Source organism: Erithacus rubecula, assembly GCF_903797595.1.
Source record: "Erithacus rubecula genome assembly, chromosome: 4".
NCBI lineage: Eukaryota > Metazoa > Chordata > Aves > Passeriformes > Muscicapidae > Erithacus > Erithacus rubecula.
Window position 1 is genome coordinate 40,867,260 of NC_136686.1, and position 288,358 is coordinate 41,155,617.

At 37.5% G+C, this 288,358-nt stretch overlaps 5 protein-coding genes across 11 annotated transcripts; 3 read left to right on the plus strand and 2 right to left on the minus strand.

Annotated features, from left to right (window-relative positions):
• Nucleotides 1–21,598: 21,598 nt before the first annotated feature.
• TMEM117 (transmembrane protein 117) lies at nucleotides 21,599–197,511 on the minus strand. Of its 4 annotated transcripts, none has more exons than XM_079304154.1 (8): nucleotides 197,338–197,511; nucleotides 194,426–194,730; nucleotides 171,387–171,519; nucleotides 125,084–125,183; nucleotides 86,979–87,076; nucleotides 56,525–56,684; nucleotides 30,149–30,278; nucleotides 21,599–22,573 (listed from the first exon to the last, which is right to left on the minus strand). In XM_079304154.1, the coding sequence occupies exons 2-8, from the start codon at nucleotides 194,700–194,702 to the stop codon at nucleotides 21,936–21,938; spliced, it is 1,536 nt and encodes a 511-aa protein (XP_079160280.1). In that variant the 5' UTR covers nucleotides 194,703–194,730; nucleotides 197,338–197,511; the 3' UTR covers nucleotides 21,599–21,935. The 4 variants fall into 4 exon arrangements, with proteins under 4 accessions (XP_079160280.1, XP_079160279.1, XP_079160281.1 ...); XM_079304153.1 differs by lacking the exon at nucleotides 197,338–197,511 and adding an exon at nucleotides 196,655–196,987; XM_079304155.1 differs by lacking the exon at nucleotides 197,338–197,511 and adding an exon at nucleotides 196,434–196,451.
• On the plus strand, nucleotides 173,269–178,975 carry LOC306801391 (P2Y purinoceptor 1-like; the record flags this gene model as incomplete). Its single annotated transcript, XM_079304462.1, has 2 exons — nucleotides 173,269–173,338; nucleotides 177,960–178,975. 2 exons carry the CDS (start codon nucleotides 173,269–173,271, stop codon nucleotides 178,973–178,975), a joined length of 1,086 nt encoding a protein of 361 aa, XP_079160588.1.
• Nucleotides 197,512–211,090: 13,579 nt separating the features above from the next.
• Nucleotides 211,091–227,310, plus strand: TWF1 (twinfilin actin binding protein 1). Its single transcript, XM_079304913.1, is given in 10 exon segments — nucleotides 211,091–211,277; nucleotides 214,431–214,508; nucleotides 216,786–216,964; nucleotides 218,114–218,209; nucleotides 219,415–219,519; nucleotides 224,080–224,205; nucleotides 224,404–224,554; nucleotides 224,964–225,085; nucleotides 226,593–226,599; nucleotides 226,602–227,310. Coding segments are annotated over 10 exon segments (1,050 nt in total). The 5' UTR covers nucleotides 211,091–211,252; the 3' UTR covers nucleotides 226,763–227,310.
• Nucleotides 227,311–233,038: 5,728 nt separating this feature from the next.
• On the minus strand, nucleotides 233,039–245,891 carry IRAK4 (interleukin 1 receptor associated kinase 4). 4 transcript variants are annotated; one of them, XM_079304910.1, is made up of 12 exons: nucleotides 245,783–245,891; nucleotides 244,853–245,022; nucleotides 243,788–243,933; nucleotides 243,275–243,472; nucleotides 242,376–242,536; nucleotides 241,633–241,697; nucleotides 241,272–241,386; nucleotides 239,160–239,302; nucleotides 236,019–236,202; nucleotides 235,165–235,227; nucleotides 233,694–233,852; nucleotides 233,039–233,576 (listed from the first exon to the last, which is right to left on the minus strand). In XM_079304910.1, exons 2-12 carry the CDS (start codon nucleotides 245,011–245,013, stop codon nucleotides 233,544–233,546), a joined length of 1,428 nt encoding a protein of 475 aa, XP_079161036.1. In that variant the 5' UTR covers nucleotides 245,014–245,022; nucleotides 245,783–245,891; the 3' UTR covers nucleotides 233,039–233,543. The 4 variants fall into 4 exon arrangements, with proteins under 4 accessions (XP_079161036.1, XP_079161037.1, XP_079161035.1 ...); XM_079304911.1 differs by lacking the exon at nucleotides 245,783–245,891 and adding an exon at nucleotides 245,251–245,390 and having other exon boundaries at nucleotides 239,160–239,269; XM_079304909.1 differs by lacking the exon at nucleotides 245,783–245,891 and adding an exon at nucleotides 245,251–245,390.
• PUS7L (pseudouridine synthase 7 like) lies at nucleotides 245,687–256,784 on the plus strand. The gene is made up of 9 exons (XM_079304908.1): nucleotides 245,687–246,605; nucleotides 247,267–247,426; nucleotides 248,380–248,575; nucleotides 250,271–250,369; nucleotides 251,824–251,905; nucleotides 253,205–253,482; nucleotides 255,112–255,165; nucleotides 255,720–256,529; nucleotides 256,594–256,784. The coding sequence occupies exons 1-8, from the start codon at nucleotides 245,762–245,764 to the stop codon at nucleotides 256,041–256,043; spliced, it is 2,037 nt and encodes a 678-aa protein (XP_079161034.1). The 5' UTR covers nucleotides 245,687–245,761; the 3' UTR covers nucleotides 256,044–256,529; nucleotides 256,594–256,784.
• Nucleotides 256,785–288,358: the final 31,574 nt, after the last annotated feature.

The following is a 288,358-nucleotide window of genomic DNA, read 5'->3' on the forward strand; positions in this document are numbered from 1 at the left end:
CAGAAGGCTAGTTTGCACCCTCATAACCACAGGTCTAGTTTCTTGTATCCTCTTATATCAAAATTTAAAATGCTTCATCAATTCCCAAAAACGCTGTAGATATTCAGACATTTATATGGCCCATTTAAGTGATCTTTTTGTTTCTTATTTAGCAAGTTTTTGTCATTTGTGTAGCTTTTGAGTGATTTTTGTATGCTTCATATATTTGATTTGCTTCTTGTGGGTAATATCCTTCTGCACATAAAGCTTCTCAGCTGTTGAATTTGAATTTTTTTAGCTATTAGAATTTAAGGTTCATATGCAAAATATTCCTGAAATATATACAGCGGGTCAGCACAAGAAAATTCTATAGAGAGATTAGTTTATACACATAATAGTGAAGGCAAAACTGTGTTTGATCTAGTCTCTGAAATAGCTTTTGAGTTTTACTGTGTTCTTCAGCGGTGTTCCAGCAGGTTTGCAATCATCTATTTTATAAGTAGAAACCTAGATTTTGAACAATCAATCAGTACAAGGTAAACTGCAGCCATTGCCTACCTGGTGTGAATCAAAACTTCAGACATGTGGATATTTGTCAGAAAATAGAGAAGCAGAGATTTCACTGTCACCAAAATGCTCTTCATGTTCAAAAATAAATATATGGAATGGTCTCAAGTGAATTAGGTAATAAATTTTTTGCCGGATTTTGAAAGCAAAATCAGGGAAAAACATAGAGGTGAATTTATAGCGTATTTACTGAGTACTGTACTGGTCTACACCAGAAAATCCTGAGATAGCACTGACTGAATAGTGCAGATATTGGTCAGTGGTTAAAAAACTTCCTCAGGGTGAAAAAGTGTCTTTGACTGAAAAGCTCCTGTTGCTGAGCTTTAGACATGTTGCACAACTGATTAAAGGCACCTGAAGATGGTCAGATGATGGTGGAGGAGCAGTTTAGGGCTGCTGCCCTCCTCTTCTTTGCTCAGGTACAGCTGACTCCTCTGCTGGCCTCCCTGGTCTGGGGCAGGCACTGGGCAGCTCCTGCCCCATGGCTCAAGGTCCTCAGGAGGTGGTCACTGCTTCTGCTTGTGTAGCCACATCTTTTGTGCTGGTTTGGGTCAAAAGCACCTGGTTCTGACAGGAACCTCCTGCCTTGGAGACCTGGCAGCAGCAGGAGAGTTGTCACTGATGCTGGCAACAGATAGCTTGCTGTCTTGAGGGGCAGTGCCCTTCAGCCAAGGTGACACCAACAGACATCAGGGAGTTGATCCAAGACCCAGAGAAGTGGAGATCTTCCCTCATATTAGGACCTATTAGACGATGCAAAAAATTACAGATACATAGAACAAAAATAAAAACAAACTTGCAGACATGTGCCTGAAACACCACGGCTGTGAAAAGTGTGGGTCCAGTTGGTCCAGTTATGTGCCTTGGTGTCCCTAATTACAGATGCAACCTGTTGGTTTATCTTCAATGGCTTAGCAAGATTACTTTCACAGTGGTTCCCTGATAAATGTCTGCTGGCTCATTAACACAACTGACATTTTCTAACTCTGCTTAGTTTTTCAGCCTCAGTTAAATCACATCCTTTTTAGTTCATAGTCTACGTATACTTTCCTTCCTTTATAGCCAGAATTATAGCTTCAAACCAAAAAACCAAAAAAAACACCAAACCCCAAAGCCTGAAACAGCAGAAAGCTCATTTACATTTATTCTGGGGCAAAACTTCTTTTGAACTCTGAATATAATTTCTTCTTCTTAATCACTTGTACCTTTATCTCTGCAGTACAGTAGTAGTTCCTCAAATCTATATTGCTTTCCTACTAGGCTATACTATAATTATACATAGGTACCTCATTAAAGTAGCAAACATTTTTTCAATATATTTAAAGAAAATTTATATATAAGCTCTCTAGATAATGTGTATTGTTAGAACTGACAATGTTTCTGATAGGGGATGATGACATAATATGTCAAACGAAAGCCTGTCTTTAAAAATCTCCATTTATCATTTCCTGAATTTTTAAGGTATATACCAGAAAATGTTTAGCCTGAAGAAAGAAATAGAAATAGAGAAGCTTTTTCTTAAATGTTTGCTTCAGCACTGTAAATTTTCAGAGAGCAGTGTCTGAAATGGCAGTAATGAATTAGGTGTATGTTTGATTTCAAGGGCTCCTTGGGAAGATCTAGAATTACTCACCTAAGCAGAAGCTGTACACTGCTGAGATGTGTTGCATTTGCATTGTCTCAGTGCTCTCCTGGGATGGAGGAGACTGGAGTGTAAAACCCTTCTCTGTTTCCTTCTTTCACTTGCCCAGGAAGCAGGTGCCCAGCCATTACCTCCTGCATGTTTCTGGTTCCATTCCCACCTTTTCCTTTTCCCTATGCTTCCTTTTGGTCTGATTAAAAAGAAGCCATCTCTCCTTCCAGCCAAGGGCCATAGCCTAGAGCTGAGCTGTGCTGTCTTTACTCAGTCTCCTTTTTGCCCAGGACACTTGCATTCCTGGATGTCCAGTTACTGCAAGGCATGTGGTGGACAAGAGGAAGGACCTCCCATCAATGTGCCCCCCACAAGTTCTGCATCTGGGACTTTCAAATGTCATTTAGTGAGTGCCTCTCAGGGGACAGCAAGCTGAATACCACAGACCAAGGAGCCAGTGTCAAGTTTTTTCAGTACACACAAATTTGGAACAAATCAAGTAGTTGATCATGCAATTGCCACTTTCATTCATGGATTTCTCAATATTTTTTTAAAATACTGTCTTTTGGTAAATGATTTTTAATTTTAAAAAAACCTACATGGGATATAGTCTTAGTGTCATTTATAACTTACTGAGTAGCTGTTACTCACTGGACCAGTCAGTCTTTTGTTAACATCCATGAAACTTCAAAAATATCTTATTAGTCACTGGAGAGCTCTCATTTTATTCTCAACCTACATTAGAGACAAATGCAGAATTACTGGGAAAGCACTAATAAAAAATCGACACTGAAGACTACAAGGACTGTTGCAAAGTGCCTTTCCTAGTATGCATCAAGAGCTAAAAATATAAAAAATTCTATACAATTCATGCTTAATATAGTGTGGTTTGATTTTTCAAAAAGAACAATGTATTTTACATAAGGCCTGAAATTGTCTCCATAAATAATAAACCATTTGAAAGCACTGGATCAGTGCAGATGAGCAGAATCAGTGGCATCATGGTGTTTTCTGATAGAGTCCCTCCTATGTTTACATGGTGACAAGTAGGTAAGGAGCCTGGTCCTCCCTTTCTGATCACAAGTTATTTACATTGACATGAAAGATTTAAAGCCAGTGAATGAATTGCAGAGGACATGAACTCACAGGCAGCTCAAGTGACCAATAAAGGAGCCAATTCTGCATCAGGATTAAAACAAAGGAACTCACTTCCTTCACTTCTGTGTGAAGGACTTCTTGCCCTTCTTTGAGGACCATTAGTGGGACAGAAAAACAAAATATTAACTGCTCTGGGGCATTTTTTCTCCTCCTTTTTGCTTTCCCTGCTCTTGTTTATCTGCTGAGGTTCCTGGCACTGTATGCATAATGTTTGCACTCATTTGTCTTGTATTGCTTTCAGGTTCTCTGACCACTAAAACCAAACCAAACATAACCAAACAAACCACTGGGGAATATCTGGGGAAACCAACAGAGCTGTTAAAAGAGACTGTATATTGCATAAATGAGAGGCCATTTAGAAGAACAATCTCATGTCTTCATAAGCAAAAGTGGCTCATTTTCCATGTAGTGGCATGCTTTTGTGCCTTCCTCTTGCCTCCCAATTATATGCTTGTCAAGGTCACAACCACTTTAATCTCCCTACTGTACAAATCAGCCAATAAAAACTTCCACTTCTTAGTGTATTTCAATTATTTATGATGCCTAGGTTGAACAAACACACTTCTAGGCCTGAATCTGGAAGCTAAAAGGGGAAAAAAATGGAATAACAACTCATTTGAACTGGGCAACACTAGACTGGAAAATAGAGAGAAGTTCTCTTAGCATGCCTTTGTTGGACAGCAAGTTATGGGGAACATAAAGCATCTGGCTTTCTTTACATTGTTTGAAGCATTCATTTGAAACTACACTGTCCTGATATAATTCTTAATATTCTATTTGGAAGTACAGCTGAGACACATGCAAACACATGCAGATCTCCCAAGCAAATTGGGTGGGTTTAATTTGCCAGACTAAATGTGCCAGACAGCTCAGCATCTAACTCCTGCTGAAGCCTTGATGGGAGCCAAAACAAGCATCTTATCAGGTATGTCTGACCTGATGCATAGATTCAGAAGATGCCTGTGAGAATTTCCCAAAAGCAAGGTTTGGAGTAAACCATATCTTAGAGTGCTGAATCTGGTTGCCCCAGAGTGGGGAAGTCCCTACATGCCTTCATGGACCTCAAACCAAATTTTAGCCTTCAGAAGACCTCCATGGGAAGGGTTTGAAGGGGTGGTGGACTTTTTGGCCTTGGTACAGGGGATGTGCATGCTGTGCTCAGGGGGTACCCACAGCCCCTGGTTAGCCGACATATGCCACAGGGGGGGTACACAGCCCTGAACACAAATGAAGGGCACAAAGAAGGGAGCTTCACCCACTCCATGTTTTCAGCTTAGTGCTGGTCAGGGTTGGACTCCATCTCTCACATGTTTTCTTCACATTAGATACATGAGCAAACTAAGAAGTTTGTTCCCTGAGCTTTTATTGTGAGGTGTTTTTTTTAGCAAATTGCTGGACTTGTTTTTTTCATGTTTTATCTCCTCCCATATGATTGCAGGGTCAGGATCACTCTGTATTTTGGGTTAGTTTTTTGGGGGGAAATATTGAGGAACTGGCTTGCTCCAAAACAGCTCTCAGAAAGCCACTTGTCAGGAGGAGCATCAGTTCCCCAGAGTGCTCTGAGCAGAACAGCTCCCTGCCTGCTGCCCCTGGGGATCTGTGCCTTTCACTGGGGCTGTCCTGCTGGGGCTTTGTCCTTCTCACTGGCAACACTTTGGGAAACTGAAAAAGGCCTATTTATCCCCTTGCTCATTTAAATGCAGACAGGCTAATGCCCTGGCTATTTAAAGTAATGGCAGTCAGCAGAACAGATGCCTAGGATGTGAGTCCTGGACTATCCTTAAAAGATCTGGTCTATGATTTAAAGATGTTTTTCCTATGGGAAACTGCAGCCCTCCAGAGCTTCTTGGCTTATTAAGAAAGTTTTGAGCTCCTATCTCTCTAGCGGAGATAAAATAATGCAAACTTCCTACTGCTGCCAGGAGCACACTGTTCTCATTCCCACACTTGTTTCTGGATCTTCAGACTACTCTGTTTTGATTCTTGTAGCTAAGTGACTTTGAGTAGAAAGAATGAAGTATCTTATGCTCTTGTATATTGAGATCTTAATTTCTTGTAAGTACTTACAGGTACTCTTGTCTTTACCCTGTGATTTCATAATATAATGTAATGTCATGCAATATGTAATAAATTATATTTTTCATTCTGATTTCCTCCTGTACGCTGTTTTCTAGGGAAGAGATCATTCTGGGTGCTTAGATTAATAATTTCAAGGATACAGAATGGATTTGGCTGCACACATTTCCCTGAAATGAGCAGCAACTGTGTTTCTAATCTATTGGAATGATTCTGAAAAATTGTGTGCTGACATCCATATTTTTAACAAAGGAATTATTTCCTTTCAGGAACAAATCCACTGTAGCATGGGATGCTGCAGCATGTAAGCCAATTCCTAACTACATCAATTTTTACCAGAAGCAAGTCTAGAAGTGTGTGCTCTACATTTCTTTGGTTAATAATGTGAATCAAGATTTGTTTGGTAAATAAAAAGATATGTGTTGCAAAAGTTTTCCAACATCTCATTTGGAGTGTAATAAACTGTGTGTTGTTTGCTAGGCTTGTGGCTCCTCTTAGTTTGTGATCGTATGGTATCAGAAAAATCGATATCTCATTTCTCACACCAGCCAGATGGATAGGCCAGGCAAGGGCTTCAGCCAAGCCTTTGTGCCACTCTGACAGGAGAAAAAACATGTTTTCCCTATTTCAAGCTCTCCTGTTTACAAGGAGCTATTGACAGCTTTTCAGTACTTTCTCTCAGTGAGATCTATCACAGAAGAACTTTAAAGTCTTGCTGGCTCTGCTGTATTTCTTGTACCTCCTCACTTACCAAGTACAGCTATAAATCCTCAAAGTGGTTCCTTTTGCATGTGCTCACTGAATGTTGAGATTAGCCACGTAATAAAAGAAGTGTTCTGAATTTATGGTCAACCTGACTTATGCTGACCCTTCCAAAAAAAGGTGTCAGGAGAATTTGGATTACAAAAACCTGGCAAGTACACTGCCATGCCTGCTGATGAAATTAGTATCCCTGCTTGGCTGCATGGCATTGCTCTTTGTATTTGTTGCAGAACAAGTTGGTGGAGAACCAATTGGCAGTAGAAAAGGTTTGTTTTTCTGCTTTGTGGATACACATTAAAGAGTAATTTTTAATACTATGACCTGGGAGAATACTGATATTAATATAAAGAGTATTTTCAAAATTAGAAGAGAGATGTAAAAGGTTATATTTTGAAATGCATTGACTAAATTTTAAACAATATTAGTGAAAGCATTGATTTTTTACTTTTATGCAAAAAATATCACAATCACATCCAAATAAGAGTATTAAAAGATAAACAGATCTTGTGGTTGCCAAGTGAATTATGTAATGTATGGGAATATCAAATAAGAATTATCCATTTCACTCTGGTTGGCAGTCCTACTCACAGTGCTTATTACACATTATTTTTTCCACAGAGACACTGCTTTTTAAAATAAAAACCCTGAAATTATTTTGTCTCTGTATTAACAGTGGCTGAGAGTATGAAAAGTTCTCCACAACAGTTTCTTCACAGTTATGTCACTGCAGAGGAGATGGTTGTAAAGTTGGCTTCAAGAAAGCCAGTGCTGGCATTTAGTGGATCTAAAGCACTGTCAGTATAGTAATACTAATGGTAATTCCCATGTAATACAAGAAATTTAAAATTTAAATGCAGGTACTCCATTTTCCACATGTCACCCTCAGGAGAGCTATAGAGGCAGCTCAGCTCACAAAGGGAATTTGTGTGCAAATTCAGACCCTTCACAGACTGTGGAAAGCAGCAGAATGCAAACCAGACCTGTGCAATACTTTTATATTAATCCTCTTAAGATGCCCACCAGTCCGGGTCCGGTGATGAAACTAAAACCTCAGTCTGGGTCTTCCCTCTGCTTTGCCACACGCAGTTCCCTCAGACTGGAGATGTCTGGGGCAGCCAGCTCATGTGCAGAGCTAGGGTGCAAAAACAGCCCCCCTGGTCTGAGCCTGGGCACTCCATGGCCTTGCCAACACAGCCCTGCATTCTGTGCTTTACTGCAGTGCAGCTCTGTGAGATCAGGGGCATTACCCTCCATTTCCCATTGAGGTTTTGGGTCCAAAATTTTAAACTGAGACCAGGAAGTTCAAACCCAAAGCAGTGTTCCTGTGACTCAGAGACTGAAACCAGGAGCAAACAATGCCACAGATTTCTCTGATGGCTGCACTAAACTATGAAACATGGGACTGCATAAAGATTCTCAAATGACTGAGAGAAAGTTATGGGATCCAGGTTTGAGGAAGTAAATATAGTGAGGTATGGATCCATTTTCTTTCCAATTACAACTACTGAAGTGCAGCTGATTCAGCAGAAAGGCTCTGTTTTGTGTGATATTAGTTGAAAGCTCAAAATCAATGACACCATACATCAACAAAGGCAAAGAGAGAATATAATGTTCCCTACTGTACTTTTTGAAGCTTACTTCTGTTAAGCATAACAGTTCTTCCAGAAATGAAATTTAAAAATCATTTTGTTATAGACATCACAAAGTGAAAAGAAACAACATTTGCACAATTCATTTTTAGCTGGTCTAACTTCAAGGTAGAAATCAGAGTTAAGAAAGGAAAATAAACCATGACATAAAAGCAATGCTTCCTCCTTTTCTGGATGATTGCATGCTCAGATTGCACTTCACATTCTCAGGGGATGTACAGAATGAGATGAAATATTGGCTTGGTGTAATGGTAGCATGGAGATCATAGCTATAAGCTATTTTTGTAAATCATAAATCAGTGTCTGAGCACCAAACCATGGGAGTCTAGCATTCAATTCATATATTATCACTAATTATGACTTTTTTTTACTTGGCAATGCATCATCACTCATGCAAGTAGCTATAAGCTATTTTTTCACCCATAACCACACAACTTGTGCATGATACATTGACTCCTGAAAACTGTCAAGCATAAATAAGAAAAAGGATATTTTTGTTATTGGTAATTCTGTATGCAGTTGAGAAACTGTTTCTTCTCACTACAGCCCAGGGCATTGAGCAGCTCTTTTCCCAAAGAGTTTATCTTTCAACAAGGCAAGGCAAGCAGAGATACTGAGAACGAGACACAACAGCCAAGAATTGAGACTGTGAGTGACAGTTTGCAGTCAGCATGTTAATTTGATTCTTTATTTTCTTGAAAGAAGCAACACCTGAAAACACTGTAAGTGAGGATGGGGTACAGAGGCTGTGAAAGAGAATCTTGACAGCCTTTTAACAATTGACTAATTAGCGTGGAGGAGGAAACACTTAAACTTCACTGTACTGCTTTGACTTGTTTCCTAAACTGTTGGCTATCTTGATCAGTTAATTTTCAGCAATTCTTAGCATGTGCCCTCATCCTCAACCTGCAGCTGAGAACATTGCCTCTGCAACTGGGCTCTGCAGAGCATGTGCCAGTGCTTTCTCTCTGAACTCATGACTCATCAGCTGCTCAGAGATGTCACCTGGCATCAGCCACAGACATGATCCTCACTGCAGCCCTCACTGCAGCTGTCTTTATCCCTGCTCCCCTGGCTGAAGATGTCTTTTTGATCCCCTATGCTGCATCCTTTTTCTTCCTTTCCCACATCTATCTGGACCCAAGCATGGCACACTTATTCTGTGCAGGTCCATTTCAAATCACTCTTACAGTGATTTGAGGTGGAGGTTTTTTTCAGGAATATGTCTTTCCCATTAACATTATGATCAGCATTACTGCAGCAGCTCCAGCTGGAATTACTCTGGTAAGACAGAGAGGATTTCAGGAGACAAAATGGGCTGAGCTTTGTCTTAGTCCCTTGCCTTTAGCTATGCTCACCTACATTACAATAAAATTTGCAACCATACTGCAGTGGTGAGACCAATACTGCCAGCAGCAGCCTGCCCAGATGATGTGAACCAGCTGTGTGCAGCCAGCATGGTGACATCCATGGGCATTGTGGGGAGGATTTTTGAGTGTGTTCTCACTGGTAGAGAGACACAGAGGGGAGCAGCAGCTCCCCTCCAACCTTAGGACCCCAGCAGCACCAGCTTCCACTCTTCCCTTACACTGGCAGTGAGTGTAAATAACCTGCTGCTGTCTGATTGAGGAGCATTTGGCTGGCTCCAGCACAGACAGCCAACTGGTTCTGAATCTCATGAGCAGCCTGGTGGACTAAGCCATGAAGTGGGAACTATAGGGAAGAGGTTTCTGAGGATGGTAATCCTGAGCTGGACTATGACAAGAGTATGGTTTGCACCAGCCAGGCTGTCTATATCCCCAAAGTCAAGAATTTCCACATAGAGGGTGAAACACTGGAACTAGGCACTGGCTAACTGAACAGTATTTGCACTGGACTAGGAGAGGTGAGGTCAAAATTTTTCCAGTGCAGAGTTAAGTCTTCCTATGCCAGTATCCATGTGCTCTGTTTTTGTCCCATTCTCCTTTTCACATACATCACATGGCAAAACAGGGCTTTGCAATGATTAGTGGTGGTGTACAGAAAGCAGAGAGTGTGAGGAGTTCCCCATGAGCAGTACCTGTGAAGTGAACATTTGTTGTACAGAAATCTTTAACAACCTTTCTAGTAGCAAGCAGGAAACTTGCAGTTACAAGCAAATCACTGAAACATTCTTTGGTCATTTAAAATGCTTGTCTTTGGTGTTCTTGACCAATGTCTCAGTAAGTATCCATCAGGTATATGAGCTTTGTTTTATTTGCAGCTATAGTAAAGATATTAGAGTCACATCTGTACTGAGAGACAAGAAAAATGTGAGACAAACTTTGAAAACACCTGTAAAAGTGTGATAATTTCACTGAATTGGAGAATCACAAAGTGGTTTAGGTTGGTTGTAGGTCTTCTGGCCCAAATCCCCTACTCAAGCAGAGCTATGTAAAGCCTGTTGTCCAGGACTATATTCAGATGGCTTTTAAATTTCTCAAAGGAAAGAGACTCTAGAACCTTCCTGAGCAACATGTCACACATTGTTTCCTGATACTCTGAGGGAGCCTCCTGTGTTCAATTTGTTCTTATTTTCTCATCTTTCCATTGAAAAGACCCTAATTCTATCATCTTTGTACCTTCCCTTCAGATACTGTACAACCCAACATGCACACACATAAATGCAGAGCTAGCTATGAAAATGTACAAATCTAATAAAAAGAGTGAAGTCTGTGGGACATAACAACCAGAGGGGTGTAAGGACAGTGGGTTATCCCAGGAGATGCTTAAAGACAATAGAGGCCTCCTAGAAAGTGTACTCTGCTTTCTCAACTTCTTTTTTTCAGGGTGTGAGAGACTGAAATGCAATGGTTAATGGCTCAAACAATTGGCCACTTGCAAAAGCAGGGGTGCTTTGCTGTCAATGTGCCAGGTAATGGTCCAGGTGCAGAGGGGATGAGCCCCAGAGGATGACGATGACAAATCAAATTTTTTTTCACAAAAAACTGGGCTTTGAGCCAGATAAGGGAAGAGGACAATAAGAAGCAGATCCTACCAAATAGAATAGTGCTTTTTATCATGTCCTCCCTTACACAACTGGTTCAGGTATGAAAAGTTCCCTTTGGGAAAGTACTGGGACATTTACACATAGGTCTGAAGGTGCTAATTCCTTTTGAGTGGGCTTAACTGGCTAACAACACTGAGATGAGAGACAGCTGTCATGTCCTGGGAGGTGCCATAAACCATCAAAGACCCCTGAAGCACCCACAGACTCATTTCTTGGGGCCTTCCATCAGAGGCTGGTCATGATCCACAGTGTTACACCAGACACTAACATTTCCCTGGCAGGGGAGCTGGGCATTCCCAGCTATATCTGAACATGTATTAACCCACTGAACTCTGTGTTTCACAGGCTTTCCCTTTCCCCAGTCTCTACTGGATCAACACTGCAACCAGTGCTTTAACCAAGGGACATCGAAATTTCAACATTCATTCACTGGATCTATGAGAGGTAATATCTTTCTACTTTTGTCCTTTTCCTTTCTTCCTTTCTTCCTTTCTTCCTTTCTTCCTTTCTTCCTTTCTTCCTTTCTTCCTTTCTTCCTTCCTTTCCTTCCTTTCCTTTCTTTCTTTCCTTTCCTTTCTTTCTTTCTTCTCCTAACTTCTCAAAATATTATAATACTAAAAAAACTCCAGTCAATTCCTTGTTGTATCTGAATAAGGTTATAGTTGGTTAAGTTTGCCAAGTCAAAACTTGTGAAATATCTTACATAGTCTGGATGTTGTTGTAAACTTTGTCAGATATCTTATTCTACCTTAATAGTTTAAAGTTTGCAAGTAAAAGTTTGTTATTGAGCCTCCTGAGAATTTTGTTGTTTTTCCCACACTTTACTCAAAGTGTATCAAACTACCTTTCTCTGAACCTGTTGAACAGACTGGAGAATAACACAGGGTCTGTTGGGAATCCTGAAATTTAGTCCACAGGTCACAGGTGGTTGCTACCCCAGACTAGTTCAGTACTGAAGTTAGACTGTGCCAATATGTGGAAATTGTGCTTTTGGGCTAAAAACTCTAGGGGACAGACTCCATTTCTTCTCTGACTTGAAAGCTCTACCCAATGCAAAGGTCATTCACCTCTTACACATGCATTACAGTCTTAGCCGTGACATACTGCAGCATGTTGATGCTTCCTGTAGGCTACCAGATGCCACAGTTCTGACAGAAAAGAGGGAGAAAGGCTGAGAGCTGAAAAAAAAAATCATTATAATAACAGGTACATGCAAAACACCTCAGTTTCTCAATCTTTTCAGCTAAAGTTCAAATCTGTGTTTTGCCACCTACATGTATATTCATGGTCTCAAAAGGGTTGAGCACCCACATCTATCGAGATTTGCCAATGCAGTACACTTTTGTAACAGATTTTTACTACTGTAACTCAGTCCTTTTCCTCCATTTCCAGCATTGATTACATCTTAGTTGCCAGTAGAAGTGCTCTGAAAAGTCCCAGAAAGCCATTTTAAAACATTAAAGAAGTTGTGGATCTGACCCTTCTTACCCCGAGTACTCTGTGCACTTGGCTGCTGTTTGAACAGATTGCTGCTTTAGACACTCAGCTGCTGATATGCTCTTGGTAGCCTGTTACTGTCTGGTGTTTGATCCTCCCACACGCCCTGCTTGTGTCACATCTGATGCCTCTCTAAGAAGGGTATATGCTTGGATCCAGGTGCCTGCTGACACATTACTTTTTAATCCTGGAAAGGATCTTGTGACACTGCACAAGAAATTCAGTTTGGTCTGTCTGTGAGATAAAGACTGCTCAAGCAACTGACTCCTGCAAGTCATGGAAGATGACTGGTAACATCTCTAGGCTAATTGGATCCAGAAAAGGAAAAAAAGAGTTTCAGTACTACCAGAGATAACCATCCTCATTGCAGGAGAAACCTCCCAGCTAGAGCAAACCACAAGTGGGAGCTCACAACACTATGGGCAGGTTGAAACTCTTCAAGTACTACTGAGCAACATCAGTGACACCCCAGGAAATCCCTCACGTCCTTCATAGAAAGGTTGCCCCTCAAGTCACTCCTAAAAACATCCTCTTTGTATTTTCCCCATGGCTGCAGCCATAATTTCCCCTGCTGGGATATGTAAGGTGCAATAGTTTTTGAATTAGAAAATGCACTCAATTATATGGAATTTACTTATTTTTTCCAGTGTGTCTGAAGTTCCCAGTGCTGCTGCAAACCAAGCGTGTGGTATCCCTGGGTTCTCTCAGGAGCTGACTCCTGGGAGACCCCTCCAACACACACAGCTGCTCAGAAACTTTCTATGATGCAATCAGTTCTCTTGAAAGGTTTCAGGGGGTTTTTAAGGAAATGCTTCTCTGTAATGGGGCTACATCCTTCAGCCAAAGGGAATAATGGAACACAAGTGCACCCTTGTATCTAGGGTGAATTCAGGGACATTGCTTAAGGCCTCTTGAGTTCAATGGTCTGTGTAGGAAGTTCATCATTGATTAGACAGCAGGGACAATTCAAAGAAATGATGCAAAACAAGTCAGAGAAAGTGTGATCAAAGTTGGACAGAATGTTAGCAGAATCTGCAAATCCTTTTGCACCACAGGACCTATGCAAGCTCAGCACACAAAGCTGACTTCTCAGGCCACGCCTGCAGCAAGGACTGAAAAATCTATTAATTTTCTGTAAATCCCTGGACTGTGCAAGGGGTGAAACCAGACCACTTACACCAGTCCCAGCTGTGGATCATTCTGGGAGGGGAACATGGATTTCTTTCAAAATTGAATTGTGAATCTGCTCATAGTTCAAAGTCATTCCTTCTACAAAAACAAGAATATTCCTGAAATAACTTTGTGCTGTATGATGTAAGCACTTCAGGTTTCTACAAACTGTCAGAATAGAGAATAGAGACTTCAATATATTATAGTTATCTAAGAGGCTGAGGCATTTTAGTTTTCCCCTTTTTAGGTTGTTTTAGAATTTTTTTTTTCTTCAGAGTTAGAACTCTGAAAATGTTGCTATGCTATTTGGTAGACCTCCCAAGCTGTGAGGAAAGATTATCCAGGCTTTTCTCTCAAAAAAAAAAAAAAAAATCCAATTTATATTATTAAAACTCGAGGTGTCTTTGAATTAATCTCCAAAAAGATTCAGTCAGCAGGACAGAATTCTAGCAATCTCACATCCCCCAATACTATTCAAAGTAAAGTTTTGGCTCAAGCAACTAGGAGGAAGAAAATCTTAAGTTTGGATGATAAAGCTGCCAGCAGATACATGTGTTTAAAAGTGCTTGTCCCACCACCTGCCTTTCACCATTCCCTCCATCTGCACAGATTGACCTTGATTGGCAGAACTCTCCAGCCTTGCTGTGCAGGCAGAGATGTAGCACAGTACTTGTCACTTTCTGCTGTTCTCGTGTGATCTCACTGGGTGAATGGTTTTCCTCATCTTGTCCCTAATCTGATACTGGCAGATTTTTTAATCTGATACTGACAGACTTCCCCATCTCAGAGGAGACTGTGAATCAGGACTCTAGGTGCAGAATCCCATTGCAAATAGATTTTTGTTTTACAGGTCTCTCTGTTTCACCATTCAAGAAAAAATTCATGCATTCACAGTGTACATGACAGGAACACAATAGCAGAATACTTTTTGTTGCTCGTCTTTTGAACCCCCAGCATTGCTCCTCAGTGACACTTGATAGAGTTGAAGGAAAACACAATCCAGTATAAATTTTGAAGTTTCCATCACAAAAACACTGTCAGTCTTTGCTATTACTATGAAAAGGAATTTAACTAGTTCCTTTTTGCAAAATATCATTTGCAAAGGAACAATAGGTTGTCACCATTCAAGGGGATAAAAGAGATGCTTTGTAACTCCTTTGCATGTTATTTGCTTTTACTTGAAGCACTGTTGAAGTCTGTTTTCCAGATCACAGTATCTGAAACCAGACTGGTTTCTTCTGAAGGAAACTCCAAAAGGCAATTGAGGAAGAAGTGAGGTATCTCCATTTCCAGTGTGGTTACCCTGAGGCAGCTTCATGGCATGAGACAATGGGGATCTGGTGCTAACAAAACTGCCTTCTGATTTCAAAAACCTAATTTCTCCAGCTGAAATGTATGCAAGGGTGAAATATGCCTAATCCTGGGATATTTCATGCCATGTCCATGTATATGTGAATCTCATACAGCAAAGAAAACATTGGACAGCAACAAACTAGAAAGACGAAACTCCTAATAAAATAGGCAAGCAGGCATACCTGACATGTATGAAATGGAGTGAATTATTTCATGCCTTAGCCTTTAATTTTTCTCTACTTTTGCATTTCTTTTGCATTGCAAATTTTCAAGCAGTTCCTTTCCAATCTCTTTGGTTGTCTGAAAGATTTATATGTGACAATGGTGTCATTACAAGTGCAATACAATGAGTGGGTAGTTTTAGTAAAATACAGTGACCACAGAAGATGGAGCAGAGTTCTCTAGGAAAGGTCTTGTACATTTCCTGGTTAACTTCTCTAAAAAGTTGGTGGACATTTCTGTGATGAAAAGCTGGAGCCTTTAAAACACCAGAAGGGACATGTGGGCTATCTGCATTTATTCCTCCATGTGCACTAAAGTACATCCAAATGAAGCAGACACCTTTGAAGTCTAGTTAGAGCAGTAACACACTGTGTGTTTGTGACACTCCTCAGAGCAACAAGACTACTTTGCTCAGGAGCAGTGACCTCAAATAGCCATATAGCTCACCTAGATCTGAGCTTCTATCTGTGAATGGTCCTATATGACTTTTGGTACAGACTGGGTGTTAACTAAGGAGCTGTCACTGTGCTCTCTTAGGTGGTAGAGGTATGGCCTGGGCTTGAAAGCTGAAAAAAGCCCACTCCATTTTTTAAGTGCAACAATGCAGATTTCCATGGAAGTTTCATTAAATACTACATCCTAAACCCATCTGTAACTGACAGGTTCAACAAATAATTATATTGGCCCTTGTAGGCAGACTTGCTGTTAAAATGGAGCAGGAGGTTACTGCCAACTTCTATTGCATCTGCTTTAACTGCTTTTATATAAATAAAACTTTTTAGACCTTAGAATAAATTTTTTTTTTTTTTTTTTTTTTTTTTTGGTGAATGAATGAATGATATCTGAAATCTCTCCAGGATCCAGAACCTCATAGGAAAGAATTTGATTTTGCTGTCTCCTTTGGGATTATTTTTGAGGAGTAGCTTTGCTATGCATCAGCAGATCAAAATTGATGGAAAGGGTGAAAAGGGAGTAAGTAGGTTGCACAGATGAAGCAAAAATGGCTAGATTATCTATTCATAATTTAACTTTAACCTTGCAAAGAATTTGGAAGACATACTGGTTTTTTATAGCTAAAGCAAAAATAGAAATTTCTCCAGTAACCATGGAAACATGGAAACAATGATTACTGCAAATTATCTCTACTTGTGCTATTATTGGACGACACTAAAGTTAAACCACACATGCATCCTCAGCAATGCTGCCACAGCTGACAGAGAATGAACCTCAAAAAGTCCTCAAATGTCTAGAGCAGCTGGAACCACTGCAGTTTTGGATTATTCTAATTCTAGCTGTTGTAGGTTCAAGCTATATCTGCCTTCAGCAAGTGATTCTGTGAAAAATTAAATACTGAAACTCTGAGTATGTGTTTTCTTGACCAAAAGACCTAGTAGCCACCAGCACATCAAATGCCTTTATGTGCCCTCAAAGGAAAGGTCAGCAAGGCATGCAGTGTCTCAGAGCAGTGACCATTGATGTTTATCTCTATTGAAAGGGAGGGAGAGAGGTGCAGATGGTACCAAATCAATAACACCAGTCATGGGCCTTTGGAGGATCACTTGCTGTTTAGGTCACTAACAATAAAAGTTTATTGGAAATGAAAACAGAAGAATGAATTAAAATGAACTTTGGGGGGGGGGGGGGGGGGGGGGAAAGGTAGAGAAAAATGAACAGAAGAAGGAATTGGATACAAAGAGAAGTGTTCCAGATGCCACAAACAGCATGAGAGCTGGGTCTATAACCTGCCTGCAGGAATCAGATAAGCTTCTCTTCTGCACACCCCAGTTGCTACACATTAAAGGAAAAGCATGAGATTAGAAGCATCTCTGTGACTGTCCTGCTGATATAAGATATATTTCTGAAAGGATTTGATTTTGCTACTTCACTCCTCTTTGCAAAGCAGCTGGATTCATGCTTTTCCTTTCTCCAAGAAGTTTGCTGTGGAGAGTACCAGTCTCATGGAGCATCTCCCTTACAATTTCTTTCCCACTTCCTTTTCAGAAAACTATTCCATTCCCCCAAACAGTGAAAAGCTGCTGACATCCCCTATGCAGAGGAAGTGTTAGGAGGGAATTATGATGGTGTTAAAACTTAGTTACCCAGAAGAGCTGCTCACCCAAAAGTCATCTGGAAGCTGGGAACCGTTTGTGAACATTTGAAAACAGGGACTTGCTGCTTTTCTTTGAATATCTGAAGGGGATGGCAAAGATTTCTAGTGATTTCCTGTCTGTCCATTTCTCCCTCTGTGTTTCTATAAACAGGACTTCTACTTATATTGATTCGCTTCTGAAATAGTCACACAAGTGACATTCTGTACCTCAAGGCCATAAAACTGACAGACCAGACTCCCCTCCTTCTGCCTGCCCTTGGTTGTCCTTTTTGGTTGTACTAATATACAACTCCAAGCCCTTCTTGCCCTTGGAGTTGTACATTAGGCATTGCAATAACATGTCACAGCACACTCAGGTGACCCAGACTCTCCATGGGGCAGTTTTGAGTGCACAGGGAAAGAACAGCTCCTTTGTCTTTGCCATTTAGAATGGATGGACAGGACAGGGAGTGTGTGGCAGAAAAGCTGGTCTGTCTCATGCTGCAGGACCACTCTGCTGCTAAAGGTACTGTAACTGTTTGTTAATAAATACAATTTGAATCTTGGCATGTCACCATCCGTAATCCCAAGCACAGGACCACTCAAACATCTGATAAAAGTGTTTTCTCTCCTTCCTGTGCCTGGAAGCATGAAGTGAATCTCCTTCATATTGTATGCACAGTGTGACCTAATTTTTATGGTTCTTGCAATCTGCACAAAGTTTGTTGGTTACTCTTAAATGCACCCTAAAAAGTTGAAACACTCTGCTTGCAGAATGCAACTACTTCAGATTTATAGTCTAAAATAAAAAGTCCTCTCCCACTGAGTTCCTTTTAGAAGGTTTTTAAAATTAGGGCCAGCGTACTAAAAATTTGTTACATCTTTTACTAGAGAGTCATAACCTGCTCACTGGTGGAAAAATGAGCTTGACAGTCTAATAAGGAACTGAGTTGCTGCCTTCCCAGTCTTTGTGAGGTGTCTGCTCATTGTTTACAGGTGGTTGTCATGATGGATGCTGTTCAATGCAGGAAAAGCAATAATTTAACACATACTGTAATACAGTGCAGTAGCCCAAAGTATGATACTAGCTGGAAAGGAAAGAAATATTTTAAAACAGAAAAAAATAGTTTCTGCATAAATTAGACACAGAAATAACTTGGGGATGTAGACAGTGCAATTAAATGCTCTTTCTTTGGTCTTCTATTTTCTCTGCAAAGTAAGTAGAGGCAGAGGAGATGAAACAACCTGAAATAAGTAACTGATGGAGCAATGTAGCATGAAAAGGGCAGTAGTAAATTGCCTTGATAAACTCAGCAGTTTTCCCAACAAAATCAACTAATCCCTGGACTCCTAATATACAACATATCTGCATTTTATATATGTGGTTTTTGAAGATATCTATACACTTCCATAAGCATGACTATCATATTTAAGACACTTTCTACAAAATTTCTTACCTTCTATTTGCTTCATGTCATTTCCATCTCAGTAAAGGTAATTGTTGAGAATGCTAAGGCAATTTATGGGCACCTGTGGACCCATAAACCTTATGTGCTTATCCTAGAGATGTATCTTCTATATATGTACTGTATTAGGTGGTGTCTATCATCCACCACTGTACAATGTACCTATGGTAAAAAAAAAAAAGAGGTATTGTAGCAAATCTGATCTTTGACAAAGCAGACACTGGCCAGCCCTGTAGTGATGGCAGCTGCTAGATGGCTCTTTACAGAGGGAAGGATGGAGATATGTAGTTTGGGAAAAAACTGACACTTCCTCAAGTTTGTCTCTCCCTATGGAATTTTCAACATCCTCAGGAAAAGAAATAGAAGCCTAAAAAATTTGCCCAATAGTTAGGCTTTCAGGAGAATGTCAAATTTTCATATTAAGGTCCCAGTTATGGGCACTAGACTAGTTCAGACTGTTTTGAGCTAGCAAAGTGTTTCAGAATGTTAAAACTGAACAATTGACAATAATGAATATGCTTGGAGGAGGAGTATTTCCATTTTGGGAAGAAGACTGAGAATGACTCTGCATTAGCAGCTCAGCTCAGGAGTGAAGTTGTGATTGTGCTTGCTTACACTCCTCTAACTTTGATTATGTGGTTTCTGCATGTACCCCAGCCACTATAATTCGTTCACTCCCTTAGGACCAAACAAGAGTTAACTGATGCAAACCCCTGCAATACATGAACTGTGGGCACTGGGTCCTCAGCACCAACTCCACAAACCTGTTCCTGCAGGGTTGCACTACTCAGTAATGCAGAGTTAAATGACTGAGTTAGGTACTGAATCATCTTTAGGGTGTTCAGCTCCCAGTTCTCTGCCTGTTTCAGAAGGTGCTTGGGGCAAGCCACCAAACTCAGGCTTCTTAACACTGGAAGTGGAGAATGAAAATACACCTCTCTTCTCCCATCCATGTCTGTGATTACAAATGAGACTCCTACATGACTGAGAAGTCCTTTCTCTATTAATTAACTAGATGAGTTGACCATGGTGAGTGGTTACACTGAATATTTAAACTTCTTATGAATTCATGATATAAGCAGTATCTATGCTTGACCATTAATTTAAATACTCATGCAAAATCTAGTATTACTTGATGCTTTTCTATCTTTCATGAAGGCTTATAATGACCTTAAAAGCATTAAATCAATATGAGGTCAAGGAATTATTTTAGCTGTGAAATCAGTTGCTTAATAACAGTTTCCTCAGAGTCAAGTAATCATGCAGGTTGTAGGACTCAAGTAATTATTTCATTATCTGCATACATATAAATATATTTAACTATGACTCTGCACAAATAGAGAAATGAGTTAGCAAGAAATTTTCAGTACTTGGGTTTTCAGTGTTCAAAACATACAGAGAAGAATGTATTTGCAAAATTATACAGCTATTTCTGTATCTACCTAAGAAATCAAATGCTGTTTGAATGTCAAACATCAGTATATCACCTCTTATATAGTACAAGCAGGATCTCACACTGTTTTATCATTACTTATTAATGGCTTGTCTTTGATTATATCATAAGTCAATTAAATAAGTTTATAGGTTGCAGTAGGCAAAAGCAAATAGATTTGGGTTTAGCCATAATTTTAAATAGATGAAAAATTAGTATGATTATAAAATGAATTTTTCCTGATAAAATATTCAATACTTAATAAACAAAATATTAGATTTTTGTATCACTGTGATGCTGTCTATCTTTTTTAATGTCAGAAATATGTATCAATTGAAATAGGGCAATGCATGGGTAAAATGTTTTGAAAAATTTCAAAACTGACAGAGTGTGTTCCTGCCTCCTAATCAACAATTGTTGAATGATGTTTATTAAAACTGGCTCTCAAGTGACAGTTATAAATGCATAGTTATATTATGCATGCTAAATTCAGCATTCTGAAAACTTAAAAGCAAATAGATCAAAACCAACATAGATAAAAAAGTCACAAAGACAAAATATAGCAACACCAGAAAGTGACAGGGAAATATTTCAATCTTAAAAATTACTTATTATTTGGTAACTTACAACAACAATTTTATAGAGCTAAATTAGAGGCAAATCAGAGTCTCTCTGATGTTTTAGATGTGCAATTTCTATAGTGCATATAGTTTGTTCATACAGCAGAGAAATTCACATTACGAAGTCCCCTTCCAAAAAGCAAAAACCCCATTTTCCCTCTATATCTGATTCCAAGTTATGAATACTCATGGATAACAAATGAAGGAAAGAAAAAGGTGTAATGAAATTCAACTCTAAATTATTTTAATTAAAAACCTTAAACATTTCTTCAGTATTTGGAGAAATTAGACTATAAGCAGTATGATCCTATTTATGCTTCACATGTACCCAGACCATATCTGCACTGAATTGCAAAAATACTGGACTTAATGGGCTTTCTGTCCTTTACTGTAATTACTCCATTGGCTCTTTGATGTTGCATGGGGTTGGTGTGATGATGGAAAGAGTTGCTTCAACCATGTGTTTTCACCTCTGTTTCTAAAAGGTGAAGGGCAAAATTTCAAATCAAGGAGCAATTTATCTTTAATTAAGGAAAACATAATTAGGCATTATCACATAATTGCTATTACTGATTGAGAAACTCATATTTTCACAACTAGTGACCCATGCTGTATTATGTCTCTGCTGTTTCCTGTATAATAAATCTGTATTTGTGTTTGGCAGCTAGCCAGAAAAATGAAAAGGTAATCAACATGCTTCTCTGCAGTCTGGTCATCAAAATCTCTGACTACACAGATGAATAAATAACAAAGTCAAGTTGTGATGTCCTAACAGAAAACCTTCTTTAGGAATAACTATATTTATCTCCTCTGTCAAGACATCAAATGATACTTGAAACAACCATATACAAAAAGCTTTGCAAAACAGATCAGAAGAACTGTGCTATACACCTGGCATTGAGTTAAAAAACAGTTTAATGTCTCAAGGCACCACCACGGTAGAATTTTTTACCTGCAAGTAATCATCTAATACACTATTATACAGTTAAGGTAATGTATTAATAAATAGCTTGTGCAATTTTGGGAAGCAATCTATAAAGGAATGTTAGATATACAATAGGCACGTACTATAATACAAATAAAAAACAAAATTCCTAGAAAAAGCATGCTGAGCACCTCTTGGTATAGGTTAAGTTTCTTATTCTAAACACTATGTAAATGTTAACTTACAAAAGGTAAAACTAAAATCTTAAAGTAACTGCTTATTTAAACTGATTTTCCTGGGTATTTTCCTCTATGTCACAGGATTATCCTTAGGGACAGAGGACTCTGGTACTTGCTGTAAAGGGCTGTCTTGTTCGTTCAGTTGTGCGTTCAAGTTTTCAGAAGTTAGGAGGGAAGAATTAAAAACTATTTCACTTAAGTCTGATTTTATGGATACCAGATGTGGCTCTTGAAAATTCAATGGTTCTTCTAACACCTGTGTATTTTCTCGTGTCATTCCCATATCTGATGGTGACTTTCGTTTCATTCTTGTGTACGATTTGTCTAAATTCTCCATGCCTTGGTCAGTTTTCTGAAATCGCCCAAAGAACCAGATGAAGAAACCAAACAAAGCAAAAGCCAGCAAACTTGGAATAAAAGCCAGGCATTTGACATCCAGGCTAGAGCCTGTGAACCTGCTGTGCAAGAACATGTCCCCCTCGGCATAGGTCCGGTTCGTCAGTGGGTTGGTGTTATTGGATCTCCACTCCCAAGACAACTTAGTCCTGTTAAGGTCTTTCAAGCTCTCAGAGTCCTTCACTGTGTAGATCTTCTGTCCAGGACCGATATATTGACCATATTCATGAGGTTTGTAAAATATTTGGTTCTTCCACATATTCAGATCCAAGATTAAAACAAGGAAGATAATTCCATAGTTAAACCATTTGCCTGTTTGGAAAAAGAAAGTTCTGTCATCTGACATATCCATTTTAGAAGCAGTACAAATGCCATTATACATTAAAAATACTCAGAGAAAAAGAATGTTTTTTCATTGATCTGTAGAGCAAAGTTGCAAATAATTTTTCACCACAGTCAGTTTTAGGCTGAATATCCCTTAGTATTTCACAATTAGGTCTGGACACAAAACAATTTTGTAACACAAGCACTGAAGAATATCTATTCAATTGATATTACAGTTTGTAAGTGACCAGCTAGTTAGATCACTAGGTGATGTTTTATAGATCAATAAGCCCAAAAAAGCATTAATTCCAGGGCTTTAAAAATATTCATATGGGCATTTTCCATGAAAAGGTCATTATTTGACAGAACCATTTATATTCCAGAAATTGCTGAAGTGACTGAGGTTTTTGAGGTTGGTAATTATGTGAATTTTAAGAGTATATACTTATGTTGTTTGATATACCAATCATGGAGTGCAGATATATTCAGGCATGGGCAATCAGATAAACTGTGATTTATAGAATCACAGTGAGATTCTTGAGAAATAGCAAGGGCTGATTGTAGACTTCAGAGTCTAGCCATCTTAGCTTTTTATATAATCTGTGTCTATGAATGCACATAACAAATTATACTATTCTCACACTCAAAGCATATCTTACATTCTAGCTAGACATAGTTAAGTTGCCACAACCCAAGAACCTGGCAAATCTACATGTCAGGACTAAGTGAAAATACACACATGTATGAAGAATGTTCCAGCTGGTGATGAATTATCTTGGTCTTTGCTGGAATCATATTCAAACATGCTTCAAGTGAAAAAGAAAATGGATCTATCAAATTACTTAGGCTAGTGACTTGCACAGAATTAATGGATTCCAGTTCCTGAAAGTATGTGTGTTCAACCTGTATAATCAGAATTCTTCAGGAGGGTAAGAAGACTAACTTCTTGTATTTGAGAGTTATGTTTAATAGTTCTCTTCGGCTTAGATGAAATAGATTGAAAACAAACAAGAATATTTATTCTCTCATGTTATTGTCACTGTCCAGAAAAAAACTTAAATGAAAAGACCTTACAGACAATCCTGTAATTCCTGAATAACTCTTCTATCAAAGTCAAGTTGGATGGGGCTTTGAGAAAATTACTGTAGAGGTAAGTATCCCTGCTCACATCAGAAGAGCTGGAACAAAATGATCCTCAGGGTTCTTTCCAACTGAAAACATCCTGTGATTTCTCACTGGGATTTTGTTAATTTTATAATTGACATGTTAAAGAAAACTATTTTTTCAGACTATTATGACTACATTCAATAACATTTCTTACTTAAATCAACATCAAGAGACTGAAAGTGATGCTAAAGTATGAGATAATATAACAATACAATGTAGCATGATATTTCCTGTGGATGTTTGCCATGTATTTAATGTTTCTATTTTTCCCATCACACTGTCTTTCAGCAGAAAACACAGGATTCACTGATCAATAGCTGCTGTTAAGCAGAATATAATAGCTGACTTCTTGTTCTTTTCCTCAGCTGGGCACTTAGATGACTCTACCTTACCACCATTTCTTAGGACACAATGGTAATATCATTGTTTTTTATATTCTCACTGTCTGAATATGATTCCACCTTTTTTTTTCCAGAAAACTAGTATTATCCTAGTGGCCTGTAAGTCTAACTTCAGTTTTAGATAAATTGAATATATTATATGATTATATATTACATATCATTATGTATCAATAATGAAATTACGAGCAAAGCTTGAGATTAATTTCTGCTACAGGAAGCCAGGGAATCTTTGCTGAAAGAAAACCTTCTCGGCTCCATTAGAACTCTTTTTAAAAATGATTGTCTATTGCAACTTAATTTTAGCATAGTCATTTTTATAGCAAACTTTAAGTCATATAGCAAGGTTATATAGTAAACAAGCTAGGCAAATTAAAAGTCAATCATAACCTTTGATCTTGCACATGAGCAAGTTCAAGTTTTAAGTTTTCAAATGATCATAATAAATATATTATGAAGGTATAGATATTAATTTTATTTTAAAATGTTTCAAGTTTCATTTCTGATGAAAAGTGACAAGGGAAAATGGACCATCACAATATGAAGTCATTTAACTTGTCTCTTGCCCAGTTTCTGTAGGATTAGTATCACTTTTGCTGTAGGGTCGCCTCTACAATGAAATTTGTGTGGCCAAGAATACTGGCATGTACCTGACCTCACATAGCCCTTTATGGATGGAAAGTGGTTTATTCAAAGACAAAATTTGAAATGGAAGGATGTAAGAGGATCAGCTCTCAAGACTGAAAGGCTAGTCAATCATTCCAGCAAACTGAAAATAATTGTACCCAGTCTTCAATTAAGTTAACAATAAAGAAAGTCGTGGAAAAATAGGTTGTGTCATTCAGTCATGCACTATCTAAAAAGAGACCTGGTTAATAACTTTATAACTTAATACCTTTCACAGCACTGACATTTTACATGCTACATGTAGTATTTGGAGAGTTAGGAATCTGATCTGGTGTATTTGGAAATGTAGTAGAATACTGCAATTTGATGCAACAAAGATCCTCCAAAAGAAAAATTAGACCGAAGAGTGTTAGTGTCCTTGTCAGGCTGTGAAATATAAGCATTGTAGACTATAGCCACTATTTGTGGATGAAAATTCATACCTGTTTTCTGAGAAAGCAGGTCTGTTGAAAAGGATTGTATCCTCCTGGCTAGAACACTCATCAGAAGGGAAACCTTGACTCTACAATAACCTCCACTTGTGGCAGCTTGGACCTGTGTCACAGGACCATGCTCTGGACACCAGCCTGTACAGAACTACCCTCCCTGCTGAAGCTCAACAACTGTGCACTGCACATGAATGCCAGGGTTCTTCTCATTTTGAAAGAACTATGGATTTTCATTTTTCCCTTTTCCAGAAATTCACACATTTTCACTGTCAAGATTTTTGTGCAGTCCCACACACAATATTTGGAATATATCCTGATATTCCAAACCAGCTGCTGATTCTGGAGTAGTTTTATTTTTGTATGCCCACTCTGGAACAGACCATTCATTTCCCAGCAAAAGAAAGCCAGTCCTCAGCAACTATACTGAGGTCAAGAGGTAACATGAAAATTTCACTTAATAAGGCTAGACACAAGCAGCCTCATGCTGTGCAACCACAGCCAGAGGCTAGTGTAGGAAATGTTGATTTAGACTTATATCTCAAAAAAAAATTTGTGTCTAAAACTGCTCAGACACTGCTGTAAAACATTTGAAATGTTCTTCCCATCTTCTGTCACATTAGTGTTATTAGCTAGACACATGCACACAGACAGACCACTCTCAGTTGATCTAAGATGTTAAACCTCTGAGGTTTTTTCACATCTGTGTGCACAGACAGCTTTGTTTTTACCTCTAACCTTTCTGGTTTTGCCCTTGGACTCCCTCAGGCTATTCTGTGCAAGCTTGGGCTGAGTCTAGACATGGTGCTGGTTTAACTTCACAAGCCAGCCATGCTGGGAACTCCCCAGCCATGAAGGTGATGATTTCTCCTTTGGGTGGAAAGGCACTTGGGTCAGATCTGCCCTCAGAAATATGTTATAAACAGCCAGAGAAAACTCCCATTTCTTTTGATACCAAAGCCATTACAATTATCAGTTTGAAAATTATCTGCACACTTGACAGTAGATGCTCTTGGATATCCTGTGCTGCCATGAAAGCGTATGAGGTAGGTCCCCAGTGCCTTTTAACCACAAAAGAATCTGAAGTAACAAAATTTACGTTTAAGTTTTACAAATTACCCTGGGTATTATAGAAACTAGGATACACTATGGATTTTCATAAACATCAGCTTAAAAAGGAAAACACACACTTTGCAATGAACCATCTGTCAAGGGAAATCCAGACGAGCTAAGCAGATGCAGGAATTCAAATTATTTTTTATTAAAATAAACTGGTTATCAAAACAGAATGAAAATATTTAATACTCAGTAGATGCTTGCAAGGAGTTCCTAGTTGCAAAGAAATGAGAGTAAAATGAGGTACTCAGTTACCAGTAAAAATAAGATAAGCTTTCCATAGTAAATTTAAAATTTTACTGAAGCATATCAGCTAGAGTCAGGACATGTTAATTCAATATTACTGCCAACATTGAGAAATCACAAGTTAAGCCTAAGAAAGCATAAAGTTGCTAGTTCAAAGTAGTTAAAATAATATACCTAGTAGTGTTGTATTTATCTGCCTTTTAGACACTGAATTATGTAGAAGCAAACTTTAAATTTTTTTTCTTGGCAGTCATGATCTTTATTTTATGAAAGCTGGAATTGTCATTTAGTCACTCTATTCAGGAGACAAGTCTTTAAGAAAAAATAATAAAGAAAGGAAAAGAGAAGAAAAAGAAAAAAGAAAAAGAAAGGAAAGAAGAAAAAAGGAAAAGGAAAAGGAAAAGGAAAAGGAAAAGGAAAAGGAAAAGGAAAAGGAAAAGGAAAAGGAAAAGGAAAAAAAGAAAAAAAAGAAAAAGAAAAAGAAAAAGAAAAAGAAAAAGAAAAAGAAAAAGAAAAAGAAAAAGAAAAAGAAAAAGAAAAAGAAATAGAAAAAGAAAAAGAAAAAAAGAAAGCAACTGTCTTAACACTTGTGATGAAATCAGGAGAACTGGCAACACAGAGCATGTAACAGAAATTCTTCATCTGTGCAGAACTTGCTCAAATCCATTAAGGATAAACCAACAGAATGGTGGCTTAAAATCCTTGAGTCCTTGGAATGTCACTTTCCTTAGAGCTGTTCCTTCCTGAGAACATTGCTTATTTGGAAAAACAATATTGAATAGGGCTGCTTTTATTTATATCAATCAACAGTGACTAAAAAAAGTCTGTGGAAGAACTAATAAAGGATAAAATTGGCCAGGAAAAGGATGGCAAATGTTACTTCAGCCATGCTTTCTTTCCTCTTGCTACTATGGAGAAAATGGTTTCTAGTTTCTAAAAATTAGAGCACAGGTCATAGATTTTCAGACTGAATTTGTCTATATAGCTAGTACTAAAATAAATGTTTTTCAGGCTTCAGTGTTAATTTCCATCTTGCTCTGTGTTTAAATTCTCTGTAAAATTTAAGTTCTGTGGTTAAATTCAACATTCTGGATTCAGTGTATTAGACAGGGCTTAACTAGAGCTGCTTCCCTGTCATTACCATTGTCCTACCCCCATGTCACCTGCTGCAGTTGCATCCACGTGCATCATTTTTGCTTGGATTACATTAATCTTGACTTTATATATCATCTATATCTATATCTATATCTATATCTATATCTATATCTATATCTATATCTATATCTAATCTATCTAAATCCAGTTTTTTTCTTTTATTAGACCTTGATTTGAGTAGAATATTGAAGTATCTACACAACCAGTCACTAGAGCTTGAAAACTATCCAACATGATGCCCTAACCTAGGACAAGAACTGATGGCAAGAACAGATGGTTCAAGCACAACTTACCCAAAGGGAGGTTCTTGTGCCATGTGTTAGGGCTGTTTATTAGATCTCCTAAAGGGTGGTGCAGCACTGAGATAAAACAGGCACTCAGTAGACAGGATACGTGATGTGCAGTCAAATGGATTGATTTGTCTAGTGAATCTAATAAATGGATCTTGTTAATGCTGAGCAGGGAAAAATTTTCCTCAGCCTTCATTCATTATCTCATCCTCATTAAAAGAATGCCTTCTCACTAGAAAATCAGAAAGGACTCCAGTCCTCTCTGCAGAAGACTATGATGCATAAATATTGGTTTTATTTTGTTGGCCTGTTTTCAAACAGCAGCACTGCTGGCGGTTGCATTTCTGATCACTAATTTATGTTTTTCACTCTGGTTTATTCTTTGATTATCCCTGATTATCATCAATGTCCCTGTCTCTTCTACAATGCAAAACTGTTCCTCGCTTTTCATTTCCTCTTCTATTACCCATTAATTATATGCCAAGTTTCTGTATCTGGTTACACAGCCCAACCTACCATGCCTCAGTCATTTTTCCTGTTTCTCTGTGCATCCATTTCATTGCTTTTCCTTTTACAATGAAATAAGTATTACATCTGGGAACCTTGTGGGACTGAGCCCCTCCAAATTCATTCCCTAGTCTTGAGAAAAAGGAAAAAAAAAATATTTTTTGCTATCCCTGCCTGAATTCCATTCCTGTAATTCACGTAAAATATTTGATGCTTAAACTGTATTTTTTTCCTCTGTTCCTTTCTCTTTTTGTTCATTTGGGAGAGAAAAATGTGTTCATCACATACACATCATATCTCCTTTCATCCTACACCTTCTAGTCACTAGCCATCATTTACTTTATCCTGTTCCATGAACCACTAATGGCTCCAATGGTCTCCCTCAGATATGTACCAGCTCTTCTTTCTCCTTGCTGGCTGGCTGTTCTCTGTCAGCATTCCAGCAGGGACCTACCTTCAATTTTGAAAAACTTTCTATCCCTTCATCTTTAATACCTGCTGGCCCATTTGCCTTCCCTCATTCAATAGCCAACTTAGGTAACTTCTGCACTATTTTTATCTTCTTTTCTGTTTTTTAATCTCATTTCTGTGTTCTCTGCTGAAAACACTTTTTCTGAGGCCCCATTCAGTCTGCCTCAACTCAGTGCTGGTGTCATTCTTTCCTTGACACATTTTCTTCCCTAGGCTTTAGCTGTCTGCTGAGTTTGTGACTCACCTGCTAACTCCTGGCCTTATGTTTGTATCATCTCTGAATGCTCCTTTTGTCCCTGGTCTGCAGGAGTTTATTTTGCTTGTCCTTGGTTGCCCTCATCTATCTTATTTCTGTGTGACATCATGCGCTGTGACTTTTTATATTAGCAGTTAAAGACCCCTGCCAATTCCCACCTGCATTCTTCTGTTATCCATTATTATCCATCTCTTCTCAATGCAGAGAGAGGAGATATACTCGTTTTGTATAGCTTGAAGGTAAAATGAAAATATTTATCCCTATTTAACCTTCTTCTCTTTTTCATTCCCTACTGTTATTAAAATACTGACTCACAGTATGCAAGGATCAGGTACTTTCTATCTATATGTATCATCCATTTGAATCACTGCAATTCTATTTTATTTGAGGTTATTTAACTGTCTGCTTCTTGTTAGATGACTGATGGAAGTAGAGTTATGAGTGGCCTTTGCCAGATGAGAATGACCGAAGTTATGAAAAGATATTAGCATAAATCATAGCAAAGGCAGCTGAAAGCATAAGAGATTTGAAGATGAAATAAGCTGCTAATTTCCCTGAGAGAGTAATTTTAGATAAAAGATGTCTGAAGTTATATTATGTATTACTTATTGTCACAAGAAGTTGCTGAAACCCGTGAAAAACAGCAGGCCTCTCTGATTTGCAAGATATTTCATCTCATTTCCTTAAGGTGGTTATATATGGGGAATATGGATATGAACAGATAATGAGATAGAAAAAAGTCTGGGACACACACAAAAATACATATTTAGGGTCATAATATTACACATTTATTACACAGAAGCAGTTCACTGTGTGACTGTGTCACAATTTGTAAGACTACCTACCTGTGATATGTATGTGATACTCCTCTTTCAGTATCTTTTGGAAATAAGGTACTTTGAATTGCATGTGTGCAGAGGGCAAGCCTGGAAGATTCACTTCAACATCACCCATAAAATGTGGAAACTCCCAGTCCTGTTGAAAAAGAAAAATAGGAGCCTAAAAGTAAGCTTTCATGGTACATTTTTGCCTTTAAAATGGCTTAAATTAACAAAACAGAAATATTCTAGATTTAAGCCTCCATTATTGGATGTTCTTACTTTAAATTTGACTAACCCACTTGAAATAGAATAACTTATTACAATAGAATTTTTACCTCAGCTCCATGTAATTATCTGTATAAAAGCTCACTTCAGAATGGCAGTATTGAACCCACCTTACCAGCTGACAGTACAAAACAGAATAAGGATAACAACTTATTTAATACCTGGCTATTCTAAGAATACCTATATAAAAATCTTGCTATGCTACTTCCTCTTGATAACTTGGTAAATAGTATACAGGTATGAAATTGGCAAAGAAGGCCTGAGCCTTTCAAACACTACATATATCTGTATTCTATTTGTTCAGCTTACAGAGTGTTTTCTGTATTTTGCCTTCATACATTTAAATACACAATCCCTGCATGTGCAGGTCCTTCAGCATAGTCTGCCTGAATCAACCCAAGCACAGTTTTCTCCACTACCATATTTCAGCTGACAAGGGGATGCTGGAAAAGTGGAAGCTCTTACCTAGCATTATGCATATTTTGGTAGTGTGTGATACCCCAGCAGAGGAAGAGCTGCATTTAAAGGAATTTTTCGCTTGGTTATCTGTACCCACCATCAGTCACTTGAAGTATGATTGCATGGCTCGTTAGAGCCCAAACTGAAAGCAATAGTGCTAGAATCAGGATGATTACTGCCAGTGTCATTACTCTGTGCACTGCAGATTGTTGATGATCTCCTGTTTCAAACACACTGCCCCTGTTCCCATGCACACTCCTGGATTTGTATCCAACAAGCTAGTGCAACAAGCACCTGAATTGCTAAAAATAAAATAAAGGAATCCAAAATGTGAAGAACTCTGTGAGTGAGCTGTGATTCCTTCACATTAAAACCATTCCAGCACAGCCATTTCCCCATGAGAACCAATTCTATTATTTAATTTTCAGTTTATAAAGTGTCCTTACAGAATAATAAAAAAATTTTTAAATATTCATCACAAATAATCATCTACTAAATCGGGAGGAGCTGTTGACTCCCTCAAAGGCAGAGTGGCCCTGCAGAGAGACTTTGGCACATCAGAGAGCTGGGCAATCACCAACTGTATGAAGTTTAACAAAGACAAGTACCATATTCTGTCCCTGCAGGAGGACAACCCTGGATACACAGACTGGGGAGTGCAACACTGGAAAGAAGTACTGGAGAAAGGGACCTGGGGGTCATGGTTCATAGGAAGTTGAATTTGAGTCAGCAGTGTCCTGGTAGCCAGAAGGGTCATCTGTGTCCTGGGGGACATCAGGGACAGCATCACCAGCCAGGCAAAGGAGGGGATTGTCCTGCTCTGCACTGGGGCAGCCTCACCTTCAGTGCTAGGGACAGTTTTGGAGGCCACAGTACAAGACAGATGTAAAGCTATTAGGAAGGGTACAAAGGAGGGCAACACAGATGGTGAAGGGCCTTGAGGGAAAACCATTTGAGGAGTGTCTGAGGTTACTTGGTCTGTGCAGCCTGGAGGAGACTGAGGGGAGAGCTCACTGCAGTCTGCAACATCCTTGTGAGGGGAAGAGAAGGGGCAGGCTCTGATCTCTGCTCTGTGGTGACCAGTGGCTGGACCTGAGGGAATGGCCTGGAGCTGAGTCAGGGGAGGTTTAGGTTGGATATCAGGAAAAGATTTCTCACCCAGAGAGTGGCTGGGCACTGGAACAGGATCACCAAAGAATTGGTCACAGCACCAGCCTGAGAGAGTTCAAGAAGTGTTTGGACAATGATGTCAGGCACTTGGGGCTGTCCAGAACAGAGTCAGAAGTTGTTCTTCTGGGAACTTTAAACTGAGGATATTCCATGATTATATGAGCTCTGAAAGATTAATCACTATATATAATTTAACTTCCAAGACTTGCTAAGCTCTTCAACATTTTCTACAATAGAAGGGAAATGGAAGAGTTTTATGAGTTGGGAATAGCACAGCCTGATGACCAACAGCTGATTTGTGCTAACTATTTGTGATAACTGACTTAAGTGGATTAACAGGAGGGCAAGCAAGGAAAAAATATGACACCCTTTGCCTGGTTTTTACTGTTCACAGAAATGCAAACAGTGCCAATTTACAGATGTTGGAGATAAGAGAAATAAGGATGCTCTCCTTTTGCCTTATCACTAATGCAGCACATGCTCTCCTGGTAATACATGCCCAACTGCACAGTGCCTTACTCTGCATCTGTAGACATCCCCCTGCAAAGGGTAGGGATTCAAAAAATGCCCAGAGACAAAAAATTTATGCATGCACACTTTCAGTTCACAGTTTCTAATATACATCTCTGGACTGGTGCCTCTTGTAAACCCATATATAGCCTCACACAGGAATAAATAGGAAGAAATACATTACATATTCCTGAAAATAAATGAATGAAGAATTGTGAACTCTGCATTAGTTATAAGCAAACATGGGTCTATAAATCTGGCCTCCTGTTTCTGCCTTGCCCCAAGGCTCCTAGAGTGCCTTTTGCTGATTTACAGATAAAATTCCATCATGCAGAATTTTGTACTGGTCTGTGTCCCTGCATCCAAGTCTTTTATTAAAAAGAATTTTTTCTGATCTAGATGAGTATTACCTGATAATAACATTTTCTACATATATGCCCCATACTATATGAAGCACACCTGAATTGTATCATGACCCTTATTACACTGAGGCACTGCAATATGGTGTGGGCATAACTAGAGGGATGGGAACAGGCTGGTGCTGCAGACCTCACAGCTATTAAAAACTCACTGGTGTTCAGCTAAAGAAATGCTGGCCTGGGCTGGGCAAAACTAGTTTTAGGGGTAACAAGGAGAACCAAGAAGTGTCTCACACAAGACACTACCTGTAAAACCTATCTGTAACATGGAGCTTCAGATCAAGGAGGAAACAGCAAGGTCTAAATGTGTTACCAAAGTAAAAACAGTCCCAAGCAGCTTCCAGCATAAGAATAGAGAAACCATTATGATGAAGATCATAGCCTTCCCAGCAAAGGACTCCAGATACCAATGACATGTCATAATGCCCCCACTGAGCCCCATCAGACTGAAACTGCAGGACAAGACCTGCAGGAACAGAGGGAGGGTGGACAAAACACCAGGAAAAGCAATAGAAACTAAGAAATGTGTGTGTAGGAATTTAGGCAATATTATTATTATTATTATTATTACTAATACTAATACTGAAACTTCTTTCTCCACAGAAGTATTCTTTTCTGTAATGATTAGATCTCAGCTAATAAGGATTTATGGATTACACTGTTTAAATTCAATACTAATAATTAAATCCTGGCTTTATATATAAAGGTCCTTTCTCACCCATAAATTCAAACATTCAAAATGCTATTTAACACCTTTATCAGAATATTTATAAAGTCTTTTCTTTAAGAACAGTCCCATGAAATTACAGAAATAAAATAATTTTTAAAAGCCACCAACAAAAAAATGTATTTAAAGCAATTTTAAGACAAGAAAACTAAATAATGACTTAAACCTACTGACTTCCATGGAAGTCATTACAGATGCAGCAGTTAGGAAAATAGAGATTTAAGTTTGGGATTAAATAGCCTTTGGAGCTTCATTTGACTCACAGTTTTGGTAAGTGTGAATGTCAACTGTCCACAGAGAGACATTATCACCTGCAGAAACATATCTGTAATGTTATTACTGTGTCAAAGAATAGTAGATTATTATACATTTTCAGGCTAATGCCAATATCAGGCTGCCAAATCCAAACCAAACAAAGTGGCCATTTTACTATTTAGATTCTAAGAAAAGGTTGTCCAAAATATTTTGAATAGTTTTTTGGTATTTTTTCTTACTGACAGCAAAAAGACAACTTAATTTCAGCAATATCTAGAAAACTATTCTCCTAAGAAAAGCAAGACACCTTTTAGATATATTCCACTTCACTTGTTAGCAGCTACACGAATAGAGCAATGTTCAAGCCCATAAATCCAAACATTTCCCAATCTGGGACTTAGCTCAGGCCTGCAGCATATTTCCCTACACAGTGTTTTTTCTCTGTGGCCTCTGATACCAGTCTGTATTCACCACTGGGACATGAGTGTCATGCGTTACATTCTTAAAATCTTCAGCTCAAAATTATGCAAAGTTCCCTTGATCAGCTTTAGTCCTTCTTGCTGAGGTGCCTGATTCTGCCATTTCTGGGATCTCATTAGGAACTGGGCCCAAAATACCATATTTAGAATGCACTGCAGAATTTTAAAAATAAAGCTGTACAAATATACTGTTAGTTCATATATGTACCTTTCATACTGCATGGACAGATTGTTACTCCTTTAAATCCACCAGCACCAAATTTGTCATATTCATTTACTTCAGGGGTTCCCAGCCTGTGGGGATGGGACTGCAGCATACATCTGCTCATTGTGGGGAGATGTAGCCAACTCAGAGCCAGCAGCCTTAAATCATCTGCAGAGGTCTCTGACCTCAGCAGAAAGTTTTGTGGCATGTGCAAATCAAATAAGGTTATTGCCTCATTTCACTCCAGTCATTGAGGAAAGGGCAGCCAGAGGATGAATTTAAGATCACTGAGGGCCTCATCCTAGTGGTGCTATGGGCAGAGAGCATCTCTGATTTCTGTCAGCTTCCTCATTAAATGCAGAAGCACAGAAAAACCTGAGATGATCATGGTATTTTGATTCTCTTCCCTTTGGTTCTAGCTACCCAGAGCAAACAGATGCACATACTCTCTGCTGCAATACCAGGTGTTAGTTTAAGACCCTACAGTGCAGCTGGCAGAACCAGTTTCATACCTCTTTAAGTGAAGACATTTTTAGCAATGGTAACTGAGCATCAAAGCCATACTTCCTGATACGACCTGGCCACCTTCTGCCATTGCCTGAGGAAAATAGAAGGCATTTCCTGGGCAGCCCTGTCCTGACCTCAAGGCAGGACACACAGCTGCCCAGGAGCATATTGGCAATGCCCAGGGTCATGGTTTGGTGCAGGATTGGTCCTTGGTGGTTTTTGTTGCAGGTTCTGGGCCACGTCTCCAGAGCCCAGAGGATGAGGAGCAGCTGCTGGCAGGATCAAGTCAGGATCTGGGAATCTGAGGATCTGTCTGGGAAGGGAATGCTAGCCCTCAGCTATCCACATCCCATGCATCATGCACACATAACCCCACATGCCTCAGCCAAAAGTCTCTTTCCACACAGGGAAAAATGCCACAGAAAAGGTGGGACTATGATTAGAAAACACTAATAGTGAACAAATGTGCCGCGGTTTTATCTCTCTTCCTGTTTGAATGTAGCTCCTGGTATGTTCAGTAAATATGAAACAACACTTAGAAAAATATAAACACTGTTCAGATATAATAGGGAATTAGGAATAATGCACACTGGATATTTCTGCTTTAAGTAGTGATGACATATGCTATATTTAATGCTATGAACACACTCATACTTTAAATGTCTCAAAACAATAAATAAAACCAAGGTAGGAACTGAGAAAATGCATATATGAATGTGTATATATGTTTGAGAAACTGCCTACAGCATTTTAAATTTATTTATTAAAAACTTTTTAAGGTGAAGATTGTCTTCAGCTATCTTTGCATCTTAGAACATGATGGACACAGACATCATGAGGAAATTTCAGGAGATGCAATGTTTTTGTACGTTTGCAAGAGTTTGAAGCAAGCAATGAACAGCCAGAATTCAGAGACAAAGCCCCAGTTTCTCTGAGGTTGCATCTAGTTTTATTGCAGTGCTGCAACTTGCAGTAATGTCTACAGCTGAGATCTCTGTGAGCTGCTAAAAATGCAAATATATTTGTAATATTTCATTCAAATATAGGTAAGAAAGGAAGTCAGCAGCCATGACTAGAACTCACTTTCATGCTTGTGAGATCAAACTTACTTCTCACCTTCTGACCTGTTCTTTGAAAAAGAGAGAAAGAAAGTTTGATAGGTAGTGTTTGTTTTAGCCCTTTTGTTTTGTTAAACAAAAAATTACATCTACTCTTAATGTTACCTCCTGCATACCTGAATGGCTTCAGTGGGGCTGCTTAGTTCCCACAGTGAAAGATGGCATGTTATTCTTCAGACCTCCTCCTTAGTGTTGGCACTGTCAGTGCTAATCTCTTCACAGTTTTCAAGTTCAGACACTTTTATTTCATCTTGTCATCTGTTTTTGTTTCACCTGTCTGGATTGTTACTGACAATAATGATAACAAAACCCCTTCAGGAACTGTTGCATGAAGTCCATTATTGAAGACACTGCTTCACCTTTTATCACTCAGTGTTGATTTAAATAATTTAAAATATGGGAAAACCACTGCAGTGGTGGAATAGCTGCTCTGGTTGAGATCCAAGCTGCAGAGACAGAAGTCTGAAGACAACTCCCAGGACCACGTAAGCATATACCATAAATGTATATAAAGGCTCTCCCTGCACTATATGGCAATGCAAGGCATGAACATACACACAACCATGCTGTTGTTCTCCATCATTTTTGTGCTCTTCCCTCCTCAGCCTTTGCTTAGCTTCTTCAAGCTCCTGGCCTTTCTCTAGAAGAAACACTGAAAATCTTTGGTTTTTTTCCCTTTCATTTGAGAGAATGATAATGAGACAGCAATAACTCCATCTATGAGAGAGCAGTAATGTATGCTTGGCCTTGAACGACCTCTTCCATTAAAAAATCATTACAGAATACTTTGGTCTCTTATCTGTTCCTGCTTACTTAAAGGCAACAATTACCAGGTCACATGGGATCCAAACAAGCCCTTTGCATTCTGCACTCTATACTCTTTGCACTTTGAATCTACACATTAATGGAATTTAGCATAGACAAAGCTGTGTATTCACATGTCCTCAAAACAGTACCATTTGTTACTGAACTGTCTGAACTGGTATTCAGCCTTTCCACAGGAAGCTCAAAGTAATCTTACTATTTCAGTCCACCTAAAATAAGGAATGCTTGCATTTCACTGAAAGTTGCATATCTATGCCTGATTCATGACAGATGGCACCTCCTTCTCTTCCTCCTGTGACTATGGCTTGGGTATCATCATCTATTCACTCCTCAGAACCTTGTAGTGCTCTGATACTGCAGACCTGTTTTGCATAACATGTCACAGATATGAAGATTCCTACCAAACCCCACAGCTGAAATGTTTATTAAAGCTCTTATCATCTGCTGTTGAGTTACATTGGCACCTTTCCTACTGATCTTCATGTGTGCTGTTCTACACTGAAACAGAAATGCTGCTGCAAAGACCTAACCTGTTTTTTGATCATGACATTCTTCTCTTTCCTACAGTAAAGTACAGGCTGCTTCCTTTCATTCAAATTATTTTATATCTTTCAATATCCTATGTAGAGACTGTCCACATGACAGCTGCTCCTTCAATCAGTCTATATAATTCAGGCTATAATTTTTTTCTCTATTTAGAGATTTTTTTTCTCCTGTGCAGTTCTCTACCAGATGAAGAGCTTTATCCTGTCTCATTCTTCTTTGTACGTCTCTTTTGCATGACAAAACATTAGGATGTCATGAATCAGGTATCCTGGCTTACCTGTCATCCTGACCAATAAAGTTGCTATTGCTTGTAGCCATCTGTCTAAGCGGTTATAACTTGGGTATTTTCTTTAGCACTGAAATTCTCTAGGACTGGAGCTGTATTCTGGCTGTCTTTAAGCATTATCTAGCACAGCCCTGCTCTGGTCCTTAGTGATAATTGCCAGTCTCTTGATAGGACAAATACTGCTAGTAGTGTGAAGAGTGAATGGCTATCCATTAATTTTCTTACATTAGGAACAAATTGTGATTGAAAGCAAGCCATTGCACAAGAAAGGACAGACACTAGAAGGTCTCAAAAACTTTTGTTCCTCAAACCTTGAGGAACAACAGTGGTCACATTTTCCTGCTGAGGGCAATGATTGTTCCGTCCTACAGCTACCCTCTAAATACTTACAACAACAGGAGCAAGGTGAAACCCCTTTGTCTATTCACAAGGTGTGGCAGGACACATAAAGCACAGTCTCTGTGCACTAACACCCAGGATGTCCTAGGAGCAAGTCTACCAGTTTTTCCATCAGGCAAATGTGAAGTCTCATACAACCAAGATGACACTCCAAGGTTCTTCTTCATTGTAAATCACTCTCATGTGTTGAACAACTATTCACAACTCCTGGCAATGCTGATTAAAAACATTATACTCAAATGTTCTTTGATTTTCTTTTTTTTTTTTTTTTTTTTTTTTTTGCCTCCATTTTCTGTAAGCTTTTACTCTTTTACTGTCTCACTCATGTCTGACCTCAGTTGAGCTTATTATCTATCAGATAATCCATCAGAATGAGATATACCAGTGAAAACTTTTCCAGTTACTTCTTGAGTCTGTTAAGCTGCTAAACAGTGTCAATATTACAATATTGTGTATCTGTAAAAGACAAAGAAATCAGCACCAATAAAGCAACTGTCTCTTGTTCTCTACTTGAAACCTCCCTAAACCCCAGCCAGTTGTAATGGTTTTTCTAACTACCTCTGTGATACACTTTATGAAAGTCATTTGTGCAGTGAACAGGAGAAATGAACATTCACTAATAATACACAATTCTTATATTTACACATTTACTAAGACTACATCCTACTGTCAAGGGAAATCATGACAGAAGAGTAGATCTTTCTTGTACCCTAGAAAACCAAATATCTGACTATGAGGTGGAGAATAAAAATAAATTTAAAATATATTGCTGTATAATCATCTTCAACAATATCAGAACATTGCAGATGTACATGCAATGAAACATGTACCACTGCATTGTAGGATATATAGCCACACTGCAGCTGAACAGTAAAATGGTATCTGGGGCATTTCAGGATTTGTAAACACTGCTAATGCTGTTTGTACCTATTTGAGAACAGCAAGCTCTATGAAGGGAGCTAAAGTAATTTTTCATTAAGACAACTGTCTCCAGATAACTTCAGTTGTATTAAAATGTATATTATTCCTTCTCTTTCCAAATATCCACACACATGAATTTGCTTGCTGCCTGATATTTAAATTTTAACAGTGTTTTTTAGTGTTGCTTAAACCTGAGAAGAGACACAGTAAAATACCTGAGCAGGTATTTCCTCACTATAAGCTTTGCAACACAATAAAAATGGTGTTATAAAAATAAAGAGCATCTAGAGCATGAGGATTACTGTGTGTTGTTCACACAGTAGGTGGAAAGTAAATCAGCTGTATCAATGTTAGAAACGGATGACTGAGGAGCCATTCTGTTTCGGCCAAAATTCCTTCAGATTATTAGATATGTTCTGAAGAGCTTTGCCATCAACTATTCTAATCCCCCAAAATTTGTGTCTGGTTCCAAAGAAAACTATAAATTGCCCTTGGATATTTAGGGCAATATGAAGTGGCAGATTTGGGCCAATGGTCTCAGTTTGAAACTTTCATCCAGCTTGTTTTGGTTTAGCTATAACTAAAGAAAATAGCATGCATGAGGTTCAGCTTTCTGCAATTAAGGGAGTGAAACAGTAGTATTAAATTTCCATTGAATAAAGCACCAGTATTACATGCTACATTTGACTGATATTGAAAAAATAATAGAGCTGAAGGTAACATAAAGTAAAAAAACTGAATGCATATGGAACACAGAGAGAAATGTCTCATGAATTTAAATGTGGAATTTGCAAACAAGTCAATATGAATTCCCTTTTCCTTAAAAAATGGTAATAACTCTTTCCAAATTTATTTTCCTCTTCATGACTTATGCTAATTAATATATCAGTTCTAATGTACAAGGAAAGATAAAGGAAATTGTGTGCAAATGTTGTAAGAAGAAAGGCTGAGTACAAAACATGAATACTTAATTTTTGTTTCAGGGACAAAAGTAATATGGAATATAATTGGTCTTCCCAGCTCCCACTGTTTTTTTAAGTTGAAGTTTAAATATTTTCTGTGTCCTGAGTTTCAGCCTGCTAGTAGGATCTGCAGCAGCAGCACACTGTTTGCAAACAGAACTTCATTTCCTGAAGGCAACTTAACCCATTCCTGATCCACATTCTGTGCTACCCCTCTACCTCCAGTTTTATCCTCAAAAGCTGTGTGGTGGCCATTAGGCACATCTGTTCCAGGAGCTGAGAAAAATAAGAAAACAATATGTTTCCCTATGTAAATGCAGGTCTACTAGTTTTATTATTTTTGGTAAATAAGAGGCTACACAAAACCAGTGTGCTGCTGGAATTACTATACTCTATCTTCAATGGAGTGCACAGCATTGCATTAGTCATTCACTGCAGCTCAGTGACACGAATCCTTCTATTAGAGAGAGTGTATGTCACTTAATAGTTTGCAGAATTATTTGCTTAAATATTCTCTTTCTTATTTGCCCTCCCCTCTCCAAAAATTCATTCATTTTCTTATCCCTTGAGGAAGTGATGCTAGTGGTCTATGCTATATATACATGAATTACATCCCTTAGAGAATTAAAAATACCATAACCCAAAAGGTAGTCTTCAATGTGAATAAAAATTAAGGAAGACAACTCTTTTTTACAGCCTCCTCTCTGATGTCCAATGCCAAACTCACTTCCTGAGCATGAGCGAGGAAAAATGCAATTTCAGCTTTTTATACTAGAGAAATATATCTGCCTTAGCCAAGCACATGCAGAAAACATGAACTTCCTCCTAAAAGGTTTTCAGTGTTTAGAAACCACCTGGGAGAGCTTGTCAAAAACACAGTGAACCAAGTTCTAATTGCACAAACTCAACCTGGTCTTGGCAAACACAACTGTTTGGTCTGAATTGCAAAACTGCTCCCATCAAAATCCTTGGGAGCAGGGAGAATGTTATTAAGGTGACTTTTTGAATCTCAAAGACAAAATCAAAGATTGATGGTATGCAATGAATTGTTCTGCTAGTGAGATTTGAATTTAAATATAAGGTGCAGCTGAATTAGATTTTTTATGAAATATAAAAGAGATGAGGCAGGGTGAGACAGGGTAAGACACATCTTTCAAAATCTTTCAAAATAATTTCAAAATCAAAATCTTTCAAAAATGATTTGGAAATCCAGTGTAGATAAAAACCCCATAGAAACAAATCTTGGCAGAAGCTTATCCAAACTAACAGATGCTTCTGAATTATGTCCCCCTGTAAACCTTCTATTTAGTCTTTACTTTTGATCTGCAGTAAATTACTTTTCCCCCTTGCTGCTGATGCTACTCTTGGAAGACAACTTGCTGATTTCCATTCAGAGAGAATTTTCTTTGAGGAAAATCATAAGAGCCCCATAAGCCACTCTTTTTGGAGAGGAAGATGGTCTCTTACACCATCTCTTGCTTCAGAAATTTTGCTCTTTCATCTATCCACATAACCCTGTATCTCTCTAATCTTTGCCACAAACAATAACACTTAAATTCTTTTCCCTTTACTGTCTTCTCTCCCTCAACTTCCTCTGTAACATCTAAAAGTGATAGACTCAGTTCATAAGTACATATGCTTAATTTTAGGAACTTTCCTAATGAGAATTTTGGGAAATGACACATTGCCTGTTCTCAGAGACACTGTTATGAGGGCAGTAAACAGACACAGGAAACAGACAAAGCCTGAAGATAAGTGCATTGACTCCAAACTCCAAAACTTTTAAGTACTGCCATCAATGAATCAGGGGATCTACATTACAGCATCTGAGTGATTAGTCTATTAGTCTGATGAATACATCAGGTGAAGTTTTAAAGCAAGGTTCTGCATGTGTATATGCATGCAGACAAGAGGTAGATGTGTGTGTTTTTCAGGGGGAGTTCCAGTTTAACTTGTCAAAACTACATAGTGGACACAGTTACTGAAACCTTTTGAACAGGAAAGTATAGAATTCAAGCATTATTTTCAATAATTTAAAGAAATGCTAAATCAATTTTCTTATCAGAGGAGCTGTTTTAAAACAATTCACCAAGTCAAGATAATGAATGAGCTGTTCTTTCACAGCATTCCTCGAGGAGGAATTATCCCAAATGATATGGTTACTTAATATGAACATTTATAAAGGGACAGTCATTATGCGAATTATGTATTTTACATAATTTATTTCAACTTCCAGTTTATAGCAGCACTTTTATCTTTCTTTCATTCAGTGATAAAAAAGGCATAAATTATAATTCTCCTAACATGTCTGCAGAACAAGCATCTGCTACTGAAGTTGCTGTGCTCATTCAAACATATAATTATTCATCAGAGGGTCCTGGGCAATCTACATTCAACAAAATAATGAATAGATATAAACTGCACACAGTTTAGGTACACGAGAAATGCACTACAAAACATATTTAGGAATGTGCTGGTCTGTAGCAGTGCTACCTGCTATCTGTTGACTTGGCTGAGTGCTTCTGATGTTAATTATGTAAATGCAATTAGAGTCCAGAGAACAAGAGGCTTGCTGCCATAATTTTAAAAGAAAACAGAGACAGTACATTTTTCCTGAGGTTTATCCAGTTTGCATGTATGGCTTCAAGATATGCAAGCATGAAAGAAATACAAGCAAACCAGACTGTTGTAGGTGTAGAAGAAGAGATTACAGGCCCTGATAAGTCACAGTTGTACTAATTACCAAAGAAGAGGAACAGCCTTACCCTTAATGGGTCCAATGTGACTAACAAAGAGTAGTGTGATAAAAGGGGTGGGTTGGTTGGTCAGGGGGTCTTGGGGTAAGAGGACCTTGGAGGAAAAGGAGCCCTGAGGAAGAAGGAATGATCCAGAGAGACCCAAAGAAGAACAAAACCAGGAAGAGAGCTGCTGCAGTAGAAGATCTGCTGTGAGGTCAGTCTGGGTCTGATGGAGTCAGAGCTGCTGCTGGAGCTGCAGTCTCAGCTGAGCTGGTGAAAGCTGTTCAGAGTCTGCAAACCAACACTGGCAGCCACAGCCCAGCAGGAAACAGCCACAGTCAGTCTGCAGCTGGACCCTGCAGTGGGAGCTTGCTGCAGCAGAGTCAGGGTGGCTGAGCTGTAAAGAATAAACCAGAACCCTTTTCATGGTGTTCAATGAGAGTTTGTGTCTTGGCTGCAACAGATTATGACAAGTATACTGCAATTTCAAAGAATCTATAATCAGGGTTGGAGAGTTACAATGCAGGGGAAAAATTTGGAAACCATATGATTGTTTAGTACTACAGGAATGTACTATGTAAAAATTAGAGACTACTGGGCTGTTGGTCTGCATCAGCATGCCTGACAGCAGAGGTTGGCCAAATGGTCTGAGCTGCTTTTGAGCAGCTTTTCTGAGCTTTTGTCTGCCCAAAATGCAATTTCATTGGACTCTGCAAGCAAAATATTGAAAAGCTGAGTTACTAACAAAAATAACATTTCTCACATACTACAGTGAAGATCCTGCAAGACCTTGCAAATGCTGAAAGGAACTGAAAGCTCCAACTCATAATCTTTCTACTTCAAATCTCATTCACAAATGAGACTTCCCTGATCTAAGCTACAAAAACCACTGATCAGAAAAGAATACTTTTAAAGTTTTTGATCAAGTGAGCCATAGAAGATTATAAGCTCCTATAGGAACATAGCACAGGGGGATTCATAATTCTCAAGGACACAAAATTGATTTTAACATCTCTCTGTCTTGTATTCTTGACCAATATAAAAACTGATTGAAGTATTGATTACTCCTTAACAGTCACTTAGAATGACCAAGCCTTTTGTTAGAAATTCAGGATAAGAACTAGTATAAGTATTTAAGTTCCCCTTCCTAAAATATTACTAAATCTTTTGCCTCTTGTTTCCCAATTATTTTCTGATGTTTTCTGCAGTCAGCTCACGAACTTTTTGCTTTAAATGCCGAGTCAAAATTTAAGGAAAATTTCTCCTATTTAACTCTTTTAGCAACCATTTAAGAAGCAAATAGTATTATTCTCTTCTGATAAACATACTCTTTGAGTCTCCATTGCCTCATGCTTAATTCTAAATACTTGTTTCCTATGAACTCATACTAGATATATGGAAATTCTTTTACTAATAAAGAGACCCCATGAAACAGATTCTTTGACAGAAAAGAGAGTTATTACAGGCTTGCTACTTAATTGGCACTAATGACAACATTCTACTTCCCTGAAAAAGCACTGGAAGTGTTCACTGATTTCCATGATATAAAGGCAATTACCAATCATATAACTGATGTCTACATTTATCTTTTTATGAGGGCAATTCTGCACAGGGATTTCTACCAGAATGTGTTACCTTTTTGGAACTAAATCAACTAAGGAAAACTAAATGCATGTTCTCCTTCTAACCTGAATGTTACAGAAATCTATGATTTAGCCACAAAACACAGTAATTTCATTTACTTTTCTTATATAACCTGAAGGCCCATCTAGCCTGTATGGCTCCATGTGTGGCTATACAGAGACAGTTATTCTACTCCAAATGAAACTTAGAGTTTAGCTATAATTTAGGATTCTGACCACTTTTCTGAATTTCCAGTAGCAATCTATGTCTTATAAACACAGAACACCATTAATTTATATAGTAGATAAAATGTGTTTTCTGGATAATACTGTCCTGATAGATTGCCTCTCACTGTTTCAGTGAGCAGTACTCTCTGAAGTGCTCTTTGCAGAGGAAACATCACTACTGTGTATATTTGCATTGGGACACACAGTAGAAATTTATTTACTGGATCTCTATGGGGAATAAAAACTTGATTTTCCTTTTTTTTTTTTTTTGATAGTTCAAAGTTGCTTATACCTACAAACACTATGCAAAAGAAAAGTGAGGTTTTTATGGCTATAAAAATGAATTTAAAAATTAGGTTGAGAAAGGTTGCATGGAAGTGGCTACATAACAACTCTGCTCAGAGTCTGAGCATCACCAACAGGGCATTTTGTCTGCAAATCAACACAGTTGTGCCAAGTTGGAGCCACTGTCTCAGTAAAGGTTAAAAATGGATCCAGAATGCTGGAGCACAGTCTTGTAAAGCAGGGAAAAGCCTCACCTCTGTTGATCTGAAATTCAGCAGGTTAAGGGAGCAGAGGTTGTGCTTCCTTCCAGACCCCTCCCACAGAGCAACACAGTGAGAAAACTCAGTCCTCAGTGTAGTTTTATAAAAACAACAGAAGGAAATGCAGGAAGTTCCCTGCAGCATGGAAAGAGAGTGGTTTGGAGTTCATTTTGCTGTAAAAAATGGCACTAGAAGAATTCATACACAAGGGCACACAGCTATCACCATGGCAGGTGCCACATAGAACAGGCAGAAATCACAGTGCTGCTGCTTATCATGCAAATGAGCTTGTGCACATACTGATCTCATTTGCTTGTAACTTTTCCAAATATAACTGCTTGGGCTGAACACAAGCCATGCCTGGTGTGTGCCTCAGGCTGTTTTGTTTTTTTCCTATTTGGTTCTCTGTTTCTGGTCTAGGGTTTTGACATTTTCAACTAGCACCATTTAATCACTTCTGAGAGTGAGACCAAAGAGAAAGTAAGTTGCTTTGCTCTCTAGAGATATCTCAAGTGGAGACATAGAGTTTAGCAAGGGAGTAACTTTGTGTCAGAAATGTGCCTTTTGCTTCCCTGTAAATACCTGCCCCAAACTAAAGAAGGCTAAGGCACCTTTGAAAAATCAGTAATTTTCATACTTGCAAGAATCTAGCTAAAGGTTCAGAAACAAGCATCTTCCCAAACTGTGCATCACTCAATATGCCAAAGTGTCCCTCAGCTCTGAGAGCATCAGGCTCTAGTGAAACTGCCAATCTCAGAAGAGAGACAGAGCATCCTCCTTTTCCCCTTTGCCTCCACCCCCATATTTTGCTGCTGTTGGCAGGACTCTGAGCTGCTCTCAAACAGGGACTGAGCTGGCCCTGCACAGCAGCCAAGGGACATCTTTCCTCTCATTACTAATCCCAAGCACTCTGTGTGCAGCTGGAGTTAGTCAAGTACAGCTTGAGCTAGGCATCTGGACCTGAGGGAAGATGGAGGCAGAAGGGCACTTGGCTCTGGCTCTGAGACTGAGCCTAGCAGGGACTATTTTTTAAAATTGATTTTCATTTCTTGATCTTTTTATTTTGCACATAGCACAACACAGCAGTATGTTGAATGAAAGTAAAGATATTTAGGCCTTTTTCAAGCTGTACATAGCAGAGCAAAACTTTGTATTATGTGCACTGGAACAGGCTGCCCAGGGAAGTGATTAAGTCCCCATCCCTGGAGGTATGTAAAAGACACTTGGATGTGATGTTAAGGGACAAGGTTTAGTGGTGAACTTGGCCATCTTAGATTAATAACTTGATCTTAAGGGTCTTATTCTAAGTAAATTATTTTAACCTCCTTCCTCCCCACCAGCCCTCTCTAAGGCTGAGCAGAAGGCTTGACATGGCCATGTGCAGGCACACAGCCTGGGCCATGTTGTGAAAGGGAATGACCACAGAGACACAAAGGTTTGATGAGAAAATTGGGATAGACTACACAAAAGGAGTGGGAAGAGAGGAGAGACTTGAATCCGGGCAAGAGGGTAGGGATGAGAGCAGGAGGTAAGGACTGGCTGGTTAAGGAAAAAGAGACTGAATTAGGGAAAGAGGAAAGAGAGACAAGGAGTGGTTCTTATTTGAACAGCAGCTGCAGGGTAGATGAATAGGATTTGCTAAATATGGAGCCAAAAATGAGAGGCATGAAGAGAGACATGGAATTGGATATAAATAATGGGATACGTCACAGAACTAGACATGAGGAGGACCCAGGATGGGGGCAAAAAAAGGAGACACAGAGAGAGGATTTGGAAGTGACAGGAAGGAAAAAGCCCTGCTTGGGGATACCATCAGAAAGTGTCAGTACCTCATTGACTCTGGTGTTTGGACTGGTCACCATGCCTCTAATTATACCATTCTCTGCTGTTAACAAGCAGATGTGAAGTCCAGAGGCAAAGTATGTTTCTCTCCTTTCTTATGAACCGTCTCATTGGAAGAAAAAACACACACTGCTATTAGCAGCTGCTCACATGGCAAACATCCCTGAATGGGAGGTAAGAGTTCAAGTACCCTGATAAGACACATTGGATTCATACAGCAGGCTTTTGATTTTGAGATTGATATCTTTGTAAAAGAAATCACATTTTGCACACGGAAAGTCCCACATTAAGGCATCTGCCTGAATATTGCAATGGTGAACTAGATGTCTGGCTAAGGTTATCTGTACCTTGTGGGCAGGCATGGCACAATCCTTGATTAGTTAATGGATCACACAGAGTTTGTTCCAGAAGACACAACTTTTTTTCATTAAAGAGTATCTAACTCATGATTGTAAGGTAGAAATATATGGTGACAGAGACCCCTGTAGTTCTCCTGCACTCTGTATCTGCTGCACAAACTGGAAAGTGTGTGGGAAGAGGGATGTAAATGCAAGAGACAGCAGCAGATGTGAAAACATCTACCTCCTGTTACAGAAGTCATTACTGCTAGGAGAAACTGAATTCGACCAGCTCTGCTATGAAACATCTAGGAAACTGAGTGAATATCTAGAACCAAATTAATTTTTTTTTTTTTCCCTGTGGGATTGCCTCCCCACCCTACCTACACTTAGATTTGTACAAGTGACAAGTGCCCATGAAACTAACCAGATCTGGGCCCGAGTATATCACCAGTGGGAAGAGGAAGAGCTGACAACATCTTCATGGGGAGAACAGAAGTCCTGTAGTGCATGGCACTATCCAGATAGGACTGAATTGTACTCCTTTAAGATCAGCATAAGCAAGTAACCAGACTTTTAATAGAGCTAGATATATGACACAGTGACAGGCATCATTAAGAACAAGCAAAGCAACAGCTTTTAAAATCATTGGAATGCCACAAGAGAAATAGGACTGTCAGTATAATAATATATAAGATTATATCAAGTCAGTATGTGGCTCTGTCTGTTACTAATGAAATAATATGCTGGACCCTCCTCCCTCAATCAGGCAACTGCTCAGATAAGAGATGGGTAAGAATATGAATTTTCATAAAAATGTCCTCAGACATCTCAAATTAGGGGCCCTTTGACTTTAATTTTTTGTGCCTCAGTATAAAATGTAGACAATAATGGACAATAATATTCCTGTTGTGAAGGCTATTGTGAAGATAAATATATTAATGCTTGAGAAGCCCTTAGGAAATACAGCAATGAGTGTCACAAAAAAAAGTCCACAAGGAAATGAATGATTTCATCTTCATATCAAGGTTCCAATCATGTGCAGTAAGTAAAGCCTGGGGCCACAGGCTGCACAGAAATGGTAAACCAAAATATCAAATAGCTTCTCATTAAGTGAACACCAGTACAGCAAGTGAGACAGAGATCTTGTGGAAAAATGGAATGTGAATAGGTAATTAAAGGTTGTATCATAATGCATGCACAAAATAAGGGTGAAAAGCTTATACTAGTGACTTAATTCTGACATCTCCTAATTCCTGAATGAATGATTCTGCAGCTTCAGTGGTATTGTCACATTTTTAACACCATTTTTTATGTGTCACATGTTGCTTAAATTATTGTCTGTTCCTTTCTGATATTAGGCTTGTTTCTGTGATGCTTTTCTTTCTCTAATCCCCTGTATTTAGAACACATTGTCCAGATATGAAAATCTTTGCAGCCTGACCTTGAGGAACAGTAAGAGTTTGTGTAATTTAGATTAGTGCAGTAATTGTTTGGCCCAGATGCTAGAAACATCCCCAAGGGTATTTGACATTCATTCAGATGTAGCTGCTGCTTTTCAACTTAAGATGAGGATGAAAGCACAACTTACAGCCAAAGGAAGGTGCTGTGCTTCTTGTCTGAGAGGTGGCAGTTGCAGGTGGCTGGGGCACCACCAGCTGCCTTCAGAAATGTCACCTGGCACAGTCTGGGCAGCTTTCTCCAACACACAGTCTGCAAAAACTGGACTAAAGACCATAAAAATGTACACTTGCACCACTGCCATGGAACAACAATCTTTTTGGTTTCCTCTAACTCTAGCTGTCTGATAAAGTTGATCTCTTAATCACTGCTTTTCTGCCACCTACTCTTAAATAGATGGTGTGCTATACATGGGATCAGTGCTGCTGTTGAGAATTATTTGTTTCTCCACTTTGGGCACACATTTCTGAAGTGGAATGAAATTTCATTATAGACTAAAAGTGTGCTGCACATTGTACATAGTCAAGCCCAAAAACCACCTGAGCGAAACTAAAAGTAAAGAGCCATCCAAGAGGGATTATAGGATTATATCCTAAATCCATAGTGAGATACATTAGAAAGTGATGTACACTGTTCTCTCATTTTCATCTACAGGCAATAGAATGGATTACCTAGCCACGAATTTCCATCATTTAATTCCTTGTGTGGTACGTGATGCGGGAAACAACATCACAGCAAAGCTCAGTGAGAACTGATGGAGAGTGAAATCAAAGCTGGGTTTATACGAAAGGAAGAGCTTCAATGTCTCTCCTGAAAGATTTAATAAAATCACAGACAAAATGACCATTACCAGCCAGAACAACTACAGTGCAACTGCACTTCTGACTTACTGTATCACTAAATTAATGCTGGCAGGGATGCAAGCCATGAATTCACTGAGAAGTGCAGTGCTCTAGAGGCTTCTATGATTGTTGGAAAAGAGATGGAAACAGAGTTTGCCAGGGCAGAGTATAAGCTTCTTGAAGGTGATGGCCAAATTTGGCTAGTCACAGCAGAAAAGCAGCCCTGCCAGGGTTGGGTCACTGAAATCATGAGGACCTTCCTGGGAGTGGGGCACTACCACCAGCAACTGCCTTTGGTCTGTGCCTCCCCTGTGCCTCTGGTGAGCTATACTGTGCTGTTGGATGGAGGGAGACCATTTCAGGGGATTAAGCCAATTTCAAGCCTTTTCTCTCTGCTGATTTGCTACCCTGCCCAGCAGGACTGTCCTGCTATCACCATGATCTTTATGCAGAGACAGGGAACTGCTTGCAAATGTGTGCTATGACAGAGGTGGCCAAGCATGGAGCAGCAGCTATGACTGCTGGGCCTGGGAATCTTCCTGCCTTACAGCCCTCATAAGTGCTTCAAGCCACTCCCAGCATCAGGCTGCCTTAGGAAACACACTGCCATCCCCAGAGCCAGTCCAGCTCTTTAATTCAGCTATTTCCATCCAGGGAGAAATGTATTCCATGCCTGCTGTGACTGATTTCACAGGCTCTGACAACTCCACCTTGCATTGGTTGCTAATAGATAGTCTCCTCCATGCCTATGGCTGCTCTCTCTGCTAATTCAGTGGGAGATGAAAGCACATGGTACCACCACACACTACCTGAGGCTGTGTCATTCTGGCATTAGAGGTATCAGGACAAGTTCAGCATTACTGGCTACTGCAGCAATCAAACAGTGAGGTGAAAACTACAGCTCTTTCCCAGTTTGATCAACATCACCTTTGTCTCTGCTCACACCATTTCAACAAGAGTGATGACATGTTGATATGCCTACTGCACCTATTGGCTCAGGCAGGGTTCTAAGGAGTCTTAACGAAAAATTATATTGCAAATACTATCTGGGTACTAGGAAGAGATAAAGCAGAGGCTAATCATTTAGGGACCAGCTGAGGCATAGTACAGTCCAAAGTCTGATGCAGGACTCTACTGAGACTATTTAGGAGACTCTGTAGGCATTTTGATTTTGTTGTTTTGCTGCTCCAGTGGGAAACAGAAATTACACTGTGTGATGCAGTGCTGGTGCCTAATCTATCTGTCAGACATGGTGTTATTCTGGGGAATCTCCCTTCTCTAAAAATCATTACACAATACAAACATGATCAGATTCCAGAAGCTTTTGACCTGTAGGAAACTACAAACCTGATTGACTGAAGGCCACACTTCCACAACACCTATGACCCACAGAGACATGATGCCAAACACAGTACAAATGAGTAATTAAATGGCAGTTGAAACTCAGAAACCATCACAACCTATAATTTCAAATCACTAAAAGCACTAGGGAATAGTTCCCCTCCTCTATACATATGGAAACAAATTATTTATTTATGGGCTCAGTAAAATCTGGATTCTAACAGATGTAAAAATATCTAATGTATTTGGTATCTCAAGACGCTCAGTGATTAAATATTTCTGTTTTGTTACACAGATAAAAGCAGCAGCTTTATAGCATGTTAGAAGAAGTCAGGCAATAAAGTAGTTCAGTCTTTTTGGTAATGTTTCATTTTACAGGCTTCAAACCTTTCAAGGAAATATAAACATCTACCATTCAATCAGCTTTGCAGAAATAACTCAGCTAGACTAACAATACCAACCATACTCTTGTTTCTTTTCCCCTCTAAGGTTTGATTAAGAGCAACCATGCTGGTCTTGCTCTCTCTTCTTACTTGAACTCAGTATTATTGATAGGTGGATCTGTATGCTCTGTACAACCTGTCCATGAGCTTTGAATGTTCAATATGCCATGTAGCCAAATGTAAGATATGGATGGGCATAAAACCTGCTGCCAAGGCAGTGAGTGCTCTGTCTAATGATAGCAAGCTGAGATTTATCTTTCTCTTTTTAATTCACTGCTTGCATTTAAAAATTTAAAGCAATTCTATCACTTAGAAAGCAGTTGAACCTGTTCAGTCTCATCTCAGATATTTTACTTTCAGATAAAATCTTGTGTAACACTCAGAGCAGATTTCTATAATCAAATATATATAAAATAATACATTCCAGAGCATTGCTTTGGAGAGTTGAAATTATCTGAATGTCACCATTACTGTTATACCAACATAAATCACTCCAATATACTCTTAAGCAATGCAACATTTCTTACACATACACCCAGCAATAACAAAGCCTATCACACACTGATTACAGCACCATCTATGAAAATACTCTCCTTGCTATTAAAGATGAAAATAGTTTTGTGAAACACTTGCAAACAAATCCCAGATTTTCTTGTTCGTTTAAGTGCATGTTTTTTCTCTGAATTTGGGCTGGATATGTTGGTTTCCAGGGGCACTATGTGAAAATGCTGGGTCTACTTTTAGACAACTGCTTTGTTATTCCAGGCAAATACCTGCACTGCCAAAGAAGGGGCTCAGTGTCACATGTATGGCATATACCCATTGTCAGAGTAAAAGGGAATGACTGTGACAAATGAGAAGCTTTTTCAGCTAATTCATTTTGTGTGTAGTCATCTCAGAGCCAAGAGGCTCCAGCTGGGACTGGTGCCTGATTGCACTAGAAGCTGTACCAAGTCAGACAGCCTCCTTCACTGAGCACCTTGGGGCTTAAGCAGACAATCACACAACTAGTGAAAGAAAAGAACTACAGTTGTTTCTCTTCTGCAAATAAGGAACTAAGTGACAGAGCTAAAAAAAGGGCTCAGCCCTCAGCCAGTGTAAATTGGCACAAGAGGATTCAGGTCAGCACAAATACACCAAGTTACAGCAGCTGAAAAAAACCCTGGAGTTGAATTTATAATGCCTGAAATAAATATAATGCATCCGAGCAAGATTTAACCATCTGCAATCAGTATAAAGGATGAAATGTATTTAAAAATACTGTACTTCACATGTCTTGTTTAATAAAATCCACAGCACAAAATGATGGTGCCAGTTATCAAACTAGACAAGCACAGAATGGTAACACTGCAAGAAAAACTAGACAGCTTGTTAAAATGGTAAGGTATATAATGTGCAATAATGTGTAGAATACACCCACTTTTTCTCAGCAGAAAATTATTTTGCTTATAATTTTCTTTGTCCCAAAGAAACTGAAAGACTTGAAGAAATTAAATGTACTTTATAGTGGGGTCTGGCAAGGGGGCAAAAGAATGTTTCAAGGATTTTTGGAAGAAATTTATATATCCTAGTAGATCTTGAACACATTTCAACAGAAACTTCTGGGTTTTAATTACACATATTGATGCTTTTTGCCCCTCGTTGTCCTTTTACAGCAACACTACCTACACTTTCATCAAACTTGGAAGTGTTTTCCTCTAAAACAAAACCATTGGATTACCAATGCATTATTTCATTCTCTGACCTGTAAGTATAATACATTTCCTTTCTGTTTGCCTTGTCCTCAGAAAAAAACACAAAGTGAAGGGGTTGTGGAGGCTCCATGCCCTGGTTACTCAGAGCCTCACTTTCCTCCCAGGAGATGGGCAGGGTCATTTCACTGTAGGAGACTCCATTTCTACGTTCTTGTTCCTGAGCTGGCCATTTCTGGGACCACACTAACTTGTTCCTCTTAGTACACAATAACTCACTCCCTTGTTACCAGTCACAGAGAGATGATGCAGGAAAATTAAGAGAAAAGAGATGCCTGATGGATGAAAGTGGAGCTCAGGAAAGCTACTGTTCTGTGTTCAAAGTTGAAAGGAGAGACACTTGATATCATTCAAAGCAGTGACTCTCAGGGGAAAAAAACAGCACTTTGGGACTGAGGAATTCAATGCAGGTAAAAAACCATAGGTAGCAGCTGTAGAGGCAGATTCAAGAAAAGAAATCTCTAATAGGCAAGAGAGATCCATATCTGATTCACTACAAAGAAATGCCATGGTGCCAATAATGGTATGAGAAACATTATAATTTTTTTGGTTAAATGGTATTTAGGAATATACTCAGGTATGTCACTTGAATTTCATAGTAAGTACAAATAAAGGTAAGCTGTAGATCAAGACTGTTCCTTTATAGTCCTTTAACTCATTTATATTTTCAGGATTAATTTTGAATGTTTTACATTGGTACTGATAAGGAACACTTCCACAATCCATAGATAGATGAGGACATAGAAAGAACAAAAGAAGAAGGGAAAGTCTTTACTGTGTGAGAGACTACAGGAAGGAAAATCCATTATTTGCTACAGAAAGTTTTCTACCAAAGTCACCCCACTTGAACCTGTCCCTTCTCCTTCTGCAGGCCACAGGAGACACACTACAACAGAGTCAGCCCTTACAGCAGGATTCTTCAGCAAACATTGCACAATTAGCTGAGCACAAGTGTGTCTTCAAAATGGTTATCCCTTTCCAGAGTAATGCTGTTTGACAGGCGTGTCTAAAATCTGCTAGGAAGAGCAATATACTCTGAGTGGAATTAAACACTCCACAAAATTCTGACAAAAGTAGTCCAGGGTGGTATATGGCTCCTCCCTGTAAAACCTGCACCAGTAATGGAGCTGGATCTGTCACTAGTTTTACTAAAGGCATATTTCCATCTACCCTGACTCATCTGAAAAACCTGTCTCTGGTCACCTGCCCTTATTGCTAAATTCACATCTGAGAGACCTCACCAAAGTCTGTCAGTATCTGAAGGGAAGGTGCCAAAAAGAGGGAGCCAGGCTCTTCTTGGTGGTGCCATGCAACAGGACAAGAGGCAAAGCAGAAACTGATGCATGGGAAGTTCCACCTGAATATGAGAAAGAACTTCTTTACTGTGTAGATAACCACACTCTGGACAAGATTTCCAGAGAAGTGGTGGAGTCTCCCTCATTGGAGATATTCAAGAGCTGTCTGGACTCAACCCTCTGCAATGTGCTCTAGGATGACTCTGCTTGAGCAGGGAGATTGGACCAGATTCCCAGTCTGGTCTCTTCCAACCTGGCCTATTCTGTGATTTTAGGTGATTTAACACTTTGTTCACTCAACATGAGATTATTGCAGTAGTGATGCTAGAACTACATTGTAAATAAAACATGCCAATATATTTTCACAATCCAAACAAATAACTTCAAGTAAATAAATAACTCCATCACACAAATATCACTTAGAAATGCAATTTAAAAAAGCCTCTTGCTTTGTGTTATAAAAATGTGAAAGAGTATTCAGGACAAGCTGTTTCACATAAGATTTTTCTCTATATTCATCAACTCCAAGGTCAAAATACTGGGATTTCATTTTTCAAAGCCAAAAGGATGGTTTAATAGTTATTTTACATGAAGACAGCTGTTTTTCTACCCTGCATGCAATATCAAATTCAGTGTAGCTTGATATAGCCTTCATTTTCATTCATACTTTCATTACAGCTCTGTAAAGTACAATCATTTATTATACATTTTCTTGAATCTTTTTGAAACATCAAACAAAATATAAAATTCAAAGGTAGACAAAACAAAGCACCAGCAATCTTATGAGAAAAACAGTATTTCCTTTCTTATCCTCTCAGATCTAACCATGAGCCACAGTGAGCACTGAACAGTGGTAGACACAGGAAAACAAAACTGAACTATAGGACTCAATGCACCTTTCAAATCCTAGTACAGCAGTGATAAAATCTGAGTGCCACCAGTGTCAACTCTAATAATTACTCAAGTAATATATATAGCTTTTAAAAGGGAGCTGAATGTCTCAGAAATGCTGTCTGCTGGTAGAGTTAGCAATATATGGGAGAGGAAGGACCATTGGTTCTTCTCCTATTCCTTACTGACCTTCAGTTCAACAGTCTAACATGTCCAGGACTAAGAGCAAAGTCATGGGCTTTTGATGCTCCTCTTCCTTACCTCAGCCCAAATGACACTTTCTCACAGAGTTTTGGGTGAATTATTCACACAAGGTTCAAACCACATACAAATGCAAAGGGGAGACCACAGCATCACATGAAGGTTTTTGGCCACGTACTTGTGACCCAGATTCCTTTTTTGCAGCTAAATTCAAAGGAGCAGACATCAGGCAGATTGCAGTAAATCATCTCCCCAGTTAAGCTTTCAGGCAGAAGTCATTACACTACAAGAACTTGTCATCAAGTAACAGAATTTTCACATGAAAGTGGAAAGCTGAATCTTAATAGCAAATACTAATTTTCCTCTATTAAAGTACTTTGGTGTGCATTTACTTAATATTGTAAATGCTTGAAATATGGAAGTATTTCTTTCTTGTTTGTCTGAATTTATCTCATCTTCCTAAGAGAAGATTTGAATTTACAAAACAACCAGATTCTGTTTCTTTTCCCCATGCAATTTTTGCTGAAAACACTTTCTATTTTGGAAAGTCATGCAGTTCTTACCTAGCACTCTAAGAAGAGAAATCAGCAATATTTCCACAATAAAAGGCTAGAGGCCTTTTTTGCAAAGTTACTGAGAATGATGTTATAAAATGCCCTTAACTAATAGTGATTGCAAACTAAAAATTTATTTATCTTTTTGTTGCCTTAGCTAAACACCATTTGCTCTAGAGGAAATAGAGTGACTAGGCAGCCTCCACAGCCTGAGTGGAATATTAGGAGAGTGTACCTGCATGACAATAAGAAGGTCAAACACCAGGATGAAAGAAGCCAAGAAGGCTCTTGAGACCTCATCACTTGGCAGAAATCCACGATTCAGCTTGTCCCAGCTGATCCAGTCAGTTGTGATGACAAGCACAACTACAGAGGTCAGAGTAAACAGAACCGTCCTGGAAGGAAGAAGAAAAATAGTTCAGAGAGAATAAGATAGTAATGAAGATGCATCATTCTATTTTATCTATCTCCTAACGGTCAACTAGTGTTTTATCAGTATTTTTCCACTGATGAAAACAGACTAAAGAAAATTAAATGCACAAACAAATCTTTTAATTTAAGAAATAAAGTAGTCAGCTGTATCCTTAGTGAAAATAAATTTAGTAGCTAGTACTAAGCATGCTTCAAAATTAACTGGAGTATATCACTCTGGTTCTTTATTCTGTATTTTTCACTGAAGATGAAAACCAGTTAAATAAAATAAGGGAGAAGTAAAATGTACCAAGACCTGCATGATCTAGGCCAAATTCAAATCAACTAATTGAGAGAACATTGTCTAAGGCACCAAATTCATTAGAAGCTTTGAAAATCTTTTCTAAGCTCTAGGACCTATAAGACACTGTGAATCTAATTTTTATACAGAAACATGTCTCCATAAAAAAAAAATTTCTATGCACTAAATTAATTTTTAGTAAATCCAGGAGATTGTAGAAAGATTTTGCTTTGTATTTTCTAAGATATTCTTTGTAAAAGATAATGATTTTATGATTTTTCTGAGAAGTCAGTGAAAAGTGAATCACAAAAGTATTAAAGCCTCTATAAAAATTCTACAACAATTCCAGAAGATACATTTGACTAATTCATACAATTCTGGAAGACAATATTTAAGAAAATATCTAAGCTATCCCTGCAAAATACCTCTGAATCATTTCCAGCAGCACTTTAGTAATATCTTACAGAGTTGGCAGCAGTGACTGATTGAATTTCTGGTTCCGTGGAAGCTGGAAAATTTAGCTGGTAATTTAAGGGTGAGCAAGGCTTCTTCCAGTAGCCATAGCTGTCAGTAAATCTGTGCTGTAATAGCAGCATATCAAAATCTGAATGCATGCTCATGGCTCAATAATTGTGTCAAGGTGTTATTTTTTCTACAGCAATAATATCTCATTTTCTTCAGCTACTGAAGGTTGTAAAATAAAGTGGAGAATATTTCCCATGACACTTCCAAACAGGACAAATACTCAGGAGAGGGGGAAAAAAAAAAATCTGTACATGAGTCGTCACAGTCTACCAGTCTGTATGCACTTCTTTTTATACAGCAGCCTTGTCTGTGAGGAAGGGAAAACAAATATGTACATAGGCAATAGTATAATATATTTGGACTCCTAAACATCATTCTTCTGTGACATGACAGGCTGCACTTCTTCAGAATGTAATGAGACACAAAATTACTTGATTGCTACCACTTTTACCTTGGAACATTTATTTTTGTTCTTAATAAATTAACTCAGTTACATGCAACACTATGGTTGACACCCTAACAATTTCCCTTGAAAGAATTATGAGCACCTAGGCAAGGAAAAAACAATAAATGAGGCATATTAGATGTAATTAAACCTAAGCAATAGTCAAGCCTTCTTATTCCAAAATATTATTTGCTCAGCTACCATCTCAGCTTTCAGTACCTGAACCTGACTGACTTTTCTACAAGCTCCAATTTGGCACATACATAGAACAGTTTACTTTGGAAAGACAATTCTGTCTCTTGCACATAGTCTCTTTTGAAACACACAAAGGTGTTTTTTCCTACTTATTTCACCTTCATATCTGAAATTTGCATGGTTAATGTTCGCACTTTCCTAAAAGTTCCTCCAAAAAGAAAACAAATCACAGCACCTGTCAGCTGGCCAAGGCAGACTCCCCCAGTCACTAGGCACCCTGATTTTCCTTGACCTCCTTCTGTGGACCCACCTCCCCTGTGGCACAGGAAGTTTAAAACCATAATTAAAATCTGAGTATTTTGCTATAGGAAGTATATACCCAGAAGTTATGCTCAAGACTATTTGCCTCAGTCCTCTTGAATTATGCATTTGCATTTTGGAGCAAGAGTTCAAAGCATGGAAGGTCAGACTTTGGCATGTAGGCAAGCAGTGGAAGGCATATTTTTATTCATGCTTTGTTGGCATGCATGCAAAGACTGATGTGTGTGCTCAAGTCCTGATTTCCTTGAGGAAATGCATATGCACTTAGAAAACTGCTTTGTTATTCATTCTGAAATGTCAAATAGGGAGGGAAGGGAGCAGAAAATGGGCTGCTAATAGAATAAGAAAATGTGAGACCAACAAAGAAGGTTAGAAATAGACTTTCAAAATGGTTGCATTAAACAGCATAATTAGTACTCTGGTTGTATTTTTGACCTGTGATACTGGAGCACAGCAAGATATTCAATACATGCTTTTGGAGTTATTATAAACTCAGCTTGTTTGGGTTAGAGTTCAGTTCACTTCTTGTGAAAGTACAGTGTCCTGGAGATTAAGAAAAAAAGATGAGGATTTCATTTAACTTGACATAACTTGTACTGGATAAACCAATGTGAGCTGCCCTGCAATATCTAGCCCAGTATAGTTTGCCCTTTATTCTGCAATGTACATTATTGAGAAAGAGTTCCACTGTCAAAGTATTGACCACATTGCTGGCAGGACCTCTCCTCATTACAGAAGGGGAAAGGCTACAAGGTGAAGGGCAAGAGAGGACTGACTTTTCTCTGTACCAGGCATAAGAAATGGAATTTCTGTCTCTACTTCACGAAGGAAATACACTTTTATATTTCACTTTTAATTCTAGCTTGCTGTATTGAATGATTATGTGCTCTGGACACCTATTCAGCTGCAATAACACATATTTTACAACCTACTGCATACTCCTTAAGAGTGCACATAAACACTGTCCAAACCAATAGTATACTGAATAGTTAAAATTATTAGGTAGATCCACAAAAGTCACTACTGTACTTATCACTGCCAGTGACTATTTAAAATCCCCAGGGCTACACTGAATGGGGGTGGTTTTACCAGGAGAGGCTGAGAGACAAGAACTTTTACTGCCAGAAATATCTTAAATTCTTTAATATATATATAATCATCTTTGATTGCCAGGTCTGAGTTTGGTCTTGAATTTGTCAAAACAAATCACTCATGCCAAACTGAATCCATACTACAGGCCCATTTGTCAACAGAAGACTAATCTGGTTCTCTGGTTCCAAAAACTTGGCAAGGTTTAAAACAGATGCGTCTTCCCTTCTTCCTCTTTCTCTACAACACTTTCTTGCATTATAAGCTTTGACCAAACTGACCATCTTTAAATCTATCATCCAACCATTGTGAGAGGTTGTGAACCACGTGGACCAGGAGCCTGAGCAGGTTTTAGTCACTGGGGGTGGTTTCCTCATGGCAGACAGCATCACAGCCTAAACCTTATAGAGAGAAAACACAATGAACTGCTGTGATCCTATGTCCTGGGTACTTGGAGACTCTCTTCTGCTGTTTAGCATGTCCTACTCCCTCATCAGGAACTCCTAAGCAGAGCCCATGAGGCCACATCCTCTTGCAGCCCCAAGGCAGTACCACAAAACCACCCATAATGCATCCCCTCCAAACCTACTCCAGAAGTATCTTTGACACCATAGAGCCACACCTTCAGGGATCAGTCTATTACTTGTCTGCACTGAGTGAAAAACTGATAAATCCAGAATTTGTCCCTGGGAAGATAATAAAAAAGCTAATAAATGTTCACAAAAATTTAAAGCTGGAAATGAGAACTGTTTCTAATCTGAGTCTCATGATTCTTCATGTCTGAATCAGCAGGGCAAAGTATATAAAGGGGTTCTTGTCTGTGATAGAACTTCACTTCTCAAACTGTAACATAAACGAAATGAAATTTTTCATTCAAAAGTTAAACACAATTATTTGTACACTACCTTCCCATTACTTGTGACTTGAGCTGTTCATTTTTTGAGATATTTCAATTTTTCTTGTCTTACATGACCTTCTGACAAATCTTTTGTGATGCTACTGCTTTCATGATCAGATAGTAAGAGTTCTGTTAAGACCAACTGAAGAGATGAAAGACAAACTTTAGTTATTTTCCTCATTTTCATTTCATCTTTTTCAAGAGGCAAAAAGCATTATCTTGCCCTTTGACTACACCTTTGCAGTAAAAACCTACCTGTGCTTAGTCAAAAGTAGCTCTTAGATTTATATGACACAGTATTTTGAGAACTTTTCATCATAATTTCACACATAATTGTCACTAAGCTAGGTCATTTGCAAATCATTAAACATTGCTAACAAGGATTCAAAGTATTGCTTAATATAATGTTCATTTGGGATGGGACACACAGGATAGGACCAAAGAAACTGGTCAGTCATGCTCCTTAGGGTTGCCCTTTGTAGGAGTGGGGCATCTGCCATTACTGTCCACCCACATCCCACTGCCAGTTCCTGGCATGTCTCTGCACTTCCCTGGGGTCTCCCCAACTCAGAACCCATCCACAGATGTCACAGTCCCTCACTCTGCTGTGGAATGCACCTGCACCAGCCCTGGTTGCCTTGGCAGCTTCTAATTAAGGTACCCAAATAGATGCAAATATACTGTGAAAACAGATACAGAAGGAGAACAAGAAATTTTATTGCTTTTTATATTTAAAAAGGCTTTCCAGTCCTCAGGAATGAAAGATCATCCATTGAGTCAAATACTCTACATAATTTTTAATCTCAGAGTCAGCACTGGCCAAATGTACAGTCACACAGTGTACAATAACTATAAAAACAATGCTACTGCAGATGTTCATATACAAATGCCAACACTTTTTATTTCACTTGTTTTAATTAAGAAGGGTTCTGTTATTTAATCTGCCAAAAATAGCAACTCTAAGCCCATTCAAAATAAAATATTTAGTCTGCCTGTTGCTTGGTGTCAGAGCCACTTCAGCAATTAAGCAAATATAGGGGACAGATGCTCTGGTGGTGAAAAGCATCTGTGTTCCCTAGAGCAGCATAACTTCAAACCTTCAGCTGGCCACTGCTTCTCTGCCCCTTGGGACAGTTCTCAGAAAGAAGAGAGAGCAGGGATTCGGGATTTGTCTGTTTATCAGCAGCTACTGCAGTGCCAGAGAGTGACATGGTTGGTCCCAGCCATTGAGGATCCCATATTCACCCTGTTTGTGTAGTGTGGGCTGACCTGAGCACACATCCACAACTTCAGCTAAGATCCCAGAAAGCAGTGTCCACTTCAGATGTATCCAGAAGAAATCCCACTTGTGCACCCCAGAGCAAACTACACCATTAAGCAAAGGGCAGGTGGAGAGATAACTGCCAGGTCCACCTCAGAAATGTGCTACTGAAATGAATTGGTAATACAGACAGACCCCAGAAATCTAGGAATATTAGAAGAGTTAATTTCATGGGGCCTCTTGTTAAAATAAGGTGCTTGATCCTGATGGGGATAAGTGTGTGGCAGAGATATGGAGCAATACTATTTTCAGATTTCAGAGCACCATACTCCCCATGGCATGCTCTGCAGGCATGAATAAGAGAGAGAAATTACATTAATGCAGATTACCATCAACGAGACTTAATTATCTAAAGTTAAATATCAATTACAAGAAAATGGTTTATAATTCAAATGTTGAATCACATTATTTTTTAAAGCCTTTCTCACCACATGACTGTGTATGACTGACTTCTGTCCTGTTGAAAGCAATGTGTAAGTAATTCAGCATTGGCCAGTAACTACCAGATCTGAAATACCTGTTCTGAAACACTCCCTATGTTGTGTTTGGCCCATAACTACTTATCAGTAGCAGATGCTGCACATTTTGAGAAACACACATTCCCAGTTAAGTCTTCTAAACAATGTTTCTTGTCATTCTGACTGGTGAGCTGAAGACCCTGGACACTGCAGAGTATAAAGGATGCTCTGAGATGGCAAAATTGGAATTGTCTTCTGCTTTTCTATATATTCACTTACTAACACTATGAGCTTTCCAGATCAGAAAGATGTAGGAGCAGCAAGGCTTCAGGCTTTCCAGGATTGACTTGGCATGCCTTTTCCATCCCCTGATGTTCCTGGAGCTAAAACCAAAAACCTTTCCCACAAGCCTTGCTTTACGTCTATCTTTTGACTGTAAGAGTTTTGATTTTATTAGAGTGCATCAATATGATTCCAGAGCTATTTGGAATTTTTGCACAGACTTGTATAAAGCCTGAAATTACATTTATGTTAATATATAAAGGAAACATTTTGCTATGTTTCATATAATAAAATTAATAAGATTAGATAATGTAATCACATAGTGCAATATCAGAATTCTAGAGAGTATAATTTTTTTATTACAGGTAGAAGCATCTTTGAGCTTCCTTTTGCCACACCATTAATTTACTAAAATGAAAGTGTTATCTATTTCAAACAGCAGCTCATTTAAATTGAACTCATCACCATAAGCTTTTACATTTCAAATGGCATTTCCTATCTGTAACACAGAAAAGCAAAAACAGTTTATGAAAGTTCGTGGTCTTACTTGTAAAAAACATTTTCAATCACCACATATCATATGCAAGGTAGTATAAAACTCACATGAATCATATTCAAGGAACTCTACTTCATGTTCAACTTCCAAAGTTAGAAGTTAATTGCTCAACTCCAGTAGAAAGCATTTGGAGGAAAAAAAATAACTGAACCACACCAGAAAATCTAAAACACAATCCTATATAAGGCAAAGAGAAGCCATTTTTCTGTTTTACTTTCAGATGGATACATTACTTTTTTATCAATGGAATGGAGAGTGGAAGACAGCTGCTCAAAAAACAACAGAAATAAGATTTTAAAAAATATTTTCAGAGCACCAAATGTGCCTTAGGATATCTTGCCAGGCAATTTTTCAGCAAAAATGGCTTATATTTTGACAAAGGCAGTTCATCAATATGCAAAATTTACCTGTGAAAGGGATGATTTCTGTAATGTGAGGGAAGCTGTGTCAGAACTGGCACAATTCCTGCACTTCACTGTGGCTGAGGAGAACGGGCAGCACCCCAGTTACACAAGATGATACAAACAGCACAGAGGCCAGTACCTGTTCTGAGTTAGTCAGGCCAGCTATCTGAATATTAGTGTTAATGAGACCAGCTGGATGCAATAACAAGAAGATTCTCACATGCTACAGGGTGCTATTTGTTCAGACTCTAGCTGGAGCTGGTCTGCTTAGTATAAGAGTCAACATTAGTCACGACATGACATTACTCATGTTCTCTGGACACGGATTTCCTACACCCAGTGTCTTGGCACTTAGTTATTCCCAGTCCCTGGTAAGAGGGAGGTAAAGGCTGTTTGCCCATCACAGTGGCAAGACATGGGGTCATATGCCAAAACCTACAAAACAGGAGCTTTGGTTTTCATGTTTCCAGCATCCTCAGCAACTGCTAGAAACTGGATAGGAGAAGAAAATGCTATTGACCTCCATTTCTCACTTATCATGAAACACTCAGTAAAGTCTTAAATTCATTGCAATGTAGAACAGGAAAAAAACTTTTGAAATGTAGAAGATGTATTTTTTAACATTTAGAAGAAAAAAAAACTATGTCAAATGCATTTAGATGGTAATTGAAATGCCATTCTAAGAGCCTAAAATTAAACTTTTCAGACCTAGAGCAAGAGCTAGAAGTATATCTCAACACCTCCTTGATTTTTCTGAGTTGAGACACATTATTAAATTCTAGTTTTAGAAACAAGAAAGACTGTATGGATCTAACACCACATTTTCAATTCTGTCTATGATCTGCATTATTTGGATTTTTAGTTGATTAATTTAAGACAAAATGATTGATTTTCAGAAGACATAGTTGAAAACATCTAAATCAAAAAAAGAGTAAAAATTAATTTAATTTAATATTAAAGTTAATATTAATTTTTCATTAATAACTAATACTTCTCAATTTCTGAATTTACTAGCACTGTTTGTGTTCATAGTTTATTTCATCATTAAGTGAACTTTAACTCTGATCCATGTTTTGCTATATAAATAACACTCTGAATGTTTCCTTCAGAATATTCTGGATTCGTATTTCTTTCCTGCATTTAAGTTACTCAAATTTTTTTCCCAAATCACAGTCAGGTCTACTATATTTTGTCTAGAGCCAAGCAAAAACTGATCAATTTATATTTTTAAAATATATTATTTTTACATATGGGTTAGTTTAATGCAATTAAAACATTTTATAAGGAATTCAGAATCATCAGAAACTTAACCACAGAGATTTTTGGTTTTTTTCAGAAGTCTACATGTGATTTAATAGATCTAATCTCTCATTACAATCAACAGACATGCAGTGTGAGATCTGGTTGCCTAAATCAGATTTAGTTTAGTATGATTTGGGCTGCTGTGGAGAACCTTGGCTGGTCTTCAAGCCTTGCAACAGAAGGTCTCCTGTGAGCCCTGTGCCATGTCCACCAGGGCTGTGCATTATTTCAATACACCAAAGCATCCCAAATTGTAGTCAATGCCTTTGTTTAGGGACCTGAATCCCACCTTTACTCAAATGATGGAGTCTGGAGAATTATGCAGGTGAGTACAGGTGAGTTTCTACTTGTGGCAAGCTGAATGATCATCATCGGCACTGAGCAGAGTTCCACTGGCTGTAGTAGGAGCTGGCATGTTGATAGCCATGATCAACACATAAACACCAGACACCTGAACCCAGAGCTGAATCTCAAAACTGAAGTCACTTCTTGTTGGTTTAATTTCTTTAAAGAAAACAATGAAAAATTTGTAATTAGGAACAGTCAAATGAAAACAGCCACTGAAAAGTTGGGGTTTACTTGCTTTTTAAAACATATTTTAGAAAACTGAAATGATTCCACATAGAATTTTGATGTGGCAGTCTAAACATTATCCTCAAAAGCTTTCGGAAAAAGCCAAGCACAGACCCCATAGAATTTCCCACAGTATGTGTGATAATAAAAGTATCACTCAGTCACCAATCAAGCAGCTCCAGGGCCAGCACAATTCCCAAACTGGAGGAACCTCGGGGGGAGATGAGAGTTGCCAGGAGCCCTCCCTGGCACAGGCCAGCAGGCAGACAGGATGCACAGACTGGAGGATCCCCTGCCCTCCCTCTGCCTGCTGAGCACAGTGACAAAAGCACAGGGACACTGGTGACAAGTGCCCTCCTGGTGCTCACACCTGTCTCCTCTGGACTGCCCCACCTCCTCAGGTGTGAGCACCTGCAAGTGGAACCCAGCAGTGAACAATTGTTCATCCAGCACAGAGGTGTCACTGAGGTCAAGTCAGCCCTGCATCAATACCACTTTGATGATCCTAAACGTCTTTCCCAACACAAACATTTCTATGATTCTATGAGTTACAAAGCATAAAGGATAAAAACTGAACTTATTTTAGCTAAGAAGAACATATGGAACACGTTGTCCTTATGCAGTAGCCTCATTTGCTACTCTTAGAAAACATTTATGATAAGTGGGTAGGAGAGCTGTATGGTATATGCTTACATTCTCAGGGCTTCTCAGACATATTACATCCACAACTAAAATCTAAATCACAGTTCAAATTTAGAATAAAATAAACATAACAGTTTAATGGCTTTTTATGTTCTGGATTAGATTAGCTGTATAATTTGTCTATAGAATACTTTTATGGAACAAGAAATTTCTTATTATTTTAGGCTTCATACACCATCATATCTATGGGATATAGTTTCTCATTCATCAAGATGTTTTGCTTTTATAATTATATCTGCACAAACCCTATCAAAGTAAAATACAATTGCAACTGTTTTGAACTGCTCTTCAATTTTTTTTCCAAAGCATTTTAAATAAATACAGGGTCTTTCACCTAACAACTTGATTGTATTTTGATTAAATGTCTTTCCAAAACAACTGCAATATAAAAAAAAACAAACAAAGAAAACTTTAATCTTGCCTCCAGAAGAACACGATTTTATGTCAAAAATATTTCAAATAGTATCAATTTTACCCCAGTGAGAAAAGAGCATTAGTAGACAGCAAGCTGAGTGTATGTATGCCAGGCATGTCTGCTGGCAGCAAAGAAGTCTCAACAGTGTCCAAGGCTGCAATAACAGATGTACAACCAGTGGATCAAGGGACAATACTTTGCTCATATCCAGAATATCAAATCTGGTTTTTGGCCAACCATACATAAAAAGCACCCATAAACTAAAGTGGAGTTTTCTAAAGTGGAGTATGTTAAAGCTTTACTTGTTGGGCACTTGCCCCATGAAGAGGGCCTGGAGGATGGGAGAAATTAACATCTGCCCCCACCAAATGCCTCTGGGGGGCAAGCTAGAAGATGCAGCCAACCTCTCCCAAGAAAGTGGATGACAGGATTACAAGAGAATTGACACCAACTCAAAAGTTTTCTAGAAAATAAAGTTAATGTGCCTTATTTTTCACAAGTGGAGCCAGTTCCAGCATAAGGCTGACACGTCTTCTTAAAAAACAAAGAAAAATCACATGCAAATTACTGTGATTTTGATTTCCTGGAAAGTTAACCTTTCTAACAGTAGAACAGGACTAGAAATAAAATTGAAGACAAAGAAGTTAATAACAAGACTCACCAAAAAACATCCTGACAACCAGTGCTGTTACAGTAATTACACATTCAGCTCTGTGAGAATATGTACAACATCACTTTTCCAGTGGAAGATAAACATTAGAAATTTCCAAGAAGGAGGTGGACAAGGGAACTTGGGAATTGTTATTGCTAAATTCATTAAGATGCCCAGATATATACTGGGTAAACTTTGAGTTTTCCAGGAAATAATTATCCACATCAAGCAGAAACTTTCAGTATTTCAGGAAAAGTCCTGTGTTCTGTCCTGAGACTAATCTGCCCTCTTTTCCAAATGGTTGCAGTGAACAGAAACCAGATAAATCCTGGAAGAAATAGCAGTATTCAGGGAACTGAGATGCAGTAAAACCCAGGCTGCAGGTCCCACACCTGCCCTGCAAAGAGAAGGGCAGGGACTCAGATCAGCAATCATCCACATGGATTGGATCATCATGCTACTGGCTCTCTGAGGAGACTGGGATCTGACTAGTTCTCATCAGAAATTCTTTCCCATTTATCAATGAAACTTGAACCAATAATGAGGCTTATTTGAATGTTTTGATTTTCTTAAAAAACAGCAATCAAAAGCAGTATTGCAGGATTCCAAACCAAGTGTAAGCAAAGATCCCTTTTCTCCAGAAATAATTTGTCATCCTTTACTTTTCAGCGTTGGTCTCTTCAACTTCTAACATCTTAACAAGACTTAACATTAAGATGCTCAGAATTTACCATCTCAGTCACATAATTCTATGTTGAAAAAACTCCATTTGCTTTTAGCTGACATCCCCTCCTGGCAGTTAGTATTCTTTCAATTTCAGACCTGTTTCTCTGTCCTTAACTGTCCACTTGACCTGACTTAGTTCTGAATGGATTTCCATGTGGTTTGTAACTTGTAATAGAGCCCCTTTGACCCTAAGATATGACAGGATTTTGTTGATCTGAGACTAATGCAAAGGACTAAGGACACCTCAGCAGGATTTAATGCAGGGGAGTAGTACTGGATGGCTGAATGACACTGCAGAGTTCAGGCAGTAAGGATTGACAGGGAGTACTAAAAGCCATCAGTTTTCATTTTTTTCATGTGGTATAATCAGAGGCATTTGTCTCTCCTCCCACAGTTTTCTCTCATGCATCTCCTTTAGGGTTATAACTATCTTTTAGAAAGATTTGAAGAGCTCTTATGCCTATCCAACAAAGTAATTCTTTCACCAGACCCAGGCTACAAGCTGGGGGCATGCCTTTTAACTTGCCAAGGAATAGATGAGCTGTCTGGACAAGGGGCCAATTTGGTGAGGTTAGGTATCCACCCAGTTTATCTGCAGAGACCCAAACAGCACATCAGATTTTGCTTTGCTTGCATGATTATACTGTGCTCAAAATAGTTTAGGTGCTACTAAAGAGACCCCAAATTTAATAGAGATTGTGCTGACCAAATTTTGTTAAACATATATTCCATGTTTAATATTCTCTTAAACACTTTTACCCCTCACTTATTGTATCCCCTCTAGTTTTACAGCTCTATGATCTTTTCTTCTTGGAAAATACTTCAACATGTGTGTTTGACAAGCATAAAAGGCGACAAGCTGCCATCCCATATACATATATGTAATCCTGTACATGATTGCTTAATTAATCTCCAGCAAGTACCTACAGTGAGAAGCTAGAGGAATACTTTTGGAAGGGCTATATTTGTATTGTCTCACTTTCTCTCTAAACAGGGAACCTTTGTCTTGTTAATGAGACTTTGAAACAGATCAGAATTTGGAATGAATGGAGGCACTTGGCTTCTTTGACCAACCACTGGAGAAACTAGAATCAGCCACATTTTTAGACTTTTGTATTGCAAATAACTTCATCCATTTCACAAAGGTTTTGAGAGGGAAAACAGCTTTGGGGACCAGATACAGAATATCAGAAAGCTTTGTTTAGTCATTTGGATTAACTTTAGTAGTATTTTCAGTTTTCTCCTAGGCATTCAGTCATTGTACAGAGTTGACATAAATTAATTTGACCAGTTCTTCAATGAGGTTTTTGGCTTTATGTTCTTTCTGGGAGCCCTGAAAATAACTGCTATCTCTAGCTAAGAGGCTGTGAAAGATGAACATGACTTACAATCACCCCTGGGCCTTTCCAGTCATTACTGGCAATCTACCACAGAGGTTTCTGAGTTGATAACCCCATCAATGTCTACCAAAAAAACAAAAAAAACAAAAAACCCCCAAGAAATGTATTGCATCTGAGGCAGTGGCTACTTTCACTAAATTAAGGCAGGTTTTCAGTCCACAGTGGGAGCATTCTGATATTTATTTGGGGAGGAATAGACTTTATATTTAAAACATCTCAAATAGATCAGCTGGGTTTTTGTTTTGTTTTGTTTGAAAAGTGTTCATAAATGCAATAATGAATTATTACTAATATGGGCATTTAATTCTGCATTTAAAGATATGGATTGTACAGGACTGGAGTGCCCACCAGTTGTTTTATGAGCAGTAATTGCAGAATGCCACAATATCTTTTCTGAAGCCACCTGTCTTCTAAGCAAGATCCCCTTAACTTCATTCAGAATATTCCATAGCCCACAAGTTCTTGATAATATGCAGCTAGAATAAATTTTAACAATGCTTCCAGACACTAATGCTGTTACTAATTTCTCTGTCAATCAAATAATACTTTCCCTGAATTTGCATAAATCTAAATGCTGAGAAAACACATATTTAATTCTATTTAGATTTCTGTAATTACATTTGCATCAAATTTGTTTAAAGGATATGTGTAATGGATGACACTAGCAAACCTCTATTGCTTTACTGGAATGGGAATAATTGAACATGAGAAGGGTTTTGGTTACAAGGCATAATTCAAAGAGAGTTTATAGATCACCTCTTTCTTAAGAAAAAATTAACAAAAAACAAATAAAAAATAGGTTTTCATAATTCAGTCTGAAGAATAAAAACTATTTTCTAGCTGGACTGACCATGTGGAAAAATGTCCTCAAATCTCTTTCAGAAAGATGATAACAGAACATCTCACAAAGTCAAAAAGTTTGGAACAAACTAGTACCTTAATACCAGTGAAAGCTGATTAAAATCTTAGCTCCTGCTTAACATACTCTGCTGGTAGTATGTGTGCCTGCTCTTTGGACACCTTGGACCTTGTCATCAATTTCATTCCAAATAGAGTGACCTAGGTTCTCTTTAAAAAGGAATTGTTTAAAAACACCTCCAAGAGCTTTCTGCTCACATTATTACACTTTGCAGTGATTTTTAAAGCCCATTCTTTTTGCAACCCAAGGCCTGCTAGTGACCGTTTAGTTTTCTTTCATTTATACTGAAAAACTCAATATTAGGTAGCAAATTGAAATGCTTTTTAAATTTTGGGTTGTTTTATAACATAGTCACACCTGCTGCAAATTAGAGTCTTATTAATGCTTGTTCAGTTTGTTCATGTTGCAGAGAAAATGACAAAACTGAGCCCTAACTGCCACTTTCCTAATGAGCACTGTGTCACAAGGCCAAAAGGCTCCTGAAACAATTCAAAGCCTAGACCTTAGATGGCATTTGCAAATGGGATAATATCTTTTTTCCTCTTTCTGCTAATGCAGGGAGAGACAAGAAAGTTGAATCCTTCCTCTCTCTGTTCAAGGTGCTCTGGTTTTGTCCTTTTACTGGGAATAACCTTAATCATAGGAAGTCACATTACTGCAGACATCCATATAGCATGAATTATCTTAAAAACGAAGGAGGTAAAATGAATAATGGCATTACAAAGTAGTGATTCCCCTCTCCAAATTTTTTAAAACTTGTTTCTATTTCCAAACTGATCAGAAAACATAAAAACTGTGCATAATAAATGGCTTAAGAAGATGGATGGAAAGCTAAAATTTTTACAACGCCCATAGGAAGACCATATGATGAAACTTTAGTTTGTGGCTGAAGCTAGAATCCTAAATCCATAGCCAGGGAATTATATTTAAATGGTCTGATTATCTGGAGTACTGCAAGCCCCACAAATCTGATGTAGGTAAAATTCAAGATATTTTTTAATATATTTTGATAGTAAGTTCAGATGGTTAAGATATGAATATTTTGGCTATGACTGATTTTCCTGGAAGGAAAAAAGAATTTTTGCTATGCATCACTTTCTGACTGCATAAATATTAGTGCCAGCTTTCTTTTTTAGTCTGTTCTTCCACTGAGGGCCAAAACCTGCAGTCACAAGTTTAAAATGCTGTATTACACAAGATAAGTATGTAACTTCTGACACAGGTTTCTGATACAAGAATCATACAGATATGCATATTAAGAATATTGTTATTACTCAAAATCAGAAAATAGGTCTTTAAGAAAAAAACCAAACCAATAGTAAAACTCAATGAATGAATGTAAAAAGGAGCCTGATTAGGTGGAAACAAACAAAAAAGAAACAATATGCACCAAGCATCAGAATTTTGCTTATTGAATAATGAGAAGATATGAACCAACACTGTGAAGAAAAGAAATACAGAAGTTCTATGAGGGAAGTACTATTAAAGTGAGAAAAGTGTTTCAGACTAAACAAATCAAACAGGACAGCTATCATTGTATGCTTCAGTAATCTATTTTTATGGATGTCATGGAGCTTATTTACCACTTCAAGGGAAAACATCCCCCACATCTAACTGGAAAAAAAAATATCGGTCAATATCTAAAAGAGGATTAAAGCTTCATACTGGGCTTTTTTCATTGATTTTCAAAATATGGAGGTCAGGTACTTATTAAAACACATGTGAATGTACCTTTTCACTAAGAAAAGTCAATCATCTTGATGGTTTAAGTCAATTTCAAAAGCCATTGACAACAACTATTCAGAAGCACAAAGATTTTCTTAATTTTGCCAACTTCACCAAGATTGGTTATTCTATGCATGAATTGAAGGTCCTAAGTAAAATTAAAATTATATGTCATAATGCTGGTATCTCTGGTAATAGGAGTGATATTTCCTTTGTTAGAATTATTGATATTATTAGCAGTTATAGATTGACTATAGACATAAAAAGATTTTCCTCCAGACCTAAAGAAAATCTCCTGGAAGTTACGAGGCCTCAAAACCTCATTGCATTTAATAAAATAACGCTAGTATCACTAGAAAGTAAATTTTACTTCAATAACAGCCTTGAAACTAAATAAAGAAATAAAAGCACATATCTGGCTTTAGTTCAGTGTTTACTTCACACAAATGCCTTTGCTTCACTGTGCCATTATCTACCAGCAGAGTATGCCATTACTGGAACACAAGCTCTCATTCCACTAATGGTATTGCTTAAAGAACATATTAAGATGCTGGCGTTTTCATTTGGGAGTTATCCATACATCTTCCACAAGTAATTACATTACCAGTAATCCTTTTAAGAGGCTCTCTTTGCTCAGTTGCTTTGCCAATAGCTCTAAGCTTGGTTACATGGCAATCGCACTCACTCACAGCGCATGAATTGGTAACAGATGAAGCAGCTAATACACTGGTGCTCTCTGATCAGTCACAAATCAGAGAGCTTGGACTCATCACAGGAAACAAACATGCTTTACAAAGCCCCAGATAGTTGGGTTTTATTTATGGCTATTTATTTAGTTATTTTATTTACAGCAGAGAAAGCTGAAAATAGCACATGTCCTTTCACATATTTTGAGAAGAACAATCACCAGGAAATAGAGCCACTAACTTTTCAAGAAGTGCTGGCATTCATAATGATATTAAAAAAACAAAAACAAAAGCAAAAAAACCAGTATCTAACGGCAGGACAAGCATCTCTTTCATGAAAGATAAAAGCAGTGATATGAAGATACGGAATACAGGGCATATCATGAAATACTCCAATAACACCAACATATTCAGAGTAAGAAGTTTTGCTAAATATTCAAACACTGCTTGAATTAAATCTGAAGACTATTTTCCATATTGTGAATTATGTTGAATTCATTAATAAATAAAAACTGTTAACCTCAATACTAACCCTTCACTTTTTTCCTGTAGAGTCTACTCCCTGTTGCTGAGACAGTGATTAAAAATAGCAACTGTCACCATATCTGTCAGTCAGTGTATACATAGATGATGCAGGAGGCAGTGTGCAGAAGTGTTTTTGAATCATCAAGCAGCAGTACACAGAAAGGCAGAGAATAAATTAAACCAAAAAATAAGCCTCAGGCTGATGTGTTTGAACTTCACTGCAAACATTCTTCATACATATTTAATTGCTCCATTGAGACTGTGACTGTTCTGGAGATGTTCCAGACATTATTTCCATTCCATTAGTACACTTGCAGTATGTGTACTCCTTAACCCAAAATGATTGATTCTATAAATGTCTTCCCACTTACTGACCTGAACGCTAATTGAGGTTGTGTATAGATTAAAAGAGAGTGTATGCTTTTTGAAACCAGCCAACATATATTGTAGCCACTGAAAGATCTTATGGCACAAAAAGAAAGTGGTACTCCTAACTGAAGACATCAGTATGTGGTTTCATAGAAATGCTTCAGGTGGGAAGAGATGGAAAACATACAATAGGTTGGCAAAGTTTGCTAAACAACACTTTAAACAGAAGCTTAATCCTAAGTCTGACCTTCCTGAAATGTAAAGCAATCATTCTTTGAAATACAATTATCACATGCCAGATGCTTTTGTCTGTGCTTGCACCTTGTAAATTAATTTGCTTTGGGAGAAAGTATAAATTTTTTACATTCCATAAAAATAAAACTTTAGGAGTTCAGATCATTTTATCAGTTCAGGTGCACACAAGAGGAAAAGTTGATTGTTTTTAAAGCATCTTAATTAAAATTAAGATAATGTTGTACACTGCTAATTATTCTACTATGAACCAAAACTTTTCCTGTTTAAATTATTAAAGGCAAGTATAATTATAGTATATCAGCTAAAATTTAGAGTAAGCCACCCTGAGGAAACAATCCTTAAATCTTCATAAACACTGCTTTGCTTCTAGATTAACCTTGTGGTACTGGGACATTCATATTCAAAGAAGGACAATGAAACCTGTGAAGAGCCTGGAGCAGAAGTCCATATCACAAGCATATGGAATAGTTGAGGGAGCTGTGGTTGTTGAGCCTGGAGAAAAGGAGGCTCAGGGGAGACCTTGCTGCTCTCTACATCTGCTTGACAGGAGGCTGAGGACAGGTGGGGTCAGTCTCTTGTGACCAGCAACAAGTGACAGAAGATGAAAGAACAGTTGTGCCAGGAGAGGTTTAGATTGGCTGTTAGGATAAATTTCCTCACTGAAAGGCTGTCAAGCATGGAACCAGCTGCTTGGAGGTATTAAAAAGACATGTAGATGTGGCACTTAGGGACAAGGTTTAGTGGTGAACATGGTAATGCTGGGTTAACAGTTGGACTTAAAGGTCTTTTCCAATCTAAATGATTCCACGATCACCCTGAAAGCTACAGTCTCAAATCCTTAGAATTTAAGACATTGAAATCAGTTGTACCATATTTTGAAAGAAAAAATGCCTTATAATAGAGATATGCTCATGAAGGTCCAGCTTTTATCAGACACTGAAAGAATACTTGGGAAATATTCATATACTGAATTTATAATGTTTACAATCCTGAGTATGTTAGACTTCATGTGACAGAATATTGGAGAGAAGCTTAGACAAGAAATCTGGACTGGTCTTTGAGAGAAGTTTCATCCTGAGAACGAATGCATTAAAAATTACATTTCCAGTGCTGTCTTCCTCCAGACCCTCCAGATCAAATTTATTCAATTTTAAACTGATTGTTTCCCACTTAAATTCAATCTCTTTCAACTCAGTATATAATTTAAAAGTCAAAAAAGATATTTCCAACTTGTTTACTGTCATTGAAAACATGCATCACTCTATCTCCTTCCCAAGACCTACACTTCCCATTCTATGCTAATTGGCCTTGAATATTTCAGTAGGAGAGGTCAGGTCAAAGCATGCAAATAACTGGAAGCTGAGCATGTGTTGAGGTTCATTTTTTATTGGCACACCATTTCTGTGAGTGTGAAATATCTGTTTCTAGACAAGGGATTGAGCCCATTTCTGTGCCATGTTTCTTTTTAAAATTAGAATTCCAGACAATAACCTCCCTGGGGCAGAGTTCACTTCTCCTGGGCTGTGCAATGCTGGCACAATGGAGGTCCCATATAAGAGCATTTATCATAGCAGTTCATTTTCCAGCCATGGTCACAGGTGTTTTTTTATACAAAATTCATTTTCTAAAAGTTATAAAATTATTGTTTCAGTTTATAGTAGAGATCAGAGAATCAGAATGGTTTGGGTTGAAAGGGACCTTAAAGATCATTTCTTTCCAACTTTTCTGCCAGCACCTTTAACTAATACCAGGTAGCTCAGAGCACTGTCCAGCCTGGCCTTGAACACTTCCAGGGTGGAAACATCCACAAGCACCCTGACAATCTCTTCCAGTGCCCCACCACAGTCACAGGAAATAATTTTTTTCCTTATGTCTGGTCTAAACCCTCTTTCCATTTAAAGCCATTCCTCCTTGCCCTATCTTGACACCTCTTTGTAAAAAGTCTCTCTCCATCTTTCTTGTCAGACCCTTTAGTCATTGCAAAGCTGCTATAAGGTCTCCCTGGAACTCTCTCATCTTCAGGCTGAACAACTCCAGCTCTCTCAGCCTGACTCCATAGAAAAAGTGCTTTGAATAAAAATTCAAACCAACCCATCTAAATGAAAAGTACCATGCATGAAAAAGGGGCTTGTACTGGAGCTCACAAAGGCACACACTCTCAAAGAGGTTTGCTCAGAACTGGGACAAAGCTGTGTCTAGTATTTTTAAAATAAGAATTACCTACCATTTTTTTATTATTTTAAGCATAGTGTTGAATGAATTAAAGCTGCCATAGCAAGTCACAAAACTGAAATGAAAACCTCCTTCAATTTAATGCAACATTTGATAATTTCTTGGCCCTTGCCCTTTACCTTCTCAATTTTAAGATAATCTTTCATAAATGAAATAAAATTGAAATTATTCTATAGTAGAACTAGCAGAATCTGGTAGGATGTGTAAAAAAGAAATGGGGAAGCAGCAAACGAGTACAACAGCAAAAAGCAGGAAACAAAGCTTTCAAAAAATGAACCTTTCTCAAGGCTAAAAAGTCATTTTCACTGGCTTTGCTTTACTCCTCAGCCATCACAAAAAAGGGCTGATGCCCTTTCCACTGAAATCCAGAAAGATTTACTCTTTGTCTGCATGAGAAGTAGCACTGTGCTGACCAATGCACCAACACAATCAGTAATACAAAGCAAACAGCAGTAAACTGGAGTCAAGGTGCTTTTGATTGAAGGGGTAGATCAATCATTTCAGTACATAAAGAATCTGAAAAGATGGAAAATGTCAAGTACTGTATTAAAAATATTGTTATTTACACAGTTTACTGAAGCTCTTTGATTAGTCAATATCACAAAATCACTATGTTCATCAGGATGACTTCCTGCTAGACAAAGCACTCTCAAATATGCATGGTCTGAAATTTAAATGGCAGCTGGTTTTGTAAGGGCTTAACTGCTAACATGATTTTTTTTGTGTGTGTTAAAAGAAGAAAAATCTAGCAAAGATGCAAAAGTATCAAAACACACATTATGAAACCAAGAACCCTGCAGGGTACCTTTTGTTAACAACCTTTTGTTGTGATTTCATTGAAAATTTAATCTATTCTTTGTTTTAGGCCTTGCTTTTTCCACAGTCACAATTTCAGACAGACAACATGCAATTATCTGAAATAAAAATACAACCACAATATTCTCATTATGGTGCCCAGCCTAAAAAAGACAGGAAGTTGAATGCCTTGATTAAGATAGCTGTCAGCAGATGCATTTAATTTTACAGCCATAGCAATTTTTTCAAAGTGGAAAAGAAGTAAGAAACAGAAAAAAGGCTCCTTACATCTAAATTGACATTTTATACATAGACTAGATAAGCTTACATACATTCATATTTATAACTGTTTTAAGCACATCCTAAAAAGTAGCTTTAATTAAGTTTTCTTTTGCATTGAAAGGGGCTCATTCTGATAGTGATCATGGGGTATAAGAATCTGAGTGGGGACAGGATGGGACTATGAAGTCTGGCAGCACTCAAATAATAACTTCTTGCTCCAACTTTAAGTCCAGTCTTCGCAAAAGACAGGGTACTGTAATTTTCTCTTAGGCCTACATAACTGAATTTGTATACACCAAGCTATTTTTCTTTCTTTTAAAGTTAGCATGTACAACCACATTCTAGTCATGTTCAGCAGTTTGAACCAAAAGATGTGATTTCAGTGGAACCATTATTACTCTGTGGCTGTAAACAGAGCCACAGGTGGATATGGTGGAGAGTTTCACTAATTGTATTTGAAAAATTGATGCCTAAAACACAGCAGAAGTCACATCATGAAGAACTATGGGGAAATCAAGACGAATAAATTTTTTTTAATCAGACACTCAATGGATGACAACTGCCATATCCTTCTGAAAACTGCAGATTAATAACCTCATCCAGAGTGTCCCCAGGGAGACTGATTTCAGTTCACATTGTTAAAAAATCCCATTAATGCTGGTGGAACAGCTTCACTGTGTTAGTGCATCCAGTTACACATGAAATCCACAGGTCTTAAAAACATTGTTTTCAAGCTGACCTTCACTGGGCACAAATCAGTTTCAGAATTGCTTCTTCAGATGGATCTGAAAGCCAAACATTTAACACAATCATGTGTAAATATTCATTATTTACAGAAAACACAGGAACAGTAATCCTTCTTCATCAAGGGAAGATTGGTGCCTGACAGTCTCAGTGGCCATCTGTGATGGCCTTACACCATTGGCAGACAGGGAAAGAGCAACTGGCATCATCTACCTGGAATTGTACAAAACATTTAACACTGTACTGCATGGCAGCCTTTTTTCAAACTGGAGAGACATGGATTTGATGGATGGACCACTGAGTGAACAAGGAATTGGGTGGAATTTGGTCAGTCACTTGTGATGGGTTATATTCCCAGGGGTTGGAATTGGAATGGGCGCTGTGTCACATCTGTCGGTGACATGGACAGTGGCACCAAGTGCACCTCAGCAAAGTTGCCAACAACAAGCTGTGTGGTGTGATCATCGTGATGGAGGGAAGGGATGACACCCAGAGGGATTCACAGGATTGAGGGGTGGATCTGGGCAAAGCTCATGAAGTTCCACAAGGCCAAGTGCAAAGTCCTGCAAGTGCAGGTGTAATCCCAAGCACAAATATAGCATGGGCATAGAACGGATTGGATTAGTTTGTCCCCTTGACAGAGGAGCCCTGGGGGAAAAGACTTGCAGGTGTTGATGGACAAGAAGCTTATTGTGACCTGGCAATGAGCACTTGCAGCCCATAAAGCCAAAAATGCCCTGAGCTTCAGCAAAAGCAGCACAGGCAGCAGGGCAAGGGAGGGGACTTGCCCTTCTATTCCACTCTAGTTAGACCCCACCTGTAGTGCTGCACCCAACTGTGGGACCCCAAAAGAAGAACATAGACTTGTTGGGGGGAGTTCACAGGAAGAACACAAAGGTGATCAGAGGGCTGGAGCACCTCTCCTATGAAGACAGGCTGAGAGAGGTTGGGTTGTTCAAAACAGGGAAGAGAAGGCTACTGGGAGACTTATTGCAGCTTTCCAGAACCTAAAGGGTGCTATAAGAGAGGTGGAGAGGACTTTCCACAAGGGCATGTAGTGATAGGACAAGGTGGAATGGCTTTAAAGAGAAAGAGGGCAGGTTTAGATTAAATATAGAGAAGAAATTCTTTCCTGTGAGAGAGGTGAGGCACTGGAAAAGGTTGCCCAGAGCAGTTGTGGATGCCCCACCCCTGGGAATATTCCAGGCAAGTTTGAATGGACCTTTGAGAAACCTGGTGTAGTGAAAGGCATTGGCAGAAGGGTTGGAAAGAGAATTTGTGATCTTTATATTCCCTTCCAACCTAGGCCATTCTACAATTCTATGAGAAAGATGAGTCAGAAGTTAAGCCAAGTACATCAGCAAATTCTAAGGCACAAATTTAAACATACCATTAGGGAGAAATACAATTTTAATGAAATACTTCAGCATTCCAGGAAGGCAAATAATTTCATTACACTAATCATCACATTTATTTTAGAAAACTCTATTGATTTTTGGAATCCAGCCATGACAAAGTCTATGAACTCTGGCTGTGAGCATGAGCAGCTGAAACACTTGCTTTCTGATCTCCATTGAACTTTGTGGGCTTTCAGAGTTCACATCTTGCACAAAACCACTGGCTGATGCTGCAGCTTCTCTACGTACCAGGTCTTTGGTGTGATGGATTCTTTACAGCTTTCCCAAAGAAACGAGTTTCAGTTCAACTGGCCATGATTTGTGCTATGATTTTGCCAGGCTTCTGCACATTGAAGCAAGGATGCAAGACTGAATGTCTACATTGATAGTGTGAAATGTGCTTCTGTTGTAAGAATAATAATCCACAATGTGCATAATGATGTAATTGCAATATATAGAACTTTTATCTTGGGATAGTTATCTCAATTATGTGACTATCTATCTATCTATCGATATATATATATATATATATATATATATATATTTTAATATTTATTTATCTTTTGGCACTTTTTTCCTGCCTATATAATCACATAATGCATATTACCTGACAGCTACACTCATCCTTATTTTGGAGTGGACCTAGAATGAGGACTAGGTTAGCTGCAAATGCTAAAGATAGAAAAAAAATTCTAGTAACAAACAAAGGAAGAAATGTAAAGCACTCAAACTGAAAGAGGGCAATAATAAAGCAAAAATGACATCACTGATTCTGCTCCCATGGAAAATCTTCCAGGGCCAGAGTGGGGGAGGAGGTGAGAATTCTGCAGAAGTAGAGAGAAGGTGCCATAAAAGGACTTGCTCCAACTGTGGTTGAACTGATAACTGCAGCTACCCATTCAGAGAAAATATTTTTTTGGAATTTCCCAAGGAAAATTTTCATCTAAGAATTAGAGCTTTTCAGTTTTTGGCAAAGAATGTGATTTTGTGGAAGTATTGCCATTTGGGAGTGCTGTTATTACTGAAACATTGAAGACACTGCATTTTAAAAAGTTTTATTAAAGCCATACATTGCATGAAATATTTTTTAGTAATTGTTCATGATATACCTCTTTCTCAGTAATAGAGATGGAATAAAATATACTTTTAGAAAGAGGTGAACATGGATTGCTATATCCATTCAATTATGAAGGCTATACTTAGGAATCCAGCAATTATGTAGGAATAAAAATGTTTTTTTTTCTAACAGGCTATCATCTACTGAATTGCAAGTATCTACCAAATATAACTCAAGAAGCTTAAACACACTGAGGAGCTGATAACATATGGTATAAAATATATATGTATTACAGTGGTTCAGAAATTTAAATCCAAATTAAAGGTGAAATTTTCATCTGTAGGCTCAGTCCAAAATCTTATTGTAGCTAATGGATGATGCTTTTCTCTCTTCAGTATAATTACCTTTCAGTCATATATTTTTTTTAAAACCCCACAAATGTTTCCACACTGGAACTTGCCAGGGGGATGGTGTGAGTGCAGGGCTGTTAGGGGCTCCTTTCCTCCCCTCTGCTGCCCTCTCAGGTGTGGCTGTGTGTGTGGATGCAGATGAGCACGTGTGTTCTACTTCACCTGAGAGAAAAGCTGCCACACTATACTTCTCTGCCAACCCTTCTCTCATTCATGCAAATACAAATAAGAAGCAACATATCTTTTTTGTTTGATTTGTAGGATTCTCCATCAGAAAAAAATAGGATGAGACCACTTTAGGTAATGTGAATGAGAAAAAAAAAAAAAGAACTTAATCTTGAAGCTAAAGTGATCTCACAATTTTAGTTTGTTGCTTTGGTTTTAAAGTATTTTTTTTTTTAATCTCAGACCTCCCAAAACTTAATTATATCTCCCTCAAACGCTTTACCTTGAGAAGAAAAGTGAGATAAAGAGTAATTTGTCTCACTATTCTTCCTATCATGACTAGGGTGTGGGAAAATGCATAACACAGCCTTTCCAAATGCAGACTGGCAGAGGCAAGCTACAGATTTATTCCTTGATAGTTGAGACAGATGGGAGACTTCCACCTGCATGCCCTCCCACATGCATACCTTCTCTCTGCTCATACATAAATAATGTCATGCAAGCATCCTCTCCTCATGCAGTGCATTAGCAGTCTGTGCAGAACACGCTCCATGTGGCCACATGGGAGGCCTGGGGAGTGATTGCAGTCCTTAGGATGCTCCCAGAAAAGCCAGGGAAAGTTGAGACAGACCACAATGTTAGGACAACAAATGTAATGCCAGAAGCCACCCTCCCTACAGCTGACCCATGGCCCCACATCATCCTGACCCTTTTCCCTGGTTTCTGCAAACTCTGCAGCCTTTTGGGCTATTGCTGTGCTGGAGGAAGGGAGAAGGGAAGGAAAAGGGCAGACATGTCCTGCTGGGGACTGAGGAACACTTCCAGCTGGAAGCAGTACCTGCTGAGGAGGGTGGATTGGAGGGAGAACCCTGCACTGCTGACACAATAGTTCTCATGCACTCAGGAGTGGGGGCATCTGAGAACAAGGTCCAAAAATGTATCTGACTCGTGGTTGCCAAGATTCAACCATCCTGGTGAGTTTTGACCACCTCTACTTTTCCATACTAGAACTGTAAAAGTGCTTCATTATTCAAGGGGAAAAGCTTTCCTCAGGACCTGAATCAGAGAATTTGTACAGGACCAAACATAGATTTGAAGAAAAACTTTCCTGCAAATATTTTTGATAGTGCAGGATTTTTGTATTTATGTGATGTCGTCAAATATTCAAAATAATACATAATGAAAACTAAAATTAGGCATAAACCTTAAACAATTGTCATTTACATGAAAGTTCAGCACTCTGTATTATGATTAATTATTTTCAACACTTTTTCATGTCAACAGTGTCCTTTCACAGCATAGCTTACCAATAATACCCAGAAATTAAATAAATGATCATAAAAAACATTTAGTCATTTCTTGAAAAATTATAATCGTACGTCTTGGTGGCCAGACTAAATGCAGCAATTATTATTCATGGACAGTTTTATCCTGACAGAATACATTTAACAATGCCAGACTAGATTAGTAGTCAGATCACTCAATATAAATAATCTATGGAAGACCTTAGAGAATATTTGGTATTGAGACAAAAATGGAAATAACAAGAAACTTATGATTGTCTTGCTTACCCAAACTGATATTATTCACTGGGATTATAGTATAAGATTTACTGTGAGCAATAATATTGGAAGATATTTGTATCTTCTTTTATACTATTTATGCTATTTACCAGGAAATCTGCCTTACCTTTTAGATGATTGCAGGTTTCTGTTCAGTAGTCAGTACCTTATCCCAAGATAAATTACTTAAATATGAAAGAATTAATAGATAAACTTAAAAACCTCCAAACCAGAGAGAAAATACTGTCTGTGTCTCTAAATGTACACATATTATATAAACAATTATTTCACTATTTCATGTAGTTTTATTTGTGGGAATGTATACCAAAAACTCTGACTCAAACTTAAGGAAAGGTTTGTTTTGTTTCAGTTAGTACACAACTTTAATTAATCAAGGTATAATGTGTAGTTAGTTTTTCTCAATGTAGCCTATAGAGAGAAGAATTCTTTTAGAAGCCATCTTTCGAACATTCATATATCTGGAAAGAATGTAAATTTACAGTATATACTTATCATCTTGATTGTGAAAATATAGAATATGGAAATAAAATGTATCAAACCAAATGTTCAAATAGCTGCATAATAGAAAATCTCTTATAGAAACAGCTTTTATTTCTTTGTAGGAGATGTGGCTATCTATCTCATTAGGAAGTTTTCTCTTCTTCAGGGTACAAACTATTTTCCAGTTAAGAATACTAACCTAAGGTATGTTTGACACTATCCAGTATAAACATATGTATATAAATTAGAATTCTGTAGCAATTCTGCACAATTATTTTGAATAAAACTTCTAAACCTATATGACTAGGTTGATTCAATAAAGTAAAATACTGTGATTCCTAACATACATCTCTGAGCATGTGTAGTTGTACTTTTTATTTAAAAGAGCTAGTGGAAGATTATGCAAATACATACTAAGAGAAGAATATTTAGCTTGTGAAATCAAACAGCAAACATAGAGAATAAAAAATTTCCAATTATCTGCATTGCCTTATTTCTTTTCCATGCTGGTACTGTTCTGCATTATTTCAGACTAGAATCCTGTGTCAAAGAACAATTGTCTTTATTTCACCAATCATTGTGTACACATACAATGAATGTCTAGCCAGGGACACCACAGAAATGGATTCCAGCCTGGAACTTGCATAATCAAAGGTTCAGCTTGTATATATTGCTCTGTCACCCTGTCTGCAATCAAGATTCAGCTGCACAATCCACTGTTATCTCTACAGTCCCCCATTTTGATAAGCTACCTTGAATATCAATTTTCTGTTACCTGGTTACACAGACCTCAGCAGCTCTTTTCCTCTATTCCCATAAACTGGTTTCTATTTGAAGGTGCTCTGTTTTTTCCCTATGCCTAAAAGTCCATATTCTTTCTGCCTGGATCACTGTGAACCCTCCATACTCTATTAGGAAAATTTTGAGGACAATTAACATTGGAGCAGTTTGTCAAAAGAGAGTATTCAGGTCCTGCCTCTATTGAGCAAACTGTGCACACAGCCAAGAGATGTCATTATGATTTTATTCCAACTACTATGCCCAGTTCTCCACAGGATATGGCAGGTCACTGCAGGAGACACTGCAAGGAGGAGACAGGGATTTCAGGCATAAAGCAGGCAGAGGCAACCCCAGGTCTTGGTGGCAGAAAGCTGAATGTTAACATGGGCAGTGACTGCACAGCCTGAGCACGTCCTGGGGCACTGGTGTGGGCTGCCTCCAACAACATCACCTCTCTGTACTGCTGGGCAGAGCTCACTCCTCTGCAGATGGGTAGGGGACACCTTTAGTGCAGGTTGGACATCTCAAATGTTTGCAGGAAAATTTAAAAAAAAATTATTTGCAAAACAGTCTTCTTAAATTCTACTTCTGCCCCTGCTTCATCTAATATAAAACATCAAAATTAAGTACGGTTCTATATTGTCTTCTTTATTTATTTTACTACTAGCTACAGCTGTTGACTTGTCATCAGACTTGTCCAAGATCTTTATTTGACTTTATTCAATGAACTTCTCTTTTTGCTTCTTTCAAATTCCTAGTCCTCTTATGCCATATATAATTTGTCTCTCCTAAATCAGCCGATTTATCAACATATCAATAAAAATCAGCCTGTTTCAAGTCATGCTTATAATTTTGCAATACTGATGGGGATGACAGAGCACTGGAGACAGTGTTCTGTAGTGAGACTCATCTGAGTGCAGGTAGTGCAGATATTTAACTCCTTGTGTGTATCTTTCTTTTGTGAGCCACATACATGTCTGCACATCTTAGTAATTTTAACAGGGTTCAAGATGCTTCATTGCTACCTAGAAGTCCTCTTGACAACACACTTTCTTAAAACATGAGAAAGTGTGTTTGTATTTGCATTGTATCATTAGCAATATAACAGTTACACAAAGCTGCCTCAGAATGATGGAATTAACCATGAGCAGAGCTGGGAATTACCAAAATGGAGAACTTTTTAATGAAAAAAATACCACCTCTGACTTCAATGGAAGTTGAAGGCACTTCAAAGTACTTCTTAGTGATGGACTACACAAAGGCAGATAGCAACTGATCATTCTTTAGCAAGATGAGCTATTAGTGGAAGACTTATATTGTGAAGAAATTCACAAGACAGCCAGAATCCTTAGGAGCAGCCAAAAAGCAGTTGGTGACAATATTTCCAGAGAATGATTTAAAGTAGGAGGTGATAAGATAAATCAAAACCTTTGAGAATTAGTTGCATTGGAGAGCTGAAAACATTTCCAAATGAGAAACAAAGCAGGCACATAATGAACTAAGATAATCAAGTGGATGGTGTCTTTACCACCCTTACAATCTCTCTATCTTTTGGTACATTTACAGAAGTTTTCTAATTTTGGAAAGTAAACTCAAAAATAAAGACTTTAGCAGAAAAAAAAAGTTTAGTTAGTATCTAAGGTTTTCATTTCATCAACCACTTTAGACTATGTATCACATATCTATACTAGGAATAATCAAAATACAATGCACAGTACTGCACTAGCTCTACTAAACAGGTGTGCTACTAGAAGATGTCCTGAATAAATGGATTTTTTCTGAGATCTCTCTTTCATGTAATTTTCAAATTATCAAGTTAGTCTTTAAATTCTGTCACGTCACTAATATTTATGATGTATATAAATAATGAATACCACTTCAAACATTAAAAAACATAATTCCTCAGCCTTATCAATATAGCGGGAAAATTATTATTTTATTCGTAACTTTCACTGCAAATTGCTGAGATGATTTCTAAATGTTAGCACACTTAGTCTTACTAGTCTTCTTAATTGCATTCAGTGAAGAACTTTATCAAAACCCTTGGGAAAGTCCAAATAAATTATATCAAGCATTTCTCCCTCATCCATTACTTTGATGACATGTGCAAAGATTTCTAATGGATCAGAGAAGGTTTTCATTCAACAAAGATTCCCCAGCTTCCTGTAGCAGAAATTAATCTAAAGCTTTGCTCATAATTCTATTATTGATACATAATGATATATGATATATAATAATGTAATATATTCAATTAATTTATCTAAAACTGAACTAATACTTACAGGCCAGTAGGATAATACTAGTTTGCTGAAAAAAAAAAAGGCAGAAAAAGCAAAACAATTTCCAAATTTTAATATTCCATTTTTCAATACGCAGTTAAGTGCTAATAACATTTGCATCAGCTCAACCTCTTCAGTTCCTTATAAGCTTTGTGTGCAGCCAATCAGCCATTTGATCCCAGTTCCTTTTCAAATTTCTCTTACTTTTTCCTTTATTTCCTCAACTTAGTATAATAGCTCATTTTAAAGTGCAAAGTACTTCATTGCATTTTCTGCAGGAAACTCCATACAAATAAATCTTTCAGCTTCTCTGTAAGAGGTCTTTTGAAATCTTTTCTTTTAAAAACAGCAGGTCTAATGATATTTTCATAAGTTTTTCTGATTCTGATATAATTGAAAAAATCCTTGCTATTTCTTAAATCTTCAGCTGTAAGGTCTTCAGACTGCTTCTTAAAATATATATTGCATCTTCCATTTTTCCTGACATAATTTGTGTTCTGTTTCAATAGTTATATTCAGCTGGAATCTATCTGGAAGAGGCTACATCTGTGGTCAAATAAACTCTTAACCCTCACAACTTTTTGCATTTATTTTTAATATTTTTCTTAATCATCTGAGACTGATGTGACATTTTAAATCCTATTCATGAGGTAATTCAAAGTATTGCTATAATTAATTTCATAGCCACAAAGGGAAATTCAAATTTCTATTTTATTACAAGGAATTACAGCGGGACACCCAAATATTATTACATACAGCAAAAATCTTGCAACTCAATTTTAAAGTGTCACAACAGAATAAAAGAAACTGTATAAATCAATTTTAAAATTATATTTTTACCTCAACTATTTTGATTAGGAATTCCTCACTCATGTACCATTTCTACAATGTTTAATTTTTTGTTAGACCAGATTTCCCTTTTTTTTTTTTCAATCATATCTCTTTCTGCCACAGATGGTCATAGAAGATAAGTTTTTCAATGCTTTATAAAAGGTTTGTTTATAGTGATTTGATTTTACTGTTTTCCTACCAGAATAAAATGATCCTAATGTTTCCTTTCTTCCAGAAAGCTCTGGCAGACTTTCCCCAGTCTGGGTAGGGTTTGTCCTGAAGCATCATATCTGTGACCTATAGGGAAAGAAGAAACAGCAGAGATGTACATTGGTGTTGCATAAGGCAGTACTAGCAAGGACTTCAGGAACATTTCTTTTTTATGTGAGGCACACCTGTATCACTTCTTATAGTGATAAGGGACAGCAGACTAATAGTATGTCCAGTGTTATTTGCAATCAAGATAACAAAGATTGGACTACATATTCTGCCTCTAGAAGTGCATGCAACTCCTTGAGAAAAAACAAAACCTGTAGAGATCCAAAGATAAGAAGATAAGAGGAACCAGTGTAAAAGCTACAGTGAGCTACAGGACGTGAGAAAAATTCCCCTGTGTCTGTGAAGCTTTCTGGCCCAGTCTGGGAGAGGGGAACCACTTCCCTGAGAGCAGCATCAGCAGAATTTCCACTCCTGAAATCAGAACTACAGCTAGGGAGTGGAAGCCTGTGAATTAAGCACTATATAACATTTACAATGTCCTCTCCGTTCCTCCCATCAGTAGAAAAAGCACCCCTGGGACTGGCAACAGAAAAAAACCCTTAAAACTTGCAAAAATTTTTAGAAGTATGAAATATTTATTCTCATTTTCATAATTCCTATCTAAAGAGACCATCTGTTTCTCTGTCCAGAGACTCATATGTATGCAATACTTCTGGGTGGTACATGAAAGTATTAAAAATTACTTTCAGCTCAGTGAGGGAGGTGAATACCCCTCAGGCACCTGCTTCTTTGGGAAGCTGAGTTTTCATATCCATTTACTTCAAATTAACTGTACTAAAAAGCACCAAAGCTACATCACAATAAACTTACAAATTCTGTTATGCAAAAGGTCCAGAGTGGAAAACCTATCCATTTGTAAAGATTCAAGAAATAATAAATCAGATAAAAGAAATGGGGTGACCACCTGCTTCAAAATGCAGATAAGTAAGCCAAATTCTATCTCACTGTTATCAGAACAGAGTGGGAAATTATTATATGTTTTGATCAAAATGAAAGTAAACCTTAAGGTTCCAAAGGAAATTACTTCAAACTGAAGACAAAATATCACAGATGTTTTCAAATTCAGTTTATCATCCAGAGTGTAAGCTACCACTTTTAATCAATGGCATTAAGAGTGCTTATCAAATAGAATACGTGGCAAATAACTAAATTAAAAATGGACCCAACTGCTAAATTTTAGTTTTAAGTCCATTTGGAGCTAAAACTGTTCAAGGTATTAGCCTGGGATGGGTCCAAAGGATAATGATTATGTTAAATAAATAGAAATACACATTGTAAAATTAATCATTCCATTACACCGAATTTTAACAAAGAACAGATAATATCCTAAAACACCACCTTTATTAACTCTTTTATGCGGGTAGATCTTTTCTCTCATCAGCAAGCTATAATATTTTTATAAGATCCCAATTACATAAATAAATATTTCAATAAATATTTAATTCTGAACAAGACTTCTGCAAATATTTAATTCACTACTTTAGTAACACTTTTTTTTTTTTTTTTTCTCTTAGGAAGAATCTACATAGTAACGAATATTTGCGATGAAGAACAGATATTTCAAGAGGCTTTATTCAAGTTTCAGAATAGTTTCTCCAGATGCTTTCTGGAAAATTATTATATTTGGGAGAAGGATGCAATTTGCAGCTCTATGTCCAATTATTAGAGGAGTATGTTTCATAAGAATGACATTCGAGATGGAGATATTTTCTAAGGAAAATGGCAAGATGAGTCAGGAAATGTTCTTTCTGATATCAAATAGTTGGTCTTTCATCTTCCAACTTCGGCATTTATTTAAAGTCATATCACCAGATCAATGTCAGGTCAGTTGCAGCTAAATTGGCTGAAGCAGAGACAGTCATTAAAGGGATGCATTCCATAAAGAAAAATCCAATTACCTTTTGCATTAGAGAAATCAAATTCATTTTCTGATTTGGTCAAGGACAGTCACAGAAGAAAACAGCTCACAGGAGAAAAGCACTCAACACTGTCATACAGCAGACAAGTTTTAGATATATACCAAATACCCATTGTTTTTAGAAAAAGGAAAATATATATAAATTTGAATTTAATTTGCAAAACTTCGTGTAAAGAAATGTGCGTGCTTTTCTTTCTCTATTCCTATTTCACAATGTAATTGCTGGACAGCGCAGATTTATCTCTGCTTTACTGGACTATGTTTGAAAACATTGCTGATACATGGGAATTAAAAAAAAAATTAAACATTTTAGTAAATGTCTGCCTGCATCTTTCATAATCAAGATAAAATAGGGAAAGCCACTTACAGTGTAATTAAGTAATGTATCTTTTTCTTGATCTACGAGATGCAATATACTTTAATCAATAATTACATTGCTTCAGTTCAAAAAGGAATGGCCTCTACATACAGACAATGTATACACTTTCATTTTATTTAGTGTCTCATGAGAGAAACAGTTACTCTGTATTAAATTGCAAAAGCAAAACTGTATCATACATACTCCCTGACTTTATAAGTTACACAATGCATCAAAAAACTCCATTTCCATTAATAATTAGTCTGTCATAAATATTATGAAATCTTAGTTTTAATTCTGCAGTATAAATTGTGACTTTATCAACTATTAATATTAGTCACTTTATATTAATTATGATTAATTATGATATATTCATAATGGTTTAAAAATATATATTGCTGTCTTTAATAGCAAAATGTTATGATTACTATTTTTCTGTTACAGAAAAATTAAATTGTTTTCCTTTTGATATAATCCATTTGATGTTTGATACAATCATCAAACCACAGAAGGGCTTGGGTTGGAAGGGACCTTAGAGACCCTCTAGTTCCAACCCCACCTTGCCATGGGCAGGAACACTTTGCACTAGACCAGGCTGTTCAGAGCCCCATTAATAGCTTATGAGAGATACAACTATACAATTTATCATAAAATCATTTGAAAAAATGCATTGTATCACATAGAAGAAAGAATCTGGGATTCAAAGTCATTCAGAGCAGTAACTTAATTGGATAAGAAGTGCAGAAAGCAAAATCATAAAAAAACTTTAAAACAACAAAAAAAAAAAGAACAAGAAGATGCCAAAGATACCAAGATGTACCAAGTGGAGCAGTAAGACACCTTAAGGATCATTTATTCCTTCCATGCAGCTATTCTTCGAGCCTGTTTCTCAGGATACTTTGCACATATTTTACATCTCTCTGTAGACACCCATGTCAAATGGTGCTAGTCGTACCTCACAGGATCCTTCACAGCAGAGGAAACCTCTGCATGTCTGCACTGGGAGTGTCAGACAAGGCAAAGTATTTCTTCTATTATAAGCTAATAGCATGTAAAACTTTCCTTAAAAATTAAAAATAAAAAAAAAATAAAAATAAAAAAAAGCACTCATACTTTGGTCATGCCTACAAAGTATCATCGAAATACTTCACTAGCAGGAACTATGCTAACATCTTCAGAGCACAAAGAGATAATCCACAGAAAACTGATGTGGCACAGGCTGCTGACCAAGCTGTTTTCATCTGACAAATTGTATTTTACAAATGTGGAAACATAAAAGTACATCAGTTGTTTTAACAGTAGCACTTCTTCATATAAGCAGCTGCAGAAACTGTTTCTTATTAGACAAATGGACTCTGGGCTTTAGGACACAATGTATTCTATGCTGCAATATTCATGAAGTGGAGACAAGACCTAAACAGAGCATTTTCATTGCTTTATTCATACTTTATTTGACCTAAGATCCACAAGAAAAGCCTGAAAAGACAAACCAAATGGTGAAATATGAAATATTTTTGCATTATTTTACAATAACATAATGAGTAGCAAAAAGTCTGATGGACAGTAGGACTCCAGCAGTAAAGAAGATGTTTGTGTGCAACCACTCAGCCAGAAGGATGTGGGATCATGGTGTTATTGTTGGAAAACAGAGTGCCCTGAGAAGCTGCATTTGCCAAAATATATCTGTCACTGTCAAATACATGACTCAAGTATTAGAAGTTTTATTTTTTTTCAATTTTTAGAATTTTAAATATTTTAAATCACAAACTTATTCACAAGTAGCACTATATCAATATCACCTGACAATCAGCCTTTAAATAGTGCATAACTTGCATATTTCCCTCACCCCAAACTCTATACAAGAAACGTTATTTTCAGTCCTGCAACTGAGGCATTTCATAGATAAGAGTGAATATCATAAATTCTAAAATCTTTCAGGAATTGTAAGGATGCCCTAGTGACAGGACAGGCCAGAGGGCAGTTTCCCATAGCAAGACCATGAACATTGCATTCCTCATCAACAGAGTCCATCAACAGTTTTGCAAAGACTGAAGATTACCTGTGTGTTTCTGAAAAGTATGTGAGTTTTTTCTAGAAAAAAAGACAGGGGCTAAATCAGGTTAAAGTAATTATGTTTTCTGAAGTCAGAGTGTGAAGTCAATGAGAGCTAATGCACATCGCTGAGGGGACACACTCCCCTTGCTTTGCTGTTATGTGCTTTTAGGTAAGAGCTATATATAGGTGTCCCACTAACTGTACATCAATTCTTTATCATATCTCAGTCTTTAAGTACTATACTACATCACCAAGTGATTATATACCAAGCTAGGGAAACATTTAGGAGTCAGTCATTAAAAGTTTTCATCCAACATTTTTCTCTTCTTTGAGATATGCAAAAGCTGTGGAGCTGTTCACTTGATGTAAAAAAGTAACATATAGGGAAAATGTTTTTATTCTTTTTTCATCTGGATTTCTGGGAGAAAATTGTCTTCTGTGGATGGTGACCAATCTGATACTCCTCTATGACAGCATGATAGGATGTGTCAATGAGGGGAGGATAGATGATGTTATCTTTCTCAACTCCAGCAAGGCTTTTGACTGATAACAACGTCATGGATAAGCTTAGAAACTGTGGGTCAGATGAATGGACAGTGAGGTGAATCAAGAACTGGCTGAATGGCAGAACCTAGAGGGTTGTGATCAGCTGAGGAGGATCCAGTTGGAAGCCTGTAGTCAGTGGTGTTCCCCAGGGATCACTACTGGGACCAATCTTAACTTTTTTTATCAGCAATGTGGCCAAAGGGATAGAATGTACCCTCAGCAAGTTTGCAGATGGTGAGAAAATGTGTGGGGTGGTTGATACACCTGAAGGCTCTGCTGCCATTCAGTGGGACATTGATAGGCTGGAGAGTTGGGCAGAAAGAAACCCAATGAGGTTCAGAGAAAGCAAATGGGGATCCTGAACCTGGGGAGGAACAACCCCAAGTGCTGGCACAGGCTGGAGCTGACCTCCTGGAAGTGGCTCTGTGGAGAAGGACCCGGGGAACCTGGAGGGTGGGAGCTGTCCATGAGCCAGCAGTGTCCTGGTGCCAGGAGGGCCAATGAGACCTGGAGTGCATTGGGAAGAGTGGCCAGCAGGCTGAGGGAGGTGATCCTGCCCCTCCCCTTGGCCCCAGTGAGGCCACAGCTGGAGTGCTGTGTCAGTTCTGGGCTCCTCAGCTCAGGGAGACAAAGACCCACTGGAGAGACTCCAGGGAAAGCCACAGCAATGATGAGGGGTCTGGAGCATCTTATGATGATGCTCCAGAGACTGATTATGAGGAGAGACTGCAGGAGCTGGGCCTGCTTAGTCTGGAGAAGACTAGAGGGGATCTCATTAATACATATAAATAAATATCTCAAAGGTGGGTGCCAAGAGGATGGTGTCAGACTCTCTTCAGTGGTGCCCAGCAACAGGACAAGGAGCAATGGCCAAAAACTGAGAAACAAGTTTTACCTCATCATGAGAAAGAACTTCACATTGATGGTTGCAGAGAACTGGAACAGGCTACCCAGGGAGGTTGTGGAGTCTCCCTCCCTGGAGACATTTTATCTGGAGACAAATCCACCTGGACACATTCCTGTGTCACCTTCTCTATTTTGGCAGGGGCTTGGACTACATGATCTCCAGAGGTTCCTTCCAATCCTTACAATTCTGTGATTCTGTGATCATACTTCAACTGTTACACAGCTTACACATAATAATATGCAATGACTCTTTTAATTCTGAAATTGTTTTGGCAGTTGAGCAGAAGCGTCAAGAACTTTGTTACTCATTCTTCTGAAATAACTGTTAATTTATTTCAAGCCTATCTGCTGCATTTTGGAATAAACAAAATGTGTAAGTGTTTGAAAACAAATTTAACAAATATTTGTAATTAGGCTTACAGATTTATAAGGGGGGGTGCAATATGTTTCAAGCTAAATATTAGTCAGTTGTAAATTCACTACTAGATCACAAGGTTTTATCTGCCTCCTCCATTTTGGAACACTCCTAATTTAGTAGATTTCTACCCACCCCCCCCCAAAAAAATTGAGCTTCTTTTAGGTTACTTCTCCTTCAACTTAATTGCAATAAAGTCTTTCCATATTTGCATTTTCAAAGCAACAACAATCACAGAGACAAAATGGCCCTTCAACAAGCTCTCTTTTGTTTTCTCATTTTAATCAGAGCCAGAACATTGTTCTTGTCTTACCAGCACTTACTGTTCTAACAATAAGTAAATCCTGAAAAACAACATTAAATTGCTGTCACAATTCAGTAACCTATATGAGTGATAAAGAATATTATGGTTCACTTTTGTGGCTCCCAGCACAATTTTGTTCATTTGCATGTTTCCCACCATGTTTCCTAAGTATTGCTCTTATGAGCTCTTATTCTCCCAATCCACAATGTTTGGACTTGTGCACTGTCTTACACCCAAATATCCACCAAAACCAGTTAAAAAACTTATTCAGTATAAACATGGAGGATGCTTATGGTAATTACTGCCATCTTTACTGATCCATGTAAATTTATTTCTTCACCCACTGGGGAAGCAGCAAGCCTCTTCTTTTTTAGCTAGAATGTCTTGATTTGGTTCCGAGTATTGTCATAATGGTTTCTGCACAATCCGTGCCAGGATAACAACTCAACAAGATGGCAAGAACGTGTATATAAAAATATATACACTTTAGGTTCAACTTCAGAAAAGTCACTTCTGCCAGCACTTCCTTTCCATTTCCAAATTCAGTTAGGAGAGAATGCTTCATAAAGCAAATATCTAGCCCACAACAAATTTCATAAAAACTTTAGATATTAAAACGTGAGTTAGGGAGAAATGTGGTCTTTTATTATTTTAAGTCTATTCAACTTCTTCTGGAAATCATACTTTGTATTTCAATACCAGGAAAATAATTTCTAAATAAATTTTGCTTTTCTTAAAAGCCAAACTTAAAATTAAAAAAAAAAAATTAAAATTTTAAAAAAGGAGAATTTTCTTTTAAATGGAAATTCTTTGACAGTTCATAAATAAAAGTAACTGTTTGGGATTCATTTTAAAATTGAAGCAGAGCTTCTGCTGAAAAACTCTAAGTTGAGCCATTTTATTTCCTTACATATTTCAAGTCCCTACTGTGCACACAAATCACAATATATGTGCAACAAAAATTCTGGCTGCCATGTGGCAGGCATTTGCTGTTTATATAATCATTGACAGCACATTTCAGAAGACTTTTTTCCTTGCTTTACAGCTTTCTTATTAGTGTTACAAATGCAGAAGCAGAGGTCTGGGTAATGTCACATATTACAGACAAAGTGTGAGACATAAAGCCACATCATGATTTTCATTTAAGGCGTTCAGCTCAGTTCCATTTTAAGTTGTAATGGCAGGAAAGTTTGCTTTACTCATTTAGAGAGCTTGGTGGTTCAGGTGAAAGGCCAGAAGAGACAGAAGTCATGCTGTGTTTGGTGCACATGGCACATGCATCTAAATAAATGTAGATTCTTTTTATAGCCAGTGAAAAGAAAAAGCATTTCTGGGATAAAATTCACTTCAAAATAGGCTCTGTAGTACAGACATACCAATTTTTCTTCACTCTAAACCAGAACCTGCTTAGATGATCACACTGCTGGCACTGGAAGTCTGATAACAAGAAGCCAAACACGGTTTCCTACATTTTTAGTGTTTCTCACCAAAGTGTCATCAACCTAGTTAATGACATGTATGATGGCTCATGAGAGATAAGGTTTTGTCCTAGGAAAGGGCTGTATTCAAGCATCCCACACCTAAAAATTAGGCTTTTGTCCTCAGTAGGCGGTTTCAGACAAAGATGCTTAGAGAATCCTTTAGAGCTCCTTTGGCAGGTCTGGAGGGAAGCTAGCAAAGGATTTTAGAGAATGGAGAAGTTGTATAACAAAAAATATCCCCAACCTAGGGAGCAGAGCAAGCCAATGCAAATATCAGAGATAGAAGTACTTTCCTAGGTTTCCACAGGATGTGATTCTGTATTTTTGAGAATAAACCTGCAAAGTTCTCTATTGAATTACAACAAGGTACATTGGTTTTCTTTTGTGCAGTAGATCATTGCTTAAAGCAGTAAAATCAGTGTGCCCATTTTAACCTTGGATCTAACAGTGCTTATATCTTAGCCAATGTTATAGGTATTATCCATTGATTTTAATTCTACAGACACACATAGGCAAAATATCAGCCTTCAAGTCTCCTCTTCTTCTGTAGCTGCAGAATTAGACTCTTCACAACTTATCCTTTCTTTAATCCTGTGTAATCAATGTAATGACATATTGTGCAGCTATCTACAAACCAAAACACTGAAGAAAGAATTAAGCCAGCACCTGATTAGTATAGAGAATGTTCAAAATGAGTTCATGCTGAAGGGGAATTTTTATGAAAAATTCAACTAGCAGTTTTAAAATTAGGATTGGATCCATAACATTTTGGAATATTGGAGGAATGCAAACATTTCCTCATTCACCTGAGCATTTACAGGTTCCCAGTTGTGAGCTGTACAATCACATCATATAATCATAGAAGTTCTGTTTTAGCATATATGAAACTATATACCAAAAGGTGGCACACAGTAATTAAGTTGTGGTTCATCCTCTGAGACTGTCTTAACCTAAAATTTTGATGTCTCAATGTACACGTCACAGACAAGTTCAACTTCCTGGTCCCATAAGGATTTAGAATCAGGAAGGTCACTATGTGCAGCAATGAAAAATCGGGAACAAATTCTGGTTTGATTTGGGGCAATGCAACACAGATGCTGAGCTGTTCTGGATAGATTGCCAGCTGTTCTGGATATACTGACAAGGAGTAGTTATGTCTCTATAGACAGTTCTTCTGGACTTTACGAACAGGAACCTTGCCAGAGTACCTGCTGTAGAGCAGAATACCAGCTTAGGCATGGAATAAATATCAGCTCCCAAGACATGAAGAAATCCCATGCCAGACAGGTTCACAAGACAAAGGTTTTTACTGATCAAATTTAATTTCAGCCTTGTCTTCTTTCAACATCCCCATCTAACTATTTTCTCAGTAACACTTGAACATACCCATGTGCTCTAACAGATGCAGACAGGTTTCTGATGGGCCATTGGCTATTACTCTTGAGCAATGCCATCATTTCTATTTGTATCATGATGCCCTCAGAGACTCACAGTTAGAGTTGCAAACTGTCAGTGTCTGTGTAGTCTGTGTATGCTTTGATGTGCCAGAAGGTCATCATTTGCTGTTCTGACAATCATAGTTTTGAAGTTCTTGCTCTTCAGAAAAAAAGTGACAACACACGTCACTTGGTGCCTTTCACATGCCTTCTCCTTTCCCACAAATACCTTTTAATTCTATTTGGGGAGTTAAGGGATGAAAGAAGAACAACAAATGTTTAAATAACTCTTATCCAATACTTGAGTACACAGTGTTAGTGTGATTCTGTGGCATGTGAGGAAGCAAAAAAAGTAACTTTTGTGACAATATTTTGTGACAATAGCATATTTCTAATGAATTATTACGGAGATTGCTATTTTCTTCTCTATTTAACTTCCACTTATCGACTGATGAGGGAATATCTTGTTATGAATGAGTGAATGTGAGAATGGGTGTTCGTGAAACTTAATTTTTGGGAATTGATTTCACTTTACACAATTTGTTCTAGATCAACAGTTAAATAGGGTAAACATAAGTTACAAAAGCAGATCATTCAAAATTCTCTATTAATGTCTACATAATGCAGAACCTAGTAAAATTGAGTGAATTCATTTGAATGAAGAATGTGATTTCCAGCTCTGATGGTTACTCTCTCCCTTCCACCTGTCTGCACCCAGGCATACAACCACAGGGGACCCATCTGAACACTGGGATGCCCTCAGTGATGGGTGGGAGGCACACAGGACACTCTGCTAGACACTTGCCCATCTCCTCTTGCCAGAACAAGACACCTAATTAAATGAAAATCCATCTCCATGCTTCTGACACCGTGCTGCTTTTCCAGTTGATTCAAAGCTGTGATGTACTGACAGCTCAGAGTGGTTTCAATCCATTTCATTCCTTTACAAGAAGCCTTTACTTCAAAGTAAAGGGGAACTTGAAACTTCCTTTACCTGGCCTTTTCTGTTCTGTACTCAAGGCAAACACAGCTACTACATGACAATATTTTCACTCTAAATAGAGAATGAAAACAATTCTGCACAAAACAAGTTTCTCATGAAAACTCTTACTGGAAAACAAATTGAAAAAATGCATTAAGCACTTCTGAAAAACCTTTCATTGGCTCTTTCCCATATTTTCTTTATCATACTGTAAGGGATTATACAATAGAATAGTGTTTATGTGCAGCTGCTGGTCCTTTGACAGATTTATGGGCATCATTATTAATTGTTTTTAATTGCCTTTTCATACAGAAGCTACAATCACACTGAGAACATAATCCATCAACTAAATCCTTCTATTTGTCCCTGTTTCCTGTGCAATTCTGCACTTGAGGTGCAAGCATGGCCACAGTTTTGCTCAGTTCTCTTTAAATGGTAAAGAATTACTTTGGTCTTACTTTCAGAATACAGTATGGAAGGTATTCAGTGGAAGGTTATTAATATTAATACCAGTTTCATTTCAACAGAAGAAAATCTCCAGACTCTGTTGCAAAGTCATTGGCTATTCTCAATAACAAATATTTTGTTTTGAAAAGTCAGTCAATTTTTTTCCTGCTGGTTATGTTCTTTAAGAAAACCCAGACAATTTTTTAATAGCCCAGATTATAATTAAAATGCAAAAATACTCATCAAAAATTCACAAGAGAACATAGCATCTTATTAGAAAGCTCTCAAACTGTGTAGGTGAAGAAGAAGAGATTACAGGTGACCTTGCCCCTGATAAGTCACAGTTGTACTAAATACTAAAGAGGAACAGCCTTGCCCTTAATGGGTTGCAGCTGTGACTAATAGTGGTAAGTGTGATAAAAGGGGTGGGTTGGCTGGTTAGTTGGGGGTGTCTTAGAGGAAGAAAGATGACCTTGGAGGAGCTCTGAGGAAGAAGGGATGGTCTAGAAAGACACAAAGAAGAGCAAAACCAGGAAGAGAGCTGCTGCAGTAGAAGATCTGCTGTGAGGTCAGTCTGGGTCTGATGGAGTCAGAGCTGCTGCTGGAGCTGCAGTCTCAGCTGAGCTGGTGAAAGCTGTTCAGAGTCTGCAAACCAACACTGGCAGCCACAGCCCAGCAGGAAACAGCCACAGTCAGTCTGCAGCTGGACCCTGCAGTGGGAGCTTGCTGCAGCAGAGTCAGGGTGGCTGAGCTGTAAAGAATAAACCAGAACCCTTTTCATGGTGTTGAATGAGAGTCTGTGTCTTGGCTCATTCCTACCCCTAATGAGAGGTCTGCTGCAACAAAACTGTATTGGCATTGTTCAAAGAATTCTCAGTGCTGAAAGAAAAACATAAAATGAATGTCCCTACTCCCTGAATAGGGAACTTTTGGGATTAAATATTCAAAAAACTGAGATCATAACTGAAGTTGTCTCTATTAAAAAATCATAATATTGAGGACCCTCAGGATTTCAAGTGATATTGCTATTCCCTTAAAAGTGTATGATTGGCTCAGCTCAGATATACCAAATTAAGAAAGATATTAACATTAAGTTTCATTTTAATTTCATTCAGATTTTAAGGTTCATGTTTTTGTGGACTTTCCACCAAATTTGATGCCTTGAAATAAAGCAGAGCATAAGACACTCTTACATCACACAAAACTTCACTTTGGCTTTCAGATAAAATTGCTGCTACTGCAGAGTCAAGAAAAAATATTACAGATTTTAACAGCTCCAAATATTGATATTTTTTGTACAGTAAGCACCAAAGGGGAAGCTGGTTATCAAACATTAATGGATACAACTGAAAACGTTTCACACTGATCCTTGTTTGGGAAGAATATTGAAGACACACAGGGGATAAGGGTTTGTGAAGAATTCTTAAGTATTTGTTGGGTTGCTGGAGAGGATTTCAGAAAAGGAGGTACAGCAAAAAAGAACTGAGAGAGATTGCAGTATCTCTAGGGACAGAATTTCACACTCCCTTCTGGACTTGTGCTGAAATATGTTCCACAGCCAATTTGACAGTAAGTAGATAAGAGGTTTTGCAGACAGGGAAGTCAAGGATTGCTAGAAATGATTGGTAGTAACATTGCCTTCTCACATGCCCTTGGCTATAGAAAATAGCAGTCTTTAACCAAAATGCTTAGTTACTGAGCATTGGCAGAACTTTATGCTTTTGTTGATTTTGTTCAATAAGAAGTGAAAGAATACCAGGACCTCTGGGCAAAGAGAACATTCAAAGAGAATGGAAAGAAATTTCTTCCACTTTTAAGGACATTTGAGAACACAATCCTTGAAATACAGTTGTTTTTCAGCCCGTAGTATACTTTCACTTGAAATTTAATAACTCTCATAGAAAAAAAAAATGAAGATTTTTTTTTTTTTCAGGTTTTCTTTTTGTCCTCATATGTATGACTATCCATCTGCAAACATTCATCCCATGGGGAAGCAGGATTGATGTCACTTAGAAGAAAACAAGCAACATTAGATCATGGCTGCACAGCTATTTGCCATTAGTTAGACATGGTTTTTTTTAATCTACTGTCTACACACAAGACCATGGGAAATCACCTAATGGTCACTCATTAAAACATACTCTTGCCATATGCGTATTTATAAGAAACACTGTAGCAAAAAACAATACATTCTTTCAAAAAACAACAAAGGAGAAAAAGCTCAAGGAGATCAACTTTGCATGAAAGGGAAAGTTAGTTTTCTTAAATGTTCAGATATTGCAAATTAAAAAATGCTGCCTTATCAATGTAGTGTAAAGTAGATTTTTTTTTTTTTTATCAGATTCTCCTTTGAACAACAATTTTTGGTCAATTACTACTTCCCATGTGGACACTTCTCAAGGCTGAGCACTGTGTGCACAGCTGATATGGTACAATCTTTGCTCTACAGCTGCTCTTGTTTGTCATCTCAGCTTGCTTGATTAAGTATTTTAATCAGTGTTTTGCTTAAAACCATGCACCTTCTGTTGAAAATTGTCTGACTGGTATTTAGTTGAAAACCACTTGACTTCTCAACATCTTACTTAGACTTTGTCCATTTCTCATGCCATAATTTTTGATGGGTTTATAATTAGTATCTTAAATTCTTTCTTTCTTTCTTATAAAACAATAATGAATGTCCTCCAATACCTGCAAATTCTCTACTAATAACAATGGTAAGCATCTTCCAAAGAAGCTACCAAGCTGGTTTAAGTTTAGTGTAATGCCTTGGAAAATATATAACAGGACTGCCACATTTTGCTTTAAACTTTAACATCTTTGTCTCTAAAAAGTCAAATACTGTATTTAGTAAAATATTTATCCCTTATCTTCTGACATTTTTTGCTAAGTTACCCCTTCTATTCAGCCAGATTAGGTGTTTTATTCATTTTTTGGACCAAGTAGTTCTGATTTTTCTCCCAGAATTCTCAGGAAATGAAATGCAGATTATATTTACATGCTTGAACTAGCTTTGATGTGGACTCTGGAATCACCTGTATTCTATTCATGCTGTCTATGTTTATATATGTCTCCCTTATGATATTAACATAACCCAGGAGTATTATCATTTGGGCTTTTCTGAGCAGACCATTTGGCTGAGCTCCAACTTTTTGCCTTTCTCTCTTAGCACAAGGAGGGAACCACTGTATTCTGGGAAAATGTAAATCTGCCCTCCAGAGGCCACATCATATTTTCTTAATATCTACTAGAAATTTTTGTTGATAAATGAGAAACAGAAGCTCACTGACTAAGCATAAACAGAATGACTTAAAAAAATTACTTTATAACTGTAAAGAGAAGGCAAAGATTCAGTTAGATTGTTAGTGTTCTCAAATAATAACTACATAATCTCAAGTGATATGAGAAAAAAAAAAACTTTTACTGGGAAAACATAAAGGTATTATATTTACTGGATATCTACTAGTGCAATAGTTGAAGTAAACGTATATCTACATTTTATTTAAATTATACCACTTTTCTTTCAAATATGTATGTTCTGCTTACTAAAGTTTTATTCTTGCTGCCTTGACTACATTAGGTCACCTTTGAACCAATCCTTAGACTACAGTTTTGATGCCTCTGAATTCTTGCTGTTAATCATAAGTCTTTGCTCAAAAATATATCATTTTATATATAAAATTACTCTGCCCAGGACTACGTAGCCCTTTTGTATGAGAGCACTGTGACATTGTACCTGGCAACTACAACCTGATTCCAGTTTGAGAGACAGTCTCTTGAAAACTAAGCTAGTGCTGATGCATTTTAGCCCAGGTGCATATTAACCCAGCAGGCATACTGCTGGTTTAACTACCCTCCAGCTGAATTAATGTGGTAACACTTCAGGCACGAATGACAAATGTTAGTGGTGATGCTCAATGTATGTATAATGCATAAAGCTGAAATACACATTCCCTGATTTCTTTTGTCACATAAGCAGGAATCTCATGAAATGTCCATGTCAGCTGGCTGAAAAATTGGAACAGAATTTTTGAGGTTTATTCATATAAGCATATAAACTTTATCTATATATGCTTGAAACTAGTAATGTCTGTTAACACTTTTATTAAAATTGCAGCTTCCCTCTATATATTGGCAAAAACATTTTATAACAGATGAATAATGAAATATGATCACAGCTCTAGATTAGCTAAAATTGATATGACCTTATGTCTAGTATGAAGCATTTCTCATGTAAAAATGCAGTATAGACAGACATTTTAGTTTGCAATGGTGCTTCCTGAATCCTGTGCAAACCCAAAGTTTAATAAAGACCATTATCAGCTTTGAAAACTTTTCATTTTTTTACAGGAAAATGAAATGAGAAAATAGACAGTCAAAGATTATTGAAAGAGATTCTAGAAAGAGAGTGAGATAGAAGACTGAGAGTGAGAAGTGTGGAAAAGATAAAATACTAAAAATGGGAGTATGGGAGTATGAGCTGAAATAAGCTTAGTAAATTGACATAGTAATGTACAGTTGTAAAAGAATGATGGTCCATTTCAGAGCTGTTTACACTTCCTTCAAAAGAAAGAAGGATTGACACTGACAGGTAGATTATCCTTAGATTAAAGAAATCTACAGCTTTAAACCAGGTACTAGAATATTTCAAAGGACATCTCAGCTTGACTATTAATTCCTGAAGTGTTTGAAAGGCAATCCAAACAGCTGTTCAAGTAAGACAAAATACCAACCCACAGGACAAGAACCAAGCCAAGGTAGAAAAAAGACACAACTTCCAGGAGCAGGAAGTTCAAATCTAAGACCCCAGCGTTATCATGTGCTTGAGAGACAGGAAGAAATTAGATAATAATACTGAACAATACTCCTAATTGTAGTAGTCTGTAGATTTCTCACTTTCATGAGTAATTAAGATATCTTCAAAACACACTGAACCCAGTGCTGCCATGTGAATCATTGAAGAAACAGAGAGGAGCAATGGATAATTGCTTAGTGATTTATAAGCTTTACTATCTCATTGGATAAACATGTGAAGAGACTTTATATGCATCTTCAAAAACCTTTGGCCCACTAGAGAACCTTGCCCAGCAAGGAAAACTCTAAACTGGGATCAATACAGTCAGATTAATTTTGATGAAGGACTACAAAATATTGCTTTTATTTTTATGACCCAGACCTCACATCTATGCACTGTGCACCCTTCTGCTTTTTATGCTGGGTTTGCAAATATGGATTTTCTACATTTTTTTTTCCCATGCCAAATGAAAAGTAATGAAGGTAAACTGATTTGTCATGTGGATATTTCATCTCAGTTACTAGGCTAATAAGTTAAACTATGCTGTAATGATGCATTCAGAAGTCAGCAATTAAATTTAGTTTAGCATGAGAAGATTTGACTTTTTCTTTGCTTTGAATGGTGTTCTATCAACTGTTGATTCATTGGGGTTTCTTCTGTACTGTTCTACAAACAGGAAGGTGATTATCACCGCTGAATGAAGTTTTTCTGTTTCAGATACCTCTGGTGATGTATCTTCACCAGTGACCATGAAATTTTTGGGTTCCAATAATGTTGGATATAAATTTGAACAGTTCTTGAATCCAGTATTGTAAAACTAACTATCCCTGGATTTCCACACAGATGTGCCTACTATCAATCATTTTCAATACAAAAATAAGGCTATGAAATATCTGGGACAATCCTGCAAGCAATTCATACACAGAATTTGCAGGCAAGCTGGGGATCAGGCAATGGAAGGACTGACTGCAGAATCAGATTCTTCATCTCAGTTCGTTAGCCCCAACTAGTATTAAAAGTTACAGTCACTATTAAAAAGCAATATTTCTACCATTTTTAGTGATTTTTTTCATTTCTAACACAGTTACCAAAAACCCCACAAAACCCAAAAAACCCAAACAAATCTGAGAATTATCAATGGTGGTAAACAGGACATGTTTAGAGATGTTACTTGCAACCTGGTGCATACAATTGATTAAAATAATCAAAAAAATTATTATTTGTTAGCTGTTTCAGTGTAACAATCAATGCAGCATAAAACCAGCAAATGTGTGTTTGATTTAATGTGTGATACATTATATATATATATCTACATATATGCATACTTCCCCTGTCAGATGTTTATATTAAGCCCTCTTACAAGGAGAAAAAGAAGGATGTAGGCTTTTGGAAAAATTAATTATTTGGTGGATTAAAATTTTAAAAATTACATTAAAGATTATTTTAATGGTGAATTTTTAATAGCACACTTAAAAGTGGTAGTCTCTTTTTAGTGACTACACATGCAAGTACAAAAATAGTAATTTATACATAAGAAGAGGTATTTTTGCCTTTCTGTCTTCAGTGCTCTTATAATCAAGGCAAGGACTAACACTTTGAAAGAACTGAACTAGGCAATAGGCCCCCTGCCACAAAGACTTTTGTGTGAGCAGCAGTTTACAGACTGCAAAGTCAAAAGCAGTCAACATTCCCAGGCTCAAGCTCTTGCCCCAGTCTCTAAGGCAGGGAAGTCTATCACACTGGACTATCTACCACCCCCTTACTCTCCTGCCTGCCACATGCATCCCAGCAGCATCCTCACATTTTTCTCACTGAATATCTTCCCATGCCTACAATGAAAGTACATTACCTAATAAATAAACAAAAGATCTCAAGGCTTAAGATTTTGTTTGTACAAGCTCAAAGATTTTTTTTTGTCCTCTGTGGGTTTTTCTCCATTGATTCTTCTGGTTACACAAAATTATCTAAAAACACTCTTGGGAGCCAATGAGAAAACTCAAACTATGCCAACTTGCACTGCTACAACTCCACCGTGATTTATCACTTGCAAAATAAATTCAAAGTGCTAGAAAACAGAAATGGGAAATAAGAAAGTGCTTCTAGAAAGGAGCTTGATGAAGAGCTGAAGATACTCAGTTGCTGCAGAAATATTACTGAAGCAAAGAACCAAGTACTTCAAATGGAAAAATTAGTATCAGGTAAAAGAGCATACACAAGCAAACCAAGGCATATTTCCTTTTTTTTTTTTTTTTTGTTTTTAAAGCCATAACATCACAAAAGATCTCATTTGAGCACTAAACAGGATATTTCTGAAAGGTGTTATTTATGAAGGGCATTTCTCTGCCAAAATTCTTATATGACATTCTAAATATATGGTATTTACACATCTATACTATTTTTACAGCAGAGTGCCCAGTCAGCACAGTATACATATGGCTGCCCTTACTATATTATTTCACATTCATTCTGCTGTAGGAAAATGCTGAAATAGAACTAAAATACATTTTGCCTCTGGTCATTCTTGCTTTTCAAGCTGTTGTTTGACTATTTGATTAGTTTGAGTGTGTCTTCTTTCACATCCTAGAGTTTAAATTTTTCTGATCCAACAAGTTCCTGGTTTTTAAATTCTTGCACTATTTTTATTAGCATTGTACATATTAACATTATACAAATGTGTCACCCTTTAGAGAAATATCATTAATCATAATTATTTTAGCAGTTTTTAGAAGTTTTTAGGTAACTGACAACATATTTTCTTTCTTTTTTATAGCATGATAGCAACAAAATTCCATCTTGAAAATAAGGCCTGAGGTTTCTGACTATGCTCCTTTCTCATTAACTGCATTGTAAATTAGAAACCCAACAATAAATGTTATGGCACAATAATTAGGAATAGATCATCAGCTGGAATATCACTAGCAAGAGATTCCTATGACTTACATTGTTTCATTAAAATTTTCCATTTATGAATAAAATTGAGGGCTTTAAAAGCTATAGTTGGCTTCCTGAGACCAAAATAACAAAGCTTTTGGCACCCTTTTAAGCCATCTGACTTTGTACTGAAGCTGATGGAGAAGGTTCATATGACTGACTCGTGTCTAGTTGCAATATCTGAAACTGATGGGTGGTAACAGAACACTGAAGAAGCTGTTTAAAAAGGTTCTGCATGGTCATGACCATCTTCATTTCTAGATTTCTGTTTGGTCTCTACATCATCATAAAATAAGAATATGCTGCTTTTATCCTGCAAGATAAAGAAAAAAAATAAAAAAATAAAAAAAACCCACCAAAATTGAAATAGATAAGCAGTATCAACCACATAGAAATGTTAAGAAAGGGAAATTAACAAACCCATTTAATTTCAGCTCTTCGAGTTCAAAGGCACTTTTCAGACAGCTCTACCAGTTTGCTGTACTGGAGATTTCATTGGTTTTTCATCATAATAAATATCAAATTATGGGCATATTTTGGAAATGCTGTATTTTTTTCTGGAGCTGTCTTTGCAGACTGCTTTGTCTATTGGTTTTCTGTGTGAAAAAGAGTCTAATGTGACTAATTTAAAATAATTTTCTAAGCTAGCAGGATTTCTTGGCCCAGATCCCTAGTGTCAGACCTGGTCACGAGGGGACAGTAAAAGCTTCAAACTACCTTTCTACTTTTCTGCTCCTACATATCCTCAAGCTCTGACTCAGCTCTCAGTATTCAGACTGATAATAGCAATGTTGTTTGGTCCCCTCTTCAAGGCATCACCATCATATCAATTTGCTGTCAATCTGCCAGGCAAAAAGTGTAATTTCTTACACCTGCAGCTCCAGTTACAAATGTGCAAACTTCATTCCTCCAAGAGCAGTGAGGTTCACACATCTGGACTGATGAGGTGTAGCTATGGCTTGCCAAGGACAACATCCTTTCTTTTGTTTGTTGGGATGTTAGTAATAAAATACTACAAATGCAGCAGATAATGGAAGTATGGTTTACCATCCAGATATCTACTGGAAGGTGAACTAGGGTGAGGAAAAAATCCAGAAAAATCCAGGATGTTGCCTGTGCATGAGAAGGATAATACATCTCTCTGGAAATGCCCTTTGCAAAGTTAACTTTTTGATGTTTGATGTGGAAGAAAAGTCTCGGCTATTCTACACATGCCAATAGAATTGTCTTTTCCAAACAAAAACAAAAAATGGAGAAGTTTATGATTCACATGGGATCCCAAAATACCTTCTGCTCATTTTGAAGGTTAACAGCAGTTCTGACTCAGGAACTGCATCATCAGTGGAATGGCCAAAATCAGTGGAAAGTTACTGTGAAAAAGGATGAAAGGGCTGAATTCTGCTCTCATTGCACAGTCTAGGGCAAGTCCATTAATGTGTTTGTATGTCAAGAAGGACCCTTATTTTACATCCACCTAAAATAGAATAGAATTCAGCCTAGGCTTAACTACTCTTCCTGCATTCTTGTCCTTCATAAGGCAGTCAGACTTTCCAGTCACATTTTATTACACTCTCATCAGATTTATTCGACACAAATTACAGATCTGAGACTCTGGGTGCCTGTCACTGTTCCTCATTAACAACATGTAATGCATATAACATGACTGGCATCAATGGTGATGGCATGCTCAATTTAGGAACATGTATGCTAGAAAGGTGCTGGAAAGTACATATGAAATACAGAATTCAAAATTACAGAAAATCTTTATTAACAAAATTAAATTCCAATAATGGAACACAGTTAAAAAAATTAGATAAACTGTTTTAGAAATCATGCCAACTGCAGAATAGTTTCTAAACATTAATTAAAAGTTCTATTTAGAAGTATTTCATGCATGATTTCCTTATCATCTGTATTTGTAAATTCTGAAAAGAAGAAAAATGCAAGATCTGGTTAAAATTACTTGTAGGTACTAATACTACACTGCTTGAATCCAAATTCAATAAAAGCATTCACCCTCCTTAAAAAGTATTCTTTTCTGGATGAAAAGACTATCTATATCTTATCTTTGTAGACTTGTCATGTGTCTACAAGGAGTGTCAAACTGTATTTTTAGCTGTGGAGTTTACTTAATCCCACAAGGTTTTATCTTGCCTTTATGTTGACAAATGAACAAGGCTGAAATATATGGGATCTGAGCTTCTGTCAAGATACAACCTGTTTCAAAAACATTGCTCTTGTACAGCTGTTTCCTTTAAGCTATTGACTTAAACACAGTTTTATTATTCTTCTGAGCTTATTACTGAATTCCTCAGTATGTGCAGTTAATTGTCTCCAAGCTTTATCTTTGCAGACAAGGCAAGAGAATGCAGCAGAATTATGCTATACCAAGATGCAACGGGGTGACTTGTGTAACTAATTTAACACCCACAGCTCTGTTGTAGCTAGGTTTTCCTATTCCCATGCTCTTGTTTTTCAAAATATGCCTACAACCTACTACCACATGAAAGTGAAAATGCTATGTGCATTGCTTGTAACACCTTTTAGTTATTAGCACAGGCAGTAATCATTAGTACATAGGTGCTGCAGTGCAATGTTAATTTAGCAAGTTGGCTTGCTGAACATAGCACAGGAGGCATATTCCTTACCTTGAATTTCCGTGTCCTTTCTAATCACAATGGTTCTTTCTCCTGGATTTTAACATTTATGATGAATGAAGGGTTGGTAGGCTGCCAATAGAAGTCAGTAAGGTGCACAAAGACTTGAAAATAAGTGATTTCCTTATTGTTATCAACAGAAGCCAGTGCAGGAACATGCATAAAATGCTACAGTAATGTCAGAGGTGGTAGTAGTGTGTTTTCCTCCTTTTATTCACTATCTATACATTCTCTGCAGAAACATGATTTTGAATAATCCTTCAAGGTCTTGTTAACTGCTCTGTCTAAAAATATTTCAAGAGTGTAACATGAAAACTGTTTGCACAGAGTAGTTAGTCTAGCTGTCAGACATTCTTGTGAGTCTCCTCTTTTTTTCATTTAGAAAAAGGATACACATGGTTTTTTTCTTAAAGACCAATTGCTTTAATATAAGTAGTTTTTAGTTGTTATTTCCAAGCAAATTAAAAACTAAAGAAATCATTGGAGAAGCACAGAAAACAATCACGTTAAAGACAGGCTGTTGCTCCTTAGTTACAGAGACATGAATAGAGAGATAAACTTGAACTAAAGCTCTTAACAGGAAATTCTTAAGCACCTAATCAACAGCTGCCATCATATGAGCAAAGTGGGGAACCCATAAACCTCAATCTGCACCCATGGAAACTGAGTATTCTGAAGATGTATGGGATAGATGGAATACAAGAACTATTCCTAAATCCTGTCAAACTACTACTTCTTCCTCTTCACTCCCAACAAAGACCATAAAGAAATGAAGAAAATCTGCCACCTTAACTAAACATCAGCTTATTGTTGAATGAAGTACTGAAAAATATACTTCTCTTCAGAATGTATCAGACAGAGACTTGGCAGCAGGGATCCACAAATGTATGACCTCCAGATTGATTATTGCATCTCATAGTATCCAAGACTGAAAAATACATACTGTGAAAAGAACTCCCACTGCTACAAAAGCAGCTGCTGGTCTGCTTAGCAACACCAGCCACTGTGAATGCATCATTCTGCCATGCTGGTCTCTGCACAGGCTCCCTCACGATTTCAGAGTCCAGGTGGAGGTTATTGCCATGGTCCTCAAAACTCTCGGTGGGACTGGCCTTAGGTACTTGAGAGACTTCCATCCCCTCTGCAGTGATGACCTTTTCTGACAGCTCTGTTCCCTTGGAACAATGAAGCTGTCAGACAAGGGAAGAAGCTCAGCAATGCAGAAGAACTAACTTTACAGAAGTTAAATCTTGGTGAAAGTTTCATTCAGAAGAGAGGGAAATTACTAAATCTCACCAGCTGAAATCCTCAGACCTTCCCCAAGTAAGTTTGCCCCTCACCAAACTGAACCCTGCAGAATGGGTGAATGGATTGGATACCAGTCTTCAGTGTATAATCATTGCCAGATGTAAATACAAATAGACACACATAGTGAGAGGTGTAATATTTTAATAATTGTGGTTCCTAGACTAGCAAAAAAGCATAGAAAACTACCTACCTACTCTATCTCAAATGTATTCTCTATTAAAACCAATGAAAACTACTGAAAAGTGAATTTCAAGTCATTCTTCCCAATTTCTTGCTCACTGAATTAGAATTATTGGTGAATGCAATTCAAGTTCTTTCCCTAGAAAGACAATGGTCCTTACCACCAGTAAAGACACTCCTCTCTCCTTCCCCCATAAAATATTTGTACTTTTACTTTGGAGAACTCAACAGTGATAGGAAATTCAAAACAACTCAGAAGTGCCGTGTTTTAAACAGTGCAGTGCTTCAGATGGACAGAAAAGTAACCTTTCGAATATTTTTTTAAAAGCAAAGGAACATTCAATCTTAGAAAATTTAATTCACTTTAACTAGTGTTTTCAGCATCAGAAAGAAAAACAGCACAGGCTGTTATAAACAGTTATTAGGATCAGAAAGAAAGAGACAGAACTTTTAACACCCTTTTCATACTATCACGATGTCACCCCTGAGTCCTGGGTCTTTATCCTTGACTGAGATATGGGTGTTACTGAAGAAAAGTGCTGCACAGAGTTCAAAAACATGTCAGCTGGTGGAAACAACTGGACTGAGTAAAAACCTTAGGGTAATAAGATGACCTGGCATGAATACAAATACAAATGTGCATAATTCACTCAAGGGATTGCATTTCTGACATCATACACTACAAAAACACTGCCTAAATGCTTTATGGACAGCAGCAGAACTCCAAGAACAAAATCAACACTGCTCTCTGAAGTAATTCACTACATTGCATAAAATAGACTGTGAACTCCTCAACATTTGAAGTTCAAAAATTTTAAAAATACAATGAATAATTCAATTTTTCTTTCAAGTGACCTCATGCAATGATGCTGGCACTAGATTAAATGTTTTTAAGTGAACTGAAACCACAGCAGCAGCTACTAAAGCTACAGCATAAGGAGTGGGAGCTCTCTGAAAACTTTTAAAGGGCTCCTGCAAATTTACTGGTTTGTGGGCTTGATCTGTGCATTACTTTTTACACAAATACTGCTGTAAGGGTTGTGGGATGATAATTCTCACATTGTCAAACTAGTTTTGATAAGGGTGCAGTTGAATTATTATAAAAGTGTGTGTGAAATCAGACTTTTGTTTTAAAAATATCTTGGCTCTAACGTCATCAGTAATAAAATGTTTTTCTGACTTAATCAGTACTAAAGCTGATAGTTAGGACACACAGCTGATAGTTAGGACACTTACACAGAGGTTCACAAGCTATAACTGCATGGATGGCACACTGAGTGCTTCTGTAATGTTGACATGTTTTGCTCTCTGGTAATGTTCATTAATGAACTGTCTACAAGCTAATGCAGTGAAGTGAGTACATTTTTCTGTTCTACTACTGAGTTTTAGAATTTATTTTTATTTAAATACAAGCTATTCAATCTACTTCTCTTCTAAAAATGAACTGATCATTTGATGCAATTGCACACTTCAGTCTGAAATGCATTGTGTTTTAGCAATTTTTATTTAATTAATCAAAATTTCTAATGTTGATCTGAGTTTTCTCTGACAAGTCTGTCCTACATTACCATGTTGCAGTGAATTTATGTCACCAGCATCTGTGCTTCATTACTAAGAGCGGGTGTAAAAATTTAGTTTAACCACAGAGAAAGGACCACATTCACCAACACCCACCTCATGCAACTCTGTACAGACAAAAGTCACAGATAGGGTTAATTCAGCCTATGCTGTCTCCTGCAACTTCCTTTATAAAGGAATTCTTTGTTATAAAACTACAGCCATTAGAATTGGCTAGCAGATTGCTGTGGTCATGCCCCTGCTGTATTCCTGTAAATCTCCTAATTTTAGTTTATTTTTTATAGTCTGGTGGAACATGGATTAAACCCTCAGTAAGAGGGATTCAACCTTCTACATAGTATTGACCCATTTGACAGAGAGGTCTCTCCAGGGCTGCAGGGGAGCATATACCAGAAAATATTCATCAAGATTGCACAGCAAGGAAGGTCCTTGGTGCCAGTGAGAGCTGTAAGCTTGTACACTGTCCCCTCTGAGCCTCAAAACAGACCAGATCATGGCAACAGGAAAACAGCAAGCACAGGGGTGTGCAGGACTTACTCCACTGCCCATAATACAAGAGGAGAGTGAAGCAAATGTGTTGATGCTAAAAAATTCAATCAGCACTGATGTTTATTATTGCAGCACAGCCTTAGTGTTGTAGCTTGCAAAATCCCACACAAACAAACAGTGAAAGACAGTCAGTACCTTTTTTATATCACACAGGTCAAAAAATGAAACACAGAAGATAGAACTACAATAAATAAATAACATCATTAATTAAGTGGTCAGAATTTTAATTCCATGTGAAAGAGCTGAAGTGAAATGTGCATTGAGAGGCTGTTCAGTGTAAAAATACCAGGTAAGAGATTCAGAATGAGCAAATTATGAGCACAGAAGGAAATATGAGGAGTTTACGATATTGTGTGGTGCACAGAAAGCATAACAGCAGGAAGAGGGACAGGAAGAACCAGAAATAAAAGATATTTGGGAACCACTCAGAATGTCCCAGAATACTGACACACAGAAATAAGAATAGAAAAAGATTATCTTTTTTTAGCATCTACAGTTCGAAATGAATGACAAGCACTGAGTAAAAAAAAAAAAAGTAACTTAAGAAGAAAAAGCTGATTTTTGAGGTAACAACTAGAGACAGCATCATTCAGTGGTTAGATTTCAGAGCTTTTAATACAAACCCCATCTTACAGTTAAATTCTCAGTACCTTCCTTATTATCCCTTCCTGTCAAATAGCTGGATTTTTTAAATACTTGTACTAATTCAGATTTCATTTTTGCAATATAAGGGTTTATTCCAGTGAGGGCTAAACAGTCTTCAATAACCCAACAGGCCAGCACCACATAATGTTAGAGTGGCTTGGAGGTATCACTACACTGTATTTTCAGCTCCAAATCTCTGTGCATTTCCAAAGGAGAAAGAATGTATAGAGTTGACCAGATAAGAAGCCAGAGATATGACCTCACAAAGGAATAGTCAGCCAGTGCTGGCATCTGTTCTGAAATCATTCCCAAGTATCTGGGAATGTGGCTGATTCAGGCCCTTCATGCTGCCTCAATACATTTAATAGTCCTTCCTCTACCAACTAGCTAAGATAATCTTGTAAATATGCTAAATCAACAAACACAGTAGGTTAGCAAAGCATGAACAAACTTAGGAGACGGTTCAGGCCCAGTCTGGCTTTGGTCACGCCAATGAGGATATACATGGAAATCACCACAGGACAGGAAATTCAGGAGAAATCAATGAGCCAAAGCCTTCTGTGGCCACAGATCAGCTTAGACATAAATGTTTGCCTTCAATCGCCTTATAAAGATTTAGGCTGTTTTGTATCAGTAACAAGAGAACATAAAAAAGGTTGCCTTTCAGAAGCACACACACGCACAAATGATTTTATCTATTAATGCCCAATAGCTTTTGAAATGAGTCTTGAAATTTGGATAACTTAAATAACTTTTCTTCTTAGCAATTTTCCTAACTTCAAGATAAAATTTAAAGTTCTGGAGGATACACTGACATGCTTGTTCTCATTACTGTCCATATAATCCTTGATTTCACACTGCTATTGCATGTGGATTCTTGCTGCTTTATTTTTGTTATGGTTTAATTTATTCACTGCTGCATGAACTTCTGACTTTATGGGAAGTTCTTCTAATGTTTCATCAGGAAAACCTTGACACTCTGGAAGTACTGCTTTACCTTCCTTAATTCTCAAGAGATTTTTAACAGTAAATGATTACATATTTTAACTCTACTGGTTTGAAGGACAATTTCTGGCATTTCTATAACCCCTATACAAGTGTCCTGGGTTTTCCCAGGACACAAAACCTTATTACTTTGAATGTAAATATCTAAGTCTTATCTTATATCTAAACCTAAACCTTATAATTCCTTTATTATAATTCCTTAATTACCAGTGGAGAGAAATAAGTGGTTTTGCAATGTGATTTATTTGCATCATTTTAGTTGTCAAATATACTCCAATGACATAGCAGGCCTTTTTCTCTTCATTGATTACTAAGACAACCTAGGAAATCAGCTCAGAATAAAATATCAAAATCTGTAGCTGTCTAAATGTAAATCTTACCACTTCTGAGCCCAAACCACTATTTGGTCACACACATCCAACCTTCATTTTCTGGGTCAAGTGTTGACCCACATAAAGCACAGTCATACAAATATAAAACCTGTTCCTCATCTGCCATGGATATTCTGGAGGTCTATGAGATATAAAAGGAAGTGTATGTAAAATATGTCTGCAGTCTGAAAATTATGGTCCTGCCTACTACAACATGTACGTGCTGCAACTTGAGCCTTGCACTAGTGCTGGACCTTTGCAAGTGATTCACCAGTGTAATCACACCTGCATGATTTGTACTCATTCAGATAATGCTCCTGAAGTAGATTATGTTAGTAGATTATGAATAATAACTCTACTTAGGTTGTTTCTTTACAATAAAATTGGGGTGTTGGGTAATAAACCTAATTTTGTGTCATCATGTAATGAGCCAAAAAATTTAAGCAAGAAACCTCTTCAAGCTAAAAGAAAGGGAACACATGCCTTGATTCTCCCCAACCACACATTAGCAGGAATTTCATCCCTTTGGTACACTTCTACAAGCTATATACAATTTATATAAGAAATACAAAGTGGAAGAGGAGACAGGCCAGAAATGAGCCCAGAAAAACCATCATAGAAAAATCCATGTACTCTGAGTTCACACACAGCTGAAGCCAGGGGAAAGAAAAGCACAGTCCAGGACATTCACCACTTGGAAGTATCTCCAGTGCACATAAATCCCACTGCAGTTCTCCATAGAAGAAATTATTCAGCAGCCTTGCAGAGGCAGATACCTTTTAGAATGCTGCCATCAATAGGGATAAAGAAAAAAAATCCCTTAAAGATTTGAGGAAAGCAAGGATGAAATTGAATACAAAACTGAAAGCAGGGTCTCGTCTCGTCTCAGCTCCATCACCAATTCCCTTTTTTCTTGTCCCTTTTCCTTTGTTTCAGCTCTCTATTGTAAAACAGGGGCATATTAGCATACGTATCTCCATGAGTTGCTATAAAGATCAATCCCTAGTGTCTGCAAAATGCAAAACCTTTTTTATTGCTGCTAGTGTAGGAGGCAGTGATTTCTTTTGTGATTTGGAGAAGCATAGTACTGTAAGAAATTACAAAAATAGCTTTTTAATGGAGGTTTTAAAAGTACTTAGAAAAGTTTAAGTGAAACTCGGCAATCTCTCTATCCATTAAAACAAGTACTTCAAGTTCCCACTTCAAATAATGTAAAATAACAATAAAAAGAGAGCAAGAAGAGATTGGATTCATATTACTGAGTGCTTTCTATTAAATGAAGTCTTATAATGAATTTTAATTCAAATCCATTGAAACTTTTTAATATATCAGTTTTTAAGAAGCAATTGTGTATTTTAAGTCTGATACAATCTGCAGAATTGCACCAAAGCTGGACTTGGGTTTTGACAGCAAAGAGCTTTTGGAAGCCAACCTATCTGATTTTTTTCTGTAGAAATTTGGTTTGCACATATTGAATTTTCATTCTTTTTTGAGCACAATCACAACTATGGATATCAAAAAAATTACCTTCTGGCTAGAGTATTACAAGTCTAAGTTTGACAGTTTCTATGATTTCTCCATACATGCAAGATAGAGTTAGTGATTTCACTTACAATTCAGGATTTCTTGATCAATTCAATTCAGGATTCATAGCAGGGTTGTTAAGGGAAGACTTCTCATGCCATATTAGAATTCATATATTATGCAGTACTGCACAGGAAAAATAACTCAATGCTGTATTTGCTAAAGCACTTGCTTAATTGCTCTGATGGTATATGATGGGCTGAGTTGACCTATGATAACATGGAATACAGTTTTTAAGGTACTGTATCTGTTGTGAGAATAATCTTCCATTTATAGGCATAATGCAAGACAAAATGAGTCTGCTAGTAGTCTGGTAACTTGAGTGTTTAGGGCATTACTTTCTAAATATATTCTAAATACATTTTCTCTACAAAACAGCATCAGAGAGAAAGTTTCTCAGCTGAACACCCACCCATTAAAATTATGCAATTTAAAACCTGCAATAGCATCCTCCTTAATTTACCAGTTTTAACCCTCCCCATCCTAATAGAGAAGAATGGATCATGTACAACATTCTCAATATTATTTTAGGCATGAGTACTGTGATATGTTTTTTTTCATAATAAAACATCCCTCTTTTCTTTCTTCCCTTTACACAGTGTCTAATAGTTCATCCCACAGATCCTGAAGGAATTCAGAATTAAAGAAATGTATTGCTGTGTACCACTGCCATCTGCTGCTAATCTCTCCCTGTGGATACAGAAGGTCTTACTTCACCATGTATTTAATCCAGTAAAGATCTTCATGTGCATGGTCAATCCAGTAGTCCTCTCACAATACTTTTTAAACCCTCTCTCCCCATTTCATCATAGAGGTTCTGATTGCACATCTTAGCTGATATATTGAGGTGATTTTTCTGATTTCAGTTTCAGAAAGAAAAGTATTTTCTTCCCCCAGTCAGTGAAAATGGTTTGTGCTGCAATCTCATCCAGAATCAGACTGTTCCAGAGAGGAAGTGTCCATCTTAGACACTCCAACAGTTTACACATTTGCCATCTGTACTCAAAGATCTTCAGTAAGAACATGTTATTTCTAGAGTCCCACTTCTCCAGCACATCTGACACCCACTCATTCACACAATTTCTAAGCAGTACATCATGTCAGAATGCAGAATTGCTGCATAGTTACTTTAATTTATATGCTACTCTGACTTCAGTTTCTAAATACATGTAACCAGGATATATCAAGATCTGATGCATAAATATCATCAAGAAGCAAATAACATTTCACATGAAAAAGAGCAAAGGAGAGTATGACAACGAGTAAGAGAAAATAGGGGACCCTCAGTGTCATTTATAGCTGTATGGCTGCTTGAAGCTACAACACAAATCAATCAGACAAGATTTGAGTTGCAGGAAGACATATCTTCTCCTCACAGATTGTCTTGACTTCTACAATATTTGAAAAACAGAATTTCACTTATTAATATTTTATATGACCCTTTCTGTATTTTTAGATGGGATCCAGACTGCAAGAAAAGTGTGTACAAGGTCATAAAAATGACCTTGTGTATGAATTCATAAGCATTGATATTTAAAAAAAGATTGTTGGGAAAATGTAACACTTACTTGAAAGCACTCCCATTGTGTTTGCTTGTCATTGAAAGATGTCAGTAGCTGTTTTGGAGAAACACTGGGAGATATTTTGGGGCCCAACTTTGGGGTTTGCATTTCTTACTCTTGAGCTCTGAAGTAGAGCTAGCTATGGCCTTCTTCAAAAACCATCCAGAGGCTTTTACTTTTAGATATACTAAGTACATGTTTTAGAGCCCAAAAAATGGTCATCAACAAAGGCAACTGCTGCAAAAATGAGTTGAAGAAACTCCCTGGATGGGAAACAGGGATGAAGTAACACCTCTGGCAAAGCCTGGTCAGAATTGAAACGACAAAGTAACAGGGGAATACAAAAAAAGATCAAGCTTGAAAAGGCAGATAATTATAATCTAGAGCATATGAACAGATGGCAACACCGTCAATCAATGAATAAATAATAGTGCAATCTGACTTGATGGGATGATTGGATGAACTCACATGACACCAGGCACACTCCACCTTATATAACTAAGTGGCAGTCATGAAGCAGAGCAGGATATGAGCACATTCATGCCCCAGAAAGTGGAAAAAACAAAATCAGCAGATCTCATATGACTGGATATATTTGGACTGCTATTGTGCTGATGAATTTACTTGTGGTTATCATCTAGAGATAGAGACAGTAGCTACAGAATGTTTCTGCAACTGGACTGGCCTCTAAGAAAAGGAATGAAAACCAAAACAAGATACACAGGTGAACAAGAAGGCCAACTGGCTTTTGTATGCCTCTCTGAATGAAAAGAAACATATTGCCACTAATAATGTTATTAGTCACATTTCTCTGCAACCCTAGCAAGTGAGTTTAGGAACAGGTCTCATCCATTTTTCTCCTTCCAGTTCATGTCTCATAGTTCAATTTAATTTCCACTACTCAAGAACAGCAGAGTTGGTAGCTGCACGGCACTTTGGATGCTGCTGCAAATTCAATTACAGTTTTATTTTGTCATTTGATATGCCACTGGAACAGAAACAATCAAGAAGATTGACATGGATCATAATCTAAATTGTCATGCCCAATCCCTGACAGAGGCATGAGTTTAAAAAGGTGCCAGTCATTCAAGACTCCTGACTCTTCAAACTACCTTGTAATGTGCATCAAAATGGATTCATCACTGCTTGCAAATAAACCAATACACTATTCCTTGCTAAACAGAATTTCCTGGATAGAAGAATTACTTACCAAGAATTGTGTAAATTTAAGTGCGAATATTTTTGGCTATTATTTTAGTCTAAATCCTGGAAATTTATTATTTTTAATGATGATGTTATGTTTTCTTTCAATATAGATTTTTATACTAGTGTCCTTCCCTGTACTGAAGTAGCCTTCATTTTTAGTCAGCTATTATTTTCTTTTCTATATATTTTCACTGCAATAATTTAGTGTGTCTGATATTTTCATCAATATGACAGTATTTCCAGCATCAGTGTTGCTCACTTTGTGTGAACATGCCCTAGTTGCACATATACATTTTGAGATTAAATAAAATAAAGAGGTAAATTAATCTAGTTTCTGCAGAGTGATAATGAACCCTTCATTACTCTAGGATGTTGACATAGATGGTTACATCTCAGCAAAAGAGGACAAGAATAACATTCTCTCTTAATGGACTCAAGGAAAGCACTTCGAAATCATTGAATAGCTTGCTATCCTACTCTACAAATAAATGTTGTTTGTCATGATCACAGAGGCAACAGTCAAAAGTAAATATCTCCAAATACTTTTAAAATTCTTGCCAAGAAATTACAAGCCATTAAAGATGTTTTAATGGCAATAAGTAAACATCTATTCTTATCACAAAAATTAATAAAGAAGAAAGTACACAAAACATATTCTACAGGTATCAGGTATCTACTAGACAATAACAGCTAGTGATGAGTTTATTAACATGTAATGCATGGGCTTCATTACTTCACCCTACACTGTAGAGTGTATTAGATTGCTATGCTTGTATTTTATAAAGAAATACCAGAATAGCCTATACAAAGCTAATATGAAGTGTCAATTAAAAATATATTTGGGCCAGTTGAGTAGTTCTATCCTAAACTACAGCAATTAGATTGTGCTCACACTCTGTGCAGTAGGGAATAAAAAAAAAGGTGTTTCTCAGCAAGAAGAAGAGGGGCTCAGATTCAATTACTTTAGCAGACATGTGTCTCTGTCCTCAAAATTATGATTCAACAATTCCATCTAATTATGAAAATATCAAAAACTTCTTAAGGGGCCCACTGTTCAGCCAAAGAAATCCATAGAATACACAAGATTTCAGGAAAGAGAGGTTATCTATCTACAGCTGATGTTCTCTGAAACATGGAATCCAGGCCCAAACTCAGAATATAGATCTACCACAAGCAGTGACATTTCTGTCTTTGAGATAACAGCAACAGTGCTCAGGCTCTGCTGAACATTCTTCTATATGCAAGAACATACATAACAAAATACTCCCAGCTTAATTTCTTTTCACCCGCAAAATGATGCCCATGCCATTAGACAAAGAGGTGTTGAGGAAAAAGGACAGATGAAAGTAATGATGAGGAAAGATGAACATGAGGAAATAAGCTCACTGTCTTTCACTGATAAGGCAGATGAAGATGGCTCCATACTCTTTCACACATTCACAGCCCCTGAGCTTTATCTTTCTTTCCTTTATCTTTCCTACAAACAGTACTTTCAGGGCCAGCCAGCATTGTTAGAATACCCCCTTAATGGCAGAGGGAATATCTGAGGCTGCAGAAGGAGTGCTAAGTGACTGGCTCTGTAAACAACAGGAATGGAGATTTTTCAGAACTGAATTACTGAATGAGGTCAACAAAACTCATGGATAAAGGAGATGGCTTTGAAAGAGGCAAAGCTGAATTTTCTAATAGCCTTTTGAAAAATTCCTCGTCACAGGCTTCTATGGAAACTCAACACTTAGAGCTTCAGGGAAGGTCTTTATGTTGATAAATAACTGATTAAAAGACAGGGAACAGAAGGTAAGTAGGTTAGCCAGACAGCTCTAGCAATGGAGGAAGGTCATTAGCAGAGTTCCATAGGGATTCTTGCAGGGGATGCAGTTATTCATCATATTCCTAAGCAACCTGGGAAAATGGATGAGCAGTGAGGTGAGAAAGCTTTATAATGATATTAACTTATGCACAGTGAAAAGGATGATGACTTGCTGGATGTGAAGAATTAGGATAGGTGCTTATGGAAGAAAGTCCCTAGGGGATAAAATGGCAGATGAAATTCTTCGTAGTGGAATGCAAAGTGGTGAAAAAGTAGAGCAAAATGTCTAAGATCAAGAGTCATTATATACACAAAATTGCATGCATTTCAGGAGAGCATTAGAGGACCCTACCACATACTATTGGCTTGTTCTTACTCTCCTGGTTGGCTTCTGCTTATACTCACATTTTGAGGTAGGATACTAGTCTGGATTGATTTTTGGTCTGCCCAGGTGGAGGGAGGAACTGGGCTTTTTTACAGCCTGAGATCTAATATGGTGCATGTGACAGAAAACATTCTGGTTTAGGACTCTACAGACTTACTGTGTCCTTACATGGCAGTAACCATTAACTTAAACCTGTCACGAGGAAAGTTTCAGTCCTTTAGTGTGTTTACAAACCAGCCACCACCTCTACTGGTTACACAGGGAGTGTCCTGATAAGACATGTTAATCACACAAAATGGGAAAATACAGAAAATTTCTTCAACAAAGGATGAAGACAAAAATGTTTAACAGAGAAATGTGAATGAAAAAGAACATGGACAAAATCTATTTCTTTCACAAGCAGCAAAGCCAGAAGACAAAATGGTGTGAGGTTTTCTCTTGGAATTATAAAGCTGAAAAACTGAAGCTTTTACAGCTAATGCTGAAAATATCAGAGAACAGAAAATCTTTCTTGCATAAAATCAGATAATCTTTATGAAGGGGAGGAGCATTCCACCAAAAGTTGTATTTCAGAATGTCACCTGATGAGGTGACCCTTTTCCCTAAAAGACTTCAAAGAAGCCCAGGCAACTTGTACATATGGGAGTCATTATCCAGTTTCGCTAATGAGGAAATGGAGGTGTAGATTCACTACTCAGTACAGACCTTTAGAAATCACAATACTAATTCCTGAAGGCAGAAGGTCTCTACCTCTATGTCCATCCATCCATCCATCCATCCATCCATCCATCCATCCATCCATCCATCCATCCATCCAAGTGGATATCATGTGTCTTGGTCAGTACTGGATTAGCAGAACAACAGTGATCTCTCACTCTGCCATCCAGATTATGCTGGAAGTACTACTTCCTAACTTCCTATTAATTCATCTGCTAAAATGATGGAAGAAAAATAGTCCCAGAAGTCTTCATCATCCCACACAAGGGAAAAGTCAAACTGAAATCAAGCAAAGGTGTCAAAAAGAACAGTCAGGAATTGCTACAATGATTCAGTTCACACTCATTGTGTCAAGTACTCTGCTAAAGAGCAGTGATGAGAAAATTCCTGGCTTCTCTTTTTAAAAAGAATGTGCTGGTACATATGTGGCAAACACTAGTTTGATGAATAACAAACTAAACCATCCCTAGAGTTTATCATTGTTTCTGATAACAAGAGCAGGCACAGTCTCTGCTGCTTAGTGATCTCTCAAATGTTCCCAGCTCTCTCTAGCAACTAACATGGGAAAAGAGACCTCAACTGAATTACCACTCAGAAAGAAGGTAAATAGGAATAGGATCCCTTGTCAGAAGGATCAGCTTGGTATATTCATAAAGATCAGTACCGGTCATTGGCTGAAGACAACTGCCTCAGCTTCTGATAATCCTAGCAAGCAACGTCTAAGAAAGATAAACTTCTAAACTTCTGCTGTTTAGATTCTTACACACGTATGTAGGGTTTGTAGGCAGAAATATGTCCTTAATGCAAATGGCAATGGCAATTGGTAAGCAAAGCCTTCCATGTGGTACAAGTATAGTTCACAGCTCAAGGCCAATCTTTGTAGAGTCCAAAAAGCCATCACCAAAAGGGAACAGTGTTGACAGTCTGAAAGCCAACACTGCTCTCTGTCTCACTCTCGTTGCCCAGCTCCTGTAGCTATCCTCTGAGCATGCCTTACCCCACATGCTCAGGACTGTCCCCCTCACAAAAACACAGCTGCAGCAGGTTGCTCACCTTCACAGAGGCCACCCTAATCATCAGAGACACTGCCCTCAAATCAGCTCCTTCCCCAGCCTGTTCCACTTTCCCAGAAGGGAGCCGTAATTGCTAGTTCATAAACTTGTCTGGGTGGAATCCAGCCTTTCTTCCAAGGTGTCCTACTGTGCAAAAATCTATGGTGTCTGCCTCAAAAGCATTCTCCCTGAGGACAGTGCATTTTTTATGGGAACAGGAGGGCATGTCAAAGCAGCTACAAGATTGCAAGACAGACTTCCACGGCTTCAAAGAGGGAAAAGTGCAGAGACGTTCAATGTACTGAACCCATTCCCTCTTTACAGACTCTGGAATATCTACAACTTCCTACAGAATTCAGCAAAGATGTTTATTAGTAGCAGTTGCTCCTGTCCAGAGGTACAAAGGGGAAGGTTCTGTGCACCCATAGCATGGCCCCATTCTCATTCTACACAATGGAAATAATATTGCTGATTTTATTAGAAATTTTGTCAGATCCTGTCACCAAACTAGCAGTGAGCTAGGAAGTGTTGAGGAGAAAGTCTTACTTCTGCCTTTTCAATGCAAAACAAAGAGTGACCCAAAATATATTTTCCCATTTCAATCACTTTCCTGATTCAATAAGCCACTCCTCACTGTCCTGGGGTAATAGTATTCATTACTGATTACTCATTTTTAAAATGGAATCCCATCTGTTTTATTTATGCTTATTCCCAAAGTTTCCAATTAAATAAGGCATAAGATCCTAATTCCAGTATCATTCAAACACAGTGAAGTGAAGGCTATATATTTGTTTTTATCTTTTACTTTGAAGTCTATGGATGGATGGTTTCTTTAAAAAACTTAAACATTAGAAAATATAAACACTGCTGTGAATGAGAAGATGTGCAAAGGTTCCATTACAGGTTTGTTTTTTCTTTTCTGTTTTGAAACAGGATGGGGAAACTTCACAAAATATAATACCACAGAAGACTCATATTGCTTTGACATCGATTTCATGCTGGGCTTTATAAGCAGAAGGTCAAACAAATTCAAATATAAATAACACAGCAATTTCTGTTCATATAGAATAAGATGGATTGTATAAATTAGATGCCGCAGGAGATGATTTTCACCAACGTCCATGCCCACGCACCAGAATACACATCCAATCTCATCTTTTACTAATTCAGGTAGAGGCCTGGAATTGTAGTTTTGTTTGACGTTCCCAGGCTTAGCTGCCCTTGAACACTGTCATTTCCCTTGCCTGGTTGATACACTCTGCTAAGATTTGTGTTGCAGAAGCAATGTCACTATTCCCTTTCACTCTGAAGATCTAAACATGAATCACTACACCTCTTAACTGAGCTTATGCAATCAAAGCATGTCCTAAAACACATTGACCTTCCAATTCCATGTTCTTTACACTTCCTGAAAGTTAATAGAACCAAACTAATTTAAGCAAACAGTCTCCTCTAATCAAACCATCTCTGTAATTTCTCCCATTCTTCATTGATAATTCCATCTGCCACAGGAATCTGCCGTGGCACAATCCAATTGTGACTCCACTGCTGAGAGGGCTTTGAGTACCCAGAAAATGAACAGGATTCTCATGCTTTTGCATTAACCATTTCCATTTTTTATACAGTGTTACACACAAAAGGGTTTTTTTTTTACGGAAACAAGAAAAGAGGGAGTGAAAAAACCCCACATTTCCTAATGTAGTGGACTTGTCTTTAATCTATAACCGGAGCCCTAAGTCACATATGTATGAGGTACATGATATCTCTCAATTCAGCTTAGGTCTTCTTTGACAGTGGAATAAAGATGTGGAAGCCCATGAGAAAAATGCAAGCTAAAGGTATTTAGAAGTACCCATGAATTTTATTTCCAATTCATAAGATTAATTGTCAACATTAGTCAAGGCACCAATTCTGTGATGTCCTTACTGTAAAGCATATACAAATTACTTTCTCTGTATTTGCTTTTCATGGCCACCATTCCACAGAGTACAGTTTGTCTTGGACAAACCACAGACACATACTCAACAACATCCTGAAAAAATCCTTGATGCTTTTTTTATTCCCTTCTGTCTGTTGTACAGTATGTTTCAAATGGGGTGGGTAGAAGACATTGTTAAAATACAATTGCTAAAAATGTTACTTACACTAATCTTAAAAACCTATTCTTCAAAAATAATTAAATTCACTTTTTATCACTTTGTGTTTAAGAAATGCTTTTTCTGAGCAATAAAAATGTGAAGATGCTTTATTTTGTTCTCAGAAATTAGCTGTCATTTTCTGGTTCTTTTTCACTAAGCTGATCTTTGGCTTGCATATATTTCAGAAGAAAGCATTTATAACAAGTATAATCCAAGTGAAAATTATATTTTTTAAAATTCTATTTATAATTTAAATCCTAAATTAGATACAAAATTAATCTGTTTCACATCAGACTACGTTCAAATGCTGGCATGTAACTGGATTGCTTTTCTTTTCTCATTACATTGTTCTCTATTGCGTCCTTCAGTTAAAATTTTCTTCTCTTTCTAATTCTTTTCATTAGACTTATTTATCTTTAGCTGTTACTCACTGTTTCACAGTAAATTGTGATGCTACTTCATAGCAAAGAAGGGCCAACCATGCAGAAGACAACATCAAAACTCCTACTCACAACAAAAAAAAAAAAAAAATCACCCTGACACATTTTAACTGAAACTCCTCTGAACTGTCAATTAAATACCTTCTTACTTTTCTGGTCTCTAATGCTTGACTTAGAGAAATTGAGTTTTCTGTCTTCTCCTCTCCTCTTTCCCTTGAAAGCAACAAATATATTCTTTTCCTTTTAAAATGTAATTATGTTTCTTACCATCCATGCTGTGACAAAATCTCCCATCCAAGTCCCAACTGCAGCTACCTTCATAAAATTTTCATTCCTGATGCCCATGAAGTCTGTTATAATGTATGCACTGTGGAAACAAGAACACAAATGTAAGATACACACATTTGTTCAATGTAGTTACAAAGAATTTGCATTAGTGACAAAATTTATGATTATCTGTGAAAGATTTCCCATTGCTTTCATAATAACTTTTCCACTAGATCTGAGTCTTGACATAGAATTGAACCCCTATTGGTTGATTCCAATTAGAAATGAAATGTGAATCTGATTTTGAAGTCCAGGCCTCTTTTGAAGGTGCTAAAATAACAGTTGGCAAAGACTTTAGGATTATGTAAGGCTTCTGGGAGTAGAAAATGCTTGATGTTTTTTCTCTTTTTCCTTTATACAAATAGAATTACAACATTATTCAAATCAGTGACTTTGCAAAGTTTTCATGAAGAAAAATAAAAATGTTTAAGGTATCTTTAAAAAGATAACTGAGCTACTCAACTTTTCACTCTATCAGTTATTCAACCACATTTTTAACACAGAAGTGCAAGTAAGTTTTGCAAAATTTCAGTGAGATGTCATTGGTTTTAGATTTATACAATTTGTTTACACAGATATATTTTACTTAAATCCAAAATAAGCATTTCCATTCTGCTTAAAAAATGCAACAGGTAGGATTTACAATCTCACTTGGTAATTTGACTTCAAGTCCACCAAGATGCTATAAGGACAATTAAGAAGGTAAAGTTATTTGCTCTGGATTAAAACATTTCTGAAAAACAATATATTTTAATATACTGATGTCCTTTTCTAAGACTTTTATAGTATTTAATAGGAGGGGACTCTTGTCAACAGCTAATAATGATGATAGTGAACATGAATGGCAATTGTATTTTAACTTTACAAGTGATAATCTTTGCTTTTGAGATGCTTGTAAACTTCTTTAATGTAATGTTATGCCTATTTAAGAGTGCACATAACAGTTACATGGAAAAGTGTCCTTGGGCATCCATTATTCAAATCTTACCATTATTGCATGCCAAATATTGCATAGATATAGAACAATAGATAGGCAATGTGTAGGATAGTTGCATATCTCTGCAACTGGATCAGTGCAAACTGATTCCATTCTCTGGGCCAATCTTGTTAAAATCTAAACATCTGATCAAGAGAGAAGCACAAATTTGCTAGCACAAATCCATGGTATAATTTCTTAGAGACAGTTAAATATGTTGTTGAGCAGAAATATTATAGCCAGTGAATACTTTCATGACATGTGAAAATATCCTATTGTAACAGACCTTTTTGTTATACACATTATGACCTTTCAGCTGGTATATCACTAACAAAAATGCCATCTGTTAATTTTTTCTGTTGAACTGCATATAAATGCTGGCTCTGATTTTCTACTAAAAAAAAAAAAAATATTCCAAACTATTTTTAATAATGTTCCATGTAGTTAAAAGATCATCAGTGTCCCAAATTCACCACATTATAAATAATGATGAAAGAACCCAAGGAGTCTCCTTGTTTCAATGTTCTGTCTTCAACAGAGGGCAACAGCAGAAACAAAGAAAGACAGAACAGGCAAGCACATCCCTTCCAGATTCATTATCCTAGATGCTTTAGAACTGGAAAATATTTGGAATGCCTCCTTTTTCATTATCTGTGAAGGCAGAAAATCAGCAAGCCTGCACTCCTTAAAGAGGTGTCATGCACAGGCACAGCAATAAGTGTTTTTTGTAAGGAATGGCCCTCAAATGCAAAGCACATTTTAGTCTTCTCCAGCAGTGGGAGACACATACAAAACCCTAGGGTTCTCCCCTTCTCTCATAGGCACTACACATTCTCATATGCATTATACACAATTACAGGAGTGCAGTAAGCAAACATTGCCACTTGGGCAATGCTATAGCCCTGGCATGTAGAGCAGAACTGCCACAGCCACTCTGGCAGCTGCAGGACACAAGGAGGGTTCATCAAAAAGGCTGAATATGGGTATTACCTAGCAGAAGTGAAATGAACTCAGACATAAGTGATTCTTTTTAATGGAAATTGAAATTCTCAGTGTAATAATTTGTTTTTATGAATGTTAGAAATATTAGAATGCTTATAATAAGGTTGAATGAGATGGATGCAATACTTAAATACACAGAAAGACCTTGAAAGCATCACATCTTCCCAACAGTTCATTTTGCCATTTCAAACATGAAAGCATCAAAGAAGCCCAGTATAAATTGTGCATTCCAGTCAACAAGTAATTAATGCCTCAATTAAATATGCAAATTGACAAAACTCAATTAGTGTCAAAATAGCATCTTGTTGTAAAGAAACTCTTAGGAAAATAAGCTGTGCATGTTTTAAGGGCATTTACTGTTCAAAATACAGCTACAAATTTTTATGAGGAAGAATATTTTTAGCAAGCATTGTCATTTTATTAGAAATAGTAATGAAATACATTGCTATTTCATTAACTGTTGGCCTTATACCCTATATCCTTTATGCTCTCTGCAGTATTATTTTTCTTTCAAAACACAAAGAGAAATTGACTATTTTAAAATAGGGGTTGAGGGCTTCCAAAAAGGAATTTTAAAAACCAAAAACATAACCCTCCAGTTTTCATTTTCAGGTTTTAATTTGAACAGAAATAAGAACATTTGACATATTAAAAATAGACATGCTTTCCTGATGATACTAGCAGGATATATAACAGTATCAAAAGTAAAATTAATTTTGTTGTGGAAAATCCTCACATTTTTCTAGCTTTAGCTAGGGATTAGAGTAGTTTTCTTCAATTGTTTAGTCTTTTTCCTGGCTAGGACCCATGTCTGCACCTTGCAGGAGGACTAAGGTTCCAGTTGGGTTCCAGTTAACTGTCATGGCCAGCCCAGATTTGCTATAGCTTGTCAAAAGGCTTCTGTTTGCTTTGCCATATGTGTATTCTGCAGAGAGGCACAAGCATATTGCATGAGCAGCACAATCTAAGGAAACAGAGTGAAAAAAACACATCAGTTAAAACCCAGAGTAAAAAGCTCCCCTGAAACAGAGAGGGTAAGTGTAAATAATTAAAGGCTGAGGAGCCAATACTTGGGAATATTATAGATAAAGGATGAATTTGTGACTGGAATTTGGGAGCCTTTCACATTAAGACTGGAAGCTGCAGCTCCAGGGAAACTGTTCTTAGCACTCCAAAGTTTAAGGAAGGTAGACCAAGATTTTAACAGATTAGGACAAAAAAGAGGAATCAAAAGACAAAGGAGACTTGACAAACACATTTCTAAAACAGATTTTAAAAAATCATATATAACTGTCCATATCCATGTTGGTGCAAAAGGTAAATTAATAACCATGAGTCAGTAAAAAGACACATGAGCTCAGTATAAATGAAGAGTTTCTGGAGTTAGCAGCAGTGTGCACAGAATGGACAAAGAGGGAGACAATCACACTAGCCCCAAGATTTTGTTCAAAGGAAGATATAATTTTTTCAAAGAAGGGTGACACTGCTAAGATGACAAACAGTCTGAAAGCAAATGGAAGGTTTTAAAATTTATGTTGGATTAAGATGCACAAGTCACTGTGGTGCTATCAACACTGTTCCAAGCACTGGAAAAAATGTGATGATTGAGACTCAGTGCTGAGATAGTGCTTTCTTGACCATCACAGTATCTAAAAATGAACAGACACTATATAGCTTGAATAGAGACACTTAAATTCAAGGGTAATCCAGGAAGTCAAACTCTCTGTGGAGCTTGGTCAGACTGGGTCAAGAATTTACTTGCCTTACATTACTTCTTGATGGCTAGCATGTCAAAAAAACCCCATGTTTACATTTGAAAAGGCATTGTTAAACCTATGTGACTAAGTGATTCCCAGTGATGTGACATAACTTGATCCCCAGATGACAATCCAAAGAGTTCTGTATCTCTTGTGAGGCCTGTGACATAATTGACAACCCAGACATATCTGAACTGAATCCTGGATGTCCAGAGACAACAGTGAGAACATAGGCACTTTGGGGAGGTTTTAGTTGCCTTTTAAAGCAATATTAGCAACTTTTTTTCATATTAAATAAGCTTCAGCTGGTTCTTTGTACACTCCAGAGCACTGAAGGCACTGGGTTGGCACACAGCACACAGTGCATGTTCTGTAAAGAGCCAACCCACAGAAAATGACAACCTAATGCTCTTTAAAAAGGAGGGGAGGCCTAGATATCTCTTCTGTTGAGTAACAAAAAGTCTGTACGTATTCTGCAGTCCAATATGCACTTTTCTGAGGTGGTTTTATTATTTGGCCTTCCCCTTAAATAGCTGATTATCTGTATGGAACTCATTTTCCTTGGTGCATCTGACAAAGTGAAATGCTTTGGCACTGGCAAGTGAAAGCACAGGAGTTCACACAGGCTGCAAAGTATGTGTTTAGATGTGGCACCACAAGCTTCCATTACTCTCAATTTAGAAGAGGCAGAGAGTATCAGAATAACTGAAAACATACATAAAAGACTGCAGATACAGCTCCTGATCTGTATTTGTCACTCTAAAATGACAGAATGGCAAATGTGACGCTTGGTAGCACTCCACTCAGCTGAAAAGCTATTCTTCTAATGTTAGGAATTGAAGTCAGAGCCATGGGGAACTGGAAGGTGCCCAGAGACAGCAAGACCTGCTGTCTTATAAACTGGCACATCATAATGAGGATGGCATAATGCACAGCTACCAGCAAACAGCACAGAGAGCACAACAGCTATTCATCCTGTCCTTAACCACCCCCAGTGTGTGCTTTAGATATACAGATGAAACTTCTGAGACATCAGAACAGAGAGAATTAAGAGGCACTGAACCAGGGATTTTGCTTGACAAGACATCAAACAGGAAACAGGCACATGAGGATCAGCAGGTTAATCTCCAAGACACAGAAATCTGAGCAGCAAAACCAGCTTGGCTATGGGGAGGCAGATCTGTGGCACGGTGCAGAACACCTGAGACTGACAGGCTAATTCTGTAACTGAGCATCACTGGATGGTAACTTATTTACACATGCTTTTTTCAAATCAGGCAGCGAACTGTAATTCTGAAAACCTCTGCTCACCAGTCTACAGGCCTGAGGGCTGTTTAATTTACTCTGGGGATTTTGCTAGTAGAGCTCCCAAGCCATTAGAAGTTCTGCTGCTGGGATACACAGGAGCTCCTCACCATCCACAGGAACAGGCCTTTTAGTTTCTAGCTTTGTAAGCCTGCATTTAAGACAAGGCCCATTGAAAAATGCAGCAATTTCAATTCTGTCTGTTAACACAGAAGAGGTATGTAACTTAAATATTACAGTACACATGAGATCCAGTCCCTATTCCAAGGGACTATTTTTTTACAATATTATTTTTCTGTAACTCTATCATTCTAACCAAGTGCTTTGATAACTTTAACACTTCAGGTGAATTTCAGAAAAAGTTTGTCCTTTTTATCTGTTTCAGCTGTAGGGATGACTGAGAAGTTTAAATGCATTATTACAATGAGTAAACAAGTAACTGCAGAATTATTGCTATTGAGAAAGGTTAAAGTAGAACAATTTACAGTTGTTACAAAACACTGGATAGACTCTGCTTGTAAACAGCAGTCCAACTGGGAAAACAGAAGCAGAAAAATATTTAAGTAAATTTTAGTAAAAACTTGTAAATATTAGCTGCTGATGCAACTTTGCACATTAGTCATTCTTTAATTTACTAAACTTCCTTGGAAGTTTGATAAAAAAATTTAGGGAGTTTTATTTTTAAATATTGAAAACTACAAAAAATGCCATAAGTTGATGGGTTGGAACAGAGGCAACAAAGAAATGTCGACACAGAATCTCTGCTGATAGATACTCAGATCATAATTGAAGTGAATTTGAGCTGGATCTGAAAAGAACTGTAAGCCACAGCTTTAAAAGGGATACTACAATCTGATATAGCTACAAACAAGCCCTAAATAAGAATCTTCTGAAGCACTTACTCTGCAAATGGTTTATTCTAAAACATTATCCAGGTTCTACAGCCTACAGACACATAGCCAACATTCTGTGAATAAATTAACATTAATTGGGAAACTGTCATAAGAGTAAAAGTTATTATTTAAAACTACTTATAGGTACAAACAGAAAATATCTATCAGGCTGGATGGGGCTTTGAGCAAGCTGGTCTAGTGGGTAGCATCTCTGCCCATGACAGGGAGCTTGGAACTGAATGATCTATAAGGTTCCTTCCAACCCAAACCTTTCTATGATCTCATGATTCAGTTATGTATATTTGGCTTTGAATCTGTTTAAGATGACTGGTGTATATCAGTCTTGCTGCAGTGTATAAAATCAGAGGGATATAGAAATGAGAGTTGTTAAACAAAAATTATTTACCATGCTCACAGGTACCTCTGAGAAGAAAGGGAAGGAAAATGAGGCCGACAACTCAGGGGCTGGTCTGAGCATTTGGTTGGCTTCCCTCATAATATACTATCAGCAGCAGATTGCAGAGCAGATGGAAAAGAACTAGACTTCAAGCAATGTACAAATTATGAAATTGAGGAGATTGTTTCTTTACCATATTACTTGAAAACTGTATATAAAGAACAACTGTGTCTAGGGCCAGTCATTTGACAGGAGCTGGCATGTAACTGCAGCAGTTTCACATGGAAAACACAGCAAAGAAGACAGCCTGTTCTTCCACTCCTTGGCTGGCAAAGCAAACACCTTTGCTGTGACTTCTTAACCACCCAATGGTTGATTCCAGTCCAACACTTGATATAACTTTGCTCTGTATTGTACTGACTGCTTTATTTTCTCGTCTCTAAATACTCAGCATTTTAAATAAAATTATCATTGAAATACAGAGGGGAAAAGTGAGAGAAGGTTTTTATTGATTTTACCCTCAAATCAACATTTCTTTATTTCAGACTGTCCATTTTATAACACACACTTTTTTTTAATGTCTTGAAAATGAGTTGTCAGAAGACAAACACATTAGAACCACATACTGCTCAAACTTTCACTCCACCACTGTCGCTTGTCATACAATTTTAAGATGCACAAATGAAGAAAAAACATAATTTGTGCTCTAAATTTCATTGAAAATAATATTCTCCTAATTTTCCCTTCAGAGTAGTAAATCTTCAAACAATGGAGAGAGAGAGAGAGAGAGAGAGGGAGGGAGGGAGAGGGAGATGTATGCACATGCCACATAATGCCAATTACTTTTTGACACCCAGACATTAAGCTTTGATGGTCTTGGATACATTTTTATAGTCAGTTAGTTACAAACACTACTGAGTTTCATCTAGCAACATGACTTTTTTAAAAGTCTCAATTTCAGCTAGTAATTCTGGGATTCCCTGGAAGTCCACTTCTCTCCAGAGTCAATGGAGAAGAATAAGCACTTTAAAGACCTACATAACATATCTTAAACATCTGCACTGGGTCTGGCTGAGATGGAGTCAATTTTCTTTAGAGCCTCTTGTATGGTGCTGTCGTTCAGATTTGTGACCTAAAGAGTGCTGATAACACACTAATGCTGCTTGCCTGTTAGCTTACCTTGTTAAAATGCAAGCAAAACTCTGAATCAAATGAATTATCTTCTTGAGATTTCAGTTTTGTTAAATGCAAAAGTAGTTAGTTAAATGCAAACTCATCTTTATTGGATTCTTAAGCTATGAAATATGACCAAATATAGATTTTTAAGTTTTAAGACTTAAGTTCATATTTCTAGAGTGATGGTCTAACATTCCTTGTAGGCCTACACATATCCCAAACTGCAACTAAAACCAGTGACTTCAGTAAAATAACGTAGTCTGGAAAATGCCATTTAACTGAAAAAAATTACCTTTAAACTTATACACAAGATTGAAAAATACATTTCCAAATCATGTAAAAGATTACATGATAAAACATTGACAATAAGAAACCTTTAAAAGGATGACCAAACTTCAATTAAGATTTTATTTTAAAATTATGTTAAAATCAAAGTTGAAAAGATGAAAGCAAGACAGATATAATTAAATAAACTGTGGAGTAAATATATTTGTCTGATGTTAAATGTGTAAAACATTTCAAAATTCTACTCTTTAATGATAATTTGATCCAGAAATAGATTTATACTGACTGAAAGTTATCATTCACATATTACTAGCTAAAGTAAATAGGGTCCTTAATAAGAACACCTTTACCTTGGACACAGCCAAGCTTCAGAAATATCACCAATGTATTTTACAGTATTTCCTGAGTTTACTTATTGATCATGTGGGAAATTTTGTAACTAAACTGATATTTTACACTGATGAATGGAAGAATTAGAAGGCTGCTGAATGGCTCAGCAGAGCAATTCTAAACCCTTCTCTCTGCTCAGGAACAACAGTAAAAAAACTCTCCCTGCATTCAGAAACCAGTTGAAGCCATGAGAATTCTTAGGTCACATAAGATCAAGTGTAATTCCTCAGGTAAAACCAAGTATTTTAAGCCTTGTATGATAACATTTGATCTTTCAAAGGAGAAGACAGAAACAGTAAACAGCTCACTTTCAAGCAGCAATGGTCATACCACTGCAAAGGTACAAGGCAATAAAGTAATGTGAGATCTAATCAATAGAAACTAGTTCCTACAAGGAGAGTATGATTAAATTTTCATATTTCAGGACTCCAAGATCTCATTTGTAATTAACATTTGCAGACACTTTACCTCAAACTTATATTATTTTTCAAAATAAATATTTTTGTAGCTATATGTCAGATATGTTACCCACTTTACTTTTTCTAAAATATCTTTTTCTCATGCTCTTGTGAACAAAAAAGTACATGCCTATCTAAATACAGCTTTGAATCAGACATAATACTGCACATCTCCTTTGTTACACACATTGGGTCTGATTGAGATGGACTTTACTTTCATTTTAGCAGCCCATGCAGTGCTGTGCTTTGCACTTATAGCTACAGAGGTGTTGGTAACACACTGATATTTTGGCTATTGCTGAGCAGTGCTCACACAGCCTCAGGGCTGTCTCTCCAGCCACCACTGAGGAGCATCAGGGTGGAGACAGGCAAGAGGTCTGGAGGGGAGACAGCTGGGGCACCTGATCTGAGCTGACTCTAAAGATGTTCCACACTGTGTGCATCATACTCAGTCATTAAAGGGAGGGTAAGAAGGAGAAGGGTGGGATATTCAGGGTTATGATGTTTGCCTTCTGAAGGAATTGCCATGTGCACCAATTCCCTACTTCCCAGAAATTCACTGGCCATCTATCTGTCTGCTGGCATGAAATGATGAACAAATTTCTTCTTTTTTTCTTCGCTTTCACATGTGTATTTTGCTTTTTTTTTTTTAAACTGTCCTTATCTCAACCCATGATCTTGTCCATCTTGTTCTCTTTCTGTCCTCCTGAGGGTAACAGCCAGCCAAAATCAGCCCTCCACAATATATTCTGTTCATACTGATTTTCTAGTAACAAAAAGTCCACCACTGATATATAGTATGTATTCTGATTGAATATTAATTTAAATATTCCCACAAAATATTTTAAATAAAAATCATAATGCCCTATTTCTGGTAGGATTTTCAGAGATCCCCAGCATCTGCATGAATCATACTTATCTCTCAAATATTCATACTGTTAAAATAAGATTATAGAGATTTTTTAAAATTAATTATTTTCATTTGCTAATATCAATTGTTTACCAAAACAAACAGCTCCATAAAATTTCAATTTTGTATATTTTTCAATTTCTCTTAATCTAGATAGGAGTACTGCACTCTTACACATAGATTAACTTTGTATGATCCACTTTTGGTCACTGTCTGGGACATTTATATTATTTACATCCTCAGGTCAAAATTTATGAACCAGAAAACTTCACAATTATATGTATGATAAATGTCTCAACCTAGTCAGAAATTTTGACATTAACACACAATGCAGATGATCTACAAAAACTCTAAAAATAAGTATCACCATGTCTGAGTTATCTCCTGCAGTGTTTAAAGAACATTTTCTTGTCTTTGTTTGAAGCCTGTTCAGTCAGTAGTCTGTCATATTTGTGAACTTAAATCCCATTTCTTGTTCTGTACTGCAAATGAAAACAAAATCCTCTGCTAGATAAGAGAAAAAAGAATGGATTGTGACACTGTCACTTTTGATTTACTGGTTGTACAGGCACACTGTGCATTACACTGAGTCATCTCTTGAATTTCCCCAAAGATTGTATCTCAGAACTGGTAGGAGATCTCCCCCTTGCAGGAATCCAGTTCCACTTTTTCATATCCAGTTTTCACATCTCCTATTATACTGGAGGGGAGTCATTTACCAGCACTTACAGCTGATGGATTTTTACTGTTTCCTGTAGTGATCAGAATTCAACTGTTCTACAGATGATCCTTTATTTCAAATAAAAATTCAGGCAAGAAACACTGCAAATTAATGACTTTTACATATTTTTATACTTCACATGAACACACAGAATAATCTAGGTCAGAAGAAAACTCTGGAGATGACCTAATGCAAACTCCTGCTCAACTCATGGTTTATTTCAACCTGAGCAGGTTGAGGGATGCTGAGATCTTCCCTCAGCAACAGAGCAGAGCCCAAACTTGCTGAGCTTGGAGACCTCCACAGCTGCTGTGGTCAGAGGTGAGAGTAGCACAAAGGAGAGCCACTGCTGTGCCACAGGTTCCACTTGGGAAGCTCTTTGGGTTTTATTAGGATAATAGCACAAATATCCCTGCCCTCTTTTGCAACTTGGATGACCAATTTTGGGAAGACTGAAGATTGATAGCAGCAGGAACTCTAAAAGAAAAGTTTACTCCATCTTCTGCATACTTTAAATACATTTCAACTGATCAGATTTGGAATGACAAAGACAAATACTAGTCATCTAAATTTGAAGTAGAAGTTGTATCTCCTTTTTTTTTTTTTTTTTTTTGCACAAGTGTATCAGTCTGCTACGTTTTTGTGGGGGTTTTTGTGATGTTTTGAACTGATGAGAAAGTGCACTCAATTTCTGAAAATTTCAGATGAACTACATTCATCTTGGAAGTAATCATGTTGTTAGATAAAGAAAAATCATAGTTGAGAGTACAACAAATGAGTTAGCTGGTTTTGGACAGAGAAGCCCACAAAGAATTCTTTTTAAACAAGGACTTGCTAACACATTGATAAATAAAATAATATAGGTTTGGATATTTAAGAAGAAATCTTCACTAATAAGCCTTTGGTCTTTAACCGAACTGCTGAAATAGAGAGAAATTATAAGTTTTTAATGTATTTTTCAATCCCTCTTAAAGGAAAACAAGACCTTGGCATTAGCTTACCACATTGTCAGAAAGTTTTCCTAGAGCTGAGAGAACTCTTCCTTATTAACAGACCACCCAGGGGTCAAAGATACCCTGGCACTGATGAGGAGCACATGGGCATCCTCCACAGGACAGCTGGATTCCTGGTGTGGTGTGGGTATGATAGATTTTCATTTACTTCTCCAATATACTTTTTCACCTTGTGCTCCCTTTAATCTGTTTCAGGCTTGACAATATCTGGCACAGCCCCATATCCATCCTGTAAGTAGTAAGGCTGGCTGTGACAGTAAGCACAGTGCTGCCTTTCTATGCAAAGGCACCTGTGGCAACACAGCACAAGCCACATGGCTTTTTACACACAGCAGAATAAGTGTTTGGAAAAGGAGTACATGAACTCTGCTGGTATTGTGCCTTCAGTCTGCAAGAGAAACAGCCAACAGAAGTTTTCTGAGGATTTTACACCACTTTTCTTATTGCCCTTTGGTTTAGAGTCCTATAATAACACGTATCTCTATGTCTCTCAAAACAGATTTAGTTATTATGGCTTCTTTTATTACAAAATGTTACATGACTTCCATGAGATAAAACTGAAACATCAAATAAAATTTTATTTATAGAAAATACAGAAATAGACCCTTTTAGTCCACAAAATAGATGATCATTAAAGCAAAAAATTTTATTGCTCTTTCAGTCAATGTGGAAGTAAAGAAACCTCATATGATTTGGCCAGACTGACAAGTTACAAAATAGCTGTGCTTCAGATGCATGTCCTTATCAGGGATTTGTTTTCATTAAAAAAGATCATGTTTTCCCTTATGGAAACTTTGTGACAGAAGTGTCACCTCATTAAACAAACAGAAGCAGTTCATTTAAAAACAATGAAGACAGAAAAGATTCTTTTTGGAGTAAGACCAATAAGTCAATCCTATTTCTTCAAAAGCTGAATAGATTGTAGAGACAGACAGTGTTTTAAGTCCTTCAAGAGAGAAAGTAATCAAGAGAGAGTTTCTTGATGCCACCAGCAGTGCCAGTTTGGAACAAATATTAGCTTTCAATAATCTCAGATGACCTCTAGGGCATAGGGAGAGTCAAAAGTGGAATGGATCTCGTGTTATTGGGAGATTTTTTTTTCCCCCAGATAGTCTGGGGATAAATTCCCCAAAAGATGAGAAAAAGAAGTAATATACCATGACATGTTTGACAGGCCAGATTTGAAATGCTGACACTTAGTTCTTACTGTTGTAAGATACTGCTGTCTATGTGTGTTAACAATGTTAGAATAATTTTTCTGAGGCCTTTTCAAATAATTATAATCACTATGGTCAGCTTGATTAAAATATCTATAAAATATAAGGTAAAAATGGGGTCCATATCCAATATACTTCATCCTGAAGTACTTCTGGGCAGGGGTGCAATAAAGCAAAATAATCTGACTGGATACAGAAGAGGTCAGTTAGAGGAAAAATTGGCAATGAAAAAGTTTGCCATCAGTCTCTCTTCTCCTGGGCAATGCAGGAACTATAGTAAACTTTCTTACTGCAAGGAGATTTTTGCCACAATAGAAGCCTTCATTATTAATTGGTAGTTCTTTCAAGAGCTGATGATATGGCTGCAAAAAGAAATTTATGTTTAAGGCAGGCCAAGTGAGTAAGTGACTGCTGCTTACTGGAATGAGAGCCATGAAACAATAGTATAGCAAGTGCCAAGAAGAGAAGTGATGCTGAAGAGAGGAACTCAAGTATTTGTATTTCAGACTTCGAGTGGCCTCTAGTCTCACTCATGAGTCTTTTCTTAATGGAGTGAACCTACTCAGAGTCAATCAATTTATAGCTGGAGCAAAAGGAATGTTCATGCACCTTGACTTTTGTAGTACTAATTTCGGGCTCAGACTACTACTTCCTTGCAGATACTGCTTACATAACTATGTCCTTATGCAGCATGTCCATATGAGGAGAATTTTTTTCATATTCTATGTTTTAAACTACTTTTTAAAAATATTTTGACTATAATATTTGAGTTTCCATTTAAAAATAAGGTATGTGTTGATCAGTAGTATAGTCTTTGATTCATGCATAAGAACTCTTGATGGCACTCATGAACTCCTTGAACAGGTAAAGGAGACTGAGAATTTGAAAAATCGAAGTTTTGGGAAAAAAAAGTGAAAATCTTTATAGGTTTGTTCTATCTCGGCACTGACCTTTGAGAAGGTTAAAGGTGAAAGGTAACACAGTAGATTGTAAATTTTCCAGAACAATCTGCCATTCCAAGAGCAGGAATATGAGCTCTGCAGGTGGGTGGAACACTTTCAGTACAGTGGAACACCAATCTGCTACCCTTGCAGTCTCTGTCAGAGAACTTTTGGGAGTAAGATTCTGAAGGTAAAACTGTGAAATAGCAAAGTGAAGCTGCCAATGAGAATGTAAGTGGAATAAGCCAACATTCTTTGGTTTAAAACAAATGCTTTTTACTAAAACAGATGAGGGTTCAACTTCTGACTGGGGAAGTGCTTCCTAGAACCAGGTTCTTCTGACTGGAAGAGAACTTGCAGTGGTAACAAAAGAAAATTAATTTGAAATAATACTTAAAGCAGCATAAAATAGATTTACCAGAGTACAAGCTGCAAATTGCAATAGAAATAGCAGATATCATTATCACTGTTTTTCAGAGCCTTGGCTTTTTACTTTGTTTGTTTACAGGTTGTGGAAACAAACATGCTTTGTTGGTCATTAACTAATCTCTAGAGGTCCAGCTCTGTCTGGCTTAATTGGCATTCTCACAGTCAAGTAATATAAAGACAACTCACATGGTGATCTAAGGAGGATCCACACTAAAGGTGGATTTGTAAAGTTAAACCAAAATTGAAGCAAACACACATTTAACATTAATTATATTTTATAATCTAAATAACCTGAATAATATTCATACTTGACTTCTAACATCAGTGTGTGAGGCATTCTGAGCCTCAATTTATGTAAGTTTTTTATGGAAACAAGACCAAGTCATGTCTGTTCAATAGCATTGTTCCCTCCTCTCTTTCTGAAATTATTTTTCACAATCTTCTTGAACAATATTGACTTCAGTACATTTTAATTCCTTTTAAAATTCTAAATATTACATTGCATTAATAAATAAAAATTATTAGAGGCAATAAATAAATTATTCCCTTCTGCACAGGGATATTTAAGATCATTTCAACTGATATAATCAAAATAGGCTTTTGTTATAACATTTTGGACAGAAAGGCTATTATGATCAAAATTTATGTCTCTCAAAATTTCAAAACATAAGTTCCTTTAAACTAGTCCTGTACAGAACTCACACTGTTCTTGTGTTAGTAGGACTGCAACCTTTGTCCTATACAGGCAACTTTATCAGAAAATAGTTTTGTAAATTCTTCTTTCCACCAAATCAATACTGCTGTTAAGGGGAAAAACTGAGTAACTGAATGAGTTACTATTTAATGACAACAACACTTAAAATGGTTTGTGCAATGAGTTTTTAAACAACTACATTACATGGCCACAAAAGAGTCTAAAATATCAGTATGATATTCATAAATGTATTCTGACAGGATTTCATTAATGGAATTGAAAGGCATCATGTTACTAATCTGCTGGGCTTCCCTAAAATAACCTGACCAACAAGATCAGGGATTTATGTGTATACTCTGTCCCAAGGATTTATCTTGGATCTATTCTAGCCTTGAAATATGTCCACTGAGATTTACTTCCAAAACTGGTAATAATCAATAATTCTAGAAGCTCAATTGAACAGTTTCAAGTCAATGAAATCTTACAAATGGGTTCAAAGTTTAAGATGTTTGCTTAGTATTACCACGTTACAGGAGTAAATAAATTTTAAAATGTTTTGAAATTTTCAGCTAACCATCTTTTTAACTGTGTTCTAACCTTTTACACTCAATATCTCGATAAAACCACAACATAACTGAAGCAAAAAAATATCCCAACAACTAGAGTATTTCCATTGGTTTATTAATTACAAATAAGAACAAGTATTGAGACAAAATATGCAGCAGGGATCCAGTGAAAAGATAGGTGCAAATACAAATTGCATTAAAGGATGTAAGAAGTACATTACAGCATGTAAGGGGTAGTGAAATACATAACTGGCCCCTACATTCATGTGACACTGAGAGAAAGAGAGAACTTAGGTATTTTACTAGCAGCTAGGTACTGGAATGTACTTTTTGGTTTTTTAAATAATTGTGCTGCAAGCTGTCTGCTATAGTCAGCTACAGCAGAACACCCATCTTCAGGTGTATCACTAAAGCTAGTGAGATCAGATAGTGTGTACTTAAATAAAGCATGATTTCCTGAGCCACAGTGTACTGTTTTGAAACAATCTAATAATTCTGGGGAAACAGAGGCCTTTTCTTATCAGTCACTGCACAGCAGATGTTTCTCAGCTGGCTTAGGGGATACAGTCTGCAGAGTGCCCTCAGCATGCACATAGGAAAAGTGAAGAAAACCAGAATTGATTAAACAAACAAACAAAAATATTTTAAAACTGTTAAAAACCTCCAAGCATTACAGGACTAGTTCTCCACTACTTTGTGTCATATGTGTAGGACTTCACAGCAAGTGAATATAAAGTTACTAAGGAAAGTTGTATACATTTTCTTTGGCAGATGACTGGACTACCCTCGGGATAAAAATTCCTTACACACATAGGTAGACCATACAAACTAAGAGCAAGTCACAATATATAACCATGTTAGAAACATACAAATACAGAAATAATCTCTAAATAGACATTATCAGCTGTAACAAAGCAAAATATAACACCAGGTATTTGTGTCAAAAATTCCATGTAGAGACCTGCTTGAAGAAAAGACAAATGTAACTGAAACTCAAAATACTGGATCAGATAGCCAGCTAAGGAAAGCAGCATAGTTCCTTGGATTGGCAAATTAAAACAACTCATGGTTTCATCCCAGCTGACTCTCCTTTAAGTGGACTCCTTACATTTTCAGAGTCGTGTAAGTTGTGAATAAGCAGCAAATCCAATTTGATCAAAAAGGGCTAAGGTTGAACATTGGTGATTCTAAAGGCTTTAATCTAATTAATCTAATAGTAAACTATCTATTTCTGGACCAACACAAAGAGTAAAATTTTTTTTAAATGCAGAATTCAGGACATGTTGATAGTAAGTTTTCAGTAATTATTTTTAAAACTAATTTATGAAGTAAACAAGTAAGAAAAGCAAGAGATCACAGTGAAGCAGTATCTGTTCCTGACCGATTCACTACTGAAAGCAGTTGTTAAATAAAATATTAAATACATAGGTATAGCTGTAGTTCTATTTGGAATTGCCAGTTTCAAAATAAAACTTCATTCATTGATATACAATGTATTTTGCATGTATTAATTGAATTACTGCTATGTGTTAGTTTTATGATTCAAACTATAACTAAAAGACCATCAAGAATTTAATGTTCAAGTATGTAATTCTGAATCTCTGCACAAGGCCATGAAATACTTTAAATTGGTACCAACTGGACTAGTCTAATTTACATTCACTGATGAGCTGACCCTACCTTTATCTCATTCCATTAAGATGTACTAATGATAGAGGTTATCCAGTAAAGAAAAAGAATTTCAGGATGAGATAGATGGTGGTCATTAATGGTGCACATTACCTTGTTGTTGTACTGCATACAGATGGATTTCACCAAATACAAGCTTTTAAATATAATAGAAGGCTCAAACAATAATACTTAGGAAAATTGCTGCAAGATGAAGAATGTAATATCTGCAAATTTAGGGCTATTACCCATTTGAATTTGCTCTGCTGAAACATCCTTATCAGCAAAATATTCAAGGGCACTTTTAGCTTATTGTCATTTAAGACTTAAATATATATACTTTTTCATGCAGACCTAAAAGCAACAATAATTTTACTGAATTTCCCTTCTTTTACTGCATTTTGCAGCAATTGCCACTATGTACAAATCTCTGTTATTAACACAAGCATGGGGGAAATTATATTGATTCCTTTACTCACATTACAATTCCTGAATCTTTATCTACACTTTTTATTTACATGTTTAGTCTGTCATCTCAGTCTTCTGGTTTTCCATTATTTCTCTTTATGCCACCAAGCCTTAGGCCTGCTTACACTGAGGATTACAGTACTGGAGTGTGAACCAGGAGATGCTGCCACTGCAAAAATGCCTGGCTGAAATAATTCTGTCATGAATTAATATCCCAGACACAAACAGACCAAGGAAACCACATGGAGCTGACAAGAGATAAATAAGATTATGCTGTTGGAATCACTCACCTTGCTCTAGAGAGTGCCAAAATAAGAAGGGCTTACATTCCCACTAACATTTCAAGCTTCCAAACATAAATACAAATAATTTACTTTAATTTCTTATAGACAGACATTCACTCACAAAAGCACCAAATGTAGATGTGCAATTTAACAGATACCATTTTAAATGAATCCTAAGGCTATAGAAAAAAAATTAAAAATGTTGGTTCCATACGTACTATAGCACAAAGGTACAATCCTGGTCAAATTCTACATCCCAGTGGGATATGGATGTGTCTATCTCAGAGCAGTTCAGGTTGTTGCTTATGTTTCTATCAATTCCAAACTAATTTTAGTTACAGAAAAGAATTTCTGTATCTTTAGCATAATACATCTTTTATTTTCCAATAAATGACAGCCTGGGTTTCACCACCTAAATTTAAAGCAGCAAAAGCTATACCAAAAGTCAGATGCAGTTGGGCATTTGGAAACATTTCACAAAACCAGAGAATCCCAGAATGATTTGGGTTGGAAGGGACTTTAAAAGTCATCTGCCATGGGTGGGGACACCTTTCACTAGTGGGCTGCTCAAAGCCCCATCCTGACTTTGAACTCTTCCAATAGTGGGATACACACAGCTTCTCTGGGCAACCTGTTCCAGTGTCTCACTACCCTCATCAAAAAACAATTCCTCCTTCTATCCAATCACTTTCAGTTTAAAAGTGGTGACCTTTCTCCTGCCATAAAAGACCTTGCTAAAGTCTCTCTCCATCTTTCTTATGATCCACCATCAGCACTTTGCTGATGGTGCTGTTCCAGTGGAGCCAATTCAAATGTGCAATAGGCACAAGTCCACAAACACTGAAAGGCTTCTACAGAGTCTCCCCACAGCCTTCTCCAGGCTGAAAAATCCCAACTCTCCTCAGCCTGTCTTCACAGGAGAGGTGGTACAGACCTCTCTTCACTGGACCTGCTCTAACAGATCCATGTCTGTCTTTTACCAGAGCCCTACACCTGGACACAGTATTCCACATGGGATAGCAGGAGAATGGAGTAAAGGAGCAGAAACAATTCCCTCAACCTGCTGGCCAAACACCTCTTGATGCAGCCCACAGTAACATTGGCTTTCTGGGATGCATGTGCACATTGCTGGGTCATGCTTTTTTGGTAATGCAAGCATTTTTTGGGTAAAGCAAGGAAGGAAACCCAGATATCTTTTCCACATTTTCATTTACAAAAAATGTCTAACTTGAGAGCCACTGACAGCAAAAAACTTAACAAAGAACTAAATAAAGACATGTTTCATACAAGCAACAGTGTTAATGAACTGTTTGCATTGCTTGAAGCAGGTTAAGACTATTAAGACTTTGCTGTTGACAAGTATGGCAAATATATTTATCTCCCTAAGAACTTGTCATAGGATCTCATGGTAAAGATATTTTTGCATTCTCTAGTCATTTTTTAGTAGGTAAAAATTATTTTCCTGAAGTCACTAATAGATTATACATGTCACCTACATGGCAGCAGCTTAAAAGTCTAATTTTATAAATGGTGTATAGATAAAAGATGACTAGCTCTCCTCCTCAGTACTTAGGGGCCTGAACTTTACCTGGTTGTGCCTACTTTTAACAAGCCAGTGAATGCCCTGCCAAGTCTTCCTACAACTGCCTGAAAAAAAAAATATTCATCAGTCAATTAACTTTGCATCCATGTTTAAACTAGCAAAAAAGATGATTTTCCAGTTTTTAATATATTAATTATTTCAATACTCATTTTTCCCTGAAGTAGGGGCAAAATATTAATATCAGAAAATTTTTTGATGGAAGATGAAGCCTGAAAACTCAGTTCCAAATTTAGTTTAGAAAAAATATCTTCTATGCTGTATTGTGGACTATCTTGCTACCAGAAAAGATTCAGCACATTGTAAAGTTATATTGATGACAAGGAATTGTGAAGACAAGAGTTATCCAAACTATACTCCCATAATCTCATAAACCACCACAGTGACCTAGATTTATGGAAGCAGTAATGGAAAACACTTTTAAAAGTCACCATTTTTAAACTATCTTTCCTTAAAAGCTAAAAAAAAAATAGTATCCTGTTAAAAATTTAAATTTAGTAGAAAGTAGTTTCTGTGGAAAATTCATAATTAAAAGTTTTATACAACTGTAATACAAATTTATGAGGGTTGCTTGGCTGCTTTGTTCCCCCTGCTGGGTCTGTCTGGAGTACCAGATTTTGGTCAAACAGCACACTTGAAGAGCCACAGCATTTTCCACCTCAGTTTAGCTACAGTTGTCTTGACAGCAGACGTCAAGAAAAATCTGCCGCAGGGAAATCAGACACATATGCAGAACAAATTTGGGGAAGACTTTAGGAATGGTAATGTGCAAACATTTTTAATGACTTGCTGCAGGAGTGCTGAAAACTAGTAGTTAGAGAGTTTCAACCCACTGTTGAAACCAGTAACTTTTGTAAATAGACACTTAACACAAGTTCCCTGCCACAATTTCTGCAGTAGATTTAGTGGCTGATACAAGACATAGCTACATAAAGGATGCATCTCCTTGTAGCTTAAAAAAAAATGACACAACTGCTAAAGGGAATTACTTTTATTACTACAGAATTTATTTTTTAAGAGATTGGAATTAAAGTTGCTGAAAGGCCTCATTACTAAGGTATCAGTAAGAAAACATAAGCAGACCTAACCTTGGGGTTTTTTCCACTGCAGTGGTCAAAATGAAACTAGGTAAAAGCAGAAAATGAGATATTTTGAACATGGACATCCACAAGTATCTACAAGGGCATGTGAAGAAGTTCTATTACATGAAACCTGATTTGGAAATATTTATACTTTGCTATTTCTATTTCTCTTCTCTTCCCTCTTGGCCTCACATAGTTACCCTCTCCTAGCTTTCAGTGTCTGAAGTGTCTTCTCAAGAAGCTTTCTATTTTCACTCTTGCTTTGCAGCTGCTGATGCCAAAGCTCTACGTACACAAAGCATGAGTGAGATTCTCAACAATGTGCACAATCAGATATAAATGTAACTTTCCTTCTCCTGTTCCCTCTCTTGAATATATAAATCCACAGACAGATGCTGTTTCTTTTCTTTCTCAGAGGTCAACAGGCAGAACACCTCCCTTGGAATGGCAGTATTTTTAGTCAGACTGTCCCTTTCAAAGCCTTCATTACTGAGCAGTTGATAGAATAAACCCTTAAAGTCTTCCTGCAAAACTTCTGAAGAGAGGAAATACCCTGAAAAATTAATGCTTTGTTCTGAAACTCAGCTATCTAATGTGCTTGCACAGAATAACCCTGGTCTAAGCAGAACTCATCACCAGCTTCACAGAAGACTATGCTGTATTTTCATTCTACCACACACAACTATTTCATTTTATTTCAAATTCAAAATGGTAACAGCAGTACAGAATTTCCTCTGAATTTCACTGCCTTGTACTGTGTTCAAGTAATTTGCTCATGAAAATTTCTTGTTGCTTTAACTGGTTTCACCTGCAGGCATCAAGATCAAATTCTTTAAAATAAATATTCTGGTGATACAAGCAGGTGGGGAAAAGCTTTTGGTGTAGATATCTCCACTATGCAAACCACAACAAATAGGTCACATTTTGGTGGCAGACCTTTAATTTCATTAACAAACAGATTGAAAAACTTTTTTAAATGTCTTGAAAAGAAGTAAAAATTCCAAGTTGGTGTGGCTTTTGTATACTAAGAATTAGAAATAAGGGTGCAAGAGATGAAAAGCAAACAAAATATTCTTTGAAGTGCTGCTTTCAATGGGAGCATTCCTCCCTGAGTCAAAACTGCACTGTTGTCCAGCAGATTTAATAACTCCATTTTAGTGATGAAGAGACAAGGGATATATAGGAGAGATCATACAATAGAGGAAATATGCAAAAAAAAAAAAAATTCATTCACTCTGCTCTGCTCCACTTCATTATTATCTGGGTGTAATAACAATTCCTTTTTCAGTGGCAGTAAGCAGAATTTTAGCTTTCTTTTGCAAGGTGTCCGGTGCCAGCTAAATTGCTGCTGTAATACATAAGGAGTAATAACAAATTCTAAGGGAGTTACTTGCATAGAGATGTAACAAAGGGAAGAAAAATGCAAACTGGGACTATTTAGGGAATTTGTCTATATCAAGTCTATGAATTTCCTTTTATGGTGTTTTCTTTTATTTATTTGATTTCTGTTTTGTATGCCCCAGATAGTAAACTCCATTTTATGTGCGTTTCTTCATGTGATTCTTCCATCATTGTAACCTGAAATTTCACCTGGTGATGACCTTGCACGTACAATAACTTCATTAATTCAAGATAGCCATGGTCCTCCCTGTCCTCATCCTGATTTTCTTTTTAACAAATGATTCTCCACTTCTGTTTCCTGGATACCACTGAAGAGAATGCCATTTTTGAGGCTTAAGTAGAGCATTTAAGAGAAAATTAAAGTAAACAGCAGCAGAAGGCATACAAAGGATTACAAATTACAAAATTATAAAAGGAGAAACAATATGAACAGAGGCTGTTATTAAATCTGTCTCCTAACACAAAATCTAGGAAATAGCCAATATAATTGTCAGGAATTTAAAATAAGTAAGTATTTTCCAGACTGCCCAATTTAAGCAAAAAATGCAGATAGTTTGAAAAAAGTGGAAATCTAAATTCGTGTAAGAAAACCCATACTACTGTAAGTAGCATATGCTAAAGTAGTATTAAGTACTGCTATACAGGTCCAGAATATAGGTCTGAAAGCTATCAAAAATAGTATCACCACAGAAGTTTTTTACTGTTTCTGGGTTGCTGAGAAAACAAGCATGCAGGAAAAGTATTTTATGTATGTATATGCTGGCAACAACACTGGCAAATAATTTATTAATCTCTTAATGTTCCTCCTGATACAACACAATTGCATCCAAGGACACTTTGGAAAATTCTACAGAGCAACTACCCACTGTTTTTTTGAAGTGCTAATAATTTCAGAATATTTTTTTAACATTTTGTGGTACTGCTGTGCATATTTTAACTGTAGCAAATTAAGCCAATAACAAAAGAACTTTTTCTCCCCAAAAGAACAGCAGAACAATAAAGTTCCTCTGAAGCTGTAATGGTCTTTGGCACACAATATCAACAGGAAATCATAACTTGATGCATCTATTAAAAAAAAGATACTTCTACAAAAAATAATCATTTTAAGTAGATAACTGAATTTTTACTCCTATCTCAGTTTAGCCCATATTCTTCTCTGCAGTACTGCATCTAGAGAGTCACTGTTTTTCAGATGTCTCATTTTAGTGATCCACAGAACTTCAGAGAAATGGCACAAAAGGAAATTATTACAACCAGCCTAATGGCCTGGAAGCAATGTGATGCTTTACTTATCCTGAGACAGAACAAAATGAGCTTTCATTGTATGTGATCAGATGCTGTTCCACATCTCTCTCCAGAACATCTGTTTGCAACACAAACCATTTTCAAGGCTGCTGTGCAAATGGTGCTGTGTTGGATTCTAGACATCAGCTGCCTCCCAGTGGTAAAAGTACTGAAACTGAAAGGGAAGGCTGACCCCTACTGAGGTTCCAGCTTTCTACTCAGCTCCCACTTTCTGTGGTCCTGAAGGGGCCCTGGAGCTCACTCCAGTACCAGACTGGAGCCAGCCTGAACCCTCTCACAGCCCCCAAATCACATGTATTGAGGATACTCAGTCCTCAGCACCTCTTTTTATTTTCTTTACAGATACGATCCTATTTTGCTAAGCAACTTGCCAACACAGATATAGGCTGCATAGGTCCCTCCTGACTAGCTGGAAGCAAGATGAGTCTGTGTTTATCCTCATCCTTTTGAGAAAGCTAGCAGTTAGTCCTAGCTTAGCACAGAGCCTGTTCTTGTCACTTTGACTTTATCAGACTGTGAAAGAGGCTATATGCCATGACTTTTCCAGGCAAGGATAAAATTGACCTGACAAGATAAACTGGGCAAAATTATTTTGGAATAGATATAGGTTCTCAACAGAAAAAGGTTTTGATATCCAAGGTCAAAACATATATACTGCATCAGGAGGTAAGTTTTCACAGTGGGTGTGACAATAAGGGCCAGTTCTTCAGGAATGGTAGATCCCACCCATGCAATGTTGAGTCCAGGAAATATAGGCACAGCAGGAGCAACCTAAGATCTGCTCTTCTGGACAGAGATGAAAACAGATGTGGGGAAGCAGAAAGAAAGCCTCCATCAAATAAATAACAGTGAGGAACAAGACAATCACACTATTTCTTGACTGTGCCAATTAAAGCTTTCCTGTGAAGATAACACAGACCAGAGCACATCAATAAATTAGCCTATTCATGTGAAACACCTAGATAGTAATAGATATTTCCTTTTTGCTGCAGTATTGACAAGGAGAAGAGAATCAAACTGGTGGCCCTGAGGTGGTCTCAGAAGAGAAATCAAGACATAGGAAAAGAGTCCATTGTGTCTGTAAGAATTCAGTTAGCTTTAATGTGCCAGGTGAGTCATATGAAGTCCTTTAACTATTTGGGTCCATAAGAAGCATTGTAAGTCCCTTCTCTTGAGGTGACGAGCAAATTGATCCTTCTGAAGTATTTGTACCTAATGTAGTCTGTGGGCAGCTCTGTGAGCTGGATACTCCATTCAAATTTTCCTAACAGTTAGGAGGGGGTGGCAGAGGGCACTATTCCTTCCCCCTCTTTGAATCTCTTTTTCCATTTTTGAGGTGGTAAAGCTCACCTCTTGCCAGAAATAAAAAAAAAAAAGGTTTCCTGAATTAACCAAGGTATCAAGTAATCCTCAGTAGTGTGCCTGTCCCTGCTCCTTTCCTCAAGAAATTGTCTCCTGAAAGGCAGGGTGGTGGCCAAACCAAACCAAATGCCCAGCAGTCTGTTTGAAATTTCCAATGCAAATGGCAACTCACACACAAATAAAGTCAGACTCCAAGGGGGAGCTAACAATGCAAAAACAGATTTTTAAACCAGTGCAGGCACATCTCTTTGCAGCAAATTGCTTACTATTGAAGAAAATATGTGGCCTAGAGACTTGAACTATACTTGTTGGTCTCCCATAGATATTTTCACTGCCCAGCTATGTATGCTCATTGTTCCTGTGATACTATCATTTCTAGCTAATGAATTAATTGCTTCCAATTAATTAACAGGAGCCTCATACTGCATTACCGAAGGATTACAAATTAAATATTAATTATGCTTCATTGTGCAGAAGAAATCAAATTAAACATAATCACACTCCATTATGAAGTAAGTACACTAGACATTTTCCAGAACAGATGCACACTGTCCAAATTATAGTCAATTCTGATATATTGTAAACAAGCTAAAACTCATTTATTAAACTGAAAGTATCACACCTCCCACACAGAAATGCATGACATAAATGTTTAAAGCTTCAAATTTTCACAGATGGTAGCAAGGAGAAAACACTCCTATAAGACAAGTATTTCATGCCTGCAGTCTTTAGCAGTCACTGGTATTCCACTGAAAGGAAAACAAAATTCCCAATATAGTTTTTCCTGTATTAAAATATCAGTCAAATTGCTTAATTGTCATTGTGAGTTTGGCCTGACATCATGCAGAACTTTGTCCACAACCACAGGCTGTGGTACCTAACTCCAAATTGCTAAAAATACATGTCTGAAAACAGTTTAATGGTTTTCAGGGAAAAAAATTATTCTTTTGCAATAAGGGCATCTGAGTTTGAAAAAACAGACTGAGAGATGAAAGCCTGGAGAAGTGGAGTACATCACTCAGGAAAAGGTTATCTTCCTCAGTGTGGCGCCTGGGAAAGGACAGCTCTGTTTTCCTCCTCATGTTCTCTGAAACTTCACCCGCTCTGGGACAGCAAGTGGAGTATTTCTGGAGGTAGTGGGAGGAAGAAGGATAAAGGAGACACAGATATCTCCAGAGCAACATTTTTTTTTTTTTCTCTCAAAATATTGACTTCAATACATCTGATTGTCAGCTTACCCAGTGAATGGAAAATTTATTGCAGAAGCTGAGCCAGATCCTTAGCTGATAGGAGTTTATTTAACTCCACTGATTTCAGTAACAGGAGAGGTGAGCTCTCCAGGAGCCAAGACAGCACCTTTCTCAACAATATTGCCTATGGATCTGATTCCTTTTGAAAAGGTACTTTATGCATAAACAGCTGGGTGAAAATATTTAGCAACAAAATCCCAAAACATGTAACTAAACTAAAATCAAACACAATCCATATTTTGAAAAGGCTTCCAATGAATTTTAGCCATCACTGTTTCACTCTATCAGTTACCACAAAAAACCTGAAAAGGTTCATTTCGGCATATGATAGTCTACAAGTAGGTAAGTATTCTCAAAATACTTATGCAGGTGAGTCATCTTAAAAATTCTGATTCAAGAGCCCCACCAACTAGTGGTCATCTAGCAAACACATACATCATGTGTGACAGCAACAGAATACAGCCTTTTAAATTGATCACATCTGAATGCAAAACCAAATCAATTTTTCACAGGTGATATCTAGAAGAATGTGCAGTGAATTATTTTGTGTTATAAGACACAGTCATGTACATTTTGTTCTGGGATCTTATAAGATCCACTGTCGTTGACCTGGAAACACTACAAGTTTATATTTTAAAAAATTGCACACAACACAGAGCTACACTGAAAAGCAGAGGTGCAATTATGTCATCTGTATCATTTACAGATGTGTTCATTCATTGCACATTACCTTGTGTTCATTAAAATAACATTTTAATATCCAATAAAATAATCCTAATCTGTAAAACAAGATGAATATCATCTTTGAAAACACACTATGAGCATCATTACTGCTAACAAAACACAAGGTTCCAAAGCAGTACTACAGCCAATGAATAGCAACATCCCTGGGAATATAAGCAGAGGAATAGCTATCAAGACTTCAACAATGGTATTCCTTGTCAATATGGAGGTATTTACAGCCAGCATGTGTATTTTCACAGTTCTGTTTTAGATTCTGATACTCTAAAGGAAAACACTAGCAAAAAAAAGAAAAAATACGTATAGTAGATAATCAGAGGGCTGTAAATCCTGCCTTACACTGACAGACTTAAGAATTTGTGTCTATCTGATCAAAGCAAAGATTAAGAGGGGACTTGATTACACTGTACAAGTATTTACATGGGAGATTATTGATATTAGAGACCTCTTAAATCCAGCCAAAATGCAAGTAACATCATTATTATGGAAAGATTAAGTTAAATACCAAAATAGAATAAAGGTAGTAAGGTTTTACTGTTAAAATCATTAATCTTGGAAATGTCCTGGCTCCAAAAGTCTTTGAATTATATAAAACATAAACTGGTAGAATTTATGATGGCAAAGAGAGATGCCTCCCATGCACCTAAGTTGTTAAACCAGCAATTTTTTTAAGAATAGTATCAGTCGAAAAGATTTCCGACATTCTTGTCTAAGTGGACAAAACTCAAGAACACCTTAATTTTATCTGCATTTCTGTAATATTTTTCTAATCCACTGTGTTTATATTATACAAGTGTAGCTAAAATTTAATTTATTGTCCAGCATCCTATTCCTGCTCATGTAATCCTTGGGACTCAGGCACATGTTTCTGAAATCACAGGTACACATTACTAGCAGTACTGGAACACTGCTTTTCAAGACCTCAGATTTTCTACATGTTCTCCAGTAGGAGCAGAACTGTCGCTATTCTTTCAGTGAAGTAATATCATGTAGTTAAGTAACAGAGGGGGGCTGCTAACTGGAGGTCATAATACTGTCATCAGTCTTCATGAAAGATTTACATCAACATACATATAAGCATGTCAAAAAGTAGTACGTGCACACATCATAATCAGATCATTGATGACAATTTTTTCAGGCTATACTGCTACAAATGTAGCAGTATAAATGTATTAAATATATTCATCTTCAGGTCTCACATGGGACCTACAGTCTATGACAAGATGTTGCTTTATGTATACTGCAGACACATCACTGTCATTTAGCAGTCTGACAACAAAACCAAAATTACACCAGTGACATGCAATAAAAAAGTGTTACCTACAGGATTTGGAAAAATGAAACCATAACATGTATACTTGTGGTGATAAGCAGTATAAAAATTGCAAATACAAGGGTGGATACAGAACTAATTTAAGGATTTGAATGTTTAATGTGTCCCACGACACATGTGCATGTGTATGTGTGAGTGTCAGAGAAACTGAGAGGAGATGATTTATACTGCCAAGCTTTCCAACGTTTCCTTCTTTGGGTATTTATAACAAGATGTCACTCTTTAGGGTCAGGGTACTGATGGCTTATTGAGCTAATAATTTACAGCTGTAGAGAAAACATTTGATTGAAAATACTCAGTCCAGTGTCTGTTAGGTGCTGTATGCATGAATGGATGAACTGAAGACAGACTGAATGAAAACAGCACCTTTGTCTTTAGTACAGATTTGTGAACAGGAGGATTTGGACAGATCTAGAATACACAGTGTACCCCAAGAAATGTACAATGTTATCTCTGCTGAACCACCAAAAAACCTTCAAAACATCTTTCTGTTTTCACTTTCTTATGTATGTTTTGCCTGTTTCTTTCACTAGCAGCGTCTTTTAAAGGAAGGAACAAGATTTTAGACTAAAAGAGTAGTTAACAGTCTGATGGAAGTTAATTCATAAGATTGCTGACAAAACTGAAATACCTTTATGAAGCATTCACCAACCTTTGACCTCTCTCTCACATAATACTTTAGCAATTCACAATCTCACTTACTCTTTGCAGCTTTGTTACATTTTGCATATGATCCTTCTTCTGTATTTAGCAGCATTTTGAGAATGACAAAATATTCATTCCACCTCTGATGGATGTTTAGTTAAGCTTGATACACCAGCTCTGTACTTTCTGCAACTCTTAAATAATATATACTGAATCAAAAGATACTATTCCAAATAGAATAGCACAGAAACAGAATCCCAAATAGCATCAGAAACACAACCAGAATCTCAGATGGGTAAATAAACACAGACCAGCATCTTTGACCAAGTTTCCTATTTGTAAATCCATATGCACTTCTTTCCCCACTTTCTTGCTAAATTTCCTTTCAGTGCCAAATCATTTCCAGATTTTTAAGGTCATCATTCCTTATGGTATCTGGATGAGAACTTCTATCTTTTACAGTATTTCCTCATGAGATTTTTGATGAGATCTTTCATGATGGTATCTGGAGGACAATTTCTATCCTTCATGAGATAACTTAGAAGAAACCTCAAAAAGCATCAATTTTGTGTTCAGAAAATGGTAGAAAGGGCATGTTGGAGATGTGATCTGTAACATTCTTCAGTATGTTTTTACACAGCTTAATGCAAACATGACTTTTTTTAAGTATCTCTTTTATTATACTCAAACATTTGAGAGACACACACAACCAAAGCAGTAGGATATAACAATAATGGTTCTACTTTTTCCAAACACCTGTCTGTCCCAATATTTCTACCCTGTAAGATGACCAGGGAAAGTATTAGAATAGAGAAACCCCATAGGTGATACCTCTCCATTACAGACCCCAGATGGGAGGACTTTCAGGACTTTCCCTGAGAAGGGTGATAACACTGTGTGTAAAACTAGCATATTCTTGTTCTATGAGTTTATTAACTTCTTTTGCATCTACACAGACATCTGCAGTTTTTGGTGGCAATGAGTTCCACAGGATGTTTTTGATATCATTTGATACAGTCTAAATTTTATAGCAGGATAAGGAGTTTAATTAATTAATTAATTCTCTCTGTACCATCCATGAATTTACAGACCTTTTCATAGACTTTAGTCTACTACACAGCTTGTAATATAGAAGGCATTCCTTTGACCATCCTTGCTGCACTTCTTTATGCCATCTTGAGCTCTTTGTACTATTTTCTGAAGTGGGAGAAGAACCATATATATTATTCAAGATGCAGGAGCATTAGTGGTTTGAGGAGTTGCCCAATAATTTCCTTTTTGTTCTAAATGCAGTTCCTAGTTCCCTGTTCTTTTTCTAGCAATTCTTTACATTCTCTTCCTTGCCCTCTGCTCACCTTTGCACAGACAGTCTTTATACAACTACCTATATTAGCTCTGAGCCCTGTGTCCTGAGAGGGAATTGTCACCTGCCATTTTGTCATCTGCTAACTTTGTATTGTGAAATACTTCTGTATCTCTGCAGTAAGCTTTCATTTTTGCTACACTGATTAACTCGGGACCATCAAAATCTTTTCCATTCTGCTCTTTTCCAGTACACTTTTCCAGACACCAAGCACTGCAACATCAACACAGACCCCTCTAAGACATTCCAAATAATATATTTTCATTTTAGAACTATCTGGAACCTGTCAGGATACTGGATATTTCATGAGTTTAGTAGTTTAGGCCTCTTTTAGTTATAATGAAACAATCAGAAAAAAATAAGTACTGTATACAGTAAACCAGAAGGGGGGAGGGGGAAATAAGCAAAACAAAGAAACAGCTCATATTGAACACCAGATGCCTGCAGTAAAAAATAAAATAATCTCCCATAACTGTAAACAGCTTCAAAAAGCTTTAGTAAATACTGTGAGAAACTCATGGATGAAAGAAACACCATTCTGTGTGAAAAAACCCTATCAAACAGGAATGTGCTAAATCCAAAAGTGACTACTACCTCTACTGGCATGGGGAGTGCCAGCATAGAGGAGTCAAACATCCTTCCCTGAGCTTTGCACCCCTCCTACACAAATCTTACTGCTATCTCCTTCCCATGCTCTCACAACACAGTCAGCTGCTGGGCACTGAAGGCATTTGGTTTGCATTAATTTCAGTATTTGTTTATCATATATTAAAGTTACAGGAAGTCAACTACTATGCTCTGTCTCCAAGGCACTCACCTATGGAGCCCACAGGTTTCATTATTCTAGCTTCTAGCTCTTTCCTGTAGCTCCAGGAGTAGCTCATGCCATGCAATGCACACAGCAGTACACAGATGACACTCATTTTCCTTCAAAACATAGGCACTTTTGTTGTAGACATCAGCAAAGGTTTAAACTAGAAGTCCTTCTGGCCATAAAAAAAAAAACAAAAGAAAGGAATGTAGTTGAGCAGGTGTATCCCAGTATTCATCAACTGTTTGATGGGCACTGATGGAAGCATTGAGAATGCCAGGTGCCCCAAACACCTTCTCTTTCAGTACATCCTTCAGACCTAGTGTGTGTTATCAACAGAGGACAGGCATCTCTGATGGAGGATAATTGAGCTGCCAACCTCATTAATATTCAGAACAAGGTGATAGCTAATAGCCCCCAATATACATGCAGCTGGACTGGGTAAGGGATAAATAGCATCTTCTGAGACAAAGCTCAGTGGAGTGAGAAGCAGGCTGGCTCCCAGGAGTGGGTGAAGAGAGGGCTTTCACCTGAATCCATGGCTGCAGCAGAGTAAGAACTCTGTGACTGGGCACTCATACCCACATAAATGCCACCTACACACAAGGCAGGAAACTGGATACACATTACTCTCTTCTAACATTTTACTATTAAAAATGCAGCCTGACAATCAATCTCTGTGTGTCTTTATTTACCTGGGAAAGATTTTTATCAGTATAAACCAGACTTGGATCCATCCTGCCTTTTGAGCCATCTGACTATGATGCACAAGCAAGGAAAGAACAGGTGCAAGAGAATTTATTTCTCTACCTTTGGCTTTATAATACCTAGATGTAAAGTACATTGTCAGTAATGACACAGAATTATTAGAGGGATGAAAACTGCTTGCTGGGTTAAAAGATTATCAAACAATCAGAATAAAAGCAATTTTCAGGTTTCATTACGTGTACATGAAATTACAGTTTAAGTAGTCACAAAAAATAGCTACAGAGCAATAACTCTCCTGGTTCACATTAATTTTCCTAAATAATAAAGAAAAACCAATTATTTGTGGACTTCTGGGGTTATACAAAATTACACTTATAAAATACATGTTTTGCAGAATGAACTTCTAGGAGGACTTTCATTTAAAACATGCACTGTACTGAATCCCTGAGTTACTCTTGTTTTGATCTCTATACCACAAAACAGAGGGAAGCCAAACAAGTTTCCTGTTGGACAGAGAAAATCAAGCTGTTGTACATTAAATTGTCTCAAACATACCTTAGAATTCACAAAAACATTCATACAGAGAGTTTGCTTTTACCATAAGACTCTGGATTTTAATGAGAGGAATCAATTACCCTCTCATCAATTATTAGGGTAGTTTCCCTGTAATCTAAGGATTTGAGCAGCTCAATCTAATTTTTTCATAAGTACCTCAATAAACGTTCATTTCTTTTTGTGGTTTATTATACAATTTGCTCATTGAAAGTAAAGAACAAACAAGCTGATAAAAATCAGACAGCTTTAGTTAAAACTACTGAAGATAAAATCTTACAAATTGTGAATGTAATACACTTAGTGCAACCACTTGTTTAAGTCAGCACAGTGGGTTCCAATCAACATTTTTAAAGTATACTTTCTGCAATAGTATCAGAGAAGTAGAATAACTATTGGTAGAGTGACAGAAATTCAATATCAATATTTAATGTTTGCAAGCCTACTGGAAATTCAGATGTTCTACAGGATATACTTAGTGTTGATGTAAAGGTGCAGACACATTTTTCAATGTCACTGGAAAAGACAAGTCCAAAAACCAGGAATATGTTCAACCATAAGCAGCCTGAGAAGAAAAAAAACTTACTCCCTAAGGACAGAAATCACTTTATCTTTGCCTTCAGCATGCATTCAAGTCACCAATAAACCCAAGGCCAATAACTGGCTCAGCTGTTACCTAACCTGTCATCTCCCTGAATAAAACAGAGGCAAGAGACCACTTGAGTAATGGGGCAGCTGCAACACCCAGCATGAAACTAATCCCAGCTGAACTGCACAACTGATAACAGTTACCAACACACATCCAATTAGGTGGGATTAATAAATGATTCCATCAAATAGACGGTGCAATTAAATAACACAGTTAACTGGTATGTGATTTACGTAGATAAAAACATTCAGACATGTCAGATGTAAACTTTGCATTAATGAACCTTATATATAGCCATTTTGCATCCTGATGAAGTATTAAGCCAAGAACTCTGGAATTGTGAAAAATAATTTTATCTATCCTTTGATTTTCAACATTTGATCCAGAAAACAAAAGCTCGTGCTCTGAATCATTAATTTTAAATTTAATCACAATCTTATATATCTCAAAACACTTTCCTCTATACATTTAAAAACACATTTTGTAAAGATTACATATTTTCTCCATCAGCTGTGCATGTATCACTTATGCAGCAGAGATTACCTTGTGATTTAGAGTGGATTATCTGACACCTGAATGATTAATTCATAGCAGTTCAGCTATGGACAGGCTTGGTGTACTTTACTCACATGAGAACCAATTCACAGTAGGTTGTTCTACTGGTTTAAATGAGGTCACAGGAGAGCTAAGGCATTCCTCAAGGAAATCAATGCAACAAAATCTGACTTTAAATCCAGCCTTGTGTTTTCAATAGTTGCCATTCTCAGTAAGACAAAGTCTGGAATCTTTCTGTGTTAAGATTTACAAGAGATACATCTCACAGTTGAAATATTGCTAGTTCTGTGTGAAGGAACTAAGCAGGTTACAGAAAATTATTACTGTTTTACTTAGTTTCCCAAACATTCAGACTAATGAAACAAACTCAAAAAGCAATATTCAATGTACTGCACTGAATTCCTCCTCAGGGAAGCAACTTTGGATGTATATAGCAATACCTCATCCGTCACTTATTTACATACATAAAAATTTTAGTGTAACATATTAATACCAACTTCCTTAAAAATTATTTATCAATTAGACAAATGTGAGTAATGGATAGAAGATTTCAGAATCTTAAAATGTGCAGATGGTACTGTAAATAACCATACAATTTATAGTCAATATATTCTTTTGTGGGACCTCAGTAATACTCAATTCTGGATATTTTTGTCTGTTCCCTCAAAAGCTCATGAAAGACAAACAGCATTTTTACAGTGATTTTGATGCATTCTACATATGACAATAGACATGAGGGGTAACTTTAAAGCTGTAGTTAATTACCCATTACAGCTTATGTCCGGTAAATAAATCAGGTCTCATTAAACAGTATATTACAAAAAGTTTACAAAAGTTTAGCCACAGTGCCCTCTAGCTGTCTTAATTCTTATTTTACAATTTCAGTGTAATTGTCATGGAAGTAAAAAAATCTCTGCATGAATCACCAGCTAGAGAGGTACAGGTATTTCCAGGTGTTCTCCATCTACCCAGTTTTCCTTAGAATGATGACCTACCCACCCCACTCCTAAAAAAGTCTTTCTCTAACATCCAATCAACAAAATACATTTTTCTTATTGAATTTCCCAGCCTGAAAAGGACAGATCAGGAAACTAGTCTGAAGAAAATCAAAACAGCTTCAATATTTTCATTGGAACCCAAAAAACCTCAACAGAAAAAATGGGTTTCTACCTTTCACTGCTTTTTACCTCTGTGTGCAGTCCATACTGCTTGTTTTGAATTTGAAGCACCAGTAAAGAGCAGCACATTTGGGCACACCTGGAAAGGTGGGCTGTTAGATGAAAGCATGAAGGCCAGGCTCCCTTCTCAGATGACACCAGCCAGTGGCAATCAGATAAGATCCAGTTTATCATGTGTTTTCCTAATCCAGCTGGTTTAGGGAACTGGATCACTTTTCAAAAGCTGTGTCTTCCAGAAACACTCTCTGATGGACACTTGATAATCTCTTCCTTGTTCCTTCTCTTGAGACTAGACTTTGCCCACTTCCAACCTCTTAAACCATACTAAAATCTGACCCAACTAAAACCTGATATACTCTGTCTTAAAAACACCTCCAAAATTTTATTGTTTGTAACAAGATGCATTCAGCTTCTTTCTTAACCTTAATGGACAAGATGACTTACACACAGGATTTTTTTAACCACAGTCATTTTTGTTTCAAAAAAACACCAGGAAATTGCAGACTTTCACAAAATAAGCATCTATTTAAACTATTTTGCAATTAATCATCTCCCAGTCCTTCTGTAATCCTGAAGTCTGAGCGGTGCTTTGGACACAACAAAGTTCCTTCCTTGGCTTTCTTTTTCCATGAAAGGTGAGAAGGAGTGAAATTGGAAAACTTAGGTTAAGAATCACAGAGGTCCTAAAACATTTCAAATTCTCTATCCCAGCCTACTGTAATTTTAGTGTATAAATCCTGAGAATAACCATCGTAAACAATTTTTTTAACAGCCATTTTCACTCTGTTCTCATTTTAAATGAAAAGCAGCTGGAACTAGCGATACCAGATGAGAACACTCAATTATTTGCAATGTTCAGAGCTACGGAATTCAAGACAAATCTCTGACATTGTGTGGACTCCGCTTATTTAATTGTTATGTTGCATTAAGGAGATGCAACATAAGGTAAAGCAAAACCAGCAGAACCCAGATCTTAACATCCACTGTGTGGAAATATCCTGATCCTGTCTCCTGGACACAGGATGCATTCAGCAACAGATTAAAAACAAGGCTTTCCTCAATCTTGCCAATATGAGAACTGAACATTTACTCTACAGTTCCTTGAGAAGGTAGAAATTTCTTTTTTGAAAAAGTTCAAAACTGAAATATCTAAAAAGATCAGTGTTTCTGAGTCACAAGACCTGATCATAGGCTTGTGATGGTGTTATACTCAGCTTGTGGAATTTTGGTGTCACCTTACTGGCAAGGGTTTTTTTCTTCACTTTTCCTATGGTAATTCCATTCACCTTTTTGTATGCATATATGGAAATCATTTCAGCAAGGAATACTTCTAGAAGGTAAATGTTGTGAGAAAACCATTCTGAAAAAGACTAGAAGATATCTTTGTGACCCCAAGCACTACATGATGCTACATATGGCCAGAGATTGAGTGTTCTCAGCCCTGGAATATTTCAGGCTTTTGTGATATGCTTCTGAATCTCTAATCTGGCACTTTTTTGTTGTTGTTGTTGTTGTTGTTGTTGGTTTTGTTTAGCCCCAAGCCAGTCTTGCAAGCCTCAGTCCTAAGCCCAAGAAGCACAGCACATGCAGGTCATTTGTAGCTGGTGTCACAGTCACAACTGCAGATTTGTGCCTCTGCTGTCAAGGATGGACTTGCCACCCTGGGAGTGCCCACAGGACCAGCCTTCACTCCTCCAGGACCAGAACAAAGCCCTCTGCAAGTTCCCTCACTGTACTTCATACAGAGCAAGGCACCATCCTCCTGCTACTGCAGAGTACTAAAGGAATATTCCCATTATCCTTACAAGCATTTTAAGGCTAGAAAATGCTTCTTTTGATTCGATTATCATTTATTCATCTCTGTAGACTAATTGTAGGTGTCAAATGCTGCTGTTACCTAGCACGAATTTAAGTTCTCAGTTACCATTATGTGTTAGATAGATTTCAGGTATTACAATGGGTCACCTGAAAGAAGCACAACCAATTGTGCACCTTTTCAGGGCATGTGTCACTGAAAGTCATTTTATCACAATTCATTTTACAGGTTGATTCCATTTAGATAGATTCTAACCGTGTAATTTTCAATGTTTCATTGTAATTTTTACAACCAGCAGTGCTCACCATCACAGTCATGCTGATTCTCTTACAGTAAAAATGTCTCTAAAAATAAGTTCCTAAGCTGTGCTTTCCTAGGTGAGCATTGGTAAGTGGCAAAACATTTCTAACCTATACTTAGAGATTTTCCGTAAGAAATCTTAGCATGCAGAGTTTTGGATTGGAAAATGTTTGTATCCTAAGTTACATTAAATTTTTTGCATGCCTATGTGAATATCACTTCAGCATAAAAATTCAGAATTCTTGCACTCAGGCTATTTTTAAGTTCTTTCATTCCCAAAATCATGAATTGCATTAAAAGTTTTACATACTTAAAAAAAGAAGAAATGTTCTTTAGATAACTACAGCCAGTAATGCATTTAAGGAAAGCTATATGTCTATAGAATTAAAAGAGTATATTTTCATTTTTTTCAGAAACAGCAACATATCACAGTTCCTCTTAATCTACACATGTGTGTGTATATATATACAGGTATCAATTCAAAAACAAACACTTACATGCTAAAACACATTGTCCATTGCTTCTTTCACAGAATATTCCTACAGAATGGACAGGAATGAATGTACCTGCATTTTGTCTAAATAATACTGAAACTTTCATGCTAATTTTAAAGCTTTAACACTAAATTTAATTGAAGAATGACAACATGAAGAAAGCTTTTGGCACATTAATTATAAAAAAGCTCTTCTCTTTAATCTAGCAATTGTTTCCTGCCATCTGGTACCACTATAACTAGTTATCTGTACATTATTCAAAATGATTTTTGAATTCTTGAATTTTAGACTGCTTGTTAGCTTCTTTTTACAGCAAGCATCCAATGTTTTATTGAAAATATCTACTTCAATTTTTTGCAACTGGTGCTTTGGCTTCTTATTTGAATGTGAAGTTCCTTTGGGTGCTGAAACTACAGAATAAGCAGTTCGGTCACAAAAAAATAAAAATAAAATAATTGGAGCAATTCCTGCCTCAAAACTTTGTACACTGTTACTGTACAGTAAATAAAAGCATTTGCTTCAAAACCTATAGATAAGTGTGGCAGGGAAATGCTTAAAATGTGTAATGCTGTGAAAAACACTGAAGACATTCTAAGACAGTATTTATTGTTAACATGCAAAAGAAAGTGGAGGGCTGCAGCTACTAGACAGCAAAAAAATCCTGGATCATCTAGCGGGTATTCTGACCAAAGAACTCAAGATTTGGCACAAAGACTCACAGAGAGAAAAAAACAGCAATCTGAGTAATCAACTGGAAAAAAAAATAAAGAAGACTTTAAGGCCCTGGGTACTTTTGTAGATTAAATTTTCTTTATCAAATCTTTAAAATTTCTCCTTTCTCCACAGATGTAATGTCTTTTTTCGTGTTGGGGACCTTGTATGAAGATTTCTCCATACTTAGTATATGAGTATTGTTAACTATAAGACTAAGGATTCAAGTACAATTCCATGGTGAAAACACAGCTAGTTTAATTTTTAATTAACTTAGGTATCAGATAAAATAATGCAAGTAGCAGGAATTAGATACAGTATTGCTCTTAATTTGTGCCCTTTGCTATCTGGTAACTATTTCCAATCATGTCATTCATGGAGATTAAAACACTTGAATATTTTTAACCTTTTTTCTCTCACTGGAATATATCCAAGGGTTTCCTAGAATATCAAAAACTGTTTGTAGCTTCCATTTTATAACCAAAATACAAGAATTCATAAGTCTGGGTGGGAAAAAAGAAAAAAAAAAAAGAAAACTTTCATTTAAAAAAAAATACATATTTTCTAGTTTGGAAAAAGGTAGTAAATTTTTAATTGGCATCAAACATTTATAACTTCATGCAAATGTACAAGTACATTTCTTAGTCTCCTGATATGTAGAGGTATGAACATATTAATGAGGAGGTGTCACCTACAAGTGATATCCTATTTTTTTAAAAAACTGTGTTAACCCTGTAGGTTAATCACTACAGCACTGTTTTATTTACATTACACTTAGAGATTCTCTTTAAGAAGACCTAGAAAGAAGGCAATTGCTGAAAAAATGCAGATAAATATTTTTTTAATTGACTACTTATTTTTGTTGCAGTTGTGTTTTTAGGGTGATTGATAGTTACACCAACAATAAAGCAATAGGGAGACATGCACTTGCAAAATTCAGACATTTCTATAAAAATGCCTGTGCGATGATTTTTCAAGATGACAATAAAATGTGTCATACAAATGTATGTACTTTTGGAAAGGACTGCAATCTTAAATGTTTTAAATAAACCCGTCATATTTTCTCAGAAAGTAAGCCTGGATTTCTGTTTTCTTCCATTATCCCTTGTACTTCTAAATGGTGAAGAAAACAGATATTTTGAATTGCCCTCTCTAGCAAGAGCAGGTTAACTACTAGCATTAGGGTCATAATCTGGCAAGAATTACATCAAATGCTCAATTTAATGCACACAAGCAGTCACCTCCAAGCACAGGGCAGCACCCAGGACTGTCAGGGGCAGAGACCATCATCCTGTGTCACCTCATGGGAGCTGAAAGCACAGCGTGGGACAAGTTCATCTGAATCGCATCAGCTGCCGCAGCTGCTGCCAGGGGACACCAAACGCCTGCAGAATTTCTTCTTGCACTTTCCAATTCTTTCTCTTCCCTGCCATGGCTTTCGTGTTCAGCAGCCTCCAGCACAACTGCAGCTCCCCCCAGCAGCCTCTCAGGGCTGGGAACAGGCTGCCTCCCCATCTGCTGCCACCACCCACCTCGCTGCTGGCAGCGTGCTGGGGACAGCTGGGCTCTTCTCCCCAGCTCTGTCCCGACAAGGAACAGAACACAGCAGCAGCACCTACAGCAACCAAATGTCTCACTAGGCTGGCAGCTGGGCTACAGATTTTTCTATTCCAGGTACTTGGTATCTCCAGGGTTTTCAGCCAAAATTAAGAAGGATAAAAAGTGTCAAAAAGCCTTTTCTTCTTAAAAAACTGATTTTTATGGAAATTTTATTAAACTTCTATTTTTAAAACAGTGTTTATCTCAATGTCCTCCTGTAAGCTAAAAGCAAATAAGATAGTAATGGATCAGCTCCTCAGCTAATGGAAATTGGCCGTAGGTCCTCTCAGAAGATAAACCTCAATTTTAGGTTTCCCTGGCAAAGGAAAAACCTCTTAGAAGTGCAGATTACAGCTTTACAGATTTTCTAGTTCAAGGATAGATGATCAAAGAAATTATATACTGTACAAGAAGAAATTATGCTTCACTCAGACCATTCCAAAAGGACTATATCCTAACAGGCCTCAGGAGGTGTCTTTGGACCTTCTACACAGAGACATTACCCACAGATGTGACCTCACCTCATAAGTTGCAAACACAGGACAACCCACTAACTTGTTCCCCTGATTGTTTTTCTCTTTGGAATTTAACAATCTGGGTTAGGGGAAAGTATTTTCCAATCTTCAGGGGACTCAACTTGTGTGTGTCATGGGCCAAAAAACCAAGAAACCAATGCAGCAGCAATGCTATAGCTCCTGAAATGGCAAGGGAGCTGCTGGAGCTGAGCATTTTCACATAATCCTACTGGACAATGCCACAGCAACAAGGTCATAGTGTGGTTAAGGGAAAGCACTCTCAATGTCAATTCAAAACAGAGGAGCATTAAATAAGAAAAATAACGTTGTAGCCATTACCTATGTCTTAGATTGAATACCTTTTTTCACTTTACATTAGTATAATATTAACTTTTTTAAAAAATAATAAAAAGCAAATACAAAATACGTACTAGTGCCATCAATTAACTCTTGCATATGGTTTAAAAACATTGTGCTGTGATCAATTTACCTAGTCATTTATCCCTAGCACTAGAAAAGATATTTATTTGAAAGGAGGAAAGGGGAATCAGTCTATAAAGCCCTATGTTATTCCCACAGTCACATCAGTCTCACCATGGCAACACCACAGGACAGTCAGGACACAGCCACAGGGCTACTTGTCCCTGTGTCTTGGGTTTGAGCAGGACCCCTCTGGTGCTGGACATGCCTGTGTTTCTCCCATTGCAGCCTCCAGCATCCTTTGCACTTGCTGTTCACAGCTAACAGGTCTGGCTGTGCTCAGCACTTGCAGCTCTTCCCTCTGGCATCTCTTATCAGTGACAACCTTCTTGAAACCAGAGTCATTGATTTTGGGCAATAGGAAGAAAGCTCTTAGAGGAAGGGGGGTTCACAATAGTGTTCCAACTACCTAAACACTCACAAGTACCTCAGACTAATTCAGACAGCCCACGTGACAAGTACTTAACTCCCAAGCTGTGTCTTCTGCCTGTATCTGGACAAAGAACTCCCTCCAAAACTGATATCTGTCACTTGAAATTCTGTGGTTTGGCCTTTGCCTGTAAGTTATCTAAAAGAGTTTATGGGAAATAATTTTGGCTTTGACTTTTTTCTCACTGCTTAATGTTCTCCACAAGTTCCTATTAATTTCAGTCATTCTATCAAAGTGATTAGCATTGTTCTCGCCCTGATTGACCTGTATTACAAGAGAGCAAATTATGCCACAGGAGTTTTGGCAGCCTTTGAGACCAACAACAAGAACGTACTCCTGGGATAGCTTTATGGATAAGAGAGCTCTTTGGTGTCCTGGGATCCCATCATCCCTGGGATCTATGATGATTTTATGCCAATTGCTTTGTGATGTGCAAGACCTCCTTTGTCCTTTCATTGCAGAGAGCATGGTTTGGGGAACAAGTGTCTTGGTCGTCAAAAAGTTTGGGTTTTCAGAGTCATCATCTTGTAATTACACCTAAATTAAGCATTTTCTATTCTTTGCCATTTCCCAAGTTAGAAGAAGGAAAAGCTTGATGAAGTCTCTTTCACAGATGACAGAAGAAATATGGCAGATTTAGCACAGGCGGTACTTTTTGACCAGTTTGAGTAAGCTATAAAGGATGAAACACCATGAACTAGCTTGAAATTTTCAATTACTTTGATTTTCAAGTACTAATTCTGGCTGAAGACACTTTCCAATCACAGTGACTTGGAAAATATGGTTTCTATTGCTGCTGTGATCTCACTAGACACCTGTGCCTTAGGATCCCAGCTGGGAGGACAACCTGCAATAAAAAGGCTACTTGAAAAACTCTTACAGACTGCATATTTTGCATCCTTAATCTGTAAAACCATAATAAACTTTCTGCCTCTATTGCACTTTTATTTAGTGCAAACCTGTCACATTTTATTCTGTTTAGAAGCTGTACACATTCTAAGGGAGTTCCTGTTTTCCACATATATTTTGAGAAAGAATGATGGCCACAAGTATTAGTGTCTGAGAACAGAGGCCCTACAGATTTGGAACCTTTTCTTCCAGCAGTTCACAAAAGCTTGAACTTTCTAAAGCTCACAGTATAACTCTATAATCTTTGCCAAATATTACACATGACTTTGGTATAAATACACAGCTGCACCAAATATACACAAAGGATACATCAACATAAAGCTCACAAAAGGTATGGCCAGGTAGATACAGTTATGAAAGTGTTTTGGAGGCCTAACATAGATCCACTGTGGGCCTTGCAGTTCTGTAGAAAAGTAATCATGGTTAGGAAAACAAAGTCTTTGTTGTCCCTAAATCTTGCTCTAAAATTATGCTAATGATGACTAATCCTTGACTCTAATGAGCAATCAAGCTAAATCATAGAATCCTGAACAACATGTAGCTTTAAAGCTTTGAGTAAATACACATTTCCAGGTACACAATAATCTGTATCTTGGGGAAAAGGAAAAGGGGCAGTAACTAATTTGGATAAGGGTAAAGTATTTAATAGAAAGCTATTATTGTGGCTTTTAAATATATAAATATCTGTTTCCTTGTTTGAGCTTGTTAAACAAAATGCAAGCCCTTTTTACAGGCATTTGTCAGCTGCAAATAGTAACTGGGTCCAAATTCACTAAATCACTTTAACTAAAATGAATTAAAGTTGGATTTTTATTTCTATTTTATTTAATTTCTGCAAGCAATGTAAACTGTATGGAAATTTCACACTTCTTCTGCAAAATACATGAGCAGTAAGAGAAGATAAAATTAAAAAGATACTCTCCCTTAGTGCTCAATAAGAAAAACCAAAACCATTTGGCAGCACAAGTAATAAATTCACACCAAACCCTCTCCTGACACATGCAACACTCAAAGAAGACAATCCAAACAATTTGTACTAGTGCTACACTAATGTGACAATTTGCACCTAAAGAGAAAATGAATTTGTCTGTTGTTTCGATGACACTTTACAGTGTTGAATAACGAGGTACCTGAGCATCCTTTGGACAATTGCAAATCTCTTCATCTAAGACAAGACAGCTGATGTTAGTGAGACAAGCAGTCACAACTTTGATTTCTGGATGTCATATGAAAAACACATCACTGTGTTGTAATGTTAAACATCAAAGCAGTATTTACTGATGCAGGCTCCCAAAGGAGAAAATAGATTTCCTTTTGGTGATACAGTCTCTACTTAAAGCAATACAGCTGGGAAAACTTCAATGTGTGTCAGTACAGACTTGGAATACTTCAGTATGTCAAGGGTACAAAAGTCACATATAAATGACAAAAATACGGGACAGACCCTAGAAAGTTCCAGACTTGGAATTCCTTTAAAGAAAAACACAATAAATAAAGGGCTCTCAATTTGCTTGTGGCACAGAAAAATAGAGGAAAAAACTTTGATAGCAAGGATCCCCTTATACTTTCACGGGATTTAGCTTCTTAAAATATGCCCTTTGCTGCCACCACGTGGTTTTGCTGTAAGATACTTTTCAATATAGAAAAATAAAAGGTTTTTTTCCTTTCATTTTTGTCTCAAATACAGCCTTTAATAAATAAGCCATGTTGCTTATCTGTCACACAGCTCAAAATCACTGCTTAATTTCAAGACTCTAAATGACCTAAGATAATAAATAAACACCCAAGTCCCTCACTTTTTAAAAAGTATTCCATGGCATTTTGGTAACAGATATAGTCACCAGATATTCATCTCTGACTAAAAGAAGAGTGACCTTATGTACAATGGATCAGAGTCCTACACTGAGAAGTACCTAAAAGGAAATATCACTGAAAAAAAAATAGTGATTTTAAATTTAAAAATACACATTACAATCTGTCACAATTTTTTTTATTTCAAATAGTTATGCTTTCACCCACCAGACAGCTGTATAATATATATTCAAATACCAGCAACTTGTTCATATAATTATAGAAGAGATGGACACCCCATCTTGCTACCACTTTCTTCCAGGTCACTGTATATGGTGACAGGGTCTCACCTAAGTCTCCTTTATTCCAGGCTAAAAAACCCCAGCACCCTCAGCCACTTTTCTTATGACTATCAGGACCCTTCACCAGCCTCATTGCCCTTCTCTGGCCCTGCTCCAGCACCTCAATGTCTTTATTGTAGTGAGGGGCCCAAAACTGAACACAAAATCCACCTTGTGCTCTTCCCTGCAAAATACAGTCCCTACTACTACATTTTTTAAGGGATATATTCACACTTTTTTAGGTCTGCTGCACTAAGATACATGTGAAGTGTCTTTAAAAAATACTTTTTTAAAAATCCCCAATTTTGGCGACTGTAAAATATACTTTTTTAGATATGATTATATGACAGGGCTTTCAATCAAAGATTTTTCAAGCCCTCAAAGGAGCTTTTGCTATAACCAACCATGCTGGCTTAATGCAGGATGTATGACTTTCTTACTTGTGTGCCAGAAAGGGATTTTCATTGATGAGACCAATGATCTGACATAAAGAAACTTTTCAGAATCCCTCTGGTGTCAGCACCCAGGGAAAGGTGGTCCAGAGATATTGCAAGAAGAAAACAAAACAACAACAACAACAACAACAACAACAACAACAACAACCAAACAAACAAACAAACAAAAAAAAAAAAAAAAAAAAAAAAAAGGTTTTTCTGTTTTTCACTTAGTCTTGTAGGCAGGAAGGCTTTCAACGCCCTTATATTGAAAGATGTATAATCTGGGATGCCTGTGTTTCCTAGGAGCCCACAGGCTCAAAGGTCAGTTTCCCTCCACAAACACCATAACCTTCACACAGGCAAACTCTGACCTTCATCCTGGAAACCAGTCTCTGTGGTGACAGTCATTTCAGTAAGGCACTGTGGTAAAAGATATAGACAGAGCTGCTCTTTAGCACAGAAGTACAAACCATGAAGTAAATAGGTTTCATTTACTCAGGAAAAAATAATGCACTCCCTGAAACAGTTCATTAAGGTAACATGGAGCAGTGGGCTTTGATGGTGTTTGTTGTAGAAACCCTCTTTTCAAAAGTACTACAGGTTGTTCTACCCCAACTTTGAGAGGACTGATCCAAGACCTCTGTTTTACTGACTATTTATGTTCTATTGTTTGAAACTGCAATTGTTCCATATCCTTTTCTGCTGGAATGGAGAGCTGACATGTCTATAATGAGTTCTCAGTCCACTTTGAATAAAAGCCATGCAATTCCATGAGCACATTATGGTGAACCTCCCAAAAGAATCACAAGAAATCCAGAGCTGGGGCATAAGCTACAGAAAAGGAGAGATTTCACCTCACAGAAAACAAGAGGGCACATAATCTGACACAGCTATTTTATTACTAGGCTGTGCCTTTTTCCATGGATGTGGATGCTGATAGCAACACAATCTCTCCAGTCAGCTAATGAAAGCTTGTAACAGATACAGGAAGCAGGAATGTGGACAAGGACAAATGAAATCTGATTTTCAGACATGAGTCAGGCTTTCAAAATTCTTAATGCTTTGTCTAACAGCTAGCTGGTTTCATTTTATGGAACATTAGGAATACCAAATATAAATCTTAACATAACACCAATAATAGTATGACTACGTAAATAGGGAAGCCAGAAACCTGCAATGCTCCCTCCTTCCTCAACCTAATTATCCCACCTGTTATTGAGCACCTATCCATATTTACCATGTCATTACTGTGATGGTTTCATAAAACAGTCAATGCCTCTGCTGCTTTACCTGCCTGGCTCAAACCAATGCACTCAGTGTTCATGTCACAATCTCATGATTTGCCCAGCTGGTCTGTGCTTATGTTCGTTCAGTGACAGGCAGTCTGCCTCCTACTCACCTTTTTCTCTGTGTCACATTGTTTACAGGACTTTGAACACTGCACACACTTTCGTTGACATGCTTAAGATCTGTAACACACCACACTACAGCCCATAAAATTCAAGCTCATCGTCAGTCTGTTTGTAAGGCTCTGATATTCTGCTAGGAACAAGGAATTTAATTATTTGCATTGTTCTTCAACTCATAAATACTTTGGATTTCTTATTCCTTGCTGGTAAGTCTTTAGATGCTACCTTGCCTTTCATAAACTACATTGCTGTGGGTTTTTTGTCCAGTGAATTTATTTTGTACTTATTAGGTGACTAATAATAGAGGTTTTCTCAGGAAAATCAACACATGAAAGCAGTGTTAATTTTGAGATAATAGGAGAAAGCAGATCTTAAGATAGAAAAGGAATATAAAGAGGTCCATGTAAAATAAATTCATTTATAATAGATAGCTGTTCATCCCTCAGCCAAATACAATTTTGCTCTGTCAAAGCACCTTATGGGAAAAAAAAAGTTAAGAATATTCTAAAATAACTGGATCAGCAAATATTATTTTACATAAGCAAAACAGAGCTATACTACACATTTAATACCTATGAGGTTCCTCAAATTTAAATGTTTCAATTACTTTTAAGTCTGAACTTCCTCCCCAGGCACAATAGCAATGCTTAATCTTATAAACCATTCAGCCATAAATTCAAATCAGTTTAGCTATAATTAAAAAAAATATATAAAAAAGATATAATATTCATTACTACCATGATTTAACAGTTGCTAACATTAGTCTAAGACTCCATTTTTTATAACTAATATTTTTATCCCCTTGGCTAATTAACCAATTAAATTACTATTCCACTTAAATTACCATTCCACTTCCGAAAGCAGAGGAATTAAAAAGTCTTAAAAGAAAAAAAATTTAAAGACAAAAAATAAACTCTGGAACCTACCTCATATTCCCTGCCATAATGAGGAACAAGTTATAAATGTGAGAAAATATGAAGAGGAAGAGGATGGTACTGAAGAACATCGTCATCCAAGACCCATGGTCCTCTCGAAACATTTTCAGACGGAGCAACTGACCTATGGTACAAAAATTACAAGTATTTTAGTCAGTCAGTAAACACATATTTACATTGTAATGAAACCAAAATATATTACTAAACTGCATGTCTTCCTACATCTAATTATTCCACTGTGTGTGAGGAGGACAGACAGCATCATGCAGACCAACTACTCTTCTGTAGTTCAGCATGAACTGCTATTATTGCTGCAAAATTGCAAATTACTTGCAATACAAAAGGGGGGAAAATGAAATAATAACTTATTAATAGCAATGTTTCTAAGAGATGATGAGAAAGACCACAGGACATAACAATGCATTTCAAATGCTGAAAAGGGTTAGTGATTCATACATAATTTTTCTTTTCCATGCCTAAGACAGCTTTTCATGCCTAAAATAGTGTAAAGTATGTGAGGTATGTCCACTGACAAATATTATTTACTTCCCTAATTTAATTTGAAAATCAAATTATGAGTCTGTGTAAAATCTAGTACTGTATGCTTTATTTAGACCTAAACACTTTAATCATATGATATGGTATTGTACTTTATTTAGCAGTATTCTATACAGTATCTATGCAGTAATCTATACAGTATTCAAAGAACACTGGTATGTCTTGCCACTTGAAAAAAAGCTCTGTTTACTTTGCCACTGATGTTAAATGAAACCTTTATGATATTTTCGCTGCAAACATATTTTTCCTGGGCTAGCTTTTCTTCTCTGTCATCTCTTACCTTTAGAGAATTGTTTAGAGATCGAAAACCTCACCAGCACAAGTGATGGGAATTTGCTTTTGCAAGGCTGAGAGTGCCTCAGCAAAAGCCAAGAGAGGGGAAAGGAAGGCAATGGATAATTCAAGCAGCAAAGTGAAGGACAGCATCTAACTAGGAGACAGTGCAGTCTGGTGCTAGAAGATGTCATAACAGGGAGAACAGAAGTAATATGAGGAGCTGGACAGGAAGTGTGAAGAGAAGTGATGTAGCAGCCTGAGAAGTGAAATGGTCTGGGATGGAGGCAATTTCTCTGAGCTGGTTGTTGAACTACCAAGTCCACCTTTAGCATTGATTAGGGCTGGACACAGGGGAAAATATAAAGTGGGAGAAAATAATAAATTTGAAGTGCTCATTTAGGCAGACAAGAAGATCCCAGGACTGGTGTTTGCTGCTGAAGAAGGAGATGCAGGTTTGGGGGAAGAAGACTTGAAGACCTGGAGCAGACATGGGGTATGGGCTGAAGAGGTAGGATGTAAACTCTGGATTAAGCATCTGAGGATGAGTGATCTTTGACAAAGCTGAGACTTTGGAATTATGTGGGAACCACGAGGCAGGAGAAGTGACAGGTGGCTATAGGGGGCTGAATGAAGCTCTATGATGGGACAAGAGCAACACAGGTCCACAGACCAGTCCAGCAGCAGGGCAGCAACAAGGATTCTGTGAGTGAATAAAGGTGAAGAAAGGGAAAGTGCAAACACATGCCCCAAGCCCCTGTATTCTATCCTCTGACTGCTGTAAACCATGACAGTCCCAGGCCTAGCTAGACTGAGGATGTCCCATAAGTCTGTCCTTCCCTAAAGAGCAAGCTGAGGCTGCTATGGCAATAGCATATTATCCTCACTTACTGAGAGGAGGGGCTTAATGATAAAAGATACTTCCCTTGCAGTTTGATGCCTACTCTAGGAACAGCTGCCATTGCATATGGAATATTACCAACACCTTGGATAATAAACAGCACTCACGAAATAGAGTTGTGATTTCAGGAGGTCCAGATTAATGGAGAGAAAAAACACAGTCTGGAATCTAGACATCTGTAAAACAGATATCTTCAACTTTTCTAAAACAGGTAAGAGAAATACTTAATAAATATTCATTGCACCTGTACTCCCAAAGTAATGTTTTTTCCTATTTAGTTATTACACACTGATTAATATCTACAAATGTGTGTAAGAATATTTTCATAAACACTGTCTTCAGTAGGCAAATTCTTCCACTTCAACTTTCCTTCTACTGTAGTTTGTGTTTGTCATATAGGACTTAATTAACTCTCAAGCAGGTTTCATCAACATAATCTTTTTAATAAAAAAAATAGTACTTTAATCACAATATTGATATCTAAGAATGAAAGGAATTGGATATTAGCACAGTCTTCTTACCTAACTGCATACAAATGTTGCAGATACTACTTATTGTTCCCACCATACCAGTATGTATAATATGCTAAATGCAGTTAAACTAAAATTTGTTAAATGATCCACCTAATGCTCACATTGCTCTATATATATCCTTTCATATCAACTCAGTTGAAATAAAAATAGGTTGCATCAGATGATTACCTAACAGGTAAGTTATTAAAAGTAAAAATTGCAAATAATGCTTCTTATTTTTACAGCAAAACCTAGGACGCTGTATGATGCTTTTTTATATATAAAATGAGCTAAAAGGTTACACTTTGAAAGCATACATAACAGAAATATTGTGTGAATGGTCAGAAATTTGGAAAACCTATCTAGAATTGGAATAGACTTGTACTAGATTAAAATACTATTCCAAGCCATCCAATAAAATTCTCAGAGTAATTCCAGAAAAATAAAACAGTTCATGTAAAATTAGGGCTTTTACTATAAAGAATAGCAAACAAAAAGTAGCAAGGGGCAAAGAGAGTAGATAAGGAATAATATTACACAAAATAAGCTTTTGACTAAACTTTCTTTTTTTTTTGTTTTATTTCTTATTTGTTGCTTATTATGAACTTGTTAAAAATGTAAAATAAACCCCGAGAGGTAAGACAGAGAACATGGTTATTAGGATGTATTTATACATAAAAAATTATATACTTTAAAAATCCCAAATAAATGTGTTAAGCCTAATGAACCTGTTGCAAATGCAAGTTAAATGCCATATGAATGACCACCAGTGATAAACTGTGAATTAGCTATATACAAAAATCAATCAAGATTCTCCTATCATAATGTTTCCTAGCTCCACCACAAGCTTCCTGAAAACGTAATATTTTACTAGAAGCAGTTTTTTTTTTTTTTCTGCTCCAAGGCTTTGGAGGGCACATCAACAGTACTAGGGGAACACAGGATAGCAGAGATTCCAGCGTTGAGGGTCCTGCAACAGGCAGTAACCAACCAGGATTTTTTTTCAGTCCAAGAGAAAAGACAACTCAATAGGAAGGTACAAAAAACTGAGTCAAACAGGTCACTTTTCTAAAGACTAAAGCTTTTCTAGTATCTTTAGATCCACAGCCCATAAGATGGTTGCACTCATTAAACTGCAAAAGCAGAACCAAGAGAAACAGCAAGTTCTTACCTATGCATTTAACCTGCTTTCTTGCCTTAATTATGGTGCAAATCATAAACTTCAACCACTTCTTGGGCATATTTGCAATATTCTAATGCCAAGCTCTTCATTTAATCTAATGTATTCCTTTAATTCTGGGGATCCCATCAAGGGATTGCTCTTTCTGCCCACTTAGTGCTCAAGGTCATCTTCATCAATGACTGAAACCGTTCAACTGAAAAATTAACCTCAATAAATGGGAAGTATTTTTAAACCTTGAAAACCTTTCATAAAAGTTTGGCAGGTCTGGTTTTAGTCAGTAAGAGCAACACATGCACACTATAACACCACGGTGCTGCTGCTTATTCTACCCTAATACAATATGCATGCATGTGTTGGCTGGATTTGCTTAAGAATACATGCACTTAGAAGTGAATGCTGTAATGCCCAGGAAAAGAAAGTTTCCTTAAAATAAAGATGCAAAGTTTTGGATTTGAACTGTGATGACAATCTAGTCATATCCTGTAACTTGAGTGATTCTGTTGATCTGTAGATTCTTCTAAGACAGAAGACTTGCTATTGTCTGATACCAAAAAAAATCACTTCTAAAAATTTTTACAGCATGTATCTTCTGGCCATCAGGGGAGCTCCAATGGCTTCAGCATAGAGCAGTGCAGTCAGACTGTATCCTTAATTGCATAAGGATTTAAATTCTTCTGATGGAAGACCAGGAGATCCTGGAATAGCACCAAGCTGAGGGTCAGACCCCTTTTGTTTTCCCCTTGCTCATTAAGTTAACTCAGGAGAGCTTCTTTTTATCTCTGCACCTGCTGCCCTGTGTCCACCCTGTAAGTCACTCATTTGAATTGCAAAGCACAGTTTCAAGAATCTAGTCTTATTTATGGTTTCTAAAATACAAAGAATTAACAGGAGACATGAAAAACATTTTAGAAAATTCAGATAGGAATCCCAAGGTAGGCATGGGGGAAATGCCTACACAAACAGACATATTTTCTAATGACTCTCTGAGCACCAAATGCACCTTACACAGCTGGGCAGTGCTATCCCCTCCAGCTACAAAACCAACTTCATACAGCTCAGCCCTGAGTGCAGCTCAGTAAACTGAAGGTGATGAAGGAGAAAGGGGATTTTGTTTCATTCAGGTCTGTGACTGCCCTAACACAGTTAGTAATAAGGCTGCACATCCAGACTTTATCTAGCCAACTTAGAGCAAAGCAGAGCAGGTGGCACAGCTGTTGGCCTCCCTCTATTTCGACCTACCTACAACCCTTGGCTAAAAGCTTAATAAGATCAGGAATCTGCCATTGCAATTCTCTAGTGCAGCTATGGCCAATCTGCTTGTGGCCAGTTTAGGACTAATTTATACTGCCAACACAACTTGGAATCAAGTGTCTGGTGCCTCCATTTGTAACTACTGAAAAGGAAGCAGAGGTAGGAAATGCCATTTGATTCCAAGAACACACAAACTCTAGCCAAGAAGATTTTAGGAAAATAGAAATTTCCTATACCTATTCAAACTACTTTTAATTGAACATATAATGAGAAAATGTTACTCAGCTATGTTTCACATTTTAAAGAATTTACAGGGATATCTTATAAATTTCAGTGGAAGAAAACAATTACACAATTAGCATAATTTTTTATATTCACAAAGGTTAAGGAGCAGGGAACAGATATCAACCTAAGGTTAAAGTCCAGTGCTTCAATACTTAAAAAAATACATTTACAGAACGAACACTCCCCACCTGTGAAATACACTGTGAGTAGAACAGATGGTTTTCCATCTACATAATTTCCTGAAAGTCATTTGACTGCCTTTGTTGCTGAGCTTCTAGAGAAACCACTTTCCTTCCTAGTTTTGTTGAGTACAGTCTAAACCAGCTTTTTGCTGGGTAACTGAGTGGACTATAAATTTGGAAAGCACAATAACACAGTCTTTATTTAGAAGGTCTTCACTGCAACTTCTGTTTGTTATATATTTTGACCCATGTATACAAACATACCTTTGGAAAAGTCTTATTGTATTAAACTTGACAGGAGAGCAAAGCATTACATTAGGAAAAAAAAACCACAATTGCCAATTTAACAGTTGAAGATGTTTCAAAATTTTCAATTAATCAATAATAATGTGAAAAGGTCCTCTCTTCCACTCAAAGTGTGGCCTGTACTGAAGAAAATTTTATTCTGTCATCCTAGCAAGCACTGTAGTGGACTCTGATCTACAAATTGCTGTTTGGATGGTCCTTATACAAAGCTTCTACTTGGACAGACCTCACAGTTTGGCACCATTTGGAAATTTTCTAGAAACATAACAAGCTGCAACTGGTGACAGCTCATTCTGACAGAATATTCCAGCCTTTGGTTCTATCAGGAGGAAAAAAATTAGAATTAAACATAAGACTTTACAAGCATTAAACACTTGCTTTGAAAAATACACTGCAGATCTATATTCCATAATGGGAATTGATACAAAGTAGGCCATAAAGTCAGACAAAAAGAAATTCTCTAACCCTACCAAAGCACAATCTTTTAATCCTGGAACAAATATTTACAGAAGAAAATAAAAGTATCAAAAAAGGCACCATGTCTAGCACTTTAGATTGAAAAGTTTCCGTGGCCTTCACTAAAAGCAGAATTTCATCCTGCTTTGTTTTGATGCTGTTTTATTCATCTCAGTCAAGTTCACTGCACAGCTGCCCACATGAAACTTGCCCCCAGGCCCCATATGGATGCTCAAGGCAATCAAAGCAATGATGGAATGAGCACGGGCAATTACTGTCCTCCTGTCATCTCTTCTGCTTTTTCCAAAGATAGACACAAACACATTAGTGGCCAAGGGACACTGCTCTCACTTGAGACTGTACACTTTTTTCCTCCTATCCATCATACACTACAACAAATAACAGAGAGGAAAGTATATAAAGCTTTGCATATAAGTTCATGAAGATCTGCTTGTGTGGGTGTTGCAGAGTAAGCTGTGTTACCTACTTGGAGTTTACATTTTTTTCAGATAGAGAAGAGAGTGTGTACATTATACTATGTTCTCTTTTGCCAGTTCAAACACACTGAATTTAACTTATTATTTTTGACTTTTCAATGCAATGTATCCAACTCAATTTTTATTTTAAAGGCTGTTGGTCTCTCTTTTTTCACTTCAGGTGTACTCCATGGACAGATGACGAATGGCACATGCATTATTGTCATTTGCAACACAAATCCTAAGATGGAGTGGTACTGTTATTTGCTGATTGTGGTTTGCCTTTCCACCTTATTAACAGGATTTCTAGGCAATATACTTGCACTAAGACATTATGTTTACTGCATGAAGACATGGACTACCAATACCATATTTCTCTTTAATTTGGCACTGTGTGACTTTACTTGGACTCTCATGGCACCTTTTTCAGTGTATTATAACGTCCAGAAGTATGCTGTCTATTTCAGTCAAGTGTTTTATCAGATCATAGATCTATTCTTTAGTATCAATACCTACGGAAGCGTGTATTTCCTTACGCTCATCAGTTTTGACAGATACATAGGTGCTGTTCATCCCATCAGTTCATTAACATGGTGGGACAAAGAAAAGGCTGTGTTCTGCACTGTTGGGGTGTGGATCTTCATAGGCATTGCATCGCTGCCTGAGGTTTATGGCACAGTTGCAGCCACAAGACGGCATGACATCATCAATTACCTAGATATCACTGAAGAACCGCTACAATTTGCCATGCCATTCACATTCTCCAAACTTGTACTGAGGTTCCTAATTCCAGCCACAGTCATCTTCACATGCTACATGTTGACTCTCAAAGCATTACTGCAATTCAGTAAACGTCAGCAGAGAAGGAACAGACTTGTTAGGCCTCTGTTACTGATTTCAGCTGCGATAATTGTGTTTGCTGTTTCTGTCATACCTTACCATGTTATGATGATGGTGATAATAATTTATAGAATTAATTGCCAACCACCCTGTGAGAATATAAGCACATTAAGTGCCATTTACAAAGTCACAAAGATCATCTGCGGCATCAACAGTTGCCTTGACCCAATCATTTTTACAATAGCAAATAAGACATTCTGCAAAAGAAGTATAAAATGTCATCCCAAATGTCAGTACTGCTGCTGTCTGACAGGAAGGGGAAGAGACATCACTGTGTCCCTCAGAACAATGACTTAAACACCAGTCTACAAAGACTTGCATCTCCAGCTTCTCATTTGGCTTTGTGTCCTCAGACCCATTTCATATTTGGTCTCCCATATTGTACAAGTATCTCTCAAATAAGCAAGAATACACAGAAATGCAGAGTAGAATTCAACATGACAAGAAACACTAGCAGCTCCTAGCTTTGCAGAATTGGCATTTTAAATATTGTTGTTGTACCCTAATTTATTGTATGTACATGCAACATGGAATAAAAAAATGATAAAAAGTTCTAAGCAGCTCCTTTAATTCTGGGCAAGAATAATACAGTGAGATTAAGAGCAGACAGTGTTGAAAAGCCTCCTCATAGTTACTGTTAATTATTTCTTCATCTCTTTGTAAGTGCTGCTGTGATTGTGCAATTAATAACTGTCAGAATGCTTACAGCTGAACTGCTTGAGCATTTGCAGAGAGGCTTTCTACAAGCACTTCATTTTACTGCTGCTTGCACTAGAGTTCCAGTGGCAGTGGAACCTCATTAACCCAGGAAAGTGCAGCACATTTCCAAAAACAAACAAACAAAAAATAAATAGTAAAATAAAGTCCCTGAGGATAGTCAGAGCCACAGTGAATCTGCTCATGAAATAAACAAGCATGGATTAGAGAGCTGTGCTGTCTTCTCCCAGGCAGCAGGGGCTCCCCCCAGCCCTGGGCAGCTACAGATGTTTGTTATTAGTGCTCTGCTTCAGGGGAGCCCCTGTTCTGCCTTGAACTCTCAACTTCTCTACAGGGAGAAGTCTGCACTGGAAAAGCTCTGAAATAAAAAGGTGGCTGAGCTGCAAGAAAGGTAAGAGATGCCACTACACAGAATGCTTATTCTCTTGTTCCTTTGGGGTTTTAGCACCACAGTTTCAGGACAGTCCAAGATAATTACAATAAAATGCATTTTAGTCATTCAACCAGCACAACAGTCATCAGAACATCCACCTTCAAGAGCCATTAAATATGTGTTCTTTCATCACACTGTATGGGCAAAATATTCATGTTCCAATAATCAGCCACCTGCTGACTTGTTTTCTTGCCAAGTTCCACACATTACCTTGTTAATTACAAAAGCCCATGTATCAGTGAGCACATTAACTTTACTTTCAAAGTTACTGATGATGAAGTAGATTTTAATATACTTTGTACAGTCCTAATTCTTTAATTTCCACAGTTTTAATATAATTTTCCCCTTGTATGTATTAGAAAATTATACCTACATGGGTATTCAATCTCTCTAGTTCTATGTTTCAATTGTATTGTCTAAATATATACATAATAAATCTAGGGAAAAAAAAATTTTTAGTTGTCTGTGACAAGAAAATAATTCAGTTCTGATAATCTGAAACAATTTACAGGTGTTGGGATGTATTACTACACAAAGTAGTAAAAGCCCACAGAAAAATTACAAGTCTATGTGTACTTACCTCATTCTAATTACTCCTTCTTTCCTTTGATATTTCTTAATATTTCCATTTTTTTACTTTAAAAAATATGTTTTAATTGTCTATTAGAAAGATGCTTCCATGTCTGTTTACCACCACTGTCTGTGTCCACAAGTTCCATAAAGCTCATTAATTATCTATAAATAAAGCCATCTATAACAGAGGTCCTAAGATGCTCACACAAATAAGAGAAAAAGGGGGGAAAAAGGAGAAGAAACAACCTCATGCTTCTAAAGAGATTAATCTCAACCAACTCTAAATAATGAAGAACAGAAAGAAAAAAAAAAGCAGATAAGGGCATTGCTACAAAACACACCTGTGCCACACTGCCTCTGTTGGCTGTCCTTCCAGCCTGGATATCTCACACACCATGCCTTTATCCTGGGCTGACTCTAAAAGCACAGCATAATCTTTATGCTTCCATCTCTTACCCTAAGCTATTTCTGTTTCTCATGATACTCAGCAATGAATATACTCTAGTAGCTGATAAGGGTTCTAGAAACTAGTTTTCTTGATTATAAATTATTATATAATCAATTAAACATACTTTTTAAAAGCATTTTTGTTCAACTAGGCTGATCTAATGCTAATGTTGCCCTGATTGAAACCAAAAGTTTTCTTCAAAAAGGCACAAGACATCTATTCATATTTATTTGCTTATATTTTTACTTTGAAGTACATTATCCTAAAATGTTTTATTATAATATTACCTGGATAGAATGACATAAAGAAATGAAATTAAATGTTTATTCCATTTTGCTAAAATAAGTGAACAACAAACTAAACAGCCAAGAGCCAAAGTAAGCATCTTCTACTATGACAATTTTGTTGCAATATTGGTTTCTCACAGATCTTTGTTTGAATTAAATCTGAGAACATGGTATCTTGTTAAACACCTAACTATTATGAGTTTGAACACATTATGTAATAATGTATTAGCCTACAAAACTCACTACAAGGTCTAGGAAGCTTTTGTGTACCTTATTTAAATATTCTAACATCTTCATAATAAATCTTCATAATTTAATGAACTCAAGATACACCATGGCCTGAAAGATTTGGCCTTTTATGTATGTGCTCAGCTGTTGTCAGAGAAACAACTTTCCCATTTACTATTGTACAGTCAGCATTGTTATGTAAGCAAAAAATTGTTAAACCAAAAATCTCTAAGTTGAAGAGATAAATTTTGCTACAAATTTCCCAAAGTTGCTAAGGAAAGCAATCTTTATATTCTTTATTTTTCTTTGGAATACTTTCATCTCAGAGAGAAACTACTGAAATGCTTGCTTATAAAGACAGCTTAAGAGCTAAGTTTTTTAAATAGAAAATGTTTAGATGTTCCTAAAACTTTGGTTTTCTCTTCAATATACATAAATGAGTGTATTCTGATATCAAAGTTTTTCTTTGCCATGCCTCAGAACCACCTCATTTGGCAAAAAGCTAACAAAGAATGCCATAATCCTACTAAAATACTTCACTATTGTACGTTGCTTTCATCTGTGTATGTCAAATCTCTTTAGGCAGGAGAAAAAATATGCCTAGACTGGTTCTACAGCTGGAGGAACCTCAGCAGAGGCAGGTGATACGGTCCATTGCCTGCCTTGTAAAGAAGTGCAGCTTCTCTGCTCCTGCTTTAGGGAGACCAAGACTCTGGCCAAGCCTCCCTGTGCTCTGCCTGGAGCCTGCAATCAAGAGGTGATGGGATGTGCTGGCCTCCTGCAGGGACTGTCAAATGCACAGCCCTCCCAAGTCCTCTTCTCAGGATTCTCCCATCCTGGGGCTTAGCTGCTCAGTCCCTTCCACTTCACATGACTCAGCACAGGCGGGGCTTCCTCCAGCTGGGAAAGGTGAACCTTAGTCAGGGAGCACTGCAGTTCTCAGCTTCTGCAGTCTAAGGTAAAATGCAGCCTAATGTCACAAAAGGTAACAGTCAAGGTCTCAGCTACTGACCCAGCTAGAAAACTGATGATGTCCTCACACAGAACATTGTGTGCTGAGACAAAGGCAGCTTAGGATCTCCAGTTTCCCACCAGTTCAGCCAACACTGGTCAGAAGACTGATGTCCACAGACAGATGTCTGTCCACTGGGCTTCTTTTGCAGCCTGTCTTGCCTGATTTTGGTGGTATCTGAACTAGACACTGCAGATCAGTGCACACAGGTGAAATGCAAGCACTCTACCTTCTTTAGAGAAAGAAATGCCACTTGAAAAATGACACATAGCCTTTAAAGATTTCTTGCTATTTCTCAAAGAAGAAAACAGAATTGTTCAAAAGAATGCATATTCATCTTTTAATACCAAAACAAGAACAGGAGGATGGACTTTTGCTGCTGCAAGGAAAGAGCTGACATTTTCTTTTCTTAGTGGATTTCCCAAAGGCAAGAAAGAGCCGGGTGGTGATGGTCAGTGCCATCTGCCATCCCAAACATTGTAGGGGGGCCCTGAAGGCACCACATCCCTGCTTTACATTAATGTCATTCCTATTGCCTTGAAGCAATATTTCAGGCTGCTGATTTGGAAGAGTTGTAAAATGCAGATAATGTGGGAAGATGCAAAGCTATGCCAGAATTAGTGTGTAGGCAAGGCTGAATTATGAATTTTTCTGCACCTCTCAATTTCCATTATAGAGATTTAGCCTATAATTTTAATTTTAGACTTTATTATTACTGACGTTATTACTTCAGGTTTAGACAATTGTGCTGATGCAGATAAAAGGAAACCTGCAAAAATAGATATTGATTTCCTGTAATGTTTTAGAACATTTTTAGTGGGGAACTAACTGAAAACCCTGCATTAGCAACAGAAAATGCTAACGTATTTGTTCCTGAGGTGCAGATTTTTAAATTCTATCCCAGGTTACAAAACTAACATGAAAAATAATTCTCTTTTAAAATAGCTTCACTGCATAGTATTTTTAAAAAGTTATTTAAAGTGCATGTAAGTATTTAATTCTTTTTTTCCACTTTTTATTCTTTTAGAATTTTTAGCATTTTTAAGAAACCTGGGTTTTAACTGCCAAACCTATGTAAGCAATTTCACAATCCTCCTTATTTTTTTTTAATTCTAGAGCTAAAATGTTTTATCAACATTTATGTCATGCCCCCAGAAACAACATTTTCCTTCTTTGAATTCTTTGGAATCCAAACATCATAGCAGATAAAAGAAACAAAGCAGTATTTATAGCCTGTATAATGCTGGCTGAACTCTGAAGGGAACTGCTGAAATCTCTATTCTTCAATATCAGTTTGATGATGCTCTGCAACAACTTGTCAAAATAATCAGGGTTTTTTCTGTACTGTTTGTTCTTTTCTCCTGAAGCCAATTCACAAGCTTATTTTTAATAGTAAATAGAATTGCTTACAATGTATCTACTACATAGGCCTTTGAAATAAAGATTTATAAAAAATTTTGAGTCAGAAAACAAAGCAATTTTAGCACGAGGCTTATTTTTTGTCTTCAATAAGTATTTGCAACTCTGCTGTCTATGATGGAGACTGTGACCAGATCCACCTTGGACAAACAGGTACTCCAGGGGTTACAGAGCAGGTCTGTGTTTCCATTGCCAAGCAAAGTGGAGAATTGGTTGTGTGGAACTGAGAGGAAGCACACTCCAGTGACAAAAAAGACACTCTAGATCACAGTAGAATACAGGGGTATGTACATAGACCTGAGTTTTTCCAGACTCACTGAAAACTGTTTTTTTGTAAGTTACACACTCCTCAACTGGCAGCTGTATATGCATCCAGATCAACACTTGTCTGAGCCCAAAAAGGAATACAATCAGTTCATCCAGTTCTGTGTCAGAAGTAGATTGTACTTCAATCTGCACAGATCTTACACAGGAATGCTGATTATTATCCTGCCAGATTTGGACCAGTCTTATAGTTAGCAGTTGTACTTCTTATCAGTGAGTGTGTAGCACTTACAATATTTTCCAGAATATTGTTCCTGTTGTTACAGAAGTACTTGACAATCCCAAAACTCCATTAACTTTGTCTTACTACCCCTTTGCCCTCCTAGCAGGGGATGGAGGATGCCAAATTACTATTTCAACAAACCTATTTTATAATGGCACCACCAAGACAAATGATGCAAAATTAGTTTCATGGGTTAAAATCTTTGCAAGACTTATTTCAGTTTTGAGCAGAAGTTTCCAAATGCTGAAAAATTTATTCTGAAGAAAAAAGGTCAGATTACCTACTTTAATAACTCAGGAATATATTTAAAAATTTTATAGAGTCAAAATTGAATAGCTATGTCTTCTTTAATCACCTGAAAATCTGAGCTTTTGCACTTGACATTTTTCACTCAATTGAAAAATTCAGAGAAATGTCATAAAAATCTAAGTATGAATACTTCCACCAATGCATAAATATCCTGCAATGACAAAATATTAAGAATTGCTTGTTAATCTTAATTTGCTTTTCTAGAAATAGCACATCATTCATTTGTATTATGTACACTATATAATCATGTCCAAAAAGGATTATTTACTACATACAGATTGAAAGAGACCACAGATGAGACTAAACTGTCATAGCCGCTATATTTAGTAACAATTTTGGAAAAACTGAATTTTAAATCATTTGATACTATGTTATTTGCATAAATAACCAGGGCAAATAATATATTGCAAGATCTATGTTTATTAGGAATACTCTGGCTGAAGAAATTGTGTTATAATAATCAGTGAAACTGAACAAAAAAATATTTACATGGTAAATTTCCTTTGGAGCTGATGTATAATGAAGACAAATTTTCATTACTAAGAAAACAAAAGGGTGGGTAGGTTACAAGTAGAACATACAAAAGTGCTCTTTCAAGGTGACTGTATAGAAAGCTAGTAAACTATTAGGTCAGCAGGGAGAAGCAGAAAATTTTCTAATTTAAAAACGTTTTCATTTTTTGCAATATATGTTTGTTTTCCCCTTTGCTTTTAAATTAATTATGAATTTAATCATAAAAATAGTGTACAGAAATATGCATTGCTATTCTTTATCTAGCTTATTTAGCTCTCCTTATTGGAAGCTGTTTAACCAGCTGCCATGTTCACTCGAGACCACTAGAAGGAGCTCCTCTATTGAAAGACAATTATTTCTGTCTGAATTGCTGTTAAAAGCTAATTTTGCTCCAGCAACTGTGGTTCTGTCCAGTTGTTTACACAGACTGTAATTGCAGCCACTATCCCTGCTATAAAACAGCTGGACCTCGTCTGCTATTACCATTATCACAGCATGAAAGTAACAGATCTGTTATCACTCATTTTCTAATAAATCAAAATCCCATCTGAGCAGGATTCTAATTAGTTTTGCTGGAAGGCAAGGCATGGAAATTGTGGTGGAACTAACAAACCATACATTTTGTAAAGTTAGGAATCACAGAATCATTTAGCTTGGAAAACACTTTTATGATATTTGAGTCCAATTTTACACCAAACACCACCAAACCCATTCCCAAAGTAAATTAAGGCAGAATGCATCCCTAACTAGAATGTATTAGAATAGAACTTGCACACTTGTCTGAAGTCTGAAGAAAGCCCAATATAAAAAAGAAAAAAAAAAAAAAAGCCACCACCAAACAAAAAACTAAGACAAACATACAAACACAAGCGTATGATCTATAATAATTCCACACCACCAAAAGTATTGGGATATCAAACTGCATTTAAAAGGACAAGGATCAATAATTCATTTCTTATACACAGCCTTATATGAGCCTCAACCAAGTTCTGGTTTAGTTTGATACCCAGAGTGGCATCCTGATAACCTCTGTGTACACACAGGCTGCCTTGGTCAGATGTGTGCCCTAGCAAGGCAAGCAGAAAAACAGTCTCAAGAGAAGTTTGCTTTTTATCTGCAGCCTTGGAGATGGAAATCTGTAGACCTCCCCAAGAGAGTAGCACTGTTTTACTCTCTGAATTTAGACAAGTCATACAGAAGTGATCTCTAATTTAGACAAAAATCACTCCACCTTTGGCTGCCGTGGAGATTGGGCTCATGGTATATAAGACCCAAACCTCTTCAAAGTAATCTCAGCTGGAACCTATCAAGGATAACATGAAACCAGTGGTAGGCATGGAGAAAACTCTAAACACTTTTTTATTTGCTGCATGAAAGTGACAAAAAATTGAACGTTGTGCTAAGCGCTGAATTCCCCAGAGCACAAACTCCACAGACATTCCACATAAAATATTATTTTCAGTTTCTCCTCCCTTTTCTAGCACATTACACAATCAGGTGTGAATTAACATCCATATTCTTGGTCACATACATCTATGTGCAGAATTTATAAAAAGAACTAAGATATTTGTGGAGTTTCGTTATTCAAAATTGTGGTCTCTCAATTTCAAGACCTTTTACTCAAGTAAGCTAAAATTAAATATTGTTGTTGCTGTGACTCTCTAGGAATGTTTTTCTCCATCTTGCCTCATCTCTTTGCTCCCTCACTGCCCTAATTATTTGTTTAGCATGTTTGACTTGACCTTAATCTTTTACAGATTTAATTTCTTATTTGCTTTACTACTAAATGAAAGTATGTTTCATAGTAGACAGACATTGCATCAGTGTCCCAGAAATAGAAAACATTATTTAGCATGTACATAAGTGAGCATAATAAGCCCCATGCAGCTGGCCACTTTGAAAGATCATACCCCAGTGCTGCAGATGAAAGCTGGATTCAGGGTTCTGCTGCTACCTCTACTCAGATACCCAGACTGCTCCTGGGAGACTTCTTCCTCACATAAAGTCACCAAGAATGGTGTGAATCCTCAGAGCAGGAGAGTTTCTGCTGTTCCTGCTATCCCCTGACATGAGTTATGCAATGGGGAAAGGGGCATTGTCCTTTCTAATGGGAAGAGAAAGAAGAAAGCAGGAAATTCTGTTTTCCAGCATCTATTAGGGCATGTGTCTCTCATGTCTCAGCAATCATATTTAGAATCCCAGTATTTCTGCTCTACCTGTGTCATAGGGAACAATCACTGATCCCCCCTCCTTAAAAGTCACTCTGGTTAGTGAATACATTTACAAATTCTTTTCACTTTTGCCATATGTAAAAAATCTATGAGAAACATACACACCACACCTACTATTTGCTAAATAGTTCTTATATCCTGATCATGTATATAAATTTTTTCAAGGACCAGAATATGTTGAAGGTTTTTCATTCTAGAATTTAAAAAAAAAAAAAAAAACACCAAAACAAAACCCACTCACCCACCCCTGCCCCCCCCCCCCATATATATATATATATATATATATATATTTATCTTTTTAAGACAGGTGCACAGGCTGGGGGAGCCTACAGGCTGGATTCTGCTTGGGGTCTCAGCAAAATCACACAGAGAGAAATGCTGGCTTGTAGGTAAAGGACCTTCATGCTATTCTGACAGCCTAAGGGGACCTTTGAAAGGACACAGCATGGCCAAGGAAATCATGTTCTCCTGGGAACTCTCCAGCAGGCACATGGCAAGGTGATGTTCCACGCTAATATCCTCTCCATCTCCTCCTTGCATGGGATAATGATATATGAAATTTGCCCCAGCACTAGGCTGCACCTGCACTATGCCCATCAGGATGCATCTACTAAGAATAAGCTCACTTCTATTTCTGGAAATTGGGGAATGGAGACATATCATTCCCATAAGTGGCAGCCATCAATTCCATAATCACTCCTGGCTTCAAACAGAAATAAAAATCTGAAAGCCATGTCAAAAAGATCAAACACAGATTTGACACAACAATATGAAATAGCAATGAACTTATTTTTAGTTTTCAGTCACTGAGTGCTAAATATTATCTAGAGCTTTCCCATTATGGAAAAATCTGACACATGTAGCTCTTCTTGCACTCTTATGTTACTGCTTGGGGAGTGGGATGTGCACCTCCAGTAGAGTCAAAGCTTTCATTGAAGAGAGAATAATCTTTTTGTAGCTATTGCCTGTATCTCTCTAATTAAACTCTACAATTTACTGCCCAAAGACTGATTCCACAACTAAGGCTAAATGCAGGCAACAGCAGTCTTCTCATTGACTGTGAAAAGAGGAAACAGTGAGATGTTATGGCTCTTCTAAAAATAAGCGTAAGAGAAGAAATTAGGAGGTCACTTGCATGCTTTTCATTTATATTTGAAAGGTCACTTGTGGTCTCCCTCATGAATGATGTAAAGTTTAAAATAAACTGATATCTGAATTACTGTCAGCTTGCCAGAGCTGGAATCTGATGAGCCTGCAACTCGTTCAGTGGCTGGCTGAGAGCGTCTTCTTTTTATGTTGATTTTTTTTTTTTTTTTTTTTAATTTGAGGACTCTGGCTCTCAGAAATGCTTGCTCACAGTCATTCGTGCATTATTATTAGCAAACTGTTAGACTGTCCCCTTGGCACACATTTTGTAGGACCAAAATAATTTTATTGTATTGCTTCAATATTTTACTGGTACAAAAGAGGTGAATTGACCGTGAGGCAAAATCACAGCAGACCTTGAATACCTTCAACAGAATTAACTTGGTCATTGTTATTAAAATACTGAACAGGCTCTTGAAGACAGTATTTTTTACCAGCTATCACATTAGTTGTTTCCTATTAGGCTGGAGTCATCAATGGGAAAGAAAGAGCAGGAACAAAGTTGCTGAGTATTAAGTGACAGTCCTTACTGTAAGGTAAGACAGAGCTGACAACAGAAAAGAATAAGATCTAATCAGTTTAGAATTTTATGCAAGTATTGCTATACACACACACCACTTCTTTCTACAGATGGTGGTATAGCTGTTCCTATCACTACCATCAAACAGGAATAGGAAACAATCTGGCTGAAAAACAAGCATGCAAAAATCTTAGCAAATCTATGAGAAGCTTCTTTGGCAAAACAGATCACATAGCTCATTAGCTATTTCACAAGCACCACTATGAAAGTGATATGCCAACACTAGCAGTAATACCACTGCCCAGATTTTACACTAACATGACCCCTAATATATCAGGATACTAACTAATTATTTATATAGTACTGTATTAATTTATCCTGTTACCAGACTAACATCCACTTTTCCTATGTAGTGCAACATCATCCTGACTAAACCCCAGTCTGCCCAATTTCCTCTTGCAGTCTCCATTAAGTTAATACACCCCCTACATTTCAGCATAAAAGCAGACACTAAAGAGTCTGCTTTTAAGACATTTGCATGATCTTTTACAGCCTTCCAGATACGATGTTTGACAAAAAGAGTAATGTTTTCAGACAGCATAACCTTGGTGGGTGTTTTGTTTGAAACCCTGCCTGTATCATGAAATTGCTCCCAGCATGGCACTACTGTCTGTTAAAAAATCTGCACCATTTGTGTGCACCCACAGTTAAGTGCAAATCCTATAATGAGTGTTTTATTCATTTATCCCAGTGTCAGAAGCTCGGATTATAATTTAATTTTAAATAAACTGCATACTGTGAACATTTGTAAGAGAGCAACCCATTAAATTCAACATTTATACAACTCTAATTTACTTGCTGTATTATGATTCCTCCACTTTAAGAAATACAGATTTAATTATATATATATATATATATATATATAGTTTTCTGTAATTTTTTATAGTACATTAAGATTTAATTTTTCCATACACACCATTTAGAAAGAACTTACAAGTAGAAATGTAAGCACACTCATTGGCAATTGATTCAAACACAAGTACAATACAAATACAAATACAGTCACACTAATCAGACTTTTAACCTGATTTTAATACATCTTTAGAATCAGGAAAATGGGCAGGTAGAAATGTATGTTTTGTAGTAATTTTTTAAAAACTGACATATATATAATATGCAGCATCAGCTAAGTATTAGTGCACATAATGATCAGTCAAATCAAAAATGCTGGACTGAAAAAATAAGATGCATTTCCAAGTATATTGCCCATTTATGCATACTGCTAATAATCTATTCAAATTGAAAACTATTTTAAATTTACATGATAGATCATGTTTGTCTACATTGATGCAAAATGCATAGCCTGAACTTTGGGCCAAAAAACACCCCACTGAATTCAGAATTAAGGTCTGAAGTAGTGCAGAAGAGCAACTGTGCATATGCTGAGCAGATGCCATTTAAAACACACTTTCCACACCTTAAACACTGTTGTTTTCCATACAATGCCCCAGAGTAATATGAAAAATAGGCAAATGTTTATTTAGGAATTTATTTTAGCTCAAAATTTGAATGATTTTAATGCATTTTTTAAATGCAGTGTCATCAATGAGTCAGTTTGTAAGCTCTCCCTGATTTAAATAAAGCAGAAAATTCATCAAGAAATTATTACTTTCCGTTATCTCAAGTAATTTTCTCATACAGAAAGAAAAATCAAACCAGGGGTAGGTATTTTTACTTTTCATTTCCCCAAATTTTCAGTGATCTTCTGTGACCTTTCACTTTCCATTGCAAAATAAAAAGCACTGCAGAGCACAATGCCTAACCAAACAGAATGTATGCTTGGTGATGGATCGAAATAATACAGTGGATAACAGCCAAAAGACAATGTTAAATTCTACTTGTTCTGACCACATGCCATGAAGATATAAAGAATATATTAGATAAGGGCTGTTTTCCACAGAAATATTTATTGTGGGAGATGGTTATAAAATGAAGTAAGCCATTTCATGACTAAAGAACAAAAAAAGTAATTGTTTTCTAATCTTGTTTTAAGTCACAAGGAGTGTCTTGAAGGATTCTATAAAGATGATGCTGCTCAAAGGTTGCAACAGAAAACATTCCACTATGTCCTCCAATTAAGATCTCTCATCAATATAGTTTACCTACTCCCTTATCTCTCTGTAAACTCAAGAGTGATGAAGCCTGAATCAGGTTTCCAGCACCCTTCTCCTTCCACTTTTAGCCACATAAGATGCTTGCACTTATTTCTTTTATTTTTTAGTCCTATTTTTTTAGACAGTCATGGCTATCAGGCAGTGACTGTCACAGACAGTTAAATTATGACATAGTTCTAGCTATGCTGTTTTTCAAGTTCCTATGCAAACTCAGCAGCAAGAAATACAGAAGACAAGGAACAAAAAAGCAATAAGGGCATAGAGAAGGAAAATATTTTCCTTCCCTCTTCACTTAAAGTGAGATGTGCAGACTAATCCTTTTCATTTTCAATTTGCAGCCTACCTGAAAGGGGCAGATTGGTGCTGTTTGGTTTCCTGACTGCAGGTAGTTATACACAGGCCACAAGAAACAACCAGTCACAATTTCCTCTTCAGAGTTTAGCAGAGAACAAAAATAAAGAAGGATTTAAAACCAGAGTGGTCCTAAGCAATTACATATTAAAAAAAAAAAAAGGTAAAATTTAAAAAAAATTACAAAAGTAGCAGTTACTTAGAAAAATAGACTAGATAAATTAAAAACAATAAAGGAGTGAATTCATTAACTTCTTGATGCCAGAAGATCCAGAGGACCTATTCGACGAGGATCTCAATAAAAGAAGTGATTTCTAGGCAATGAAGTCATTAAAGTAATAGCAAATAACAGGCAGAAAATATTTCAGCACGGTCTGTACAGATTTTCTGGAGACTCAGAGATATCTGAAGCTGTAAACTCACATTCTCATCGAAGCAATCTCTATCCACACACAGCCACATCAGTCAGCAGTACAGTCAGCTCTTCAGTCACACTGCCTGCCATCTGCTCACAGTGTAGCACAAGCAACAGCACATTTCCACTGGCACACTGTGTGGGTGCAGTCCCACAGCACTCGAGCCAACACAAGGTATGGCTGCCACAGCCCCCAGCTATCTTGGCTGCACAGTCCTTGGCCATTTCATCAGCACTGGCACTCAAGTGATCACATCAGTTCAAAGAGCTGCTGTAGATGACAGCAGAAGCAACTGATTTTCCATGAGATTGGCTGCCTGAGCTGGCTTGCTGCACTGTCACATCAACAACAGCATTGGCTCAAGGGAGGCACCAAACTCATGTGGCTGGCATTAGGAGAGTGGGGTTGTGACAGTTCTATGTTGGCTCAAATTGCCTTGAAACTCAGTGTGCAGCAACCAGCCTCAAATCAGATTGTACCTACACCCATATCGCTTGTCCAGACCACAGCCACAAATATCCATAAACTAGCACTGCTTCAGGGTTAGGAATTTCTTGCCCATTAGCTCCCTCTCAATGCTGACCCCATCTTAGCACTGCCACAAACATTAGTACGGTCAGACATGTGATCCTTACAGAAATAAAAGATGGGCACTGCTAATATGACTAAGTTCCCTATCCTGTTTCACTGAGCAACTGCACAAAGACACACACAGCAGACACTGAAGGCTGGACAGACCTTCTCTGTTTGGCAGTAAGACTGAACCAAGCCACTTTAAAATTTATGTTTAGCTACATATGATATTCATTTACAAATCCAGAAGGTATTACTATAATAACCTACCTAGATAGAAGATAATTACTCCGTAGTCAGAAAAATGTGTTCTAAAAAACAAAAATGCATGTCTTGATGAGGTCATATCCTATAAAAAAACTTGTCCCACTGATTGTCTAGTCCTTCATTTAAAAGAAAAAAAAAAAAAAAAACCACTGGCTATTTGCCACTTCCAAGCACTGGACCTTGCATTGTATATGCTGAACTGAAAGTTCTGTCCTTCAAATTTGAGCAAGTCACTCTCTAATCCTCCTTTTATCCTCTCAATCCTCTCACTATTGGCTAATTTTCTAAATTTATCATCAGTTTCATCACTTTTCCTTAAGCATTTTCAGTTTAACAAAATCATTTCTCAGCTGGGGAAGCAGAATTGAAAACATTTTTGTGATAGCCCTTGTTCCAGGTAAAATGTCCTCTTTATGGGAAAGTTTTACATGTACCATTACACTATGGTAAAATAGCTGGATAGCTGAATAAGAAGCTTAACTATTTTTCAAAATAAGTGCTTCAACAGAAGTCTCTATTAAAATACATCTCTTAATGTGGTTTTGCTTGTTCATTCCTCAACACAATAGCCTTACATTTGATTTACTGAAACAACAGTGGCTCTCTCTTGATCTTAATAGAATGAGACAGACCAAGGAAATGGCCTATCGCTCATGTGCTTCCAGGTGTTCCAATAACCATCCATCCTTCAGTGTTACCAGTATAACAATATGGGATTGTCCATCTAGACCAGCAGCAACACACCCAGAATCAGATGTTTCAAAGAAGAGTGCAAATGGCAGGAACAAAGAAATCTTTTCTACTGAAGGTTTCTAGTTATCTCTAGGACACAGAGACAGCCTTGAGCCTTCAGATACAGCACTATCTACATGTAAGTTAAGACAACAATTAATAACCTTGTATCTTTATATACTTACATCAAAGTTCTCAGACTCAGAATTTATTCCAGGGCCATTTCATTTGTTTCAGTTAGTCCATGTACAGTATGTTCCTCAGTTAAGTAATATCTTGTGGATGGAAACAGTTACTGTCATGTTTTTCCCCATTTTTCACTTTTCCACTTTACTGATTTGCTCTTGTACTAAAGCAGAGACAGGTTCTACCTCTCTAGAATTCCCATTTTCACATGGGAGCTTTTCAGTACAGCTCTGCTAATACTTACAAATGCCTCTGCCTCCACTTAAGAGTCTTTTGACAAGACATGAAGAGTTGCCACACCAAGGAAATTTTTTTCCTTCAAATTGCTGAGAAAGTTATATAATAAGACCTAAAACCTGGTCTGAGGGTGCAAAGAAGTACATTTGTAACATGGAAAAATTGAAAATTACTGACCTCCCAAGTATTTAAAACATGTCAGCTTTCACTACTTTTTTTTTTTTCACTTTTTTGACTGAAATCATTGAGAATTATGCTATGGCATTAGTTTCTATGATGGTGTAAGCTTTGATGTCCTGAGTTCTATACAGATCTAAACAATAGAAACAATTAAAAGCAAAGTTTACAAAGTTGCCACAAGAAGAAAGCTAAAAGGAAAAGTCAGAAAGCCATTACCAGGAAGTCAACAGATGCATATTTTAACTTACCAAACAAGCGCTGATGGAAGAGAAATTTCCCAGCTATCAGTCCTGTGAGAATGGCAAGGAGCCACAGAAACACCTTCAAGAATCTCCAGCCTCCTCCTTCAGGATATTTATTTGTTACAAAGGAGAAACAATTACCAACAACAATGACATTGGCTTCTGTCTGGCTGTGAGATACTGGGTCCTCAGCAAATATTAAGAAGTTAAAGAAGATCACTAAGTAAGCCACAACTAAGCGAGACCACGGGTGCTGGAAGTAGTAGCGGAAGTCTTTATCCATCCTCAGATACTGAAGAACTGGGTTTTGCCTGTAAGTAAAGACACAAATACAGAATGTTATATATACCCCAAATTCTCAGAGCTTAGGAGAGACTCACACATTACAAAAATCAAATCATTGCAACCTTGTCATGAGTAATTTTTAACACTTTAGACTTGGCAAGAAATAAAAGTTTCAATCAAAAGAGACAGTTAGGTCCAGGTAAAGAAAAACTGAAATTTCTCCCTATTTCAATGTGAAAACAACAACCAAACATATCTGCATTGTGGCACGGGATTTTCAGTCTCAAATATACTACTGCTTTTATGCCTCCTCCATAATGGGGCATGAAAATAATGAATATAAGAACATGACAGGTTACCTAAAACTCAGACTGCCTTTCCAGTCACACGAAAAATACAACACAGATTTCACAAACGTTCATGCTAAACCTAAATGGAATCTTTCTCCATGTGGGAGAGGATGGAATCAGCCCAGGAATTCAAAGGTCTTCTATTGGAAGCTTAAAAACATATGACCCAGAAACATCAAACACTTATGCTCACATGAAAGAAAAACATGTTGGAAAAGTTTCTAGAATTAAGTCTTGCAAGTCAGGCCAGCCTGTATAAATATTTTCATTTACTTCAGAGAGTACACCTACAGGTAAACATATTTTCAAAACCATAAAATTAGGCACCCTGAAAACAGACTGTTCTGTATGAATCCAAAAACTGTATTTTGAAACGTGTTTACTTATTAATTATGGCTATAGAAAAATGCGACTGAGCATGGTCAACATTTTAGTTGATTGCCATTTTATTTATTTTTCTTTTATTCACAACCAACTAGCTGTTTCATCCTCTTGGACCCCTTTGCACAAAGATACAAGGCCTTTGTGTTATAGAACACCAAAATTATTCAAGTGACAGAGTGTGTAGGAAGAAAAAAATACTGCTTGTTTATTACAGCATGATCCTTGAAGGATACATTGACAAATTTTTGCAAATGTCATATGCCCTGCAGCAAAATCCCAAACCAAACAAACAAAAACCACCCATAAAATACCAAAAACCCGATCAATTACTCATCCCTTCCTGGACTTCTAACTTAGGACTTGCAAACTTAGAAATGGCATAAATTTGATTTAATGTCTCCCTTTAGTTAGTCCCAAAATTATTTAATTTATATTAGTAAAATTGCAAGGAATCCTGTACCTATTAAATGAAAAGGATAAAATAACCTCTTTACAGGCTCAGACAATTCATTCAGTAAATAGCAGAAAGGAATAATATCCCATTATCCATAAATGACATATGAAAAAGAAAAAATACCACAATATGGAGTTAAAAAGTTGGCACAAGGAAGTGTCGGTCCTTCAAAAACTTTATGAAAAAAAGTACCTTAAGTAATGGTCGTTGTCTAAGAAAATACCATTCTGGGGAGATTAAACTGCTTTTAGAGCCATAAGGATGCTTAAAGCTATCTTTTATCTCTTATTCTGCTTTCGTTCTGTTACCATTAAGAAAAGTTTTGTTATTGCCTTATGTGTATGAACCATCTTACAGCCCGAATGGGGCTGGAGATAAACAACTACATGTCCTGGTATTTTTGACAGCTGGCGGATACCCGAGAGTTATCAAACATCCAGCTGAAGACGCGGCTTCCTAGGAAGCGTTTTATAGCATCAGAAGCCAATATTAGCAATAGCAGCAGTGACAAATTGCTAACAAAAATCCTGCTTCCACCTACCTCAACGCTAAACCCGCGGGTGCCAAGAGCGCGGCGGAGCACACGCCCGGCACAACCTGTTAAATAAATGGACCATTTCCCTGTCCCCGGCGCGGACCCGGGCAGCCGCGGCCACCCCACCCTGCGCGGCGGCCGCGGCCGCTCCCGCCCGCCGGGCTCGGGGCCACGGGCCCCCGCAGCGCCGCCGCCGCTCTCGCTCCCTCCCTCTCTCAGTCACTCACTCACCGCCGCGGGGGATCGGCCGCGCTGCTGCTGCGGCTCGGCTCGGCGCGGCACCCGCCCCGGTGCGGCTCCCGGCGGCGGGCGGCCCCGCTCCGCCCCGCTCCGCTCCGCTGCCCCCGCGGCCGGCAGGGCCCCCAGCCGCTCGGGCGCTGACAGCGCCGCTGCTGCCGCGGCGTCCCGCCCCCCGGTGCCGCGGGAGGGAGCGGCGGCTGCGGCGGCGGCGGTGGCTGCGCTCCTCCGCTCCGCTCCGCTCCGCTCCGCCGGCGGGCGCGGGCGAGCGGCCCCGGCAGTGCCGCAGCCGCGGCGGAGCGGGCGGCGCCGCTGCGGCAGGTCCCGGCGCCCGTGCCCGCCCCTCCTCGGAGCCTGCCAGCAAGGAGCCGAAACGTGCGCGCTGTGCCGCGGGGGGCTTTAGGCACCTGGAAAAGGGCGGCCGGCGAGCCACGGGGGTTTATGCAGCCGGCGAGGTGAACGAAACCCGAGCAGCCTTCAATTGCCATCGGTCAAACTCCAGTATTATGGAAATTTACGAACACGGAGAAACAGGCGGTCAAATCTGGTTATTTATTATTCCAAAGCAAAAGCACAGGGCTGGTAATAACAGCCAGATCACTCAGGGCGAACTACGAAAATACGAGCTTCTCATATCTGGGAGGGGAAGGAGGTTTACACCCAATTTACTTACTTGGGAAGGGGCTATGCTGAGGCTCCAGGGTGCACACACAGTCTGTAGGGTCACTGTGTCGGGCAAAATGACTCTGTGCAGCCTGCCAGAGTTGTTGACATTGCACTTCAGCCGAATTGTCAACCAAAGCCTTTTAATGTGGGATGTAGTCCCTAGTGTCAGTGTGCTGGTATTGCTGACATCCCAGGAAAACGTTTACAGGATGCTCTCGGCATTGCATTATGACTGGTTTTAATGCAGTATGTATTAGCTCTGGTTATTGCTGAAGACAGATAAAATCAACTTGAAATTGCTAGATACAGCCTCATTATATTGTTGAGAAAAGTTAGGTAATTCCATTGGGGCAGATATCTGAAATTTGGCATCAGACATTTGGCTGCTTCAGGCCAACGTAGACAGGAATGTGGCTGAGATTCACTGAGGAATGTGGAAGGGTCTTTAGAAGAGTCACGTTGCAAAAGACCAGCACAACCAGAATAAGCAGCAGAAGACAACTTGTGAACCCGTTCTGTATTTCTGGCAATACAGTTTTGTGTATTTTTGTAAATAAATCTAACTGCTATTGAAGATGTCTCACATAATCATTACATTATCTTTCTCAGTGGAATAGTCTGAGACCCTCGGTTGTATGTAGGAAAATGCAGTATCCAGTATTTCACACTAACACACCCCAAGCTGTCTTTACAGTAAAAAGAAAATTCAAATAGTCAGAGATGAAAAATCATCATGTGCAATGTGAGAGTACAGAAATACGGTGAGAAGTACTAAAGCACTGCCTGTTCATGCAACAGTTCTGTGTGTACTGCCACTCTTGCAGAACTGTCTCCTTATGTTCAGCTAATGAGAATCCATAGAGAGAGGCAGTGTGCACTACAGAGATCACACTCTTCATGCACCTACACATCAAAAAATATTTTCTTCAGCTCAGATTTAAATTCATGCTACACTCAAAGCATCCATTTTTTCAGACAGTAAATCAGTGAGCAAGTTTTTTGAAGTTACTGAGTTAATCAAGTGAAAATCATCTACTTTTCTACTTTTCTATTAAAGTAACCAAAAGTGTAAGTTCTCCAGATATCTCCCCCAAATTTCATGTTGCATTTGCTGTCTTAAGAGGAAGCTAATATATTTTTTTAAAGTTTAATGTTTCACTCATATATATAAAAAAAGATATTTGGCTCCTATTTCTTATTTTTAAGCAAGTAGTCAAGATTTAAATACCCATCTGAATAGCAACAATTAACAAATCATCTCAGTAGACAAGACTAATCAGGCCTGCTCACTGAATGCCAGGGACTGCCTGCAACAGAATATGAACAAACTCTTACCTACAAAACTGTCATCAAATGAAAAAGCCAGAAGTGAAACTAGTAAGTTGAACCTAAAAAGCAGGCTGAATCAGGACAATGAGTCATCTTGAAATGTTAGTTTTGATACCTGTGAATGAAGCTAATCTATCAGCACGCCCACTACAAAGTAGCACTTGTGTAAAGGCTATTGTTTCACACCCAGTTTCCAGCAGAGCTGTGACTATTGAACTATTGATACTACTAATTGATATTACAGTACCAATTTTTGTACATCATTTTACACTCAGATATGAGGAATCAGCCTTCAGCACATTAGTTTGTAACTGGAACTGTTCTCTTTTTGTCATAAATTATATGAAACTTCTCATATTTCAGTTTATCCCCATTGCCTCTTGTCCCTCCCTGGACATCACAAAGAGTCTGTCCTCATCTTTACTCCTGTTAAACAGACATAGTTTTCTCATCCTGTCCTCCTTCTCCTTAAATGTGGGTGCAAATGCCTCTTCTCTGCCTTGCTTCTCATTAAAAGTATTTAATTCCCTCAAACCTCAAAACCCCACTGCTCAGATTGTGCTCTTAATTTTTCTTCCATCCTGCTGTTGTGAGTTGAACATATCCAGCAGGTAAGCACCCACACAGCTGCTAGCTCACTTTCCCCTGCCTCCTTCCCTAGTGAGACAGGGGAGAGAATAGGAGAAAAAGAATGAAAACCAGTAGGTCAACATAAAGATAGTTTAATAAGCAAAGAAAAAAAAACCCTGAGTATTATAAAATGTAATAAGTAAGGATTTAAAAAAAAATACGCTAAGGCAATCACTCACCAAAGCCCACAAGCAGACCATCAGTCTCTGATAAACAGCTTGGGAAACATTCCCTATCCCACTCTTTTCCTCTGTCCACTTGTATTGGTGGGCCTGATGTTATAGATTATACAGAGTCAGCTGTCCCAGCTCTGCCCTCTCCCAAGTTCAGGCCTACTTGCTGGTATGGGAATGTGGGCAGAATGGAAAAGAGAGACCGCCCTGATCCTGTGCAAGCATTGCTGAGCAATAGCCCAAACATTGGCATGTTTTCAACACTGTTTTAGTCACAAACACAAAACACAGCACAATTTCACTGCTAAGAAGATAGTCAACCTAATTCAGGGCCAGATATAATACACCTGCAAAAATATCCTTAGAACAAAACACTCCCCGCTTTGGAATTTCAAACTCTTGATTATGATGACTTGTCTCAGCTATACCACTTCAGACTTACTCCTTATCTGCATCCCCAACTCATTTCTTACCATCTCCTAAAAGAAGAGAAAGCAGCAAAATAACACATTAAACAAATGAGGAGGAAAAAAAATTTAAAAGCTGGCAAGTATAGTGTATAACTGAAGAACTAAATAGTTCAAGAACTTAGAAGAAAGTAAAGGCAAATAGATACATCCTGTGGAATGAAGAATGTTAAGTTAATCAGACACAACGATATTTCAAACACTAATACTTCTTTGAACTAGATGTGAAAAGTAGAATTGTGTAAAAGAATGTGGAGAAGCAGAAATGTTTCTACTGAATATTTGGAAAACATTAACAGAAACAGTGTTTTCACATTACGCAACATGAAATACTTTTCATTAAATCAGTAATATGAAAGGATAATAAACTGGACAAACTTAAATGAAACACTTATTTTTAAATGGTAGGCTGAAGACTTATTAGAAAAATTTATGAAAGACGTGATAGACAGCAATGTGAATAATTAAGTTTGCTTCCTAACTGCTGAAATGCTGAGGAAAATTCACAGAGCTAGAAGAAAGCTAATGTTGTAATAAATGAAAGGGAGAAAAACAACCATATATGCATTTGGAAGTGCGCACACATGTTAAGAAAAAAAAAAAAGTGAAAAAAGCATTTGGATACAGATTTTAAGAAATATAAATGATGTACCAGCTAAATATGTTAGTGGAATCGGGATATGGGTGATTATTATGCACTTTTTGATATTTGTCAACCAGGTTTTAGATTACTAAGAGGAAGTTAGGGATGGTTTCATTGCTGTTGAAAGGTTAAATCACAAAAATAAAATTTTGAGCAGAATTTAATATATAGATATATCTACCCCTACCATACCAGTGGAACTTGGAACAAAAAAGCAGTAGGAGAACCAGAACTTCACATGACCTTTTACTTACTGTCAAGCAGAACTTCAGTCCTGGAGTCCAATGATACAGGGCTTACCAAAATTGAAGCAGAAGCTGTACTGACAATTTTGAAGATTAAAGTCCAATGACAAACCTTACACTTGAATTAAGTATTTACTTCTGTTTGTCCAGACCAAGTTTACTCCAAGTAAGCATGGTTCTGCTTCAGATAATACACACTGAATATCAAACAGACAGGCAAAATATACCTAGCCTAGATTAAATCACTAAAGGAGAACAGAATGAAGTTAATTTACACCACTCATTAAATATCTTTTAAGTACATCTGCTGGCCATATGGATGCTTTCAGCAAATATAACAACTACATGTGACTCCTGCACTAGAAAAAGAAAGGAATAATCAGCTTGCAACTACTCTGATAGTTCCATGTTCAGACTTGAAGAAAACACAAATTAAGAAAAAGGGGAATCTGAGTTCTTGCTTACACAGATTCTATTTAACCACACTGTCCAAGTTGGTTGCAATGGTAAAGGAAGACTTCAGAAAAATAGAACTAAGCTCGAAGACAAAAGGTCAGAAAAATAATAAGTGGCAACCTAAGGTCTTTAAGAAAAAAACCTGTGCTCTAATGTTGTTGAACCCTGGATGCATAGACCATCTGGTGAATGAGGACTTTGCTGGATGGTAGTACTCAAAGAGCTCTGGTCAATGGCTCCATGTCCAAGCAGAGACCAGTGATGAGGGACCCCTCAGGGGTCAGTAGTGAGACAGGTGATATTTAATATGTTTTTGGTGACATGGGATTGGATGCACCTCAGCAAGTTTGCCAAGGACACCAATCTGTGTGTTGTGGTTGACACGATGACACCCAGAGGGACTTTATCAGGCAAAGAGATGCATCTGTGCAAACCTCCTGAAGTTCAACACGTACAAGGTCCTGCACCTGGATCAGGGCAATCCCAAACAAAGGTACAGGTTGGGCAGAGAATGCATTGAGAGGTGTCCTGGAAAGAAACACAGGTTTTGGTGGACAAGAAGTTCAGCATGGCCTGGCTGTGTGCACTCACAGCCCAGAAGGCCAAATGTGTCCTAGGCTACATGAAAAGTAGCACAGATTGTTAGGACAGATGAAAGTTTGACAAGAAAGTCTCACAGATATGCATGCTTAGCAGAAAGCTCTTTGAATGTAGAATCTGAAGAAGGAATAGAAATGAAAGCAAGTTTTGATACAGAAGAAAAGAATTGTTGAACCAGTCTTACTGGATAACTAAGAAGGCAAAGGGTAAATTAGTTGGAAGGGGTTTTTATAGTTCAGAGCAAAGGATAAACCCACCTCAAACAGAATATGTTTTTACCAAGCAAAAAGATTCCACAAGGCAAACAAGACTGCCAATGTTGCAAGTAGAGAAAAGATCTCAGAATTTTCCACTGCAAGAAAACTGAAATTCAACTTCTAGTTTAAACTGTAACATTATTCAATACTATAGAAACCTTTGATTAAAAATAATGAGGAGAAAATTCTTAACCTCACAAAAAACAAAACAAAAAAACAAATAACAAAACAAAACAAAAAAAACCAATGCCAAAAAAAATCCTGTTTCCAATACACTGTGCCTCATGATGCGCCTCTAAAGTGCAATTAACAACTCTGCTGTGTACAACTACAGTACAACAATGCATTGCCTCTGGAAAAAACAAAAATCTGAAGGCTTTACTGTGTTGTCACATTAAGTCACTGCATCTTGGTCCTGTTTCTGTTAAAACAAAAGTAGGTGTAGCACAACACAAAAATTTTATGTCCTGAGAAAAGTACTTTTTGCATCTTGGCAGAAGTATTCTCTTAAGCTCAAGCACAGTATGATAACTCAAACAATTAAATAACTTTATTTTCAAATCTCTGCATCCCTGAAATTGGTGTATGTTATCTCGTACAATAAAAGAACTCTGATCATGTACTACCACATACAACACACTGAAATGTGGGAATAGAAACTCAGCCAAGGCAGGGAATGTTAGGAAGCACTGGCTGCTTCTTTGGCTGTCTCAATAGAGGCTGTGGCAAACCAGACACTGTAGTAATATAAATGAAGAGCAAATCTTTTTTGCCAAAGCAGACCCTTTCATGTGTCCTGCTCAAAGCAAGGCTGGTCCAAGCAGTGGACAAATACAGGAATACAAGTGACCTATGCTTGCTAACAACTTAAAGATGACTGTCCATATGGTAGCACTTGGTGAATTAGAATAATAATCTCACATCAATACTAAATATGAGAAAGCTAATCATAGTCTGCAAAAAAATTAACGAAGGAATTATATATACATTGCTATAGAGAGTTGAGATTTTTAGTTTTGAAGAAGTGATGAGAAGACCAGGTTTTGTGACCTTTCTTTAAAGCTTCTTCTTGTTCTTTATGAGGATATGCAGTATCCTCATTTTTCAATGTCCAAAAAACAGCCTGTGGTAAATGCCTGTTATTTTTATCTCACACTAATGCACTGTGAAAAAGCATAGTTATGCAAAAAAAAAAAAAAATCAATTATAAATGTAATAATTTATTTAGCAGCTGGAAATCTATTGAAAATCAACACACAGTTTGAATAATTCCCCAAGAGAACAAGTAAGAACGTACAGTGCAGTCAAAATATCCTTTGTTTTTTCATCAAATTTTCTTCCATTTCTAAGAGCAGTGAGTGCACTGTAGAAACTTTTGGAACTAAAATGAAGTGCTGGAGTCCTTCAGCTTATGCTGAGACATAGCATACATCTGAGTTTGTGTGTGCCTGTGAGGGTCTTATTCTGTTGAGAATTAAGTGCAAGGAGCTGAGCACTAACAAAGCAGCCTTAAGTGCTAGAAGGGAAAAATGCAACTACTTGGGGTTTCAGTGCAATTCTTTCTCCTACTCTTCTTCCACATTTCAGTCTATTTAAACAGTAAGCATTGCATAGTAAGGGTCTGTGTTAGAGTTTTATTCTCCAACATCTCAGAAATGCTTACCAAAAAAAATTTCTAATATAATCCTTAACTGGTCTCATGGAACCCTTTTGGGATAAAACTTCCCATGTTTTCCTGCTATTATTTTTATATAGTAATATATGGGTAGAAACTGGGTGCCCCTTCTACATGACTCAGATGAAAAGCCTGTTCAACTGAATTCTTTTCCTGCAATAAGAAGCATACAAGGAGCCCCTGGAAGTAACCTGATATTCAGTGGATAAGGAATTGGTTGTATAGTTGCATCCAGACAATAGTGGTCAATGTCTCAATGCCAGGATGGAGATCAGTGATCAGTGGTACCCCTCAAGGATCTGTGTTAGGATCCATACTCCTTACTTCTGAGTCAGAGACCTAGACAACGGGGTCGAGTGCACCCTCAGCAAGTTTGTAGACATGCTGAGTGGTGCAGCTGACTTTCCTGAGGGATGGGATGCCATCCACAGGGACCTGAGCAAGCTCAAGAAGTCAGTCCACGAGTTTCAGAAGTGAAACAGATGAGGTCCAATAAGGTCAAGTGAGAAGTCCTGCACCTGGGTTGGGGCAATCTGTGGAATCAATGAAGGGTGGGGGATTATCGGGTTGAGTCCTGCTGAGAAGACCTGGGGGTATTGGTAGGTGAAAAAAAAAAAGGTAATGAGCCAACAAGGTCTACTTGCAGCCCAGAAAACAAACTACTCTGGACTACATAAAAAGAAGTGTGGCCAGCAGGTTGGCTGGAGGTGATTTTACCCCTCTACTCAGCTCTTCTGGGATTCCACCTGAGGCATCTGTCTCTGGATCCTCAGCTCAGGAAAGACATGCAGCTGTTAAAGAGAGTCCAGAGGAGTGCCATAAAAATAATCAAAAATAGAATACCTTTCTTATGAGAAAAGGCTGAGAGTGTTGGGGTTTTGAAGAAGACTTCTTGCAGTTTTTCAATATTGAAAGGGTGTTTGTAAGAAAGATGAGAACAGTCTTTTTAGGCCTCAAGTGAAATGAAAAGGATAATGGTTTTAAACTAAAAGAGAGTATATTCAGGCTAGATATAAGGAAGACATTTTCCACAGTGAGGGTGGTAAAACACTGGAAAAGGTTATCCAGAGATGCCTCACTCCTGATAACATTCAAGGTCAGGTTGGATGGGGCTCTGAGCAACCTTATGGAGTTGAGGATGTCTCTGCTCATTGCAGGAGATTGGACTAGATGACCTTAAGTGTCCCTGCCAACCCAAAATATTAAATGATTCTATGATCATAGAATCATCTGTTACATCATAGCCATACATACCATGGAGAAACAGGCAGTAATCTGGGAGCTCAGAAGGGCTAGGCAAAATGTCAAAGATAATATAAGATAAATGACCAAAACTTTGAAATACTGATACTCCTAGGCTACAAAGTAAAGGCCCAGAGACTCAGCAACAGTGATTAAGAAAGGAAGTGACTTGGGACTTTGTCTTCAGCATCAAGTGCAAACAATGTCTTGGCCAGAGCTGCATTTGCTTCCTCTGGAATTAGTTTGTACTAACTGTGCCTTGTCAAGAGAGGAACTGCCGTCCTTATAGTAATGGAAAACAAGATAAACAATCACGCAAATCAGCACAGTGCTGATGTTTGAGCTGATACTATTTTACCATGACTCAATGCACTCATCTAAAGTAAATAATAAAATGGAAATGGGCATGAAAGGAATGTCGCCCAGCATCTCTCTTTTGAGTTCATCAGGAAAATTATTGGATCCATGCTAGTGCTGGTTTATCATCCCAGATCATCTGCCACTAAAAGCATTTCAGATACTTTCTACAAGTAGATTCCGTTTGTACCAAAGTCACTGAGAGAAATCTTAATTATTTTGTGTAGGGTTATTATTATCCTCCATGTAATGTTAGGAAAAACAGAAGAATAATCTCTAATTTTTGTAATATGCATTTTTCCCTGATCATTGTATATACCTTGATATTATTTTTTAAATATTTGTAATAACAGGAACATTTGGGCAAGGAAATCTTTGAGAAAATTACTAGTTTCCAGAGCACCTGAGGCTACCTACCAGCTCATTAGATCATGCAAACTTCAAATATTGCTCTATGTTTAGACATGACTACTGGCCAGACAAACCACCCCTGCAGGAGGTAATTAACAATCTTGGCAGATAAGATCTACTCTAAATCTAGACTGTATTGTGTTTTGTGGATCTCTGCCAGGACTCACTAGCTTTCTAAAAGGGGTCCTTCTCCAGTCACCATGTGCTGGCCTGTCAGTATGATCATCCAAATGGAACTGAAACAGTCCTAAGCACATCTTCTTTGTCATCAAGAAAAAGCTAGCAAATCAAATGGACTGGAAGGTAGAGTAGTCTTAACTGACATAAAAACATACAAGGAGAGGCTGCTCTAAGACATACCCAGTCTCTTCAAAAATAAATTAATATCTGAAATTTTTTTTATATCTTGAGTAACAGATAGAAGTTTTACATGAATGCACTTAGCACCTCATGTTTGCCTTGGAGTTTTTTTTTCCAATACAAGATCTCCATTTTTAATATAAGTGTTACTTAAGTGAAGTTTCCATTTGGTGGCAGGAAGACTGATTTTATTCCAGTTGAGTGAAAATAGTAATATGGCTCCAGTTACTACTTTGTTATTTCTTTGATCAGAGCTATAGCAATGTAGTACACCTTGCTACAAATAATAGTACATCTCTAGCACCTAGCCCTCCTGCCCTACATTATGTCCATCTTGTACTATCTAGATTCCAGTAAAATTTAAAACCTTGCTATTTATGGTGAGGAATATGGTCTGGGAAGAAGGCACAAATTCCCTAGCTCAGTCCTGATAGCTCAAAGTTTAAATTGTGGCTTATAAATCTCTTCCTGAGACAGCCTGAGACAGCTACCCTGGTCTTTTAAAAAGGGTGGGGGTTTTGCCATTTTCTGAGCCAAGAATCACTTTGAACATCATGTAAGAAGATTCCTAAGAAACTGTCATGTGCTTTACACATTAGAAAACTTAGAACATGTCCTCAGTAACTAACAAGCAATCATAGGTTTGAAGGAATGAAAACAAATTTTCCCATTGGAGAAAAAGAATGGAATAGAGAAGCACAGTGATATCAGTCTTACTGTCTAATGCACTTCAGAAATGCATTTAAATAACACTCCACGGAGACAGAACAGAAAATCTGAAAAGTGGCAAAAAGGATGATTGGATCACGAGTCATTTTGCACAGTGATTTTGCAGTTGTATCCACATGTCAGTTAATCCCTACTACTAGGGAAAGTATATGAAAGAACTAACAACATTTGAGAAATTTCATAATTTAAAAAGCACTGAGAGTAGGAAACAATTTGATCATGATACTGTCCATTATGCTGTGCATAGAGAATGCAGATATGCCATGTCTAGTGATTCTCAACACATTTACCTGATTAGCATAAGGACTAGAAATGGACACAGATATATTAAAAAAAAAATCAATTATTTAATAGTCTGGCAGTACCTAGCATAAGATAAAGAGGTAAGAAAAATGGGAAGTCCCACCAATTGCGCTTTTTTTCAATTTACTTCACAGGACATTTTCATCTTATTATCAAAGCATTAAAAAAAGGTGACAAAATTAAATTGTCTACAACCTTTAGGACAGCAAAAACTATTGTTGCAAATCTGTTTTATGACAGTGGCTGGGAAAACCCCAATACCCCAATCTTGGCTATTTGCTATATTGCAATTCAATTTAAAATAGTTGCCTATCTAGCACGTTCCTGGCCACCCACAGAAATCGCCTACTGTGTCAGCTGTTTAGGCAGCCAGAAAGAAAAGCCCCTCAGATTATGGATATTAAGAGAAGGGAGTTAGATGGTTTATTTGCTCATTTACAAGAAATGAACAGAAATGCCTCTGAGCATAAAGAGATGAAGAGATATATTCTTACTGCTATAAAGGCTTACTTACAAACATGAACTGAGACCTGTCCACACTGTATTGAAAACCACTTGCTCTAATGGCAAGAGAGCAAGAAGTTCTTATAGCAATAATTCTTAATAGCAGACTATCCATAAGCTCTGTTCATCATGAAGAATACCTTTTTATTTGGCATGCTCAAAAATCAAAGTCTACTTGCTAGGAACACCTTTCACATTGTCTTCAAAGTTAAAAGCAAATCTGACTCTAGGAGTGATGTGATTTCTAATTTCTTTGTTTAGCTACCTATGAGTGTGTTGGAATGGAATTGAAGAAATTAAGTTTTCATGTATTTCTGAAGGAAGAATTTGATACTATATTTTTACTCTATATTGAAGAAATTTAATCTTGCTGATGGACTCTCTCAAACTTTAACTACTTTAAAATATGGTTAGTTTTGAAGACCTTGCTAATGGGGAAAGCATAATCTAAACTGAAGTTTTGAAGAATATCAGGATAGATATCTACAGGCAATGGAGGTCTGCAGCAAGAAACTGAAATTATAATATTGCCCGGTAAAAAGAAAGGGGTTTACACTTCCATTGTTAGAAATGTGTTTAATGTTTTAAGTGTCACCTAAAGATAGATACAAAATGCAGTAATAGAAACTGTTTGTAAAACAGTACATGCCTTTTCACTGTGAGACAATTATAGTCAAACCTGGGACATGCCAGCAACATCACAAGAGAAAATGATTGAACACCATTACACAGCTATGAACAGAGTGAAGTCATGATTCCACAGAGCTTGCAGCCACAATATTAAATACATTAGCATAAGTATTTGAATAGAACATAAATGAATGGTAAATCAATGAAGAAGTAAATGTATAGGAAAAGGCATTAAAGACACTGAAAAACAAGACCCAGAAGTCACACAAAAAATGCTGCACCAAAATCTATTAGAGGTATTTCCTTTTAAAATATGTCATTTATTATTCAGTTAAAGAAATCTTATTATAGTTTGGGAAACTGCAATAAGCCGCCTCTACCAAAACAGTCACAGCCCTAATAAGATACAAAATCTGCTGTAAAAAAAACATTCGAAGATATTACCAATAAAAAGAAGAAAAGTTAATATATAAAATATAAACATCCCTATTTTTGTCAGGCAGTCTTTATGATTTGGATAGGAGTTTAATGATTTAAAGCACTTTAGTAAGAATCTGAAGAACAGTAAAATTCAGAACTTTAGGAATCTTCATTAGATATAAAACCCCTACTTGCTTGTGTTAATTTCCATGCAACATCTCTTCTTGGTCACATATCAATCACTGTAATAAGAAAATATATGTGATATTGAGAAAGTATATTTTAGAGAAAAGGTTTGACTTTCAGTTCATCTTTTTGTCAAAAAGGTGGTACAAAATACCAATGTGTTTGTTTCATATAAAACTGATGTTAAGATTGCATTCCTGCAGTTCAGAGCTCTCATATTAGTGGAAGCTGCAGCGATATGACCTCAGACAGACAAATAAGATGATCTGAATATAGTGACAGATTTTGTATAATTTGGTATTTTCAGTTTAGGTATGAATTTCCACTGAAAAAAACAGTTCCACAATCTTAGCCACACATCCTCGTTACCACAATGTGACAACAGTAGTGGTCCTGGGGACACATGACATGAAGCAAGGAACCAACTGGTGTTTTCAGGACATCTGTCTATCAAGGAAAACTTCTTTTTCTCACATAACTTTCAGGCAACTCCATCCTTTTCAAACACTAACTGCAAACAGGGAAAACCCAAGAATTTAGAACCTGTGGCAAGCTTGGGCTCAAATAATTTAAAGTAATCGTGACAGAACCACATCTTTGGTTGCCACTTCATTTGGATTTCTAGTACTCCTTTCCTCTTGAAAAAGCTCTTCTCTAAGAATTTATTTCTATCCTTGTATACTCCTGGAGCCTTACAAATAAGGAACAAGAGCTGATTACTGAGTACCTGGTAGGCACTACCTGTCTCTTATTTCCTGGTTTCACAGAAAACCTTTTCCCTGTTTCTTTCAGCCTCATGGCTAGAAGGAAAAACTGCAGCCTTTCCTTTTGCCCAGCTGCTGTTAGTCCCAGCTCATTAGCTCATGACGTGTCTCCACAGTGACTTTGTGTTTGCTGGACTAGCATTACATAGCACAGTTCACATAACAGTTACAGTGCTGTTTCACATTTCCCAAACAGGACACTAAATCCTATGCGTTCTTTAAACTGAGGATCTGACAAAGCACAGGCACCCACATTTATTAACATAGATGAATTTAGAAATTCCTGAGCTGCAGTACTCTGGAGGCTGGGAAGGTGAACCAGGGAAGGAAGGATTACCATGTGCTCACTTTATTCTTCAATTTTTGCCTGGTCATTGGATTGGATATTTGATATGCCATCTTACAGCACTTCTTGTGTTCTCTAGCTGAATAGCACTCCATAAAACCTGCTAATCCCCAGGAACCTGTCATCAGCATCAATGCCTACAGCATGTACATTTCATCTGTGGACCCATAATCTAGACCACAGCACAGATTAAAAATGCTGACTGCATGACAATGAAGCGATTTTAAAAGAAGCTATAGTACCTAGTACCCATCTTTTTGTTGTTAGGAGCTATAGACAGATGAGCCTGAAAATGAACCAGCAAAAACTAATCAACCTCCAGTGCATGTTTAAATTCATGATGCAGGACTCTTCTTCACTGGAAACTTTGAAAGAAAAAGCTGAGGGAAACTGTACCAACACAGTTTGAAAAGGCACACAGAAGCCTTTGGCCATGCAGATAGGGCCCTGAGAAGCAGATGCACCCTTTCTGAGCTTGGCAGACGAGCGGCTCAACCACCAGATCCGCACTGGAAGAGAAGAAATCTTCACTGTTTCTGTTGATGCAGTGCCACCACGTACCAAGTACTCCAAAATTAACAGAGAAAGACTGCCTTGTCAGGGGATAGAGCCTGAACTGAGCGAGCCTTGGCTCTGGACTCTGTGCCCTGACTTGAGGGCTCTTTGTCAGGGATTGTTCAATCCGAAATTTACAATGTGTACATGCCACCTGCTACATGTCATACACACCTGATGGCTCCTTCTGTGCTCCCCCAAGCCGGAGCCACAGGTCTCCACCACGGGCTCCTAGAGATGAACTAAATTCCCCTCAGTTACTTTTCAGTACTTCGGTTAACAAGCAACCGGGCCGGGGGCACACGTTCCTTCGTGCCAGGCATGAGTGCCCACAGGCTTTGCGCTGCGGGCTGTGGCACAGCCGGTGAAGGGGGGCGGCAGAAAGGACAGGAGAGCGCTGCCCCGTCCCGGCTCTGGAGCGCCAGAGGAGCGCAGGGGGAGCGGGCGGGGCAGGGCGGTCCCCGGGCCGGGCGCTGCCCGCTGCCCTCAGCCCGGCCCGGCCGGCGGGCCCGGAAGGCGCCGCGCTCCCTCGCGGCCGCTGAGTGGCGGCGGCGCGTCACGTGCGCGCGGCCGGGCCGAGCCGGGCCGGGCCGGGCGGGGAGGAGGCGGCGGCGGTGGCGGTGCTCGGGCGCGGTGCGACATGTCCCACCAGACCGGCATCCAAGGTACCCGCGGGACTCCCCGCGCCTCGCTCCGCGGTGCCCACTGCTCCCCATGACAGCCGTCCCCGACTCCGCGGTGGCCGTGCCGGCCGGGCGGGAGGCGGGCGGAGCGCCTTTCGCCGCGGGTCGGGGCGCGGCGCGGGGGCAGACGGCTGCGGCGGGCGCTTAGCGGGCCGTTCCGGGGGGGGTTTCCCACTGCCGCGCTCTGTCTTTGTTGCTGGAGGAGCCCGTCTTTTGCGCCGCGGGCTGGCGAGGGGGGCGAGCGAGCGGGGGACCTGCTGCTGGTTTCGTCCCCGGCGGCCACGGCTCCTGGAGCCCATAGCTCGGTTCCCAGCCAGGCGGAGGCTGCAGGGTCGATCGGCCTGTCCGCCCCGGAGAGGCAGGGAGCCCGCACCTGGAAGGTGCTCGCTGCAGAGCCCATGAATGGCGGGCAGGGCCCCCTGGGCTCGGGTAGCTCCCCAGTGCCGGTTTTCCTGCGGCGCGGAGTGAGCGTCGAGCCGGGGCTGCCGCCTGCTCGGGGTCGCCGTAGCGAGTCTGCGATGGGTGGGACGGCGCGGGAAGTGCCGGGGTCGCTGCCGGTGCCCCGGAGCGAGAGCCGTGCGGAGAAGCAGCAGCCCTGGCGTACTGGAGTCACTATAAAGCACATTACTGGAGGCCACGAAGGGGAAAAGTATGTGGGAACCTTTTTTTCCAATGTTTGCAGGCCTTGGAGAGTGCGAGGAGCAATTAGGTGACAGCGTATTGTTTCGCAGCATTAGCGGTTCCCCTGAATCACAGAATTGCTAAGCAGGGATTATATTGCAGGATTATGGAGGGGTCGGGTTTTACTGTCTGGATTTCTGCAATCTGCGTGCTCGGTGACTAGTACCGTGTACTTTGCCTGCGCTCAGATATTTATTGTTGAAGGTGACTTTTGTCCCAGCCACGGCAGCCCTTAGCTGCTCTTCTATTCCTTTTTTGTCCATTGGCTGCATGTGGTTTGCGCCCTTTTCTCTCCCTTCTTTTCCTTCTTTTGCATGCTAATCTTTGGTCTTTTTTTGCAGCTTCTTGTTTTAAATTCTTCAACCACCCTCAGGTTAGAGGTGCACCTGGTTCATGGTTTGTTTGTTGGGTTTTTTTCCCAATTTGGGGAAACCTGTTAGTTAGTAACTCAGAAGCCCTTGTTCTCCTGTCGATGCTGGCAGGGAGGAGCAGAAGAGCTCTATTGCTTATTGTGAGCAGAAGAGTGGCTAAGCCTCTTCTGCTCTGCTGCATGTCATGGAATCGTTCTTCTCTCGAGGAGAGCTGTGGCAGCTTTCCTTCAGGAACCTGCCTCAGCAGGCACTAATCAGGAGTCCTGTTTGCAGCAAAGCATCAGCCTCTGCAATTTGGACAAGGAATAGCTCTACTTGTGCCATTGCTGGCTTTAGCTACAAACAGGCTACTGTCACTCATAAACAATTACAAGATTTGGCAGCATGGGCTGCTTTTTTTCTGGAAACAGAAATGAAGTCATGGGCACAGTGAAATGTACCAGGCAGTTGCTAAAAGGACTGGACTTTTTAAACGGGCCAGTGCAGATAAATACTGTAGGAAGTCACAGAATACAGTAACTGGGGGGAAATACAATTGAATGACTCTAGTCTTCTAAATATTTTTAAAATAATATTCCCTGCAAAAGTATTTGTGAAATAAGCCCATATTTTGATTCAGTGTCCCTCTGATATGCAGAAAGTTTAAGCAGAAAATAATATCACTGTTGTGAATTCAAAAACCGTCATGATGAAAAAACCCCATAGATCACTTAATAGCGAGCTGCTTTCACAAATGTCTCAAAATATTTTTTCAGGAAACTGTCATGGTTCTGGAATTTATGTAGAGACTGCTGTATTCTGGTCTTGTTTTGGTGTGTGGTGTTGAAATGAGAGAATAAGGATCAAAAGGATAATAGGCAAGAAGAGGATAAAGAATGTTCTGGGGGAACAAAACATCTAGAAAATGGCACAATGTTTGGTTGCTCAATGGAATGGTGAAGATGAGCAGAGATTATTAGAAAAGCTGGCAGCAAATTACTGTGAGGGTCTGCACTGGTTAGTGGGAAGAAACTGGGATGAAACTGGGATTGAACTGGAAACTCACTGCAGTTCAGTTTAACATGTTCTTTTAACATGCTATTTTTGACTCTCAGGATGGACCCGGCCCACTTGGATGAACATAAATGTAAAATGTTTTAAGTATGGGCAATAATGGTGCTGGATACCATCTGTTCACTTGGCCTCAACCTGACTATAAATAATCCATTTTATTTGTTTCCTGGTTTGATGTTTGTTTTGCTGGTGCTATGCTCTATCCTATGGGATTGCTTAAAGACCAGCTTGCAATAAATGCTTTTCAGCAAATCCTTACAACCCTCTGTCTCTGGTATAGTTAAACTGATTTGCACTTGGATTATTTAGCAGAGCAGTTGAGATAAGAATGGCCTTCATGCAAGTCAAGAACAGTTCTTCAGTGTTCTTAGGGAAGTGAATCTGTCATGTTGATAGTACAGCGCCAATGTGATTTACAAAAATGTAAAAATATTTTTGTTACTTTGTAAATTCACTACAAGCTATCCTGTTACAACAGGCTGGGGCTTGAACAATGCCCTCAACCATAGAAGGAGATAAGACAGTATGGAAGATGAGCAGCGAGTGGAGGTTTCACTGGTACTCTGCAGAGAGGTGTTCTCAGGAAAGACCATCACTTTTGCCAGACAAGCTCTAACATTTTCCTGGCAGGCGTAAAGTTTCTGTCTGAAAGTTTTTACTAAGCCTGCAGACTTGGTGAAGCTGTTGTAATTTGAGATGTGTCATATTTTTATTGTGTTGCTGTGTTAACTCTGAAACATGAGATTGACGATATGATGTCACCTCTAATTTTCACAATGTTGGAAATCATTTGGTGTGCTAGAAAGCAGGTCTGTTTTGTAATGTTGCCTTTCATCTTTGTGTGGCATGCTGATGGTTGGAACAGTGTGCAGCATAGCAGCAGCATCACTCCTGGGTTCATTTTTCTGTCCAATTTTGTAGCAAAGAGCCAATAGTACATTTTCCAGTGGTGTTCTTACCCTCATGAATATTCTTTGTCCTAAGGAAGTGAAATGTGTTAATTTGATTACTTTTATTTTCTCTTTTGCAGCTAGTGGAAGTGTTAAAGACATCTTTGTTGGAGCCAGAAATGGACAATACAGGCTTTTAAAAATCATAATTGAAAATGGTTAGTCAAATTTTAATTTTTTTTTCTGGTTCTTTTAGTTATTTTCTTAGTTGTTTTAATGACTTACAAGTACAATTGTTTAAAAACCAGAACTCTGCCAAACTTAATGTTACTAAGGTTTTTCATCTATAGAAGGTAAAATTTAAATTTTGGTGATCCTAAGTTTTTTACTACAATACTACTGTATTTCATCAGTACAAAAGTACTACATGTAGAAAGTCTTGCTAAAGTTTAAATAGTAATCTGGTTACATAAAAAATATCTTTATAAGTCTTTAATTTTATTTCAGTTTTCAAAGTTAAAGCAGTTTCTTAAACCTCAACATATATGTATAAATAGAAAATCACATAATTTCAATCAGAACTTGAGTTTGATTTTTTAACTTCTTGGCAATGGATATAAGCTGGAAACATTGAAAGATAGAATATATAATTACTTTTATTTTCTTTAATAGCTATATTGGTGGATTGTATATGATATTGCCTGGTGTAGTCCATCTTTTCAAGCATGTCAGTTGTCCACTTTGAAGTTATTTATTCTAGACTTCATTCATTTACAGTTCACTAAAAATCTGTTAGCTAGAGAAAGTTACATACATACACAGACACACTTTTATTAGTGGTAATTAGGTAATTTATTAGGCAAATAACCTACTGTTACCTCCTTTGTGTTTGCTTTTCTTAGGAAGTCTTCTGATATTTTAATATGGCTTTAAGGCAGTGGGAATAGTAAGATTACAGGCAGGACTTTGTGATAGTCTAAGTAGCACAAGGTAATTGCTGAAAAACCATTGTTTTGTCCCATTAAGCAAGGCAAAACAAGATGCTTTTGTGTATATGCTAATTTATAGTATGAAGTAAAGCCTAGGAATAACTTACAAATTGAATACTTTCTCTATTTTTTTCATTTCCGGTATTTTAATTTTTGTGTGTGTGTTTACGTGTGTATACACACATATTGATATGAGTATATGCATTTCATCTATAAGAAGCAGCATCCAATCTTTGATAGTATTTTCTGCAGTTCAAAAAGAAACCTGTAAAACTCCCAGTGTTGTTTTGGAAGAAGGGCAGTTGCCTCATCTGTCTTTAGGAGCTTTAAGTAAGAGATAATAACCAACAGATAATAGTCAAATCGTGTTTTGCTAATCTGAGTTAATAAGAGAAGAGATTTGCTGCTGGGCAGCAAAGTTCCTCTGGCTGCATCTTAAATCCAAGTGGGTATAAATCCACCTAGAGTTCAGAATTGGTGAGTACATTCTGAATACTCTTGGTTTAGGTGTGCAGCTTCAGGTAATGTGTGTCTAATTCAAGGAAGGGCCAAACACCCTTGCCCTGAGTTACTGTGGTGGAATGTGTTGCTTGAAGTTTTGCCATAGAGGCATTTGTGTGTGTTGCACTTTTGTCTGAAGTTTTATAAGTTAAGCCCTAGACTATCAAAGGTGATTTGTATACTAGCTATACTATCTTCAAAGAGTTGCAGAACCCCATTTAAACAACATATTTCTATTCCACTTGTGTGGGCTAGTATTTCTTGGGAAGCTGATAAATGTTTTGTAAGACAGTATACTAATACTTTCCTTTGGAAACTGAGATGTGATGTATAAATAAGAGAAAAATCTTGTTGCTACAGCTGTTCACATAATTAAATACCATTGAAGTATTCTATACAGACTTAAGCCAATTATACATAATAAACAACTTCAGTCATTTAAAGAGAGCACAGCTATGAAGCTATATTAGAAAGAGGTTTATCTACTTACATAGTCAAGTCACTGATTAGTGCAAGCATTTCATTCCAAACTCTTTTCACTGTATAACTGGATTATTGACTCCTTACAGTGAGGGCAAACACCAATCTATTATACCAAGAGCATCAGGAATTGCAATTCTAAAATTGAAATTCTGTTTCAAAGTTTACTCTTATCTTATTTATACCTAAGTATTCAAAATTGAAAATACACTAAGTGTTAGAAAACAGTTCTTATTTCCATTCCATGTATGTTATGCTAAAAACTAACATCAGTAGTAACTCTTCAGATCAAAGAACTTGATAACAACCAGCATGTTATTTCTCAACTATCAGTATTTTGGTTGAAGTAAGTTAGGGTTTGAACATAGCTTTTGTAGGAATTCACCCAATTTTACATTTACTGTTCTTGTCTTCCATTCTTCTGTGCATAATTATGAAAAATTAACTTCACATTGTAATTATTAATTTTGACAGACTGTACAAACTGTATTGTTGCTAACCTGTAGCTTTGGTTATTTGTTTTAGAGCAGCTTGTTGTGGGATCCTCTAGACAGCCAGTTGGATCATGGGAAAAAGATTATGATTCCTTTGTCCTTCCCCTTCTTGAAGACAAGCAACCATGTTATATATTATACAGATTAGATTCTCAGAATGCTCAAGGATATGAATGGATCTTCATTGCATGGTCACCTGATCACTCTCCTGTAAGTAACAGTCATCAGAGTCTTCATATTAATGATTTTTCAGCAGTACCATTTGATCTGAACCCAAGATATGAAGGAAAAGGATTTGAGGAATGAAGAATTCCCCAACGTCTCCCTACATTCCCAGAAGAAAATTAGGAAAATGTTTCCTTAAGATGATTAAAATCAGTAGGTTTAGATGGAGTACAGCTGATCCAATGTATTTTTAGCCTGACTGGTGGACAAAATACAGTTTTTTTGTCCTGTCTTAATGTCAGTGCTTGAGAAAAATTTATGGAAACATATAGGACAGAAATCTTAATGGGTGCTGATATAGAGACGGATTATAGTGTAAGCTCAAGCTGTTTATTTTGTTTGGCTTGCTGGCTGCTCAGCTGATGCTTGTGGATACGTGGTGTGCCACAGAATACACTGCTTCTTAATGGCTTGAGAGCATGGGAGAGGACTGAGGTTAGAATTAAGGATTTCTAGGAGAAACTAGGATACAGGTTCTGGGAATGTGAGATAAGGGAAGGCAAAAAGCAAGGCTGTTCCAATATTCCTACTGCTTTCACTAGCAGTTAGGAAATAATAAGACTCCAAAAGTTGATGTGTGTAGAGATGATTATGTGGAAAAAGTGAAGTATTGTGGAGAGGATAACACAATGGTGAAATAAAGTTGGAAGGTGGGACTGCTGAGAGAGGAGTAAGTGCCTATGTTAGAGTCAAGTTAATAGGGAGCAAACACAGTTTTTCCACTCTGTAGTTGAACCATAACTATCTGGAGTCGCTATCAAATCAAAAGTAATAATGAGTTTAGTACACAGACCAGGTGAAAAAAGATTCAAACAATTGTGGTTTTTTTCCCTATTTAAAATTGGTAAAGATTATTGATTTTTTTTCCCATTTTGTAAAAGCTCATACACAACTAAGGTTGCAATTCAGTTTTGAAGATACTTTGATAATAATACATAGTGTCATGATGTTGTGAATTTAGTAGTATAAATATCACAATTCACAGCTCTACAAGTGCAATTTCAACACTTAAAATACTTGTTCAAAAAAGATGTTTGTTAATGGACTTGGTAGACCAACATGCTAGATTCTCTGTGTACAGCAAAATTTTAAAAAAGAACTAAACCAAAAAGTGGCTGTTTTATTATATGCTAGGTTCGTCAAAAAATGTTGTATGCAGCAACCCGAGCAACACTTAAAAAAGAATTTGGAGGTGGCCATATTAAGGATGAAGTATTTGGAACAGTACAGGTATGTTTTTCTTTTCAAAGTCAGGACACTAATTTGATACTGAATATAGTAGCTGATGTTACTGATATTTATGTAGGCTGTTTATGGTCTTTTTGGATGAAGGAAAAAAGAGTTAAAAGCTATGTGTATTATTCCAGTGTTAAAGTGGAATTAAGCTCATTTGAACAAGTTAATAGGTATAGTTAACGTTGTCAGGCTTAGAAGTCCTTGCATCAAATGGTTATGAAAACTAAATAACCTAAGAATGATAGGCATATCTCTTAATCTCTCTGCATGAGAATGAGTCTTCTAATGCAATGGAAGGAGTTGGAGGTTTGGGGAAGAATGGAGGATATTGTACTTGGGGAAAAAGCTGTGAGAGAGAAATGTGCTGTTGTGGTGGACTTGAGACTATTAATTCTGTTGCTCACTGAGTAAATAATTCATTGTATTTATCATTAACCTGTCATGAAGTCTTCATTATCTTAACAAATGTGCAAATAAACTTCTCTGGAAAGGCTGTATTCTGGGGAGGTAGGTAACTGACTTGCTAAGAGGGTTTACTGGTGGAAGTCCTGTTAATTTTTTCTTGTCTGTTCAATCAACTAGTCTCTCACCACCACTTGCATCAAACCATTAGCAGTCTATGCAATATGTGGAATTTGTGTCTGAGATTCTGTGTCAGTTTTGAGAAAGGAGTATTATGTCTGTCTTACTGTTATTTCAGAATGGGCCTGGGGCACAGGGAAGATGAAATTGCTGTAACTCACTTTTTCCAGGCTCATTATGTTTCAGCTTTTATACATCTAAATTGCTGGTTTCAGTGTCTTTATAAACTTCTTAATTGTTGCTGGCCTTTAATGTTCATCTGTGTGAATACCACAGCTTCTTCAAGGTGTTCAAGTTGCTGATCTCACTCAGGACCTTGATCATCAGCATCCAGTGGGTAACTTTGTCTTTATTTTGTTAAACCCAAGGATGGTTTGGTTGCAACCAGCTGTGTTATTCTGGTGGGACCCTATTATGGTCCCACCTGCTAATTCATATGTATTAACCTGGATACCTCTGGGCTTCTGAAACAAGACAGAATGGAATATTGGAATATTCAAATGAAATGACCATAACTGTATGGAAGGCAACTACTTTTTGCAATGCTCCATAGAAAATCTTTGAAGAAAAGTTCTATTCTAAAAAAAGCTTGATAAATATTGATATTGTACTTTCAGGATGATGTTTCACTGAATGGATATAAAAAATATTTGATATCACAATCCTCCCCTGCACCTTTGACGGCAGCAGAAGAGGAACTTCGACAAATTAAGATTAATGAGGTACCTAAAATGTCTTCAAGCATGTGTGGGAAATGGTGCAGAGTTCCAAATGTATTGTAGGAAAATGTCTTTCTAGGGTAAAAAAAGAACAGAAAATGGGAAGTTTCAGAAAGTATGAGTGGATGAGCATATAAATGTACTTCTCAATGGGTTGACACTGCAGGATGATGATGGCTGAAGTGGAATGAATGATCTCGCTGCGTTTGAAGGAATGAGTGTGAATGAGTGTGAGAATCAGAGGCCTGGCAACTGCAGAGCTTAACTGTTGCAACTTCAGCTCTCAGTATCACTTGATGTCCTCCTTATGAAGTGTCACCAGGCACTGGTACTGGTTGCCCAGGGAGGTTACCGTGTCTTCATCCTGCAGATATTCAAAAGATGTTTGGACAGAGAGCTGGGCAGTTGGCTCTAGGTGGCTCTGATTGAACAGTGTCCTTGGACAAGATGACCTATGGAGAGGTTTTCCAATCTCAGTCAGTGTCCACATGTAATTGTCCCCATGCATTTCCCATGGTGGCAGAAATTGTAGAGGAAACACAGAATAGCAATTATTGCAGTGAGTGATTGCCAAGAGTATTTCAGCAGCCTCATTCTTACAGAAAAGTTTCTGATAACTGAAAGTTTCTTGATACCAGTGCCCTTGTCTTTGAGAGGAAGGGAAGAGGATTCCAATAAATATAGAAATCCAAACCAAATAACTGATCACTTTAAGAGACAGATTTGTCTATGCTACAGGCACTTTTTAGAAAAATCTCTATCAAATGTCTTAAACCAGAAAAAAAAGATAATTGCCAGCTAGCTAGTGGCAGAAAAGTTTCAGAGGATTGTTTTCATCACATTTTGCCTTCATTTGAACACGGTTTATTAAAATTGGTCATGTGTTGAACTTATTTGTTCCTTAGACTTTTATGTTAGAGCTGTGGTACATGTGTTTGAAGTATGATTTATTTCTGCAGCTGGCTATCAGGCAACCATTGTGTTAAATAGAACTGTGTATCATCTCTTATGTTTTCACTCACTGTGTTTTTGCTGCAACTTTGTTGTTAGAACTGTGTATCTTTTCTTACGTTTTCACTCACTGTGGTTTTGCTGCAACTTTGTTGTTTATTGACCTTTTTCCCCCAGTGGTGTCTTTTGTTCATTTTTGTGTCTGATTTTAACAATTTAATACAGAAATACATTCACCATCTTAAATACTGCATTTTACTTCATCAGCTTAAAAAAAAACCCATGATGATGAATGATGAGTAATGAATATAAAACTTCTGTGGGATCAGTGATCACTTCTGGTATTAGTGCAGGTACTACATACAATGTGTTTAGAAGCTGATTCATGCAGACTAAGTCTTTATATGTTCTGAAATTTCAATAGCAATGCCTTTGCTTTTCAGGGACACATAAATTGTATATGGCTGCCATTTTGGCTTTGTTTGAAACATCTCACAATACATTAACTTAATGTCATTTTCTTCTTCATTGTTTCCACCATTACAAAGCCTGTAATTAGACTTAGAAAATGAAGAGCTTTCTGATTTTAGTAAGCTTTCTATGTGCATATTCTTTCATAGTTACCCTAAGAAATATTTTACTGGGCCAGATCAAAGGATCACCTAGTCTGTTGTCAAGTCCTTGAAAAAAGCAGCAGAAATCTAGAAGAAAGAAATCTAGGAAAGATGTAGGAGCAGGACAAGAAGGCTGTAATTACCTGTAATTAGCTGTAATGTTCTTCTGTTGCCTCAACATTTGCAGGTAGGGATCTTCCTGCACAAAAGATGACATCTTACTACATAATTCTTCTTAATGGGTTTTTCATCCATCATCTAGTCTTGTCATTTCTATAAATCCATGTAAAGGTTTTGTTGGCCACAGGTCCTGTGGCAGCATATTTCATAGCTTGACAAAATACCGTGAAGAACCACTGACTGCTCTCTAGGATCTCTAGTTAATTCTTATACCTTACAGATAGTGTGGTGAAGACAAAGAAGAGTCATTCAGTCAATCCTCAGTTTCCCCCTCTCCTTAGATAAAGCCCTCTGTATCCCAGAATGCCAGCCATCACTTGGGCTGCATCACAAGCAGTGTAGCCAGCAGGTAAAGAAAGGTGATCCTCTCCCTCTGCTCTGCTCTGCTCTGCTCTGCTCTGGTGAGAGCACCTGGAACACTGCATCCAGCTCTGGGGTAGTCAGCACAGGAAAGACATGGACCTGTTAGAGTGGGTCCAGAAGGGGGCCACAAAAATGATCATAGGGTTGGAACATATTCCTGTGAGAAAAGGCTGAGAGCTGAGATTGTTCAGCCAGGAGCAGAGAAGACTTCAGGAAAATCTTAGTGGCCTTTCAGTACTTAAAGGGGGCTTATAAAAAATAAAGGGACAGATTTTTTATCAGGGCCTGTTCCAATGGAACAAGGTGGAATGGTTTTAAACTGAAACAGGATAGGTTCAGATTAGATATGAGCAAAAATTTGTTTTATGATGAGTGTGATGAGGTACTGGAAGAGGTTGCTGAGAGGTGGTAGATGCCCCATCCCTAGGAACATTCACGGTCACGTTGGATGGGGCTGAGCTACCTGATGTATTTGAAGATGTTGCTGCTTACTGCAGGGGGGTTGGACTAGATCACCTTTAAAGGACCCTTCCAACCCCAACTGTCCCACGATTCTCTATCCATGGACCTCTGTTGTGTTCCTCATCAGTTATCTCTTCCAGGCTGACGAGTCTTAATCTGGGTAGTTCTTCCTCCTAAAGAAGTCACTCCATACTTCTGATCCTTTTGCTTTTCTCTGCAGTTTTTCCAGTTCTGCTATATAATTTATGAGATGGAGGGATGGGGAAGCCAGATCTGCATGTGGTATTCAAGATGCAGGCATGTTACTGATATCTACAGTGCGTAATAATGTGTTCTGTTCTCTACTCTTTTTCCTAACAATTTATAACATTTCATTTGTGGGTGGGTAGTGTTTGGGGGTTTTTTGTTTTGCTTGGGGTTATTTTCAGATTTACTCAGGATGACATGCAAGGTCTTGCTCCTGAATGGTAGTAGCCAGCTCAACCCCATCACCATACAAGTAAAAAGAGGGATTTTTTCCTCCTGCGTACGTTTGCATTTATTCACAGGAAATTTCATCTGCCATTTTATCCAGCACTCAGCAGCCATTATTTACTAATCTTACCTCTTAAATATTCTTAAATGATTAGGTGGTTCTGTTCATTTTCTTCTATCTGGAGTTATGCTGGGTTACTCTTTTCCCTTGTCTATCTCCACACTTCACAGCTTGTTTTTAAGTTTGGAGTACTTATTTTCTACCTGTATTTTAAAATGGTTTCTACAGTATGGTATTTTATTATAGTTTATTATTTTTATGATGCCTATTCTATGCAGATATATATTTTGCAAAACATGTTTTCTATAACCTAATTCATAAATTTATCAATCTTTGTGCAAAGTAAGCTCTTCACTTGCTTTCTTTTCCTCTTTCCTTGTTGCTGACAAGCTGTTCTTTCAAATGTGAAGTATGTGTTGCCACAAGTGTTTGCTTTTAATTTTTTTATCAGTTTGTTTCATATTTTATTAGTATCTGTTTTTAATAAAGCAGCACATCTTCTAGTTGATAGATCTAAGGCCCATACTTTCCATTTGGTACACTTTTTGACTTTTGCAGTTTCATAACCAATGTTAAAGGTAATTGTGAAACTTTAAAAGGAAGTGAATATATTCAAAAAACTGTACTTAAACAATAAACTAAGACCAAAAAGACTGGAGGCCAGAGCTCATTTTGAGAGAAACTGAATGAATATGAAGATAAACATAAATTCTTGAACATCAGCTTTAAAATAACTGTTCTCTCAAATAATTTGACACTAATATAACTGGATTATGAACAATTGTCTAGCTTGTCCTGGCTTTTTTTTCTTTTTTTTTCTTTTTTTTCTTTTTTTTTCTTTTTTTTTTTTTATTTAGTGCTAGACCTTCTAAGAAGTAAGAAATTAGGATTTTGTTTGTTTTGTTTGCTTTGGTTTTGGTATAGACTTTTTGGGGAAAGCAGGAGGGAGAGTAGTAGCTTTACTTTTCCTTTGAGAAGATCAGTTTGTCTCATAATTTCTCTCTTCCTTCAAAAATGTTGACTCCCTAGAAATCATGTCTTTTTTTGATCTAAAATTTTTCAAGCTGTAACAAATTTTATAAGGAATATTTTCAGTTCAAAAGTATAACACAGCATGTGAAAAATCAAGATTTTTCTTCCTGGTTTCTATACCAGATTTTAACTTAGATCTTCTTCACTGACACTTGAACCAGTTTTCTCTCAGATGATTTTGTCACTCTGCTAAGCAGAGCTGTTTCAGAGATAAGAAACTTCACAGGCTAGCAAACAAACATGACCTATAAATTAAAAAATGCAAATTTTTTGTAAATGGGAATGATTTCTTGGGGTACTTTATTTTTGGAATAGCTACTGCTAACTCTATGTGTAAACACATGGAATGCATTGTCAGTCATTATATGAAACCAAATGAATGCCTGCAGAGATTTCTTTTAACATCTCAGCTGACTTGTGTTCCAGGTACAGGCGGATGTTGGTGTAGATACCAAGCATCAAACACTGCAAGGAGTAGCATTCCCCATTGCTAAAGAAGCTATTCAGGCTCTGGAGAAACTGAAAAATAAGAAACTCAATTATGTACAACTGGCAAGTATAAAATATGTTAACTATTTTTTAATAATGAGTATAAAATAGATTACCTACATATTAAACAATGTGTGTTGATGTAGTATGCTGATAAAGTACCATTTTGAATTAGATTAATTCAAGATTTTTTCCATCCTGTCATGTTCTCTTGTTTGTTTTTCTGTGCATTAACTATACTCATGTTTACTTTGTTCACAGCAAATTGATATGAAAAATGAAACTATAATTTTGGCCAACACCCTTGACACTGAACTTAAGGACTTGCCAAAAAGAGTTCCAAAGGATGCTGCGCGTTACCACTTTTTCCTGTATAAGCACACACATGAAGGAGACTATTTGGAATCCATAAGTATGAGAAAATTTCTCAATACAAAGCTTCACTGGCTTGTTTCAAATTCCTTAGGGATTTTGAGTCAGAGAGGAAGATGTGTCAGCATGATCATAAATTTCAGAATCATTTGGTTGTGAAACTGTGAACTTGTGAAAGAAAGCTCTTATGTTTGTAAAGTAGTGAGCTATCCCTTTTGATTATGAATGCCCATAAATGTGGAAATATACAGATACCAGCCATTGTCTTATCCCTTGTTTGAAATGAAACATTTGCTGAAGCAAAAAAGCTCCAGAACGTCACTACATTTTTTGTTTTCAGATTGCATAGTTAATTTCCATTACCTCTCTGCTATAAATGGTTTTATGATACAGCTTTTGATGGAGTGTATTTATGGTCTGATTTGTGGTGTTGTTTTCTTTTCCTGCAGTTTTCATCTACTCTATGCCAGGGTATACCTGTAGTATACGAGAAAGAATGCTCTACTCTAGTTGCAAAAGTCCACTGTTAGAAATTGTAGAAATGCAGTTGTGGATGCAGATAGCCAGAAAGGTAAGTTCAGTGGGTATGTGGGTATTTTCTCCATCCCTGTCTTCCCTTCTTAATGGAAAACTATAACTGTCTCTGTCAGCACCTTGTCTGAACTATGACAGGTGTTGTGTAACTTAAGTTTGTCCTGAAGGGGAAGTAATTGTTGATAGAGCTAGAGATACAAAGTTAAGTCATGGAAGTTTTTCTCTGTTTCATAATTTCTACACTTTTATCCTGAACAAATATATCCTTCTGCATCAAGGAAGTATTTAAGAGTACTTTGAAGGACTTTATAGAATTAACATGATTTCTTACTCAAAGTTGTGTCGTATTTTGGACCACAACACATTGCTGTTGTTAAACACTAAATTCATTTAAAACCAAGGTTATGTAGGGATTTTCAAAATAATTTCAAACTGGAGTTCTGAAAATGAAAACTGCTATCTTAGGAGTCCTTGATGGGGCAAACAAGCAATTGCAAGTAAGCTGATCTTTTCACACTGTATAGATTTTACTGCAGTGCAAGAAGTTGCTTCTCACCTCTTGAACAGAGATCACAGAAGTCCATTTGTGACAGTTACTTTTTTAATACTTTTGTGGAAGCTTAGCTTCTGTGGAGATTGTTTCCCTTAAAAATAGCAGAGTTAATACTAACCATTTTTACTGAGATGAATTAACTAGATTTTTTCTATGTGTATTTGTATCTAATTATTTTTCTGAAATTGCCTTTTTACAACAAAATTAAAGCACCATGTGAGTCCTGAAAATTCCTACAGACAGCAATTTCTGAGCATGTACTTGTAACAACTAAACTGGGGCTGGCAAGTCTGTCAAGTGTTACGGTTGGCAGGGCATGAAGTGCTGAATGCTCAGCAGAGCAAGGCCATAGCGTTTCTCTGAATTCTAAATTCCTGCAATTTTAAACACTGGAGTTTGGCTTGAGAACACAGTTTTCTTCTATGTTTTTGGTTTCATATATATAGATTTTGAAAACTAAAACACTCCCCTCCATTTTGTTTTTCCTTGCTAAGCACTTGAATGCTTTCTGAGTGGTAGTAGCCAGCTAATAGTACAAGCTTCTTTATACTTCTCTTTTTCAAGAGATAACAATATGTATGTACATTGCTTGTACAGTTAGTGTTTAAAGTGTATTATAGTGAACAATTTTGATTCTTAAAACATGTAAATACTTCAAATGAGTAAATAAGCACTAGTTCACATGGAATACATTCTCCTAGTTAGTATTAACAGTACACTGTGCCAAAACTTGGGACAAAAAAAAAATTCCTTAGCATATGTACTGTTTAGTCATGCTTACATTTCAGGAAAATACTTAAGTCACACTTAATACTGGTAGGACTGGTAGGGGAGTCGCAGAAGAAACTATCCAAGATTTCTCAGGGCATTAAGCACAAGTTGGACAATTTTCATGCTTTGATTTTGAACATATTGCACATATGGTTTTATATAGTATTAGAGTTTCAGCAAAGTTCTTTTGACTTTGAGTATGATATTGTTTTCTCTGCAGATTGAAATAGAAATGGTGACGAGTTAACTGCTGACTTTCTTTATGAAGAAGTACATCCAAAACAACATGCTTACAAACAGAGTTTTGCTAAACCAAAAGGTCCTGCAGGGAAGAGAGGAATACGAAGACTGATTAGAGGTCCAGCAGAGACTGAAACACCTAGTGATTAGAAACTGTGTTTGTATTTGTTAAAATATTAGAGTAAGAAATGGAATTCTGGCTTTTGATAATGAACTGAAATCATTCCATTCATAGATGCTAAGGATAAAAAAAAACCTCTTTTTACTCTTCTCTTTTCTGACCTCAACACTTTTTATATTGTTACATGATTATATTTGTTGACCATGTTTTATGACATACAGAGGAGATAATTATTTTAAAGCTAGAAGATAAAAACTAAGCTAGTACCCCTTTATTTTAATTTAGAATCCATTATTTAATAGCTGTACATGTGGTCATTGCAGATGTAAGACTATGAAGCCCATGTATTCTGTGGGTAAGTCACAACTGTACTGTTATGTGTAGCCTATTAAACCTGTGAGATTTTCCATGTGAGAAGACATGAAGGACTACATAGCATTGTCCCAATTAAAACTTTATTTTTCCTTGTAGTACTTATGGACAATAGTAAAACAGAAGGTTGTCTTTGGTTTTTGACAGGTGCATTGCTGGATTTTTTTGTTGTTTTGTTTGGGTTGTTTTTTGTTTTGTTTTTTTTTTCTTGTAATGGAAAAGATAAACTAGAATCAGTTATCATTCAATTAACATAAGCATTCAGGAATAGGTGGATTTGTATGCAATAGCATAATTTTCCTAGGCAAAAACTTGGTCATCTCAAATTCGTAACTAATTTCATGAATTATCTTTTAAAGAAATCTCACATAAAACACCATAGTTTTTCCAGACTTACGTATCACTTGTAAACGTTACATATTAGGTAACTGAATTGACAAGTAAAAGGTAATTAGAAGTCCATGAGTTTGAGTATACTCAATAGATTATAGAGCTACTTTCAGAGCAATATGCCTAAAGTATCTAGTAAGTAATTAATTATCAGTGCACTTGGATCTAAAAATATTTAAGTGCAGTAAAATTTAAAGTAGACTTGCTTCATAACAGTGAGCTATCCTTGAGGTCCTACTGTGTTTGCAGTATCAACTGCAATTTTTACTTTCAAGATATTCTGAAAATTACTATTCCTAAATGTTTGAACTTCAATAGTAACTTACATCCGTAATTTAAATCCAACTAGGTCTTGAATAACTGCTGGCAGCAAGCCCCTAGTTAGGATTTTGAGGGTTTTTTTCCTCCCTTCTTCAAAATACTAAAATCAGCCAGAAGAGTCTAAACTTGATTGAACTGTAAGTAATGTGTTTAACAGGAAGAGGAAAAATAGATTATTTTAATAAGTGCATTAAGGGAGAATTAGATGTGGAAATCAAGTATTGGATGACCTTAAATATTTAGAACTGTGTGATGAAGCAAATACTCATGAATAGATTATATTCCCAGTGAGGACTTGCTTTTTAGTGTCTTGTATGTGACCATTGTGGTTTTTGAGTTTTGTTGGTTTTGGTTTTTTTAAAGCTACATGGGAGTTGCCAGCTTTGGTTCATTGGATATTATTGTAGCTGGTAGATATACTCATTATAGAGCTGAATCATGTGTTTACCTGGTGGAAGATGGAATTTAACCTAGTTTTGTAGGGAATAATGTTTTGACACTAGTAGTTCCTGACAAAAAATTGTTTTATCTATTATTTTGTTTGACTATACTAGCTTGTTATTGATAATCTGAGATTGCACTATATGTGAAGGTTGCAATAGTTGGTTTTTCTGTGGATTTTTTATATGCAGAAATTTTTCACTTCAGCTTTTTTTCATTTAATATTACACACTACATCAGTCCAATTCAATAGCTCTTGATCCTCAGTTAATCTGCTTGCCGTTAGCTCTTGTGTTCTTTTTCTGCCTCTTGCCTCCTCCCTCTTGGGTAAGGAGCTGGTCTTTGAAGTTTTCCTCTGTACTATGTGTCAGGCAAGTGTCATTGCTTTTTAAATATGGTTACTGTGTCTGCAGCTCGTTGTACACTGTAATTAAATGTATTTTTAGATTAACTCAGAATATTTCAACACTCCTAAATCACTTTGGAGTTTTTGTTTTGGTTTGGTTTTAAGGGGTGTAGCATTTAAAAATTACTGCTAGAGGGTTGTTTGAATTTAGTATTCCTGCCCTTGTGCCAGCCATAGCAAGAGTGCACATACATCTACACTTTCTTGAGCCAGTAAAGAAGTTCAGCATTTTAAGACTAAATGTTTTGAATAATGAACAGTTTGATCTGATATGGTTGTATGCATGTTGTGGGGGGTTTGTTGGATGTTTGTTTTGGGGTTTTTGTGTTAATTTTGTTGGTTTGTTTTTCTTGTTTTTTTTTTCGGGGGGGGGGGGGGGGTGGGGGTGTTGTTTGTTTATTTTTTGTAATCCTGCCTTAGGTAGATGAGGATAGAAGATGGAAAACTTAATCTGGAGGATGATGAGAGCTAGTTAAGTGATTATGCAAGAGCATTTATGATGAGCTGCTTTAGAGTTCAGTCCAAACTGGACATTGTAAATTACCTTATGTGAAAATATTCTATGTGATGTATGCACCTGGCCCAGCCAGGAGTTAGTCATGTTCTGAGCATGTCACCCCCTCACCTTTCCCCAAGAAGAGAACTGTATAAAGTCTTGCACTGCTGGCTGCTTCTCTACGCCTCTTGTAGCTATTCTCCTAACAGCAATAAGAAGTCTCTGTTCTTTTTGTACAATCTATCACATTTACATCTACGTAGCTGCCTCAACTTCTGTTCATGAATGTTCAGAACCAGTGCAAAATGTGATTAATTAAAATTAATTTGATTAATCAAAAACTAATCAAAATTGCTCCTTTAACTGTCTCTGGTCATTAAATAATTGAAAGTGTCCATTCAAATTTTTGTTGGCCTTCATAAAGCCCAAAAGCAATGCAGCTGCTTGCAGTAACTCACAAGCTATTAAATAGTTAATTAGCAAGACAGGTAATTATTAAATGTTTATATGTTGCAAGTTAGGGAGATCTTGATCTTTTAAAACACTCCTATCAAAGGTTAAACTAATCAAGATAAAAAGTGCTCTGTTGCTCAGACACTGTAAAGAAAAGATATTGTTTATCAGTGTGTTTATGTATTCAATGAAAGCCACCTTCAGATGCTAAAATTAACTAAGTTTACCTTATCTATTTTGTAATTTACTTTATAAATAAAGATTGATGCTTTAGCTTGGTGTTGTCTCAATCATTTCATAATCTCTTTAATGAAGATCTGTATTCTAACATCAGAATGTGTAATAGGCAGTTCCCATGGGACTAGAAAGTGACTGCAGTGTGTAAGAAGGGAGATGAGCAGAAACAATTCCTGGCTTCTGCTATTAAAGAAAAACCACTATCAGCTACTTTCCCATTGCTTTATGGGAGCAGCACCAAGGGCTCCATAGCAGGATCCCAGGCTGTTCTTTTGAGATTTTTGTGCTTTCACTATTAAGCCCCTTCAAAAATTTCTTCTATCCTTTTAAAATGCTAAAGTAGTTGAGCAGTGACTTAACAGTTCTATCTGTTCTTACTTGCTCAGCATGAACTACTACAATGAAACCCTCATTATGTTTATTCCATTAACACTTTTGTCTAAACTGAAAATAATTTGCTTGAAGAGCTCCTGTTGCCCTGAAAGTTCAAGATGAAAAGAACATCTACAGGTTTGGCTTTTCTCTTAACTGTCCTATTAACACATCCCCACGGGAAAATATTTGTGATGCAGCAATTTTATAATTGAAAAAAGAAAATCTGAAGATGTGAACTAGGACTGCAGCGAATAATTTTAATGCCAAATGCTATCTATAAGCAGAGATGTAAGAGGAACAGGCAGAAGGTAGGAGGAGGGAATAGGCTAAGCCTCTGTGTACCCATGAATATCAGAAGCAATTTCATTTGCCTTTTGGTCAGTGGGTGGCAAATAAACTCCCAGCTAGATGACCCAAATATAAAGATGAAGCATTTCCCATTTCAGTAATATGAATTGCTGTGTCTGGTGTGTTGGCCCAGAAGGCAACTGGACACACTGACCAAAAGAAAATTTATCATAGAGTCTTAGTAACTTAAGGAAGACTGTTCACCGTTTCCAAAAATTACTGAGTTGCAGACTGTACAAGGCCACTGTATTCCAATGCTTATGTCTAGCTATAGATCCTGTTCTTGCTTTTGTTCCTCAGCAGCCACTAATGGCTCATCCCAGCCCAAGGGCTCTGCAGACACCTCTGCTCTGGCTCCTAACAGCCATTCTATTATTCCTGCTGTGGCCAAGGGGAGAACTATTGTCCCTCCTCTGACGTTCTCCTAAAAAGGCAATTATCTTTGGATCATTATCATCTTGCTATTGTTTTCTAATCGTGGAATTGCTGTAAATCGCTCTTGCTATTTTTCATTTGCCCATTCTTCCCTGCGTTACTATATTGCTTTATGTTGCAGTTCTTAGATCCTTAACACTCAAAAGGTTTGGCTCTTTCCCTGAGCATAGTGACCCATGTTGCCCTCCATGGCCCCTTCCCTGCTGAGACAGGATGTAGGCCAGCCAGATTAGCCCTATCACTGCTCCATGTGCAGCTTTCTTCACCCACCAGGAACTGTACTGGATTTCTCTCAGCTCCAAATCTATAAAACAACATTACAAATACCTCAAATGACTCAAGTTACTGATCTGTGTCCTAAAAATTCTTATTATAGTAAATAACACAAAAAGTATGTATTCTAGGCTAAGTTAATGTTTTTGCAGTGAACAAAAGAAACTAAAGTCAGCTACTCATACCCTCTGTTAAGTGTCAAGAGATGTTGACTTTACTCTATGAAGACCTCAAAAAAATCTAGAGTGGGAAAGGGAAGTTCATTCTCCTTGCCCCCTGCATATTTAAAAAGAAAAATAGCTGCTACATAAGTTAGCTAGTTTTACCTAGTTAACCCCTCATATTTTCATTCACAAAAGAAGTTCAAAACTTTTCCTTTAAATTGTATGAAATGGTAGCTAACATGCTTCATTTTCAATGAGGAAGGGAAAACTGCCCCAGCCTCACTGCTGAGAGCAGCACTGCAAATAGTAATGGCCTAGTATGACAGAGCAGGAACTCCCATGCTTGTAGCTGAGATTCTCCTCACACTGAAGAATACCACAGTTGGTGTATGAACAAAAATGATCTATCATACCAGAGGTGAACAGAGCTGACCAGGAAGTTGCTACAGCAGACACACTTCAGGACAACACTATAGCTGTATTTCAACTCCAGAGAATAGTAAAAAGCAGATGTGATCTAATGAGAAACCTTCACAAAACAGCTGGAGATTCTGAAAACTGAAAAATTACTTCAGCAGATTTTATTCTAGTTTGGCTTTATAGCAGCTTTTTTCTCCAGCTTCAGAGCTGTAAAGCTTTATTCCACACAGTGAGGTTTAATGGCAGAAAGAAGTAATAATGCAGAGTTTTTTATTTATGTTAACATTTTTTACAATTTTTACTAAAAAGCTAGAAGGCATTAGATAGATCCTTTTTTCTAAATTAATCTAGTAGTTTGAAAAGGCAATACAAAATTAATTAATAGCTAGAAGTCTAATGATATCATTGCATTACAAATCACATGCTTCTTCCAACAAGATATATATTCCTGAAAGAAGTCATATGTAATCACAGAATTTCAAATTTGACTGTAGGGCAGACTTATGTTCCTATCTCTCAGCTATTAAGAAAGTGCAAAAATCATGAGGTGCAAAATGAGTTTATCTGAAAATAACATCTTTCATTTACAATGGTATGTTCATACTTAGTCCAAAGTATCTGGAATCCTACTAGTCACTTTCATTCCATTTTTAGTCTGCTTTGATATGTCAATGTTTCTATTTTAAAAGCTTTCCATTTATACTTTTGGAAGCATATTTTTGTATTTAGTTAATATACATACATATGTATATTGAAAATAGCTTAATTATTTGACTAAGTAAAATGCAGAATTGGTCTTCACATCATTATTCTGACCCCTTTAAGAAAAGCAATCATCTGTATTTATAATCCATATGGAATTCTCTCCTAAAGTACTAAAAATATTCAATCTTCCTAAAATAGTCAAAGTAGCTAAGAGTCTTCCTGTGAATAAAAATCAAATGGTTTGTCATCATAGAGTTCACTGTAAGAAAGCAAGTGCAAATGCATCTGCACAGCAAGATAACTATTTTGCTTGGAAATCCTTGAAAGGAAAAAACAACTTAAGAAATGTCTTGCAGCATTTATTTGACTAAAACTAACACCAAGAAGACTTTTTGATAATAATCATGTTCACTAACAGTACCAGACCATTCACATTAATAACACTTTAGCTTAAGAGTTCAGTAGTAGAAGCTTGTTTTAAATGGTAATAATATTGTCATTTCCCAAAAAGACAACATTAAGTATCATTAAAGCTATTAAGTGGATTTTTCTTCAATAGACAAAGGTCTAGTACACCTGATCAAGAAAGCAATTTGCAGAAAAAAAACATTCTGCCCAGTTACAGTCACATGCCTTTGCAGCAGACATACTAGATATTTGGAAATAAAAATAATCAAATACATAATAATATGGAAATGTATTTTAAAAGCTGCAGGAGAAGATGATGTATCAGCAATGCAATTTATTAATACAAGAAAGACTCTTCTCATGTTAAGGGCCCAGTATAAAATAGTCTCACATATTCATTCTAAGGATATGTTAAAGAGCTGCTGACAAGCCAACAGCTCACCTAATATGTGTCCAGAAAGTTCTGGAAAGCAGAACCACTGATAATGTTGCACTAAATACTAATTAAGTATTTGGTACTGGTGTCTCCACTACAGAAACATTGGTGTATCAGAAAAAACACATTATCAAGTTTTTATCTCTTGGAGCTGCTGTTGGACCTGGAAAAGAACAGACAAATACAATTAATTGATACTGTAATCATAGACAGGGAACACACACATACACACACACATATGCTCACCCAAAATAAGCCTTTTTTCTGAAGGACTACATACCATCTTAATGTCTGGCCTTCTGGTCTTTTTGTCATTCAGACAGCGTTCAGCAATTGAATACATTTTATGAATCGAAGGTACATCCCAGTCATTCATCTTTTCATCAACATAATCCTCAATAGTTGCTTCCTCATCCTCAATTTCATCTTTTATACTTAACTACAAGAAAATTTGAACCAACAAACATAAGTATCTGAACAGCATGTGAGTATAAATGAACTATAAGTTATTAATTTATTACTTATTTTTATTCTCTATAATTTTCATTACCATAACATCATAAAGCAAATTTATTTAAGCCATATCATACAGATTTAACTCTCCCACTCCAATACATTTGAAATGGGTTATCTGCAATCACACATACTGTTTGAGGAAGCATAAATGAATAAATAAGAGGCAATGAGTAGAGGCAGATCTTCTGCCTTCCTTTACGAGTTAGTCTGAAATTGCTAACATTCAGCTACCTCAAAATTTTCCTCTCAAGCTAAGGATGCCATATGGTCTTATACTGACCATTCTCTTTGTGGTACCAAAAGTACATTACAAAGATAAACTGTACCAGCCATATCCCTCATTAGATCCTATCTCTGAAAAAGCTCACTTTAAAGAACCTGAGTTCTCCAAAGTGTTTACAAGCACCACATGATAATTAATCTGCTAATCCAGAAGACACATCTTAGAATAACAAAAAAAAAAAAATCTATTAATACTACAGTAGTATTCCTAAATATTTTGAAGAAAGTGATTTATACTGTTCCAAACAGTATGGAACAAAATCAATCCAGACTTCAATGCTATTTCATACTTAATGAATCAATCAGTATTAATGTAAAAAGCATTCTAGGAAAATCTTGGATTAAGCAGTTCAGAATTTAGTTTTAAGATACGTGAAAAGCTAAATTATGAAGACTCTTGAGAGGTTTTCAATTTGAGAGAGTGAGTTCTGAGACATTAGTTTCCTAATTAGTAGACTGAATCACTAACTGAATAGTAAAAAGAATTCACCTCTTACTCTGCAAAAAACACCCTTACATTTCAAATTCACTAAGGTTAAAAACATAAGGTGGTTGCAAATTGTTAGCAATGTTGAAGAAGATGGAAATTGATACAGAACCATAAAGAAACAAGAGAGCTGAACAGTTCAGAATGTTTCAGGGGATGAGGAATTACCAGGGTATCTGGAGTATATTAATAGAGTACAATGGTGTTACAATAAGCAACAGTACCAAAACAAAGAATTCCAGTATTGGATTAGAAGATGATGACTTTGAGGGCTGAGGAATTCCACCAGCCAAGAGGCAAAAGTTTCAGCCTCACCTCTGAAACAAATATTGACAAAAAAAGCTGTTCTTACAACTTCATATTTTGATGACTATTTTGATTATATCAGAACCTGTTAACTGTCTATGATTCAATAGAAAGTGATCTTGGAGCAGTAGGAGGCAAGAAGAAAGCATAAAGAACATACCAGCAACTGTGGCTGCCTGTTTTCCTCTACTGGAGGAAGACCTGTTATTATTTCTAGTAAGACCTAGAAGGAAAAAAAATCAGAAGAGAAGATGAAGCACAGAATAACCCTAACATATGTACTGCAAAAAGGAACATGACCTCCAGCCTGTCAACAAATACTCTCAGGATCTGTGTTTGTCCAAAGATTTTCTATTCAATTCATAGTTTTTATTTCTACCTTTATTTTCATTAACTGTTATTAGCAGTGTGGCTTACAAATTTCAACACAAGTTATTCTCACCCTACATGGTGTTCCTTCACAGCAAGACTGAAAGATTTCCAAACTATTCAGACATAGTGTTGGGCCTACCTTCCCATGAAACTAAATGCTGTGAAGGAAGTGGTCAATAGTGAGTAGGGTCTTGGATCTATTCAGAATGGATAAATTTTTTCTTCCAAATATTAAGCTCATGTCTTTTTTGTACTCAGCTCTAGGGAAAATCCAACATGGACACTGTATTTTTTGTGCTGAATACAGTAAAACACAATAATTTTGAACGATTTTCTTAAATTTTTTTTCAGCCCAAGTTACACTTTTTGTGCAATACCATGCAAGTAAAAACAATGTTCCACACCGCTTCAAACAACATTTAGCTAGAACTTGGAATATTATTTTACTCTGGTCTTTCACATAGCAGATCAACATATTTAAATTATTTTAACACAGACAATGTTTAGAAACACTATCTTAGGAAAATATATATTGGGGAAAAAAAAATTTAGACCAGAGTAATCATTTAATTTCAGATACTCTTGATTTTGTGTGCTTTTATCTTACAAAAAGTCATATACTGTATCCCACATTCTACTTACTACTCCAAAACTGAAGATATCAGATTTAGGTGTTATCTCTCCTCGTAGAGCTTCAGGTGCCATATAGGCTGCTGTTCCAACAATTCTTTCAGTCATGATTGTCTGTGTGAATGTTACAGATGCTCTTGCAAGGCCAAAGTCAGAAATTTTGGGTACATATGTATCAGTTAATAAGATATTTGCACTGGCGGAGAGGGGAGGGAGAGGAAAAAGTAAAAAAGAATTTTCCAAACAGTACAGTAAATAGGTTTTATGACAGACTAGTAATTCTTTAGTAACAAAATGTAAACTGCTATTTTGACTATCTTGAAAGCTAAGATATTTATACATTATTCATAAAATAAGTTAGGTAAATTTAGTTTTGTTGTAAATTGCTCAATTTCAAAATTTGTTCCTCTAAATAAATAAGAAACTGACTGCAAGATCCATCCATGTTTTCTCTTGTGTGTGCATGCATGCATTAAAAAAAAAAAAAAAAAAAGACAAAATAACAAAACACAAGGACAAAAACTAGACACTCCCCTTACCCCCAAATCTTAGAAATACAAAACTTTCTTATAAGAAACCAATTATGTTACACTTATAGTTTGGCTTTAAGAGGGACAATAGAGAATACTTAACTCTGATCAACTTCTATTGGATCACAGTTTAATTCTTATAGTCTAAATCTCTGCTCAGAACTAAGAAAAGCAGGATTTCTATACCTATTATCTAATACTATGCCAACCATGACAAATTCATGTGCCAAATGAATAAGAATACTCTTAGTCTTGTCTTTAAAGGAAACCAGAAAACTTATTACTGCTAGAATATTGTATGTGTCATGTTTTTCACTTAACCTCTAACTTTTACTTTCTTTAAAAAAAAAGCAACACTGACAATGAGGCTCATTTCAAAGTCCTCAGCACTTTCATAAAATACTCAGTGGGATAAATTACAGCAAAAATCTACTGGGTTTTAAACTTGTACCACGTAGAACCATTTTAAAATAGCTTGATTTAATTTTTATGAAATCCTCATTTTCTGATCCCTTTCATGGAACTGTAAGGAAGCCACATAGCCTGATATAACACATAACACTTACTAGAAGGTTATTTTTCTAACTTTTTTGCTGACCAAACTTGAACAAAATTAACACAGCTGTAAGTTACAATGGATCACTTGATGTTAGAACTTCTGTAAATAATGCTAGATATATGACCACTACGAAAGGCCAAACACCTGTCAAGACACCGCTCACCAACTAGTCTCCTGTTTAAAGCTCAACTTCTTAAAAAAAAAAAAGGAGAACAAGATCACAGCTTCATAAATATCAGCTTCTTATCAACTTGAGTCAAGTCCAAAGAGTGGTAATTTTCTTGTGTACACCACAAAGAGCACAACAAATGGAAATTTTACTGCAACTTTTAAGCTTTGAAAGAAAACAGAACTATTTCCCAGGCATGAACAACTATGAACAACTGTGAGAACACCCATTAAATCATGTCTCCTCTAGCCTAGAGAAGCTGTTCTAGTACCTGTGTGTTTATGAACGGTCTCTACATGTCACAGAAAAATGAAGACTGAAGTTAATTTTCTTAGATGTCTCTTCATCTGAGTATTATCTGGGAGGGGCAGCACTATTAATAGTATCAATTAAATCAATTGAACTATTCACACAAGTTGAAAAATGTTATCCAAAGGAAAAAAACCCCAAAACCCAATTCTCTAATATGATCAACTCACAGCAGTTAGAAGGGTAGAGGCAGTGTAAGGTAAAGAAGTGCATCCCTTCCAGTCATTACATTTCTCCAGAGGCTTAAGCAGGGAAGAAAGAAGAAACAAACAGTCAAAGCAGCAAGCACATACATGAGGCAGCTGAAGCAAAAGTTTGTTCTCTACAAGCTGAAAGGTCACAAAACTGAAGTTGCCTGTATTTAGCAGGTGCCAAAGCCAGAAAGCTACTGAAACATTCATCTGTTGGTGTTCTCAGTTTGGTCAGTTGTTCCTTCTTAACCCTCAGAAGGAGTAAGGCATTTGGGGCTTTTCTTCAAAAATTTGGGCTGCTTTTTAAAAACACCAATACAGTAAACTGGAGAAGGAAAGGGAAACAAACAACACCACTACCATCACCACTAGAAAAAGCCAACCAGACTCTACAATAAAACTCTCACCTATTCTGAGTTCTGATATCCATAGGAAAAAGCTCTGGTATAACAAACAATGAACATTCATTATCACTGAAGAGCCCTGAACTTCATGAACCCGATTAAAGTAATTTTAATTTATTCGTAAAAAATAGGAGTAAATCAAAGGAGACACAAAGAAGTGTTCTAGGAAGAGGAAAAAATAAAGTGTGGTTTTATGTGAAAAGTTCCCTATTTAAAAATTAATTGTTCTTCAACAGCAGTTGTTTAAAAAGCAGAACTTTGTGTGTTCTCATGGCACTCAAGTAACTATTTGGAAGTAGCAGATTATGATACAAATTGCAATTTACATATTACATTTATAACACCATTTACAATTACAATGCAAAATCTCACAGCTGGAAAGCTGTCCAGAGGCTGAGGGAGCCGGCAGAAAAGGAGCCTCAGGGAAAACTTTATTGCTCCCTACAACTGTCTGACAGGAGGCTGGAGCCAGGTAGTCAGGAGTCAGACAGGAGTCAGTCTCCTCTCCCTAAGCAGCAAGCAATAGGACAAGAGGAAATGGCCTCAATTTGTGCCATGGGAGGATTAAATCAGGTGTTAGGAAAAATTTATTCACCAAGCAAAACAGTGAAAGAAGCTGCCCAGGAAAGTGGTGGAGTCACGAGCCCTGGAGATACTTAAAAGACAGTGGTCACCTGGGGACATGGTTTAGCAGTGGACATGGCAGTGCTGGGTTTATGATTGGACTTCATGATCTTAAAGGTCTTTTCCATCCTATGCAATTCTATGGTTCTAGCCCCATAATTATCTTTAGAAGTCTGTACTGGTCAAGTCCTTGTGGCACAGACAAGATTGTGGTGATGGATACCACTTGCAGAAGATTGTGACCTTGACAGAAGTAATTCTTTTTGCAGTTTGTTCCCTCTAAAATTATTTTAACAGGGTAAAAATGAAAAATAAAAAGAAAAATGAAAAAGTGAAAATGCAGCCAGCAATAGTCTGCAGCTTTTACCTTTTGATATCTCTGTGAATATGATTATTTTCATGCAAAAAGTTGATGCCATTTGCTGTACCTTGAACAATTTTACACCTCATATTCCAAGGAATTGGTGGAGTTTCATCCTTGATTAAGAAGAGAGAAAGGCAATTAAAAATCTGAAAAATACATATACACTCACATAATCCAAAACAAACATGCAAAAATGCCACAACCCAAAAGAGACTTCTTGCTATGTTTCTTTTGTTTTCAAGTAGGTGATTAAAAACACTACCAGCATACATTTGTTAATTGACTTGGGCAAAAATACACCTTTGTCACATAACATTCTTTCCCTGCATTTTGTCTTAGATTAAGTTGCTAGATGCAAAAAATGTTCTTGGTTTGACTCTGACCCTCCAAGGCCAGCTACTCTGCAAAGATCTATCTGTATATACCACAACTCTGACTTTGTACTGGCACTGATACCAGAGCCTTCAACCCGAAGGAAACAATTCAAAGCAATCCACAGCTTTTACTAACAACAAGAAGTCAGTCTTCCAGTATTTTTGGATTTCTTGAGTTTAGCTTTATTCATACTAACTAAACCTTAGAAGTAAGGACACCTACATTTCAAAACCAGTTCTTAATCTTGTCAGTGGCCAAGGGAAGTGGATTACAGTATCTCACCATTCTACCACCTCCCTTGCCTGCTCAACATCCAGACATGAAGATGACACAAACAAGAGTCTGGGTATTAAACACATCCAGTGAAGTCACAAAATGAAGTTATCAGCAAGAACATATATTCAAGTAAGTATATTACCCATTTGTCTGATCTTACTAGAAGAAGATTTTTTCCAATTTATAGATGATTCAGATACCTTGATTTATGTTATAAATTTGCCTCCTTGTAAAGGACTCCGTTATTTCTCCTGTAGCTTTCAATTATCCCCAATCTTTCAAGCTCACTTAATGATAATGGCCAGTTACATGGATGAACATTTTCATACTTATCCTTGTTAAGCACTGCTCATTTCTACAGATAAACTTGCACTGTCCTTAGGTAAGACTTAGTCTCTCTTCTGCACTGATTCAGTTAGAAAAACAAAATATTTGCACATGTAGCAGTGTATACAAGCAAATGAATCAATCTAAACTGAGACAGTGGTGCTAACAAAGAAACTAAGTTTCCCCAAGCACTGCTACTCATTCTCATCATAGCAGCACTTCTTTTCCACTGAAGCAGATGTATTTGTGCAGCCCTACAAAATAAATGTTTTCAGGTGAAAATTAAATATTTTTTCCACCTAGTACTATTTTAGCAGACTGATCAGTTCCCAAATTGAGATCTTTCTCCAACTAATAGATGCTTGAACCACTATAACCAGAGGATCAGGGTGCCCAGCAAGCCCAACATTTTAGGTCTGGGGACATGGTTGCAAGTAGCACCAATTTAAAATGTTCTCCAGATTACAACCTCAGAAGATGTAATTGCTTACTATTAAACAGATTTTTTTAACTCCTTCAACAAATTAACATCGACACGAATCTACTGCCTTAAGTCTGGCATACTATTGGACTGTATGTGCTTGATACACAGAGTTGCCTCACCAAAGCAAATCAACTTATTATTACTTAATGCCAAGATGAGAAGGTACACCATTTGATTAAATCAGAAGCATTTACACAAAATTCTAATTTTCAAAAATTAAATTCACATTTACTTAGGTACTTCAGTAAGAGGTAAGCAGATTATGAGCGTTGTATTGCAACTACTATCATGAGGAGGATGAACAAAGGTCAATTTCATATTGCAGAATCTCAGCAGCCAGCAGACAACATGCCAACATCAGAACTCAGAACAAGACTGCAGCACTCTCTGCACTACCTCACACAGGGATAGTCAGTCCAAGCTTCTGTGATGCTTGAGGTGCCAGTACACGACGTTGTATTGTCACTGTGATTTGACTTTATCTAAAATGTTTGTGTAAAATCTTACTGGAAGAGTACTTGTTATTAGAACACAGGAAGAAAGTAGTAAAACATCATTTGGCCATCACAGTTCAGTTCCGTTTGAAAGACATTCCACAAATTCGTATACATGGCAAAGTAAGACGATAGGAAACTAGAAAAGATTTCACTTACCAGACAAGCAAGTCTGTCAAGCAATGAGCCATTGGGCATGTATTCATACACCAGACATGGCTGAGCACCATCACTTGAGAAACCAAGTAATTCCACTAAATTTTCATGCTGACACCTACAGCAAAGAAAAAAAAAATAAATCCATTCATCATGTGGTCTGAAAGACTCTCAACATCTGAGGAAAAAACAAGGCAGAGGGAACTTGATTCCCAATGACTTTTTTCACCTCTACTGCACAAAGACAGGTTTGTGTGGTGATGCTTTAAAACAAACAAAATGTCATTGTGCTGTAGAAGAAACATTTTCAGTTAACATGCAAATTGTTATGTTAGAAAGACAAATTGTATAATGATGTACTCACTTTGCCATTATATTTATTTCTTGCTCAAACTGCTGTTTCAGGTCCTGAACACTAACATCAACCATCTATAAAAAGATGTATTTGACATTAACATCATTAGTTCATAATAAAATGCAAAATTGTTCATTTAAAAAATTTAAAAAGGATTGTAAGCCTTTCTTAGTTAGCTTTTCACAACACACCTTCAACTCGGTTAAAAAGTAAAGAATCAGAACATGACTTAAATTCCTTGGAACACTGTATAACTGGATAAATGGATCTAGTTTCAGTAGTCAGCAACTTACTCCATTCCCTGCAGTTAGCCCCTAACAGCACCTAATTACAAAGTTCAATATTCACACAAAACAATGGTTATGAAGACTAAAATTCTGTGACAATACTACTTAGCTTGAGAATCTCAGCCATCCTAATCTGAAATGGAAACCTCCTTAGGTCCCCTTCTCTTCTGGCACTTCTTGAGGGTGAGAGGAAAACAAGTGGGGAAGCACTTAGCTCCTCCCAACAACTTGCTTAGTCCCTCAAAGGAGAGCTACAGAGAAGGCAAGAATTAGCTCCTGTGACTGTGCTGTCACAGCACTGATGGGACTAAGGATACATTTCTTAATCCAACTAATGTGTAACATGGTGACAACACTTTTTGAAATGTGTCATTCAACACTTTTCACTTCACAATAAACAAGATAAAAAAGTCTATTCAATAAAGTACACAGTCATTAAAATGAAAAATTCCCAGGACAACTCACAGCAACAAGCTTCTTGACAGCCACGTTTTTGCCATTGATGTCGCCTTTGAACACAATGCCAAAGCCACCTTCTCCCAGTTTATTACCTCCAGCTGATTCTGGTCTGGCATCAAAATTATTTGTAATGCTTTCCAAGTCATGAAACAAAAAATTTTGGAAATCTGAAAGACATTGATACTTAGCATAAAACTGTTTTCACTTAAGGAACAAGGTTTTCTGTTTCACTTCTCTTAAAACAAAAACTTGCTACCACACAAAACCTGATACTGTGGAGCCCTACTTCCAGCTCTGTGATGAGGACACAAGAAAAACAAGAAGACAGATCAACATTTATAATTACCTATGCATAATTTTCTTCACAACTAGCACCATAGCATGCATCTGATTGTATTTTTGATTCACACTTGTAATACAGGCAGTAGAAATTAAATGTGTAGTAGATCACTACACATGTAGTGACAGCCACACTGTCTCATATATAAAAAATACACCAAGGTTACATCATATTTCTGGCAGCAACTCAAAAGTGAACCTTTTGGAAGGAATAGACCAACCACACACTTTCCTAAAATGCCTTCTTTAGTCATCTTTTCTACAGCATTCTTAGTCACTTCTGACATACAAAATCTAGTTTTAAAGCATGAGATGCCGAACAGTCTATAAAATAAGTATTGGAAAAGGGCAACAGAATTATGTGTGGCAGAAAAGAAATTGCAATTTAATTAACAGTTAAGTTTTCTCTCATAGTAAGTGACTCATTGGCAAGATGCTGTTTCCCACAGATGCATCATGGCAGAAATAGAATAATCACTCTCATGCACGGCTATGATTTATTTCACATGGGGTGAAGGACAGATCAGCAAAAAATATCACTGAAATCTACAAAAATAAATGTCTACCTGTGTTACTGGACTGTGAGTGGCTGTTTTCTTCACTTGAGTAGGAAGAATCTGAATGCTGCTTCTCAGTATCCTGAGATAAAAAAGGCTTTACAGATGCCACTTCTTTTTCCTGTACAGGTAGTTGTTTTTCATGTATAGGCAAGGTTTCCTGTGAAGAAAGAGGTAATGTAACTTCTTGTGGCATCCTTACAGCTTCTGAAAAGGGAATTTAGAAAAAGTGTTAACAACAATAGGAACCAGAGAATAAGTAATATTAATCCTAGTATTTCTGAGAATTAGGAGACACATAAGTATCACTGGTTATAGTCTGCCACCATGTGTAAACTTCAGCACTCTTATTGAAACGTGAAACTCTTATTTAAACTGTTATTACAAGTGATAGAAAGTGGAAAATATATTCACTTTGGGTTATTTTATATTAATCCTTTCTGATTTTCACATTAGTGTGAAGCTCTTTAGCATCTTAGAAAACTTAGAACACAGTACAAAATGTACAAGAGTAATAGTTACCTGGAAGCAACAGGCTTGCTGGTGCTAGGAACTGATTCCTGATCAGAACATCCACAAGATCAGCAACTGTACAGTTTGTGGTTCCCCAGTCATAAAGTAATTCACACGTGGGGCTCTTTCCCATTTGCACAAATGCCTCAAATCTCCTTAAAAGGTAAATTAAGACCAATATTACAAAAAAAGAAAAAATTACCTCAAGAAGCATGAAGGGAAAGAGTCTAAAGGCAAATGACAAAAAAATTCACGTTGAAAAAAATCTGAAGGCACTGCAAAAACCACAAATCTTCTGACAACACAGCCAAAAAAACCTAAACACATTTAAAACCAGGGGGACACATGCAAAATATGGGAAAAACTATGAGAAATACACATATACATGGCTTCAGCATCCATTTAGCATTCACACTCAATTTTGAATGTGTTGAGATGGGCATTAAGAAGAAAATGAGATCCAGTATTCTCACTGATTTAATACTATTACTGAAAGGAAAACAAAGATTTAGTACTACCATTACCAGAAAAGACTGGAAACCCAAGATGATATATAGAGCATCTAAAAATCTCATAGTCTTTGAAACAGCTTCAGCAAGGATTTATCAAGCCCTTCAAGAAATGAGGTGCTCATAAAATATTATGAGCATTACTTCTCAAGTAAACTGGTTAGTTTTAGGCCTCGGGCTCCCCACATTTGTTGGGCATTTTCTTGCAAACAGCGAATTAGGACTTACAGTTCAGCTGTCCCTTGGGCACAATAACATTAATCTCAAGCAGCCTTTAGGGTACAGAAAGTTATGCAGCCTGTGCTGTATTGCTAAAAATGTCTGTAGCTCTAATTAATCGTAATTTCTTTAGACAATTTTCTGAGGCTTGCTTAAAAACGGAGCTGCAGAACAATTAGGAGTAATTACCTCACGTTCCCTAAGGAAACGGGATTGTAGCACGCAAGCGCCCACTGGCGCACAAAGTGCAGCAAATTACAGTAACGGGATGGAAAACGGGATTATCAAAGTATTTATATCGAACGGGTAATGCACAAGTTCACGTTACGGGACTTTTATGTAGGACCTTATATGCACTTGGCTGTATCTGCTTTCACCGGACGGGTTGGTTATATCCACCGCAAGTTTCTTCCACCCCTCCTGCGGGTCGATGAACTCCGCCAGCCGCCTCACGAGCCCGTAGCTCAGGCAGCGGACGTACGTGGAATCCGTCACGGGCTCGCCCATCCTCTGCTCCTGGCAGGACACAGGATTATCCGTGCGGCTCGCCCAGCGAGGTGCCACGGCCGCTCCCGCCCTCACGGCTCCGCCGGGGCCGCCCCTTGCCCACCATTCCCGCCCGGGAGCGCCCCCGGCACCCCGCCGCCGCCGCCACCCGGCGTCCCCTCACGCCTCGCCGTCGCTTCCTGGCCTCGGGCCCGCGATCCCCCCGGCCCGCGCCCCCCGCTCCCCATCGGGCGTCACCTGGGAGCCGCTTCCCCTCCACCTCCAGAGATTCCCCTTTAAGGGGGCGGAGCACAGCCCCCGGTGCCACTGACGTCACCGGCGCGGTGAGGACACAGCGGAAGCGCTCTGCCACCTGTCCCTCCCATAGGCGGCCGAAAGAAACCCCGCCCCGGCACGCCCCATGTCCGGCCGCGGGGAGGGGAGCTCGTTGCCTCTTTGTCTTTCCCCCCGGCCCTGGGGAACTTGGTAACGTCCTTGGGCCCCTTTGATGGCAGTGCGGGGATGAGGCCGTGGCGCCCCCTGGCGGCGGCTTCCGGGGGCGCGGTCTCCGGCTCTGTGGCTGTGTCTGCCTCGCTCCCTGACCGGCATCCTTCTATCCATCTATTCATCTATCCATCTATCCCTGCCTGCCTCCCTCCCTCCCTCCCCGCCCTTTTCGGAGCAGTTGATTCTATTCCGCCCCTCCCTTTTTCCTCCCCGGCCGCTGCAGGCGCGGCGGGCCTGGCCGGGAGCGGGGCAGGCCGCAGCCATGCTGCCCTCCTTCAGTTACCTGACGGAGCACACCGGCTTCCGCGGCACCATCAAAAACTCTCCGCGGGACTTCGTAGTGACGGAGCTCGAGGTGCCCGAGCTCCTTCTCGGGGGCAGCCGCCCTGAGCTGCCCCAGAAGAGCGGCGCTGCAGAGAGCGGCCCGTGCCCGCGGGAGCCCAAGAGGCGCAGGACGGAGGCGCCCGGGCCGGGCCCCGCCGGCTGCCCCCGGCAGGCAGCGCCCGGGCCCCCCGGCAGAAGCGAGCGTGAGGGAGATGCCGAGCTGCAGCCCGGCCTCGGGGAAGCCCCTGTGTTGGAGTCCTTACTCGGCCAGCCCGTGAGCGAGCTGCTCCGCAAATTTGCCTGTGATCTGAAGGATGCGTGGGGCATGGAGAACAGCGCTGATGCTGGCACTTGGGAGTTCTCGCTGGGACCTAGGCTGGACAAGAAAATTCGAGCTGGTTTGCACAGCGCTGTTAGGCAGAAATTCCCCTTTCTAGTCACTGTTACAAAAGGCAATGAAATGATTGTAAAAGGAAATCCCGATTATAGAGAACTTTGTCAATTAGTGACTGAAAAGGAAACGAGTGATTTCTTTAAATTTTTAGATGCAAAACTAGAAAATTCTACGTTTTCCTTTGAGCCTGATGGAAACAAAGAGCACAGAAAAATAGTTCACCACTTTATCAATAGAAAGTTTGGAAAGCTTTTAGAAACAAAATCTTTTACTGTGACAGATCTCAATGATCAGCCAAATATGTCAATAATGGTACGGTTTCGAGAAAAATGTTGGTCCAGAAAAAGGTCTGCTGGTGGTTTTCAGGAGAAGCAAGATGTTTATACAGGTAAATGCTGCATTTGTAGTGAAAGTAGCAGGTATAAGGTGTTCTGTGGACAGACTGGAATTCAGGATCATTTTTATATGACACATAGGCCTGGTCGACCCATTGTTCATGTTGAAATAATTACCAATGTAGTGGTGTTACTTCCCTGGAGAATGAAATGGATGAACCAAGTTACTGCAGCACTTTGACATAAACTGCTCACTTATAATGGTTATGGTTCTTTTGACTGTAGCCACTCACTAACTCGAAGTTAGGTAGTATTTCCAGGGTGATAGCCTTCCCTTGAAAGTAATTGTGGGATTTTAGAAGATGCATCTAGATACCGAACAAATTAACAAGGTCAAATTTGACTTATGCTCTCATTCTCTAAAGCAGTTATAGAGAATGTTTCCTGCAGTACATCCACACATGTCTGTTGCATTTTATGAGGTACTATTTTTAAAGGCATCAGGGTTTTTTGGTTGGTCTGAGTTTTGTGTACTGTTTTTACTTTTTTTCCTTCTGTGCTGTAAAAGTCCCATTTGCTTTAGTTTTGTGGGGCAGGAAGACAGTTTCTTTGCAAATGCTGTTACAATTTGAGGGCAAGAACCTGCACATCTGTCATGGCAGAACACTGAAACATAAAGGTAAGTTCCTAATAATTCTGAGATGATTGTTTCAGCTTTCACCCTTCAGAAAGAAAACCTAGAAACACTAGAAGCAATCGGCTTGTTGGCTGCTGAACTTGATGTTCTTCCTTCGGACTTCAGTTACACTGGCATCAAAGACAAGAAGGCTTTAACTTTGCAGCCCATGGTTGTGAAGAAGGTGACTCCTGAGAGGTACTTAGAATCTGGGTACAAGCAGTTTAGCACCTAGTTTTTGATGTTAATAAATATCAACATGGTATGGATCTCTTTAAGTGTTCTTACTAATGTGTCTTCCCCTTGCCTATATAGAGGACAGTGGAAATGGCTTTAATCTTTTGTGGGTTTAAGCAATATGCAGCTTAGCACTCGTGTCAGTGGTAAAACTTCGCTACAAACTGGACTGTGAGACCCGTTGTCCAAGAGATAATTAGCAAAACTTTGCATTAGTGTTTAAATGATGAAGAAAAACAGGTAAATGCATCCACACAGCAGGAGAAATAAATATTTTTATAAATAGTTTATGAAGTTACTAAAATATTGCTTCAAGCTCTTATGCTAAAATTTTCCTTTGATTTGAATGACTCTAACTTACACATAAGAACAAAGAGATTGAGTGGATATTTTGAAGGGTAAATATTTGAACTGTCAGCTGTGTTTCCAATTACAAGCATGTATGAGCACATCCAGAGAATCGGTGCACCAAATTTGTTTTTGTTAAGGCTGGCTGAGAAAGAGCAGTTGTGTTTTGCAGTCTGCTAGACCACATTACCTTTTCTTTTCCTTTCTCTTTCATAAAAATCAGGTTTTGAGGAGTGAAGAGTAAAAAAATTACTAGTTTTTCAATTAAAAATTTAAAATTCAGTGCAGTTACTCTGAGAAAGTTCAATGAATTACTTTGTTCCAGCATTTGTCAAGATCATAAAAATGCCAAGGATGCAAACATTTAAAAAATATTTCTGGATCATTACTAAATTTTAAGAGTTCTATTTCTGCATTTTATTTGGTTTTCTTACAATAATTTTCCACAAACTGTCTTATTTTTTGAAGTGTTTTTAATATCAGTGCAAAGGTGAAAAAGACTTTCACTACAAGTTGTATAGCTTTAGTAGAGGATAGTTCATAATTTTTCCCAATTATTTATTCAGATTGAAAGAAATTGGAAACAAAATGGAAAAAAAGGGTATGAAAATATGCAACATCCGTCCAGCATACCAGCACCTCAAACTTGGTCAGTTGAAGGGCAATCACTTTGACATAGTTGTTAGAGATCTCCAACACCACAGTCATGACTCTTCTGCAGATTTGAAGGAGAGAATATATGAAGCAATGGAAAGTGTTGAGGTAAGAAAGACTCATGGTTGCTGATAATGAACAGTTTTAATTCTTTGCTGTTTTAAAAAGTACTTTTTAGGAAAATGCTTGTAATAGCACATGAATGGCAATATTTGCCAAGTTCAGTGCTTTTTGCATTTTTATGTTTTTCCTGCATTACTTAGGGAATCAGGAGTAAAATTGCCTTCCCAGAAGAGACTACAAGTGAATTGATTCTGTGTTACAGACTGAACAGCCCAGGGTGGTGCAGCAAAAGGCAAGGGGAATTCAGTGACAAACGAGTATGGCTATAAGAGCCATTGCAGCACAGAGCTGGGTCATTGATGGGTCTCACTGTGGCAGATGCAGGGGAAACAATGTGCTTGCATTGTTACATAGAATGTGTGTGTGATACCTGTACATACACACACACACTCAGTTCTCATGGCAGCTGGCTGCCGTTTTTGGCTGTGTGAGGAACATGCATGGTTGGCTTGGATGAAAACCTTTAATGGTGTGAACATATGTGGAATGTCCATCTCCAAGAAAGAAGATTCCCCTGAGCTGCAGTGGATTTTGAGTCTGTTTTCCTTAGTCCGTGAAGGAAGCTCCAATCATCAGACATTTTTTAACCACTAAGAAAAATAAAAGCAAGTAATGGAAGAGAAAAACTGTAGATATTTTACATAGTATTGATTTTTCTTGCCTTATCTTTCAAAGCAATAACCGTAATATGAATTGCTTTAAGAAGATAAATCCAGGAATAAAATCTTGAATGAAACCTACCCAGTGTGCAAGTGCAAAACACATTGCATGTATTTTGGAAATTAATTTTATTATTGAGAGAAGCATTCAGCTGGTACTACAATGCTTTCTTCGCTCCATCTGACTTGTTTTATTTTGCTGTTTGGAAAATGAACACAAGTTCCTGTGATTGTGTGTCTTGCTTTATTAGATTTACTTTACTGGTCAGAAGATGAATGACAAAACAGGATATGTGTTAATCCAAAATATGCATTTTTCATCTTCTGTGAAAACAAAATTGTGTATGGGACTTACAGATGTCCAAAGCAAGACTGTAAAACTAGAACTTAACAACTACTTGAAAAACAAATATATATTTTTTGTTTGTCAACTCCATGTATACTTACTATTTTCTAGAAAAGGGTGTTCTCCTTGGGTCACATGACTGATTTGACTTGTCACACATGACCTAGAACTCGTCAGGAGATTTAAAATCTGAATTGGCAAAAGTGTTCACTTTTGACCTCTATATTGTAATAATAACAGAAATTATCTCATGTGAAAAAGATTAGTGTTTTTAATAAAAAATGTCCCATGGTTACTGTCCAATAGCTGTGCTGCACTTGCTTGAGTTAAGATTCCATAATCTGACACATTTAGAAAGCTTGATTACTTTGACTTGACTTATAGTTGTAATTATAGTAATTAACTATATAGAAATAATTTTGTTTCATTTACCTGGGATCTTTTTAATGATACAAAGACATTGGTAGAACTTGATAAAAGACATCTTTTTAGATGTCTTTTTAGTGCCAAAATATTGTAATTAATTACAAGTTTTGCTTTTGTTTCCTGTAACTTTTGATTTGGGTTTTATCCATTTTGGATGTAAATGTAGATATATGTGTGTTGTGTGCCTGGTCTTATTAATCATGCCCAGTACTTTCATGCATGTAACACATTTACTTTTTCTCATTCTAGACAAAAGGTTTTGTGAATTACTACGGACCTCAGCGATTTGGACAAGGACAAATTGTTCAGACAGATCAAATAGGATTGGCTTTACTGAATGAAAAAATGGTATTTCCATTTTGTAATCTGAGTACTCACTGTCAAGAGAATTTCATATTACTGTTGCAGTATTTAGCACTGAAGCTGACCTTCTCAGTGGACAATTTCATTTGTGAGATAAATCCCTCTGTTTGCTGGAAGCAATTGCTAGATCAGTTTTGATACCAACATAAGCATGAAGATATTCATACTAAAATGAAAACCTTTATATTTAAACAGCAAGTGAAGCTTTAAATAGTTCTGGGGTGATAGTTATGTCTGTGATTGGAATGTGATTGGGATTGTCATCATGCCACTTGGCAGGAAAGTGGTTGCATTCCATACAGGGTTTGAACACTGAAAAGAAGCAGTCTTGATACAGTGTTTATTCATGGTCCTGATTGCCTCTGAACTGTAGCTTCTTTATCCTGCTGGGGATCTGTTTACTTCTTAAAAATGTCATAAGTTCATAAGAAAGGATATGCTTTTTCAATACGGTGGTAATTTATCTGCTGTATAGAAGAGATTGCTGCTTTCCATTATTCCTTGACTGCTTTCCCAGACCCTCAGTTCTGAGATTATTAAGTAATAATTAATAAGATAAGAGTAATGTACTTTTCAGAGTATGTGTATACTGTTTGGCACAGGTAAAAGACTAATCAGACACTACAAAGTCAAAAGGATACTTGAGTATCCTTCTAATCTTGTTTTGATTCTGAGAAAAATCAGGAAAACTTATGTTTCAAATGCAAGAATCAAGATTTTAGGGCAGCCCATGAAAGTTGCTGTTGATGTATCTGACATCAGATAGCATTTGGACCAGGTGCCAGTCCCCGAGGAGTAATGATTTAAATTCTTAGTCTTAATTTAGCTACTTTAATTTAAAATAGGTAGGAACTACTATTTATGTTAAAAACGTGCCAATGTGTCCTTGCTCAGTCCAATACAGAGGAGGACAAGAGGCAGGTGTCACAAGTTGGTAGAAGTGCTAGCAAATTGAGCAGCTTCTCTGATATTACAAGTAGCAGAGATTACTGTTGTGTTTTCCTTGTCACAGTGCCATCTGATCTAATACAGATACATATTAAAAGACAAAATAAAAAATAGTTGTCCCTCTGTATGAGATTGTGGAAAGTGTTTAGTCTAAATTTTACATGAAGCACACTAGATGGAAGGAAGGAGCCTTCCTGTTCAGGATAGAATGATGATAATTTCAAATGGAGAAGTTTGAACTAGATGACCAAGAAAGTGACTGGTTTCTCACAGAGCTTTGAAAATTGTAACCTCTTTTTAATCTGAGAAGGGACATGATACATTGTTCTGTGGTTCATAAATCTTCTGTGAAAGGGAGAATATAACTTTGACACTAAAGAACTGATGCAATTTTGACAGCTTGCAGAATATGTTAAGATAGAATTGGATGCATAATTGCCTGTTTAGCTAACAAATAGTCATATTTAACTGAAAAAAATTTTTCTTTTAAGGTGAAAGCTGTGAAATTATTTTTCACACCCGAAGATACTGATGATCCAGTAAACAATGCAAAAAGATACTTTCTTCAAACTGGTATGTCCATTTAAATTGTCCATATATTTTTACAGAGTTGATATTGTGAGGTAATAATGTGTTGCTGCACAGGGAGATACTTTTTATTTTCCTACTGCTTCATTCCACTTGTACTTCATTCTGTGGAACTCAACAGAGTTGCACATTTAAAAATTATACAAGGATGAGGCCCTAAATGTGAAAAATAGTGGAAAATGAATGTACTGCAGCTGCAAGAAAATATAGACACACAATATATGATACACCCTGTGTATCATAATGCTGGAAGAGACTAAGATTATTCAGAGGGGAGTCCTGGCCTCCTTCCATCTGCCTGCTTTTGAGTCATGAACTTCTCCCTGGTGAGGGAAGTATACAGGAATGTGTCACCCAACTCATACTCAGCACTTAACACATACACTTTCTTTCTTTCTTGAACCAAAATCAAGAGAATAGGTCAAAGGTAGGAGTGTCCTGAGTGCTGTTTGCCATATTTATTGCTTTTGTCATTCAGCTGAACAACTTTCTCACCAATATGAAGTTGTTCTCAACTTCAAATGTGTTTTTGTTTTCAAATATTCCACATCTATTAGCCTGCTTATCACTGTAGATTGACATACCAACTATAATGTATAGCTACAAAATTCAGAATGGCTTTCTGGCACGTGGAAAAATGTTGATCATTGATATAGACCCTGAAAGCAGCTGCTGGCCTTTTCCTGAAAGCAGATGTAGAAGTCTGTGCAAAAGGCTTTGTCAGGTAATCATTTGTAATATGAAAAAGAAAACCCGTAACATTTTTAATACATAGCAATTATATAACTTAGTAAAAATCTGATTAAATGCATTTTCATCTTGGTTAAGGATCAGACTTCCCTGAAGCCAATGTAATTTTTACCTTTAAAATAAAGATATGGTTTTTACCTGCTGTGAAATCCATCTTCTGAAATGGTGAGAAGTAGAGATTTAATGTTCTTTTATAGCTTGATTTTGACTTTCATTTACCTGGTTAAAAAAAAACCCTTTGAGTGATAAAGTAAGTTTCTAAAAAAAAGAAATTGTTCAAACTAGGCTGAATAACTGAATGACAGCTGGTTTAATTTATACTGTATGAGACAGAATAAAATTCATGGGTCTGTGTTGATAGGCATACAAGATGAAATTTGTCTAACGTGACACATTGACGGAAAGGAAAACCTCAAAGCATGGAGACATTAGACTGACACCTTTTTTCCCTATTTGATTATTTTATCTTTTTAAATGTCAGGTAATACTTGAACAGTCAGGGATTACTGACATGGTTCTTTTTGTTTATATCAGAAGATGCAAAGGGCACACTTGTGATGCTGCCAGAATTTAAAGTAAGAGAGAAGATGTTGCTACGGGCTTTGAATCGCTATGGTGTAAATCATGAAGGTTGTACCAAAGGATGGCTCAACATTCCCCACTCCTTGCGCATATTCTATGTCCATGCTTATTGCAGTAAAATTTGGAATGAAGCAGCATCATACAGGTTGAAAACTTATGGCTCAAAAGTGGTTGAGGGTGATCTTGTCTTCTTGGAAGAAAATGATGAGAGCATTTCCCTGAATGATAAGGTGAGTCTTCTTGTAAAGTAGTTCTTGTAAAAAGTAAACAACAGCAATAAACCCTGAACAACTTAATGTCCTTGAATACATAAGCAGACATACTCTAATGCCTTTATTTTGGTTCATTCATTGAAATATTTAATATTTGTGACAAAGTTAAAAAATATGATATAGGGTTTTCTTTCATTTCACCATAAATAGACCTACAAGCTAGATATATAGTTAGCAGTTTTAGTCTGTTTTGGCTGTTGATTTTATTCAAGTGAGAGGAAGGAACAGAAGATCAGAAATTATACATGTGAAAATTTAGCTCCATGGTATTTAATGCTCTTCTTAGGATCTGGCTGGGGAAGAACTTCACAGTGGACCCTGGGTGTGCCTGTGTTACCAGTCAGTGCAGATCTGAGTCTTGCTCTCCACATCAGACTTTCCTATATACAATGCTATGTGTGAGTTTAGGGTGAAAGGTGACCTCAGGCTCAGCTGATAATTCATTGCAGCTACAGAGGCAAAAACATGTTTAGCACAATTTTACTGGTGCTGGGTCTAAACTGGTAGCAACTGTTCAAAAAATGCAGCAGTCTTCTTAGTAAAGTAGTAAATGGAAAGGAAGTGCTTCTGCTTGCCCATAGCTCAGCCTAGGAGCTGTGCATGGAGTCATAGGTGAGCCTGTGAGTAGAGTCTGGCATGGGTGTCTGGTCCCAGGTTTTGACATGCTGAAGTACATTCTGAAGTGCTCTCTTCTTTTAGGGTTAGCATACATTATTGTGAAGACAGTTACCAAGTAGCAAATGGTAGGACAAGAGGAAATAGCCTCAAGTTGTGCTACAAAAATTTAGATTGTGTATTAGAAAATATTCTTCACCACAAGAGTTATCAAGCACTGGAACAGGCTGTACAGAAAAGTGGTTGAGGCACCATCCCTGGAGGTATGTGATGAGGGTTTAGTGGTGGACTTGGCAATGTTAGGTTTGCAGCTGGACTCAGCCTTTTCCAACCTAGATGATTCTATGATTCTATCTTTTCCCGATCAGATCAATCATAAACTGTGCAGTGTTTTACTGGAAAACAAACACGTGTGTGCAGAGGCAGACTATAATTAATTTCTTTTGTGTGAATGTCTTACAAATTTGAAGGCAAGAGTATTTGAAAGGTTACCTTCAGTCCCTATGGAGTGGCATGTGTTTCAATTGACATTTTTCTTCACCATTATTTTCGAGAGTAAATGTTAATGAAATAATTAGATCAAATAAAATTAAAAGCAAATGTATTAAATTCAGTGTTGAGTTACTGAGTTTTATGTAGATACAGTCCTTCTTAATATGAAACATTTTTCTTTGTACTTTTACATTTGCTGATGTAGCACAAGATGGCATTGACTGTTAACTTCAGACTCAAAGAATAATAGTGGTTGCTAGCATCAATTAACGTTGAATGTCATCTACCAGTAAACTGGTTAATTTAAATTAAGCATATCTTAAGATTTTTCTCATACCTGAGTTTATTGCCCCTGCAGTAGTCATATAACCTTAATATTCTTTGCAAGTTTGTGAGGACAGTGCATAATGCCTGAAATAAAGCTTATGTTTATACTTTTTAATAGGTTGGTGTTTTTTTTCTTCTTAAATATCTTGGCAGGTTCACATAGTCACTGCTTCAGAAGAATCAGCTAACAAATACTCTATATACCAAGTAAGTCTGTGCAAAAAATTCTGCCTTGTTGATTTTTCTATTTGATTAAAATGTCTCATTTTAAATAATGTAATTAATTTAGCTGGTGCAGTCTTCATCCCTGCCAGAATACTCATTGAAGAAAACATGTATGAACTTATTTCCATTCTCATAACAAATTTACTTGGCAGTGGAAATAAGTACAGTGTCATTTGCAATATGGGAATATTTATCCTGAAGCTGATATTTGGGAAAGATTTCAGTCTACTGGGAAAAACTATCAAAAGCAATTGATGTTTCTAATTTTCGGAAGGTTTCAGAGCGTAGTTGTGAAGTCTTGCATGGCAACTGAATATATGGCAACTGAATATCCTTGTTTTAGGAATCCTGATACAAAGATTGTTTTTTCTGCATTCAATATACCTGCCATGCACAGCTTCATTTCACAAGAGAATCTGTGAGCTTACTATTTCAGGCCCCAAAGCACAGGGTTGAAACATATTTTAAATGATCATGTTTATTTAAAAGGAAATGGGTGAGCATTACCGCAAATCTGTTTGTTTTTCTTTTTGAAGGTGGTTCTTCCAATGGTGGGACATAGTATCAAGTATCCCAGTAATAAAGTTGGACAATGGTACCATGAAAGACTTTCTAAGGATGAGCTGGAGTTGTGCAAATTCAGAGTGTCTCCATTACAGCTGAATATACCTGGATGCTACAGACTCATTTTGAAAAATGTTCAGAATCTCTCATATTTTTTGGAAAGCAGTGAAAAAGAAATCAATATTGAGGACAACCATCTGAATGATTTAAAAGTCTCTCTTCATATATCATTTGACCTTGATCCTTCATGTTATGCAACAGTCTGTCTGAGAGAAATAATGAAATGTGATTTTTAAGATTCCACTTAATGGAAGACTGCAAGAATATTGTGCAATGTTGATACTTTACATGTAATGCCAAGAACATAAAGGAGAATAACAGGTTCAAATCACAAACAGGAAAAAATTGTCAGTTGAGATTTGTACAGATAAGGAAAAACATTACCAAAACCCTTTGGAATATTTCAAAATCATTCCAAACTCTAAATGCATTGAATGCATTGGAGTAAAACTGTTACACCAGGCAGGTCAAACAGAACTTAAAGAAATTGTGGGCAGCCAGCATGGATTTCCTGTTTGCATAGACATCTGGTTTGCAAAGTTAAGTCCTGAAAAGGTATTTGCACCAAACAAATGTGTCTTGCAATTCATAGTATTTTTTCAAAATGTTTTATACTAAATGCTATTCAAGCAATAATGTTACAAGTTTACAGCCTAAAGGTTTCTAACTGAAAAGTAGTTGTATTGAGGTTTCCTAAATATCTTGTGTTTCATCATGTTCAGGTACTTAGTGTTGAAAGGTAAAAGTCCTGAGTGAACAGTGACTAGTTTTCGGTTGCTTTATCAGACATTTGATGAATGCCCCAAATTAATTAATGCTGATGATTTCAGGATTCAGTAGTGCATAGCTGGGAGTGCCTATTTCAGTAAGCTCTTGAAGATCAGGCAGGTACTTGATGTCACTGAAAAATTTGTAATAAAACCAAAACTATGTAACATTGTTTGCAAGATGCAGACTTTATTCTGTTATTGTCAAGCCTTATGCTAGCACAAAAAAAACCTACTAACCAACTTTGGAAAAAACCCTTTTCTATTTTCTTTTTGATTAAATTAAAAAAAAAAAAAATAAAAAGGCAGTTAACTGTGATAAAATGAGTGGATTTTTGAAGAAGGGGAGAACAAACAATACATCATTTACCTTGTCTGTATCACAATATTTGTGAAACCAAGTTGGGACATTGAGGAGTGAAAATGTGATTGGATGATGAGGCTCAGAAACAGTGCTAAAGGGGTCATACCCTCCCTAGAGTGTCACTGGTGTGTCTTCTGGGCCCCCTCCTGCTTTGTGTCTCTGTCAGTGGCTGGAGGGGTGGATAGAATTCACCTTCATTGAATCTGCAGATGACACCAAATGAAGGAAACAAATGGATATTCTGGAGGGTCAGGCTGCTGTTCAGGCAGCCTAGATATGCTGAAGGAAGAGGCCAGTGGGGGCTGTATGGCACTCAACATGGACACATGTGAAGAGCTCTGCAGGGACCTGGTGGGCAGCTGAACATGGGTTCTGTTCAGCTCTGTTCCTTGGCAGCAAGACCAACAGCCTTCTGGATACAGTTTGCAAGGACACAACCAATAGATCATGGGAGAAATTTTCAGCAGTTGTTTCACCACTTTTAACTTACAATTAGTTTTGGTCCCTAGCAAAAGAAAAACGTACAAGAACTGGACCAGTTCAGCAAAGAGCCTCTGAGCTATTTGGGCACTGGAGCCCTTGTCATGTGAGGGGAAGCTGAAGGAACTGGGCTTAATCAACTTGGAGAAGACATAGTTTGGGGGGGAATCAACAGCAGCTCACCAGTACCTATGAGGAGATTAGCAAGAAGATGGAGCCAGGATCTTCACAGACAAGAGACAGTGAGCCTAAATTGAAATGTCGGATTTGGAATGGTTAAAAGGAAGGACTTTTTACCTGTGGGTACAGTCAGGCAATAGAGCAAGTTGCCCAGAGGTGTGCAGCCTCCATCTGAGTGGGTTTGTGAGACCAAATGGGTTAAAGCTGGGCAGCTGTCCTGGTTTCATCTAGGATAGAGTTTTCAGTAGCTGTTACAGTGCTGTGTTTTGAATTCAGAACAGGAATGGCATTGATAACACTCTGATGTTTTGGAGTTTTTGCCAAGTTGACTATCCTGAGTCAAGGACTCTTTTCTTGTCTCATGCTGTACCAGTGAGGAGGCACACAAAGGAAACTGGGAGAGAGCATAGCTGGGGCAGGTGATCTCAACTGACCAGAGGGATATTCCACACCACAGAGCATCATGCCCAGTATATAAACTGGGGGAAGTAACCTGGAAGAGGAACTAGTCTGAGCTCGTGAAGGGAGGTCTGGCATTAAACAGAGGGTGGTGAGCAATTGCATTGACCATCACATACTTTTCCCCTGTTTATTACCTTTGTTTTGTGGAGGTGGTTAAACTGGGGGCCAGAAACCTCTTCCAACCTGGATTGCCTGTAGATGGCAGCAAAACGTAAAGTAGGAAAGTCTAATCATTTTTACTGAGCAAGAATTAACAATATAAATTGATTTCTATTTATTGCATCAGTTGATAAAATTATTGCACCGTTTTCCAGATGATGCTTACAGCTGAGTATGTTAAATTTCCTAAGCTTGAGAATTATAGGAATAGGAAAAATAGAAATAAAACTCACATAATTTCAATGCATGTATAAAATTGTGCAGCAATGAAGGATCCAGATAATTCTACACCTTAAAAAGACAGGATTACTCTGTAAGTCTGTGTCAGTAATTCAAAATTTGATCCTTAGCTTTTATATGAGGAAATAGACTGCCATGCATACAATAGCTACAGAGCCACTGCAGGTGTTTTACACTGTTTACTCTATTAAAGTGCTTACTCCACATCTCAAGTTTGTGGTGTACACGCAAAATGATGGAACAATCCATTTCCCTGCCATGACCCAACTAAGTCAACTTTTTTCTGTCTTTGCTTTTCAGTATCATCTCTTCTATCTTCCACCTGCCCTTAAAAATCTCCCCATTTTGGAAAATTATTTTTAATTTAAGTAATTTTGGTACAGCACAGTTCAAAAAGGGTTGTTGTGTCAGCACAGGCATAGTAAAGTGCTCCAGTGCAGACAGGAAGCTGCATGCAGTTACAATGACTAGAAGAAATAAACTAGCAGTACAGGTCTATTTAAGGAGACTATTGTGGTCATCATCCATGTGGATGAAAAGAGCCTTGAAAACTGTCTCGTCACATACAAGACTTGAATACAGAAGGTATTAAAAGTTGAGCATTGATTTGGAAAAACACAAAAGGTCAGATTAAAAGGTTTTTGACTGAAAGGCACGCTATTTCAAAATAAAAGATCAGAAGATGGTGTTGAAAGAGTTCCCCTATAATCATTTTAGGATCATTTGTCAGTACTTCTATTGAGCACTAAAAAACCCTAATCTTCTTAAGCAAATCATTCTTTCAGCAACTTTAAGGTGAAAGAGCTAATTATGTGTGTCCATAGGTTAAATTCCTGGAGTAGAAATGTTCTACCAGGGAAGTCAGGTTAGCTGTTAGGGTGTTTATATGATAAACATCCTTTTTACTTTATTTTATTTGTTTGCAATTCATTCTCTTAATCCTAGCAGCTATTTTGCATGGTTTGTATGTACATGAGTAGCTGGATTCAGAGAGTTTTGTATGAGTGCAATACTCAGTTTACCAAGTACAATCTATATAAGTGAAGCATCTGCACCCCTTCATTTAGAAAAAATCATCATTATGCACTGATCTGAATTTAAGGAAAAGATTAATCTCTCATTTTACTAAGCACTTCTATCACTACCATCCTATCCTGATAATCCTTAAAGCAATTCACTAGTACTAATGAAGAGGGGTTCCTGATTCTTCTATTCTTAACAAAAGGGGGTTTAAGTTCAGTTGATTTTTTTCAGCACAGACGATAGATAATTGGCAATTTGAATGGGAGAAATGCAAACGTTCTTGATCTGTGAAATCCTGTTACTTTTAATTCCCTACAAATTTGACAACTAGTATGATCCTCAAGGAGACGGTGGAAATTTTCAGATTTTCAGAAGGAGACAGCTAAAAACTACATACCTATCATGAAGGCTGTTCAGAAGGCAGGTAGATCTGTGATTATTGTCCCAGCTCACTCATTAAAACTGCATTAATTTCTCTCTTAGTGCCAGTTCCTGTCAGCTGGTGGTTTGACCTCCTACACCCTGCTGATGAGGACAAACCTCTCCTTTCTCTTGCAGAACTTCTGCCTGTAGTAGGTACTCAAGGGAACAAGCTAAGACGTATTAACACTTTCATTTCTTTTAGTCTGAGGTCATGTCTTGCAGCACATTGGTTCAGATCTAGATTCCTTCTGGAGGAAATAAAACCAGAAGGTGAGCTCCAGCTGCAGGCCAAACGTATTCATGTCCACATGGAGAAACAGGGATCCAAATGAGAGGATGGTCATTTGGAGAGTCTCAAATCCTACACATGTTTATGTTCTGTTGAGTATGTTTCAATACTCTAATATGTTCATCTGTTTCTGTCACACCAAAAAGATTTCTCATGTAGACATCGTCTGGGAATGTTGTCTTTGCAAGGAAGGCAGAATCAATGAAGTCAGAATTCACACCATCTGAAGCTACTTTATTCTGCTTAGCAGAACTCAATCTTTTATTTTACAGCAGTTTAAATGTATTTTTAGCTTGTATAAAAGTGCTTCTTCCTGCTTAGAACAATAAGGTTTTTAATGACCTTTAGAAATGACTGATTTAAAAAATTGATTCTGTCTTCCAGAATGTTCCTGCACTTAAAACTGCTCACTTCTGACTTCAGTTGGTCATTCTTGGTTCCTACATTTTAATCCAAGGGATGGTAAGGGGTTAATCCCTATCCCATCTCCTTGGCATCCAGCTGTATATATATGAGTACATCTGGGTATGCTTCCAAAATGTATCTCCTAAGTGAGGTGCTTATCACAACTGTGAAACTGTGCAGTCTCTGCTCCTATGGGAGGCTATTCCATACTTATAATATTTGTTGTCCTTCTGTTAGCTTTTACTGGTTTTTAGTATACTGTTTTGAGATGAGTGATCTAGAACTGCACATAGTTAATGGTATATTTTATTTACTCCTAATTTTTGTTCCTCAAGGTCTGTCTGCTAAAACGTGCCAAAACTCATGAAGTTACTCCTCGGAGCAAGGGGAACACCTTCCATCCACCTTCAGCACAGTTTGAAATGACTGGGGAAGGCAATACCTACCTTCATCCTAACCAGGCACTTTTGGTCAGGTCATCTAGCATCTTCCCTGGGATACATAGCTCAGATGACAGCTATCCCACAAAGGCAGTTAAAAGGCATGATTTTCTTCCTGTGGGAAAGAAGTTTCTGGGAGGAGACATGAAGTCTTTATTCTAGGAGTTAGAATGTGCTTCAGATTCAGCACTGAATTTCCCTGTGTCCTGAGGGCCTGCAAGTCTGATTGGTTCTGACTCTCCTTGTGCCAGATTCCCCATATCCTTCCCATGGTGTTCTGCCTGATGCCTGGGGCTGGGCCTGGCCCAGTGCCCCCTGTACATCCTGCACCTGTGTGGGAACAGGTTCTGGCCATGGCATGGCTGCCTGACAGACAAAAGATTTTCTTCTTCATGAAACTCAAGTTTCAACATGCGTCATTTATGATACATGCTGCAGCCAGGCCATATAATTAATCCAAACATTTCCTTTGTAAAGCCACTTTCTTTTATACCTTATAAATAATGCTTTTTAGGTAAATGGTTGACAAATTGTTAAACTCTGTATCTTACAAAATCCTGAAAAACTACGGGGCAAAGCTCACTATTTCACCCTGTCCATAAGCCCTAAATCTTGGCTAGACACCTGATACAGATAGTACTTATCTCCTACCAGCATGTCCAAGGCAATGAGTAGTTTTCTGTTTCACAGCATTTTCACAAAAACATGTGCTCAAAACATTTTAGTAATGCCTTAAGCAGTCCATCAGTTGTTTATTGTCCCAAAATGATGTATGATATAATGTTACTGTAATGAACTCTTGTCTATTTGTTTTTCCCAAGGGAAAATTATAAATCAAATGATAAATCTCTCTTAGAGTTGAAGAGTCCTGTACCTCTCCTTTACTCAAAGAGCCTCTCACAGCAAAGCTAGGGAAGTACATCTTGGGATGTGTAGAGCAAAATAAAGTTTTCCAGATAAAAAGAAACCTTTTGGCTGGATGCTTTCAATAAATATTTTAAGAGAAGTGTAAAGGAGAGATTATTTTGGAGGATGGAATGAGTGCTATATGAGAAGAGGTTTTTGGTAAGATTGATATTCTGTGGAGTGGTGTTAAGAAAGGCAGGAATGGAGAGAAAGATGATTTAAGAAGGAAACAGTGCTCATAAAAAGAATGATATTGGGAAATGAATAATACAGGAGGAGAAGGTAAGAGATAAGAAACTGTATCTCTGTAAATTGCCATCACCCCATTTCACTCAATATTTCTCAGCACATTTTCAGTGTATCAGTTCAGAGTGTGACTTTTACTCACCCACTGTTGCATTTGCTTGAAGGGATGAAACCAGTCTCTGAAATAGCAGTTCTGTTGAAAGTTGGGTGGAGATCCTTGTCAGCTTGACTGGCAGGAGCCAGCTGAGATACTTCAGGGAATATATAGTACCATGGGGTGTGGGCTGTCAAGGAACATGCTGATTAAAGGGCAGTTTAAAATAAAAGACAATCTAATGGAAAAAAACATGATTTGGGTCTATCTCACAGTAAGTGCAGACTAAGTGTGATTATAATATTCAAACTAGCTCTAAGATTTAATTTTATGGTCTTTGTTTTCACAATAAGCCAAAGGGTGTGTTTTGCTATTAATTTATAGCAGATTTTTAGTATTTTTAAATCAGTAAATAGGAGAAAAACACCATATCAACCTCCCCCCTTTTCTCCATGTCATGCATTTTTATTTTACTTTTTTATTTTACCCTGACTTCTTAATTTCACTTGTTATTTGAAACCATTCCTCTTCCTGATGCTGAGAACCATCCTATGCAGCAAATAACTTGTGCCCCACTAATCCAGAACTGTGACCTTTTGATGCTAACCATCCCAGTCAGAGGACCTGCCATGGTCCCTTCAGTGCTCATCCTTGCTGTCCCTGTGCTGGGGACTGTCATTCAGCTTTGTGTAACTGTACTGGCATTTCTTTCCCATCTTGCTGGTACAGAAAGAGCTCTGTAAATAAAACTGCAGGACAGAGGTCCAGTTTCACTGTAGGAACATAGGTTCATAAAGTCACTGCCTTATTTTTTGATTGAGCTCAGTCCTTCAATGCTTGAGAGCTCTCCAATACGGGCTCAGGAGTGTCAGAACAAGAACAGACCCACTTGAGCTCAAAGCTTGTCTGACTTGAATTTACCCAACAAAGACCTTAGCAAGCAGAAGAAAAATAAGTTTGCAGAAGACTGGTATATTGTCTTTGGCAAAGCAGCTGGTCTACAGCTGATACTTTTTCCTCTGAGGACCTTTTTGATGCTGATTCCATTCAGGAACTGTGAAGTGATTTGTTATCTTCAAAGGACAGGTTTTTCTATCGTACTTTTAAGGCTTAGTTGAGCAAACAGATGAAGTGCTGTTCCTAAAATGCAGTAAAAAGTGGTGCTCTGTTCAGAATCGAAAAAATTCTAATGAATTGAAAAATGAGAATAAGGTGAATGAGAAAACTTCATCCTTGAAAACTTTTCCCTCCTGCTCCATATATTAAAGCAATGCAGATGTAGAAGGTAAATCCCTTACTGTGTGGTACAACTATGTTTTATGCTGTGGTTTTTTAAGCTAACATCAGGAAATAATTGTGAAAATACTATATCAAATGGCTTTGCTTTGTCACATGCAGTGTTTGCTTTTTAATATAATTTTTTTCCAAGGTTATAATGCTGAGAAATTATACAAGAAAAGAACCGATAAGCATTTCTACTGTCAGAACTTCATGTCACTGGCATTTACTAGCCTCTTTTATGTTCTTCACTCTAATATATGAGCAATTTTCTGTGCCTTATACTACTCCTATTTTCAGACAAAAATTTGTGCAGGTAGAACAATTCATAATTCAGTTTATTATCATCATAATTGTCCATCCGAGGTAAGAACATCAAAAGAAATTTGATTCTAGGATTTAAATTGCTTTTAGGCATTAGGAGACTTCCAGCCTGTCATATTTTTAACAATTGAGTAAAGAATAAAATAACATATTGTGCTGAGGTTCTTGTTGATACACTATCATGTGGCTGTGAAAGAATGTTGAGGTAAAATCAGAGTCAGACAGACACATTCACATGAAGTATGTGTGTGGGGAGGGTATTTGATTTTACATGCCATGGAGTCTAACCACAAAGGTTATCAGAGAGACCCGTGTAGGCATGGAGTGCCCTGAAACAAGGTGCACTGAAGTCTAAAGAGCTGCTGCTTTCCAGAGATACACATATGGAGGAGAAACTGCAAACTGTCACATTCCTGGTGTTCTGTGTTTTAAAAAGCACATTGACACATGCTTGCTATACAATAATTCAATATGCATTCCTTGTTGCTAGAACATCAGATTGATACAATTAATACAAATCAGATTCCAGTAGAGGCTGCACATACAGGCACACATGTACATGTACACTTCAGAAGATATCTCTGACCTGTCTCTGGTTACCCAGAGTGTCTGAGGCAGAAGGACTTCTCCAGGGCTCTTTGTTAGCTCTGCATTGCAAGATCTCTGCATTGGATACCTACATTCATGTGGAGCTGCTTATCTCAGTACAGACAGATCATTCTACTGGAGAGTAAAAATTTGCATGACAGTACTAATAGGAATCAGAATGTGGGCATAATTTACTGCTGTTTTATTTTCCTTTAATGGCTTCATTATCTATAAAAACAGAGTCATCCAGAGTAGAAATAAAAACAAATCTCTATTAATAGACTCTTGAAATGAAAATGCTTCTTTTCAGGGTTCATAATTAGTACATCATACAACTTTGTTCCATTGATGTTTCTTTAGTATCTCTTAGGAAGCACAATAGACTAAACAGAATTTACTAGATGTACGAGATTCACTAGATTATTCTGGGATATTTTAGTAGGAAATGTGCAAAAGACTATCTTATGGGGTTTTAGACATGATGTAATTTAATGGATAAAGGGTAGGTTTCCAGGGCAAAAACTAGTAGGAATAGCAACAGACAAAAACATGAATACTTCCCTTTAAAAGCTGAGGCATTTCAGAACTGCTTATGAAAATCAGGCCTGCTTGAAAGCTGTGCATGAAGCTGACTGCAGAGACCTCCCAAAAGAAGAGAAGCTTGGGTGTTCTAAATGCTTTAGAGTAGAGCCAAGCTCTCTTTTACCCAGTTCACGAGGGTCAGGATATTCTGAGCCAAGCACACTTAACAGCCCCATCCACTAGCAGATACCCTGAGGCTGGCTCTTTCTAAGCAGTTTTAATGTTCTCAGCCAAGCTACAACAGAGTCCACAGTAAATAATGTGGGCAGCCCAGGCGTGGCTTTCCCAGCCTTCAGCCTGCTCTTGATCCTGCTATGTATGTAGGGAACTTATGTGTGACATAATTTGCAATTCCATGTTAAAGAATTTTTGGGGTCTATGCCTGCTTTTTTTAAAGCCCAGGAAAACTGCTCACTAGAAAGTGCATAAAAGAATATTATGGTAGCAAGAAGAAAGATACTGAAAATGAGATTCCCTGTGCAACCTCAATTCAATCTTCTTCTGTGTTGCTGTTATTATACAGCCCTTTATTAATTATTTTCCCACAGGAAATGTGAAGGATGGATAGAGTTCTGAGGAAGACTTAATAATTGTATAGTGAAAGAGGCTTTGTGTTGTGATCTGTTCTTATGGTGGAGGGATCCATAGAGAAAGGAAAAATGGTCTTTTGTTTCAGACAGTTGAATACAGAATTGTAAAATGTGGAATTGCAGCAGCTGAGTTCTGTGGGACTAGATTCTGTCCTTGCCTCCAGTATAAAATTCCTGGGTAGGAAATTAGTCAAGGCATTTACCCGCAGATTTTTTACAAATGTGTCCTCCCTTTTAAGGAAAGTTTTTTTGAGACCTTGTCTTCTGCAAGTGTGAGCCATGAACTGAAATTTAAAGTAGCAATACACTGACTTTCCTTTTTTTTCAAAAATTCAATGGTAAGATTCAGATTTTTCACCTAAATTAAATGGAGAATGTTTCCTTTAATTTCTGCCCTTCCCCCCCCCCCCACCACCATTTGGAGATAAATGATTCTTTCATTTTCTAAAGTGTCAGAGAAAAACTATTTACTGTTAGTGAGGCGTGTATGGTACTATAATGTAATGAAATGTTCATAAGGAAATCAAAACATCTCTTTAGAGCAGAGTTTTAACTCTTGCATGGAGCCTAGAGCTGTGCATGGAATGCTAAATGTCAAGGGATGCTTTCCATAGCTGCCTGTCTGATGTTGGTGGCTGTTCTATGCCTTGGGTGAGACTACAGATTCATGGCAACAGAGTATACAGCAATATTATTAAAGTTCTTTCCTAACTCATTGTCACAATGTCATTTGGTGGCATTTTCTAACTCTGAGTGCTTGACCTTGAGATTTCTGATGCATTTTCTGAATAAGCACTGATAGTCACAGTACCTTAACTTATAAATAAAACATCCCAAGGCATCTGTACAGTGCAACTTTTTTGCATATATGATCTCTTTTCAGCAGTAGCCCCAAAGCAGTAATTTATTTTGATTGAACAAGCATTTGTTACTCAGAAATACTCTGAGAACCTGATCTAATCACCTCTGATGTAAGTGTTAAGTATCACATTTTCCACAAAAGATGATGGAGCTGACTGTTATGATGTAGCCCTCAGGTCACAGTTTAAATTTTCTGAATATATATATAATTATGTCAGACAAAGAAACATGCAGTCATAAGATGGTAACTTCATTTGCTGCCAATTTGATCACAAAATCCAACAAATATGCTGAAATTTCTGTATTTTCTATTGTTCTGTAATTTTATAGCCACCTGCAATATCTGTTCAGATCTACTTCCAATTGTGAGAGCTAATTGAATGTGACAGAAGCAAGGGGAGCTAAATGCAGAGTTCTGAAGGTAAAAACACTCTGCCCTTGCCCTTTTGATACAAACCGTGTCTTTGTCAGGCAGAAGGTGATTCAAGAGAATAAGAACTCCTGATTTAATTAAATTACAAGATAACATGAAACAGCAGGTGAGGAAACTTCCATCAGAAACAATGCTATCCCTTGTATGTACACTTCAGCTGTCTAAATCTCCAAATTAAGGTATTAACTCAGATCAAAGATATTCATACAAATGGAAAGGGAACTCAAAGCATTAAAGCAGGTAACTATAGGCACTGACAACACAATGATTTTCATTTAAGTCAGCAATAGCACTGGTATCCTGTTTCTGGGGGCTATGGCACCTTTCTTTCAAAAGGATTTTCTGAAATATCCAGAAAGGAATAGTTTCAAGTGGTTGAACCACTGGAAGGCAGACATAAGGGTGCAGCACCCAGGCTGTAGCAGGGTGTCAGGTTCCCCTGATGGATGCTTTGAACCCATCCACTTCTGTGAGAAACACAAAGGATGAGCAGCAGGCTTTGCACTGGGACCAAGCAGATGCACGTTCCTGAGCATTGCTGCTGGGACCTTTGGCAGCTCTCCTAAACATCTCTCAGTGCCCAGCCATGGAAAAGAAATAAAAAGGGGAGTAAAGGCAGACAAAATATTAAATACCAGCCTGATGGTCAATGAGCATGTCAGTTCTCTGGGTTTTGTGCAGGTAGATCTGCAGATAACAGTACAACTTTTTGAAGGAAATCATGGCCAACTGAGCAAGTCCCTGATCCAAAAGTGAATGATGTAGTAAACTGCATCTTAGTGGAGGTGACTCAGAAGATAAGGATTGGCTGGTGCTTGGCAACTTACTTTGTAAATGCAATGTATTTCTTATGTGATGGATAGCCTTGAGTTCATTTGATAAAACATTGATACTATTTTCAATTTTTAAGATTAATACAGATGATAGTGAGCAGTGAAGGTCTGCACAACACAGAGAGGTTGTGCCTGAGTGAGCCTTTGGAGTACCATATGCTCTGCCTGAGGACAATCAAGTACCTCAAAACAAAGTCCCTGGAATAGAGGTGTTTTGAAGATCCATGTCTTTTGGTGCTTTGGTACTGATTTGGGGCTGTAGGGTGACATGTGCTGAGCTGGAATTTATTATCTATACTCTGTGTAACTTCTTCCATTATGGTTTCTACATAGTTTCTTTAAAACTCATGGATTAGCTATTCCTTTCCTAAACATACCTGCAGTAGACAAAGAACTGATCTAATATATTTGTCCTCAACTTGAGACCATTCAGATCCAGAACTCCCCTCCGAATTACTGTGGGGTGGATTTATCCTCTATTTCTTTGTGAAACAGTGCCACTCTGCTGATAAAGAATTCACAATTCATTCTAGTAATAGATGGCATCAAGTGTGAGCACAGTTTTGTAGATTGATGACAAGATATTCCTCTGGAAGAGAGGATGCCTACTAAAAAGATTGCTTATGATTTTCATTCAGGAATTATTTAATTACAAACAAAATTTATTATCTTATGGACAGTGTGGGAAATAAAGCAAGGAGATGGGAACTATCAGACTAAGGGCAGGTCACTTGTTTGATTACTTGGTTATCTGCAATGATGGGAACGGACTGGTTTATCATCCAAGAGGATCAAAAAGAGACAAAATCATGCAAAAGAAAACATAGAAAGTAAACTTAGGGATAAAAAATAAATCATTGTCTGTCCAGAAAGATGTTAGAAGTCAGTTTTCTTTGGCATTTACTTAATGCAAACCCATTACTTTGTGGAGGTAGTAGGCGTAGGTTAAAGTCTACTAAGTTCTATTCCCATGTATACTTAAAGCAAGATAATAGAAATTGCATGTTACAACTTTTTTACTAATACAAAACCATTCTTAATTTTATGACAATGGCCATGGCATTGCATTATTGGAAGAATTATTCATCCCAAGTATTGGGCTTCTGGTGCCTGGCAATCCAACATCAGGGCATGAGGGCCCCCTGCCAAAGCATTGGCACCCTTCAGCCTGGCTAAGCCCGAAACAAAGACGCACTTCAACAGAAGCTCTTTTGATCCTGTCTTCCTGCCCGTGCTGCAGTAGGTAATTGATAAAATCTCCAGCTTTGGAGCTAAAATCAACTTTCAGTTTTGGCTTTACTATCACCATTATCCAGGCAACACGTTTGAGAAACTGTTGGGAAGTCATCCCAGCACCCATCAGGGAAACGTGTATTTATTCAGTAGTCTGAGAACTTGAGTACAACAAAGATAATTATGCCCTCTTATGTCAGAATTTGAATTCTAGGCTCTGTCTTTAAAAGATTGCATATTTGTCTGAGGTTTTGCAGTTTTGCACTGTAAAGCACAAATGTTCCTAGAGAAAATACTCAAGCCAGAAATGGCAATAAAAATGCATGGTAGGAGATATAGCAAAAGACTGATGCTGCTGAAATGATAAATAGATAGAAGGATATTACACTGCTGCTGAGGACATGGAATGAGATTTCTAGATTGTGAGATACAGCAAATATGTACTTCAAACAACCACCCACGGAGCTGCGATGTTTGTGCAGAATGTGACCTGCTTCTGAGGAAATTTCTTGTAACAGTTTTGATTTAATTAGGAGTGCAAAGAACAGCTGAAAGATTTGCCCACATGAAGTACTCCAGCAGAAATAGAATGGAAAATAAAAATAGAGTTGCTTTAAAACCATGGAAATCTTTGAAAGATTAAAACTATCTTATGATCGCAGAGATCATGAGCAAATATTGCAGGCAGCTGCAAAGAAAAGAGATTTCTGAATTTGAAACTGGGGAAATGCATTTTAATTCTGCAGAACTGGAGAGAGTATCAGTCAGTTTACCTTCATGATGTCAAGAATATATTAATATATTTAATACATTTTTTGTATCTATAAAACGTCACAAAAACTACCCATTTTGGCAGCTCAGGTGCTGTATGGTCTCCTCCATTACAACAGATGTCTGCACTGGGGAAGAAAGTTATGCTTGGCTTTGATTGAGAGGATTGTTCTTAGCTTAAATCTTGATTTGCTCTCATGGCAGTAATCTTGAAGTCACTGTGGACTTAGATAATTTTTTTCTTTCCAAAACCCTCCCTTTGAATGAATTTCCTCTCACAAATTTCAGAAAGTTGATTAATAATTTTTCTGTATCTCTTTCCTTACATTATTTTTGTCCCACTACTTTTTATTTTGATTGTTCTCAAATCCTTGGTCTGTAAATGTAAATGGATTAAGAATGCTGAAATGAGAGAGTTTTATGCTTTCAGAGATTAGTTTTTTATCTACTGTGAAAGCACACAATGGCCTTCCTCACCAAAATGTATGAAAGAGGACAATGAATTTTCATAATATTTATATATTCCTATAGTGTAAACCCTACATATTATATGTGTAATGTCTTTTGACAGAGGAGGACACTGTCCCTAATCAGCACCTCTAATGTGCAAAATCTTTTTTTTGTTAAGTAGAGGAGCAGGGCCAGCACCTGGGAACATGATCAGCCTTGGATGCCAAAGTGTGCCCTTGGCTCCTGCTGCAGGTGTTTGCCTGCATCATCCCTGTGATTGCTTTTCTCTTCCAGGCTTCCCACATGGCAATGTACTCTATCTTCTTCCAGTTCTTCATGCTACTGCAGGAGTGTTGCATGAGATATGCTGCTACATAGTTTAGCTGAGAAATACCCAGCTGGTAGCAACATGGTGAAAGATGCTGCCCATGTACCCATGCTGCCATAATCACTGAAAACTGGTGACAGTTGTTTTTCCAAGGTAAGGTGAAGGAAAACAAGACAGAACGACTTTGAGTGAATTTGCTGGAAGTAGTTTTCTTCTATATGTAACGACTTCCCTTTATTTTTTTTTTTCTTTCTGTAGCTCTCTCTCTAGAATCTCAAGGATTTATTGCTCTTTAAACTTTTCTCTGGAGTTTTAATTTTAGTAAAATATTATGGAAAGAAGATTATATAAGAAGAGAAATCAAAGTTCCAGAAAGTGGTCACACAGTTTTGTTGATAAAAATATACCATAATTGCATCAGAAACATTATGAAAATGTCTTAAATGACCACTATGAATAAATTTTTCAATGGCCAGCATATTCATTATGCCAAAATCAGTGGAAGAATGTTTTCAGTCATATTGATGATAAAAATTAGAACACCTATGTTTCCCCTAGTGTGATTGATTATGTTAGTGACTGGAAAAACAGCAATTCTTTGTGATGAAATTATATTAAATGATCTTATGGGAACTACACTTTCTGCTGTAATATAGTTCTTGCAAAACCACTTTTTAATACATTGTGATTTTGGCATATTAAGCCTTAGAAGATTTATTGGTTCTATTATATCAGTTTCTGAAGTGCCCCTAAGAGTTCTGTCCTATTTAGGAGAAATGTCATCTAAAAAAATCTTACGCTCTGTTTAGAAAGACAGTGAAAAATACCTTACATGAGCAAAATACTTTTTAAAAATCTGCCTTCTTTTCCATGTGAGGCATAGGATGGTTAAAGATAATCACTTATCAATCATCTTTGCTTATTCAAGACGTCAGGACAATAATTCAGCATACATTTAAAGCCAGGAGGAGTAACCAAGGCTCCACACTTGGCATCTAGAACATTCACAGGGAAGTAAAGGTGCTATGGTTTCTCTTCCTATTGACAAGAACTATGTACAGCTTTCATTGACAGAAACAGTGAAACCATGACAAATTAGACCACAGGCTCATCCATCTCCCTAGCCCACCTCCAACAGTATCAGGTGCCCAAGGAGATCAGAAACAGGCTAGGAATGCAGTAGTAACTCCCCAGAATATTTTCCTGCCTGCCACCAATTTGTGGATGAGGATATCACTTGTCAAAGATGCCTTTTTCTTCATTTGCCTCAACTGAGATGTGTTTCCTTTGTTCACTTTCCCTGGAGAAGCTGGAGACGTTTATCAGCAGCAGCATCTTGTGGCACCAAGTCCTCCAGCTCCACAGATCTGTGAGCAGTGGGAAGAATGAGCTCCTTGTTTGCTGTGAGCCTCTCTCCCTCATCTGAGGCTTCATAATTCTGTACTAGAAAAAGCAACAATCATTCACTATTCACCTTATCCAGGCCTCTTAAAGTTTTGTAGTCCACATCTATATCACTCCTTGGTCATATCCAGTCTGAAAGTTTTTGTCTGCCTAGTTGTTTCCCATAGGAAAGTTGTTCAACAACTTTGAAGATCTTTGTTATTCTTCTATGACCTTCTCTTATTTCAGTCTAGTCTGAGCAGAGCTAATTGTCTTTGGCTGGCTTTGATTCATCAAGAAAACAAAAATTAGCTGTTGTTATTCACTGCAGATCTAAATATCTAACAAGAAAGGAGTTCTACTCCCTTTTTCTGCCTTCCATATAGACTTTCAGCTTTCATTGTTATAAAAAATAAGTAGTTTCTTTCTAACCAGTAAAAAACCATATCTGTTGGTATTTACAACTGCTTCTGTTATCCATTCCAGAAGAAATCAGCTGTTGCCAACAATAAAACAACATAATTCACTTTTATTATGTTTCAAGTTATATGCTTTATTGCAATAACATTTGCTAATCCACATTTAAATTAAAAAATACAGTAAAACAAAAAAAAAACAATTATTGAATCCCAAATATTTTTTATCTGCATTTCAGCAGAAATTAATCTAATTTTTCCAGTGTCCCCCTTGAAAGTCTGTAACCAATAATTTTCAAGATTCTGCATCAGGATGCCATATAAATGGCCCTGTGCCTTTTTTTTTTTATTTTATTTTTTTCTTAATTCTTAAAAAAAATGCTGCTCTTTCCTACTTTAAGCATTAAGAGTACCAGAGTGGTGTCTCGGGGCCAGGCAGGCAGGCAGTAGTGGGATGGGGGCAGGCACCACTTGGCAGGTTTTGGTGTTGCTCTGCATTGTCTCTGAGAGGACCAAGAGCCTGGCCCAGCACCCTGAATTACACCCTGGGAAACAGATGCTGAAGCCCATGATGGCAAAGTTAGCAGCTGAGAAATTTTCACACAGTTCAGTGCCCAAGTTCCTTTTTGGATCTTCGTCTCTTTTAGCATGTAGAGTGCAGGGTAACAGTTACCACATTCTTCCACAGAAGCTTTGATGTGTCTTGCATCCTGCTTAGCAAAGGATAGAGAGTGGGAGGCTGCCTGGCCTTAAAGCCTTTTGAACTATCTCCATGTTCAACTCTTTTTTCTGTAAATGTTCCAGATATGAAACAAACCAAACCAACCAACCAAAAACAAAACCAAAAAGACACAACAACACCACCCCAAAAGAGCCAAAAAACCAAGGAACCTAAAGAACCCTGCAAAAAATTCACCTTAAAAAGAAGAATAAAAAATAGTAATTTATTATTTCAACAAGTTAAAAATATTGGAAATCAAAGAACTGACTCAATTTTGAGTTATACTAATGTTCCTCTGCTCTGATACTTTGACTCTTGATATATCATGCCTCTGAGGAAAAGTGGTATTGCAGCTGCTGGTAGTAATTATTAGATAAAGGTTGCAATTGTGTGCTTACTTTCCTCCCCCTTCCCCAAAAGGGTCTGATTGTTAAAACATTCTCTGAAGAAGCTGTTTCAAGCTTTTCTGCTATGCTAGACTTCATCCGTGGTGATTAGCAGCCTCTTTCCTTTGAAGATTTAGTGCAAGCAAACTATACTTCTGTGACCTTTCATTTATGTTCTGAACTCTGAAAACTCTTGCTTGGCACAAAAGAAGAAATGCACATGCCAGCCTGACAAAAGGAAAAGAGCTTTCTCAAATGGAAAGATATAAATCAGGAAGCAATTCTTTATCCTTGCCTATTTAGATATTCATTTTTTCGAGCCCAGGGAATATAATTTATCTTCAGAAACTGCCATTCAGTGTTTGCCCCCACTGTTGAGCCTTGGGCATTACACATCAGAAATTTGTTTTCAGTTTGTGGCTCTGATTTAGATGTGCTGTACAACCTTGTCAAGTGACCAGTGACAAGAGTAATCAGTCCTAACAGAGATCAAAAGACTGACTTTTAAATCTGAGTGAGTCACTGTTAGGATGCTAATCTGAACTGGACACTCTTTATAGGTACAAACTCATTTTCTCATTACACAGACAGTTAGAATAGATCAGATAAGTTGCCTTGTGACTGTACTTATTTATTTACAGCCTATATTCCCTATGGAGAAGCTCCAAGATGATAGGATCCTACTTAGCATTGGCCTCTTAAAAATAAACCTTTTGGTGGAGACTCCTGCTTAAAATCTCTCTGGTGCTATGGGTGCTATGTTGTTGTTTTTGGTTTTTTTTTTTTTTTAATTGGACTGTATTGGCAAAAAATAAATGCTTTATCATGTGAATTTGTGGTGTCCATCATGGCTGGAGGGTGGAGAGGAAACACTGATTCAGGCAGGGCGATTACTTCTCAAAAAATGCAAATAAAAAGCCATGGCCACAGACTTTAATGGAAACAATATTTTTGAATGATGCACCAAAAAGACACTGTAGTATAGTTAAAGTATTCCAGGAAAGATTGTGATGCTCCAGAAAACAATCAGAAAACAATCCTTATGGCTGAGAACTTTACCTAATGAACCTCTGAGAACCTCTGAGAACTGCAGAAGTTCATCAGTAAAATCTGTGTCCCTTTGGTTTTCTGAAGTCAGGAACTTGACTTAACACCAAATACATCACTGGAGAATGATTGCTGAAATTAGATTTTTGATTTCCAGGATGCAATTACTGGAAATGTAGGAGAATTACTAGGCTGAAATGAGCTTGCCCCTTGCCAGAGGCAATCCATGTCCAGCTCTCTTAACATGTCTAACACACCACCTCTGATGGGGAACCAAAATAATTCAGTAATTATTTTTATTTTGGAAGATCTTTGTTTATGGAAAAATATTTACAAATATCTACTTTACTTTTCTAAGGTTTTGTTCACATGCCATAAGATGACACATATATTGAATCCCTTTCTGGAGATTTTGTACAGCTGTTAATTGATAATTTTTTCTATTAACCTGAATAAGTCTTGTTTCCAATCTCCAGTGTTGGAATGAATTTAATTTTTCACAAGTACTTGTCAAAATAGTTTTGTTTTCTATCCTCTCTGGTGATTTACAAGTATATCACACCTCCCTGGTGATATGCCTTTTGCTATCTACATTCTTTCCTTATGGAGAACCAGCAGAATACTGCAGTTAATAAATTTTCTTTGACTATTCATAAATGGATAAATCATATAAATTAACTCCATCTGACTGTCTCTCATCTAAGAGAGAGCATAAGGCACAACTCAAAATATTTCCAGACAATTAAGAGAGTAAAGTTACTGAAGTTCAAACACTTCTGCTGTTTGTCTCCATTACAGAATTGAGTTTAACTGGTCTAGGCCAGTCCTGATAGAACTAGTGTGTGAGAACATGCAGGGACATTGATTAGTGTGGTTTGATAGATAATATGCCTTCCTCTCAACAACAGACATTGTCCTTGCTTTCCTAAAACTTCACTCTCAAAAAATAAAATGCTGTGGAATTATAATTCTGTCCTGGCAGGAAATGCTTGTTTATGATGTTGCAGCTGATGTCATTTTGACAAAAGAAGAGCTCTGGGAAAAGAAATTTCACCCAGTAAGGTGGAAGAAGACTTTTTAAAAAGTTAAAAAAACATGAGACAGAACTGGAGAAAGAGAGAACTGGAGAAAAAAATTAACACTAATATTCAGGAGTGGAGTGACATGGAAAAGAAAGGAACAAAGAGAATAATCTAAAGGGAGAGCAGGACATATAAATTAATGTGTGAATGTTTTGAAATGTTTTTTAGGGGGAAGACATGGAAAATAAAAATACAAATGAATAAAGAAGATTGAATCATATTCTGAGGTATTTAGAGATCAATTTCATGCAACATGATGAAAACCTTTTATTTATAACTCTGCCACTCTGCCAATACTTAAATAAGTCTGAGCTGATTCCATTAACATCAGCAGCTTTCCATGTAACGATTCTCAAATGAAAAAAAGTCAGAAAAGTCAGATGACTCCCCTGGAATTCATGAGATATGCAGCCATATAAACTAAAAGTAGAATTCAACAAGGTCAGTTGAGTCAGTGCCAGTAATAACAATTTTGTGTGCTATTTTGGGATTAGTGTCATAAAGATATGAGGTTTGTTCAGACCTTAGTTTGTGGTATTACTTTCATCATCCTAAGAGGTTTTTGTGTATTTTTAATTGTAAAAATACGAAAAATAAACCAAAGTCTGACAATTTCTGTTAGTTATATTAGTAAAAATATCTAGTATGTAGTTACTAGATAAACATTTATGAATCAATTCTCACTGAGTTAGTTATATACACTCATATTTGAAAATACAAGCTACTTTTTTCTTCACATTTTTTAAAAATACCACTCATAAAAGATTTTCATGTGTGCTTTTCCCATGTTTTCCTTTTGGAATCAATAGTGCCCTGAGGGTTACTAAGCTGAATTTGTCTTTCTTGCTGGAGGTTGCTGCAGGTCCTAGAGACCATTCCTCTGAAACAGGAACAAAGGCAACACTTTAGCATATCCTTTCTAATTGAAGCAAAACAGTGGGAAAGAAAATTCCAGGCTCTGGGGCTGGGGTGAGAGGCTGGAGTGTAGAGTGTTAACTACTCTTTATACTCTTTGATACACAGAACAGAGATAAATAAAGAGCAGCTATTGTCCAACAGATGTACTCTGAGCTAAGCCTCTATCAATCCAATCATCATTGCATTAATGAAGTGGGATAAAGATTGCCCTGAAAAAAGTGCCATAAGTCACTTTTCCCAGCTCCCTAATAATTTCCTTCCTCGGTTTTCTTTTATTGCAGTGTCCCTATTATTAGATGCCAGAAGCTCAGAGGATTTGGCAGGCTGTGCTCCCATGTGGCAGCCCCCTTTGGTGCACCATAGATATGTTGAGGGTTTACACTGTGTATGTCCTTTCCACATGCTTGGATCCCAGGACTCTTTTCATCCCATGCAGTGCTGAAACACTGCCACAAAACTGCAGCTGGAGCTGTAAAGAGCACCATCAGCTTGAGGGCCAACCCTCACAGCAACTTTGTTGGGCAACAAGGCAAGATTTTAAAAAGAAAGGAGCCAAAAAAGGCAACAAGCATAGCAGGCTTTTTGATTCCCTTTATCAAAAGTGGGGTTTTCCATAAGGGTTGTGGATTTCACTTGCCAGTGGCCTTTGTTATTTTGCCAGTGGTAAGCACCTGGAATACCTCTGATGGGACTATTAAAAGTTCTGTTCAGTATATGCCAGATTCTATTACTGTAAGAGAAGATGAAATCAGCTGTTTTGACTGTCTGCTCCAAAGTGACAAATCATATCCATTAACTAAGACCTTCAAGTGAGGGATCTTCCATATTATAATATATTTATTAAAAAAAAAAGAGGAAACTAATAAAGGATACCATTAGGAAAATGATAAAACCCTATTATTTAATTTAGTAACAGAAGTATTTAAAAAGTTGAGAGCAGCAGGGTATATAAATCCTTTTCTGAAAGACAATGTATTTATACTTTAAATGAGGTTGGTAAATAAATCCAGCTGTGGGCATGGATAGATATTTTTTTATTCTATTATCATCTGGAGAACAAGATACTTTGTGTCAGAATTAATTTCTTTTATTACTGGAATCCTCTATTTTCATCTCTACAATTATTATGAATTTAATCTTTCTTAAGATTAAAAATAATTCTGTTTTCAGGTTTATTGTACTAAAAGAAGACTTTTGAAAAAGTGATTTTTGCCTAAGTTGAAGTTTCTTGTCCTTACCATGTCCTTACATCTCTTCAATCTTGTTATCTTTGTACCTGAATAAATTCAGATTCCCATAAGCATGAAATCTATCAATGAGTTGACTGTAGCACAGTCAGGCAATTGCAATCTCTGAGTTTCTTTCTGTCTGGAAGAAACAGCAACTAAAGGCAGACTACAAATTTGAACACAGACTGAAGGTGTACGAAGTCAGATTTTAAGGGGAAAAGTCTTAATTAAAATACAATGCTGCAAATTGTATAACATAAATTATAACATGATGTTAAAAATTATTTCTGAACACTCCAGTGATTGAATCAACTTGACTCAGCAAAATTTTCAGTGTCACAAGCAAGCATTTAAAACTGAAAAATATTTCTGAAACAGCAGTTATTAAGTCAGATCTATTTCTGAGCTGCTCATGTCATAGAACTCTACTGTGCCTCCATAAATGTTCTGAAAAGAAAATACCTGGGTAGACAAATACTGGACAGACTAAATTCTGTCTGATTTTCTTCTGAATCCTGTTTATGCTGAGGATACACAGAACTTACTGCTTTACAAAATTCTAAAAACTATTCAGTTTTAAATTCTATTGCAGCTAAAATATGGTGACATTTTTTGAGTAAATATTTCTCTTTTCTCTTTAGATAAAAATGAAGATGCCACACCTGCAATGTACTGGTAGCCTTCAACTTGTGGGGGAATTCTCACTTTGGAGGAGTGGAGTCAGAATAGCTGAATTGAAGCTCTGCAAGAACAGTCCAAGAAGATGATGGGGTGGACTTTAACCTTCATTAAACTAGTGTTGTCCTTTACAGAGTCATGACTGAGATCAGAGTCTGACCTGCAGACTAAGGAAAACACTTTCTCTCATGGGGGGAGCTGTTTGGCTAGAGGCAAGTTGTCAACCCTGTCAATAAAAGGTAAAAGACTAAGAAAAAAATTTAGTTTCCAGGATTAAAAAGATTTAAGAAAAGTCTAGAAAAGCCCATGGGGTAGAGAGATGCCAAGATAAAGCCAAAATGTGCCCCAGTGTATCCTCCTGTAATAGGAGATAGTAAGGTCTAGAGTCTGAGTAAAGGTGTGCCTGAAGAAGCTGAACTTGAAACACATTCACACAGCAGGGTAGGATCCTACCCAAAAAGAAGAACTCTACGGGCTTTCCTTCCTCCTCAGTTACCATAATAGAGATTCTAAGGATGATGTGACCCTTCTCTTCACACCTAGAAGGACCCTGTGTCTGTGATGTATAAGTGAAACTGGATTTTCTTCCTTCTCTTCCTAGAGAGGATAGTGGAGTAGCTTCCAAGATGATGAAAGAAATGCAGATTGCTATTTACAGAAAAGCTGAAGAACATCAGGGTATCACCTGCAGAATGCTGAACCACAAGAATGCTGTAAAAATGCTGAAGGAGATCTATAGGCTGTTTTCAAAGTGATCATCTTTTATTTTTCTTATGCTTTAGGCAAAAAAAGACCTTAAAACTCCAGGCCTCTACATTCACTCCCTTGAAGTCACTCTAAGACTCCCAGTCTCATGGCTAACCTGGGCACATTGTAAGTAGGGAGGTACAGGATAGTAAGATCCCCAAAACCAGTATAGTTAGTATATTTAACAATGATGGATCTTGCTAGGGGGTGAAAAAAAACCTAACCGAACCAAAAATAAACAAGCAAACAGAACCCCAAAACAAAACAAAACAAAACAAAACAAAACAAAACAAAACAAAACCAAAAACCCAAAAAAACAATTAAGATATAATGGAGGCTTAAGGAGACCAGCAAGAATTATGAGTGCATGATCCAAAATGCTGCTTACCTTGGCCCAAGTCACCAAGAGAACAGCAGAACAATTTATATTTTCAGCACCTACTGATGTCAGTTGAGATTTTATCTTACAAAAATTTTAGTTCACCTTGAGAGTAAAGCTAAACATAGAGAACTGCATCATGAAAGAAAAAGACCACAAAATGATAGAATTGTTTTCTCTGTGAAGTGCACTATAAGAGCTAAATAGGAAAATATCCATCTGTGTATCTATCACAGCCCCTCAAAGACCCCATAACAAAGAGCCAGCCTAAACAACTTCCGGAAATTGAAATTCCCTTGTGTCTGACTTGCCATCTGACTGTGCAGAAGTTCAGCCAGAATAAAAGTAGATTCTGATGTTTATATTTTGTGGTGTCTCTTTGAGTTCATTATGAATTAGTTCTCATTTTTTACTTTCAATGCAAGCTTAGATGGTAACGTGAAACATATTGAGTGTAAAACCTTCATGAACTGAACAAGCATAGGAGCTTGGAACCCAGAATTAAAATCAAGTTCAGTTCATCATATATAATTTCCTTGATTTATTTGGACTCCATTGTTGTTGTTGTTAGTATTACTTATTTGAAATTTTAAGGGCATCCTTGCTATTGCAGAAAATATAAATTGAATATTAGGCAGAGATGTGACACTGATAATGCACTTCCTAATTATTTCCTGATGTTATGCTGTTATGGTATTTGAAATAGTCCTATTTTTTCTGTTTTTGGAAAGGACATACCTCAGCAATACTAAAGATAAAGAACTAATGTGTTTTGCTGGGAATAACCACCAAATTTTCCATGGATGCTCACTGGTAATTGCAACATGGTGTATTCTGGTATCTCATCCACGATGCTACTGTTTTTAAAATGCCAAATTAAAGAAATGTGGAGGCAAAAATTCCACTAATCACCTACTTATAGAAACATTAACAGATAATTAATTGAAATAGGGATTTTCTAGACCTGAGTGGTAGAAGGAAGAGTCTAGAGTCCTGTGTGCTGGAATAAGGGAGTTCAGGAACAAACAGAACCAGCAGCTGAGGATGAAATAAAGGAGACGAAGGAGAGAGAGGGTATGACTGGAGAGGGATTGTGTCAGAGCAAAACTAGAAGGAAGATTGTTGGAATAATAGAAAATTACTGGGAGTCTTGGCATTGTTCTTCAGTCAGCCCTTCAACAAGATGGTCCCAATAAAGCTCCTCCTCAACATCACCAAGGGGTAGACACAGGAGATTTCCAACCAAAAAAAAATCTTCCTCAAACTGTCCATCTGGAAGGTAGCTATAAGTGACAGGTCAGTTCCAGTGATCCTCAGGATGGATCTTATTTGCTCATTTTGTGTCAAAATCCAATCTTATACCTTTTAATTCAGCAGAACATTTCTGTCTTCAGGTGTTGAAGACACTGAGTGAAAAGAGCAATTGCTTTGGATTTGTTTCCTCAGGCACTGTGGGCACAGAGGTATCTGAAAGGATATTCTGTTTTGTGATCTTGTCAGAGCTGCATTCTTGGGTCCACTCACCCTCCTCTTCTCAGCTGGCCCTGATTGCCCCTCCAGGAATGGGGAGCTTGTGGAGTGTGGCAACCAAATGCACACAGAGCAGAACATATGCAATGCCATGTAATTCCTCAGTGCAACATCCCCAAAAAAATGTGATGATCTCTCTACATATTTTAGGTCAAATCCTGGCCTTGCTGAAAAGACAAAATCCCTGGTCAATTCATGAAAACAGAATTTTTCATCCTTATATTCTCCTATGGGTGCATTATATAAGGATAATTAATTAACTGCCATAGAGGTCAGAGTAGGTCTTAGTGTGACTTGAGTTAAAGTTACTGAAAGAAAGGGAAAGGAATTCTTCCCTTTTTTTCACCCTTACATTTTAAACTGATCTGGCAATTTAATAACCAGATAATTTTGATTTAAGAAAATAATCTGCTTTAAATAAAAGCTCATCTCATTTTTTAATAATAAATAGGGTAATTTACCATCTGAAGACACTAAAAATACACTGCAAAGTCTGTCAAATGGAATGACCCAAACCTCCAGAAGTCTGGAAACTGTTGTTAGCATGCAAAGTTATGTTCATTAAAGTAGTTTCATACTTGCCTGGAGTTTTAGTGTATGTAATACTCATCTGAGGAACAATAAAAATTTAGTTAACAATTTGTATTAAATTGAAACAATGTGTATTTGAAAGAACTTGCTCACTAAGTCACTAAGAAAATAGAACCATCCACTTTTAAAAACTTGCATTTCAGTCATACTTAGAGTTGAAAGTGTGGAAACTGTTTCAGGCATTTTATCTGCAATGCCATTCTTCACTGATAATTTGGCTCTGTTTTGCTGTAGCAGATCTGCTCAGGGTGAGGAACTGATTGGCACTGATTTACACTACCTATAGTAAACATGAAGCAAGGGAGTGCTGAATGTGAACAGCTTTGAGCAATCAGTATATGAAAACCAACAAGAGTGAAATGTATGGAAACTTTTGTTGCTGTGTGCAGCATGTTTTACCATTTCATTGTAGTCAGCTTTACATCCTTTTTCACTTTTCTTTGAAAGAATTGGTGTAAAATGCAAATAAAGAAGACTAGCTCTGATTTTTTAAAAAAGGCCTTGAAACAGAATAATTAAAAGACACCTGAGAAGATAAAAGAGTAAAAAAGAAAGGTGTCATGGTAGATCAAACGTGGTCACATTTTGCTTCATGTAAAAGATCTGTATCCTGTTCAGTGAGAGATGCTTTCTTTCAAGTTGCAGCCTGCTGTTATCCTATCCCTCACACAGGTTTTGGTTCATAACCAAACTCTTCAGACATAAGCAAACATAAATAATAAATAATCTCTTGCTATCAATAGCATTTCCTAGCTTACTATCTCGTTGACTCTGGCCTATAATGATATTTACTTATATTTCTCCAATATCAAACCACTGAGACAAGTGAATACCTCAAGAAGAGCTGTACATCTGACCTGAAAGACACAACCAATTGCTTCTGCCATACCATCATCTCTCATGCTTTAAAGTCAGTTTCAGAAGGGCTTTTTTCTTCCACAAAAATGTAACGATAACACTGACAGCAAGAAATAGAAATTCTGGTGATATACTCTTGGTTTGCCTTTTCTGTATCTTTTGACAACAATAAAGTCTTGCAGTCGAAGCACAAATAGTGTTTGTCACCTTCTTTGCATTTGCTGTTAGAGCTGAATAATTTCAGACAAGAGCAGAAGGTAATCTAAAGCTGTCAGAGGAATGAAACACTGAGATGTCAAAATTGAATGATGTGACAGCTGTGAAGTTCAGTAAGCGCATGAAAATAAACTGTTCTCAGGGAGTACTAAGTACTGTTGCCAGAAATTAGTACTATTATGCTGCACCAACATACCAATCTAAATTCTGTTAGGTCATGAATAAAAAGAGAACTCTAGAATAAATCAAAATAATACTAGCAGAACTGAAACTGATGTCACCACAGGCAGAGCTGCCTGCATTTCTTAGAAACAGCAGCAATTAGTGAAAGCTTGGGACAAGGACAGTTTCTTGGAAATGCTAACAGTAAAGACAGCTACAGCCAAGAGTCAGTAGATGTGGTAACCTATCAGAAAAGGGACACTCCTCTGCCCCCTGATTTTCTTTGCAGACTAGATTGCAGGGTAAAGGATCAAAGTGTCTGTTGCACTGTAGCTTCACTCAACCAGAAACATGAAAGACACTTCTATGCCAGTACAAGTCCCAACTACTGCAGAGCCAAGAGCTGCTCTTCAGCCTGACAACTTCCAAAAGCTTTTCAGGAGCAGAGCTGGCTGCAGCAAAACATGTCTTCTTCTCTGTGTAACAGTGTGTGTCCAGCTGTGTGGTCAAACTGAGACTGCCATTTTAAGTTAAATGAAGTTTGAAGAGGGCATAAATTTTTTTCTAAGCATCCAAGCAGCTTTGCTACACTCAACTATTGTATTAGTGAATGAGTGAATGCAGAGGAATGATGGAAGGAAACAAAACTTCCTTCAGCACACACATGCCTCTCATATCAAAAGAGACAAGGCCATTTTTGTTCACTTCTGCACAGCTTAAATTTCCACACTTTTTTCAACATTAAATATTATACCTATTTTAAGCATTTTCACTTAGGGGGTTAAAAATACTTTCACTTTTCTGTTGTAAATGTATTAGCATATACAAGTTGCTTTGACAGCCCCGAAGAATTAATTCTGATCATCTCCAGAACAGGTACAGCAGTCAGAAATACCACAATTTTTTTCCACATTGCTGTACCAATAAGTTTCAGCTGCTGCTCAAACAGAGCTCTTCTAGGAACAAAAGGACAGTTTAATCTCCATGTTCATTCAGTTTTCGGCCTCTGTAAAGAGACTGCCAAAAAAAGTTGCCAATTAGTGCTAATTGTGGAGAAGGTTTTTGTGATGTGTGATGTGCGATGTGCACCCTTCTCCACTGAAAATTGGATTACAACCATCAAACTCATTTCCTATGCCACTGATATATTTTATTTAGGTCATCAGCATTTCTGCCATTAGCCTTTTTAAAAGTAGTGCCTGATCAGACACAAAGAGAACAGAAGTTGAAAACTCATCATAATATCTAACTCTCCTTTCTCTCAATGTGTTAGATGTATTTGGGGAGGTTATGTTAACTGAATTTTCTTAACCACAATACACAAAAACAAAATAAGACTTCAAAAGTCTTTCGGTTCTCATGTGGTTATGTAATAATACATTAATGTAAAGAATTTCCATTTTTAGACATCAGGCCCCTGACAGATATTTTTGGATCTAGTTGCATTTAGTTAGTCTTCATTATTATGTAACACTTTGATCTGGAGAATTCCTTGTCTGTGATCAAATGTAAAATTAATTTAGATTCATTCCCTTTCATCTCATGTGAGCAAGACGTGTGAACCATTTACTTAGCCCTGCGACTCTGTATGATGAGTATTGTCTTTTTCACTGGTTCCTGGTGAGATTTTTTTCTTTTTCTGCTGGATGAACCAGCTCCTTTATATGATCTTACAAAAGACACAGGCAGAATGTCACTTCACATTTGTCAAGAGCAAGACCCACAATCTCTTTAACAAGTGATGCTTTACAATGTCTTGCAGGAGATTTTTACAAACTGATGTTAATTAGCCCAGGGGAAAAAAAAAAAAGATAGCAATTAAGGCATCAAAACTGTCTTTGGAAAATCTGAAAGGTTTTACTCAACCTTGGAGAGGCAGATATTATGAAGGCTAACACAAGAAAAGACCATTTAACTCATCTCTTTATAACTAAGCATTGTAGTAATCAGACAAGAAAGGTTACCCTTGTTTAGGAACCTTTGCTGCCACTATTAAGGATCCACAGAATGTGCTGAAAGAGTTTTCCAGTAATATTAGTTTATTTGTTTTCACAGGTTTGTACCATGTCATGATCATAACTGTGTGCATTTCCTATATCTAAATGTTCTATGACAGGGAATATGGAAAAGGCAAACAGGTGAAACAAAATTTCTTTTCCTCCCACACTTTTACCATCAGTAGTTTAAAATAAAGTTTTGCTATATGTATTGGACACTATATGTCAACCATTTAAATTCTGAACTCTCAATTCACCCATAATATTATGTTTAACCTATTAGAAAAACTAATGCTCATAGAAGCTTTGCAGAAAAGATTCATTCATATTTATTTTGTACAGATTTTTTTGTTACCCATTTATTTGCAAACTATTTTACAACTTGTGCCTGATCATGGACTAAAACCCTCCAAGCATTTGAGCATACACATAATTCATTAATTTAAATAGCCCCTTACACAATAAAAGGGGTGCATGCATGGCACTCACAGGAGAGACTCCTTTAGACAGAACTGGACTGTTTTAAATGTGTGATACTAGATGCTATAATCAGCTTCAGGATGACCTTCTTGATAACAGCAGCCATTATTTACTGGAACATTTGTAAAATGCTTTAGCTTTAATCTCTACCTGTGTTTATGATATCCTTGCTAGTTTTTAGTGTCAGTTTTCTGTATTTGAAATATTTCTTAAAGGAAAACTGCTTTAATGCCACATTATATTGTAGGTTAGGAAAGAGAAGTAAAGTGTATTAAATTCTTGGAAAGGTTGGTGAAATCAACAATTGCTGAATTGACTCAGTAGAAAAAGCCTGTGGAAGGCTAACTTCATTTTCTCAGCCCCTTTATACCTAGAAGGGCCTGTTTCTGGAAGAACATAGAAATTGCTGGACAGTCTTTTAGAGTGAAGAGATTTATAAAGCAATTGTCACAGCTTAGTGGATTGCACCAGCAGAGGCCAGGGGTGCACTATGAGGATGAAGAAGCAGTTTCTGAAAATATATTACAAAATAGCAAAAGGTGAGTTTTGTTTCACCAGTAGAAAGATAAAAATATTATAACCTCTCTGTTTCTGTCCTTTTGGTTGTCTGGAAAGTGCAAACGAACTTCTCATCTGAGTGAGAAGAGACAATAAGTATGGAGAATTCTGTAAACTTTGGAAATTCTGTTGTTTTTCAAAATTGATGGCTAAAAATACAATGTGAAGGAGCTGATAAAATCACTGTTTGATACAGCCCAAGAAAGCACCCACAGTGTATTGTTTTAGCTGAGCTTACATGGAAATTTATCAAGCCATGGTAGCTGAGTCCCTTGCAAATGCAAGGGATTCCAGTACCTGTTGAAGGCAGAGCTGTATTTTCTCTTTCTTACCACTTCATAAAACTTTCTTCATTTTTGGCAGGAATTCAATTCAGTGAGTCCTTCTCCCCAAGCTAAAGTTTCAGCAGCACACATTATACATAGGATAATATGCAACTATTACTAAAGGCAATACTTAAATGTAAAGGAATAAAAAGATGCATGTGGTATGTATGACCTGAAGCTTCTTGGCACACTATTGAAATAGCATTCATAGGCTCTTTTTACTTAAGTTATGTGAGCTGGTAAAATCTTAATGTCAAACCATCTTAATCTTATCATTACCTTTTTAGCCATTTTCTGTTGGAATGAAAATTCCATGTTTCAAACACATTCCATTATTTCTACTTGCTTTCTGATTGGCTGAAAAGCCTTAGCTGATTTTCTTCTTCAAACATTTTCTGTCTCTAAGGTGTTGTTTACAAGTAATTGATATTAATATTAATATTAATTTTGGATAATTGATCAATGCTTCTGGATGGCATTAAAAGTAAATCCAAAAGTAAAGAGGCTGATGCTAGGGAAATTTTTTCACATGGGATATTTGTAAGCCACATTGTGTTGAGCATTACATCAGGCACTTTGAATTCCCAAATGTTGCAATTCTGGGATAATAGGAAGGCAGGGGATCTCAGCCTCAAACTGAAATGTTCCAGTCTTCAAGAAATATTTCTGGCCCAAATTTTCTCCCAATAAATTCTGGCTTGCACACAATTCCGTAGGTTATGGCCAAAAAATTTAATGCTTCTTGAAATCACTTAAATGTCATGCATACTTTTGCTGCACGTGTACAGAATAAATTGAAACAATCTGAAAATTAGCCCCTGAAATGTTGTATATACCTGCTATGTGTTATTAATTAGCTGAAAGGATATTTCAATAGTCAAATGAATGGTCCAAAATACCAATCATTTAAATTAAAAATGAATTCTGCATTTTGAGTAGCATTACATCCTGGAGAAATGAATACACAAAGGGTACTTTGCAGCTGTGGAAAAGATTGCAAATAGTTTTGTTCTGCCAGCAACTGCCAGCCAGAAAGGGCATGCAGTGTTATGGGTTCTTGTTCTGTATGGCCATGGTGAAAATTTTTGTGCATAACAATGAAGCGTTATGCTTGTAGACAAATTTCATTCAAAGTAGTAGGGCCCACAGAGGCCCATAGTTAATTTCATAAAGGGGGATAACAGGAACTGTGGGACAGGCAGACAAGGAGCCTTTTGGTGCTGGTGAACACATTGGATTAGTTCACTCTTTTCTTTCAGTGGCAGGATGTTGGGATTTCCCCTTCCTTGTATTTTGTGAGGAAGAAGGAAGTTCAGTGACTGTCAAATGTTATCATCTCAAGCAAGGAGACCCCCAGAGAGTATCAGGGTTGTTCTGTTAGAGTAGAAACAGTGCAGCTTCTTCAGAGATACCTGCAAGAGGCAGTGTCAAAGGCCTCTCAGCTAAGCTTGAAGAGAGAGTTGTAGAAGGCAAGCATATTATATTTCTATAAAAAAATCTCTAACAGCAAACCTCTGTTCCCAAAAGAAGGGGTGATGCATCATCAGTTACTGCTGGTGAGTAATTGTCTGATGGCATCAGCCATCCATGCATCCACTGCACTGCACAGTGTGGAGATCCAAGAGGCAGCTTAGGATCTTGCTCAATGTTGGCTTTGGAGTAATTTCTACCCAGGAGAAACCACTGGAGAGTTTTAATTCTTCCGAAGTGAACATCTCAGAGAAATCTCAAAATTCTACAAATATTCTTAAGTGCTGTTAGAGTAGGATCATTGACTTCCATTCAATATAGTATTTTTTGGCTATTCCATTTTATTTTTCTGCTGCCACAATGTGGGCAGCATGATCTCTCTTATACAGATGCCTCATGACAAGGACGGGAAGAAATGAACACATATCAGTGTCTTCTTTTCAGTCACTTAATGGTGCAGAAAAGGTGGGACAAGGTATCTCATGATTATATAGGTAAGTCTGTTTATACTATTGCTGTTATAAAAACATGGAAATTCTACCAGAGTTCCAAGTTCCCAATGTTTTAGTCTCCAGCAGTTCAGTCCTCAGCTTTTCAGAATCCCTTAGGTTTTCCCTTTCCTAATGGA

Bases quoted from the DNA above. Each gene is read 5' to 3' on its own strand.
- IRAK4 (XM_079304910.1), bottom strand. From the start codon at position 245,013: ATGGGCGAGCCCGTGACGGATTCCACGTACGTCCGCTGCCTGAGCTAC. The intron at 243,473-243,787 runs GTAACTATTACT...TTCCCTTTTCAG, and splicing joins AGCAAGCCTGTTGCTTCCAG to AAGCTGTAAGGATGCCACAA. The intron at 233,853-235,164 runs GTATGTTCTTTA...ATTTTCTTGTAG, and splicing joins ACAGGCAGCCACAGTTGCTG to TTAAGTATAAAAGATGAAAT.
- PUS7L (XM_079304908.1), top strand. From the start codon at position 245,762: ATGCTGCCCTCCTTCAGTTACCTGACGGAGCACACCGGCTTCCGCGGC. The intron at 248,576-250,270 runs GTAAGAAAGACT...TTCTCATTCTAG, and splicing joins AAGCAATGGAAAGTGTTGAG to ACAAAAGGTTTTGTGAATTA. The intron at 253,483-255,111 runs GTGAGTCTTCTT...ATATCTTGGCAG, and splicing joins GCATTTCCCTGAATGATAAG to GTTCACATAGTCACTGCTTC.
- TMEM117 (XM_079304154.1), bottom strand. From the start codon at position 194,702: ATGGATAAAGACTTCCGCTACTACTTCCAGCACCCGTGGTCTCGCTTA. The intron at 171,520-194,425 runs GTAAGTTAAAAT...TTTGTACCATAG, and splicing joins CTTCCATCAGCGCTTGTTTG to GTCAGTTGCTCCGTCTGAAA. The intron at 125,184-171,386 runs GTAGGTTCCAGA...TTGTTTCCACAG, and splicing joins ATTATGGCAGGGAATATGAG to TGCATACATTATAACAGACT.